General features: G+C 48.8%; 1 protein-coding gene and 2 long non-coding RNA genes across 3 annotated transcripts; 1 reads left to right on the forward strand and 2 right to left on the reverse strand.

The window, feature by feature from the left end:
- Nucleotides 1-6,784: 6,784 nt before the first annotated feature.
- Nucleotides 6,785-12,757, reverse strand: LOC110472029 (uncharacterized). Its single transcript, XR_002465682.3, has 2 exons — nucleotides 9,870-12,757; nucleotides 6,785-7,857 (listed from the first exon to the last, which is right to left on the reverse strand). It is a non-coding gene; the product is annotated as an uncharacterized LOC110472029 (long non-coding RNA).
- A 777-nt stretch (nucleotides 12,758-13,534) lies between these two features.
- GALNT17 (polypeptide N-acetylgalactosaminyltransferase 17) lies at nucleotides 13,535-227,731 on the reverse strand. Its single transcript, XM_077787478.1, has 11 exons — nucleotides 227,385-227,731; nucleotides 172,227-172,410; nucleotides 150,696-150,862; nucleotides 141,739-141,913; nucleotides 140,003-140,200; nucleotides 90,394-90,511; nucleotides 28,637-28,822; nucleotides 24,004-24,141; nucleotides 21,934-22,029; nucleotides 16,898-17,065; nucleotides 13,535-16,352 (listed from the first exon to the last, which is right to left on the reverse strand). The coding sequence occupies exons 1-11, from the start codon at nucleotides 227,620-227,622 to the stop codon at nucleotides 16,224-16,226; spliced, it is 1,797 nt and encodes a 598-aa protein (XP_077643604.1). The 5' UTR covers nucleotides 227,623-227,731; the 3' UTR covers nucleotides 13,535-16,223.
- A 799-nt stretch (nucleotides 227,732-228,530) lies between these two features.
- Nucleotides 228,531-233,325, forward strand: LOC110472028 (uncharacterized). Its single transcript, XR_013340968.1, has 3 exons — nucleotides 228,531-228,851; nucleotides 229,006-229,080; nucleotides 232,284-233,325. It is a non-coding gene; the product is annotated as an uncharacterized LOC110472028 (long non-coding RNA).
- The last annotated feature ends 55,033 nt before the right edge of the window (nucleotides 233,326-288,358 follow it).

Consider the following 288,358-nt stretch of genomic DNA (forward strand, 5'->3'; position numbering starts at 1 on the left):
AACCAAGCCATCACCCCAGGTAAACAATTCTTCAAACACATTCCACATAGAAAAAACAAGGAGCAGAAATAGAAATTGTTTTCTCTTTCATTTCTCTCTGTGCACCTCTATGAAAATCCTGAGAGGGAGAGAAATGTGCTTACACAGAGACCGATGCCCGTCTCTTGGGCCCTGTGCTGGGCACACCTGAGATCACAGCTCAGAGCTGAGCTGGCCCAGGCTGAAGGACTGCCTGGAAAGTTGTCTCCTGTGGCTCGGAGGTGTCCAGGTGGATTAATGAGGTTCAGAGTAGGACAATAGCAGTGTTTACATGGACTAAGCTCTGTCCCTCGAAGCCCTTTAAAGCAATTCTTTCAGCTGCTGAAGTATTGATTACAAAGGTCGGGAATGACTTCCACTGCTACAAACGCTCTCTAAAGAGTTTCAGACAAAGATCAGCACAAATCCAGAGTTTCTGCTTTGGACTCCCAGCCAGTATCTGTGGGAGCCAGGGGAGCGTGGAGATGCCAGGGGAAGGACAGGGTGACCCATCCACAGCCCTTGGCACAGAGGGACTTTCTCAAATGCCATTTCCACCAGGGCAGGTTGGGGCCGGATGTGAGGAAAAATTTCTTCAGTGGTCTTCAGTTTCTAGAGGAAAGAAAGCAACGACTGCCCACAGCACCAGAAAGATGTGGAATTAATTCTGTTGGAATGAATCCAGGAGAGGCCATGGAGATGCTCCAGGAGCTGGAGCCCCTCTGGAGCCAGGCTGGGAGAGCTGGGACTCTTCAGAAGAGACATGAAAAGGTTTTAGAGAGACCTCAGAGCCCCTTCCAGTGCTGAAAGGGGCTCCAGGAGAGCTGGAGAGGGACTGGGGACAGGGGATGGAGGGACAGGACACAGGGAATGGCTCCCACTGCCAGAGGGCAGGGATGGATGGGAGATTGGGCAGGAATTGTTCCCTGGGAAGGTGGGGAGGGGCTGGGATGGAATTCCCAGAGCAGCTGTGGCTGCCCCTGGATCCCTGGCAGTGCCCAAGGCCAGGCTGGACAGGGCTGGGAGCAGCCTGGGACAGTGGGAGGTGTCCCTGCCATGGCAGGGGTGGCACTGGGTGGGATTTAAGATCCCTCCAATCCAAACCACCCCATCCCAGGATCCTGTGTTAGCAGGAATGTGTTTATCCTCCTAAGGAGGTTGTGGGCACAGAATGAGCTCCTCTTGGCTGGGAAAGGGGAAAAAGCTGAAAATTGGACACTTGATCCCAGCCACTGGAGACACCCTGAGCACTGAGGAGGAACAACCTCACCACAGCTGCGTTGGTGCATCCCTGAAAAATTTGGTTTCCCCCTAGTTTGAAGAGTTCCCACAGCACCTCAGCTTTCCCACAGCTGCTGGGAAATTTGGGGATTTCACCCCAAAGAGCCCATCCCAGCAGCCAGGGGTGTGTTGATGATCTCACCTGGGAGAGGACGAGACCTTTCCTCCCCAGCTCCCTCCTGGATGCATTTTCCAACTGGATCTTGGGTTTTTTTTTCCTTCGGTTCCTGGGGACCTCTCGTGGTGGGAAGTAAAACCACGTTTATTTGGGAAGGGCAGGAGAGGTCCCGGCTGGATGAACGGCTCCAAGAAAGAAAGTTTGGGATCAGAAAGCAGGAGAGGAGATATTCCCAGAGAGCAGCGGCTGAGCCCCCCTGTGCCAGGTGAGCTCCCTGCAGGTGCCAGGGGGTGACTCCTGGTTTTGCAGCACAAATGCACAAGGCTGGAGCTGCAGGGGTGCCAGGCCAGCTGTGCCATCCTTGGAAGCCAGCAGGAACCCCCAGGAATTGGATTCTGATGTTGTTTCCTTGCAGGAGCCTCCCTGGGGAAGCAGAGCCTGTGGCTGTGCACAGCTGGAATTCTTTGTGCTGCTTGCTGGTGTTTTTGACCCTCCTGTCCCGTAAATCCCATAAACATCTCTGCTGGATGTTTAATTTGAAGCTTTTTTTCAGCAGGGAAAAGCTCCAGACCTTGTGGGAAATGGATTTGTAGAGAATTTTAAAAGTTTAATAGAAGGTTCACGTAGTGTGCATTTGTATGTAAACCTTGAGATTAGAAATCCTGACTCAGAAATATTATAAAATAGGAGAAATATTTTAAAAATAGGAGAAATATTATAAAAATAGGAGAAATATTATAAAATATTATCGAGAGAAATGGAATTAGAAATAAGTTTCAGAAGACAGTTTTATAAATACGACTAGATATTTTAGAGAAATAGAGCTATAAAAGATGTATTGTAGTAAGACTTATAAACAGTAATTTTAGATAATTAGTTTTAAAGTATTTACAACACAGTGTAACAAAAGTTGATAGGCTGAGAAACACTTATAATGTATTATAATTGAGAAATAGTTTTTGATTGTGATAGTGTAAATTATAACATTTGTTTTATTTTATTTCTATGAGACTAAAAATAGAAAAGAAGTTTTTAAAACACACTTTTTGTTGTTGTTGTTGTTATGAAGTGTTATTTTTAACACTTTAATTACCTTTATTTTTTGTTTTTTGGCTTAATCTGACAGAGCTGAGCTGTCAGTGAGTGGGGGCTGCTCCACCTCTCCTGCGGCTCCCAGTTCCTGAGCCTGGAGTTGGGCGAGGTCAGGCCTGAGACCCCAGATCAGGCAGCTGCTCCCCACAGGCACTAGGGGGGCAGGCTGGACATGGCAGGAATTGCTTCCTGGAAAGGCTCTGGAAGGGGCTGCCCAGGGAAAGGTTCTTCCCCAGAGGGTGCTGGCACTGCCCAGGGAATGGGCACAGCCCCGAGGCTGCCAGAGCTCCAGGGATGCCCAGGCTGGGATTGCTGGGGTGTCCTGAGGCCAGGAGCTGCACTGATGATCCCTGGGGATCCCACCCAGCTCAGGAAATTCTGTGATCTACAAGGACTTTCTGACTATGAAAAAGTTCTAAAGTGATTGAAAGGTGTTTTGGTTTTTTTTTTTTTTCCAAATGGATGCTCCTGCTCAGCACCTCCAGCACAGCTCAGGTTGGGGATGCCCCTTCCTTGCCCCTGGAATTGCCCACCTTGGCCCCAAGCGGGTCCCAGCACCGGGAGGTGCTGCTGAAGGCAAAGCCCCTTCAAGCAGCCCCAAGACCCCTCCCTGCCATGCAAAGCTTTCAAAGTGAAGCTCCAACCCCAGCCCAGCCCCACGCCCTCTGCTCCTCTCTCATTCCCAAGGGTTGGATAATTACCAGCTGCAGAGGAAATCCAGATTTTCCTGGGGTTTGTCCCTGAGCCACAGGACAGGATCATCCCTCTGCATGCTCCAGAGGTGTTTGTTTTGGGATTTCCAGGCCTTTTGCCCCAGGGGCTCTTCCCAAAGGGCAGATTCATAATTCCTCCCTTCTTGTTCCTCCTCCTGGGTTCCTTTTCCCCCTTTTTGAAGCCCTCCCTTGTCACTTGTGGTGTGCAGAGATGTCTCTAATAAAGAGTTACCAAGAGTTCAGGCAGAGTTCTGGAAATTCACAGCATTTCCATGCTGGAAAAGTCCAAGGCTCTCAAGACCCAGGAATTCCCAGTGCTGATGATTTTGCAGCTTGCACAGCACCGGGTCACCTCTGGCTGCCCAGATTCCTGTTTTCCTGTCCCTCGTGTCCCACCACTGAGTTCTCAGAGGTCAGGCTTTCCTCCTTTCCCATTATTGCAGATGAGACAGGCAGGACACGGAGATTTTGGAATCCTGAGGAAACCATGAGGATGCTCTGAGCCTGCTGGCAGGGCTGGGGCTGGAGTGGGGAAGGCTCCAGAGAGACCTCAGAGCCTGTTCCAGGGCCTAAAGGGGGTTCATAAAAAAGAGAGAAAAGGACTTTTGACATGGACAGATACTGACAGGACAAAGGGGAACAGATTTAAATGAAAAAAGGAGAGATTTAAATTAGATCTTGGGAAGAAATTGATCTGGTGAGACAGGGAAGGCCCTGGCACAGGATGCCTGGGCACAGCCTCCAGCTCTGTGCCCCCTCCAGCTGGGTTGGACAAAAACATTTTGAAACCTTTAGCAAAGGTTTAAAAGCTCAGCCTGCCCTGGTAAAGCTGCACCTAAAGCCACGCTCCCAGCAGGGGCTGCTCTGGGGGGAGCCTCATCCAAAAGTCATTTTTGGCCCCATTTGGGAATTGCCAGCCCCATAGGGATGTCCTGGGCTTTGCCATCCCCCTGTGACAGCCCTGCAGACCTGCCGGGCTGTTTGGTTTTCAGGCACAAGGTGGCAGTGAGGGAGCAGCTGTCCTTTCCCTTTCCCTTTTCCCTTTTCCCTTTTCCCTTTTCCCTTTTCCCTTTTCCCTTTCCCCTTTCCCCTTTCCCCTTTCCCCTTTCCCTTTTCCCTTTCCCTTTCCCTTTCCCTTTCCCTTTCCCTTTCCCTTTCCCTTTCCCCTTTCCCTTTCCCTTTCCCTTTCCCTTTCCCTTTCCCCTTCCCCTTTCCCCTTTCCCTTTCCCCTTTCCCTTTCCCTTTCCCTTTCCCTTTCCCTTTCCCTTTCCCTTTCCCTTTCCCTTTCCCTTTCCCTTTCCCTTTCCCTTTCCCCTTCCCCTTTCCCCTTTCCCCTTTCCCTTTCCCTTTCCCTTTCCCTTTCCCTTTCCCTTTCCCTTTCCCTTTCCCTTTCCCCTTTCCCCTTGCCCCTTTCCCCTTGCCTCATCCCTGGCCAGCACAGCCCAGCCTGGGCAGGCTCCCGGTGTCCCCCATCCTTAAACCCCAAATCCCACCGCACAGGTTCAACTCTTGCAGCTGGCGTTTCTGACTGGTTTGGGGGAGGTTTCACTGGTTTAAACTGAGTTATTTTCTGCCTGCCAGCACCTCAGTGTTTCCCTCTAGCAGGGTTGCAGTGCTCTGAGCACTGTCCTGGGGCACGGGCCACCAGCACCTGCCCGGGGCCACCTGGGAGAGGGAACAGCCCTGGGGCCCTGGCAGGGATGGGGACACTCAGGAGCCTCCTGCAGAGAGGACAGAGAGTGGATTTGGGAGGACAGCAGTACCTGTGCAACCTCCCAGGTGAGAGTTTGGCAGAGGTGAGGGCTGTAGAGGGAATATGAAGCACAGCAGGTGTTTAGAGATCCCCGTGGCTCAAGGGGATGCAGGGCAAGGGGACAACCCCAAATGCAGCAAGGAATAAAGCACCCACCTCCTCCCTGGCTCTCCAGGGGACTCCAGGGTGGGAAGTGAGGTGAACACGTTGCTCACAGGCTTCTCCTTGGGGCAGGACCAGCTCTGCCCTGCTCCAGGAGCATTCCCAAATGCCCTTCCCAGCTCCCATCCCTCCCTTCAGGTGCTGCCGCTCCATCACTCCCAGCCTGTCAGAATCTGAGGTATTGATGATCCCTGGATTGTAAAAAGTCTCTGTCTGTCAGCCCCGCTGCCAAAGCAGAAGTCATAACTCATCTGTGCTGGTTTCAGGGTTGTTTATTCTGTTTATCTCTCACATGTTCTGCTGCCCTGCCCAGCTCTGTCCTGCAGGGCAGCGTGTGGGGCTCTGCCCTCAGTGGGATGTTACAAACATTAAATACCAGAAACTCCCTGGGCTGCATTTACAAGAACGTGCCAATATCTGTCACCTACGTTGGGCAGTGTGTCCCCAGCCTGAACCAACAGAAAAATGCCAACACCACAGTGAGACATGGAGGGCATGAAGAAGGAGAAAAAGGACAGGGCACACCCAATTTCCTCCATCTTGTCCCCTTTGAATCCCTAATCTAGAATCCTAAAATTTTACTTTTGCACCGGTGCCACACTTAATTATTACTGATATCAAACACTCAGAGCTGGTAATTCATCCTGTAAGATTGAAAACTCTTTTCCATGGACAGAGATCACAGCCAGTGTCTCTGGGGGCTCTGTCCAGGGGGTTCCTGACTCCTGCCAGGATCCCAGAGCTTCCAGGGCAGCCAGAGGGAAGCCCTGGATTCCCACACCAGCCCAGGAGCACCCGCCCAGCCCAGGTCTGTCGTGATAAACACCCGGAGCTGAGGCAGGCAGGGGAGCTGGGAAATAACACTCCTGAACTGTTTTAAACACTGCTGAGAGGAGCAGGAGCCTCGCAGGCAGTTTTCCAGCCCAGTGGTTCCAACAAGCTCGTGGTGTGTTTACACACAAATAACAATAATTAAAGCAAACTCAGCAGAACCCTGGGTGCTCCCACCGCATCACAAGCAGGAAAATAAAACTCTCTGGAAAACAATCACACCTTTCCCGTGCTGCTCAGAGTCTCACACGGGTCCAGGCATTGAGCGAGGCGTTCTAGGATGCAGTTACACAGCTGAACTGACCCCACATCTCCAAGGAGCAGGCTGCCCATGGAATGGGCACAGCCCTGATGCTGCCACAGCTCCAGGGATGCCCAGGCTGGGATTGTTGGGGTGTCTGTTGAAGGCTGGGAGCTGCACTGCTGATCCCTGGGGGTCCCTTCCAGGGTACTCTGTGGTTCCAGGAAAACTTCATCCCTCTTGCCCAGGATGGGAGCAGGAGGAAATTTGGCTGGGTCTCCTCAAGGAGCAGGAGCAGCATTTTTGGCTGGATGTGTCCCAGTGCAGCCCAACAGCAAAATCACAGAGAAACAGGGGAGTGGATTACTTTCCATCATTTCCTACACAAACTCGTGGGGTGGGGGAAACCCCTCCATAAAACATGAAAAGCAGCTGGTTGATCCCCAGGTTTTAAGGTTTAAAGGCTCAGGTAATAAATATGTTTTACTTCCTGCCTCTTCCTGGGGAAATTTGGAACACTATGGGCCCCTCATTCCATGGGCCATCAAATACCAGAATAAATCTCACAGACTCCATTTTCTTCATGGTGGAAAAAGCCCCTCCTTTATTCACATAACTGGTTTTTATACAGTTTTACAGACCTCGAGTGGGACTCCAATTAGTCAGGAGCTTTCTCACTAATTACTTTATTGGTCAGTAACAAGTTGTTGCCCTGAATTGATTGGTCACTCCAAGCCCCAGTGTGTACGTGCAGGAAAAGTTGTTTGTGAGAGATAGTTTTCATTTTCCTATCTGACAGTGTAAAACCAGTTTCTACAGGTGCTGTTCCTGGTTTTTACCCAGGAACAGATTGTTGTGTCAATGAACTGCTCACACCAGGATTGCTTTAACACGGGAACTTGCAAAGCCTGACAAGGCCAGCCACTGAAATAACAGAGCAGACCTGATTTTTATGAGGTCTTTTTCTTATAATTTTTCTACCTTACTGCAACAATCAAATATTAAAGTAAATTTTAAACAGCATTTTTCCCTCCTCACCCTGCAACTCCAACTCTTCTGTAATTCCTGTCAGACTGAGAAGTGAATCCCCCTCTCTGCCTGCTGCTGTTGCTGTTCCCTGGAAAAGGAAATTGGTGCTAACAGGGATGGGTGAGAGTTGGGAGAAGATTTCAGGCTGCATTTCCTTCTCCCTGGCAGGACTGGTGAGCAGCCAGCTCCACATCCTGCCCCCAGCACGCTCCCCACGTTCTGGTTTTGGGATGTGCATCTCGGGAACGTCACGTTGTGAAAAACACGTTCACTCTCCGTTGAAAATGTAAAAAGTTATAATAAAGGACAATAGGAAACAAGGACCACAGAGCAAAGGTTATTATGACCAGGTGCATCTTGGCGTCCTGTTATCTTAAATACCTTTTAATTCCATCAGCCTGCTGCATATTCATAGACTCTTATGCATATCCATAAGCTAGTTTGCATTTTCCAGGAATATGTATTTACATGGCCCCTCCTCGGGTCTGCCTTGTTAGAGTATTTGTGTTTTTTGGTTGGGGTTTTGGCTCCTCTTTAGCACTTCCAGCTTGGTCCTGGCCCACGCTGCCTTCAGTCAGTGAGTGCTGATGGGTGGCACATCTGTCCAGGTGTTCTCATCCTGTGTCCATTGGATGTTATCCCATTCCAGCAGCATTTTAACACAAGTATATTTATATCAGCTATTGCACTAATCTTAATTAACAAGAGAAATAAAAGCGATATCTTTAGAACAAAGTTACTTTAGTATCACACATATAAAATCCATTTTAACGTTTGTGAAAAGCCAATATTATCGTGTGTATCTATAACAATGTTCTGCCGTTGTCGGCGCTCGCTCAGCCAGCAGCTGATTAATCTGCAATCACTGTTAGATATCCATCAAAGGCCCGAGGAGAGGGCCCGGCGCTATTGAAGCAGTTTAACCACTGATGGCATTGCAATTATCTCGCTATCAACTGCAACAAAGCAGCTCGGCAGGAGCTGCTCCGCTTAAACACGGGAGGTCAAGGGAATTACCCGAGCAGCGGGAGAGGAGTGCCGATAATTAATGGCATTTATAATTGATCCTGGGGCCACTGGGTCACACACTCAGCAGCTGGATGGGCTCTTCCCAGAGAGGGTTTGGGATGGGTGAAGGCTCTGCACCAAACGTGGAGGCTTCCTGGCTCCAGGGGCTGAGGAATGATACTCCCAAAAAATTTAGAAGGTTTATTAAAACCTTATCAAAACTACAACAGAAGAGGGAATAGAGAAAATATTAAAGCAGATTTTTCCCACCATGTGCTCACCCACACAATGGAGGTTTCACCTTTTAACCCTTTACCCCTCCCAAAGTTCTGTCCATGGACTCCTTCTCTGTCCAGTGCTGGGATCACTTCTGACATCCTGACTGGGGCTCAGCTGTTGCCATGATAACAAGCCAACCTTCCCAAATATCCCAAACCCAGAGCACCCCTGATAACAACACAAGGGGGGTAAAACATAACTCTAAATCTATAAAACTTCTCCTAACATATATACAGGATATTTGCCTTTTAACTGTGAGTCAACCGTTGGCGTTTCTCATCTATCACAAGAGGTTGTGGATTTATTTCACATATATTGGAATGAAATTCCTCCCTTTGAGGGTGGTGAGGTGCTGGAATGGATTTCCCAGAGCAGCTGTGGCTGCCCCTGGATGCCTGGCAGAGCCCAAGGCCAGGCTGTGGGACAGTGGGAGGTGTCCCTGCCCGTGGCAGAGGGTGGCACTGGATGGGCTTTGAGGTCTCTGCCAGCCCAAACCACTCTGGGATTCTGTGATTCCACGATGACCAGAGGGTTCTGCTGGTTTGGGGCTGGGAAACACAGAGTTGTGGCTTGATCTTTTCTGGATCAGAAGAAACACAACACGGGAAAGAAGAACAGAAGGAAAGAACCCATCCAGCCTCCCTGTCAGGGCTGGGGAAGGGAGAAGGACTCAGGACCCACAAACCCCATTTCTGCCAGGGAGGACGGGGTGCCTGAGAAAGCAGTTCAGGACCAGATGGGATGAAAATCCCCCAGGAAGGGGCTGTGTTTGGGCATCCTGGGGACCGAGCAGCTGCCCAGCACCTCCCAACCCAGCCATGGTGGCAGGGCTGACCCTTCCCAGTTCCCTGTGCCGGGTCCAGCACCTTCCTCTGGCCAAAGCCAGCCCCATCCCAGAGGCAGCAGCCCAGGGATGAGCCCAGTGCTCATCTCCACCAAATCTGGCCTGATCCCTTCATTTCCCTTTCTTGATTCCCCCTTTACTGCCCCACATTTCCTGGTTTTTCCCCTGGAAGTCCCACCACCCCAGGGCACACCTGGGCAGGCATTTCTTCTGCTCATTCAGCTCAACAAGAACAGCATAAAAACCAATGGAACTTTGAGTTTGGTTTTTTTTTTTTCCTCATTAGAAAAAGAGACTATCCCAGCTTGTAGCAAATCCAGGTTGTAGCAAATCCACTTTGTCCCATCCCACGACCCAAAGGGATCATCCCTTTGTCTCCTGGATCTCCATGGGTGATCCAGACCCTGCACAGGCTCACCCCACACCTCAGAGAGACCTGTCCCCAAGCACCAGGGATTTCTGCTGCTTGAAACCAGGATCCACCCACTGTCTGCACCTACCCATGGCAGGGAGGGCTTGGAATCTGGAAAATCCAGGGCTTTGGCCATGGCATCCCCACTTGCCAGCCTGTGCCAAGGCACTGCAGCAGGATGGGCACCAGTTGCTGTCACGAGCTGTGCTAATGTTTCCTTCTTAGCAATAAAAAGAGAAAGAAAAAAGATCTGGATTTGGATTTTAGGCAGTTTGGTTAAAATTTAATCAAAGGCTGGTTTTCCACCCAAAGTGAGAATTCGGGGAGGGAAGCAGGAGGGGAGGAATCAAAGCACATACAAAGAACAAAACCATCAGGAGAGAGAAGAAAAAGGGGGAAACAAAGCAAGAAGAAAAGAAGAAGAGAGATGAAAAACAGGAAAGAATGAGAGAGTGTGAAAAAAAATCTGGAGTGGAAATAAGCAATCAAAAGGAATAACAAGGGAAAAGGAGCAAACAAAGGAAAACACACAGAGAATAAAGGAGCAAGAGGGGACAGGGATGGAGCAGACTCCTGCAGAGAACAAAGAGGGGATGTGAGGCAGCCCAAGACACAAAACTGAGACAAGACAGCACTGAAGACAAGGGGAAAGTGGAACAAAAATAGCACCAAAGTGGAAACATGAAGGGAGTGAAGGTCCCTGGGAGCTGACACTGGGCAGGGGGCAAAGCTGAGCCCGGGGCACCCACGGCTCCAGGGCTGCCCCTGCACTCCCAGCCAGGGGTGGGAGGGCATGGCCGGGGGGCAGAGGGAGCAGAGGACAGCAGAGCCCCACTGGGGCTGTCCCCTCCCCTCCCAGGCTTTCGGATGTTTAAAGGATTGTTTAAGTTTGGCAGTGCCAGGGGAGAGACCTCAGTCCTTCATCAAGTCAAGGGAAACTCAGGTTGGATATTAGGAAGAAGTTTTTTACAGAAAGGTGATAAAGTTCTGGAATGACTGCCTGGGGAGGTGGTGGAGTCCCCATCCCTGGGTGTGTTAACAAAGCCTGGATGTGGCACTGGGTGCCAGGGGTGAGTTGAGGTGTTGGGGCTGGGTTGGACTCAATGATCTTGAAGGTTTCTCCCAACCCAGTGATTCTGTGATTCTGTGAAATCATCCCAGTGTCCTTGGAAATCCAGCTGAGACTCCTTGTGGCCACAGAGCTGCAGGCACAACTTTCCCAGGCATTGCCCTGGGGAAGGCTCTGAGGAGATCAGAGAAAAGAATGAGAAATAATTCTTATCTTCACTTGTTGCGCCTGTTGCTGTGCACATGTGGAATGTGTTATGGAGATTTGTTTACCAAAGGGTGATTTCATAACTGGCGATGCTGTTTGGATTGAAGGATCAGTCTGGTCTGACTGTACTGAACTGGCTGTAAGGGTGTCCTGGTTTGTAAGATCAGCATGGATTCTATTTGCCATCTGTTGGAGGTGGGGCAGTTTTCTTATCTCTCCCAAGAACAATGTCTCCCTCCGGGGAGATATCTTCTGTTAATGGGCCATGGAATGACTCCCTGCGTGACTGGTAAAGTTCCATCAGCCCATGGTGAGATGCTCCACCCAGAGGGAGGAGCCAAGCATTCCTACCTGCATAAAATCAGCATTTTTGGGACACCAGGGCAGCCCTTCACTGGATTCCCAGAGGAGCAGCTTCTTCCCTGCTGGATCCCCAGAGGAAGACCAGGCCCAGCTACTCCATCCCCAGACCTCCAGAGAAAACTCCACCCTTCTACAGATCCCTGCTCCAGCAGCATTTCATCTGCCCCTCCAGGAGGAGCAGCCACCATTGAACTGGACTATCACCAACCCCCTGACTCCTCAGGGTGTCAGGTTTCTGACTCTATCACTAGTTTTGTTTGTACTAATTACAGTTTTTTTAATTTAGTTTTTCTCCTAGTAAAGAATGGTTACTCCCATTCCCATATCTTTGCCTGAGAGCCTTTTAATTTTGAAATTGTGGTAATTCGAAGGGAGGGGGTTTTACCTTTTCCATTTCACAGGAGGCTCTTGCCTTCCTTCACAGACTCCTGTCTTTTCAAACTAAGACAAAGGGTGATGAGTTTCTCAATTAGTACAGTATAATACAGCACAGTGCAATAAAGTGATGGATCAGCCTGCTGGAATCATGCAGTCAATGCCAATTATTCCCACGTTGGGGATGTCACATTAGGGTAACTCCTGATGGCCACAGATGTTTTTCCAGTCCCAGCCCAAGCAAGGATGGCTTCCCACCTGCGAGGAGGAGCTGCAGAGTTCCCAGGGCCTCCTTCCACCCTGGAGTGCTCAGCTCCGTGGCCATGAGCAGTGGATTTGTGCCCAAGCAGAGGCTTTGCCGTTGGGAGTCCATCAGTTCAACTTTCCATGTTGAAATGAGAGTTTTGTGTGATTTGAGGGCTTAGAGAGAACCTTCTGGACGTTCTGCTCTCTGCCCTGGGCAGCACAAAGCTCCTGCAGAGGAGGAGTCCCTGCTGCCTCCAGAGGGCTGTGGTCAATGGCTCAGAGTCCTGCTGGACATCAGTGACCAGTGGTGTCCTCAGGGTCAGATCTGGGGCCAGTGGTATTTAAATATCTTCATCAATGACACACGAAGGATCAAGGGCACCCTCAGCAGGTGACACCAAGCTGAGGGTGCAGTGACACCCCTGGAGGATGGGGCCATCCAGAGGGACCTGGACAGCTCCAGGAGTGGCCCTTGGGAATCTCAGGAAGTTTAAGAAGGCCAAGTTCAAGCTGGGGCAGCTCCCAGGATCCATCCAGGCAGGGATGAGCAGCCCTGGGAGAAAACCCTGGGGTTGCTGTGGGTGACACTGGACATGGCCCAGCCCTGAACCCCCGGCCCTGGGCTGGTCCCAGTGTGGGCAGCAGGGCAGGGATTGGGATTCTGCCCCTGTGCCCAGGTGAGACCCCACCTGCAGAGCTGCCCTGGCCCAGCACAGGAGGAGCTGGAGCTGCTGGAGGAGCCCAGAGGAGGCCCCAGGATGAGCAAGGATGGAGCAGCTCTGCTGGGAGCAAAGGCTGGGAGAGCTGGGAATGTTCACCTGGACAGGAGGAGATTTGGGGTCACCTTAACTGTGGTCTTGCAGGACCTGAATGAGCTACAGGAAAGATGGAGAGAGACTTGGGACAGGGGATGGAGGGACAGGACACAGGGAATGGCTCCCACTGCCCGAGGGCAGGGATAGGTGGGATATTGGGAAGGAATTGTTCCCTGGGAGGGTGGGCAGCCCTGGCACAGGTGCCCAGAGCAGCTGTGGCTGCCCCTGGATCCCTGGCAGTGCCCAAGGCCAGGCTGGACAGGGCTGGGAGCAGCCTGGGACAGTGGAAAGGCACTGGATGGGCTCTGATGTCCTTTCCAACCCCAACCACTCTGGGATTCCACGATTCCATCTGTTCTAAAGCAGATTGAGCCATTTTCCAACATGAATCTTACCCCTGGGGAAGCCCTGAGGGTGGGAAATGCCCCCCACAAGGGTTCCACAAGGTTTCCATCCCGTTCCATCCTGCCAGAGCCCAGCAGGGTTGGATGTGCCCCTGCCCAGGTGATGCCCACCTGGGTGCCCTCACCTGCCGTGCCCCACAGAGACCCTTCCCTCCACCAGGAAAGCACCAACCCGGTGCTCGGAACAGGGGTGGAAGGAATGGGTTCAAGGGGTGCCCCAAGCTCCAGAGCTCCAGGTGTCATTCAGGAACATTTAGGGACAGCCAGCCTGGGCTTGGGAATGCAAGTATTGCTTTATTGACCACATTACATCTCCTTCCAGCTTGTGGGGTGTAACTCTTACCCTGGTGAGTGGCAGCAGCAGGGGTGGATGGAATTACAGTTAATCTGTGCCCACCATCTCTCTTGAACTCTCCTTCATTTCCATTTCTTTTAAAGATGGAAGTTTTATTAAAACAGCAGCGCTTTGCTATTAAATGAGTTACAGAGAGGAATGGCTGCCTCTGTATCTCAGCAGCAGAGAATCTTTTGAAAATCACTCAAGAGGCAAGGCTCAAACCAGATATTTAATAAGAATCACTTGGAGATCACTTCTTAAAGCAATTAACAGATGATTAGAGATAAGCGAGATGCAACAACGAGACCCAGATCTCAGACAAGATTTCTCCCGGGGTCACTAACAGCGTCAGGACAGAACAGCAGAGCCAATTCCCACTTTTCAGCCTGATTTTGCTCCTGTTCCCAGCGGTTTGGAAGCTGGAGCAGGGAGAAGGGGCCAACGCCTCCCCAGGGCTCTGCCCCAGCTGAGGGTCCTGGAGCCAAGAGTTCATCTGCACCTTCCCTTCCCTGTGCCGAGCCAGGGGCTGCTGCTCCTCCTGGAGCACGAAGGAAAGGCAGAGCCTGAACTTTCCAAAGGATCCCAGAGCTCAGCAGCAGCAGGATCCTCGTGCCACCTGGCACAGGGACCACAGTGGCACCAGGGACAGCAGGGACTGGGACAGAGCCAGGCCCTCCTGGCCAGGGGCTCAGCACAGCCAGGATGGAGCCAGGGAGCAGCCACTGGTCCCATCCAGCCCTGCTGTGGGACCTCACCCACCACTGTGACATGGGACAAAAGCCATCTGCTGCCACCCTGGGCACTGGCAGGGCCTGAGCTGGGCTGAATTACAGCACAGGTGACATCCAGGGGCTGTCTGGCTGCTTATCCTGACCCACACAGTCTCTCCCTCCAGTATTTGCTCAGTTTAAGGGCGTTTCACCAGCTGGACCAGAGCTGTGGGGTCTCAAAACCCTCAGGGTGTCCTGGAGTCACCAGGAAATTGCTTCTCTTAGAAGGCAGCAACAAAGGCAAGGGGAGCTGGCTCATGCATCCACAGAGCTGTGGTCATTTTGGGTTTGGAAGTGCTCAAATTTATTACACAAGGGATGATGCAACAGCGAAAAAGAGAGCAAAATTCTACATTGACTCTCTACTCTGCAGGTCAGGACAACTAAGAGGTTTTACTTCATTAAGGGAGGCAAGGGAAAAAAAAATCAGAGACAGCCCCAGTGGTTGAGGGAGCCTTGTAAAGCCTAAATGAACAATCAGTCCTAGGTGATGCTAGCTGCTGCAGAAGGAACAATGAAATATCTGCTTCTGTTCAATAAATTACTAAAACATCAGTTATAAACCTGCTGCATGGCATTGGAACTTCAGCTCGTTAAACATCCAGGGAGCTTCATCCTGATGCAAATGGAAGACAGGCATGAGTGCTCTGCAGCAAAGGACTCTGTGCACATCCCAGCTTGGGAAACATATTTACACATCCATCTCATATATTAATCTATTTTAGTGCACCCTAGCCAGAGGGCAGCCAAAGAGGATTATTCTGGGAGAAGGACAGGAGATGGGCTGGTTTCTCCTCCCTGCTGAGCAAAGCCTGCGTCCACCCACCTACAGAATTCTGCAGGATCCTGTTTCCTGTCTCCAGGCAGGGCCCCAGGCAGAGGACTCCCAGGTGGATTTGGCAGCCAGGATTACTGTGAGCCAAAAATAAATCAGGTGAGATCCCTCCACCAGAGCAACAAACCTGAAGTGGCTTCAGGGCCAAGAATTTCAGCCAAGCTGCCATTTGTTGGTGCCTTGGCTTCCCTCCCTGTCCCTTCCCCAGCCCAGGAAGGGCTGCAGTGACTCTGGGGGGACCTTGGCCACGCCTGAGCAGGCAGGACAGGGGTGCTCAAGCCTCAGAGAACATTCCTGCTGTCACCCAGAAGGGCAGGCAGACACCCCAGGCCATTCCCAAGGTGCCCTTTGGGCTCTCCAAGGAGGGAGGTGCTTGGCCAGCAGTGCGTGGGTGATGGAGAGGGGGGCAACGGGAGGTCAGGGGGTTTATTCCACTGCATTGTTTTGGGTAACTTCTGTGATTAAGGGTTGGAAAGATCCCTGGGAGCTGCTGGGGGGGTGTTTTGCTTCTCCAAAACTCAGGGAAGGGGCTGCTGGATGCAGGGGCAGGAAAGGGAAAAGGGAACAAGGACCCAGCAAAACACCACATCCTTCAAACTCGGCTCCTCTGGGGGCTTGGAACCTTTTCCTCTCCCAAGTTCCTCAGTTTCCACACTTGCCAGGCAGGTCTGTCCAGGGTCGTGGTGCAAGCCTCCCCAGCCCTTTGGGAGAGCTTGGAGTTGTGTGGGAAAGCAGAAATTCCCTGTCAGTAAATGCTCGCAGACTGCTCCAGCAGGGAATGCGGCACCTCTTGGAGTGCTGGCCAGAGGGAACAGCTCTGAGGCAGCTCCACACAGCTGGGATCAGCTGGGGGAGACTCAAATACAGTAAAAATAAAGCCACAATTGCCCATCTCCCCCAGGTCCTCTCCCAGGAACACAAATAAAGCTGTGGTTGATATTCCATCCTTTCCAAAGGAGTCCAGGCGGATCAGTCCCCGTCAGCCGTGGCTCAAGTCACACTTCCCTGACTCTTTCAGCCTCTACTTGATGAAGTTTTTAATTGTCCACCTCTGCCCCGTGCAGCTGCGAAGGATCAGGTCAATGCCAGCCATGCCCCTGTTCTCCACCTCCAGGCACCGGCCCGTGCCCTTGTTCAGGATGGCTCCATTCTGCAGTGAGGGCAGGTGGGGAAAGATGGAAAAATGAAGATATTCATTGCCTGTGAAGCAAACCAGGACCAGGAGGGCACTGCTGGAAGGGGCACCCAGCTGGGTGGGAATGCAATGCAAACAATAAAAGAATCCCCCAAATAAATGGGCTGAGCATCCACTGTCCCTGACAGCCCCCAAGGGACACCTGTAACCTTTAAATCCTGCTGAGAAGAGGGACCCTTCTGTAAAAGCTGTATTATTCACACTCTGCTTTGGGACACAAGTGTCTGAATGAATTTCACTCTGCCTCCACAAGACACAAAGGAATCTGGAAGTCATTAGACATAACCAGATCCACCTTTCTGCTACCAGAGAGGAAAACTTTGATTAGAAATTATCCTGGTAATGATGCCCTGATCCCTCTTAACCCCCTCCCTCTGCCCCAGGACCTGGAATTCGCTGTGCCGTGGCACCGTTTCCCCTTTGTCCCAGGCTGGGCTGGGACAAAGGGCTCCAGGCTTGGGGACCCAGCAGAGGAGCCCCGAGGGCAGCCCCAGACACACCTGGATGAAGCTCCAGCGCTTGTGGAGGCTGCTCTTGACCTTGTCACAGTCCAGCAGCTGCGGGAAGCGGCTCTTGCCCGTGTCCACCAGGCAGCGCGTGTCGGGCAGCAGTGTGGTGGTGCCCAGGGCCCCCAGGTGCAGGAAGCCCTCCTTGGTGTATCGAGCCAGCTGGGGACAGAAAGGGGACAGCAGGGACACCCTCAGCACCTCAGAGCATCAGCACAGAGAGACAGGACGACACAGAGCCCCTGGGAGCTTTCTGTGGGGATGCACGGGGAAAGCAGAGCTGGATGTGGGGTTTTTCCCATCCTTTTATCCCTGCTTGGGTTTGTTTTTTTCCCAGCCTTTTATTCCCTGCTTGGGTTTGTTTTTTTCCAGATGCATATGAGGAATTGAGACAAGGGGTAGGAATAATCCCAAGCCTTAAAGCCCTGCTGGAGCAGACTCCTGCAGCCTCCTGGAGCGAGGTGGGATGGGGCAATGGATGGTTTTCCCTGGCTGGTCCTGCTGGCCCAGCTCCTGGCGTGCTGGGTGAGCCAGCCTTGGCTGGGCTGGTGCCTCTGGGTGCCTGGCACAGCCTCCAGGGCTCCAAGCAGGCAGCAGCACCAGAACTGGGATGGGAGCCTGGATCTGCTCTTAGGAAAGGTCCAGGATTCCAGGGCCATTCCCACAGGATCCAACTGCCCAGGGCTGCCAGGGGCTGCCAGGGGAGGCAGGATGGCAGCAGCAGGCAGGGGTGATGCCCTTGGGGACAGCAGGCACACAAAGGACTCCTCCATTTCATGGAATGACACCAAAATATTTCCCTAAACACATTGAAATTCTGGAGTGAGGAGAAAGGCACGCCAGTGTCCTGCCTTCTATAGTTCAAGGGAGAGATCTCCACAGCTGCTTGTTTAAATTATGAATCAGGCCATTATCCAGCAGACAAATAAGGAGGATTCAGCACGTTAATTAACTGAGCATATCTGTGACCCAGATGCCAGGGAAGAGGCAGTAAATCCCACTGGGAGTTTGGGTTATCTGGGCTGTAATAATTAAACACTGGAAATCAAGTTAAAACAATGTAACAGGGTTGGACTGCAGCTCATGACCCCAGACCCAGTCAGGGCTCCCTTGGGCTGGGCCTGGCTCTGCTCCCAGGTGCTGCTGGAGTTACACCTGGAGTGAAAATGCTGTGTACCAGAGCAGAAAATGTTCTGTATCTCCCTGACGTTCATTCTCCAGTTGCTCCCCACAGGAGGGGTCAGGAGCAGCCCAGACCTTGATCATAGAATCCCAGACTGGTTTGGGTTGGAATGGACATTAAATCCCACCCAGTGCCACCCCTGCCATGGCAGGGACACCTCCCACTGTCCCAGGCTGCTCCCAGCCCTGTCCAGCCTGGCCTTGGGCACTGCCAGGGATCCAGGGGCAGCCACAGCTGCTCTGGGCACCTGTGCCAGGGCCTGCCCACCCTCCCAGGAACAATTCCTGCCCAATATCCGACCCATCCCTGCCCTCTGGCAGTGGGAGCCATTCCCTTGTCCTGTTCCTCCATCCCTTGTCCCCAGTCCCTCTCCAGCTCTCCTGGAGCCCCTTTAGGTTCTGGAAAGGGCTCTGAGCTCTCCCTGGAGCTTCTCCTCTCCAGGGGAGCACCCCCAGCTCTGCCAGCCTTTCCTCACTGGAGAGGTTAATTCCAAGCCCTAATTCCTCTTCTGTTATTCTGCTCCTCTCCTGGCCCTAACACACCCTGGGACAGGACAAGAAGCAAGGGAAAGACCATGATAAAGGACCAAAGGAAAATGGTTTAAAACTATTCCCAAGCCAAGCATTTCAAAGTGGCTCAAACTGACGAGTTCTTTAACCAAAGCCACATCCCCAGGCAGAGGCACTGACTGACAGCCCCTGGAACAGCCTTCCATAAAACCTTCCATAAAATCCAGGAAACTGCAGCTGGCCACATTCCCACCTTCAGCTGTCCCTGGGGGGAATCCCGGGATCCCTGGGGCTGGAAAATCCCTCCCAGCCCATCCAGTCCCAGCTGTGCCTGATGCCCACCTTGTCCCCAGCCCAGAGCACTCAGTGCCACCTCCATTCATTCACTGGGCACCTCCAGGGATGGAGACTCCACTTCCAATGCCTGGCCACCCTTTCCAGGGAGGAATTTCCCCAAATCCACCCTGATCCTCCCCTGGCCCAGCCTGAGGCTGTTCCCTCTCCTCCTGTCCCTGTTCCCTGGAGCAGAGCCCGACCCCCCGGCTGTCCCCTCCTGTCAGGAGCTGTGCAGAGCCACAAGGTCCCCCTGAGCCTCCTTTTCTCCAGGCTGAGCCCCTTCCCAGCTGCCTCAGCTGCCTCAGGGCTGGGGCTGATCCCCCCTGGCAAAGCTGCACCTCCAATCCATCTCCCGTGGCTGTGATTTCTGGCTGGCTGCATCTCAGGGATGGCAGAAAGTTAATTAGACATCCCAGCACCTGGGAAATAAAAGCCTTGATGACCTTCATTGACTCTATTGGAAAATAATTTCAGGTTGTTTAGCTTCCCTTCTGCTCTGAGCAGAGCATCAATTAGCAGCCATGAGTTAAATGTTCAGGATTTGCCTTTTGCCACAATTTGATCTGATTAAAGGGTGCTGTTTCGTCACCCCTGCTCCTGCTGTGTCCCCCATGAGCTCAGTATTGATGGCTTTGTCCTCAGCTTCTACTGCTTAAATGGGCAAAACATATTTTATCCTATAATTAAATGAAATGCTCTGCTGGGTGAACATTATCTTAAGTTTTATAGCATTATAGTGCTTTCTATCACCTTAATATATCACCATAGCTGTGTCACTGCAATGAGCTATGGCTGCATTATTAGTGTAATACATCATTACAGCAAGGTGCTTCCATGAGGGATTGCCTCAAAGATGAAGCCATCAAGCAGGGGAAAAAATCCATCAGCAGCCTCAAGATAATTACAGGATAAAAGGATGATGATGGAATCTCATCATGATTTGACCTGGAAGTGAATGGAAGCAGAGAGAATGGAAAGATGAAGGGAAAATAAGAGAATAATCCCTAAATTTTTATTCGGTGGGGGATGAGTGAGTAAAGGCAAGATCTCACCTGCCTTCAGAGCCACCACTGAACTGCATCCAGGCTGAGCTGAAATCCATGGGCAGTCACAGGAGAGCAGAAATTTGGGACAGGACACGAAGTGTCCTTGAATGGCACCGATCCCTCCTGGCACACCCAACACTCCTTCTGGGGATCCACAGCCAGAGGGATGGGCTGGGACTGGATTTAGGAGGAGGGAGGGCTTCCAAGAAGACCCCTGGTGTGGCAGGAGCAGGAGGCATGGCCCTGCTGTCCCCAGGATGTGCCAGTGCCAGCAGGGAGCCCACAGCTGCCCCTCTCTCATTCCTGCCAAGGCTGGCAGTGAAACCATTCCTGTATTCTGGAATAAGGAGTGTCTGGGATGTCACAATGTCTGGGGTGGGCCCAGGATCAAGGAGAGAAGGGGGGATTTTAGGACACCACGTGTGCTTTGGGGTGTGAGCAACTCCAAAGGAGCTCAACAGTTCATTGTGGGGTTGCATGCACGTAAAAATAAATAAAAATTAAACATATATATGTGTATATATATATATATATATATATATATATATATCCAAACCAGAGTTTCCATTGCTTCTAATTCCATTCCCAGCCCTAAATTACAACCTGCAGCCCATTAATTAAACAGTTGTAGGGAAAGTCCAATTTCCTTCATGGTGCCATTTCAAAGCTTCTGCACGCACTGATAGCTCCTTAAAACCAGCATTTCCCAGGAGTTTCAACAATTGGATGTATCAGGAAACAAAGGAGCTGCCAAGAATTGGCTCTCAGCTGAAGAGGGAAGGGCTGATATGGAGAGGGAAGACCAAGAAGGATGAAATGGGCAAGCTCCAGGCAGCCAGAAAAATTTGACTTCAGAACCTCACGTAGGGAAAGAAAACATTGTTAAACTTAATCCCAATAACACCGAGGGGAAAATAAATAACCTGTTCTCAGCCATTCACCCTAAAGCCCAGGGTGAGCAGCTGTGGCAGCCCAATCCAGTTTCTCACACAATAATGCACTTTAGAGGCTCAGATTTCCAGCCACAAGGTGCAAAAGGCAGTTGGTGCCATTTAAAAAGAAAAAGAGAAAAATGGGGTTTTTGGGCAAGAGCAGGTTCTGTGTAGCAGGGACTCCATCAGCCCCAGGGACTGATCTTTGTTTAAGGCCGGGGTAACCCAAGGTGGGATTTTCTCCACCCCACAGCTGCTTCCCAGCTCCTCAAGTTCCCAGCTCAGGCTCAGATGAACTCTGGGATCACTTAGTCCAGGGTGACTGTGGAGTGAGAACAGGATTTTTATGCTTTCCCATTCCTTGAACTGTACATTTTGTTTTTAGCTGAAAATGAACCTCCTCGAGCCTGCTGGGCCCCAGATGCTCCAAAACTTTTAGTGAGGCAAAAGAAGTGCTGGAAAACCAATTCCAGCCAAGCTGAAATGGCTCATTACCACAGCACTGTTTTCTTTACCCCATTAGTCTGGGTTTATTCTGCTGGGTGGAAGAGAAGTAATCCTACAATGGGTTGGGTTGGAAGGAACGTTAAAGATAATCTTATTCCAACCTTCCATCCAACCTGGCCTTGGGAAGGAAATTCTCAGATTTATCCCTGCTTGGTTTTGTTTTTTTCCAGCCTTTTGTTCCCTGTTTGGGTTTGTTTTTTTTTTTATTCCCTTTTTGATTTGGTGTCCATCCATGATTATTGTTATCTTCCTTTGTCTGGAAGATTTGATTTTAAACTACAAATTTCATTTTTTTTTGCTGCAAATTGCAAAAATTTCAGCTTTCCAACGTTTTCAATTCACAAAGGTGAATTGAAAGCTTCCCTCAAGGCTTTTCCCTGCAGCTCTGGCAGGATGATGGGAATCCAGCAAACACTGCAGGGAAAAGCCCCGAGGTGTGTTTAACACTGCAGAGCCAAGGGCACAGCCCCAGGCTGTCCCCTCTGGTGCCACCTGGCCCTGGCAGTGCCAGCCTCACCTGGGGGCCCCAGCCATGGCACGGGTACAGGATTGCTGTGTGGTTCTCCTGCGGGCCCTGGTCCAGGCACACGTCCTTGGCCTTGTTGTTCCGCAGCTGGGAGGGGAAAAAGGGGCAGAGTTAAGGCACAAAAAGTGGCAGAATTATGGCAGAAAAAGGGGCAGAATTAAGGGACAAAGGGGGAGACTTGTGGCACAGAGGGGGCAGAGTTAAGGCACAAAAATGGTAGGATTATGGCAGAAAAAGGGCAGAGTTATGTCAGGAAAAGGGAAGAGTTAAGGGACAAAAGGGGCAGAGATGGCATAGAAGGGGCAGAATTAAGGCACAAAAAGTGGCAGAATTATGGCAGAAAAGGGGGCAGAATTAAGGGACAAAGGGGGAGACTTGTGGCACAGAATGGGGCAGAGTTAAGGCACAAAAATGGCAGGATTATGGCAGAAAAAGGACAGAGTTATGGCAGGAAAAGGGAAGAGTTAAGGGACAAAAGGGGCAGAGTTAAGGCAAAAAAAATTGGCACAATTATGGCAGAAAAAAGGCAGAGTTAGGGCACAAAAATGGCAGAAAAAGGGTGGAAAAAAAGGCAGAGTTATGGCATAAAAGGGGCAGAGTTTTGGCATAAAAGGGGGAGAGCTGCGACAGAAAAAGGGCAGAGTTAAGGCAAAAAAAATGGCACAATTATGGCAGAAAAAGGGAAGAGTTAAGGGACAAAAGGGGCGGAGATGGCATAGAAGGGGCAGAATTAAGGCACAAAAAGTGGCAGAATTATGGCAGAAAAAGGGCAGAGTTAAGGCACAAAAAATTGCAGAAAAAAGGTGGGGAAAGGGCAGAATCATGGCATAAAAGGGGCAGAGTTATGGCACAGAAGGGGCAGAGTTAAGGCACAAAAAAAGGCACAATTACGGCAGAAAAAGGGCAGAGTTAGGGCACAAAAAATGGCAGAATTATGGCACAAAAGGGGCAGAGTTATGGCACAAAAGGGGCAGAGTTATGGCACAAAAGAGGCAGAGTTATGGCACAAAAGGGACAGAGTTATGGCCCTCTCTTATCAGAAAGAAGCAGGAAATGGATGCTCAGCCCTCTCTACCCTCTGTAGCTCTCACTGCTGTATCACCAGGAATAATCAGGAAAAGAAAACTTGCAGATCACTAAACCTTTCTGTAAATCCAAGGCTAATGATGACTGGTTTTGTATCATAATCCCCATTCCAAGGAGCAGCATCCCTGGCCACAGCTGGTTCTGTGTTTGGTCATGGTGGTGGGGACAAAGGCAGGTTTAGGCTGCCAGAAATCAATGTAGAACCCCTCAGATTTCAGTGAAATCTCAAAGTGCTCAACAAGGAAGGGAAAAAAGCCCAACTCGAACAAAGATCACCTTGGAATCATCAGATCCTTGTTCCAGCTGGGCTTTTTTTTACCCCAAACCATCCTGAAATTTCATTTTCTATGAAAACAGGATTTTTTTGGGAGGTTTTAGCTTGAAGGCCCTAAGTAACTTTGGTAACAAATCTTTCCTAAAATGAATAACCCATCTGGAGTGCCCAGGCTTTGAGAAGCTTACTCCAAGTGCCACTAGTCCATCAATTCCATTGCAGCAGAGTATTTGTTATTAAAAGTTCCCATAAATGACTCTTTTCTGTATTCCCAGAATGGTTTGAAAGCCAACAGAGATTGAATTAAGTCCCCTCATGTTATCTTGTCCTTAAGCTGTTGTGACAAGGCACTGAATCCTCCAGAGACCTTGTCAGGAATCAGGCTGAGTTCAAGTCACAGGGTTTTAGAAGATGCCTGTGTATTAAAAATACAAATAGAGCTGCTTAATCCAATGGAGTCGATAGGAAATATGGATAATTTCTGTCAATTCACTAAATGATGTATTAACATCTTTTACTTTATACAGTCAAGATCAGCAACAAATCCCCAAACTGGTTTTTAGAAGAAACTGGGAGCAAATTTATGCAAATTTAGGTAATTACACATAAAAAGTCAATTTTGATTCAGACTCCTCTCCTTTGAGGCTGTTTCTCATCAGGGACTGTAAATATTAGCAGGCTGAGCTAAGGGACTAAATTACCTCTCCATAAGCAATGGTGTTGTTGTATCTCCTCATTTCTGGATAAACATGGTCCAGGTACCACTGGAAATTTTTACACTTCAGGCTCTTCCTCAAGGCTTTCCTCTCAGAAACATCCCCAATGTCAATCCCTGGATTCTGAAAAACAACAACAGGACATCACTGAACGGTCACATTTCCAAAAAAAGGTACAATGAAAGTATTTCCCAGAGCTTTGAGATCCTTTTCAAACTGCCTGTGGCTGAGTAATTCCAGGAATTCTGGGATGTGTGTCCGGGGCCAAAATCATCAGAAGGAAGATGTGGGTTCCAGAGGGGGGACACCAACTTCTCTGCTGGTGCTGGACAGGCCCCTGGGGATAATTGACAAAAGAGGAGCCAAAGGGAGAAGAAAAGGTTTGGAGGAAGGTTGGGAAGTGCAGTGAAACTGGGAGTCTTCTCCCGATTCTCCTGGGTTTGGATCCATCTGATCTGTATTTTTAGACAAGGTATTTTTAAAAGATTGCTCCTCCTGTTTGGGTTCCTGAGGCACAGGTTTAGCAGCAAGTGGATATCAGGATTTAAAAGATGGAAATGCAGACCCTTCCTGGGCACTGAGCACCAAACCTTTTCCCTGAGCCCACTGAGACACAGCCCAGAGGAAGGGAGGGGTAAAAGGTGTAAAATAAATGGGAAAAGAATGAAGGAAAAAGAGAAAAGTTTAAGATTCAAATATAGCAGAGGCACACAGCTGAGAATAAAGGATAAAAATTGCATGAGAAGAAAAGCTGAGGCTGAACCTCAGCAAAAGCTCTTGGCAATTTGGGCAGTTCCAGGGTGGAATGGTCTCCCTGGAGACATGGCAGAGCCCCACTGCTCTGCAGACAAAGCTGTCCCTGAGGAACAGCCCAGCAGGAGCTGGGAGCAGGGCTGGAGAGCTGCCCCCCTTTGTTCCACCAGGGCATTTGGGGAGCTAAGGGAAGCCAAAGGGAGCAGCTCCTTCTTCCTACAGGCCTGGGCTTCCACTCTGGTCAGCTCCTGCTCTTGTCTTTCCCAGAGATCATTAAGCACAACTGGGAAAGCAATTTTCCATTACAATGCTTGTAATGATCTCCTAATGAATTATTCACTCTGCTTTAGAAGAGACAGCGTTTCAATGTGCCCCTGGTAGCTGAGAGGTAAAAATAAAGATGATTATTCAGTGGAGAGGGGCAGGACAGGCTGAGATCTGAGATGGGAGTGGGTGAGGTGGGGCCCAGAGCTGCCAGGCAGCACCTGGGATGGGCAGGGCAGGGCTTTGCCTTGACATCACAAAATAATCCAGTGCACAGCCATAAAACCTCCCCCTCCCAACAAGGCTTCCCTCAAATTAAATCTTGATTTGATTGGGCAAAGACCAGTATGAAAATCTCAAATGGATTTTGGGGGACCCAGACCTGCTGGAAAGACTACATAAAAATCTCAAGCTGATTTTGGGTCACCCAGGCCTGTTCCCACCCCGTGTGCTGATCCACGTGATGCTGCCTTTTGCAAGCACAGGATGGATTTTAATTCTTTCTGCAATGCTCCCAGTCTGTTCCTGAGCAGGAGAATGATGCCTCACCTCTAAAAAGGAATCAGCCCAAGGATCAGGACTTCTCATCCCTGCCCATGAGCACTTGGATCTTGAAGCCTCTTTTTAAGATCCCCAAATTCCCTCAGTCCTGGAGGCAGCTCCCGCTCTCCCAGCCCCTGGAGTGGTGCCTGTCAGAGCCAGAGCCCTCCTGCAGCTCCCTGGGAAAGCAGCTTTCCTTTCCATCTCTATTCCTGTATTTCCTGCTATTTTTGTACCACCTGGCTCTGGTCTCCCACCCCCAGGACCACAAACCTGCAGCTCCTGCCCCTTCCCAGGCTGTTCCCAATGCAGCACAAAGCTGTGACTGCTGTCCCCAGGTGTCACCTTCCCTCTGCAAGCTGCAGCAGCAGCTCAGGATTTTGTGCTTTCCAGTTTTTCCAGAGGCCTGCAGCAGACTCCAGCTGGGGGTGCTCCCTCAGCAGCTCCAGGACTCAGCAGCTCTTTGAGCCTTGGCCAAGCAGGAATATTTTGTGCTCATTTGTAGCACCCAGTGGGGCTGGACACTTGTGGCACCAGTCTGACCTCCCAGGGAAAGGAGCAGCCCCCAGTGCTCATTCAGCTGCTCATCCCACCCATGACCCAGGGGCATCCCTGCCTCCCCTGCCCACCTCCCTGGCAGTGCCAGTGCAGGAATGGGGCATGGATCCTGCCAGCGCTGCTCCAGGCAGGGCTTGGAGCCAGGAACCAGGAGATGCTCTTGGCTTCCAAGATCAGACACAACCTGCAGGGAGGGCAGAGCCCCAGCAGCAGCAGAAATCCCTCCTGGAGCCTGAGGAGCTTTCCCAAAAGTGCAGGCAGTGATTCCTGTGCAGGATGTGTCCCTGGACATGCTCACCTGGTGGAACCTTGTGGTTTTCCAGAGTTTCACCGAGCTGTGACGTGGCAGGATTTACACCAAAATTAATGTGTCAGATCTGAGAAAACCTGACCATTTCTGGGCAGAAATCAAAGGAACCACCAAAACTTTTTAAGGAGAAGGTTTAAGAGCAAGGGAATCCCTCCTGTGAGCCACCAACCTCCAATCCTTTACCTTTAAACTTTCCAGCACTGGGAAAACAAACAGCCCCAGCCCCTGGGGAGCCCTGGGAGGGATCTGTGTCCATGAGCTGGGAACCTGAGCTGGGCTGGAAGGGACACAGGAGCAAAGCTGAGGCACCAAGGATGCTGTAATCTGTCTGCAGACAGACTCCACCTGCAGAGCAGCGTCAGGACATCCCCCACGCTGGGTGAACACTCAGGAACAGGGGAGATGGACACCACAGTTGTCGTGGTTTGACGTGGAAGTGAATTTTCTCAAGAAGCTGGGGTCAAACCAAGCAGTGTCACGCTTGGATATTGGCACCTGGAGTGACCACTGAAGGCTGGACACATTTCTGAGAACACAGGGGTTAAAAGCAGAACTCCCTGAGATCTGTGTCTTTGGAGAGACCTCCCTGCCCAGCCACGGGCTGGGTGGGAGAGGGGAAGCCATGCAGCCTGGAGAAAGACTGAATTTTTAGGAGGATACAATAGTGAGCCAAGAGACCTGCTTCAGCAACTACCAGCACAGGAATGGGGTGAGCAGAGAAAGCTGAGGAGGGTGTGATGATGCCCTGCCAGAGCTCACCCCTAGGTTGGGGGTGGCTCTGTGTGGTGGGAAAGTTTCTTTTTTAACTTGTGCTTTTAAAAAAAGACTTAGTAGTTTTTAGTTGTCTGCTTTCAAGGTAGTTTATTGCATGTTATTTAAAGAGGTTTTTTTTGAGCTGCTGTGATCTGTTCAGCAGCTCAGGTGAAGGCACACATGCACCCTGACATCCTCTCTGACTCTTGTTTTTTCTTGTCCCCTCTTGTTTAGGGTTGGTGCTATCTTTTATATTATATGTTATGTGTTAGATGTTTATAGTTTTTCTTTAATGCTTATTATTTATATTAAATGATGCCTTTTTACTTTAAACTAATTTGTGAGTGCTAATATCATTAAGAATATGGAGGTAAGGAAGAAGAGAGAGGAAGGACAGGGCAGGCCTAATTTTTTTTTATTTTAAAACTTCTGATTCTTATGTATAAGATTTAAAACCCCTCTGTATAGCACTTAAATTTTTTTTCTCTTTATTTTGTGACTACTTTTACTGTAATATTTAAACTTTTGTGACTTTTTGTTTTTCTTGTAAGGTTGGTAAATTGTTCTATGGTTTAAATCTAAAATCACAGCTGTTTTCAGCTGCCTGCCAGGGTTTCAAATGTTTCTGACTTGGGCCTGGAACATCCAAAAATGTCTGAGGGATATTTTGAGTTCTGACAATGCCCTGTCTTCAGGAAGATGAAGATCTCTGTTTTCACCCTCGGCCCCAGGGTGGGAGGAAAATGGGGGCGACTGTGGTCCCAAAAGGAGACACTGGACACTGTTCCTGTTGGTCCTTGGCAAAGCATCCTTAAAGGGGTCTGTCCATGCACGGTGGTGAGAGCACTGTGACATGGAGAGTGTCACCATGGCAGATTCTCTCCGGGCAGTGCCACGTGTGACATGGAAACACAAGAGGTGGCAGCTGTGTTTTCTGGGGGTTTGTGGTGCAAGGGAGACTCCTCTCTCCCCTGATGGACTCAGTATTGCTTATCTGAAGGGTGATGACTTAATTAAAGGTCCAAATTGTGTCTCACTGTAGGAGTTTGGGTGAGGGGAGGAGGAATGTTTTACAGAGTTTTCATTCTAATGAATTTAGTGTGTGTCCTTCATCATAGTCGTAGTTTAATAAAGTTCTTCCTCCTTTATTTCTAAGCTGGGCTCTGCTCTGCTCTGACAGCACTTATTTAGGAAGGTGCACTTTCATGAGGACACTGGCATCAAACCATGACAACAGTCCAACTCTAATTCTTAGAACCACACTAGGAAGGCTGTGGGAGCAGCAGGAACCCCTCCACACCCTGCAGCTTTTGGAGCCTGTCCCTCAGAGCCTGGGGAGCTCTGCTGGGGCTGACACCGGGTGGGGGTTAAGGCTGAGCTTAGGGACGTGAGCTGCTCCTTGAATCAGGCTTCAGAAGTGCCCAGCAGGCCAGGCTGTACCTCCAGGGGCAGGTTCCAGGCGATGTAGACGTGCCACTTGTAGTCGTCCATCCAGACCTCGGCCACGCGCAGCGCGTTGCGCTTGGTGTAGAAGCCGATGTTGTTGTTGTAGGGCTTCTTCTTGCGCTCGATGTGGGCCACCCTGGAGCAGGGCAGCACCTCCATGCTGCCCCCGCACAGCCACACCTGCAGCACAGCGGGAAACACGCCAACCGCTTGGCTTTTAACATGTTCAATAGCAATAAAGTGGCTGTGAAAATAGCGACGCAATTAGAGTATTAAAATTTAGAGTTAGGACACTTACAAGGCAATAAAAAGCAAAGAATTACGGATGTCCGGATGCTCTGGGACACTAAGTCATGAAAAGCATGCCTTCTGAACAAAGGAATAACATTAAAAGCAATAACAAAGGAATAACCTTAGGAGTTCCTTCTATACTTTTTAACAAAAACTAAATATAAGTGTGTGGGTCTCAGATTCAGTCAAAGAGAGAAACGGAGAGTTTCTATCCAGGCAGACACCTCGGAAAGAGTTGGAAAAGAGTGTAAATAATTCTTTATATCTCTTGTTTTTCACATTGTTTATAGTTAAGTTCTGTCACTGTGCATCAAGCACTCTGCACCAATGCTGTGGGTTGTTTTCACTTCAGGACGAATGGAGTTGGTCCTCTGTATAAAGAGTGTTGTATTTTGAATAAATCGGAGTTTTACTCTCACAGCCTTCTGAGTCAGTCTGCTCATTCCCGTCCTGCCTCGACAGTGATGTAAGTGTAACTAGCTGTAAGTATAATGTAAAATCAGCACAATTAATATGCATTAACCTATTGTAAAATCCTATGTATCTAGAAATTAATACAAGTAATAAAAAAAAAGATCAAAGGTTATCAAAAGTACGCATGTCCATCAAAAGGCAGTAAGTCCCGACATGCTTCCACAAGGATATAAATAAACATACCCATAAATAAACATACCCAGCTTCTTCCCCTTAATCCTGGTGGTTCCATAAAGATGGAGAGAAGGTGGAAGAATGTTTGTCTTTCCTGATGAGGAGGCAGTAACTATGGGCCCCATCTCTGTGTGAAGAACTTTTTGATTATCTCATCTCTTGCTTGAGCTAGTAAAATAATGCTGCATCACAGATTTCTATTTCAACATTATGTTGTAACCTAAAACTACATTTAACACACTACTTTAGAGAATTAATACAGCATAACTTTCTAGCATTACACATATAATATTCATTGTAACATTTGCGAAAAGCCAATCATAAAATAAGCATTTTTCACACCAGCCACGGCTCCCTCAGCACGGGTAGGAGCCGTGGGAGTGAGAGAAAGGATTCTGAGCATTCTGTGAGACACACAGGGGGCATTTGTGGGGTTGGAACTGCAGGATCTTTATGGCCCTTCCAACCCAAACCACTCTTGGGTTAACCTGTGCCCAAAGCTTTAGAGGGATCAGGTCTCTTCCTCACCCCGTGAAGGATCCAGTGCTGTGTTCCCCCCCAAAATAAAAAGCATTAGTGGCTGCAAGAGTTCAAACAATTCCAAGATCCCTTCCTGCAGAAGGGATGAGTCAGTCAAACATATGGCAGGGACAGATTTCTCCCACTTGAAAATATTTGTTCATTATTGTTCCTTCATGTGCTGCTTCAAATTCCCTTAAATCACAGTTTACAACTTAAGAACATCTTGTCGGAGCCTCTTTTGATCTCACACACAGGGGATTTGCAGGAGGACATGCCATACCTGGCTTCTTCCCTGCCTGTTGGTCACCAGCAAGAAGTTTTTTCCCTTCCAGACAGGACTCCAGGCCCTGGGCGATCACTCCAAACCCACATTCCAAGCAGGCCTTTAAGCAGGCTGCTCTGCATGATCATTGTGCACAATTATTGTAGCACCCAGAGTTTCTGGGGTCCCTTCCAGGCTCACCACCCTTTCCTCCCACCTCTGGGCCCTAATTTTCGTGGAGCCTGCTCAATTTTCTCTTCCAGCAGCACCAGGAGTCCCCAGCCTGGAGCAGTGCCCGGTGTCACCTCCCAGGGGTGGCTTTGGCCCCTCCAGCCCAGGTGACAGCAGAGAGGTGACAAATCCCATTGTGCTGCTGCCCATTTGACCTTTCAGAACACTTTAAAGACAATTTCATGCCCCAGAGTGGATTCAGAGCTGGTCTCAAACAGGGACCTGCCTGTCCCTCCCCTCGTCCTCCCACCCCAGCCAACTCAAGGTCCACTCAAGGTTTGCCACAGGCCACAGGCAAAGCAAAACAGAGCTGAACCAGGCAACCCCACAGAAAAACAGATCTATATTTTTAAAGGAATATTCCTAAGGCAGAAACTGCCTGTGTTTCTTTGCCTGCTCAATTCTTTAAATTCTCAATATCTTGGTGAAATACAGGAATGAGCTCTGCCCCCAGGTGCTCCCAAGGTTACTGGGCTCAACCAGAATGCTGAACAAATGTTCCAGCCCAAAGTGACCCCCAGCATCTCCTGTTTTTGTACTTTTTGGGATTTGTTAGGTTTTGTCCTGATTTAAAATCAGAATAATTCTTTTGAAACCACTAAAATCATAATTAACATGATTTTCCAGCAGCCTGCCCCGAGTCACTGTTACCCTTCTGAGTTTCAGGTAAATAATTCATGTCAGCTTCCTTACATTTCAGGAATATCTGTACAAGCCACCTGGAAATCCCCACGTTGGAATAACCTGGGTGAGGCAGAGAGCTGGGCACTGAGCAAAGGGCACTGCCTGGGGGCACATCCACAGCCTGGTCCAGAGAGATCAATACAAACTTAATTCAGGAATTATCCAAGGAAAGATCATCCATAGATCTACTTCCTAAACAGAGTCCGAATTTTGAGGATTTTAAATGTATACTATATTTTTATTATATAATATTTATAACTGCTTAGGATTTTTAAAAGTCATAAATTTTTAGAACTTTTGTTTTTATAATGTATTTATAAATATTTCTGCTAGGAACAACAGCACCAAAGAGAGCCGTGACCCAGGAATGGCCAAGTCACACTGGAATCTCTTTCCAAGGAAGTTGTTTGCTCCTGCATGGCCCCACAAGGAATTTCTGCCCCTCCTGCACCCAAAATGCAGGAGAAGATTTGCACAGGGAGCTGCCACCCGAGTGACCCCCCATGGCTGTGGAGCTGTGCCTGCCCCACAAGCTCAGAGTGAGGTCTCAGCCCTTACCACGGCTCAAGGGCAGAATTCCTTCTCCTGCTGCCCACAGGACCTGCCTGGTGTGCCAGCCCTGACTTCACCCCGTGGCACCCAGCCTGGAGGGTCCTTGGAACCTTCTGTGTCCCAGCTGAGCAGCCACTGATCCCAGCAAATCCCTTTAACAGAGCCCCTTCTTGCTAAGGAATCCTACTGGATTTGTTATAGATACACACGATAATATTGGCTTTTCACAAATGTTAAAATGGATTTTGTATGCGTGACGTTCAAGTAACTTTGTTATAAAGATATAGTTTTTATTTCTCTTGTTAATTAAGCTTAGGCATAGTAGTGCAATAGCTGATATCAGTGTGCTTGTGTTAAAATGCTGCTGGAATGGGACAACACCCAATGGACACAGGATGAGGACACCTGGACAGATCTGCCACCCATCAGCACTCACTGACTGAAGGCAGCCAAAACTGAGGTGATGATAAAAAAGGACAAAAACCACAACCAAGGAATGTGCATGCTCTAAAAAAGTGAACCCAAGGAGGAGCCAGGCTAAAGAGTTCTTGGAAAATGTAAAATAGTTTGGGGAAAAGTTTACTGCGCATAAGGGTCTATGAATATGCAACAGGCTGATGGAATTAGGAGGTATTTAAGGAGTATCCCTGAAGATAACAGGGTGCCAAGATGCACCCAGCTGTAATAACCTTTCCTCTGTGGTCCTTGTCTCCTGTTGTCCTTTATTATAACTTTTTACATTTTCACAGGAGAGTGAACTTCTTTATCACAGATTTTTCATGGAATCACAGAATCCTGGAATGGTTTGGGTTGGAAAGGACCTTAAAGCCCACCCAGTGCCACCCCTGTCATGGCAGGGACACCTCCCACTGTCCCAGGCTGCTCCAGCCCTGTCCAGCCTGGCCTTGGGCACTGCCAGGGATCCAGGAGCAGCCACAGCTGCTCTGGGCACCTGTGCCAGGGCTGCCCACCCTCCCAGGGAACAACTCCCAATTCCCAATATCCCATCCATCCCTGCCTCTGGCAGTGGGAGCCATTCCCTGTGTCCTGTCCCTCCATCCCTTGGAAATTGTCCCACTCACACAAAGCCCTGCTCAGAGGCTCAGGGTGCAGTAACTCAGCAGGTTAAATATGATGAGCAAGGCTCCAGTTTTCCCTGTTGTCTGACATTCCCATTCCTACACAACAATTAAATTGCCACTCATTCACCCATGAAATGATACAGAACTAAAAATAAACCCGCTCCCCTCAGAAAATGAGTGTGAGTCAATAACATCTCCATCAATGCACACACAGGAGGAATCAAACCCATGGGAAATGCTGGGATTTATAAATAACAGTTAACACCAAATCCTAGTGAAGGAATCCCGGAGAAGCAAACAGCAAACAAATCCATCACCCAGAGATCTTTGATGTGTATTGTGAAAGCTGCTGGGGCATACACTTACAAGTCTTTTCCAAGGAAAACATGACAGTCCTGAGGATTCAGCACAGAAAACCAGTGACTTGTCTTGGGGAGTGAAGCACAGCTGACACTGCACTGCTGAATCTGCTTCCCTGGAGCTTTGGCACGTGGGAGGAGGCTCAGGGGGACCTTCTTGTTTTCTGCCTGAAAGGAGTTTTGTTTTGGGCTACAAGATGTGGCTGGGTGTGCGTTCTGTCACCATCTGTCAGAGCTGGGACAGTTCTCTGCTGTCCATGGGGCAGTTTTCTTTATCTCTCCCACAGCCAATCCTCCCTCCAGAAGATCTGTTAATAGGCTATTAATTATTAATTATCTTCTGTTCATGGCCACTGAGTGTCCCTGCATGGCCGAGAAAATTCCATCATCCATGGGGAGATGCTCCACCCAGGGGAGGAGCCAAGCATTCCTACCTGGATCCAATCTGACCTGGGAACAGCACAGCAGCCTTTGCCCCCTGCATTCCCAGAGGAGCAGCTTTCTTCCCCCTGCATTCCCAGAGGAGCAGCTTCCTTCCCCCTGCATTCCCAGAGGAGCAGCTTTCTTCCCCCTGCATTCCCAGAGGAGCAGCTTTCTTCCCCCTGCATTCCCAGAGGAGCAGCTTTCTTCCCCCTGCATTCCCAGAGGAGCAGCTTTCTTCCCCCTGCATTCCCAGAGGAGCAGCTTTTTTCCCCCTGCATTCCCAGAGGAGCCCAGGCCCATCTCCCCCAGCCCTGGAGCTCCAGAGGAAAACTCCCCCCTTGTGCAGATCCTGCTCCAGCAGAAGCACAGCTGGCACTGCAGGAGGGCTGAGCCCCCCTGGGATGGGGCTGTGTCACCTCCCTGACACACGGGGGGACAGGGCATGTTCTGACTCTGGCAGTGGTTTGTTTTTGTTTGTACTATTGCATTTGTATTTTAAATTTTCCTCATAAAGAACTGTTATTCCTATTCCCATATCTCTTCCTGAGAGCCCCTTAATTTCAGAATTGTAATAATTCAGAAGGAGGGGGGTTACATTTTCCATTTCAGGGGAGGCTCCTCCTTCCTTAGCACACACCTGTCTGTTCAAACCCAGACAAGTTTAGAGACAGCTGGAGGGGGGTTGGTCTCTTCTCCCAGCCGACAAGTGACAGGACAAGAAGGAAAGGTTTCAGCTTGTGCCAGGGGAGGCTTAGGGGGCACCCTGGGAAAATTCCTTCCCTGAAAAGAATTGGAATTGGCTGCCCAGGGCAGTGGTGCAATCTCAATCCCTGACATCGTTGTGCTTGAAAATGTTCAAAGCCCAGTGGACGTGGCACTTGGGGACAGGCTCAGTGGTGGCCTTGGCAGTGCTGGGGAATGGTTGGACTCAGAGGCCTTCTCCCAATTCCTGTTTCCCTGTGGGAGGCAAACTTTGGTTACCACGAGGTGTCCTTGTGCCAGGCTGTGCTCCAGGGCTGGGATGAGCCATCTTTGGCTCCCAGCAGCCTCTGGCAACAGCGACAGAGCTGCTGTGGGTGTTTGTGACACGGGGGACCTGCCGGGGCCAGCCCAGCTGGGACAGGGCTCAGCACTGATGCCGTGGGGCAGCAGAGCCCCAGGTGGCTCCCACCAGCACCAGCAGCTCCTGTGCCAGCTGCCAGGCCTCAGCTGCAAAGGGAAAATTGCTTTTTTCCAGTGCTCTGGCAGAGCTGGGGGTGCTCATCTGGAGAAGGGAAGGCTCTGCAGAAAGCTTAAAGCTTCTCCCAGAGACTGAAGAGGCTCCTGGAGAGCTGGAGAGGGACTTGGGATGAGGAATGGAGGGACAGGACACAGGGAATGGCTTAAAAATGACAGAGGGCATGGATGGATGGGATATTGGGAAGGAATTCCTGGCTGTGAAGGTGGGGAGGCCCAGACAACAGTGGGGACAGTGACCGTCCTGGGTCCTGGCCATGGTGTCCTGGCTGGAGCATGGTGTGACATCCCTGAGGAGCACTGGCAGCTCCCATGAAACCCTGCCTTTATTTGCTCAGAGCTTGGCCAAATTTTAACTGTTCCGACTGAAATCTATCCTGGAGTAGCTCGAGCTCTGCAGTTAATGCAAAGAGACAACATCTAATGGTGTCAGGACATGTCTGAAAGGGAAACTTTGAATCTCTCAATGCATTGTGACAGAAGGAATTGGGGGAAAACCCTTCCCTAACTTTCATTCCACCCACTGCAGGCTTTTCAGCTAATAACTTTATTTCTAAGGTGATTAGCAACCCTCTGCCTTAATTAGCCATAGATTTCCCATTTAGCAGCTTTGCCTTATCTTTGCTCCCCTCTCTCCTTTGAAAAGTAACTTCCAAAGTTAAGGGGACAACAGAATTACTGGGCAGCAGAAATCATTCAGAATGGACCAGCACAAAGAGCTAAATAATCGAAGCCAGAAACAGCAGAAAAGGCAAAGAAAGAATAATTTCTCCTGTAAAGTTCTGAGAGACTTTACTTCTCCAGACTATTGCTTTTGTGGGAACAAACAACATGCACAGCCACATTGCCAGCATTCCCATCCTTCCTGTTCCCACCTGGGCCGTGCCCATCCCACATCCCCACAGGACACCAGGGAGGAGGTCCCCAAGCCAAGCTCGTGCTGCCAGCAATGGGATGGAGAAGCTGCTCCCCAAAGCTCTGGGCTCCCCTTGTTCCCCTGGCACAAGGCGTGTGGAATGCAGCAGTGGGACGCCCCATCCCAGCCAGCCTGCTCAACCCCAGTTTTGGCAGGTAACACCTCCCACCATCAGCTGGTGGCCCTGATGGGTGACAATCCCATTCCATAACCCTCAAGCCCAGCAGGCTGGCTGGTATTTGGCATTTTTCACGGATATGTTTATACAGAGAGAGGTGTTGGACCCTAAATCAGCACTGGAGTGCCCCTCCAGGCTCTGGGAGTGCCACTGGCTCCTGTCCCACCCCAGCAGAGCTGCAGCAGTGCTGAAGGGGAGCTGAGGGGAACAAGGGGAAGGAAATCAGCTGCCTTTGGGAACTCTGGAACTCTTGATCTCTGCAGTGGATGAGAAAAATCTGGATTTTCACAGATCACATCAGGCCTGGGGGCGTGGGGTTGATCCAAAGCAGGGACTGTGCCACCTCTGAGGCTCAGCAAGGTCACACCCAGCAGGAGCACAAGGACCAAACCCTGTGGCAGGTCCTGGCAGAGGCAGCAGCCCTGGCTGGACCCCCCGAGCATCCTGCTGGAAATCCCTGCACAGCTCCACCCTGAACAACTGAGCAATTGTCCTGGAGACCTGCAGGGAGAACTCAGGGAGACCCCACGTCCTGCCGATGGAACAGGAAAAGGAATTTCACTGCTGCACCTGCAGACTTCTTTCCTCTGTCCTGAGGCCAAAGAAAACCTTTCAGGGAGTGAAACATGGAGAAAAATTAAAACTCTAAAATTCTAATAAAGATTTGAAGGGAACAGTGTGTTTATTTACAGTGCTGTGGACGCATGTGGGGACTCATTGCTTTTCAATGGACATGCACACTCCTGAGAACTTTTGATTTTTTTATTACCTTGACTAATTTCTATATGCATAGAATTTTACAATAGGTTAATGTATATTAATTTTGCTGACTTATTGTTATACTTACATCTAGTTACACTTGTACTTACTTTTTGTCAGAAAGTACAGAAAGAACTCTTGGGTTACTCTGCCCTGTCTGTTTTAAGGTTTGAGGAGTCTTATCTCTTATCTTTTTAGTGTGAAAATTTGCATTTTTCTCTTTAGCTGTGGTAGTTTTGCTAGTGCTGCAGTTACTAGACTAAACAGCATATTTAGCAAGCTCAAAGTAGCACATTTAACTTAAATCTAAATGGATTTTTACCCTGTTAAATTTTCACTCTGTCTCAGGAGGATCAGAAGAAGCCAGATCAGGCCCAGTATCCATGGGCCATCTCCCCAAAATGGGATTTTCAAATAGACCTGCCCATCCAGACTACATCCATTCCAGCAGGGAATGCTGGAGGACAGGGTTAGAACACATATTAAAAACTTAATTATTTTTCTTCTTTGTCTCTCCTTTTCTTGTGTTTTATCCTCATGGATGATACACTTTGGACAGGTTCCTGTCTATCTTGTGCCACACCAATAACAGAAATGCCCAAATTGTTCAGTGTCCCAATGGCCAACCTTTCCTAAATTAATTCCTTTTGTAATGGTAACTAAAAATGCCAAAGGAGAGTGGAATCAGAGGCACTCCACAATCCCTAACCTGCAGCAAAAATGGGCAATAACCAGTTTTCACCCTCAAGCAACACAAAGACTTTAACATCTGACGTATTGAGAGGGCAGAATAAAGCCATATTGCCATCCTTGCAGAACAGGGATTCTCCAGGAGAAGCATTCCCACACACTGCAGTGCAGTTTGCTCACACTGCAGGCTTTTCCAAGGAAAAATCTGTTCTGTGCTTCCCCAACAAATGCAACCCAAGCTGCTCTGACCAGCCATCACTGCTGGCTGCAAAAGGGACTGACCTGACCTCATCACCTGGTAAGATGCATCAGAAGCTTGGTGGGAAGCTGCATGTCAAAGATGGCAATCCCAAAGCCCAGCTTGGGGAGGATCCTCTGCAGTGACAAATGTCCACATCCCCTTGGCTGGGAAAACTGCTGGGAAACTGCAATTTCACTTCCCTGGGCACCTGGAGTGAAACCTCAATTTCTGCAGCTACAGCACCCACAGCTACTGCAGCTTTGTCACTGTAGTGCTGCCAGAAGTTAATTTTCTAAAGAAGAGGAGCAGGGTGTTTTTAAATCCCATCTTGGAGAGAAACTCTCCCAGCTGAACCGCCAGGCTCTGCTGGAGCCCAAATCTGCCTCCTGACCCCCAGCTGGCTGAGGAGGCACATCCCTGCAGAGCACAGAGCTCCAGAGAGGTTTGGAGCTATCCTGGAACAAATCTGGGTCTTCCTAATGAGTTTAGAGCTGAAATTCCTCAGTGCTCTGATGTTATCTGCTCAGCCTTGGCAGCGTGACAAGGACCTGATTATGTTGTAATAGCATAATGCAAAGATTATTACAGACTCATAAAAGACAAGTGCCTCAAAAACAGCATCCACAATACCTGGAGGCCCTGAGAAGGAGCTGAACATGCTGGGCTTTGTGCACTCCTAGCACAGAAATTACCTGCAGGATCTGACCCTGATCTGCTTGGAGGTTGCTCTTTTTTTATTATTTTATTGCCAGTAATGCACCAAAAGCATCTTGATCTCATTTTCCTATTACCATTTCTGTCAGAGCTGTAAAAATAAACCAGCATAAATAGCTCCCAGGATTTTGATCTATTTTTCATGCACAAAAAGCCTTTGGAGGAAACAATCTACAGCTGGTTCTTCAGCCTAACAGATTCCATGTGGGGAGTGGCAGGAGGAGGGGGAAGGTGCCAGGGAGCACAGGAACCATGAGAGGTGGTTCTGGAACAGAATTGTTGATGCACAAAGAGGCAGCTGAGGGATGGAGCAGCTCCTGAGCTGACAGCACCCAGCTCCAAGGAGCTGCTTCCAGCCTCTGTGACTCCAGCACATCCCCTGATCTGTAATCACAGATACTCCACCATTCCTGATGGGAGGTGCTGGGAGGGAGCAAAGCCCCACCATGGATGTTCCTGCATGGATTGGCTGCGACTCTGCCCATCCTGCTGGAAAACTGCTCCAGGAATTTCTCACAAGAGCAGCTCCTGAGTTTAGAGCAGGAAAATGCAGAGGGAGGGACAGAGGCAGGGTCTGGGTGATGTGACTGAGCAGGGACACGCAGGGACACACACAGGGACACACACGAGGTATTTTGCTTCTTGTTTGTGCTCAAAGCCACATTATGATGCTCCCTAAACTTGTCCCACTCCCCTGCCATGGCAGGGACCCCTCCCACTGTCCCAGGCTGCTCCCAGCCCTGTCCAGCCTGGCCTTGGGCACTGCCACTGCCAGCTGCTCTGGGCACCTGTGCCAGGGCCTGCCCACCCTCCCAGGGAACAATTCCCAACTCCCAATATCCCATCCAGCCCTGTCCTCTGGCAGTGGGAGCCATTCCCTGTGTCCTGTCCCTCCATCCCTTGTCTCCAGTCCCTCTCCAACTCTCCTGGATCCCCTTTAGGCCCTGGAAAGCTTCTCCTCTCCAGGTGAACATTCCCAGCTCTCCCAGCCTTTGCTCCCAGCAGAGCTGCTCCATCCTCTGCTCATCCTGGAGCCTCCTCTGGGCTCCTCCAGCAGCTCCAGCTCCTTGCTGTGACAGAGCCTTGGACATTGTGAATCCCATTCAGCCAGGAGGGAATGTCCAGAGCTGATGTCCAGCAGAGTTAGCTAAAACCAAACCTGCTTTTGTGTCTTGCCCAAGCCCCAGGGACACTGCACTGCCACCAGCTGTCCCTGCAGGGATGGCCAGGCAGGGCCAGCAGGATTTGGGAGCCCTCATTAGGGAGGGGCAGCAGGCTGTGCCCATTTCTGCAGGACAGAGCCACAGCCCTGGGCTGTTCCTGGCACTGCCCAGCTGCAGGATGGAAAGGTCCAGCCAAGCTCCAAAGCAGATGGTTGGAGACCAGGAACTCTGCCACGATTCTGCCACTCTCTCCACCATCTCCTTCTTTTCCCTGGCAGAGTTAAAATCCCCTCTCCAGTGGAGCCATCCTGTCCTTGGAAATAGCAAACACTTTGCAAGCAGGAACGTTTAGAGTATGGGAGTTTAAAGCCTGAGAAATCTCTGAAAGTGCCATCAGCAAACTCCCTGATAAGTGACTATCACAGAGCTCCCAAAAAGGATGTTAAAATTCCCCTAAATCCCTGGAAGAGCCTCTCTTGGGTTAATGACTTCCTAACTGCTGCTCCTCCCATCCTGGTGGCACCAGCAGCTCCTTCAGGTGTGGCCAGCTCTTGAAACATCTCCCAGCAGGACAGAGCAGCCTCTGAGTGGGGTTCTGATGGGAAATTTGGGAGCAGCGTTCAGCTGATCTGTCCATGGAACACTCCAAGACCTTGGTGGCCATCTGGTGTCTTTCCTCTCCTGATGTTCCTGGTGAGTGGCCAGGGCCTGTGCTCACCGTGACAAGTCAATTTAACAAAACCCACAGCATTTCCTTGGTGGAGACAAACTCTGGGTGAATGGCCACTGATTCCTGAGCCCCTGAACTTCTCACAGCAGCCAGAAATGCAACCTTTCCACCAGCACAGCCAGGGAACAGCCCAGAGACAGATTTGGAAAGGATGGAAGCAGAAATGTATCAGATTCAAAATTATTTTCTTCCTCTTGTTCTGCACAGAACCGATTAAAACCAGAGCTGAGTCCCATTTTTTTTTTTTTTTTAATAATGGTATTAACACTCAGTCTGATCTGCTTCTGAGCCTTGTTTGGATGTGAATTCCTGCCTGCCCTGAGCCCAGCAGCACAACTCCCAGGTCTCTCTCAGGGATGAAAGTTTGACAAAAAAGTTTCAGAGATACGTGCTTGGCAGAAAGCTCTCTGAATGTAGAACCTGAGAATGGAATGGAGATGGAAGCAAGTTTTGATATAGAAGAACAAGAGATGTGTAAATTGACAATTGCTGAGCCAGTCTTGCTGGACAGCTGAGAAAGCAAAGGTTTAGTCCAGTTGGGAGGAGGTTTTATGACTAGAGCAAAGGATATGCTGACCACAAACAAAAGGATGTTTTTCCCAAGCAGAAATAGGTCTTAGGAAAAGCAGAAAGGTACCATGGGCAAACTAACATGCCAATGTGGCAAGGAGAAAAAAGGTCTAAGAATTTTCCACTGCAAAAAACTGAAAAACAACTTTAAGCTTAAACTGTAACATACGAACTTTTAGTGATTGGATAGTAATGATCATAATATGGAAATGATAGCAGTTATGATAGGCTGTAGGCAATATTAAAGGTATTGATTGGTTGTTATGTATTAAGATGCCCAGCAAATAAAATTATATAATGCATTGTGACCAACATTAAAGGGTCTTCAGGCTTGTCTGCAGCTGGAGCTGACAGCTGTAGGTGCAGGCTGTGTCCCACACGACCCTGGCCTGCTGTGACATCTTGGAGACAATAAACTGCAATTCTGAAGAGCCACCTGGAGTCCCACAGCTCTGTCTCAGGCTCTTACTGGCTGTGGTGGATGCAGGTGTTACATCCCCCCCTTTAATGGACCTTGTGTGGGCAGATGGAAACACAAAGGGAACTTGGTCACTTCATCCCCTGCTCGACCTCTGGTGAAGTTATGTCTTTGCATTATTTATTGCAGCTAAAGAATCACAGAGCTCAACAAACAGCCCAGGTTTTCTGGCAGAGCAGCCTCAGGGGCCCTCCCTGAGCAAACCCCACCCCAGCCACGGCCGGAGCCCACCCTGGGTCGGGGGTGGCTCCGTGTGGTGGAAAAGTCTCTCCTCCAACCCGTGCTTCCAAAGAAAGGCTCAGCAGTCTCTGTTGTTGGGTCTCAAGGCAGTTTATTGCAAGTTATCTAAAAGATTTTCTCCTCGGGCTGCTGTGGTTTGCTCACAGCTCAGGCAGAGGCACACACACACCCTGACATCCTCTCTGACTCCCGACTGCTTCTTCTCTCCCTGCCCAGGGCTGCTGCTCTCTTTTATATGGTACATTACGTGTTACATGTTTGCAGCTTTTCCCCAATGCCTATTACCTATATTAAATGGGGATTTTCTATATTTTATACGGTACATTACGTGTTACATGGTTACAGCTTTTCCCCAATTCCTATTACCTATATTAAATGGTGTCTTTCTACTCTAAACCAATCTGTGAGTGCCAACATCACCAAGAACATGGAGGTGAGGAAGGAGAAAGAGGGAGGACAGGGTAGGCCCAAATCCCAAATCCATCTTAAAACCTCTGACCCCCATGTACAAAACCAAAACTCCCCTGTACAGCACTAAAAAATTCTTCCTTCTACTTTGTGACTACTTCTACTATAACGTCTAAAGGTTTGTGTCTTCTTGTTCTTCCTGCAAGGTTGGTAAATCATTCCATGGCTCAAACCCAAAATCACAGCTGTTTCCAGCTGCCTGCCAGGGTCTCAAATGCTTCTGACCTGGATCCGGAACATCAAAAAATGTCTGAGGGACATTTTGAGTTCCGACAGCAGAACACATTTGAAATTGCAGTTGGGGTGGCCCAACCCCGGGGACAAGAGCACCTCCAGCCCCAGCTCCATGAGGAGGTCTGAGGTGACAGCAGAGCCACCCCCTGCACTGCCACAGCCACCTCTGCCACCTCCAGCCCCATTCCCACCCATGTGTCCCCACACAGGGCAGGGAAGGGCTGGCACAGCTGATCCAGTGCTGGGCTTTGGGCTGGAAGGGACTCCAGAGCTCCCTTCCAGCCTGAATTATCCTAAATTCTGAAAAGAGATGCCTGACACGGATGTGTGGAGGTCCCAGCCAGGACACAGCTGGGTCAGGGAGGGAAGGTGTGAAATTCTGTCTTGGTTCTTCCCCTGAGCAGCCTGACAAGTTCTTTCTGTGCTGTTTGACTTTGTCTCCTCCTTTTCCAGCCCCTGGCTGGGGCACAGTCAGCAGCACAGAGCTCTCACAGCACAGGGGTGGTGTCAGCACTCCCACCCAGCTGGGGCCTGCTCAACATCCTGGAATAGCAGGAATTTTTCTTTTAGGGACATTTTACACTTCAATGTCTATTGCAATGTTTTCCAGATATTCTAATATCCATCCACATCCTGTGAATTATCCCAGGTGAGACAATCCCTTCAGAAACTTCTCCAGGTTGGATTACTGTGCATCACTGAAGAACTCTTTTCCCTCTTCCCAAACACTGTGAGGTAACTCGTGGACAGTCACTGCCCCCAGGTACCAGAGTGAACATCTGCTCTGGGATGTTTGCCATGCTCCTTAGGGCACAGAGGAGATGGGATCATCCACTGTGTGATGCTGAGATGGATCAGCAGACAAATTCCTTTTGGTCACAGCAGCAAGGACCTGAACTGTGCCTGAGGTCTCAAAGAACAAAGGTTGGTGACAAGCTGGAGGCTTTTAAAGCTCAACCTCTGCTTTTACTGATCAAAGACTTCCAATAAAGTTCCACCAGAGGAGCTGAATTGGGAGAGCTGAGCAGCACAGGCACACTGCCAAGAGTGGAGGGATAACCCTTAAGGAATCCTGACAGGCAATAAAAGCCCTGTTTTCCTGAGCAGTCAAATCCCTGGGGTGAATTAAACTGTGCTGGATATTGGTGCAAACAGTCATTTCTGCACGAGCTGCATCCCAAGGCTTTGGATCAAAGCAAGGCAAAGCAGCTCTGCAGGAGTCATGGCCTCGGCTCATTGATTTATTTACAAAGTTTAGGACCTGGTATTACTTATTTTGTGTGAAATGTACAGAACAGAGATTGTGGGGAAACCAGACAGGAAAACTTGCCCGCATGTATTGGACAAGATTCTGTTTACTCCTTGGATACTGCTGGGCTTTCCCTCTTTCTGTTCTATATGAAAGTCTCCCTAAATATCAAATAAATTTTAAGAATTTCAGTTCAAAGTCCACAACTTCATAGTCATTATTTAAGGTTACCCAACATCCATTTGTTTCTATATCCATAACACAACCCTTTTTAAAAATCACTCATTAATGTATCCCTCAACAAATAGCAATAAACAACTATAAATAGATTAATAAATAGATATAAATAATAAATAAGCATCCCTCTGCAGAATAACAATGCTCTGACTCCCTGGAAAGGCCCTGCCAGCCCAGTCAGCAGCACTAAATCTCAGCCAGCACTGGGCAATTCCAAAGATTACATTTTAATAACAGCAGCCCAGTCCTTATCTTTTCCCTGCCTCCACTTGTGCTTGATCTCCCAATTAGGGATAAGAGAAGTGGAAGTGATCCAGCCCCACCATGCAATCAGATTTTACCCAGATTTCTATTACAGGGCCATAAAAGAGCTCCTATGGAATTCTTTTTCTCAAGGGAGCCTGTTGATAAAAACAGTGACTGTTTCCATTTATTTCTCTGGGTACATTCACTGAGACTTGATTCTAACAGGAGGAATCCATTGCCATTCCCTGGAAAAGAGCCTCAACCCCTCCCACCAAGGAGAGGAAAGTGATTATTCTCTAATCAGACATTTCCAGGAAGATCATTCTTGCAGTTTATTACACACCCTGCTGTGGACTCAGGGTCCTGCTCCTCCAGCCCTTCCTCCTCCTACAGGGAGGAAAAGGGGAGGGCTGAGCAGCAGGCAGGGCAAGAACTCAGGCTGCTGAGGAGAACTGTTCTCCCTTCCTTCAATCAGAGCCAGGGAGCAGAGTCCAGGGAAAACCATGGATTTTTATCATGGATTCCTCATCCAGGCAGCCTGGACGGGGCTGGGAGCAGCCTGGGATAGTGGAAGGAGTCCCTAGCCATGGCAGGGGGTAGAACCAGGTGGTTTTCAGGTCCCTCTCAACCCAAACCAGTCTGGGATTCTGGGATTCTCCCACATCAGCAGCTCTCTGAGGCACTGGAGTCCCTGGGCTGATAGACAGGGACCTTCAGCTGTCACAATCCACCCTGGGCTGCAGACATCTCACTGGTCAGGAGCTGGGCTGGGGGAGGATCACACCACTGAGCTGCCTAGTCCTGGCAGTTGTGAACTGCCCATAAAAGAAAGCTCTGAACAACAAACCCCAGTTTGTCACCAGGGCCTTGGAGAGTGGTGTGGTTTGTGTGTCTCTGATGAACAACCAGCGCCATAGCAGCTCTCAGTGCCCCAGCAGCTCCTGGAGAGCAGCTGAGGGCTGGGCAGTGAGCTGCCTGGCAAGAGGAGGGAGCCCATGGGGTGTGGTGGGGCTGTACAGCACGCTGGCACAGCACCCTGGCACAGCATCCTGGTACAGCATCCTGGTACAGCACCCCTGCCACAACATCACTGGCACAGCATCACTGGCACAACATCACTGGTACAGCATCCTGGTACTGCATCCTGGTACAACATCCTGGTACTGCATCCCTGGTACAGCACCCCTGCCACAACATCACTGGCACAGCATCACTGGCACAACATCACTGGTACAGCACCCCTGGTACAGCATCATTGGTAACATCATCCCTGGCACAGCATCCCTGGTAGAACACCCCTGGCACCCCATTGTGATAAATGAGCAATGCCATGGTTGATTCTCACAGTTAAATGGCAAATACCACATGTATATGCTAAGAGATGTTTTATACATTTATAGTTGTGTTTTACCCCCCTTGTGCTGTAATCAGGGGTGCTCTGGGTTTGGGATATTTGGGAGGGTCGGCTCCTTACTATGGCAACAGCTGAGCCCCAGTCAGGATGTCAGAAGTGATCCCAGCACTGGACAGGGAAGGAGTCCATGGACAGAACTTTGGGAGGGGTAAAGGGTTAAAAAAACTCCATTGTGTGGGTGAACACATGGTGGGAAAGATCCTCTGCTCCCAGTGCTGTGATATTTTCTCTATTCAGTCTTCTGTTGTATTTTTGATAGGGTTTAATAAACCTTTTAAAATTTTGGAAGTGAGTATCATCTCTCACACCAGCCCTGGCAGCTCAGCCCTGGCACAGCCCCCAGAGCTCCTGGGCTGTCTGGGCAGGCTCTGCCCCCACTGAAGCCATTCACACGGAGTCCCCAGCCCATCTGCAGGACCCTGGTGACACCAACACCCAGAGGCAACAAGTGCTGGGTTCTGCACCTGGACTCAAAGCCAGCAGGGCACTGCTGCTCCTCCAGGGCTCCTGGCATCTCCAGCAAGGGGACGTGGGACATCCTTCCCAGGGACAACAGCCTGGACTGACTGTCCCATCCCGTGGGACAGAGTGGCTCTGCCAGCAGATGTGATGGGCTCAGAAAGCAGCGAGTCTGAAGCTCCTTGTGATGCCACCCACCCACCTGGCCACGTTCCTGGTGCAAACCTGTTTAGAGGTTTCTCCATGTGAAGCCCATGGAGGTGACATTCCTGTCTGGACTAATATTTTGGAAGTCACCTGGTAGCTCTTGGGGATGGGCAAGGCTGTGTGGGGCACTTTTTTTTGTGGGCACCAATGAAAGACAAGATCAAGGCCCAGAAGATCCTCCTGCCCCGGGGGATGCTCTGCACACCCCCAGCCTATTCCACCTCTGCACCAGGGGAAAGGCTGTGGGAAAAGGCACTGCCAAAAGGAGCAGGGCTGGAGGCTGAAGCACATCCCCACCAACAAGGCCAGACTGTTATTATAATATTAATATATTATTATATTATTATATTATTATATTATTATATTATTATATTATTATATTATTATATTATTATATGCCATGTTATTTTGGTCTGAGAGGCTGGAAAAGGTGGGAGCCCCTGATGCTCCTGTCCCCAGTTTAATTCATTCTGCCACGTTTGTCATCTTGGGTATGGAAATCCCTTCCAGTATAAACGGTGTGAGAGATGATACTCACTTCCAAAGATTTAAAATATTGATTAAACCTTATGAAAAATACAACAGAAGACTGAATAGAGAAAATATTTTGGCATTGGGAGCAGAGGATTTTTCCCACCATGTGCTCACCCACACAATGGAGGTTTTTAACCCTTTACCCCTCCCAAAGTTCTGTCCATGGACTCCTCCTTCCCTGCCCAGTGCTGGGATCACTTCTGACATCCTGACTGGGGCTCAGCTGTTGCCATAGTAATGAGCCGACCCTCCCAAATATCCCAAACCCAGAGCACCCCTGATAACAGCACAAGGGGGGTAAAACACAACTATAAATCTATAAAACTTCTCCTAACCATATATACAGGAAATTTACCTTTTAATTGAGAGAGTCAGCTACCACGTTACTCAGCTATCACAACAGCTTGGAATCCCCCAATGAATAATGAAATTAAAAATGAAGCATCAGGTCTTTTCAAACAGGAGGATGGTGGTTACCCTTCCAAATTCTGTCTCATCTCAGGGAGAATTTCATCTTGCTCTGAGCCCCCCTCAAGCTTTGCTCCTGTCTCTCCCAAGCCCTCCCAGTCACTCCCACATCTTGAGCCGAATTTCATTAAATTGAGATTAAAAGGACTTTCTCCACAGACAAAATCATAACATGGAAAATGTCTCATTTCAGCTTTTCCCTCCAAATCCAAGCCTTGCCATTCAAGGGCACCCAGCACTAATAACTTCCCTGCTGAAGCAGCTCCTTCTATTTGATCCTTTCAAACAACAGCAGAGGCTCCAAAACCCAGAGCAGCAGCACAGGACACGTCCTCAGGCACAGATTTACAGCCAGACCCCAGGGAAGGGCTGGGGATGGGTCAGGGCAGGTGTAGGTTGGATTTTAGGGAAAGGCTCTTCCCTCAGAGGGTGCTGGGCACTGACATGGATTTGCTGGGAATTCACTCTGCCCATGTCTGAGAAACATGAGAGATGAATCCAAAGCATCTAAAATCTTTACCTTTTAAAATCTGGAATGTGATTCCAGTGAAATTCTGCCAAAAAGGAAATGGAGCATTTCAGTAGATTGGATGGAGCCTCATTTAGAGCTCATCAGGATGGAGGGTGTCTGCATTTCTGGGTTTGCATGAAGTTCAAAACCCTCAAAAATTGATAATAAAAGTGAAATTGAGCAAAATTTCAGATTTAGTGCAACCAAACATCCTCATCACCTCTACATTGCTGAACTTCAGTTTTGGAAACTTTTCAGGCTTTTTTTTCTGAAATGCATCTGCAAACCCAAATAGAAATGATGAATTTTGGAAAGCAGAATGTAGGAAGTGGACAAGGCAGAAGGAACAATGAGCAGTGCTGTGTCCTCACACCAACACTATGACTCATTCCTTGCTCATTTGTTTAGATTTCAACACTAATTGTTATTAGTCCCTAATTCATCAGCATCCCTGGGCTTGGCATGAGTGTAAAACAACAAATATAGAAATTTCCTGTGAACATACAAAACCAAAAGAGATGGAAACAAAGCAGAAAATCAGAAGACCCCACTTTGATTCCTCACAGATTTATCCCTAAGTTTTTTTGTTTTTTTTTTTTTTTTTTTTTTTTTTTTTTGTTTTTTTGTTTTTTTTTTTCTGGAGAAAGTGCTCATTGCTGCAGCCTTGGGGATGATTGTGGTGCATCCCTTTGCTCCTGCAAAGTCACACAGGAAAAGAACTTCTCCAACACTGCTCACATTTTGCAAGTCATGCCTGCATGTTGAGGCTATTTTATTTATTTTATTTTATTTTATTTTCCCAATGAATCACCAGGCAGCTTTAAAGTCACTGCAGGACTTAAAGCAATGAAAAGCCTTCAACCAAATTCCCTTTAAAGTGAGACTTGGGCCACATTCAAATTACACTTGGAAAGTGTGAGCCAAGTCCCTAAAGGAAAATGGAAACATTTCCATGCACTCCAAAGGCCCTGGGCACGATCCCAGCCCCTGAACCCAGCAGTGCCAAGGCCATCAGCAGTGCCCACCAGCAATGGCACTCCTGGCTCAAAATGCTGGCAAAACTTTTTGTTTCATTAAAAAGCTGCAAAAGGAGCTGCTGGAAACCCCTCTCAGCTCCTCTCTGGTTTAACTGGAAGCTGCTCACTGACCTGCCCTGGAAAGGAGCTCTGCCAAGCACAGTTATCCACATCCTGCTGCAGCAGGGATAAATCCTGCCTGCAACTCACACCTTCCTCACTGCCCAGCCCAGACAGGCTCAGGCTGGGGCTCTCCTGCTCCTCCCTGCAGTTTTGGGCTGTTCCAAGCCTCCTGTTGGAGGGTACAGGCTCCTTGCACCAGCCAGAGGTTCCCCTGCATTTTTAATGAAGGACTTCTTGCTGAAAGCACCAGGGCAGAGTAGCTGAATTTCTGTTTCCAGCCCAGCTCAGAGCCCAGGCAGCTGCTGGAAAATTCCCAGAATCACTGGGTTGGAAGAGACCTTCAGGACCATCGAGTCCAACCCAGCCCCAGCACCTCAACTCACCCCTGGCACCCAGTGCCACATCCAGGCTTTGTTAAACACACCCAGGGATGGGGACTCCACCACATCCCCGGGCAGCCATTCCAGAACTTTATCACCTTCCTGTAAAAAACTTCTTCCTAATATCCAACCTGAGTTTCCTTTGGTGCAGCTTGAGGCTGTGTGCTCTGGTTCTGTCAGTTCCTGGAGAAAGAGCCCAACCCCACTGAGCACAGCCACCTTTCAGGAGCTGTAGAGTGACAAGGTCACCTCTGAGTCTCCTTTTCTCCAGGCTGAGCACCCCCAGCTCCCTCAGCCGTTCCTCACAGGGTTTGTGTTCCCAGCCCCTCTCCAGCCTCGTTTCCCCCTCTGGATGTGCTGAAAAGAAAGGCTCAGGTGTGGTGTCCCCAAAGCTGCCCCAGCCCTGGGAGCAGAGCACAGCTCCTGTATCAGTGTTCAGTGATAATGGGGTTTTGTGTGTGCTCAGCAGGCATTTAATAACTCACCTTGTTCTCATTTGCTCTGTGCTGTCTGTCATGGTTTGGGTGCTTTTAAACGTCTTCACAGCTATTTAGAATTACTCATCCTTCTGCAGCATGAAATGAGAATCTGAGCTCCAACTGCTGGGACAGAGCTTGTCACTGATGGGTTTCATCTCTAATTGCTGCTGAGACAGATGTCCCCAGCACAGAGCTGTGACTCAGCTTCCCAGGGATCCACATTCCACATGCTCTAGAAAAAGCTGGCAGGAAAAACTTCTCCTTGTGCTTTGAACTGCCAGAGGGCAGGGAATGGATGGGATATTGGGCAGGAATTGTTCCCTGGGAGGGTGGGCAGGCCCTGGCACAGGTGCCCAGAGCAGCTGTGGCTGCCCCTGGATCCCTGACAGTGCCCAGGGCTGGGCTGGACAGGGCTTGGAGCAGCCAGGGACAGTAAAAGGTGGGATAGGGTGATCTTTAAGGTCCCTTCAAACCCAAAGGACTCCAGGATTCCATGATGGTATTTGGGGGTGATCTGCCTAAACCCCAGCCTTGTCCTGGGCTTTATGTTGGCCAGGAATCCAAGCCCAGCCCTGAGAGAGAACGGGGCTGGCACAGAGGTCCCAGCAGCAATCCCATGGACAAGGCTCAGCCCAGACCACCCACCAGGCACCAGGAACTCCATTCCCATGAAAATACCATCTGGAAATTAATTTTCATCCTCACCAGTCCCAGATAAGGCATCAGAGCAGAGCAGAGGCACAGGCACTGCTCTCCTGGAGCTTATCCAGGCTGCCCACTGCCGTGATGAACTGGGAGCACTGGGAAGACACACAGCTTGACCTGTGGAGGCTGCTCAGCAGATCCAATGGACCCTCCATGGTGGCAGCCAGCCTCACACCAGCTGATTTAACTTCTCCCCAGCTCCACAGCAGAGCCAGGATTCCACTGCACCTGCCTTAAAGCCAGACTTTGCTGGGTCCCACCCGTGCTGCACAAAGCACAGCAATCCTTGGTGCTGCCAATGGCATCGTGTGATGGTGGCAGAGGGACTTGGGCCTAGTCCCAGACCTGTAAAATCCCTTAAAATGAACTAATAGCAGCTGTCAAACAAATGTGGGATTCGTAGGCAGGCAATAATTGCTGCATTGTCAGGGGTCACAGCCCACATCATCTGCAATCCACAATTAAGGGGTGTTCAACTCCCTCCAAAAGGCAGCAACAATTACTGAGGACAATGAAACTGTAGTTGCTGTTTTTCTCAGAAGTGCTTTGCTTTGTCCAAACCCCATTGTTGTATTTCATTTTCACACTGCTAGTGTTTCCCTTTCCTGTGTTTTCTAAATGAAAACCAAACCTCAGAGTTTTCACACCCCCCCCCAAAAAAAAGGAAAAGAAAGCTGAAAACTATTCTTTTTCTCATTTTCCCTTCCTGCTTTGGAGAGAAACTTTAACAGCCAGAGGGCAGGGATGGAGGGGATATTGGGAATTAGGAATTGTTCCCTGGCAGGGTGGGCAGGCCCTGGCACAAGGGCAGTGCCCAAGGCCAGGCTGGACAGGGCTGGGAGCACCTGGGGCAGTGGGAGGTGTCCCTGCCATGGCAGGGGTGGAATTTAAGGTCCTTCCAAGCCAAACCTGTCCTTCCACCTGTGTCCCTCCCACAGACAGCCCAGTGTGGGGGCAGACACAGAGAGATTTCCAGAGAGGTGAGATGGCTCTTACAGAGCTCAGCCACACATGGGATTGCTTAGGAAGAGCTTAGGCTGGGCATCCCCACACTCCTGGGTCGCTGGGGATGCTCCTGGCAGTGCCTGGTGGAAGAAGCATTTTTTAGGCTTAAGGCAATGCCTATCGAAATCAATACAAAATTCCTACAAACCTCACCAGACACTGAATAAGGACTAAAATATTCAGACACCAGCAAGAAGCTCAAGCTGTAGTTAAGTCCTTATTAAGCAGAATAAACAGATTAAAATAAAATAAAATAAAATAAAATAAAATAAAATAAAATAAAATGCTTTTGTCATTGCTGGCTGGCCCCATGCACAGAGGATGAGCAGCCTGTCCTGTGCAGGACCATCCTGGGAGGCAGGTGGGACAAGGAGAGTCAAACTCCTCCAAAAGCAGGGATGTCTTGGAACTGCTTTTAAGCCAGGCTCATCTGGTTTGCCTTGGCTGTGCACAGGAAAGGCCCCTGGTCCCTGCAGCCTCCCTGCTGGGAGGGAGAGGGATGCAGCATCCAGCTCCCTCCTGCACTAATGAGGTTCATTAAGTGTTGGAATTTGTGGTATTGATGATTTTGAGATTATAGAAAGTCTTTGTCTTTTTGCTTTGTTGCTCAAGAAGAAGCTATAATTTGTGCTGGCTTTTAAGGTTGTTTATTTTTGCTTATCTCTAACATGTTCTGCTGCCCTGCCATAGGTTTGTCTTGCAGGGCAGCATGTGGGGATCTCCCGTCAGTGGGATGCTATAAATATTATATACTAGAAACTATGTGTTTTATATTTATAATAATGCATTAATATTTTTATCTATGTTGAATACTGTGTCCTCAGGTTAAACCAATAGAAAAATGCTAACATTATATGAAATATGGAGAGCATGAAGAAGAAAAAGGACAAGACACACTGAATTTCTTCTATTTTGTCTCCTTTGGAACCCTAATTTAAAATCTTAAAATTTTACTTTTGCACCCGTGCCACACTTAATTATTACTTATATCAAACGCTCAGAGCTTGTAATTCATCCTGTAAGATTGAAAACTCTTTTCCATGGACAGAGATCACAGCCAGTGTCTCTGGGGGCTCTGTCCAGGGGGGTTCCTGACCCCTGCCAGGGTCCCAGGGCAGCCAGAGGGAAGCTCTGGATTCCCACAATTAAGAATAAAGAGCTGATTTTGTCACAACTCTGTTCCAACAGCTGCCACGGCAGAGACTCTGCCTGCCCTGAACCCGGGGAACTGAGCTGTGAATGCAGACCCAGGGCTGCCCTACCCTTTGGCACCTGCAGGAAACACCCCAAACTGCACAGACACAGCCACAGTGTCACAGCCACAGTGTCACAGCCACAGTGTCACAGTCACACTGACACAGTCACACTGACAGTCACACTGACAGTCACACTGTCACAGTCACACTGTCACAGCCACAGTGTCACAGCCACAGTGTCACAGCCACACTGTCACAGTCACACTGTCACAGCCACACTGACACAGTCACACTGACACAGTCACACTGACAGTCACACTGACAGTCACACTGTCACAGCCACACTGTCACAGCCACACTGTCACAGTCACACTGACACAGTCACACTGACAGTCACACTGACAGTCACACTGTCACAGTCACACTGTCACAGCCACAGTGTCACAGCCACAGTGTCACAGCCACACTGTCACAGTCACACTGACACAGTCACAGTGTCACAGCCACACTGACACAGCCACACTGTCACAGTCACACTGACACAGTCACAGTGTCACAGCCACACTGACACAGCCACACTGACACAGTCACAGTGTCACAGTCACAGTGTCACAGTCACACTGACAGTCACACTGACAGTCACACTGTCACAGCCACACTGTCACAGCCACAGTGTCACAGCCACACTGACACAGTCACACTGACACAGCCACAGTGTCACAGTCACAGTGTCACAGACACAGTGTCACAGCCACAGTGTCACAGTCACACTGTCACAGTCACACTGACACAGTCACAGTGTCACAGCCATACTGTCACAGCCACACTGTCACAGTCACACTGTCACAGTCACACTGACACAGTCACAGTGTCACAGTCACACTGTCACAGTCACACTGTCACAGCCACACTGTCAGTCACACTGTCACAGTCACACTGACACAGCCACACTGTCACAGTCACAGTGTCACAGTGTCAGTGTCACAGTCACACTGTCACAGCCACAGTGTCACAGCCACACTGTCACAGTCACACTGACACAGTCACATTGACACAGTCACAGTGTCACAGTCACACTGTCACAGTCACACAGTCACAGTCACACTGACACAGTCACACTGACACAGCCACACTGTCACAGTCACAGTGTCACAGTCACAGTGTCACAGTCACACTGTCACAGCCAGACTGTCACAGCCAGACTGTCACAGCCGCACTGTCACAGCAACTGCTGGCTGAACAATTACAGGTTTCTGAGCTCATCCACACCATAACATCAAATCAAATCTCTAAAACAGCAAGAAACCTGCAGGGAATCATGGGGAGAAAAAAATCTTTGAAAGCTCAAATGGTGACTCACTCGAGGGCTGGTGAGAACTGGGATGCTGAGAGGATTTAAAAAGCAGAATAATGAGCCCCAAATCTCTGAGGCTCAGCCATGAATCCATGATTCACATGACTGGGGGGTTCCCTCAGGCAGCACCCACTGACATCCCTGAGAAGGACAGGTCCAGGGACCCCTGGGCACTCCTGAGACTCTCCATGGGAAGAGCCACCAAAGGGAAGGAGGGGTGAAAATCCAGAGCTGGGCAGATCAATTCTGGCAGTCTCTGATCAGCCTCATGTGATTTCACTCTGACTCTTAAATCTGCTGGCTTCAACCCACGGTAAAAAGGCACATTCCAAGGAAAGGCTTATTCTTACAGGGCTCTACTCTGCCATCTGCAAATCATTATTCCTCCTTCATAAAAATAATTAAGTGCAAAGGGCTATAAGAGGAGGAAGAAATTCCTCAGCTTCTTCCAACAAGAATTTTTTACCAGCAGCCAAAAAGGGGGAGAAAAGACCTGGGTGCAATGTGTCCACTTCCAAAGCTGAGGGAAAAGGGGAGCAGAAAAGGAGCAGAAAATATCTGCAGGAGTACAACACATCCCAAACCTCCCCAGGGCTCCAGCTGAACTGACAGAGGAGGGGATCAGATACTGGGGAGAAATTCTTCCCTGGGAGGGTGGGCAGCCCTGGCACAGGTGCCCAGAGCAGCTGTGGCTGCCCCTGGATCCCTGGCAGTGCCCAAGGCCAGGCTGGACAGGGCTGGGAGCAGCCTGGCACAGTGGGAGGGGTCCCTGCCCAAACAAGGGGGTTTTTAAGGTCCCTTCCACCCCCCAAACCATTCTGGGCTGCTGCTGACACAGCTCCATTCACACCAGGAGGAAGAGCCAGCAAGGAGCCAGCTCGAGGGGTGTGTGCCCCCAGCCCGTGCCCAGGCTGGCTCATTAACTCAGGCTCATTTGTGGCTTTGGCTTCATCCTGTCCTGAGAATGAGGGGGAGAAGCCTAGCCCAAAGAAAGCAGCTGTTCAGCTGCTATCTCATGATCTTTTAGATTAATATTTTTTTCTTTTCCAGTGTGAGTCATGAGATTGGAACAAGTGAGATTGTAAAATAAAAGTTATCAGCTTTCCATCACTGGAAACATAAAACCCCTTTTTTCTCTAGTGACAATTAACAAGGAGCAACAGAGATAAAGTGGAGCTGGCTTCTTCCATCCCCTTCAAATAACTCCAACCCCCCCCAGACCTGCTGCTCCTTATCTGCAGCACAGTCCCTGCAGATGAGGCTGTCTCCACAAGAAGGATAAGGATGTACAGGTAAAAAAGCAGATAAAGAGATGGGGGAAATGCTCAGCAGGCTAAAAAAAGAGGCCAAAATCTACAGAGCTCTTAGTGAGAAGCAGCACTAGAGGAGAGATGAGAGGGAAGGGAGGAACTCCTGGAGCTGGGGTTACGCAGGTGCCATGCACAGCCTGAGCTCCTGCGGCCTCTTCTGGGCCTCCTGTGGGAATGGAGAACCAGCAGCTGCAGCAGAGGGGGTTTGGGGTTCAATCTCTGCTCCTTGTAAAAGCTCCTTTGGCCATGTCCAGCCCTGCCCAGATGAAGGTGGCACTGGGGACCACCAGCAGCAGCCCCAAGCTTTCCCTGCCCTTCCTCCATCTCAGCCTGACACACAGCAGGTTTTCTTCTTGCCCTCCAGGTCTTCCACCAGATTCAAGTCCAGGTGGGCTTTGGTTTCCCAATCCCACCCTCACACACTTGGATCGTGTCTGGATTCTCCCTGAGGGATCTGACTCTGCTTTCACATTTGGATTTTTTTTTTTTTTTAAATGTGTCAGGAGCTCCTTCTTCACCCACACAGACTCCTACAGCCCTCCTTGACTTGGTGCATGTCCTAGTGAGCCACGGGCAGATGATCCTGGAAAATCAACCCATCCACCTGGACCTCGCTTCAGTTTGTGTTCTTTATTTCAAAGAAAGGTCAATATGAAGTAACTCAGAGCGTGTCCCACTCCTTTTGGATCTCCTTCCTGAGCTGAGAAGTCCCAGCAAGCTCTACCAAAGCTGCACTTAGACATCACACTGCTAAACTACTACAGATGAGACATCACAGAGAGATGATTTGGGCTTTGTTTTTCTTGAGCAAAAAAAGTGCTGGAAGCAATTTTACCTCTCTTTTATCCAAACCTGAAACATATTATTGAGCTCTCTAGACTCCATTAAGGCATCAAAGCTGTGTTCCACAACGTGGTTCTTTAAAAAAAAAAAAAAAAATCCAAACTCCAAAGTCTGCTTTCAGCTTGAACTGTCAAAATATTTTCCAGATGCAGTGCAGGTACACAATGAGGACTGCCAATCATCCTCAATGCCTTCCCTGGAAAGGACAATTTTGCCTTCCTGCTTGCTAAGTTTGTAATTCTTTTTGTGGGCACACTTCATCCAAAGTTTCTGTGAAAGGTGAGTAAACAAGCTGTGATTTGCACAGGACGCCCACGGATGCGTGTGAGAGACGACACGGCAGACACGGCACCGCTGCTCCCACAGCCAGGCAGGAGAGCAGCAGACACTCCAGCAGGGCTCTCAGCAGGGGTCAGGACAGCTAAAATCTCTGCTGGTTCCCCTTGGAGCCCAAAGAAATCTGGTTTAATTCGATTTATTGGTCACCAATGCTGTCTCCCTGTCCCAGTGGCAGCCCCTGCTGTGATCCCACCCTTCTGCCTCCAGCTCTCCCCTCCTCCTGCTGCTCCCACCTGGGGTTCTCTTTCCCTGCCACTGCACCCCAAACAGCCCCAGATGAACAGACCGAAGCAATCAGAAGGTGTTTGATAAACCAGCCCAGCTCTTGGGAGCTGCTGGCAATTCCACACCCTCCGAGAGCTTCTTCTGCCTTTCAGATGAGGTGTCCAAGTCAGGCTGAGACAGCTCCTGGCCAATTCCATCCCTTTGGCAGTTTTTATATGAAAAAGAAACCAGGGAACTGTGACATCTTGGCCCCCTCAAGATCCACCTGAAGCCAGGCAACCTGAGCCCAACTTAGTGACAAAATGTCAGGATTATTAAAGCTGCTCAGGAGAGGAGCTGTTGCCACCAGGAACAGCCAGGCTCACCAGGCTGGCAGCAGGCTCATGGAATCAGAGAATCCCTGAGGGGTTTGGTATGGAAGGGACATTAATCCAGCCCTGGCACGGGCAGAGACAGCTTCCAGCAGGATGGAAAGGTGCATGGTGGCCATCAGGAACTGCAGCGAGTCACCCTGAGGAGAAGCAGCTCCTCCCCAGGGTGCTTCAGTTCCCAGGGGGATCTCCTCAGGAAGGTGGTGCCAGGTACCCCCTGCCCACCTGCTGCCTCCAGGAACACCCCTGGATCTGCTCCAGAACCGGGGGCACAGTAGGGTCACAACGGGATCACAGTGGGGTCACAATGGGATCATGATGGGATCATGATGGGATCACAATGGGATAATGAAGGCATCATGATGGGATTACAATGGGATCATGATGGGATCACAGCAGGATCACAATGGGGTCATGATGGGGCCATGACAGGGTCACAATGGGATCACAACAGGATCATGATGGGATCACAGTGGGATCATGATGGAATGACAATGGGATGACAATGGGGTCACAATGGGGTCATGATGGGGCCATGACAGGGTCACAATGGGATCACAATGGGATTGCAATGGGATCATGATGGGATCACAAGGGGATCACAATGAGGTCAAAATAGGATCATGATGGGATCACAATGGGATCACAGTGGGATCACAGTGGGATCATTATGGGGTCACTCTGGGATCACAATGGGATCATGATGGGATCACAATGGGGTCACAGTGGGATCATGACGGGATCATTATGGGATCACAAGGGGATCACAGTGGGGACACCATAGGGTCACAATGGGATCACAATGGGATAATTAAATGGGATCACAATGGGTTCATGATGGGATCATAATGGGATCATAATGGGATCATGAGGGGGATCACAGTGGGATCACAATGGGACCACAATGGGATCACAATGGGATCATGCTGGCATCACAACGGTTGGCTGCCCCAACCCAAACCCTGCACTGTGCCCTCCAGACAAAGGCCCTGTAGCCAATTCCCTGATGACTCTTTCACAAAGGGAGCTGCTTAATTAGCTCGGGGTGAGTTACTGCAGAATTAATGAGCAGCCCATGGAGCAGCACCGTGCTGTGCCTGGCTCGGCACGGGCTCCCCCACGCCAGCACCCTGCAAAGTCACACCAGTCAGGATCTCCAGGACTTGATCTCCAGTGTTTGACTTTTTACCTTGTTTCTTGCCCTGCCAAAGCTTCTCAGCTACTGGAACAGCAGCTCAAGCCTATTTTGTTCTATTTAAAACTTTTCTTGTTCAAAAGCATAGGATTTTGTGATATGGTTGTTCAGTGGTTCAGGTTAGATTTAAACACTGGAGGTCTTTTCCAACCTTAATGATTCTGTGATTTCCTTTAATATCAGTTTGATAACAACATGAATATTTAACAGTAAATGGCAAACAGGAGAGACCAGCCCCAGAAGCTGCCCCCACCACTGTACAGCCAGGGCTGTGGTGGTTTTTGGTGCAGCACTGGCTCCTGAGTCCTTCAAAAAACCCTCATTTTCAACAAAGCTCAAAGCTCAGACCAAAGAAAATACACCCAAGGTCCTCATGAATTGTAAGCTGTTCCTTTATCTATTAAACTCACAAAATCAGGATATTCTGAGATTCCATGACCATCCATTCAGGGTAACACGTGATTTTTATTCTTGGAATTAGTGGCAATTCACTGGGAGCTGGATTTGCAGAGCATTGTGGCCAAATATATTCTCTACTGCATAAAAAGGCACAAAAAAAGACTCCTTATTCCCATTTTAAAGATGGGGAATCAAAGTATAAAATAGTTGTTCAGAATTCCAGAAGGAACCTGGAACAGCCAGGCCACAACTCCAGTGCTGGCTTCTGCAAAGGACTGACCTTCCCAGTGCCCAGGAAATTGGTGAAATATTTGCTGCAGAGAATAAGTAAGGATGGGAGGAATTTAGGAGGAAAAAAATCTTCCTCTTTGCTTATTTATAGTCCCAGTCTGTGCTGCTGAAGACTCTGTGCTTGCTCACACCCAGGAGACTGCACAGAACCATGGCCAGATGGGCAAATTCCCTATAAAAAGCTCAGAAGGGACATGGAAATGGATCTTTTTCCCCAATCAGGAAGCTCAAACAGACAACATTCACTTTGCAGAAAAGTAATTTTGCAGCTTTGAGCCCTGCTTTGCAGCAAAGATGGTGAAATTCATGAAATCCCTGGAATGAATGCAAGCCTGGACCTGGCCAGGATGTTAAACCTGAATCTCATCAGGCAGGAGAAAAGGCTGGGGTTCAATTCATCCTCTGAATTTATCACAGCTGTGAGCACGAGGGAACCAGGGAAACAATACATTATGCTGCTTCAGCATTTCTGCCTTCAGGCTCCCAAATTTCAGCATTTTCAGCTGGTGTAAAGCTTGGTCCATGGAATCTTCGCCCTCAAAGAAACTCATGGCATTGAAATCAGTCATTAATGCTGCCACGCTTTATCTCTCCCAAAAACAAAGCAGCCCTGGCTTTTACAAGGAAGTTAATATAGACAATAATACCTGTAACAATACTTATCCCCAGTCTATAAGTACTGATGGATGATGCTGCTGGTGCAGGGCTGCTCAACCCCTCCTGTGTGATACCATCAGGCTCTGCAACCCCAGCATCCCAACGGTCCCTGCACGCAGGAATTCAATTAAGGCACTGAAAGGCAGCTTCTCCTAGCACTGTGCCCAGACAGGCACAGCAATTCCTGCCCACAATTAACCAGGCTGAGAAAACAAAATGAAATCTGAGAGCAGCCCTCATTCTCTATTGACTAAAATTCATACTCTGCTTTCAGATAAAGGCCACTGTCAATCTCCCCGTGTCAGAGCCACTGGGAGGGAACCAAGGGTAGGAAATGCTGGAGCTGCTTTTCAAACCAGGGGAAGCTTCAAAGTGACAGGAGAGAGGAACAGAAAGGCTGTGGGAAGCAGAGTGATGGGTGGTTACAGAGGCCCTGAGGAAAAACAGGATTATCTCAATAACCTTGAGGACAAACCCCTTCATTGTGATGGGGGAGGTCTGGAATTTGTTCCCTTTCTCTTTATACCCCCTTCAGCCATTTAAATCCTCTTTACTGTCCTGCTTGTCATGTTGTCCTTTTCTCCAGTCATTCTGACTTCACCACAGACTTGGGAAACACATTTCTGATTTCAGTGAGAGGACTGTGATCCCCCTCTGCCACTGCTGGGACAAACCCTGTCCTGTGCTCTCCTATTTGAGCTGCCTGCACTTAAAATTCATCAAATGTGATATTAGAATAAAAGGTAAAGCAGAGATAGGGTTTACTTACTGATCTTGATTCTTCACTTCTGAGACATCACCAGAGCCAAGGATGCTCATCAGAATGTCCTTTTATTGCAGTGACTTGTTTATAATGTAAGATGTTGATTATAAGCACATTTATAATGTGAAATTTTTATTATAATCACATCTATAGTGTGAGATGTTAAGATAAACATTTCACCCAGATCACAAAACTGATTTTATTTGCTGCTTCCAAGCAGTGTCAAAGTCTGGTGAGACTCTCCTACCTTTTCCCAGTCTTGCTGATACTGAGTGCCCTGGAGAGTCTGGACGTGAAGTCCTTCCCTGGGCTGGGCTCCAAGAATCCAGAGCTTCTGCTCCCATTGACAAATTCTCATTTTAAATTGTTGGAATTCACATAATCCCAGTGGGGTTTTGGGTGGAAGGAACCTTAATGCCCATCCAGTGCCACCCCTGCCATGGCAGGGACACCTCCCACTGTCCCAGGCTGCTCCAAGCCCTGTCCAGCCTGGCCTTGGGAACACCCACATCCTTCTCCAGGTGAACATTCCCAGCTCTCCCAGCCTTTGCTCCCAGCAGAGCTGCTCCATCCTTGCTCATCCTGGAGCCTCCTCTGGGCTCCTCCAGCAGCTCCAGCTCCTCCTGTGCTGGGCCAGGGCAGCTCTGCAGGTGGGGTCTCACCTGGGCACAGGGGCAGAATCCCAATCCCTGCCCTGCTGCAGACAACAAACTCAATTCAGTTTGGAACTAAACTTTGGAGCATCCACAGTGTTCCAAGCTCACACTTTAAACAGATAAAACCCACTGCCACATGGAATTTCATTCAAATTTATGGAACTGCCTGGAAATAGAGATCTTGAAATGGCTGTGTCCAGAAAATCCCAGCTCAGACAGCAGCTCCTCAGCACTGGGACAGGGTCACTCCAGGTCCTGGGCAGGCCCCACATCTCAGAAATACCATATTCATGTGTCCTCAGCTGTAAGATGTGAGTGGGGCTGTGTGTCCCACTGCCATCTGTCAGAGCTGGGGCAATTCTGTGCTGTCCATGGGCAGTTTTCTTTGTCTCTCCTAAAATCAGTCCTCCCTCCAGGAGATCTCTGCTGGTCATGGGCTATTAATTATTAATTATCTTCTGTTCATGGCCACTGAGTGTCCCTGCATGGCTGAGAAAATTCCATCATCCATGGGGAGATGCTCTGCCCAGGGGAGGAGCCAAGCATTCCTACCTGGATCCAATCTGACCTGGGAACAGCACAGCAGCCTTTGCCCCCTGCATTCCCAGAGGAGCAGCTTTCTTCCCCCTGCATTCCCAGAGGAGCAGCTTTCTTCCCCCTGCATTCCCAGAGGAGCAGCTTTCTTCCCCCTGCATTCCCAGAGGAGCAGCTTCCTTCCCCCTGCATTCCCAGAGGAGCAGCTTTCTTCCCCCTGCATTCCCAGAGGAGCAGCTTCCTTCCCCCTGCATTCCCAGAGGAGCCCAGGCCCATCTCCCCCAGCCCTGGAGCTCCAGAGGAAAACTCCCCCCTTGTGCAGGATCCTGCTCCAGCAGAAGCACAGCTGGCACTGCAGGAGGGCTGAGCCACCCTGGGATGGGGCTGTGGCACCTCCCTGACACACAGGGGGTCAGGGAATGTTCTCACTCTGGCACTGATGTTCTGTATTACTGTATTTTTAAATTTTAGTTTTATTTTCTTCCCTAATAAAGAACTGTTATTCCTATTCCCATATCTTTGCCTGAGAGCCCCTGAATTTCAGAATTACAACAATTCAGAGAGAGTGGGGTTACATTTTCCATTTCAGGAGAGGCTCCTGCCTTCCTGAGCAGACCCCTGTCTTTTCCAGCCGAGACATTATGACATGGGATGTGTGGATTTGCACAGGGATTCCTACAGGCTCCTTCCATGCCCTCAGCACACCAGGGACCAATTCAGCCTTGTCTCTTGGCCACTTTGCAGGGTGAGTTTTCCCTGAAAGAGCTGCACCAGGAGTAGATGTTCAGCCACAGCAGTGTGATGGAACAGCTCTGGTATCACCCCGCCTTTTTCAACAGCCATCCCAGGATTTTTCTTGGGCAAAGAAGAGACCACAAGGTGTTGAGGGCACCCTTAGAAGACAATGCTGAATGCTGAAGGTGACAAAATCTGCTCGTAGGCTCTACAAGCTCTTCAGAGCTTGCAGAAGAGCCGCGTTTAGCAAAAATGATAAAATAGAATATACTGCAACACATCCTCTCCCTGTCATGCTGAAAACAGAGCTGATAAAGGACGCTGGATTCCGATGTGATTTCATCCAGCAGGATAAACCCCCAGGACATGTTGGCTGGAGGGAGACAAGAGCAGTGTGAGGCCGAAGCCCTGAGCCATTCTTTCTTTACTCTTTTTAAGGAACAGAATGTGAGCCCTGTGGGCTCAGCCCTGCTCTGATCTGCTGTGCAGGAGGGAGGGAAAGAGAAGAGGGTGAATGAAACACTTTTTGTTCCTCTGGACAAAAGCCAGGCCAGGAAAGCAGAGGAGCAGCAGCCAGAGCTGGAGCAGCACTCCTGCACTAATGGGTCACGGGAAGAGCAAACGCAGGCACAGTCACCAATCCCTTGGAGTGTCCAAGGCCAGGCTGGAGCAGCCTGGGACAGTGCAAGGTGTCCCTGCCCATGGCAGGGGGTGGAATGAGATGGGTTTAAGGTCCCTTCTCACCCAAACGATTTGGGGAGTCTGTGATCACAACGACTGAAGCAGAAAACCCAACCCCAGCCCAGCAGCCCCACCTGCGGGGAGAGCTCACAGCCACGTGTGGCTTTGGGACATTGGACAACTGGGACTTGGATTGCCAAAACCTGAGCTGGGTCATCTAAAGCCCTTCCTTGGCCACACCTGCAGCACTCCAGCACCCTCCTGCCACTTCAGACGTGAGCCCAGAATCCCAGGATCCCCGAGGTTGGAAAATCCCTCCCAGCCCATCCAGTCCAAGCTGTGCCTGATGCTCACCTTGTCCCCAGCCCAGAGCACTCAGTGCCACCTCCAGGGATGGGGACTCCACTTCCAATGCCTGGCCACACTTTCCAGGAAATATTTTCCCCAAAATCATCCCTGATCCTCCCCTGGCCCAGCCTGAGGCCATTCCCTCTCCTCCTGTCCCTGTTCCTGGAGCAGAGCCCGACGCCCCGGCTGTCCCCTCCTGTCAGGAGCTGTGCAGAGCCACAAGGTCCCCCTGAGCCTCCTTTTCTCCAGGCTGAGCCCCTTCCCAGCTCCCTCAGCTGCTCCCCAGAGTCAGCAGTGAGCGAAGGGAGCTCAGTGGGGTACAGAAGGTCAGACTGAGGGGGTCCCACATCTCCAGGCCATCCTGCAGGGTCCCCACGAGCCCCAGTGACCACAGCCACCCATGGCCTTGCTGATGGTTTGTACCTCACCAGGGCTGTGGTGGGCTGGAAGATTTTTATTCCATGCCAAATCTAAAAGATTTACATCAGCCACAAAACCAGAGCTGGCTGCATCTTCTCCTCTGTAGCAGCTTCCAGCCATCCAAGAGCCCCCTCAAGAACCTTCCTTCTTCCTCACCTCTCCACAAGCTCAGTGGTCCAATGGGATGTGCCTGTTTCTCTGGCCAAAAGAAGCCTGGGAGTCAAGGGGAGTTCAGATCCATGACAGCAAAATGATGGAAAAAAATGGAATAGAAAGAGCCAGAAGATTTCTCCTTGGCTGCTGCTTGGGAAGGAATAAATTCTTGTAGACAGCTCAGAGTCACAAGTCAATAATTTTCTGTACTGGTTTAAACTCCATAAAGATCATGAGCAGCAATTGAACAGCACAAACATTTCAATTCTTCCCATGGAATTTTTTACATGAGGACAAATAGAAATTAATTGCTTTAATAAAAGTCTTTAAGGAAAACTAACTTGGAAAAACTGGGCAATAGCAGGCAGTTAATGACACCTTTTGTGTGGGCTGGGCAGCTGCCCAAAATTCCCTTTTTTTTCCCCTGATCAAGCAGGCAGCCATTCAAGCATCCCCAAAGCCCAGCCACAGGGGTGGGAAGTGATTAATCCTGCACCAGCTGCCCCCTGGCATCCTCCACGTGTTTTTCCAGACAAAATTAGAAAACACTTCATTCCCCCTTTAATTTGCAGGATATTCACCTGCACTCCCAACACTGATTACCACGTTCACGTCGGGATAACTCGGCTCCAGAGCCAGGGTGAAATTAAGTTTCATTTCCCAGGCCATGCATTATATTTTAATTAATTCTGCTCTTAGCTATTAACACAAGGCCAGGCTGAGCCTTGGATGTATGCAGGAAACTCCAGGAAAGCCATTTCTGCAGGGGTATTTTCACAGGGAAGCTTTTTCCTGGCTCCTGGGTTTCTGTAGAATTTGGGGGCAATGGGAGTTGTCCAGGTTGCCTGACTGAGAAGCCAAATCCACCAAAGCTGCAAGGGAAGTGTGGGAAAGGCTCTCCCAGCTTTGCATTTGTGACTTTTGCAGAGGAAATGAGAGCACGGCAGCTGGGTGGCACCTTCAGCCCATAATGGTAACTCCTCATCCAGCTGGATCAGAAATTCCACATCCATGAGGGTATTTGGGGCTGTTATATGGAAAAAGGAAATTTCATTGCACTTGGAGCTGCTGGAAACTCTTTGGGAGGGAAGGACAGGTGGATCCAGCCCCTTCTGCACTGGTGATGGGAAGCAGGGAGGGAGCACCAAGAATTCCCTGTATCCTGAGCTGTGGCATCATAGGAATCATCCCAAGGCACTCAAGGTGCCCTAAAAGCCTCTCCTATGTTTTCTGTTGAGGCAAATAATTTATCAGCAGCACAGTTGTCCATTAGCTGTGTGAAACCAGTGAAAACATTCCCACAGGGAGGAAATTCCAGGATTTTTTCCACAAGGAATTTTACAGCCAATTCAGGGCAACACACAGAACCTGCACCACAAAAGCTCTGCCTCCCTGTGCCTTCCTTCTTCTTAAACAGGAAATAATATTCCAAGTCCTCTCTCCTGGATAAAACTGTTTCACATCATTCCTGCAGCATCTGGTTTCATTTCAGGAATTTTCTGTCTGGCAAGTGTCACAAGTGAGGTGCAGGATGGGAACTAAAATGGGGATAAGAATTTGCAGTATGTTTGTTCTGACTTCTGGAAAGCTTCAATAAGGTCCAAATGATCCTTTTGGACAGGGAATGTGACTTCTGCTGCCAGTGGTTTCCCCCTGAATTCAACCCAAAGACACAAATACCTGGAAAAACGAACAGCTTTAGAGTCCCTATTTTTTATTGAGCCTTAAATAATACTGCATTTCTATGCATGGCACAATCTATATTTGAACAAGACAAGTGGAAAAGCACATGAAATCCAGTGATTTGTAACTGAGGACTGAGAAAAACCAGATATTTTATATGAGGTTTTAGTTTTTTACTGTGAAGGTGGCAGGGGGAGGAAATGCAAGTGAATTTATAACATGATGTTCCTTTAAATCCTTCCCAAAGAAGCGAGATATAATCAGGGCTGGGAAAAATTTGGATAAGCAGCTTTTCATCACAAAAATAATATTTTTTGTGGTAATGCTGGCCAGAAGAAAGTGGCTTTCCTGGAATTCCTTCTTTGAGGATCTGGTCAGAAACCTTCATCCAAAGCTGCAGCAGCCTGAAGTTCTCCAGCACTTCCACCCCAAATTGCTGGGTAACACATCCAGGGCACAGAGGGTTTGGTCACCAGTGATGAGGTTTTCCAGACTCTGCAGCACCAGATTTATGGAGCTTTGTCTGAGGAAGAGGATGCTGAATTTCAGCTTCTTTAAGGTTGGAAAAACCCTCTGAGATCACTGAGTCCAACGTTCTCCATCACTGCCAAGGCCACCACTGCCCCATGTCCCCAGGTGCCACAGGGCTGTTAAACCCCTCCAGGGGTGGGGACTCCACCACTGCCCTGGGCAGCTGTGCCAGGGCTGGACAATGAATTCCAGGAAGGAATTTCCCCAAAATTCACCCTGAGCCTCCCCTGGCCCAGCCTGAGCTGTTCCCTCTCCTCCTGTCCCTGTTCCCTGGAGCACAGCCCGACCCCCCGGCTGTCCCCTCCTGTCAGGAGCTGTGCAGAGCCACAAGGTCCCCCTGAGCCTCCTTTTCTCCAGGCTGAGCCCCTTCCCAGCTCCCTCAGCCTCTCCTGGGGCTCAGCCCCTTCCCTGGACACACTCCAGCCCACCAGGGCTGCCCCCAGGACTGACCCCAGGGGACCACACCAGTGCCCTGCACAGGGGACAATCCCTGCCCTGGTCCTGCTGCCACCCTACAAAAGACAACCCTGTGTCAGGAGGCTTCTCTAGCTTCCTGATTTCCCCATCTGTTAATTTTAATTCCCAGGATTAACAATCCCTGGTGCCTGAGCAGCATTTGCCACTTCAGTCCAGGTGTGGGGGTCGCCCTGATCAGAATCGCACAGGGAGCCCTCGTGGAGCAGAGCCAGGCTGCAGCAGCTCGGGGGGCTTCTGCTGCCTTAGTGTAAATACAGAGCTTTAAACACAGCCACTTTTGATCTCCAATCAGAGGCAGAATAATAAAATAATCTACTAAAGATGGAGCTCGGGAAGATGCAGGCACTAAAAGCATCCTTTGTTGGGAGGCCCAGCTGGCTCTGGATCAGAGAGCTCTGCCTGGAGATGGAGAAAGCAGTTAATTTGTTCTGCTGCTAAAACACAGATTAAAGTACAAGGCTAAAGCACAGTAAATAACATCGTGTTCCTTATCAAAGCCAATTGAATGCCTGTATAAAACAAACAGAAACATTTTATAATTCAAGTGGAAAAGGGTTGGATTTGCACAGACAGACCCAGGCACGGTTTTTCAAAGGAATTTTCTCTCCAGGAGAGGAGCAGTCCCGACGTGCCTTCATTCAGGACACACTCAGCTGTGGACATAATCCATCACCTGGAGCTCTTTTTTTCCTTCAAGTAATTATTTGGAGTTCCCAGTGTATTAATGGAATGGCAGATCTCCTCTCCACAGCCTGCTGGGAGCTCCCATTCCAGCAGCACCAGCTCTCCCTGGGCTCTGCCTGCCCCTGGCACTGCTGGGGTTGGTGCTGGTGGGCACCAGCAATCATCCCCTGTGGGCAGGGACCCAGAGCCCAGAAACTCAATCCTCAGGGACATGGCCACTCCCGGGTGGAGCAGGTTATCCAGCTCAAACAGTGGATCTGATAAAGAAAGAGCTAAAAGAGCATGGATTAAAATTGGTTATCAGGAAAAAATCCTTCCTGGGAGGGTGGGGAGGCCCCTGGAAGCTGTGGCTGCCCCTGTATCCCTGGAAGTGTCTGAGGCCAGGCTGGATGGAACTTGGAGTAAGCTGGGACAGTGGAAGGTGTCCCTGAGATGAGCCTGAAGGTCACTCCAAACCCAACTATTCCAGAATTCTCTGGTGATGATGTCACAGAAGCCAGGAATGATCTGGGGATAAACCCAAGTGTGAATGACAGGGTCTCTCAGCATTTGTGAGTCCTCCACATCCCTTTCCAGGACACTGCTCCCTAAGGAATGCCCCCCTTTCCTCCCAGACTGATGCAGACCCAAAGCCACCACTTCACTTTTCATTCCAATCTCCAGAGACACTCCAGGAGGTAACAAACTGAAAGGATTCTCGCCTTGTGTATTTCCACAACAATAATTTGCTTTGCTTTATGCAAAACCTGTCATGAATATGTATTCCAGCAGCAGCAGACATAAACCAGAGCTGGGGGTGAACACACAGCATGCAGCTCCTCAATTAGAAACCATCCCTCCCTGGAGATAAGGCAAGCTTCACAGGAAAACACCAGGAGCCACCTTGCCCAGAGCAGCCAGGGTTTCAGGAAAAGCCCATTTCCCAGTGCTAGGATTGCTGCACTTCCCTCCTGGAATTATTTTATAATAAATAAAATATGCAGTGCTGGCCAGACCACGCAGCCCTAGCCATCCCCAGGTCCCAGAGGTCACCTGAGGCTCCCCCTCAGCAAAAAGCCCTCGTTTGAGGAGTTTGGTGGTGCTCTCCTGGCACGTGGGATAACAGAAGGATGTACAAAGGCACCAAGGCTCTGCTCACCTCCAGACTTTTCCAGATTGGAGCAGTCCAAGGGAGGAAGATGATTTTTTCATGTCACTTTTAAATGAAGAGGCAATATTCATTATTGCAGCTATTTTATCTGGTGCCAGGAATGGCGAGCTGGTGCAAGCCACGTTCAGCCAGGGAGGATTGGCACTGTGGCATTGACTAACCCAAGCCTGTAGCACACACCTGCTGCAGGCTGGGCAAACCCTGCCTGAAGGTCCAGCCTGGCTGGCCCAGGCTCACACAGCTCTGGGAGTGAAATCTCCTGTCACTGACACACCTGAGGTGACTGTCCCCTCACCTGCAGCTCTGGCTGTCCCCCCTCGTTTCAGAACTCCTGCCCAAGCCCATCCCCGCAGCCTGAAGAGCCTCACTGGCTCCTGGCCAGCCCCAAAGCACCAGGAGCAGGTGCTCCAGAGACACAGGGAGAACGGGAAGCAGGCTCAGATCCTGGGAAATGCAAACCCGGGAGCACAGACCCCCAGGCAAACCTCAGAGACCACCAGGAGCCCTCAGCAGGTGCCAAGCCTGAGCTCAAGCCCTGCTGTGTTCAGAGCACAGCTTTGGGAGGGGCTCAGCTGGCAGTGACAGCAGTGCCAAGTGTGACTGCTGTCCCCAGCATCAACCCCACAGCACGAGCAAGGTCCAGCCCCACCGGCACCGCTGCCGTCCTCCCACACCGGCCACCAGCAGCCCTCCAAAGCACATTACCCAGACACAAACTGATGGCACACTCAGGGAAAACACGTCTCCAAACCCTCCACTAAACCCCCAGCTGTGAGGGGACAGAGTCCCACATCCCCCAGAGTCCTTGAGAGCAGAGCAAGGATCATTCTCACAGTTCCACTGCCTGGAACACTGATTCCATCACGGGCAGGATGCCAGAACTGCCACAAGGATGAGCCCAGTGCATCACACAGGGCAGCCACATGCCTGCCCCTCATTCTGCCACCTGGTGAACCACCCTGAGAGGGCAACAGCAGAGCAAAACCAAGATGTTACTGCTGGAAGCCCTGAGAGTGATGCCTGTTAACATGCTGGGATGCTCCCAGGATTTCTGGCACAACCCAAGGCTCTGCATTCCCGTACTTAGGGGTACACTGTGCTCATCATCACTTCATCACCATTAATTTCATCATCAAACAGCAATAAACTTGGGTTCCTTAAATTTAGGAATATTCTACTCTGAGGATGTGCCAATAACAAAAAGAACAGTGATAATATATTTTAAAATCCCAACAAAGATCCCAGGGCTCCATTTACCACAGGCACTGCCACATCCCATTTTCAAAGGGAAAATTTCAACCTCCTCTGATGGTAACCAAGAGAAGCAGGAAAACGCCAGACTAAAGACTGCCTTTTTGTGCCTGCAAGACTCATAAATCCAGGTGAGTTGACTCTATTTCATGTTTTAAGATTTTCCCTTAGCAAACACCAAGGAGCTGCCACTCTCTGCCTCCAAGGGGATTCGTTATGGATCAATTCAAAAAGCAGGAGAGCAGAAAAATGGGCATTTTCTGGTAACTTTAGTAGTTACCTGCTGCCCTGCACATGTTCATGGGGAAATAATAACATCTGCTGTAAGATATGATCATGTAGCTGCCGGGACAGCTCCAGGACTGAGCCAGCAGCTCCCACGCAAGGAGCAGGAAGCACAAGGTGGAAGGTGGGGAGATGTGTTTGTGTTTGTACCTGCTCAGGAGAACATTTGCTGCCTTCCAAAGGAACTGAGACAGAGCAGGGGAGGCAGAGAGTGAATGGCAGCCTGGGGATGAGACCTCTGCAGGGAACAGGAGAGCCCAGAGCTCCGTGCCTGGCTGGAGCCTGATCCCTGAACAGGGGAGGCACCACAGAACATCCCGAGGTGGAAGGAGCTCCAAGGATGCTGGATCAGGAATGGTGTGGCCAGCAGGAGCAGGGAGGTCATTCTGCCCCTGACCTGGGCACTGCTGAGGTCCCACCTCGAGTGCTGGGTCCAGCTCTGGCCCCTCAATTTGGGAAGGACGTTGAGAGGCTCAAGCGCATCCAGAGGAGTCAACGGGACTGGAGAGGGGCTGGGAACACAAACCCTGTGAGGAACGGCTGAGGGAGCTGGGGGTGCTCAGCCTGGAGAAAAGGAGACCCAGGGGTGACCTTGTCACTCTACAGCTCCTGAAAGGTGGCTGTGCTCAGGTGGGGTTGGGCTCTTTCTCCAGGAACTGACAGAACCAGAGCACACAGCCTCAAACTGCACCAAAGGAAACTCAGGTTGGATATTAGGAAGAAGTTTTTTACAGGAAGGTGATAAAGTTCTGGAATGGCTGCCCAGAGAGGTAGTGGAGTCACCATCCCTGGGTGTGTTTAACAAAGCCTGGATGTGGCACTGGGTGCCAGGGGTGAGTTGAGGTGCTGGGGCTGGGTTGGACTCAATGATCTTGAAGGTCTCTTCCAACCCAGTGATTCTGTGATTCTGTGATCAAGTCCAGCTCCTGGTTCTGCACAGCCAGCTCAGCAATCAGCCACAACACAGGCTGGTGGGGCTTTGGGGAGCCAGACTGTGCAGTGATGAACAAGGGGCTTGCAGGCTCTGAGCTGTGGCTTGCTCAGGGTTCAGGAGTGCTGCAGAGCAGGGCACCCACCCAGGCCTGGCTGCAGGGCAGGAGCTGTCCCCCAGCAATGGCTCCAGCTCTGGTGACATCTCTGCTGCTCCAGACATGTGTGGCCCTGCTGAGGCCGTGCAGGTGTGTCTGTGCTGACCCAGCCCTGGGACAGGGACACACCAGCTGCTCCACTGTGCCTCAAGCATCCTCAATGCTTTTTCTTGCTCCTTTTTAAAAGCAGCTTTTCAATCACTCTTAGAAGAGGAACATATTTTCTGAGGTGGGACTCAAAGCTGCTTTTCTTGGCAGTATAAATGTGTCCTGCAGTCACTTTTTTTTATCTGAGCTTTGCTGTTGCATCGATTCTGTTCTAACCTGCTGTTCATGTGAAAGAACAAATCCTGGCAATAACAGCAGTGTCAGAAAAGCATTTTATAGAATCACAGAATACCCTGAGCTGGAAGAGCCCACAAGGACCATCCAGTCTGACTGCTGGCCTTGCCCAGGACAGAGATTTGAGCTCTGCATCTCCCCAGCTCACCCAGCCAGAGAGCACACCCCTGCCAGCTCGGGGTCCCTGCAGCCTCCCTGCCTCAGCTCTGAGCCCAGCCCAGGCTGCTGAGCCCAGCTGAACCTCCCTGAAGTGACCCAGTGGCAGTGCTGATGCCTCAGCCTCGCTGCAGGGCCCCGGTGCCAAACCCAGAGCCCAGGAAAGGAAACAGATTCCATCTGCCAGCATCTCCCTGAGACAGCCACAAAGGAAGGGTCAAATGAGGAGCAACAGCAGGAAAAAATCAAGCAGAAAAATCTCCAGCATCTGTCAATCCTGCCTTTTAACTGGCTCAGCTGGGCTGGCAGGGACTGCAGCGAGGAGAAGTCAGGCCCGCTAATCTGATTAATGGGTGATTAAAGGGCAGCCACTGTGAAAGGAAGGGGCTAAAGGGTTAACAAATACCACACTCCTCACTGGAGAAGAGAGAACACTGTCTGCCTTGATGATGAAATGAGTGCAGTTTTGACAGATCTGGGGCTGCTGTGCTTAACCTCTCCTGCAAGGAGATTTTGAGCTGATTTGCTCTGTCAGAAGAAATCCTTCCCACTGCCAAGCACTTCCCTCCATCCAAGGATTTAGCTGGCGGCAGGGAGCACAAACAACTTGGAAATCACTTGCTGTAAACTTGTGCACATGTTCTTTGCTCTCTGGCCTTGCAAGAGCTGTCCTGTAACACACCAGAGCTGTGAAGTGAGGTCGCCCAGGCAGAGTGGAACAAGGCCTGAGATCCATCCCTCCATCCTGAGATCCATCCCTCCATCATGAGATCCATCCTGAGATCCATCCTTCCATCCTGAGATCCATCCCTCCATCCTGAGATCCATCCCTCCATCCTGAGATCCATCCTGAGAGCCATCCTTCAATCCTGAGATCCATCCCTCCATCCTGAGGTCCATCCTGAGATCCATCCTTCCATCATGAGATCCATCCTTCAATCCTGAGATCCATCTCTCCATCCTGAGGTCCATCCTGAGAGCCATCCTTCCATCCTGAGATCCATCCTTCAATCCTGAGATCCATCTCTCCATCCTGAGGTCCATCCTGAGATCCATCCTTCCATCCTGCGATCCATCCCTCCATCCTGAGATCCATCCCTCCATCCATCCCTCCATCCTGAGAGCCATCCTTCCATCCTGAGATCCATCCCTCCATCCTGAGATCCATCCTGAGATCCTGAGATCCATCTTGAGATCCATCCTTCCATCCTGACGTCCATACCTCCATCCATCCCTCCTCAGCCATCCCCAGAGCTGGATCACCCCCAGGCCTTTATCCAAACTCTCAGAGAAGGACAGAGACATCAACAGGATGAACCACTCGATGTTCAACTTTCTTCTCCTTTTATAAAGCACAGGAATTGTCCAGAATTTTCCATGAGATTTGGGGAGACCCTTCAATAAGAAGCCAGAGCATGGCATGGCCACAGCCAGCACAATAAAACTGCTGTGCTCAGCAAAATGAGGGGAAACGGGGGTGGAAGAGACAGAGCAGAGGCAAAATCCAGGAGTTCTCTTTGCCCTCAGGCAGATCCAAGCCTGGGTCTCTGAGAGGGAGGTGGAGCTGGATGCAGCCAACAGCTGGTGCCTGGTGAAGAGGAGGGACATCCAGTTCTGCCATCCCTGAGCTCACCCCAGCCTTGGGCAGAGATGGGGGTGACCTTCAACCTTCTGCAAATCTGACAGCCTTCAGTGGGCTTTTCATCCTGTAATTAACCCAGAAACTTGCTGAACAAATGAACTTTTAGCAGCAGCCAAGTGTCCACACACAGAGCAAAGCAGCATCTTTGGTGTTTCCAAAGCCCTCTGTGCTTCCAGTGCAGGGCCCAGGGAAAAGCCTCTTTGCTTGCCCTGTCACTTCTGATTTAGAGCCTTGCCACATCCTGCTCCTCCCTCCAGGCTCCAGACTCTCTGCTGAGCACTCCCCCTTGATGAAGGAGCCCTTTGGTGCCCCCCATCCCCTCCTCTGAACCATTTCCAACTCGGAATCACTTGTGAGCTGCAGTCCCAGAGCAACCAGAGCAATTTATTCTCAGCTCCCTCCCTGATAAATCCCCGTGGCTCTGCTGTCAGTGGCTCAGAGGGGCTGTTTGCAGGAGGACAGAGTTTCATAAGGCACAGGAGGTGTTGGAATCTGAGGTACTGATGATCCCAAGATTGTAGAAAGTCTCTGTCTTTCAACCCCACTGCCAAAGCAGAAGCCATAATTGGTCTGTGCTGGTTTCCAGGTTGTTTATTCTGTTTATCTCTAACATGTTCTGCTGCCCTGCCCAGCTCTGTCCTGCAGGGCAGCGTGTGGGGCTCTGCCCTCAGTGGGATGTGACAAACATTAAATACCAGAAACTCCCTGGGCTGGATTTACAAGAACGTGCCAATATCTGTCACCTACGTTGGGCAGTGTGTCCCCAGCCTGAACCAACAGAAAAATGCCAACAGCACAGTGAAACATGGAGGGCATGAAGAAGGAGGAAAAGGACAAGGCACACCCAATTTCCTCCATCTTGTCCCCTTTGGATCCCTAATCTAGAATCCTAAAATTTTACTTTTGCACCCGTGCCACACTTAATTATTACTGATATCAAACACTCAGAGCAGGTAATTCATCCTGTAAGATTGAAAACTCTTTTCCATGGACAGAGATCACAGCCAGTGTCTCTGGGGGCTCTGTCCAGGGGGTTCCTGACCCCTGCCAGGGTCCCAGGGCAGCCAGGGCAGCCAGAGGGAATCTCTGGATTCCCACAAGGAGGGATGTGGGCAGGGAAATCTGTGGGGTTGCAGGACCCAGCATCAAACGTGGCTCAACCATGAGAAAACTTCCACCTCTGAGGGACTGACCACGTCTGGAGCAATCCTAACAGAGGAAGCTGCTCAGCTCTGAGAGCCATTCCAGGTGATCACCAGGAGCATTTGTGCAATGGCTGTTCATGCCTTTCAGCTGCCAGGATCAGGCACTCTGCTCTATTTACATGACTTGCAGGATCTAACTGCTTTCCCTGACAGCACTCAGATGCTTCTTTAGAACACACCTTTAACACAGCTTTCCTTTCTCCCTTCCTCTGATGCTTTCCAGCAATGAAAGCAGCCAGCCCCAACGGCCCAGGATCTGTTCTTAACTGGAATGGAAATATGGGAACCCAGGAAATGAAATCTGATTTGCACTTCCTGAAGATGTGCTGAGAAAAGCTCAGCAGGAGCATCCCCTGAGATCTCCAGCCCTGGGTCACGTTTCCTTGTAGCCATAAAGAATATTGCTTTTCTCCTTCCATAAACCCCTGGATTTACACCAGCAGGGTGGGAACTACCTGAGCATAACCTCCAGCAGATATAACTCCTCATTTATCTACAGCTCAGATAATGGACCCGGGGGTGTAGATCAGCTAGGGGAGCATGCACTGTGCACTGCCTTAAATGTTGCTATAAAATAAGGGGGTTTATGAATTCCTGTTGTTTAGTTAATCATCGATTTATTTCAGAACCCTGCACACCGTAAGGCAGCTCAACTTGAGGGGAAAAAGGAAAAGAGATACAATTTTATGGGAAGATAAAAAAAGAGGTTTATTATATATAACCATTAGAGTTCCCCCTTCAGATGTTTCAATGTCTAATGAAATTTAAAGCTCTGTCTGTGTTTTCCTCCCTCCTCTACAGTGATGATTGCCTTTAGATATACACCCCATTTACAGTAACATAACCAGAAATGATGGCATGCCATACGTATTTTATTATGCGTTCAGTTTTTTAGGGCTCAGATTCTATCTGCACCACAGAAACCTGGTCAGTAAAACTGCCAGAACTTCTGCAAAGACAGCAAAACTGACAATCCCCCATTTCATATCACATTTTCAAACATATCTCCCTCTTAAATGTTACAGGTCTTCTAAATTTGATGCCAATAAACACATTTTCTCCTTTAAATGTGTCCCAGAAAGCCAAGCAAATCCATTAAACACAGTGAGTGCTACTCCTGGAGCAAATGAAACCAGGCAGCCCAGGCTCACACTCCCCTGGCTGCTCATTTTTGGGAAGATACTTCTCAATTTTATTGGACGTAAAGGTGTGGGAATGGGGGAAGAGGATTCAGTGTCCTTGTGTCCCTTCCAAAAAATGAAAATACAGTTGCTGTAAATGTTTTCTGAATTTAAATGTAGCAGACATTTCAGAAGGATGAGGCACTTTGAAGCAGGACATTGGGCCAAGCTCCTTGGCCTGGGGTGCAAATTTCCACCAGAGGGTTTTGGAGGCAGGGATGACACAAATCCCACACCTCCTACCCCTTCTGTCAGAAGCTTTTCCCTCCCAAGGGAGTTGGCTCTTGCCCAGGTGCACCAGCTCCCAGCAGAGCAGCAGGACCTGCTCCAGACACTCCAAAAGAACTGAATCCAAACCTTTCCCAGCCCCTCACCTCACCTGGGGACACCAGACACCCCCTCCATGGGCTGTCCATCCACTGGGCACCCATCCACCCTGTGTGCAGCTTCAACTGTGCATCTGAGCTTGTACAGCAGGAAAAAAATTCTATTTGTTGGCTGTTCCACCTGAGGCAACCACCCTGCTCCTTGGATCATCCCAGTGCTAATCCCTGAACAACTGCTTGCTCCTGTAATTTAATCTAAACAGACAACAGAACTCTTGTAAAAATGAGACAAAAGACACAGCAAGACACACTCCTGTGTGCCTGACAAAAGCAGCAAGTGATGGAAGTGAACAGTTCTGAAGGGCTTTTAAAATGGCTCACTCGGCTGATTTTGGGCTGCCAGCAAAAATTACCAGTGAGGTGCCCTGCTGGGAAGGGTCTGTGCTGCTCCTGCTGCTCCTGCCTGCTTGCTGAGCCTCTTGTTACTGAATTTGGAAGCTTCTGCCCCACGGAGCAGGTGGAGATGCAGCTCCGGGCAGCCCAGGACACAAAGCCTTGGCCAGGAGGTGCAGCAGAGGGGTCAGGGAGGATGGGAGAGCCTTTGGCAAAGCCATGGAGAAGTGATCTCCCTGCCCTGATGGGATTTGGCTGTGGCTGAAGGAGCCTGGCTGGCACAGGGGCTTTGTCAGGGCAGCTGGAGGCAGGAGCTGCTGGGAACATCAGGAAACTGCATTTTTTAACAGCTCTGCTTTTTTTTTCAAGTGTGGAATGAAGACATCTGTGCTGGTCATTAAAGCAGGAACATCTCCTGTGACCCCCCACCTCTGAGCAGCCTCTGGAACAAGCACAGATAAGGAGAAAACCATTCCTGCCAAAATCTGAGCTCACCAGGCTGGTGAGATGTTCCAGGATCTGGAACTGGCTGAGCACAAACCAAAGCCACAGGAATTCTGGGTTTTAGTGTTCACAGCCAAAGGCCAGGTTCCTCATCCTGGAATAATCCAACAAGGAACATGAGCTTGTTGCAGACCCACAAAATGGCCAAAGCCAAAATGCTAAATAGAAACCAGATGTAATTCTGTACATTTAGATGGATTTAAACACAAAATCCCAGGAAGCAGAGGAGGAGCACTGAACTTCCAGTGCAATCTTTGTGTTTGTTTGCAGCTCTACAGCTGCAGAGTTGACCCAATCCAGCCTGATGGGGGGTGACAGCTGAGCCCCAGGTGTGGGTTTGGGTTCACTCTGCTGGAGCTCACACTGGCTGGAGGGAACTGGAAAGAGGAAAATGTGTCCTGACAGCACAGATTTCACAGAGGACCGGTTCAGCCCCAGGATTTGCATCAATTCCCTCTGTCCAGGGCTCCAGGAACAAAATGGGCAACACAGGAGGGACCCAGAGCAGCTGGGGTTCACACTCCTGTGCCACCTGAAAGGTGAAAATCAAACAGTTGCCTCCCTTTGGTGGGGGATCAACATCTGAGGATAGAAAAGACCAGAGAGCAAGAAGTTTCTCCAGCATTCACAGTCTTTGCCAGTTTTTCTTAAACATTGAAGGCTCCAGCACCTTCCCCCAGTCCTGGCTCACCAGTTAATACCCAGTATTTCCCTTGGGAAGGAAACAAGAAGCATCCTGCTAAGCAATCCTACAGGCACTGCTCTGCCCTCAGCACAACCAGGGCTTGAGCCATGCCACAGGTACCATCAGACAAGGGAGATGCTGGATGAGGTCAGCCCTGAGCCTGCTCCTCCTGCAGACAGGAGCCCCTCCCTGGCCTGGGAGATGTGCAGGACAGGGCTGTGCAAAGTGCTGGGCACAGACCTGAGGAATTTCCAAGCTGAGGAATTGCCAGGAGCACCCCCAGTGCCCCTGGCAGAGGCACCCAGGGGGCAGGGAAGGGACACTCCTCAAGGATCCCCTTCTGAGCACCTGCTCCTCCAGGGCAGATCCTGGCAGTCACCCCGTGCCTTGGAAAAGCAGAGCTGCAGACTCACAACTCCCATTTTCCATCTTAAATCTGATATATTTAGTCCAAATGAGGATTTATGCCTGATTGTCTCTCTCAGTTTAACTCTGCTGCTTTGACAGAATGAATCACCTCCTAGAAAAATAAACTGGGGTTCTCCGTGCCTGAGGCAGATCCAGACAGTTCTGTCCTCCCTGGGATTACAGAGGAATTCTTCATTATCAGCTGCATCATTTCCAGTGGGTTCTGCAGTGCTGGGAGATTCTGAGGCTCTTTGCAGGCTGAGCTTCAAGGCACAGATCTGATCTTAAAGGAACTGCAGTCAGCACAAAACTTACTATTTCTTAATAAAGGAAACTTAGTCTTTCTTAATAAAGGAAAAACTCAAAAAAGAAATAAAAAAGGGTGATCCTGGCCTGATTGATGCCACTTCATTTGCATATGCCCACTAGCAGCACTTTGGTTAATTAACACATATTTTGTGTCTGTAGATGAATATGAAACAGTGGGTTTGGTACTGAGGCTTCGGGTATAAATTCAAGCACTGAATAGGTTCACTTCCCTCCTTCTGTATTTTCTGTGTAAATAAGACATAATAACTCTTGAGACGGTGGTGACACATGACAAAAGCTAAGAAGAATGTACTTGTATTTTAGAGGCAGATGAGTTAATTAGCTCATCAAATGGAAGCAAGGAGGGGCAGGGATGAGGAACAGCACCTTCTTCCAGGGGAAAATTTAATTCTGGAAATATTAACCTTTATGGCTCAAGTTCAGCTCCAGAGGCCTCCATCCAGAACTGCACTTAAGCAGGTGGAACAGTACCACCAAAATGAAAAGGGCTGCCCAGGTGGCTGGAAGTGAAGTGCTCTGCTGGATCCCAGCCTGGGCAGTCAGAGCTGGAATTTCATCTCATTTTCTGATCTGCTTCCTGCACCAGCAGCTTCCAACAGAGGCAGGAAATGCTGCTCCAATCCTCGAGCACAAAAAACCCCATCAGATCCTTCAGCTCCACGGCATCCAGTGCCTCAGTGGCAGAACTTTTAGCCAAAGCCAAGGGAGGCTGAGATTCCCCTCTGGAGATTCCCCCTTGGACTCTGAGGCAGGATAGGGCTGGAGGTGAGCCCCAGCAGGAGGAGGTCGAGCAGCTGAGGGACTCCTGAGGAAACCCTGGATAAAAGAGGTTGAACACCTCTCAGGCCTGAGGCAGAGGTGCATCAGAGCCATCGGATGATCTCTGAGCCAAGAGCCTGGCTGTGAATAATAACTCACCTCAGAGGAGGCAGACAGCTCACTGCTGGGAGGGAATTCCCTCCCCAGGGGCTCCCAAGGGGCATGCTGCTCAGAAGGAGCCCCACAGAGCTCCTGGGATCACAAGGACACTGCAGGCAGGGATCAATGCACAGGAAAATGGAAATCCTGCCCAGCTGCTCCCAGTTATCTCAGGGATGCTCAGGGCAAGGCTCAGTGGTGTCACAGCGAGGGACACACGTGCAGTGCCAGGCTCCTCCTGCTCATGGAAGGAAAGGGGAGATTTTCCAGGATGGCTGGAGAGAGAAATGAGTTTGCCTGGCAATTTTCTCCGGAAGCAGTCCCACAGGTCTGCCAGTACTGGGAAAGCTGTGGCAGAAGGGACCCAGTGACTCTGAGAGGACCAAAGAGCTGCTGGGATCCTGGCAGAGCCCAAGGATGCCAACACCTTTCCTACACCCAGGAGGGGCTGAAATTCCCACCCCAACTTTCAGGCTCGCCAAATCCACCTGAACAGGGCACAGCAAGCACAGAGAACCCCAGGGTTTGTCTGGAGCAGAGGGAGCCACGGGCTGGACACGGCACGAGCCCACAGGGACCTTCCAGAGCCCTTCCCAAAGCCCTGGGGCCAGGCAGAATCCTGCAGCCAGAGCTGACATCCCTGCCCTGCACTGCACACGTGGGGAGGGTGGGAAAAGCAGAAACTTCTCCAGACACTGAAGGGTTTGATCTGCAGCCTCGGGGGAAGCTTGGATCGATGTAAAAATACAATACGCAGACATTTAAGCAGAAAAACTATAAATTTATGTTTCTATAGTTGTAAGTAAGAATATGCCAATGATGCCTCAGGTTTTAGCTTTTATGTTTTTCACATTCTGTGCTGCTTTAGTGTGTGGCTCTGGGCTTCATGTTAGGGGATGCTGAGCTCTCTGCACAGAGCAGGGAGACAAAACAATTCCTTCTCCAGCTGGGGACCAAGGACAAATAATCCAGATCTCAGCCCCAAGAGCACAAACAACGTGGAATGAAGAGAGAAAAACAAGCAGGATGGGATTTCATGGACTGGAGCTGGAATTGGACAATTAAATCCAATATGCAAATGGAGCAGAACTGATCAAAGTGGGAGACCCCATGACCTGTTGTCCATTTTGTGGCCATTTTAGGTTGTGCTGCCCAAGGTGGATCCATTGAGGCCTTTTAAAAAAATCCCTACCTTATTCTTTAGCTCCATCTAGCCTCTGTTCTAGGGCAGCCTTCACAAGGCATCACCTTAAGTAAGTGAGAAACTGCACTGATGAGAGGGTGAAGGGTGAATGTATTTATTTCTAATGTAAATAAATCCATTATAATGTGGGGGTGTGGTTGTACAGAGTAGCTGAGAGTTTAGAGGTTATAACAGAAGCACCTGTGTACATGAGAGACAGAAGCCCATTGGACAAAAGCATCCACAGTGCAGCAGAAGGGAGTAAAGGTCAGAAAAGCAAAATAAACCCTACTGGGTTAGAAAGTTCTATATTGCCTTGTAACAAAGCACTTGTGACTACTCTTGAGCTCTGGCTGGCTGCTTGCTCCTCTAAAATCTCACAGCCTCTGAGACTCATGTTTATCTGAACAATAAATCATTCTTGGCCCCAAAATAGTCCCATCCTTTCATTACAAGTGACAATGAAAGGGGAGCCAGCCCAGCCACAGGGGCAGGAGCAGGGACTGCCACAAAATTTGGGATTTGAGGGGGGTGGGAATGGCACCACCCATCCAGTCTGGCCCTGACACCAAACACAGGGCTCTCCAGTGACCCCAAAAGCAAGGATTGGGGTATCCAAGGGATTTGGGTGTCCAAGGGGCATCCAGGGGGGGATGCTGGGTGCTGCAGCCACGTGGGATGGAGGAGGAGGAGGCAGGAAGGTCTGAGGTTGTGGGATGAAAATCACAGGACTGCAACTGCATTGATTACATCTTGTCAGGATAATCCTCGAGCTTTGGGAAATCTGTAGTCAATGAAGGGAGAGTTTTATCCCTGGAAAAAGCCAACACTCAGTGAGACAGGGCTGCTCCTGCCCTGCCTGAGTCACCAGACACCAGAAGAGGGATAAAACCAACTCTGTGGCTCTGGCTGAGGTGGGAAGGGACCTGTTTCCCACAGCCCCAGCAGGTGCATTAGGAGTCTGCTCCTAAGAAAGGACAGATAAAAAGAAAAAAAAATCCCCTTGCTTTGCAGTCATGACAGGCAGGGAACTTTCCAAAGGCTTTAGGAAAATAACGGGATGAAAAATCTCCTCATTCCTCCCCTCAGTTCATGAGGAGCCTCTCCCTTGGTGTCACATTTTCCTTGGCATTTCCCAAGAGTGTTTTTGTTGTTGTTTTTTTTTTTTTTTTTTTTGTCAGAAGACAAAGTTCTATTTTGCTGGGAGCTGGATTTTAGGGAGAGACAAGCCTGGTTTTTCTGGTTTATGGGGTAATTTATATCCCAGCCTCTGCAGCACAGGCACAGAGCAAATGTGCTGATGCTCACCTTGCCCAGGGAAGAGGGAGGGCAGATCTCAGTGCTTGTTCCAGGCACCCAGGAGTACTTTGGAGGACAGTGATCCTCCAGGGAGAGCTGCTATCAAACAGCTTCCAGAGGGCTTAACTGTGCTGCAGCTCAGCAGTTCCTGGCCAAATTGCAGCCTCCAGGCTGCTGCAGCTCATGCATCATCCCCACAGCAATGAGATCTCAGGGCTGGCAACGTGGCCATGGCCCAGGCAATGGGGACAGGAAGGGCTGGCCCAGGGGCCAATAAAGCAGGGGAGCCTTGCAGGATGCTGGCAAGATGGAATTTAAATGATTTCTTTCCCTGCTGGCAGCTCCTGCTGCAGGGAAGTCCCTGGATCCTCCCCACAGCAGCAAGGAGGGGCTGGGGACAAATCCTGGCTGGGGCAGCACTGAGGGGTCCCAGGATGCAGAGGAAGGGGCTCCTGAGCATCCCAGGGAACAAGGGACACAGCCCCAAGCTGCACCAGGGGAGGCCCAGCCTGGACACCAGGAGGAATTTCTCCCTGGAACTGCCCAGCAGGTTTGGAGTCCCCAGCCCTGGAGATGTCCCAGAGCACGTGGCACTCAGAGAAAGGGGCAAAATGCAGACTCAGGCACCTCCTTTGCCACCTCCTTCCCCGAGCTGGAAGCCCAGGAGAAGTTCAAGTGATGGAAGTCATGGCCAGGAAAAGCAGTGTGGGATGGAAAACCAAAAACCAGCTCTCCTGGGGACACTGAGGTGTCTCTGGTGTCCCCAGCTGGGCTGGGAGCACCTGTCTGAGGAGTCCCTGGAGCAGCCCCAGAGCACAGAGTCAGCGAGAGCCAGATCCTACAGCAGGGGAAGTTCAAACCTCACCAAAATGCAGTGGGAAGAGCACCACGGGTGTGTCCTGCTGAGGAGGAGCAGAGTCAGAGCACAGCTGAGCACAGCAGGAGCTCCCTCAGGGTTTCTGAAGCCCACTGGTGAAGGGCACAAAGAAAGCAAACTTGGCCAGATCCACGAACCTGCCCAGGCCCTTGTGCTGGCTCCACAGCCCAACAGCCCCAGGGATGCTGTTCCTGCTCCCACATCTGCATTTCACCATCCAGGCCCCTGGACAGGCTCTGTCAAACCAACCCCTGACAAATCCCAACCACTGCCTGCCAGAGGCCCCACGACAGTCAGTAAAGAGCTGACACCTGCCAGAGTTTCAAGTGACAACAAGGCATGGCTGAGTCCTGAAATGGATTTCTTCACCCACCAGTGACTCTCACAGGGTTCCTGCACGGGCAGAGCCATCACATTTCCCAGCCAAGATGAGCAGAGTCTTCCCAGCATAAAAATCAACTTGTCAAGGACAACAGGAGAATCAGCTGGGGTGGAAATATCAGTCCTGTCTCCCTGCTCTAGCTGTCCCACCTGCCAGCAGACAACCAGGTGACAAATCCTTGGCTCCCAGAGGGAAGCGAGCCAGAACCTCCTGCCACCCCTTCCCCAGGAGGGACAGCCACAACGGCAGCACCTCCTGCTCAGGAACAATCCAAACACTGCCCCAGCTCCATGAGGGAGGTTGGGATGGAGGCATTTTATCCTTTTAGAACACGAGAGCAGAGCTTCAGCTAAAGCACCCCTGTAAATCCTGAGCTGACAGCTCAAAAGCCAAAGCTCGGAGCTGAGCTCACACTTGTGCTGATTCCTGCTCTTCAAATAAATGCAGGCAGTGATTGGATATTGTTCAGGGGTGGAAATATTTCTTCAAGCCACGCCACAATCACTCTCAAGAGCAAAATCTCCTCTAACAGGGGTGCAGGTACAAATAAACAGATGGAGGGTGTGTATTCCTGGTGTATCAGTGTTTCTAAGAGCTTTTCCAAGGTCAGTCCTACTCTAATCGTATTTCCTTCCCAATTAAATTGATTTTTATTTTGAAACATCCTTAATCCCCAGTTTCCACTGGTTTTTGATGTCTAACAGATCAAATACTTATAAAACACTGGTCTTGAGTTTATATCGCTGGCAAGTTTGGGTTGTGGGGTTTTTTGTTTGATTGTTTCAACCTCTTTTAATGTTTTGGGGTTTTTTTTAATCTTTGCTGAACTGCAAAAGTCTCCAAGGTCCTCCCAGGCATCAGCAGGTCTGGAGTAGCTGCTCCATGCTCCTTGTGCCTGGAGATGGAGGAGGGAGAGCTGAGCCATCCCCACACAGCCCCATCCCACAGAGCAGAGTCAGATGCAACTCCCATGGCTGATAAACAAAATTTCTCCAGGTTTTAGTAGATTCCCTGTTGTTTTTTCCACATCTTGCTCTAACTCAAACATTTCTTTCCCTGGTAGGTGAGCAAAGAGTTTCATTCCCTGCTGGAGGGAGTGCAGCTCTGGGGTCCCAGCACAGGAAGGACATGGAGCAAGTCCTGAGGAGCTGCTCCAGGGCTGGAACCCCTCTGGAGCCAGACTGGGAGAGCTGGGGGTGCTCCCTGGAGAGCATGAGGCTCCAGGGAGAGCTCAGAGCCCTTCCAGGAGCTGAAGCGGCTCCAGGAGAGCTGGAGAGGGACTGGGGACAAGGGATGGAGGAACAGGACACAGGGAATGGCTCCCACTGCCAGAGGGCAGGGATGGATGGGATATTGGGAATTGGGAATTGTTCCCTGGGAGGGTGGGCAGCTCTGGCACAGGTGCCCAGAGCAGCTGGGGCTGCCCCTGGATCCCTGGCAGTGCCCAAGGCCAGGCTGGACAGGGCTGGGAGCAGCCTGGGACAGTGGGAGGTGTCCCTGCCATGGCAGGGGTGGCACTGGAGGAGCTTTAAGGTCCCTTCCAATCCAAACCATTCTGGGATTCTGTGATTCCCCACGTGAGCATCCCCTCCACTGGCTGTGCTTCATCTCAATCTGAGGGATTTTGGGAAGATCCCAGCTCCTCAGGGATGACAAAGAGTGGCTGTTCAACAGTACCCAATCCCCAGAGAATGACATCCTTGGGAATTCTACCCCAAAGCCTTCAGCTCGCCCAGGGCACATTTCCTCCCTCCCTGCAGGTGTGCACAGCCAGACCCTGGGAGGCACCTGCAGCAAGCCCTGCTGGTGCTCCCCCGAGGCCATTGCTCAGACATTGGGGCTGATCTGCTCCCACACCTCCCAGAAAGGGCCCTCCCTGCAGCAGAGTCACTCCATGGCTCATTCAGGCTCCTCAAAGCACTGTGAGCACAAAGCCCACAAGGATCTGGGTTCATCCCTGACTCCTGCGAATCCTAAAAGCCTAATACATTTATCAGGAATAAATTACAGGCTTTTCAGCCTCCTGGTTTCCAAACAATGCATCATCCCTGACTCCTGGATTCCACATCCTGCATCCCTGGGCGTGCAGGAGGGGTGGAATCCCTGGGGTCCTGGGTTGTAAGATCTGTGTGTGTTCTGTTCCCATCTGTCAGAGCTGGGGCAGTTCTCTGCTGTCCATGGGCAGTTTTCTTTATCTCTCCCACAGCCAATCCTCCCTCCAGGAGATCTCTGCTGTTCATGGCCACTGAGTGTCCCTGCATGGCTGAGAAAATTCCATCATCCATGGGGAGATGCTCCACCCAGGGGAGGAGCCAAGCATTCCTACCTGGATCCAATCTGACCTGGGAACAGCACAGCAGCTTTTGCCCCCTGCATTCCCAGAGGAGCAGCTTTCTTCCCCCTGCATTCCCAGAGGGGCAGCTTCCTTCCCCCTGCATTCCCAGAGGAGCAGCTTTCTTCCCCCTGCATTCCCAGAGGAGCAGCTTTCTGCCCCCTGCATTCCCAGAGGAGCAGCTTTCTTCCCCCTGCATTCCCAGAGGAGCAGCTTCCTTCCCCCTGCATTCCCAGAGGAGCCCAGCCCCATCTCCCCCAGCCCTGGAGCTCCAGAGGAAAACTCCCCCCTTGTGCAGGATCCTGCTCCAGCAGAAGCACAGCTGGCACTGCAGGAGGGCTGAGCCACCCTGGGATGGGGCTGTGGCACCTCCCTGACACACAGGGGGTCAGCTCCGTCCTCACTCTGGCAGTGGTTTGGAGTTTTTGTTTTGTACTATTGCATTTGTATTTTCAATTTTCCTGGTAAAGAACTGTTATTCCTATTCCCATATCTTTTCCTGAGAGACCCTTAATTTCAAAATCATAAAAATTCAGAAGGAGGGGGGTTACATTTTCAGTTTCAGGGGAGGTTCCTGCCTTCCCTAGCAGGCACCTGTGTGTTCAAACCCAGACACCTGGGGATGCTGGCACTCACAGCAGGGTGATGCACAGGGTGCTTAAGGAGGGATTTGGGGTGCTGCCTGCTCCCAGACTATAATTCATTAATCAGGAGCCTTGAGAGGGAGACAGAGACATTGGAGAATGATCAAAATCCCTGCAGACCTCATTTTCATGGACACATGGCAGAGGCAAAATGTGACATCATAAAACAAATTCCACCCTAACCAGGGATGCTTTTCCATTTTAATGACAAGCAGGAACTGTTTTTCAGATCTAACTTCCACTCAAGCACCAACCCAGCCAAACCTCCATCCAACAATGCGATCTGTGTGCCCCCAATTATACTCCCACTCACCACTCTCCCTGACAATTCCATGGAAAGCCACATGGAGCCTGTTCCCAGTGAGGCTGGCAAGGCCAGTCTGTGCTTGCAGTGTATTTATTTTTATATAACCAAAAAAAATCAAGCATCCTTCTCCCAGCTGGCAGCTCTGCCATCCCCCTTGTGCTCCCACCCACAAGGAGTGCTCTGCTCCTGTGGGATCCAGGCTGCCCAGCCCTCACCTCAGGCCCCACAGATGCTGAAAGACCTGCTTGCTGTCAACACCCTCACTGTTTGTTTCTTAACAGAAAGACACAACATAATTTTATGGAAAATGGATGCATGAAGAGAAGGATTTGATTCTCTGGATGTGGAGAATCAGGCTCCTGTGTGGAATTTAAACACATATTTTTGACAGTTTTCCTTTTATTCTTTGCCTGATCCTCTCAGTGTATCAGCATGTGAATAATCACACTCATAGCAACAAAACAGGTTCCTTCATGGCTGGAGATGTGTCCCATTGAAATGTCACTAAATCTCTTGGAGGGTTTTTGAAATAAAGGGGACACAGGGGGGTACCCCAGGAGGATTGATGTCCCTGCCAGGGCAGGGGGGTCAGTTTGTGCTGAACAGCCTCAGGAGGGGGCTCTGATTGCTAAAATCCCCTCTAACAACAACATGGCCTTGTTGTAGCCTTTTATTTTCAAAGCTCCACATGGAGCACTCAGGAAAGGCTGGGAAAATTGGGATTGTTCAGCCTGGAGAAGAGAAGCTTCGGGATGACTTCACTGTGGCTTTACAGGACCTGAAGAAGCCACAGGAGAGCTGGAGAGGGGCTGAAGACAAGGAATGGATGGACAGGACACAGGGAATGGTTTTCCACTGCCAGAGGGCAGGGATGGATGGGAGATTGGGCAGGAATTGTTCTTGGGAGGGTGGGGAGGGGCTGGGATGGAATTCCCAGAGCAGCTGGGGCTGCCCCTGGATCCCTGGCAGTGCCCCAGGCCAGGCTGGACAGGACTGGGAGCAGCCTGGGACAGTGGGAGGGGTCCCTGCCATGGCAGGGGTGGGATCAGATGGTTTTTAATATCCCTCCCAGCCCAACCATTCCACGATTCCATGATTCCCATACCATGGGAATGCCACTCCATATGCTCCATGCACATAAATCCTCTGGCTTGGCAGCACCAGTGATCTGCTTTGTTGGACTTAGAGGACAAATCTGGGGGGGGGGGGAAATCTGGGATATGAAGAGGAGATGCCATGCTTTTCTTCTGGAAATACTCTGAAGGCTCCAAGCCGACCCTCAGCCAATTTAACAGCAGCAGTAAAAGCAGCTCAAGGCATGGTTAAACCTCAAAGGGATCCCTGAATTGTGCTTGACTTAATGAATCCAATAATCGATTCCTACAGCACAAATAAGGTGTGGGATGGATCAGCTAATAAGCATTCTCAGTTAATTGCTTTCTTCAAGTGACAATTTGTACAAATGATACCATCAAAGTAGTAATAATATCTCTATTGATTAAATTAATCTCAAAAAGACAACTCAAATAACTTTAATTAGCAATGCATGACACAAGCACAAAATACTCTGAAAACAACTTTACAGCCGATCCCAGACTTTTAAACTGTGGCAGCAGCCATGGCACAGACTTTGGCATCTTTATTCCAATAGATCCACACAATTTTATGGAGCATCTTTAGGGAATGTCTGTGACCAACCATGAAAAGCCATTAAGCCTGTCTGCAGAGCACAAGAGCACAGGCAGCCTCCCCACTCAGTCACACTCACTGAAACCCACAAACAGCCCCAAAAGAAATGAAAACTTTCCAGCAGGAGGAGCAGGGATGGGGAACGAAGTCTCTGTGCCAAAATTCCCACTTGGAGCCGCCAGGGACCTGCAGCAGCACTTTCAAACCACGAGAATTGGGCACCAGGTTGATGAAATCAGAGCAGAAACTCCTCCAGAAGAGGAAAGGGTTAAAGAGTTGGCCCAAAGCTTGTGCAGAGAGAGCTGAGCTGGGCCAGGAGGAGGGGACACAGCAGCCAGAGCTCCCCAGGATGAGGGAATTGCAGATGTGGAATGCCAGAGTGACACCCAGGAGCCCAGGGCCACCCTGAGAATGGTGACAGAGCTGGGTTTGGGGCTTTTAGGGGGTTTTAAGAGGCTCCTGCAGGACTTAATTCATTTTTTCTCTCTGAACTCAGCAGCTGAAAGAAACGTAAGGCGCAGATATTTCCCCACAACAGGCACAGTACAGCTCATTTTACAGCACCTGCAGAACCATGAAATTCTTTAGGTTGGGAAGTTTCTCTGAGATCTTTGAGTTCAACCATGCCCCCAGATCTGCCAAGGCCACCAGTGCCACCAGCACCATGTCCCCAAGTGCCACATCCCCACTGCTAAACCCCTCAGGGATGGGACTCCCCCAGCCTGCAGCACATTAATAAAACCAAACCCTTGTACATGGCTTTGGCCCTTCCAGGTTAGTCCAGCCCAATCTTCTTCACTCTTTATTTCCATTTGTTATTCAGATTCCTCAATTTAACTCCCCATGACAGGTTAGCCTGTGCTTTTGCCTGAAACACTGCACATTTTCCTTGTCCTTCTTGTAGCCTCAATGGATTTATTATTAATTTTTGTCCTTTGGGCAGTTCTAGCTTTGGATTTTTCAGATATTTTGGTGCCAAAACTGCTGCCAGGATTTGAGGTGAGGCTGTTCCAGTGCAGAGCAGAGAGGGACAATCACATCCATAAAGCATTTAAAAGTGCTCCAGGATTCTCAGAACAATGATGGAATTTGCACCATCATAAAAAACAAACACTTTCTGGATTTATTTTCATCCAGAAATCACTGAAACAATCAAGGAACCCCCAAGTTACTTTTGGGACTCCAGCCACTTATGAGGCAAAACAGCAAAACACCCACAAACAAATTTTTGGAGCTCAAGAATCTTTAACATTCTACTTTCTGTGCAGCCTCACGAGGCAAATTTCTAAGTATTTTGGCTCTCAAAATCACCAGTAATTTAAAAACCTTGACCAGAAAACACAGCACGAGTGTGAAAATGTATGGCTTGGAAACCCAAGCTTGGGAAAGTCACTTGGGGAAGAGAAGGTTGTTTTGTTTTGTTGGTTTTTTTCTTCCCCACAAGGATGTTTATTGGCCTTTCTAAAAAAAATCCAGCACGTGAACAAGAAGAAGACAAATGCTCACCACCTTCTCTGAGCCATCCATCTGATTTACCAGTTAAGAAGCCAATCTTCAATGAAATCACCGCAAACCAGACAAATTAGCTGAAATTATTGTGCTAAGAGCAGCTCCACAATGAGACCAAAAATCCCAAATCCAAACAACCCAGGAGAGGCACGAGAGAAGCTGGATTTGGAGAGGGATTTCTGCACCCCACTGCAGGATGAGCAGTAATTACTTCACAAGGAGAGGAGCTCTGTGGCCCATTGAAGGCCTTTAATTCTTTAATTTCCCCTCCCTTGTTTAAGTGAGATTATTGCTCCCCATAGCCAACAACAACAGATTTCCTAAGTTTCCTGTGCCTTGCCAGCAAAGCAAATATGCCCTTTGGTAAATCTCTGAGCTGAACAATGATTTTTCATTTTTACAACAGCACAATCAATGCAATTTTCCAGTTAGAAGTCTCCAGCCTCCCCCTATCAGCTTATTAATGCACAAGTGTACTCCAAACCATGCCTGGAAGAATTTCCACAGACTCTGCCATCCCAGGTTACTCTGAAAATGGAATTCATCACTTATGAATCACTTCAGTGTGTGTAAACACTTGAATCACTAAGCCAGATCTAATATTGTACACAGCAATCAAGGGATGTTGTCAGGGGGAGGCACTGAGGCAGCTCTGAAATCCTGCCTTGTAGAGTTTTACTGTTCAGAGCAGGTTTTGTGCTTGTGAACACATTTTGTTTGCAGATGCTCAATGCCTGGGAAATATTTGCAGGCTTTGTGTCTTCGTGAGACACTCACAGGAGCCCCAAACCCTGTTCACCCAACTGTGTTTTCCCTGCTATTAAAGATCCCTGTAACTTCCAGCGACACTGTGACAATGCAGACAGCTTCAAGCTGGAAATGCCATTTCATTCCAGCAGCTTTTTGCATCAGGTCACACAGATTGGAATCCGAGGGAAAAAAATTAAACTCATCCCCAAAACTGCATCATTTTTCTTCCGTACGGTGGAATTAAAATGCTGTGAATGCCAGCACCTCCCAGCTCCCCTGAAGGACCTCAGGAACTGTTCAACTCAGTGACAGCTCTGGGCTCCTGAGAACACCAGAGGTGACATTTTGCTGCCCAGTGGCACCCACCTTGATGCCCAGCTCGATGTTCTCCCCTCCGTACACGTCCATGCCCGGGTCCAGCAGCCCGATCTCCCCAAAGAACTTCCTGTTGACCACGAAGGAGCAGCCGATCATGGCCGGGGTCCTGCAGGGGACAGAAGCACAGGGATGACATTTAGGGACACTGCCCCATCCCTGCTGGCCCACGGGCTCATTGCTGCTCAGCTGCTGGGTTCAGCTGCCTCCCAGCACTGCTCATCCCAAAGATTTCATGGCAATGTGCCTCGGAAGACATTGTTTTAACACTGCAATAAATGGTCCAAAATGCAGGCTCATTTCAGGCTGTGCAGACTGGAGAAAGGTTTTCCTGGAGATAAATTGTGGAGGAGCTCTCAGGCTGTGCTTTACTGGAAATACCTCAGGGTGTCTGTGGGCAAGTGCACAATTCTGCCATAAATGAAGGAAATACAAAAATGGCCTTTCCCTTTGTCTTAGGTTAGAAATGGGGTTGTTATTCTATAGCCACCTGTCAGAGCTGGGGCAGTTCTCTGTTATTCATGGGGCAGTTTTCTTTATCTCTCCCACAGCCAATCCTCCCTCCAGGAGATCTCTGCTGTTCATGGGCTATTAATTATTAATTATTTTCTGTTCATGGCCACTGAGTGTCCCTGCATAGCTGAGAAAATTCCATCATCCATGGGGAGATGCTCCACCCAGGGGAGGAGCCAAGCATTCCTACCTGGATCCAATCTGACCTGGGAACAGCACAGCAGCCTCTGCCCCCTGCATTCCCAGAGGAGCAGCTTCCTTCCCCCTGCATTCCCAGAGGAGCAGCTTTCTTCCCCCTGCATTCCCAGAGGAGCCCAGGCCCATCTCCCCCAGCCCTGGAGCTCCAGAGGAAAACTCCCCCCTTGTGCACGATCCTGCTCCAGCAGAAGCACAGCTGGCACTGCAGGAGGGCTGAGCCACCCTGGGATGGGACTGTGGCACCTCCCTGACACACGGGGGGACAGGGCCTATTCTGACTCTGGCAGTGGTTTGGAGTATTTTTTTTGTACTATTGCATTTGTATTTTTAATTTTCCTAATAAAGAACTGTTATTCCTATTCCCATATCTTTGCCTGAGAGCCCCTTAATTTCAAAATTGTAATAATTCAGAGGGAGGGGGTTTGCATTTTCCATTTCAAGGGAGGCTCCTGCCTTCCTTAGCACACACCTGTCTGTTAAAATCAAGACAATTATGGAGGAGCTCTCAGGCTCTGCTTTGTTATTATTATGTTCTTTATTATTAATATTTGGAAATACCTTGGGGTGTCCGTGGACAAGGACACAACTCTGCCATAATTGAAGGAAATACAATAATGGAAACACAAGAATTGCCTTTCCCTTCTCTTACTTCCAGCACGTCTGGAATGGAGTAGACTTTAGGATGGGTATTTTTAGGGTATTCCAGGAAAGAGCGTTTCCAGTTGGAATCACAAAGGAGCCATGGCCACCAGCAACAAGCTCACTGCAAATATGTAGAAGCAAATCCTTTAAAAACTGTTTGGAGAAGCATCTGTGGGGTCATTTCCCAGTTCTCCCAGTATCTAGCAGGGCTCTGGGTGAGGGATCAAGCTGTCACATCCATCCTGCACCTTGTGCCCTCCAACCCAGAGCTCTCAAACAACCCAGAAAACTGAGAACATCAATGGAATAGCACAAGCAGAGAGGAAAAACACAGTGCCAGGAGTTAATTTGTCATAACTGTGCAATTCTAAGGGCATTATAGATGGTTGTGTTTACTAATGACCCTCATTACTCACAAACCCCTGGACCAGCTGCTCCAGCTGCCCTGAGATGAGGATGCAGCTCTGATTCACACGCTCTGAGATCACATTTCAGGGGATTTTTGAGTGCTTAGCCCTTCTGACCCTCTCCATACAACTGCACTTTGCCCAGAGCCCAGCACTGAGCAATCCCACGTGGTTCTGCTCGGGGACACTCTCAGCTGCTGCTGCCATGGTGTGTGCACAGTGTGCCCCTGGGATATTCCCTGTGCTGGAACAGAAACAGAAAAAGCATTCTCCCATTTGCCTGCTGCTGTTTGAATCCATGCTGTAAAGAAAAAACCCGGGACCCACCCAGTCCAGCAGGGTGAATTTTACAGCGAGGTCCTGCCAGAGTCTGATTTTTTGGGAGCTCCAGGTGATGCCTTGTGAAGGCTGACCTAGAACAGACACTAGACAGAGCTAAAGAATAAAGTAGGGATTTATTTTAAAGGCTTCCACAGATCCACCTTGGGCAGCACAACCCAAAATGGTCACAAAATCCCTGCCCGGTCACTCAATTTATAAGTTCTGCTCCATTTGCATATTGGAGTTAATTGTCCAATTCCAGCTCCAGTCCATGAAATCCCATCCTGCTTGTTTTTCTCTCTTCATTCCACGTTGTTTGTGCTCTTGGGGCTGAGATTTGGATCATTTGTCCTTGGTCCCCAGCTGGAGAAGGAATTGTTTTGTCTCCCTGCTCTGTGCAGAGAGCTCAGCATCCCCTAATGTGAAGCCCAGACCCACACAATAAAACAGCACAGAATTTGGAATTATAAAAGCTCAAACCTGAGGCATCACAGAACTCCCCTGCCCACCCTGAGCTCCAAGCTCTGAACAGGGGGTGGGATGCCCATCATTGTGGTAGTCCAGGGCTTCCCTCTGGCTGCCCTGGGACCCTGGCAGGGGTCAGGAACCCCCCTGGACAGAGCCCCCAGAGACACTGTCTGTGATTTCTGTCCATGGAAAAGATTTTTCAATCTTACAGGGTGAATTACAAGCTCTGAGTGTTTGATATAAGTAATAATTAAGTGTGGCACGGGTGCAAAAGTAAAATTTTAGGATTCTAGATTAGGGGTTCAAAGGGGAGAAGATGAAGGAAATTGGGTGTGCCTTGTCCTTTTTCTCCTTCTTCATGCCCTCCATGTCTCACTGTGGTGTTGGCATTTTTCTGTTGGTTAAGGCTGGGGACACACTGTCCAACGTAGGTGACAGATATTGGCACGTTCTTGTCAATCCAGCCCAGGGAGTTTCTGGTATTGAATGTTTGTAACATCCCACTGAGGGCAGAGCCCCACACGCTGCCCTGCAGGACAGAGCTGGGCAGGGCAGCAGAACATGTGAGAGATCAACAGAATAAACAACCTGGAAACCAGAACAGACGAGTTATGGCTTCTGCTTTGGCAGCGGGGCTGAAAGACAGAGACTTTCTACAATCCAGGGATCATCAATAGCACAATTCCAACACATCATCACCTCTGTGAGCCCATGGGCATCCCACAGGCCCCAGGAATGGAATTCCTGTTCTCCAGAGGGAAGCTGCTCTCCAGGCAGGAATGGAGTGACAGGGTCCTGTGTGAGAACAGCAGCCCCCAAATCCTGGCTCAGAGCCTGTTCCAGCCCTGTCCATGCCAGGGAGCACATGCAAGGCTGGACTGAGCAGGTTTGGCCTGCAGAGCCAAATTCCTGAATTCCCCCAGACCTGGTTCACAGACAGCAAAGCCAGGCCCCATCCACACCTCACAGGGTGCCCAAATCTGCCACAGGAGCTCCTGGCATCCCCAGGGCAGCTCAGGAATTTCAAGGATTTCACAGCTCAGCTCCACCAACAGCCACCAAACTCATCCTGATAAAAACCATGAGTTCCTTGGATGAAAGCTTCTGCCCGCTTTAATATTATTATTTATAGACATTTTAATATTTCTAATAGAAAGTAGAAGAGCTGGATGCTGCTGCCACATTAAATTAGTTCCATTTGGAATCCATCAGAGGGTTTTTCCAATAGATTTCTTCCCTGACAGCTGGCTCAGCCTTCCTTCCACAGAGCAGGATAATGTTTCATGGTTTGCTGCCACTCTGGTACTTAAGATTTCAATTCTCTTGCTTTATTTGTAGTAAGTTAACTGCCATTAACAGAAACAATTCCTTCTGAAATGATAACCACCTTACAGATGCCAAATCTAATAGTTCCATTATCTTAGATTACCTCCTGGAATTTAAGAGAAGTGAAAATTGCTCTGGTTTTATCCAGAGTATGAACAACCCAGTTCATCTCCTCCACTGGGAATAGGTGTGGAAACCTCTGACTTCTCCTGTCAAAAACTGTTAGAGGCACTCAGAGGAGAGGTAAAAGCCAAAAAAAAGAATCCAGGAGAAAGTTTCAGACAAAGGAAACTGCATTTTGGACCCAGTAATGTGGATCAGTGGGAACTCTCAATCAGGTAAATGAGGTTTTCTGGGCTGGAAGCAGCTCAGGAGCCACAAACAGGAGCTGTACCCTGAGAGCTTCTTTCATTGTTATTTATAAATAATGGAATGGGTTGGGTTGGAAGGACCTTAAATCCCATCCAGTGCCACCCCTGCCATGGCAGGGACACCTCCCACTGTCCCAGGCTGCTCCCAGCCCTGTCCAGCCTGGCCTTGGGCACTGCCAGGGATCCAGGGGCAGCCACAGCTGCTCTGGGCACCTGTGCCAGGGCTGCCCATCCTCCCAGGGAGGAATTTTTTCCTGAGACTTCACAACATGACTTCACTTTATAAATAAAGCACAGAACCATTAATCCTTCACAAAGTTCTCTTGGAAACAGCTTAACTGGGATTTAGCAACTTCACCTTCAAGTTTTCCCCTTCCCCACTGTGCTGCACCAGTTCCAGCCCAGGACCCCGGGCAGCTCCCAAGGCACCAGTCCTGCTCCCTCCAGCAATCCAAACAAAGTGTTCCATTCTCCTCTGTAACAATGCCTCCACATTTAATAAATGAGAAATCAAGCAGCACTCAACAATTTAAATAAAAACACCATTTGATTTGGGAGTAAATCCCTCAAAAAGGTGGCCGCTGACAATAATGGATTGCTCATCCCCAACGAAATAATGGCCTGCAGACAAAGAGCTGATAAAGCCTCTTGTTCCTCTGCCCCTTAATTAAATGCATTTACACAGTTTGTTTTTAAAAATCACCCAGCTCAGCTGAATGCATTTTTATTTGTCCGATAGCTATTCTCCCTTTAATGAGAAAGGAAAAGCAGAATTTGGCAGAAGGGAAGAGCAGAGATGCTGAGCAGAATTATTGGGTTTGTATCCAAAACTCCACAGTGTTACTTCCTTGCCATTCTTTTGGTTGGTTCTTCTGTAGAACAAGTGAAGAAAGGTCAAGAAGAGCAGCTTTTATGAAATATCCTCCTCATGGATCTCTAAATAAAGATGAAGGAGATACAGGGAAAAACATTTATCCTGCTCTATTAAGTTACTTTAATGGTCTGCCTTTCTTTAGCTCACAGTTATCATCTAATGATTAAAAAGTCTCAAGGAGATTGCCCCTTCAATTCAAGGAAATTAATTTCCCCCCACAATTGGATTTAACTTCCAATTTTACACTAAAGAGCAGGTTATGAAATATGTAGAAAAAAGATATTAAAAAAATAATTAGCGCATTTACCATCAACTGCAAGAGGCTCAGAACAGACTGGAAGCACTTCCAGGGTGTCCAATTCCTGCCAAGCTGCTGCTGGTTCTAAGAAACTTGGATCATGGAGTTGCTCACCTTCCACACCACAAGGACCCTGCCTTGCACTTGGAAAATTTGGGGCAGCCCTGTACCTGCCCAGAAGGAAATTCTTTGTCCCTCTCCCAACCTTGCCATTCCTATTTCAATACATTGAATCCACACTTCTTACATTCATGGATGGAATCATGGAATGGGTTAAAACTCATCCACTTCTACCCACCAGGGACACCTTCCACCATCCCAGGTTGCTCCAAACCCTGTCCAGCCTGGTCTCGGGCACTGCCAGGGATGGGGAATCCATGGAAGAACCTGTGCCAGGCCTCTCCCCCCTCACAGGGAAGGATTCCTTCCCAGTATCCCATCTGCTCTGCCAGTTTGACCCCACTCCCCTTGTCCTGTCCCTCCAGCTCCTGGTGCAGGATCCCTCTCTGCCTTACCTGTGTCCCCTCCAACCACCTCCTCTTCCCCAGGCTGAACAATCCCAAATATCCTCCCCTGGCCTTGCCTCCACAGCTCCACGTCCTCCCCGTGCTGGGGACACCACAAGTGTGCAGGGCTCCAGCTGGAGCTGATGGGAACAATCCCATTTTCCACTCTGGGATTTCCCAGCCCTGCTGCCTCTGTACCTCCACCACCCAGCTGGGGCTCACTGGTGGGATCCAGCATCTCAGCAGGAAACTCTGTGAGCCTCTGAGCTCCAGGGCTGAAATTTAACCACCTCCCAGTATGCAGAAAATGTCAGGTAAATTATCAAATGAAGGCCTGTGGCTTTAATTAGTGGCCTATCAATGATTTCCCTGATGACAGCAGGGAAGGGAAGAACACCACCTTTATTTTCATGTGACACCCTGTGATAAAACACTGCATTTTCTTTTGGCCAGAGGCAAGATTAAGGACCTGTCTGCAAAAGAAACAATTCAGTGCTGTCCCCTCGGTGCTCAGAGAATAAATAAAAAAAAAATATTCAAGCCTGGGATGAGTAACACAGGTTTAGACAAGGGAATGTTTGTGTGGAAATTTAATACAAGGATTGACCCTTCTGAACATCAAACAGGGACTGCCAGAGCCTGTCCTAGGACAGACCCCTGTGGGACAGAACCCATCCAAACCCTCTGCTCCAGTGGCAGTCAGGGATGCCAGGACAGAGCCTCCAGCCCAGTGCAGCACTACCCTGGGCCAGTGTGAGCTCACAGGATGGCTCAAGGGGCAGCATCCTTGCTGAGCGTCCCCAGGCCACCCTGGAGCTGCCAGCACCCCCAGGTGACATCCTGTTCTCAGGGCTCCTGCAGCCACCCCTCCACAAAGCCACGGAGGAAACCCCTGCACCATCCGAGAGATGGAGGAGCAGAGGAACTGGAGGAATGAAAAAGTCACAGGAAAGCAGCAGGTCTGGTTCCAGTGACATTCGGCTTCTGGGCCACCCACTCCCTTGGGAAGTGCCCTGTGGAGGCTGGCCTGTCCCCTGGTGTCCCTGGAGGGGCAGGCAGAGCCTGGAGCCCCTTCCCTGAAATGGGACTGCAGCGAGACAAGAGGAATCCCTGCACAGGGAAATGGGCTCAGGCAGAGCAAAGCAGAGACCCAGACAGAGCTGGCCCTGCCCTGTGTCCCTCAGCTCCATCCCACTCCCTGTCCTCAGACACCCAGGAGAGGGCTGAGCATGGGGCAGAACCTCCTGCCTGGCCCTGGCCCTCTCAGCCTTCTCCCCACGGGCTCCTCAGTGCTATGGATGGGCAATGAGATGGTGGCTCTCACAATTAAGGGGTAAACATTATATTTATGTTAAGGGAAGTTCTGTGGATGTGTGGTTATGATGCTGCAATGTGTCCTCCCCCTTGCATGGTTATCATGGATGGCCCTGGTACTCGGGGCCTTTGGGAGGGTTGGCTCGTTACTGTGGCAACACCTGACCCCAAATCAAGGTGTGAGACAGGGATCTGCACCCCTGGGCAGCACGGAAGGAGTCACTGACAGGACTTTGGGAGGGACTAGAGGTATAAAAGGTGGAGCATCCATTTTGAAGACCAGCACGTGGCTGGTAGTCACAGGGGCTCCCAGAGCTGTAATTTTTCCTTATTCAGTCTTTTTGTTGTATTTTTTGCTAAGCTTTAATAAACCCTTAAAATTTTAAAAGTGAGCAGTCGTTTCTCACATCAGCCACAACCCCAAGCACATGGTGCCTGTTTCTCACCCCTTCCTTACCCCATCCCAGCTCCTCCCCACCCCAAACACCCCAGGCAGGATGCAGCTGCATCCTTGGAGCGGGTTTGCTTTGTCAGGGACCTCAGCCCTGGATTTCTGCAGGAAGGGCTGAGGAGTGCCCGAGGCCAGGGCAGCCAGAGGAAGCACTGCCCAGGCAGGAGCCCGATGGCAAAAGCCCAAAATCTGGTGTCACCCACAAAGGGGAATCCCACATGCCTGTGGGACACCTGGGTGCAGAGCTCCCAGCTCCCCTTCACTGCCAGGGGGATGGAGAAAGCTGGATGTCTTTCCCAGGGATGTAACCAAATGTCCATGAAGGAATGGCATTTCAGTCCCCAGCAGCATCCCTTCCTTAATCTCATCCCCAGGGCAGCATCTCCAAGAGCTGTTCCTTGAACAATTCCGATTTCCCTGCCCCAGTGCCCTTGGTTAATTGTCTGTTTCCAATGGGTTTATTTCCCTGCTGTTGCTAAGTACCACAGAACCTGTGAAACAAATTAAAAATAAGAGATACCACATAAAAAGAGATGCTGGATTGAATGGATTTGCTGAATTTACTGGAGATTAATACCACTTAAACTTTAATGGCAAGGAGGCTGTGAAAACTGGATTTTTAAAAATACCTCTTACACAGGCATCTACCCCTCCCTGTGACCTTGCTGAACACACATTTGACTTTGTCACTGTTCTCTGCCTGCTCTAGAAGTTCAGTCAAAGCATTTAACTCCTTTGTAGCTCTGTTTCCTCCTCTGTCAGGTGAGTTTAACACCTGGATGCTCTTGAGAAAAACCATTTACAAATCAGTTTAGTGCTTTCCCCATTGGAGCTGCTGAATTGACTGCTGATATTGCCATGGGTGCCAGACCCCTCAGTCTCTGGTGAGAAAAGCACTGTGCTTAACAACATTTTGAGCAAGGCTTTGCTGTTTCCCAGCCTTGCTGCTAGAGCAGCATCAAAAGCTGGTGCCCACCCTGTGCCCAGACGCAGCCTGGGAACCACTGCTGATTTTGATTTCCTTGCCCAAGCTCCATGCCAAAACTTCCCCTCCAGGATGAAACTGCTGCCTTGGCCACTGCCTAAAAGCCTTTTCCTTCCTGGTGTCTTCTCAAAGCCCAAGGATGTCCCAGCACTGAAGATCCCTGGATGCTTGGACACCTCCTTCATGGCCCAGGCACTTTGTACATGAGCCCCCGGATGGATGTGCTGCTCCAGGCTGCCAAAATGCTCGTGTTCAGGGAGCAAGTGTCCCCAGCTGTGTTTTGTCACCTGATGTAAAACCTCAGCCCAAGGATCAGGGCTGATCCCATTCCCACAGCAGGAGCCCATCCAGCTCCCACACCCACCCTGCTGAGACCTCACAAAAGGCACCAACCTGGAAAACCCTTCCAGGCCAGGAGCCCTGAGCTGGGATGAGCCTTGCTCAGGGCCATGAGAACGTGCAGAAGGTGTCTGGGGCTGTTCCCCATCGCTGGAAATAACTGCAGGTGACCTCTCCAATGGCCCTGGTGCTCCTGTGCTCTGTCACAGCAGGGGCAGCATTTGGGGGCTACACTCTGCATCCCAGAGTACAAATCCCAAAGAAGGCACCTTGGCCACAGCTCATTTGATAATCACCTTCAAAAGGGACTGGGTGCTTTTGAGAGCACATCTGCATGCCCTCAACAGGCCTCATTTATCCAGGCAGAACTGAGGAATAATTGTGATCATTCTCTGTGATTGATTAGGACACTCAGTCTCAGGCTTGGGGCTGAGACAAAGCAGAGCAAGACTTTTCATTTGTGCACTTGGCTCATACTGGAAGCCACTGGAAAATGCATAAAAGATGCAAGAAAAACACTTTCCAGGCCTGGAAAGCCACTGCAAATCAAGGCATGGCCCAGAGGGACATGGGACACAAAGGGAACCCAGACCAGCAGAGATGAGGAGTCAGGAAGGTTCAGGGTCTGGTGAACCTGGTTTTATTTTCCCTCTGTGCTGCTCCCCTAAAGGTGTGACCCTCAAACAGCTCTGGAAATCTCTGTTCCACGTTCCCAGCACACCCTGGAAGCAGCCAGGAGCTGAGCCCAGCCTGGGCTCCAGCAGGGATGGGAAGTTTGCTGCTGTCCCATCAGTTACAGCATGGCCACCACCAGGAGATAAAGGACTGACAAAAGCAAGACGTTTGAAATTTCAACCTGAGCCTGGAGGTGAGGAAACCCAGGAGTCCTCACCTGTGGATCCCTGCTCCAGAATGGGGCAGGGAAGGAGAGCACAGCCCAAATTAACCCCAACCAGGGACCATCAGTCACCTCAGCCCAGCCTCCAGCAGCTCCCCAGGGCTCCCTGGGGTCCCACGGGAGTCTCCACTAACCTGGCACTGTTTGCCTGTGCAAGTCAGGGATTTATTTATTCCAGGGATGCACAATCCCCCAGGGCAAAGCCAGCCAGTGGCTTCAGACTTTAAAGTAGTTTAAAAGCTCATTTGTGCTAATTGGCAGGCACTGAAACCCATCTCATTGGCAGCTGGAGCAGAGCAGGAGGGGCCTCACTGTTGGAACCCCAGCTAGGCTTAGGGGCTCTGTGTGGTGGTAAAGTTTTTTTTCTAATTTGTGCCTTTAAAGAAAATTTAGTCATTTTTTTGTTGTTTAGTTTTAAGGTAGTTTATTGTAAGCTATTTAAAAGATTGTGTATTTTGGTTATTGTGGTTTGGTTAGTAGTTTAGGTAGAGGCACATATATTTTTGACACTTTTTTTGTTTGGTTTTTTTTTTTCTTTTGCTTTTGTTGTTGTTATTTTTTATATGGTATATTACATGATATATGTTTATAATGCTTTAAATATTTATTACTTATATTAAATGGTGCTTTTTTATTTTAAATTAATTTATAAGTGCTAACATTATTAAGAATATGGAGGTAAAAAAGAAGAAAGAGGAGGAATAGGATTGGCTTATAATCTTCTATTTTAAAATTTTTGACCCTCATGTATAAAGTAAGAACTCCCCTGTATAGGTGTTAAAACTCTCTTGTATAATACTAAAATTGTTTTTTTTTTTTTACTTTGTAATTATTTCTACTATAATATTTAAATTTTTGTGACTTTTTGTTTTACCTGTAAAATTGGTAAATCATTTTATGGCTTAAACTCAAAATTACAGCTGTTTTCAGCTGCTTGCTAGGGTTTCAAATGCTTCTGACTAGGGCTTGGAACCTCTAAAAATATCTGAGGGGCATTTTGAGTTCCAACACTTCACCAGATCCTGGGATTTAACACTTACATCACCTTCAAACCAGTCCTCAACTCCTCAAGAGGACAATAAAGTCTGATTATAAATCCCAGATTTAAGGATTTGCGTTTGCACCAGTTCAAAGCCCCCAGTGACAGCACATGGATGCAGAGATTTCACCCCTGTGAAGGGGGAAGATTTTGTGGCCTTTTATTTCAGAGGATGGAACCTTGCAGACCATTTCAACCCCTCCACCCCAAACCCTAAAGATCTGGTGGAATAAAAAGGAAATAACATATTGGTATTGAATAGAAAGATATTCAAAGAGGAATAACATGGATTTCTTTAACACCTGGTACTTTACAGCCTGACTGATAACACAATAAAGTGCAGGAAAAGGCAAAGAAAAAAGGAGCCAAACATTTCTCCTTAGAAACCCCTCGGATGGTGACCAGAGTTTGGGTGGCCAGGACTGCACTAATCCCAAATCTAATCCTAAATCCAGTCCCACTGCCTTGCAGGGAGGAACTCCTCATTCCTTGTGGCCACAGCAAAGGGAACCCTGCAGGGTTTGGGTCTCTGCTGCCCTGGGGGGTTTGGCTCCTGCTGCTGCTCACACTCCCTGAAGGGCCCTTGCAGGAATGCAGGAATTCCTCATCAGGAACAGGACTCTTCAGCAAGAACTGCACGGTAACTCCATCTCCTTCCACTGCTGCCAGAGTGCTAATTAAAGGATAATTACTCTGGGATGTAATATGTATAACTATCAGGCACTTAACAGGGATGTGTTATTTACTTTGCTGTTTTTAACATGAATATATTTTTTTTTTTCTCAAGGGCAGCCAAGCAGCTGACTTTGAGTCGTGTTCTTCCTTTCCACTGAGCATAAAAAATCACGATGAGCAAAATTCACAGGTAATCAAAGTTCTCTTTGTCTCAGGCACAACAACAACCATGCCCTGGTTAAAGCACTGGGCTGGGGCTGAAGGATCAGGATTAACACCCTGAGCTTGATCTTGCTACCCAAATTGGGACTTGGGCAGTGATTTCTGACCTATCTTCTACCAAAACACTGCTACATTTGCCCCAAGTGACACCAAATGAAAGAAACTACAATAAACTGACTTTACAAGGTGAAGATGGGCTCAGGTGAGCATCTCTGCAGAACAAACCTGCTCTGTTTACAGCTGAAACACCATTTTTCATCTCTGTACACTCAAGCCAAACAGCAAAAATCAGGAGAGAAATCTCCCTGAGCAAATCACTGCCTGGAACAAAGATGCTGCAAGCCCGAGCTGTGCATCTGGGGACGAACACACAAAGGGACCTGCCACAAAGCTGAGCTGAGAAGTAATTCCCTTGTCAAGCAGAGCAGAGCACAAGTCCCTGTCAGCTCCTAGGAAACAGCAGGAACAGCAGAGCAGGGGAAGGCTGAGGCCATGGCGAGGTCAGGCTGAGCTGGGGCAGCAGCCCCAGAGCCCCTCTGCCACCACAGGGTGACTTTGGGGTGATTTTGGGGTGATTCAGGCTGATTTTGCACAGTGACATTCAAACCTCCAGTACAAGCACAATTCACCCACTGGTCCCAATTCCCTGCAGTCCCTCAGCAGCAGCTCCCAAACACCAAAACCTCCTCAGCTCCACATTCCAGGCACTGCTGGAAGCCTGTGGTGGGTGATGCCATCAGCAGTGGGGTTTGCACAGCCCCTGGTGCCCTGTGCCAGATCCCTGCGATGGCTGGGAAAGATTCAGGAGCCTCCAGTCCTTGGGAATTGCAGGGATATTCCTGCAGCCAGAGTTTGGGTGAGTGGTTTCCATCCCCATCACGGGCTGTGAGGAATGGTTATTGACAGCTGGAGAAGTGAAACAGCCCCGTAAGCACCTGGAGGAGCTGAGGAATGCATTCATTGTAACCCCTCCTTGATAGCAGCTCTTGTGGGGAGGGAGCTCCCAGATTTATCCCCCCCTCACACATCCCTGGCACAGCTGCACAATTCCTGGGCAGGCAGCAGATCCATCCTGTGCCTTTAACAGCAAATGTCACTCATTACTCACTGCTGAGGTTTGCTTTGTTTCAAACACCAGGCAAAGCTGAGGGAAAAGAAAAATGAAAATGGGGAAAACTGCAGTGAAGTGTAAATGCAAGCTTGGTAAAGATGATTGCCAGGTAAGGGAATTCAAGGGTGGAAAGGATGGTTTGGGTTCACTTCCAACTGGATTAGTGCAGATCCACCAACCACCAAGCACAGAGGCTGATGCTGGCAGAGAGATTTATCCCAACTGCTTGTTGGCACCCTGAGCCAACAGCTCCCAAAGCTGCAACCCCATCCCAGGGACTGGGATCCCAAAGCTGCAACCCCATCCCAGGGACTGGGATCCCAAAGCTGCAACCCCATCCCAGGGACACTGATCACACCAAGGGACCCTGGAAATCTGTGTTTTCTCCCACAGCTGCACAAGCTGAGAAGCACAAAGAGATTCAAGAGCTCTTGAAAAGGCAGAGTGGAGCAATGCTGAGCACAGGGCAACCAGGGATGTGCTGCAGATCAGCTCCTGACTTCAAACCCTGAGCACCAGCACAGCCTTGACTGACTTCTGCTGGGATGGGGCACACTCACTGTGAGCCCCCTCTGGGACAGCTGCTTGTGGTTTATACATTCTTTTCTTTTTTTTTTTTTTTTGAGTGGAGAAGGTGCTGGTGTCGGTTTTTTAGTTTGCTTTGGCTTGTTGTTAATGGGGGTTTTAAATCACCAAATGCAAAATGCATTGATTTTTCTTAAATCACAGAATCCCAGAATGGCTTGGATTTCAAGGGACTTTAGAGATCACCAGTTTCAAGCCCCTGCCATGGCAGGGACACCTCCCACTGTCCCAGGCTGCTCCCAGCCCTGTCCAGCCTGGCCTTGGGCACTGCCAGGGATCCAGGGGCAGCCACAGCTGCTCTGGGCACCTGTGCCACCCCCCAGGGAACAATTCCCAATATCCCATCCATCCCTGCCCTCTGGCAGTGGGAAGCCATTCCCTGTGTCCTGTTCCTCTATCCCTTGTCCCCAGTCCTCTCCAGCTCTCCTGGAGCCCCTTTAGGCTTTGGAAGGGGCTCTGAGGTTTCTCCAAATCCTTCTCATCTCTACCCTGAACACCCCCAGCTCTCCCAGCCTGGCTCCTGAGCAGAGGGGTTCCAGCCCTCTGGAGCCTCCTCTTGCAGGGGAGACTCAAGACCCACTCAAAGTCAGTGGCAAAACCCTCAGCAAGCTCCTGGCTGGCAGGAGTTCATCTTCCTGTATGAAATGTGTAAGGAAAAACTAAAAAAAACCAAGTTTGGTTCACAGGCTGAGCACCGGGGGCCGTCCCAGGCAGCTCCTGTGCTCTGTCACCTGGTAATGGGGTGACAAGCTGGGATGAAGGGCTCAGCCCTGTGTCCAGGTGGCATCAGCCCAGGGAGAGCTGGACCTGGAGAGCCAGGATTTCATTCTACACAGAAAGGTAAGGTAAAGTAAGTGTAAACCTTAAAAATGAAAATTTATTTACATTAACTAAAAGAAAAAGTAATAAGAATTAGAATAAAATTTTCAGAGCACTTCTCTTTCCTTCACAACTTCCTTTTTCTTACTGACAATGTAAAGAAACAAAACTTAAAATTTTAGTTCATTTACTATTTCTAGAATGGTTTTTTTCAGTTTACTTAGGGAGAGAAATCTTTCTTGTTAATGTTATGGAGACTTTTTTACAAGGAAAACAAAAGCTCTTTCGTGGCTCTCAATTTTGCCAGGGAAATCTGTAATTGTGAAGTCTCTCTTATTTTCTGCTTTTGTCTTTAACATGTGTTTTCCACAGAGGCGTGTCACAGTGGCTAGAAGCTTTCCATCACTTCCCTACATTTCTTTCATGTAAAACCATGACACTCCAGGTTCCCATTTGGCTCAGGAGGGATCTGTCTCCCACTCCAGAGTTCTGTGGCCTGGGGCTGAGCCTTCCTTGTGCTTTGCCTGGAAGCTGAGCAGTGTCACATTCCAGGGAGAGGATCTGCAGTTTGCCCTGGCACAGCTCCAGCAGCCTGCAGCCTTTAACAAATCCAGACTGATGGAATCTGCAGGCTGGGAAAGACTGGAGGGAGGGGATATCAGTGTCTGAAGCCCTAAAAAGAAGTTGGCTTAGCAAAAAACCTTTGCCAGGGGATCAGAGCCCTGCACATCCCAAGGCTGGGAAACCACACCAGGAGCTGCCATGAGTTCATTCCCTCAAGAAATGCTCCAAGAATTTCCAATCCAACTGCCCTCTGATTTTTGGACAAACCTACAGTGCATTTATGCTGTGTGTTTCCAGAGGCTTCCTGCTTGTGGAAAATCAGCAGTGGGAAGGAAAGAGAAAAATTCCAGTCCTGTGCCAGGAGCTGCTGCTGGCTTTACCCCAGGGAGGAACAACTCTGCCCTCTGTGCCCTTTTCTTACAGAGCCCCACGTGCCAGAAGAGCCAGGAGCACTTTCACTCCAGCTTTAATCAGGGATTTCAGTCAGAGAAAAGGTGCTGATTTAACAGCCCGAGCAGGGCAGGGAAGAGTGAGGAGCAGCTGCAACATCTGGGTGCCAGATGCAGGGGCAGGAGGTGCAAATGTTAAGGTGGGGATTGAAGACAGCTCCAAACCTTCCTTGAGCTCTGGGATAAGAGTGTACAAAACCTCCACGGGACAAGGGCTGCCATGGAAAGGTTCCCAATCCCCACCTGAAACACATCTGAGCACTTCAGTGCTGCAGCAGAGCTGCAGAACCTCCTGATCCCAGTCCCACTGCTCTGAGAGGTGACACTGACATTTTCACAGGTGGCACAAATTGTGGCTGGCAGGCTCTCACTGAGGAATTCACTGGGAATTCAGAGAACCATTCAACCCCAAATTGAGGGCTTGTGATGCATTTTAGAGATTCTTGCCTTGCAGTTTTAAAAAACCCAAGATTTCTGTCCTACAAAACATTGCCCAGATTCACATTCCCAGAAATTTTTGCTCCCTGCCTGCAGTTGGGCAGCACTAAAGGGCAGCAAAGGCACTGAAATAACCTATCCTGGGGCAAAATCTCCCAGACTGGGGGAAAACCAACCCAAAACTTTGCTCTCATCATTAACCCTGCACCCTCACAGAGTCCCAGAGTGGTTTGGGGTGGAAGGACCTCAAAACTCATCCAGTGCTGGGATCCTGGAGCTCTCTGTCCCTCAGCATTTAGAAACAGTTTGGCCAAATTTGGTCCTAATCCTGCAAACAGCACCTAATGCAATATTTGCAATTAGAAGATGTGAAAGAACCCCAAAATAGTTATTTTTCATAGGATCAGTGCTTACTCCTGATCTTCTCTTTTAACTCCAACTCAGCAAAACCCTAAACACATCCTTGGCATTGAACTCCCACAGCTTCACATCCCTGGTTTTACACATTCCACACTTCTCCTGCTCCAGAGATGGTTCCCCTGAGGCCAAACCAGCTCATTCTAATTAACACTGATTAACAAAACTGCTGCCTTCTACCTGGAGGTTTGGGAACTCCTCCCACCCTCCAACACCTTTGAGGAGACAAAGGAAATCCATGGTCAGGGCACCACTGATGCAGCACTCCTGAGGTCACCAGGAGATTCCAGCCCTTCATCTGGAACATTCATGGAAATGGAAATGAAAAGGGGAAAGGAGGAGCCATTGGAGTGGTGGCAGGACAAGATCTGAGCCAAACAAAAAGCCAAATTAAAGCCATTTACAGAAGGAAGGAAAGGCATTTACAGAAGAACCCGTTTACATGGGTTCTTTGACGTGGTTAAAGCCACAAATTCATTTTCTCTCCCCTCAGCTCGTGGTCCTTGGCAGGGCAAGGAGCAGGTAAAAGCAGCTGGCTGGTGCCCTGCTGGTCTGGAGCTGCTCTCCAGGTCCTGTGCTGGCTGCAAAGTGATGTTAGAAACATCCAACTGCCCCAAAAGAGTCTAATCTCCAAAGCACATGCACAGGGCTCTGGGCCACCTGCTGGGTTTCCATCCCTGCCCCTCCCAGGTGCTTTGCTGGGAGCTGCAGGTGCGGGAGGCACCTCCTTCACACACCCAGAAGATTCCCAGCTCTTCTTTTATACAACTATTTTAGCAGAAAAGCCCATCTGGCCAATGCAGGCATTGGAAAACCCCTGGAAAAGCAGAGGAAACCAGCCCATCACATGTGCACACACCCCCAGATCCCAGATTCCACAGCTCACCTTTCAGAGCTGGCTGAAAAAATTCAGCTCTCCCTTTAAACATGAAAATTGCTGGTTTTTTGCCTTTTCTGAGTGCCCCAAGTGCCTCCAGAGTTGCCTTTGAAGCACACTGAGAGTCAGATGCAAGAGCCAAAACTCTGCAGTTCCAGTCTGGGATTTGGAGCATCTGTGCGGTTGTTTTTTTCTCCCCATTAATTTAATTTGACAGAAACGAGCAGGAAAGCTTCTGGCTCCCGTGTGGGCAAAGTGGATAAACAGCAGGAATTTTAAGGGAAGCTGAAACTAAACTGAAGAGAAAGAGGCTGGTGCCCTGGCTAACAGCCTTGTGTGCTTCCTCTTCCCATCCCAGGCTCCGTGCCCTGCATGTTATAATGAGACTGTTTTCCTGCTTCCAACCTATCCTTTGCATTTCATTTGGACCATTTTGACTGGAAAAACAAAACATCCTCTCCCAGGATGCATCCCAGGATGCAGGAGCAGAGGCAGTGACCCGTTCTGGCTGCCCCCAAATCCACCAGATTTGGACTCCAGAGCAGTGAATTTTCATCCCACTGCTCTGGAAAAACCTGCAGGAGTGAGTAATTCCTTAATGGGAAAACGTTTGTGTAGCTCTGTAGTGAGAACTGCATGAATTTAATATCCCAATTATTCTCGCAGAGTTGATCTTCAAACCTCGTTTGGTTTTATGATTTCCCTGTTTGGTGTTTTATGATTTCCCTGTTTGCAGGTGTGGGCAGCACTTGGCCCTTTCCTCCTGGATCCAGCAGGACACCTTAGGGATGGCTGCTGGCTCCAGCTGCTTCCCAGCCTGTGCAGCAGCCACGGGGAACCTCTCTGACCTCTCTGAGCAGAAGCTTCTCCAGAAAAGAAAGAATTTCACAGACTGAAATGCATTCAAGGCTGAAGGAGGCTCAGGGTTCATCCCACTGCTGGACTGGGAGCTCTGCTCCCAAGGGGGAAGGGAAAGGGGGATTTTTGTGCAGGAACAGGCTGCCCTGCCCTCAGAGAGCTCTCACCACCATCAGTCACCCACCCTAAATCTGACCCACCCCTCTCAATCAATGGAAGATCTGGGCTCAAGAGGGTTTTGCAATCAGGTTCAGCTGGGAAAGGGGTTTTGGTCCAACCACGAGTCCCGGGGCAACCACAGCTTGTCTGTGCCAGAACAATTCCTTCCCTGTATCTGACCTAAATTCCCATTCCCCTTGTCCTGTCCCTCCAGTTCCTGGGGCAGGCTCCCTCTCTGCCTTCCCTGCTGGGAGCCCTGGGGGTTGGAAGGTGCTTCCAAGCACCTCCTGTTCCCCAGTACTCAGCACCAGCTGCTTTGGGATTTTCCACAGGGTTACCAGCCCCTCATGTGGACAATGTCAACAGGTAAAGACTGCTCTGAGAGATGGGCAGTGCTTTAGAGCTGGAAGAGGGCGATGCTGTGGGAGAAAAAGCCACAGCAACCCCCTCTGGCATGAGGGACAAACCCCACTGAGAGTCCAAGCACAGAGAGGGGACAGGGACACACAGGGCTGTGATCTCTGGTGGCTCTGTGGGAGTCAAGATCCAGAGACATCACAAACCCCTCATCAGCTCTTTAGCAACCAGTTTGGGTTTATTTTTTTTTTGTTTATTTTTTTTATTTATTTATCCACTGCACAACCACCACAACCCCTTGCCTGTTTTTCCTGCAGCCTTCTTAACTACCTTCTCTTAACAATTTTCTCTTTCTCTTAACTTCTGTTTTGAAAACTTTGATTAGATCAATCCCCCAAAAATCCCCAAACTAACATTTTCGTTTCAGGTGACACCAATGCCTGATTTCCATCCAGCTTCACAAAGACCAAATAGGGACCAAATCCTTCCCACCAAACAGGGATGGAAACCAAAATCCCGGACAAAAATCACTGAGAACTGAACAGCTGCCTCAGAAAGTGATGCAGGCTTCAAAATTGCCATTTCAGGAGCTGCCAGCAGCAATCTCCTGCCCACAGCAATCCAGGGAAAATAAAGAGCACTTGCCCAAGGCAGGGGAGTCCTGTCCCCAAGGTCACCCCAGCACAGCACCTGCTTGGGGCTCTCTCACTCAGCACAAAACAAGAAGAAACAGGGGTTGGAGGGCACTGCCTGTGGGGCTGGGTTATTTTCAACCCCAGTGCAGAGAATAATTCATTATGGGCATGATCAACACAGAGGGATCAGCTTCACAAAACAACCAGACAGCTTCAATTTAATTTTTAAAAGAAGGTTGTTTTCATTTGTACAAACATGGAAAGCACTTTAGTGCGTGCTTCAGAAAAGTGAAACTGGTGGTGTAAGAGTTGTTTCCATCAAGCAAAGAGGGTAAGAAAGGCAATACAGTTTCTAATACCTCTATTAATAAAATTTATACAGGTTTGAGACAGTGAGAATGGCTCTTATGAACAATAACCCTCTGCAGGAGCAGTGTGTTTTCCCTTAGTTTGCTGTTCCACATCTGCACTGCATCTCCCAGCTCAGGAAAGGGATTTAAAATCCTTTAAATTCTTTATGGAATGTGAGAACTGCTAGGAAATTCCACTCAGTTCTGTATTCCCAAGCAACAAAGAAAAGATAGAAAAATAGCAGGAAATATAAGCAGTGCTGGGGAAGCACTGCCACAGGACACAGGTTATTCTTATAAAATTTTATAATTTAGGTAACTAATTTCCTGATTTATTTTCATCTTAAATGGTTCATTCAGTGCCCTGGATGCCCTGACAATCAAAACATTCAGCATCACAGCTGAGAGACAGATCCAGGGTATTTTCCAGTACTGTTTTCTTGGGAAGGAACCTGCCTGAAATACATTTCAGGCAAAACCCAGCAGCCAAAATGTGCCTTCTGACATTCCCAGCCCCATGAGAGCCCTGTGCTGCTCCACTGGGACTGAACTGCACAGAACCCAGGAATGAGCATCAGAACAAGGAAATTTGGATATTGGGAAGGAATTGTTCCCTGGGAGGGTGGGCAGGCCCTGGCACAGGTGCCCAGAGCAGCTGTGGCTGCCCCTGGATCCCTGGCAGTGCCCAAGGCCAGGCTGGAGCAGCCTGGCACAGTGGGAGATGTCACTGCCCATGGAACAAGATGGGCTTTAAGGCCCTTTTCCCCCAAACCATTCCACCCTTCTGTGGAATTCAGCTCCAGAGATGACATTAATGTCAGAGTGCTGCCATCCCCATCACACCTCAGCTCTGCTTTCCCCTGACACCATTCCCTGTGCAGCAGCACAACAGCACCAGCTCCTCTCTGCTGCTTTAAATTCAAATTCAAGACCTCAAGACTGAAGAGGCAAAATTTTAACAGTAATTCATCTGCACCACAAGCCCTATCCCAGGCAGTCTGGATCCAATAAATTCCCTACACCTTCAGTGGGGAGCCTCAGAAGGAGGGATGACAATGAGAGGAGTGAGAAGATCTCAGAGCTGGTGTCCTGTGGAGCTCTCTGGTTCAGGGTAGTGTTCACTGGGACTGAGAGGAACCCTGCAGAGCTTCCCTTTTTTGGGAGCCCAGGGCATCCCTTTGGCTGCCCTGGAAGGCCTGGGACCCTGGCAGGGGTCAGGAACCCCCCTGGACAGAGCCCCCAGAGACACTGGCTGTGATCTCTGTCCATGGAAAAGAGTTTTCAATCTTACAGGATGAATTACCAGCTCTGAGTGTTTGATATCAGTAATAATTAAGTGTGGCACGGGTGCAAAAGTAAAATTTTAGGATTCTAGATGAGGGGTCCAAAGGGGACAAGATGAAGGAAATTGGGTGTGCCTTGTCCTTTTTCTCCTTCTTCATGCCCTCCATGTCTCACTGTGGTGTTGGCATTTTTCTGTTGGTTCAGGCTGGGGACACACTGTCCAACGTAGGTGACAGATATTGGCACGTTATTGTAAATCCAGCCCAGGGAGTTTCTGGTATTTAATGTTTGTCACATCCCACTGAGGGCAGAGCCCCACACGCTGCCCTGCAGGACAGAGCTGGGCAGGGCAGCAGAACATGTGAGAGATAAACAGAATAAACAACCTGGAACCAGCACAGACCAATTATGGCTTCTGCTTTGGCAGCGGGGCTGACAGACAGAGACTTTTACAGTGTCAGGATCATCAATAGCTCAGATTCTGACACCCTTTGCCCTGCCTGACACAGCTCTGCAGGGAGCATGGGCTGACAGAGCAGGGCAGGGCCCAGGGACCTGTGGGGTCAGAGCTGGGCTCATCCCCAGTCAGAGCTGGGTCATCCCCAGTTCAGAGCTGGGCTCATTCCCAGTTCAGAGCTGGGCTCATCCCAGTCAGAGCTGGGCTCATCCCCAGTTCAGAGCTGGGCTCATCCCCAGTTCAGAGCTGAGCTCATCCCCAGTTCAGAGCTGGGCTCATCCCCAGTTCAGAGCTGGGCTCATCCCCAGTTCAGAGCTGGGCTCATCCCCAGTCAGAGCTGGGCTCATCCCCAGTTCAGAGCTGGGCTCATCCCCAGTTCAGAGCTGGGCTCATCCCCAGTCAGAGCTGGGCTCATCCCCAGTCAGAGCTGGGCTCATCCCCATCCTGGCACACTCAGCAGCTCCCTGTGTGTGTTTGGCCTCACCCCTGCCCTGCTCAGTCCCTGAACACCCCTCAGCCCCCCCAGCACGCTCTGGCTGCCCATCCCAGCCTGGGTAACAGCCAGGAAAGGGTTTCTCCAGGAGCACCATCTCCTTCCTGGGGGACTGGGATGGGAGAGGGCCCAGCCCGGGGCAGTGGGGCCAGAGGTCCCTGAGCTGCAGGAGGAGGGGAGGCTTGGGGACAGGGGGGCCTGGGAGGGCAAGGCCTCAGGGACACACAGCTGCCAACACCCCCACACCCCCATGAGCACAGCCTCCTTCTCCCAAAGCCAATGTTCAAAGCTACCCTGATTAAATAAATCCTCAGCTCCTCAAAGAGCTCCATCCAGCCCCTGCTCACAAGCACAGCAGAACACAGTACAGACACATCCCTTTGTTATTTCCTGGCTGGAATCTCCTTCCTTTCCACTGCCCCCCCACCCCCGCCATATTTTCATGTTTCTAATTCCTCTGCTGTGTTTTTTGGAGCATCAAGTATTCCTTGACCTTCCCTGAGCATCAAATAACCCTGAGTTAGGGTTTTAATATAGGGAAAACTCTGAGTGCCATATGTGAGGGGGAGCAGAACATGCTGAGTGCACAAGTGGGTGGAAAAGTCCAGGGGGAGTTGCAGCAGAAGGAAGGGAAGACAGTGCATTAAATATTGGGGTTTGAAAGCTGCTGAGCCAAGGAGGAAGGCTGTGGCAGCCAGGTCTGAAATCCTCCCCTGCTCCATCACTCCAGTCCCCAGCAGCAAGGCACAGAGTGCAGAGCCTGATGCCCAAAGGGGAACATATGGTGAGTAATTCCAAAATCATCCATTTTCCTGCTGAAAACTCAGCAGATAAATATGCCAGTATCTGCCTGATCCTTTTTTTTCCTGCACAAAGGGACAAATCCTGCAAGGTGATGAGCACCAGCAAGTTTTTGGAGACAGATCCCAGAGCTGAATCTTGGAGGTGATGGGCACCTCATGTCCAGCAGTGCTGCAGCTCAGCTGTGGGACACTTGAGCTCTCCTTATCCTTGTCACCTGCACTTGCAACCCCAGTGCCTCACTTCTGCCCCCTTCTCTCCTCTCAGAGGCTGAATATTGAGCAGGTTGGATGAGAACAACCAATCCTGCTAAGAGCCCAAGGGATTCTGCTGTCTGTTTGGGAGCAGGAGCAGCTGTCCATCGAGAAGTTCATTCTTGTAAATGTTTCCTTGGCAGTGAGGGACAGTTACAGTAGTTTCTGAAGTTTTGGCTCATGAGGAAGAGTAATTGCATCCCAAAACCTCAACTCTTCACTGCAGCAAATCACTTAGAGTGCTTAGAGGTGCTCAGAACCAAAATCCAACCTCCACAGGTGACCTGGACACCCCCAATGCTGAACCTCATGGATTTGGGGCAGATCCCTGCTTTCTCTGACTGTTCTGAGGAAAATGGCTCTGAAATCCATCCCATTTGCTTCCCAAACACTGCAAGGGAAGCTCAAAATGAACAAGGTGCTATCACTAGTAATTCCCTCAGCTGGCCACCTGGCCAGCAATGCAGCAGGAAGCTGTCCCACCAAAAACACCTGGGGAGAGCTGGGCAGCAGCCTGGATTTTCAGGTGTCCTCCATGCTCTCAGTGCCCCTGACACAGCTCACTCCAAGCCCTGCTCCTCACCTTCCAGAGCTCCCAGTGGTGGCAGCGAGGCCACCCAGGCCACCCTGTCCTTAGGGCCATGGAGAAATCCAGCTCTGTCCCCTGCCACGTTCACTGAATCCTCCCAGCCCCTTCCAAAGCTGCTCTGAAATCCCTGAGCTGTGTTCACCCTGGCACTCGTGGCTGTGCCAGGAGTTTGGAGCTGCTTTGGGCACCCAGCAGCACAGCCCTGCCGTTGGGAAGTACAGTTATTCCAGAGCCTTCCCAAAGACAGACTTTTTTGGGAAGACAGTGTTGCTGCTCTCCCTCTTTCCAAAGCCAGCCTGTCCTTGTGACTCCCCTGATCTGGATGAAATCACCACAAACTCTTTATACTTTTCCACAACTCGAAATTTCTCCACACCTGACCTCCCTTGGTGCTTCAGGGGCAAAAGGTGGGAACACCAAAGTCCAACATCCCTGGAGGATCCCTGCTCACAGGTCCCTGCAGAGAATGTCCCACCTGGGCCATCTGCAGCTTCTCTTTAGCAGCAGCCAGAGCTGGGCTCTGCCAAGCCCCCGAGGCTCCCTGCAGTGCTGAGGGCTCCTGGGCATCACTCCCTGGGGCTGTTCAGGTTTTGGGACTCTGCAGGTGCTGCTCTGTCTGTGACAGGAAGGTTTTTGGGTGACACCTCCACCCCTGGCAGGTTTTCCAGGGGATGTCATGTAACACAGCAGGCTTTTCCCAGCAGGATCATTTGTTTCCTGTTCCTCACTGTGCCAGACTGAGAGCTCAGCCCAGGCCTGACATGAGCTGGGCCTAAAGGAGGCAGGAACAGAAAGAAAGGTGCTGAGAGAGGCTGGGAATTGGTGTTTGGCTGCAGCCCTGCCCTCCCAGCGTGGGGGGTGGCCTTGGGTGACTCCTGACACCTCCTGGGGTCACCTTCCTCCCGCTACTCCCACTCCATGGATTGCTCCTCTGTGGATTCCACCCACAGCTCCTCAATCTTTTGGGACCTTGGCGAGGAGCCCTGTGAAACAGAGAGAGACAAAACATCCACCATGCTATCAACAGGTCCAGAGGGAATGTGCTCATCTCAACCCTCCTTCCTCCCAGGGCAAAAAAGCAAACAAAGGAGGATGAGGAGATGGATCTTGTGGGCCAAAAGGAGCCTCCCCTGGCCAAGCTGATAACAAAGGGCTGCCACTGCCACCAGTAAATCAAACTGGTAACCTCTAGAGCTGCCAGGATGCTTTATTAACCATCTGCTCCCTTTGCTGCTGGCTGTAACTGATGCTTGCAGCTGGCAAACTTTGTCATTTTCAGACAGCTCCTCACTGCTATGAATTTATCTGAGCCTGGTGGCTCCCAGTGCTGGTAGAGGAGATCCTGGTAGCAGGACACTTCTCCAAGACAGAGGAGGCATCAGCCACCCCCTGGCATCCTTCTGCCTCCTCCCAGTCCCACCTTGCTCCTTGCCACATCTACAGACAGCTAAAGGCTCTTCTCACCCTGGTGAAAGCCCAGATCCTGTGGTGGGAAACCCCAAACCTTCCACAAACCTTCCAGGAGCTCACCCTTCCCATGACTTTTGAAAGAGCATTTGCAAGCAATTAATACTCCTTTGCCTTTTTTCTCTCCCACACAGAACTGGGGAAAAAAAAAATAAAATCTCTCCTTCAGAAAGCACAGGACACAAACCAAGCAGGGCATTTAATGACCCTCTGTAGTGATAGACTGGGAAGATTCCTCTTTTCAGGGAGCATCCTTGATGGGATGCTAATGAGAGACGATCTTTCAGAGCAGGAAAGCTCCTCAGAGATTTTAAATATCCATTTCTCAGGATTTTAGAACTTGAGTCAATATTTCACATCTACAAGGGATGAAAGGAAAGCTCGTGGGGCCTCTGCAAGCTGACTTCAGCTTCCTGCTCCTGTGCCCTGCCTTCTTAGAAACATTTCTGTGAGGCAAACCCCAGTGGCAACCTGCAGGGGGTTCACCACTCAGGATATAAATTCTCTACCATCCATTACCATTGTCCAGAGCCTCAGAGCACTCCCGAAGATTGTCCTTTTCTGTGTAGTGTCCTTCACCACCTGGGTGAGGAAGAACCCAGTGCCCACTCCATTTTTAGGCTCTCACATATGAAAGACAACAGAAAAGAGCTGAAAACTTCATTCAGCAGAAGCCCTGAAGAAGCCAGTCAGTAAAGTTTAGATCTCTCAGTGAGCTCCTCATCCAGCAGACCTTTGGAATGAGTTCCTTAAGGTGACTCAGAAGTTTGAAGGGAGCAGAGGCAGTTACAGATCCCAATGTGCAGGTGTGGGCAAGGGGAGCTGCAAGAGTTTAACAGGGACATCCTGCACTGCTGAAACTCAGGATTGCTGGCTCTAGGTAGTGCTGGTAGGCAAGGTCAGGATAAAATCATGGAGTTCTTTGGGTTGTAAAAGGCCATGGAGTCCAACTGTTCTCCATCACTGCCCCATGTCCCCAAGTGCCACATCCACAGGGCTGTTAAACCCCTCCAGGGGTGGGGACTCCACCACTGCCCTGGGCAGCTGTGCCAGGGCTGGACAAGGAATTCCAGGAAGGAATTTCCCCAAAATCCACCCTGAGCCTTCCCTGAGGTTCCCTCTCCTCCTGTCCCTGTCCCTGGAGCAGAGCCCGACCCCCCGGCTGTCCCCTCCTGTCAGGAGCTGTGCAGAGCCACAAGGTCCCCCTGAGCCTCCTTTTCTCCAGGCTGAGCCCCTTCCCAGCTGCCTCAGCTGCTCCTGGGGCTCAGCCCCTTCCCAGCTCTGTTGCCCTATTTACACCCAGCAGTTCTCCCATTCCAGTTTGACTCCTGGTGAACTCCCAGGTCAGCTCTGCCCTGCTCCAGGCCCTGCCCAGACCTCTGGATCTGACACTCAGCCACCCCCTCTGGGCTCTCTGTCCCTGCAGAGCAGCCCAGGCTGAGGATGTGCTGCAGCTCCAGGTGAGCACACAGGAGCTGCACACTCCATCATGTGCTTGGTCTTCTCTGACCTCTGTTTTTAACTCATCCCCAGAGGAGCAGAAGGCTGGAGAAAGAGCTCCTACCACACAAGGCAGAAAAGTTCTGCTCTGTCCCTGCTCACCCCAGCCCTGAGCTAAACTCCCTGCAGGGCTTCAGGCTGGCTCTGAGCAGGACAGCAGCAGGAAAGAGCTCTGCCCTCCATCCAACCAAACTGTGGGACAGCTCTTCCCTAAAAATCCACCTTGCAGCCTCAGCCAAGGGGGCCTGGCAAACCAAAGGGCTCCAGTAAACTGATGGAGAAATCCCCTTCTCTTCTGAGCCTGCTCACAGACTCAGAGTATCCCGGGCTGGAAAAACTCTGGATCATCCAGTCCAACTCCTGGCCCTGCACAGACACCCCAGCAATCCCCCCCTGGCCCTGAGAGTGTTGTCCAAACACTCCTTGAATCATGGCAGAGCTGCTCCTCACCAAGCCCTGAACTCTGCTTTATTCCAAGCCCCAACTCGCAGAGTTTGCTCTGGGGAAAATAAAGAAACAAATAAATAAAATTCCCTTTGCTTGTACACAGCAAGAAAGATAATGCCGGTTTGCTGTGGAATAAAAATGCCACCAGTTATTTATCCAGGTGAAGAATTAGGTACTGCATGAGCTAGGAAAGCTCAATGAGAAAGTAAATCCTCAGGATGGAGCACACAGGGAAAAAAAAGATTAATTGATTTGTGGGCACAAGGAGGTTTATTCAGAACCATATTTATCACTACAGTGTGCTTGAATTCAGCAGGAACTCCACTCAATTTTCTTCTGGAGCCTTTCTTTGCTGTTCAAGGAAATATATCATCAAGAAGAGAGAAATGACACTTAATTTTAAGGAGCATCACCTTGCTTCAGGGAATAAACTCTCCTGGGAGCTGCAGCTCTGGGACACCTGCCCAGCTGACCCCAAGGTGGGATCTGGCAGGGTTCCTCAGGGGACTCACCCAGAGCTTTGCTGCCACGCTGAAGGGACCTGAGATTTACATTCCAATTGGAGCCACCTTCCCCCTCAGTGTGCTGAAGGTGGAGTGGAAGAAGGGAGGGAAAGGGGAGATGCAGGAAGAGGGAGGATGTGCATTTTCCCCCCTGTGCCACCTCTGCCTCCCTGCCCTCCCTCCTGCAGCAGGAGCACCCCAGGGCTGTGCCAGGGAGCCTCTGGCTCTGCAGAACTCAGCCCCAGCAGAGTTTGTGTTTAAAATGCTCCTTGGAGACCTGGTGCAGCTGAGACTGAGGAGCCCCATCCCAACCCACCAGCCCCGTTTCTCCCTCAGCACCCCTCTGTGCACAGCAGCAGTGCTGCAGCAGCAGGGAAGAGCTGTCCAGCCCCTTCACCCCTCTCCACACAGAAATGGCTCTGTTTTTACAGAACCCCCAGTTCACACCTCAAAATTCACCTCCAGCACACCTGAACCTGGGCTGTGACAGCCACAGGGAAACTGGTACCAGAGATAACTGAACCTGGCAGGAGCTGAGCTGGGAATTCTCCTGGATTCTGGTTCCCTGATCCTCCTGACATTCCTCTATTGACTGTTCAAACACTCATTTGCTCCTATTTACCCACTACAGCCTTAAAATACATAGAGATTTCAATACTCTAAAGACAGGTTAATCATTTATTTATTGTTTGCTTCTTATTTCAGAGGCCTGAATTACACCATCATTACTTGGAGAGAGGCTCTAACAACCCAAGCTGTTTGTCTAGCAGCCTCATTTATTTTTGCATGGCAAAACTATTATTCCCCCCCTCCAAAATCAGGACAAAAGAAGAAAAATACCCTTGAGCATTCCATCCAATTTTAAAGAGCTGTGTTAGTCCCCAGAAGAGCCAGCAGCTGAGTTCTCAATTACAGGACAGATCAAGCAATAACTCTGGGCTCCCCACACTAAGCACTCCCAACATTTGTCCCCGCACAGGCCCGGCCCTGCCTTGCTGCAAACATTTAAAGATGCTTTCCCTTAATTCTCAGTTTTCCCCACTTCTTCTGGAAAATGAGCCATGACACATGAGCCATTTGCAACGCTGCCAGTGTGACATTGGCTGCATTTCCATGGCAACTCTCCCCTCTCCATGCCCAGCCTCTGGATGTGCATTCCCAGCAGACTCGGGCTGCAGACACACATCATTATATTTAATCTGAACAAGTGTGTACCTGAGTTGACTTTATTTCATGAAACTGCATAAGAAATTAAATTTCTCTCACTATTTCCTGCTCTCCCATCCCAGTGTCATTACTTGCAGGGCTCTGCCATTACTTGTTGGCATTTTGCATCAGTACATAATGATACAATATCAGATAATGTTAAGATGCACAAACCACTCCAAACAGCAGACAGCAATTTTCTGCTCACTTTCCCAATTTAACCTGAATTGATACTGCACTGTAAGTCTGCATGAGGTTCAGGGACTGCTCTAATTAGGGCAGCATCTTGGGCAGCAGCACTCACTTGCATCCTGCCTGTTTGGTCCTGGCCTTGATAGGGCAATTAAGAGGCAGAAGAGAGAATTCCTCTCCCAGATTTGTCCTCATCAACAGCACCAGCTCATCTTCCAATCCTCCAGCCTAGAGCAGCTCTCAGCCCTCATGAAATTATTGTGTTTTATAAATCCCACTCAAATGGACAAGTTTAACTTCCCCTGCCCAGGAAAATGCTGTGGGATGCTGAGCACACCCCGTGGGGCACAAGTCCCTCCAGCGAGGCTGGGGCAGCTCAGGAGTTCAAAAGTGCCCAGCAGTGGCACCAGAGCCACGGGCAGGGCTGAGCCCAGGAGCTGCCCCTGCACAGGAGGCACAACTTCTGCCCTGGGCAGTGCCAGCCCTGCCCAGGCTGCCCAGGGAGGGGCTGGAGTCTCCCTCAGCGGGGATCCTGCCCAGCCTCTGCACACAATGCTGTGCCCTGGGCTCTGGGATGGCCCTGCCTCGGCAGGGAGGTGGCACAGGCACCTCTGGGCTCCCTCCCTGCCTGAGCCAGTGCCTGGTTCCCCACCTCTCCTAACCACTGGCACAGCAAATCTTCTCCTGTTGACTCAGCTCTGGTCTTTTCCACCCTTGGATGGAAATGGTTTTTCCCTGCTGTCAGTCCAAAGAATCTGTGGGAGCTGTGCTGAACCCCCAGGAACCCCCGTGAGCAGGCAGAGGGACCCTGCCCACACTGTGGGATGGCAGCAGGTACTGAATCCCTGACTGAGGGAGGAGCTGCTCCAGGGTAAATCCTTCTTCCACAGGATCCCTAAGAGCTCCACCTCATGAGGAGCAGAGGCAGTGAAATACCCTCTTGAGTCCTCATTAACCCCTTTTCCCCACAAAACAGTGCAGGAACTCAGAAAACAGCACAGCTTGGACAACACTCTCAGGCATGGGGTGGCAACCTTGGGGCTGTCCAGTGCAGCTGGACTTGGATGATCCTCGTGAGTCCCTTCCAGCTCTGGATATTCTGTCCAGTGACTTTGATGGTGTTATGGAGAGGCCCCAGGTCCCTGTGGGGGAACACAAACACAGCCCCACTGCATCCATGGGGCTGGACCCCAACCCAGGGCAATCACTGAATGGGGTGTGATAAAAACCAAAAACAGCAGGGTAGGAAATGCCTGAAGGACACTTGGCAGCATTCCTCCCTCTTGGAAAGCCACTGGCAGGAGCTGCCTTCTGTGCAGCTCCAAGGCCAAATGCAGGAGGAAAGCATTCCTGAGCCTTTTGTGCTGCCTCCATCTGAACTCAGCTGGGGGGACTCCTGCAGCCCCAGAAACTCCTTTTAGCTGATGCCTGTGGCTAGAACTTCCTGCTTTTTTAGAGAAGCCTAGAAGGATAGAGCAAATGAACCCATCACTCTCAGTTCTGACTGCTCCATCTTGCAGAAAGGGAACTTAAATGAGGCAAAGCCAGGATGAGACAAAAACTAAATAAAGCCAGGATTTGCTAGTTTAAGCTATCAGAAATGCATCTTGCATCTCTCCTCAGGAACACTTCCCCACGTTCACAAAGATGCTCGTGGCAGATGGAAAACATGGAAGTTTAAATGGATATATTCAAACCAAAGCCACAGCAGCATTTTGTCACATATTTTGTGTGCTCACCTCTCACACCATAGTTTGAGTGTCACCTGCACAGACATGAGCTTGTGTTATGTCATTTATCAGATAAGGGGCAATCTGAGACTGAATCAGAAATTGCCCCATCACAGGTGTAAAAAAGTGTCAAATCCCAATAGGAACCAACAGCCAAACACAGAATTTAAGCCACCACACAGAAATGTCATCACACCCTCCATGACACCAATGGATGGTGAAGAAACAAAACTTTTCCAAAGAGGAGAAAAAAGAAGGATTTCAGCATTTGTTTCACTCTGACTGGATGTAAAATTTATTGTTTTTTCTTGCTAGGAAAGGGGGAAGATGAGAAAATCACAGAGTCATGAAGGTTGGAAAAGCTGTCCAAGTCCAAGCTGTGCCCCAGCCCCACCTTGTCCCCAGCCCAGAGCACTGAGTGCCACCTCCAGCCCTTCCCTGGGCACCTCCAGGGATGGGGACTCCAAACCTCCCTGGGCACTTCCAGTGCCTGAGCACCTTTCCATGGGGAAATTCCTGCTGGTGTCCACCCTGAGCTCCCCTGGCCCAGCCTGGGCTGTTCCCCCAACAGCCCTTTCCAAAGAACAGCACTACTCCAGAGCAAACACGTGGAGTGTTCAGGATGTTTATCCACACATCAGGAATGGGAAGCAGCAGCTGAATCCAGAGGAGCCCTGTGCACCCTCACCACAGGGACTGGGAGTGGATCTTGCTTCCAACACCCTCCCACCTCTGATGAATCCCACAGATCAGAAGAGCTCCATCCAAAGGCCTGGAAGCAAACCCTAAAATGCAGAACACTGGGACTACCCAAGCTTTGGTTTCCCTTTCTTCAGGCCTCTGCTCTGACCTGAACCAACCTGCAGGTTGGTTCAGGTTTCACACCTCTCCCAAAACCCCAACCCAAAGGCCCTGAGGCACCACTGAAACCCAATTTTGGAAAGAAATGGCAAAAAGAAAGAATTTAACCCAGGACTTTCCCACCTGTACTCTCAGGTCCCACCACTCTGGCTGAGGGTGAGCTCCTTTCTGGGGCCCCAGACCTCAGCTTCCAACTTTAACCCTCTGTAGTTCTCCCTCTCAAGAAGAAATCATTCTTCTCTAAAAGGAGCTGCTCCAGTGCAATGTTCACTCATGCACAGGAAATCAAGACTGTTACAAAACTGATTTATACACCCTGCTGGCCACAGAGCCCCTCTGGACACAAACTGGGGAAGCATTTCCACATTTGATCTGAGTTTTTCTAAACAGTGTTAGAAACAGCTGGAAAGTTCCAAACTTAATTTTTCCAAATGAAAAACATCATCAAAATGGGCATTTACACACTGCTGGGGCGGGGCATGGGAGGTACCACCAAATTTTCTATCCCTGCAAAATCTCCCATTTTTTTTTCATTTTTTAATACTGAGGGTGCAAATCAGCCCAATTTCCTTTCATTAGGACTTGTTATGTTATTCTTGCTTTCTCTGAAAAATTTCACAGGAGAAAAAGAATTCCCAACAAGCTTTAATTTTAATTGATTCCTATTCAACCCAATGAGGTCATGCATGTTTAATTATCATCATCCCTATTACAGATGGAAAATCAACTTCCTCTGATGTTGCTATGCTAATTATCATCTCATTTGTTTAGCAATGGCCTCACACAACCAATGGAGATTACAGAAAACAAAGAGCAAAAAGACCTGTACAGAACATTACAAACAATGGCCAGGACTCAGCAAAGTCCTGGATGGAGCATGTGGATCACACCCAGCACCATTCAGAGATTCCTTTTAGCTCTCCAAGGCAGGAACATGCTCAAGGATTTTGCCATGCTGAACTTCCAGTAAAATCAAGAGGAAAACCAGGACAAAAACATCATCCCATTCCTTGAAGTGCTGGGAATGGAGGGGAAGAGGAACTAAAAACGAGGCTTTGAAAACTTTTATGAAATTCAAGGCTGCTCCAAACACCAGCTCAGGTCTCTCAGACTGGGAATGAAACACAGAATCCCAGAATGGTTTGGGCTGGAAGGGACATTAAAGCCCATCCAATGCCACCCCTGCCATGGCAGGGACACCTCCCACTGTCCCAGGCGGCTCCCAGCCCTGTCCAGCCTGGCCTTGGGCACTGCCAGGGATCCAGGGACAGCCCCAGCTGCTCTCTGCCCACCCCTCCTCACCCTCCCCTGCTCTGGGCACATTTTTGTGGCAGCAGCAGCCTCTCCATCCTCTCCAGTCCATCCCTGGGACGTTCCCAGCTGCCTGTCAGTGATGGTCACTTCTCCTCCACTCTTCAGAAGTGAGCTGGGGTCAGGTCTGAGAGTAAACAAAGGCAACCCAAGACCTGCAGTAGACTGAAATGCTCCTTTTTCCTCATAGGGAGGGTAGGTAAACTTGATGTTAATCTCTGCTCCAAGCAAGCGTAATCCCTCTGCATCCAAATAAATTGTGGCATCTACAAGGACAGCTCCAGCACATCAGTGCAGTGATGTGTGTGACCCAAAATAAGAACATGAGGACCAGGAGACTGCTCTCCAAAGCAGCTGGGTGTGCAGAGCTCTGCAATGCTTATTGGGTTCGTTTAAGTACCAAATTAAGCAAAGAGTGGGAGGAAAGACTGATGAAACCATAATGTGATCTCCTGCTCTAAGTTTAACCTTAGCTTGGCAGCTCTGTCTGCTTCTGTGCTTATTTTTAATTTAGTAATGCTCTGATGATTTATTTCTGTATTAAAGCCTATTTCACAAAAGCTGAAACAGAAATGACTGCAGGAAAAGCAAATTCTCCCTCACAACTGAAACGAAGCCACTTCTGCAGGCACACAGGGAATTTGAACCAGCTTGGCCAAGGGAACCACTGCTCCCTGGAAAAAGCACTCAAGCTACACTGTCTTCCCTGCTAAAATGGAAAATGTGGCACTGCTAGGGCTGCACAGCCCCTTGGCTTGTGTCAAGGCCTCCCTGGAAATCTTGGACTGCACTGAGAGCCCCTTTGGATGGAAGACGTGAGGGACACCAGCCTGGTGCCACAGCCCACAAAAACTGCTAATCCTGTTCCCCTGGATTAACAGTATCCCTGTTCCCATGGATTTGCAAGTGATTTTTCCTGGAAATTACTGGAAGTCTCCCATCCCCAAATGAGATGGAACAATCCAGCAAGGCGGCCATCTGCTTCCCCCATCTCCTCATTCCTGTTCCAAAAGGAACTGGAATCTCTCCCCTCCTTCCTTCCCACTTTATTTTTAGAGCATCTTCAGCCAGAGCTCTTCAAGCTGCTCCAAACACCAGCTCAGGGCTCTCAGACTGGGAATGAAACATGGAATCCCAGAAGAGGATTTAATCCTTAACACTGCACCTTGTGTGCTTCTCTCTCCTTCCAAACATGTTTTCTTCCAGTAGGAACATTCTAGAGGACACCAGACATTTGTTGACCAGTGGACAGAGAGCTTTGTAACACAGAGAAAACAAAATATCTTGTGAACTAGACAGACGTAGATCCTGAAATTCACTCTGAGGAAAGGGAAAGAGCTTCAGCAGACTTTGTCATCTTAAAAAACGCCAGATTTTTCATTTTGTTCCCTCTCAGAAAAGTGACAAAGCCATGACTGCCCACATACAAGAGCAGCTGCCTACAGACAGAGAGAAAATACAGAACTCAGAGCTCCTGGAGTTGTTTATTTTCTGCTTTGGAGATGATACCCACACAGCTGTCAATTGAAGCAGAGAGATAAGCCTAAACACGGGGCTGATCCAGCTCTCAGGAAGTGTTCCCATCCCTTTCCTTTCCCAAGAAGGAGCAGGAAATGCACTGAGACATCCCAATTCTCTGGGAAGGAGAGGGAGCCTCAGGGGAGGTGCTGTATGGGGTTAAGGGGGGGACTGGAGCACCTCCCCATGCACACAGGCTGGGAAAGCTGGGATTGTTCAGCCTGGGGAACAGGAGGTGGTTGGAGACCTCCCAGCAGCTCCCAGGGTCTGGAGAGGACACGGGGAAGCCAGAGAGGGACCCTGCATCAGGAACTGGAGGGACAGGACAAGGGAAATGGGGTCAAACTGCCAGAGGAGAAATTGAGGTTATAGACAGGGAATAAATCCTTCCCTGGGAGGGTGGGCAGGCCCTGGCACAGACTGCCCAGAGAAGCTCTGGCTGTCTCTGGATCCCTGGACATGTCCAAGGCCAGGCTGGAAGGGGCTTGGAGCACCCTGGCACAGTGGAAGAACCAGTAACTTGATCTTGGAAGTGCCAACACATACAGGGAAGAGCAGTTTTTAACAGTCCCTTTTTCCTGCATCAACTACTCCATCCCAATCTGCCTTTATTGTCCTTTCCATGCACTTCCAATTCTTCCAAACTTAGAGCAGAAGGCATCAAGCTGCATCCCCAAAACCCTTCTCAATGCCAGCCTTTGCTTCTGCCTCTGTTTTGGCAGCAAATGTTCTTGACACATTTCATGGTTCAACTGCAGTCAGGACTGCCACAGTTTCAAAATCTGATGTGGCACCTTCCCTGGAGCCTGCAGTTCTCCAAGTTTTTAGTTCTGCCTGCATGGAGTTTGTACCATGAGGAATTCACAATTCCTTGGCGCCCTGCCTTTGCTGACTTCCCACACCTAAAGAAAAGTTCTGTCATTGCAATAGGAAAAAACCAGAACTTTCCTTTAAAAAAGAAGCCAGAACCACGGGATCACGTGGCCACTAAATCCCGTTTGTGGAGCATCTGGGAAACCTGTTTGCTCCCGGGGCCTGGCAGGAGCAGCAGTGTTAACCAGGGAGCCCAGGAAGGCATCGGGGCTGCACACCCGGCTGTGATTCAGGGCTTCTCTAATGGCCAGGAGAACAGAGCTGTGCTGGCACTGGCAGGGCTGGGGACAGCAGGGACCAGTGCCCTGCCCAGTGCCTCTGCAGGCATCAATCCCTGCTCGTTCCAGACAGTCCCAGCAGTGACTTTGGGAAGGACTGACAGAGCAAACCTGAGCCTCCCTCTCTGCAGGCAGTGGGGAACCTCTGTGGGGGCTGCTCTGGATGTGGGGCCCACCCTGTGCCACCTCCTCCCAGCACCAAACCCTCCTCCTAAGCCCAGCTCTCCCATTCAGACCAGTTTGCTGCAGCTACAGAACTCGGAGGTCTGATAGCAGCACACAAAAACGCTGACAGATGTTCACCTAAATATTTCATGGCTTTTTCTTTTCCCCTCCCAAAGTACATTTTCCTGAAGAGAAAGCACAGAGGGTGCAGAAAGGAAGGGGAAGGACATGGCAGGCTGGTGTCCAGCAGGGATGTCACCCTGCCAGCCAGAGCTGTGGGCTGTGCTGGGTTAATGCCATGCCAGACCAGGACTAAAACCCAAACAGCTGCAAATCTAAACCAGGCCTAAAGAAGGGAGGGGATGGGCTGCAGGGCTGCTCTCCCAGGGGCAGAGGAGCAGCCCCAGCCCCCTCACACAGCCCAAATTTCTGTGCTCCCTGTGCCAGGCTCAGAGCAGCCCTGTGAGTGTGCCCAGGCATTAATCCCAGCAAATCCAGCAGGAGTCAGATCCAGCTGAGGACAGCCCCGACCTGAGTGCTCATTAGCAAGGACCTGCTCGTTTTCTGAGCAGCAGAGCAGCTACAAGGCAGCAGGGATGTGAGCACGGTGTTCATTAAGCAGCACAGCACCCACCCAGGCTCTGGAGCTGCCTCAGTGTCACGGCACAGCTTGGCCAGAGCTGCTGCCAGCCTGCTCCCCTGGACAGACATTGCCTCTGCCCAGCTCCTCTCAGCACTGCAAGCACAGAGGGTGTCTGGTTTGGAGAGCCCAGAAATCCTAAGGAGCTAAAAGGACTCCCCCCAACCTCCTGGCGTATCCAGGTAGGGTTCACACCCCTTAGGGGTTCATGGTGGGGAAGGTGGGAGTAGGGATGAGCCAGCACCTCACCAAGCCCTTCAGGATGAGCAGGGATGATAGTGCTCCTACAAATGGGCTAGACAGCCCAGAGCCAGCCCCAGGTATGGCATTTCCAGGCACTGACAGGATCCAGAGCTTCAGAAAACAGCAAGTAAAACATGTTCCTGGGTGACCTCACTTCCATAGGAATGCCAGAACTCCCCTGGCAGCAGTGCAGCCCTCCAGTGCTCAAGCTGTGCTTTGCAGGAGCCCAGCAGTAACTCCACCAAGGGCCAGTCTAGCTGCAGAAAGCAGCAAATCCCAACTTTGGAGTTCTCTGTCCCCAAAGTGAGGAGGGGAAAGGGTGGGTTCCCCACAGGCGTCACAGAGTTACAGAATGGTTTGGGCTGGGAGGAACCTGAAAGATCATCTCGTTCCACATCCTCCCACTGTCCCAGGCTGCTCCCAGCCCTGTCCAGCCTGGCCTTGGGCACTGCCAGGGATCCAGGGGCAGCCACAGCTGCTCTGGGCACCTGTGCCAGGGCCTCACCTCCTTCACACACAGAATTCCATCCCAATATCCCATCTAAAGCCACTCTCAGTTTAATGCCACCTGCCTTGTCCTCTCACTCCATGTCCTTGTCCCCAGTCCCTCTCCAGCTCTCCCGGAGCTCCTTCAGGCACTGGAAGGTCACCCTGAGGTCATCCCAAATTTTCTCCTCTCCCAGCAGAGCTGCTCCATCCTCTGCTCATCCTGGAGCCTCCTCTGGGCTCCTCCAGCAGTTCCAGCTCCTCCTGTGCTGGGCCCAGGGTAGCTCTGCAGGTGGGGTCCCAGGGACCACCAGGACCTTGCCAACTGCTGTTCCCCAGATTTCCCACGTGCAGATTCCCAAACCTGTGCTGTGATGAAGGAAGGTGGCTCTGGCTGGCTGGGTTTGCTCACAGCCCTGGGCAGACACTCCAGGAGAGCATCCCAAGGTGGAACCTCAGCAGGATTTAGTTCAGACTCTCCAGGAGAAAGCAGCAGGTCTGCACTCAGGGCAGGGAGGGAGTGGGAGTTTATAAAAGCCACTGTGCTCCAAGGCAGAGCCAGCTGGGAGCTCCCAGGACATCCAGCACTGAGGATGAGAGATCCATTTTTCCTTTAATTCAATCTAGGCCTATTTATGCACCACTGACTGCAAAGGACAGTGAATGAAAGCGCAGATGAAAGGAAATCATCGCCCTCAGCGCTGGCTCTCAAACACTCTCTGAAGTCTGTTTGATGAAGGGCTGCTCTGCTGTGTCACCCAGCTCGATTATCACTTCGTTGTTTTCAGTCCCCACCCCCAAAGTCATTAAATACTTGCTTTCTAATGAAAAGTGATTGGTTTCGGCCGATAAATAACTTAAAAACCATCTGCCAATGAAAAAAAAATTCAAAGAGCTAAATTCCCCCAACTCCTCCTCGCATATTTTTCACCTCTGCTTTGGATTTTGAGGGAAAATATATTTGGATAATCCATCAATGGCAGCTTTCTCCTGGGGAGTGTGAACAGACCACAGAAAAGGCTCAGCTTGGCTTTGACTTCCAAAATCACTTCATGGACCACTCAGAAACAATTCAGCAGCAGGGCATGAGCTCCGAATATTGGTGCTGCCCCAGATTGTTTTGTTTTCATTAATAAGATTATTGCAGTGAAAACAGGCTCTCTGAAGCTTAATTTTCCTAGCAATTGTTAAATAATTCAATACCCATCTTTTCTGTCTCTTTAATGCCTCTGAAAAATCAAAACGCTTCACAAATTAAAGGCCAAATCCTGTTTACTTTTTCCATTTCTAAAGCAACTCTGACATCAATAAAGGCTGTTTTTGTGACTTGGGCTCAGATTAAAGTTCTGTGAGTGCGAGCATTTTTTATTTTTTCAACCAGAAGCATAATTTTTTTTGTCCTTTTTTAATCAAAATAATTTTCTTATGCAAAGCTCTAAAAATACAAAAGCAGATGCTTCCACTATGGCCAGCATGGTTTTCTTCATAAAAATGGATTACATTAGCATTTTCTACCAATAAACTACGGCTCCCTTCAGGAAGGAGAATTGGATCCCTTGCCTGTAACTCCTGGGCTGTGAGCTCCTTGTCTCCTGAAGGGACAAGCCAGAGGCTCAAAGTCCCTGCCCAGTTTTCAAGGCCCTTCAGGGAAAAGCTGGGCTTGACTGGTGCTTGAAGGCCTTTAAGGTTTAATTTTAGGAATAACACTTGATCTGGCCAAGAATAATGGTCTTGTAGGATCATAGAATATGCTGGGCTGGAAGGGACTCACGAGATCATGGATCCAGCTCCTGGCCCTGCACAGACACCCCAACAACCCCCTCCAGGCCCTTCCCCATCTCCCTGTCCCTCCTTTGGATGGGCTGCAGCCACTCTGGATCTGTCTTACACTGCCCCAAAGTGCCCCCAGGGCAGAGCAGAGCAGGACAACCACACTCATAAAACCTTCAAAAAGTGCCCCCTGATTCCCAGAACGATGATGGCATTTGCACCATCATCAAAAAGCAGAGGAAGACTGCCTGCATTTATTTTCATCCAGGAATCACTGGAACAGCCAAGGAACCCCCAAATGACTCTCCTGACTCCAGGCAGCCCCTTCTCAGGCAAAGCAGGGAAATGTTTTGGTGACCACAAGTCCCACCCAAGGCTGGGCAGGGCTCTAGGGGTTCCATCTGCACCAAGCTGGACTGAAGGCTCAGCATCCAAGTGTCCTGGCTTGTAAGATCAGCATGGATTCTATTTGCCATCTGTTGGAGGCTGGGCAGTTTTCTTATCTCTCCCAAGAACAATGTCTCCCTCTGGGGAGATATCTTCTGTTAATGGGCCATGGAATGACTCCCTGCGTGACTGGTAGAGTTCCATCATCCCACGGTGAGATGCTCCACCCAGAGAGAGGAGCCAAGCACTCCTACCTGCATAAAATCAGCATTTTTGGGACACCAGGGCAGCCCTTCACTGGATTCCCAGAGGAGCAGCTTCTTCCCTGCTGGATCCCCAGAGGAAGACCAGGCCCAGCTACTCCATCCCCAGAGCTTCAGAGAAAACTCCACCCTTCTCCAGATCCCTGCTCCAGCAGCATTTCATCTGCCACTCCAGGAGGAGCAGCCACCATTTAACTGGACTGTGACCAACACCCTGACTCCTCAGGGTGTCAGGTTTCTGCCTCTATCACTAGTTTTGTTTGTACTAATTACATTTTTTTAAAGTTTTTTTTCTAGTAAAGACCTGTTATTCCCATTCCCATATCTTTGCCTGAGAGCCTTTTAATTTTGAAATTGTGGTAATTGGGAGGGAGGGGGTTTACCTTTTCCATTTCACAGGAGGCTCTTGCCTTCCTTCACAGACTCCTGTCTTTTCAAACCAAGACACCAAGTTCTCTCCCGTTCCAGGAAAGGCACAGCCTTCTCTGGGGCAGGTATTTAATACCAAACCCCAATTCCACTCCATGCCCCAAATGTCCCACCCAAAGAGGCTCAAACACTGCTTTTTCAAGGTCTCTTGGCCAAAGAGGCCAGGCACGATCCCATGAGGGTCCCTCTGCTGTGTCCCTGTGACACCACCCTGGTGGCTCTGGTGACAACCCTGCCCATGGCACTGGGAAGCTGCACAAACACAGATCCTCCACTCCACAAGCTTTTCCCTAATTCACAGAAGAATCACACAGCTTTGGGCCCTCTCCCAAACCCTGGGGCTGGGTGAGGACCTTGCCAGGTTTCAGCAAGTTTTGGATCTTCTGGCTCTGGATGCAGCCAATCCCCAGGGGAATCCTCCAAGGATACAGAGACCTGAAATGAGATCCAGCACTGACATCCACGGGGAGCTTCCTCATCCCTGGGCTGCTGCCAGCCAGCTCCAGGGGCACCAGCCTCAGGTGCACCCTCAGCACCAGCTCCCCAGGCAGTGACATCCATCTGCCCATCTTGTAAAACTTGACACCATCACAAATTATTACAGAGCCTTCTTTTACACTTGGCACTAAATTAGATGACATTAAAAACCAGCAGATGAAGAATTCCTCATAAAGAGGCCCAACAGCAGCAACCTGAGCTCCAACATGTCCATGGCAGCTTTCTCACACCACAGGGAATCTCTGGGAAGTTTAAGAGCTTCAAATTAGCACACCAGGAGTGAAAGTCACTTTGTGCAGCCAGTTGAGGATCACTCCTCCCAGTACCGTTAACATAAAAATCGAGAAAGTCAATTAAAATTCTTACTATATGGCCTCAAATCATCCCCAAAAACCCCTCAGCACTAAAAGGAAAACCCAAACTGAGAACACTGAAGAGGTTCTTACTGGAGTACTTTAGAAGCTGATAAAGCTCTTGATGGTTTTAATTTAATCTGAAGCTGGATAACAAAGTTATTGAGGTCGTGATTCTGACCTAAATCTTCCCTCTCCTACATTCTGAGCTCAAACAAGACTGACACTAATTAAACAAAAAGAAAAAATCCCTCCATTTCTTCTCTACAAGGCCAGGTTGGACAGGACTTGGAGAAGCCTGGGATAGTGGAAGGTGTCCTTGCCCATGGCAGGGGGTGGAATGAGATGAGCTTTAAGGTCCCATCCAACCCAAAATATTCTGTGATTCTGCAATTCTTCTGTTATTTGTTTTCAAGTTTTCAGAAACGTTCATTGCCCATGCCAGCCAGGAGTGATCAAACCTTAGGTTTCAGCTTCACATCCCTGGAAGCACAAGACTCCAGGAGCAAGGGATGGATGGGTCTGATTTCTTGAGGTGTCTGCATAACAAGATGTTTGCAGCAGCTTCTTCCAGAAGCACCAACCAAACCTCGCCTGGGGAAGAGCCACAGAATCCCAGAAGGCTTTGGGTTGGAAGGCACTTAAAATCCACCCAGTGCCACCCCTGCCATGGGCAGGGACACTTCCACTGTCCCAGGCTGCTCCAGGCCCTGTCCAGCCTGGCCTTGGACAAATCCATGTTGTTCCCATGCTGGACCAAGGTCTGGACTGAAGTCCTCTGGGGCTCCATGGATTTTGGTGGAAATTATGCTGAGCCCTGACATGGAACTGCAGCCAGTGCAGGGATGGAGGAGAACCTGACTTAAAGGGAGATCAAGCATCTGAGTGGCCAACACAGAGCTTTGGTCTCCTTGACCTGCTCAAGGGGAGAGCAGCTTCAGAGCCTGGGGAGGATCACCACTGCCAACAATTTATCTTCCTGTTAAATTTAAATTTTATCTGTTTAAGTTTTATATGTAGCCATTGAAGAGCTCCATGAGCCTTCTGCAGCTGTTGGGACATTCCCATCCCATCCCATCCCATCCCATCCCATCCCATCCCATCCCATCCCATCCCATCCCATCCCATCCCATCCCATCCCATCCCATCCCTCTAAGCAAACACCCGACACCAGCATCTTCTCACACATTCCAGGTGAGGTTTCCAAAAACAAATTCTCATTTCACCCCCCCCCCCCCCACATTTGGCTCCTATGGAAATTTTCCCCTCATCTTCCAAATGCCAGAAGAGTGAGAACATTTTAAACCATCTTCACACAGAATCAGGAATCTTCCTGCAGTCTGGAGATGTTAAAGCCAGAAAGAACAAATTCAAAAAATAGTCAGCATTTTGTACAAATGCCTCAAGATTTTTTTCAAAACAAACCCACAGAGACCCAGGAATTATCCTTAAAATTCTGCCTTTTCCTCACACTTGTGTCCAACAGTTTGCACCATCCCTGATTGCCTCCTTCCACCTTGAGCACTCCTGTGGTGGTGAAATTATTTAGAAGAGTTTAAGCAAACCTGTCTAAATCTGTTATTGAGGGTCTCATGTGCACCTTGCTAACCCTGCAAGGGTGGGGATGTGCTACAGGAACGTCCCAGCCATGGAAATCCTCTTCCATCATTTTATGGCAGTAGAGTTTATTCCCAAGAGCCCTACTCCTCTGGCTTTTCCAGAGTTTGTGCAAATCCTGTGTGCACAGAAGTTTCAGGCTGTTAACAGTGGCCTGAAAGAAGTCTCAGAGGTTGGACTAAAAGAGGAAAGAAACAGCATTTATTTAATGAAAATAAAGGAAGCACTGAGTGTCTGGGCGTTTGAACACCATCATGGGATGAGGGCTGCAGGAAGCCCCATGGAAAAATCAGTAGCTAATATTTATTTATTCATTTCTGGAATGAATAAATAAATATAATAATGATCCCACCCCAAATCCCTAAGATCCCACCCAAATAAAAGCCCAGCCACCGGAGAGGGACAGCTCAGCACCTCCTGAGCTCTGTGCCTGAGGAACACTTTAATTGAACACAAATATCTCGTTAGCAGCAGAGCCTTCACTCCTGGGCCATATTCAGTAACCTAAAACCCCTCTGGTTTTCCCATCTCCACCCCTGCAGCATTCCCACAGCTGGGATGAAGTTTGCTCTTTCCTACGTACACTGCAAGAGCAAATTCATTAACATTTGTGAGGCTGAGGCAGCAGGTAATTGGGTGGGTTAATTAACATTATTCTCATCTTTACAAAAAAAGCCCAAACCTATCAGCCCTTCTATTCTTTCACAATCCATAACTCTCAAACCCCATTTCCTCCTCACAATGATCTTGATTCTAATTAAATGAGCTTTTGTCTTCCAGCAGCAGTAAAAATTAAGAGCCACATAAAACATCTGCAGCCTAGCCCTGTCCAAAGTCCACTTTAACCTAAAAGCTGATGTTGGCTTTTTAACATTAGTTTTTTTTTTGGAGTTGGGATTGATGGTGTTTGACACGGTATTTTGTGTTTAGATTTAGATGTTCATTGTTTTTATTTATATTATAGTTTCGGAAGTTGTGAGTTTTATAGTATTTTATTAATAAGTTATAAAATAGCTTTGTATTTTTATAAGGTTTTTTAAGGAAAAACTAATTAAGAAATTACATTTAAATTATTTTTCTTTTTATATTAATAATTAATTATTTATGTTTTGTAACATAGACTTTGTTTAATTATATACTATAATTTAAACTTATGAAGAGGAAGGTGAAGAAGAAGGATTAGGTTTTGTTTTTATTTTGCTTTACATATATACTATTATATTTTCAAACTATAAATTTTAAAGTTTTAAGTTTAAAGTTTTTTATTATGTGATGTTACACATTTTTAGCTATATTACATAGTTATAATTTTGGTTTTATTATTTAATTTCAGCAGGTTTCTTTATGGTTTTAGGTTAAATATAGTGGGTTTTTTGGGGGTTAGAATTTGTTAGTGCAGAAAGTTTAAAATTTTTAGTATTTAGACTGGCTCCCAGCTGCATCCATGCCTGGCAGGCTTGGGAAGAGGCTTCCTGTCACCTCTGGAGCCACCTGAGGGCTCCTCCAGCCCCTGCACCTTCTGGGGGTTGCTCACTAAAGGGAGCCATTCAAGTTTTTATTTTAAATTTTATATTTCGCTTTACATATATATCATTATATTTGAAAACTTTAAATTTTAAGGGTTTTATTATGTGATATATTTTTAATTACATTACATTGTTATAATTTTAGGTTTATTATTTAATTTCAGAAGGTTTTAGATTAAATATAGTGGGGTTTGTGGGGGGTTAGAATTTCTTAGTACAGAAAGTTTAAAATTTTTAGTATTTAGGGTTCTAACAAGCTCCCAGCTGCACCTATGCCTGGCAGGCTTGGGAAGAGGCTTCCTGTCACCTCTGGAGCCACCTGATGTAGGTCTCACATTCAGTCAGAGAGAAAATGGAACATTTCTAACCAGGCAGAAGCCTGAGAAAGTGTTGTGAGAATGTAAATAAGTTCTTTATATCTCTTGTTGTTTAGTTGGGTTTTGTTACTGTACATCATTCACTGCACACCAATGGTTTGAGGTGTTTTCACTTCAGGACCAATGGAATTGGTCTACACGAAGCTCTGTATAAAAAAGTGATGTATTTTGAAATAAATCAGAGTTTTATTCTCAGCCTTTGGAACAAAATCTATTCATTCCCATCCTGCCTCAACAGCATCAACCTGAGAGCTCCTCCAGCCCCGGCACCTTCTGGGGGCTGCTCACTGGGGGAGCCACTCAGCCTCTGCCCCACTGCTCTGCACAGCCACATGTCAAAAACAACAAGAAAGTCAGGAAATTCAATCTATTGTAAATAGCCCAGTGATCCAGGGCGGTGGTGGAGTCACCACCCCGGAGGTGTTCAGAGAAGGAGTGGAAGTGGCTCCATATTCACTCCCTGGAAGTGTTGAAATCAGACTGGCTGTGCCATGATTTGGCTGAATTGTTTGGGATGGGTTGGATTTGATGATCCTGAAGGTCTCTTCCAACCCCTCCAACCAGTGGTTCTGTGATTCTGGGAATTCTGTGGTTCCTGGGTGAGACCCAGGGCAGGAGGGCATTCATGGTTTTCCTGGACCACACCCCTGGAGCCACCAAGACCTCACAGCTGTAATTACAAATCCTGGTGCTGCCACTGAAGCACCATCAGCACATGGAGCGAGAAATCTCCCAGATTCCAGCAGCTTTTTGACCAAAGCTGATGTGACACAACCAAACCAGGTCAGGCAGGAGGAACTGCTGGCTCTGGGGTTCATGCCAGGGAAACAACAGGCTCCAGACCTCAATGAACCTCAAAGAAGTGGATGTTCTGTCAGTAGGAAATAAATGATTGCTGAAGATGCTAAAAAGCAGGATCCCACCATGGGAAATCCCAGGACCAGGTCATCAATCTGCTCTTTCACAGCATCTCCAAAGATCTCACTTGGATTTCCCACAGGACCCTGAAAGCATCAGCTTTCTTCCATTTTTTTGTGGCCTCAAAGGTTTTCTGGACTGTCAGCAAACTCTGACCAATTCCTATCATTAATATCTGGATAAATCCTGGCTACATCTCCACAGCAAAGCCCATCCAGGCATGGAATGCAGGCCCAGATCCCCTCCTAACACAGCTCAGCACCAGGAAATCCCACCAGCTCTGCAGGAGCTCGCTCTGCTGGACATGAGGATCTCTGTGATGACCATTCGAAATGTCATTTTCTGTCTGCCTCTTCTGGCAGAGCTAATTCAGACATGATCCATTACCCTGTAATCACAATTTTATCTCCTGCACAGAGGTAGGCAGAGCCTGGCAAGGAAAGCCTGGCTGTGAAACCAGGCCCAGCTAGGGCTGAGACTGAGGGTATCTTTGGTATATCAGCATTTTAAATGTTAAGGTGACAAAAATACAACAGCTGATGTATTGCAGACCCCAGGTATTACAGCAGCATTTCTCCCAGAGATTAAGGGAGGCTATTTCTTGCAGGATATTAGTGGATAAAGCAGGAGCCTGGAGCCAGATTGAGACTGGGCCATATTTTAGACAAATTTCATTTCAAAGAGGCCATCAGCTCTCTGCCTGGATAATCATATCTGGGAATTAGCCAGGAGACAAAATTGCCCCAAAACATTCCCATATTCTGTCTCCAGTCCCCACTGAATGAGCCCCCTGGGCTCACAGGGCTGGATAGTTCTGGTGGGCAGGGCATTCCTCGTGGCACTGCCACCGTCCTCATGCACCAAGAGTAAACCCAAAACCAGGAAATAAACTGCTTTACTTCACTCCCACCCTTTTATCCTAAAGTATCTCTTAAAAACTAATGTACCTCTGTAGGCTATAATTTCCACATTTCCTCTAATCCCGTGCATAATTACATGGAGCACTGCACTGTATCCCTGCCATGCAAACATTGCTACAAAGTGCAGGGTTTTCAGAGCACGATGTGACAAAGAAATAACTGCAGTCATTATTTCTGATCTGGATGTGGGTACACAAAGGGACAGCACGTGTCATTAGCTTCCTGTTGGGGACACTGCCCATTTATCTTCCTCCTCATCCTCCCCCAGTGCCTGCTAGCAATGTTATTTCAGTGGTTTAACATGAAAATGTTATTTCAGTGCTATTACATGTTTTTTATTTAACGTGGCTAGGAGGTTCCTGGGTGTCTCAGGGCTGTGTCCTTCCCCCAGGCTCCCTCAAACTCCTGGGGCCTCAGCAGCAGAATCCACATTTTGGATGCTTTAACAAAGGTTAAGAACCCTGAACCCTGCTCTGATCTCTTTTTCAAGTTCCCTCCACTCAGCAGTGCTCAGAGCTGAGGGGCAGATCCCTGGGATTGCCTGGCTGGGGAAAATGGGGCATCCCCTGCTCCAGGGCTGTCTCCAAAAGGGATGTGAGGGGTGCACCAAGGCTGTAGCAACCCCAGATAAACACCTCTCCCAGCTCCTCCTGCCAGTGTTTGCAATCAGCTGAAATGCAGAGATGTGATGCTCAATGCCCTGCACAGATTATAGCCCAATCCCTGTATTTTTTAACATAAAACAAGCACCAGAACAGCCTAACAGGACCTGCTGGCCAGCAGGAGCCAACTCCCAGAGCAGACCCTTCATTTCTACTGCAGATCAGCAGCAGATCCACCCCCAGGCAGCACCTCTGGCTCTCACCACCAGAGCAAGGAAAAATGTGAGAAGTGTCCAACATCCCTGTGACCCCATTTGCTCCTGGCTCATTGGTAACCCCTGAACTGGTTCATACTGGGGAGCCTATGGAAAGACATCCTAAAGAACCAAAATCCTCCTGGTGTAGGTCCTGACCTCCCCACTCCATCTCTTCATGAGCACCCAACCCTCCAGCTCCCCACAGGAGTTTTCTCAGCTCAGAAACTCCTCAGCTCTCCATTCTCTGCCTTCTCACCTGCCCTCACATCAAACACTTCCAAAAACCAACCAACCAAACCTCACATCCCCTGCCATCAAACACCTCCCACAAACCAACCAACCAAACCTCCCTTGCCATCAAACACCTTCCAAAAAACTCCCTTGCCATCGAACACCTCCCAAAAACCAACCAACCAAACTTCACCTCCCCTGCCATCAAACACCTCCCAAAAACCACTAAACACCTTCCAAAAATCAACATCAAATCCCAGGGTGGTGTCACAATCACAGGGGACACTCCCTGTGCCAAAGCTTTCCTGTATCTCCCAATTGCACCACTTCAGTTTAATAAAAGAGTTTGTTCTTTCTTGCCCTTTATATTTACTGGCTGAGAACGTATTCCAGTAGTGTTGATCCACTTTTATTACCCTCCAGAGGCTCCAGCAGGAGCTGCTAGCACCACACTGCTCACACCTTACTTGCAAAGGCTCTTGGATTCCTCAGCTTTGCTTCTGCATGTCCCAGCCCTCCTCTAAGAAGTCCAGCAGCCTGAATTTGGTTAAAATAATTGTTTATTTGTCAAAGTCCTGACTCCTGTCCAGAATAAACTGACTCCAAACTAAACTAACTCCTTCAGTGAGGGCTGAATGTGCTGCCTGGGACAAGGGAGCCAAAGGAGTAACAAGAGGTCTCTGTGTGAATGGGAACAGACCTAATTCCAGCTTCCAGGGATTATGTCAGTGACCAAAACAGAGTTGTTTGGGTTCAGGATTCCCACCAGGCAGGGATCTGCACTCATGCAGCTGCTCTGGGCCTGAGGACAAAGCTTCTCCAGACAGAGCTTGTCAGGATCCAGGTGGATCCCACCCACCTGGCCAGACACCACTCCTGATCAGAGCTTCACTGTGATATTTGGGGGCTGTGAAAGGAAAACCTCTGAGCTGTGCACACAGAGCAGCCCCAGCTCCCACCCAGCTCTTCCCTCCCCTCCTGCTCTTGTTTTGGGCTCATCCCACCCCTGAAGCCTGGCAGGGCTGGAGCACAGTGCAGAGCTGCCAACCCTTCGGCTGGAGTGTTACAAAAGCCTGAGACACATCTTCCCAAAGCTTGCCCTGGGAGGAGAGGGACTCTCCACTGAGCAAACACAGGGCTGTGTTCCACACATCCCCACTCAGCCCATCACACAGGAACCAGCTCCTTGCTCCTCATGGTTTGCACAAGCTGAACACTGGAACTGAGGCAAAGCAACTTTGCCACTGCACTTCACACAAACCTGGACAAACCTGCACAGCTCCTGCACCTCCCCAGTGCTTTGTTACCAACACCCTTTTCCAAATCCCTGCACCCTTCCAAACCCTCCCTAGCTCATGTCACAGAGCTGGTGGGGGTTATGACATTGTCCTGACCTCTCCAAGTGGATTCCTCACTTCATCTTCCTGCATTTTCATGGAACCATGGAATGGTTTGGGTGGGAGGGACTTCAAAGCCCACCCAGTGCCACCCCTGCCATGGCAGGGACACCTCCCACTGTCCCAGGCTGCTCCAAGCTCCATCTAACCCAGCCTTGGACACTGCCAGGGATCCAGGGGCAGCCACAGCTGCTGTGGGCACCTGTACCAGGGCCTGCCCACCCTCCCAGGGAACAATTCCTTCCAGTATCCCACCTAACCCTGCTCTGTCTGAAGCCATTCCTCTTTCCCCTGCCACTCCAGGGGGCTGTGTGTCCCTGTCCAGCTCTCACACAGGCTTCCTCAGCAGCTGGATGCCTGCCTGCCCTCCTTGGTGCTGTTCAGTGAATGTCCCCAGCTGTGGCAGTGAATGTCCCCAGTATGGGCAGTGAGTGCCCAGCCCTGGCAGTAAATGTCCCCAGCCCTGGCAGTGAATGTCCCCAGCTCTGGGCAGTGACTGTCATGGGGACAGTCACTCCCTGGCAGTGAATGTCCCCAGCCCTGCAGTGAATGTCCCCAGCCCTGGCAGTGAATGTCCCGTGCTCTGGCAGTGAATGTCCCCAGCCTGGCAGTGAATGTCCCCAGCCCTGGGCAGTGAATGTCCCCAGCTCTGGGCAGTGAATATCCTCAGCCTGGCAGTGAATGAACCCAGCCTGGCAGTGAATGTCCCCAGCCTGGCAGTGAATGTCCCCAGCCCTGGGCAGTGAATGTCCCCAGCCTGGCAGTGAATGTCCCCAGCCCTGGGCAGTGAATGTCCCCAGCTCTGACAGTTAATGTCCTCAGCCTGGCAGTGAATGTCCCCATCCCTGGTCAGTGAATGTCCCCATCCCTGGTCAGTGAATGTCCCCAGCCCTGGGCAGTGAATGTCCCCAGCCTGGGCAGTGAATGTCCCCATCCCTGGTCAGTGAATGTCCCCAGCCCTGGCAGTGAATGTCCCCAGCTCTGGCAGTCACTCTCTCCAGCCCTGGCAGTGACTATCCCCAGCCTGGCAGTGAATGTCCCCAGCCCTGCAGTGAATGTCCCCATCCCTGGCAGTGACTGTCCCCAGCCCTGCAGTGAATGTCCCCAGCCCTGGTCAGTGAATGTCCCCAGCCTGGCAGTGACTGTCCCCAGCCCTGCAGTGACTGTCCCCAGCCCTGGTCAGTGAATGTCCCCAGCCTGGCAGTGACTGTCCCCAGCCCTGCAGTGACTGTCCCCAGCCTGGCAGTGACTGTCCCCAGCCCTGCAGTGAATGTCCCCAGCCCAGCCATACCTGATGGGCAGGGAAGGGTCCCCCGCGTCCCACCAGTCCTTGGGGGGGCTGATGTACATGCACCACAGCTCCCAGCTGTAGCCGTGTGCCGAGTTCTCGTAGCGCTGCACCTCGAAGTTGTCCTGCTTGATGTTGTCAATGGAGGGCAGGATCACCCTCTTCCTGTTCTCCTGGATCCGGGACAGCACCGGCTCCGCCCTGGGGGAAGGGGCAAGCACAGAGAGAGCCTCAGTTCACTGCAGCTCCATTCCATTCCATCCCCTATCCCATCTCTCCCTGCCCTCTGGCAGTGGGAGCCATTCCCTGTGTCCTGTCCCTCCATGCCTTGTCCCCAGTCCCTCTCCAGCTCTCCTGGGGGCTCCCTTTGGTACTGGAATCCACTCAGAGCCTTCTCCTCTCCAGCTGAACAACTCCAGCTCTCAGCCTGTCCTCACAGCACTGAAGTGCTCCAGCCCTTCGTGTCCTCCTTGTGATGGATACAAGCCTGGTCCACAGGCTGGGAAGCCTAGCTGGAAACCTTCTCTTCTGCAAAGCAAGGCCAGGAAGGCTGTGCTTGGTTCAACCACACCTGAACTACTCCAGGCTTCCCCCAGATCCCAAAACCCTGGGCAGAACAGGGTACATTCTTGAAAGCAGGACTGTTTGAAGGGTCTTTTTTCCCTTGGGATGCAGTTTGATGACTCTATGGCTAAAAAATTAATCTCTGGGACACACTCAGAGCAGGGGGTGTGCTCAGCCTCATCTCTGCAGATCCAGAGACACCGAGTGCCCTGGGGTCAGTGCCCACACCAGGGGGAGTTTGGGGGAACTGGCATTTCCAGTGGCCCCAGTAACAGCAGCAGGTGGGAAACACAGGGAGAATCAAGCCCACACTACAGAAATGTCTCCTCTCTACCACTATAAAAAAGCTTCAAGAGTTCAGTCGATGGGAGCTCCTCAGAGAATCAGGTGTGAGGCCTTAGTGACCAGAGAGAGGAATGTTCAACTGGGAATACAGATCCCAACATCACAAACAGCTCCTAAAGTAACCCCTTCAGCTGCACTGTCATTGAAAAGGATTCAATAGCTGTGCACAACTCTGCCTTTAACAGCTGCAAATAGGGCTTTTTGTGGCTGTTACTGTGTTCAAATTCAACACAAGTTTAGCTTCTTCCACCTCCACTTTTCTAAACATGGACCATTTACTTTTTACACTTGGTTAAAGGAAAAAAATTCCATTTCAGGCTCCTGTCATGACACGGATTCAAACTTAAGCCATTTGAGCTCAAATGTTCTAAACCTCTCTGAAAAAAATCCTTGTGAAACACCTTTTGCTGCTTCTGCACCTCTGCTCTTATTCCCAGCAGCAAAGGAAAGAAATCAATCCAGAGCATTTGAGCCTTCCCCTCTGGGATCCAGCGAGGGGCACAGAAGTGGGAAACACTTTCTCCTTCATTCCCTTGCTGCCTAGGTTTTTTTAAACTTGCAGGAATTACTTAAGGCTAAGGCAATGGGAAATCATCCTGGAAAACTAAGCAGGGAGCAGGGAAAATGCACGCACAAAGGGAAGGAATAGAGGATTACAAGGAACAAGGGCAATGAAAAGTTTTCCTTGTATGCTCCCACCGCGCCATCCAATCCAGAAGGAATCCAGAAGGACTCCTGGAGAAGGACTGACAAACCAGAGGACTTGCGTGTCGTTCTGTAGGGACACAAAAGGAGGGATGTTCCCCTGGTTAATGCCCCTGAGCACCTACCAGCCAGCAGTGAACTCCACGTGGGCATCAAAGAAGCCGGTGACCTGGCCTGTGGCAGCTTTCCAGCCCTCGATGCGGGCCCGGATCAGCCCTTCCCTCTTCTGGTTCCTCACCACCTTGACCAGCCCCGGGTAGCGTTTGTTGACGTACTCCTCCAGCGGCGCCTTCAGCTCCTCTGGGGACAAGGACACACAGCCCGTGGGACAGGGACACAGCTCCGAGGGACAGGGACACAGTTCCCACCTGGGACAAACCCCCCCTGCAGCAGGATCACTGGGGTGACACCCCTGCACCCACCGAGGGACGCGATCGCCTGGGCTTGAGCAGTGCTGCTCTGCACAAGATGGACCGAGCACAACCCACACACAGGAGGTTCAAGGTGGCCCAGAACTGCTGTTGGGCCACTGAGGAGCCCATGGGCCACCTCAGAGGTCAAGGGCAGGGAGGGGACACTTACAGTCTGCACTAGAAGAAATGGAAGTGAAACACAAAGATAGAATGATATCACCCATGGACAGCAAACAGCAGCGCTCTGAACTCCTGATGGAGGTTGGAGCTGAAAGCACTGCTAGAAATGCTGCAAAACCCACCCAAAGTGACTCAAACTACACCAAAACCACGTCTGAGCTTCACTGCCCTCTTCACTCAGACTAACCACTACAGCCTCGGCACCTGCTGTTTGTTTTGCCAGCAGAAAAGTTGACATTCCCCTTGCTTTTGTGAGGGGATGAAAGGAGATTCTGGCTTTGTTCAGGAGACCCTCCCACCACATATCTCGTGTTCACTGCAGCTCATTTCCTGTGTGTGCAGTGCCTGAGACCCTCAGGGACCTGCAGCCCTCAGCCACCACCAGCACACAAATCCTCCACAGTAGAAGACCTGAGCATAAAAGAGCCAGAGGGCTTTGAAGGTGGAAGCAGATGGAAGGTTACAATAAAGGATAAACACCAGTGTGTTCTTCCAACCCTTTGGAAAAGTTCTCTGCCAGTTCTCAGTCCTTTCAGTGCCTGTTGCACCAGCTCAATGCACAAAGGTCTGCTGGAGAGGAGCTCTGAAAGCTCAGCAAAGCCACTGGGCACCAACACAAATTCTCGACACCATGAAAGCAGCTCCTGAGAGTATCTTTCATCCCTACAAGGCTTCAGGAGAGCAGAAAATGAAGATATGATCCATGACCTCAAATTACAGTCTACTACCCTTCACTGCACACTCTCTCTCTCCTGGAATAAAGATGGAAAAAACATCACCATTAATCACCCACATGGTAAAATCCTCGAGACACACGAGCACACGTGGGGTCCCACATGAAGGAAGCACACAATGGAGAGCAAAGGACTAAACAGCAAATCTCATCTGCTTTGAAATCTTCAAAGGAAAAGGATTATCTGTTCCTTTCCCTGCCACGCCTCCTTCCAGGCACAGCAAATGTGCTTTCTCCAGACTGCCTTTCTGGGATGCTTCCCCTCACATCTCCATTTCCCCAGAGTCTCCTTTCTCTTTTATGCTGAAGTGGGAATAAAAAGAATAAAGCAAATGAGCCCCTTCCTCAATTCAAAGCATCTGCATCACACACATCCATAACTCAGCAACTTCCATTTCATGCTGAGCCACTCAGAGCAAAACCAGGATTTTATGGAAACAACTCTCCCGAATGGTTTGAAGGAGACAAAGACACATTTTTTTTGACAGATGAAACCCCCACAAGCACAGCACTTGGCATCTCATGTGGCTTTGGCAGCAGGTAAGTCATTAATGCAGCAAGGGGCTGCTGCCCACAGTGTGGGACACAGCTGTCCCCAAGGGCCCTGTCCTGCCCACAGGGGGACACAGGTGTCCCCTCACCCTCCCTGACTAGAGGAGCATCCCTTCAGGCCTGCACTCCTGAGGATTCCAGTGGAGGATCCACAGAGGCTGTACAACCAGGAGTTCACTGCAGTCCAACACTGCCCTGGAGCCTGGAGACCCTTCTCTCCTGCACCCCATGGCTCTCCTCCCTCACACACTCAGCATCCTCTGGGGAACTGGAGCCTCCCTCAGAGCACAGCATCCCTGTTTATTCAGGATGCAGCCTGGAAGGTTTGATCTCTGCCCAAGCTGCTCCCCAGCAAGATTTGCAGAGAGAAACGCTCCTGAAAATGCCAAAAGGTTCTATTTCAATCCCGCCTTTTGTTCTCCATCTGTCTCTATTGATCTTCACTGAAGGGCAAGTCCAAGGAACTCAAATCCAATGGACCTGTTGCTCCATTAAAAAGCTCAGCTGCCAGCTGCAATGACTTATGTTATCTGTTACAAACTGTTTTGTCACCTACACAAGCTGGGAAATGTGGCTGCAGAGAAACAGAACCACCTGATGCCAAGGAAAGTAATCCCACCATGGACATCAGCCCACCTGCAAGCACAGAAACACCCACTGCCCTGTCCTGTCTTAGGTTGGAAAATATAGCTGGGGGTGTGTGTTCCATTGCCATCTGTCAGAGCTGGGGCAGTTTTCTTTATCTCTCCCACAGCCAATCCTCCCTCCAGGAGATCTCTGCTGTTCATGGGCTATTAATTATTAATTATCTTCTGTTCATGGCCACTGAGTGTCCCTGCATGGCTGAGAAAATTCCATCATCCATGGGGAGATGCTCTGCCCAGGGGAGGAGCCAAGCATTCCTACCTGGATCCAATCTGACCTGGGAACAGCACAGCAGCCTTTGCCCCCTGCATTCCCAGAGGAGCAGCTTCCTTCCCCCTGCATTCCCAGAGGAACAGCTTCCTTCCCCCTGCATTCCCAGAGGAGCAGCTTTCTTCCCCCTGCATTCCCAGAGGAGCAGCTTCCTTCCCCCTGCATTCCCAGAGGAGCAGCTTTCTTCCCCCTGCATTCCCAGAGGAGCAGCTTCCTTCCCCCTGCATTCCCAGAGGAGCAGCTTCCTTCCCCCTGCATTCCCAGAGGAGCAGCTTTCTTCCCCCTGCATTCCCAGAGGAGCAGCTTCCTTCCCCCTGCATTCCCAGAGGAGCCCAGGCCCATCTCCCCCAGCCCTGGAGCTCCAGAGGAAAACTCCCCCCTTGTGCAGGATCCTGCTCCAGCAGAAGCACAGCTGGCACTGCAGGAGGGCTGAGCCCCCCTGGGATGGGGCTGTGTCACCTCCTTGACACACAGGGGGACAGGGCATGTTCTGAGTCTGGCACTGGTTTGGTTTTTTGTACTATTGCATTTATATTTTTAATTTTCCTAATAAAGAACTGTTATTCCTGCTCCTATATCTTTGCCTGAGAGCCCCTTAATTTCAAATTTGTAACAATTCAGAGGGAGGGGGTTTACATTCTCCATTTCAGGGGAGACCTCTGCCTTCCTTAAGCAGACACCTGTCTTTCCAAACCAAGACACATCCCCACCCCAAATCCTGCCCAAACCTCTCCATATCCTGTCTGTAGCCACAGAGAGAAGGGAGCAAAGACCAGCAGCACCAGGGAAGCTCAAGGAATTACCAAGAGCAGGGAATTCCTTGTGCAGCACTGGCCAGGTGTCCTTGGGAGAGGACCACACCTCCACACCCCTAAGGAAAACATCCTTGTGTTTGCCAGGCTCAGCTGGGTGGGAAAAGCCTCCAGAGGCCAAGGTGTTATCAGAAACACTGGAGGGGTCAGGGCTGGGAGTGCTCCAGTGCCATGGGAGAGCCCAGGCACCCCTGTCCCACATTCTCACCTGCCTGAAACTCCAAAGCCATCAGGGCTGGGATTTCTGCAGGAAATCATTAAAGCAGCTCCTTCAGCAGGCAGTAAATAAATATGAACACTTTTCAGGGAGACTCAGAGCCAGGGGAGTCTGAAGTTTTTACCTGCAGCTGGACAAGAGGAAAATGTGACATGGGGAGCAGGGGGATGAATCAGTTCTCACAGAGAAAGCTGGTGCCAGTCAGGGCATGCAGCTCAAGCCTCTGCTCATTTGGTTCAGCAAAACCCAAAGAGAATCAAGAATACCCTGAGCTGGAAGGGACCCACAAGGATGATGGATCCCAGACACCCCAACAAAGCCACCCCGTGCTGCTCTGCTGCTCTTCCCCAGAGCCTCGGAGTTGAGCAGCAGTGGGACAGCCCAGGCAGCTCCAGTGGAACTCCCCATGCTCAGGCTGCACTCTGCAGCCCTGGGACAGGCTGGGATTGTTATGAACAAAACAGCCTGGCCGGGACACTTGGCTCGAACTAAGTACTGACATTGAAATGTTAATTAGCTAATTGTTCCTGGGAATCACCTACACCCCCACCCAAACTAGGACCAAGATGCAAAATAATCCAGTGGAATCATGGGAGGGGGTTTGGGGATGAAAACACCCATAAATGGAAGGCTGGGCACAGTGGAGGGGGCTCAATGGGTGCACTGGTTGGGGAAAAGGGAACCACATCCCTAGTCTGTGTTTGACCTGTCACCATAACCCTCAGAGGACCAGACTGGACTGAGCTGTGGGAAGCAGGAACAAAGGAATAACTATTTCTGGTGTTATGAGGAGGAAAGGAGAGAGGACAGCTGCTGCTGGACTTCAGCAACAGGCTCTGCACATCCCCTCACCCTGCGGCTACCGGTGTGCCACGAGGAAAGGAGAGAGGATGGTCTGCTGGGACTTCAGATACAGACTGCACACCTCTTCATCTCTGGCTACCAGTGTGCCACAGAGACTCCAAGGACAGATTCTGCACGCTTTCTCACCCTTCGGCTACCAGGAAAAAGCTACAACAGCGGGGGCGAGCTCCGTGTCGAGCCCCCTGCCCAGCTGATCTTTTTAATAAAGAGCTGAACATTAATGAAGGCATAAACCCTGCTCATTTCAGGATGAGACTGAGCTCCCTGCAGCTGCCCTCTGAGCACAAACACCCCGCAGCTCCCGGGGGAACCAGGCACAGCTGGATCCAGCTGCTGCTGCCGCTGGAATCAGCAAAACAAGGAGGGGATCCCTCGGTGCCACCAGCGAGGCAAATTACAGCCCTGAGCTGTCTCTCCCCTGGTGTAGCCAAGCTCCTTTAAGCAGCCTTTTATCTGAAAGGTTTGCTTTTCAGAGAGATGTTATCCCAGATTAAAAACGCTAAAAGACACAACAACAACAACTAAAAAAAAAAAAAAAAAAAAAAAAAAAAAAAAAAAAAAAAAAGCAGGTGATGATGAAGCAACAGAGTCAGACAACGTGTGCAGCTGTGAGATAACATAGCATCTCGGGGCACATGGCTGCACCCCCACAGCCCGGGAACCTCCTTATCACTCCCAAACACAACCTGCACACTGCCTTTGGAATTACAGCCCTGCAACAAGCACAAACAAAAGCAACCTCCAAAAGAGTCTTTATGAAGTGTAATGTGCAGCTCAAGGGGAAGGGGGCTCAAACTACAACTCCCCAAGCTTGCTCCTTCCAGGAGGGATTTCCCCCCCCCCCCCCCCCCCGTTACAATACATTTGCATCTTTTATCTATTTACAGCTCAGACATAAAGCTTCAGAATGCCAGCGTTCATTAACTTTAATCTCTCACTGCACACTTTTGTGTTGTGCCGTGCTGTTGTACAACAAAGCTGAGAGCAGGGAGTGTCTAATGAGGCTTCAGCTCTTTGTTCCAACCTAAAAACCTCACACCAGCATCAGGCTTTGCCCCTGGCTGTGTCACAGCTCTACCTGGAGGGCACAGAGCCAGGTGGGGAGGGCAGGTAGCTCTTGACTCTACCCCTGGGGCTAATCTTAAAATTTGATTTGGAAATCTCTGTTAGTATTTGGTGCTTTATTCTTCAGTTTCCCAGATCTGCTGTGGTTCCTCTTCCCCCCTGACAAGCCCCACACAAACCCCAGTCAGGGACTGTCCTGAGCCTTCAGCCACATCCACAGAAATTGTCCCTCACTCCCACACAGCTGCTCCCACAGAGACTGAAAAAAATCCTTCTTGTTCAATCACAGCCTCCAAAGTCACACCCACACAGCCCCATCCTCTGCTTGATCCTCCAGGATTCATCTCTAAATCTGAGAGCTCATGAGGAACTATTTTCCTGTAATTATTTTCCTGTAGAAGCCAAATCTATTTATTATGATGACTTTGTTTGTAATATCCAAAGCATCAACTCTGCACTGCTGCTGTTGCTGCTCAAAATGATTGCCGACCATTAGTGGGAACTCTGTGACAATGTTATTGCCATTAATAATTCCTGCCTGTCACTGCAGCTCCTCGAGGATGCTGAGAGGGAGCACATGGTCCCAGAGATACGTTCTGGTTTGTATCATTGCTTTTACATGAGAAAAGTAGATTATTACACGCTTGGGAGGAGCTCTTCATAAACATCTGCCAAGTTACCTCATTATCTTCCTTCAAATCCCTCCTTAAAAATCTCGTTTGTCAGGAGGCCTGCAAACCTCAGCAGCAGAACATTGGTATTATTAACTCACCCTCCCAGCTGATGGCACCACCTCAGTCCCCAACCCACTCTCCTTGTGCACCCAATGTTTCTGAGGACAGAACTCAGGGATGTCCAACCCTCAGCACAGCCCTGGGTCACCATGAGGAACCCTGCACACTCCTGATTCCAACCAAAACACCCTTGGGGTGGGACGCAGCCTAGCTGTGCCAGGAGACAGGAATTTTCCCACCTTGTGCCCAGGATGTTTGAACTTGTCCATCAGCTAGGGTCATCTCCCTGCCTCTCCCTCCCTGGTGCTGTACAACACCCCAACACAACCCTGGCAGGGGCCAGGGCCAGGCTGGGCAGAGCTGGGACAGTGGGAGGTGTCCCTGTCCATGGCAGGGGTGGCACTGGTTGGGTTTTAAGGTGCTTTCAACCCAAACTTTCTGGGATTCTGTGAAACCCCAGAGCTGGAAGTGCTTGAACACAGTCCAAGCTTTGGGCACCCCTCTGCCTGCCCTGCCATCCCCCAGCCCCAACCCTGCCCACCCCAGTGGTGCCCCATGATCCCACAGTGGGTGCAGGGATCCCACCCTGATCCTCACTGCCAGCTGCAGCCCTGGCCTTGCAGACACTTTAGCAAGGATTTGTTTTGCTGTCCTGTGCCCTTCCAGTGTCTGCAGAGCACCTGGCTCACCATCAGCCTCACAGTGAGGAAGAGGCTGTTCAGAAACACATCCCTTGTGCACAGCAACGAGGGGAGAAGCTCAGTGATTATCACCAATGGCTTCTCTTTGAAAGAGTTCTTCTCTTTGCCCCATTAATAGGATAAAATTTGGAGAAGGAGCCTCTCATTGTGGTATTTCAAGCCCTCCTGGGAATACTGTGGGATACCCCAGCAGCACCTCACCTGCAGTTCCCCTTCACCTGCTCTGAAATCCCACAGCTTCACTGTAGACACCATCCAAGCTCCTGCCCTGGAGCTGCTGTGATTCCCACCAGCTGAGGAGCTGCCCTCCTGATTCTCTTACTGGTAATTAGAACTCATCAACTTTCTGTGGTGCTCATTACTGTGGTGTTTGAGTGCCTATTTTTACAGCCTGAACAGCTCACTGTGCACCAGCTCCTCTCCTCACAGACAGAGCAGCCCCTCAGCTCCCTCTGGAAATGAGCTCTCCACACCCTGCACCCTGCCCTGCTCTTCCCTCTAATCACAGCATCCATGGCACTCCTGGATTATTTTTTTTTTTTTTAAATAGCATTAAAAGGATGAAAACACAGCACAACTGAAGAAGGCAGTAAACAAAGTCACTTAACTGTCCTTTTTTTTTTTTTTTTTTTTTTTTTTTTGCTGTCCTTCACAAGGATTTTAACTGCCCTGATTACATTGTCCAAGTGGATATTGGGAGAAAAAAGACCTTGGAAGAATTTGAGAGGTCTGTAGAGTCTGAAAATGCTTCCTGCAGTTCTGTGTTATCAAAAGCCAGAAGGGAAGGAATGACAGCAGTGACTGAGAGCAGGTTGAACCAAAGGACACTCGTGTGTAATGTGGGAAACCAAACATCCCCTCCAGGCTGCAGCAGGGCCTGACCTGGACAGGTGAGCTGGAATTATTTCCTCCTCTTCCTCTTTCCTGTTCCAAAACCAGAACTCAGGGAACAAGGGTCTCTGCCGAGCACCAGCCACCTATAAAGCCTGGGATGGTATTTTACAACAGGGAAACCGAGGCACACACAGAGGAAACATCTCAGTTAACACCATGGGAGGTGCCCAAGCAGAAATCCCTCTGGGCTCCAGGCTCTTGTCCTGGCAGATATTTAGAGGTGCATATCTGCAACAACCAAAGGTATTATCAGAAACAAGGATACCCTGAAACCAGAGCTCCTGGATGGTACTGAAAGGAAAGGTCAGGTGGCTCTTTGGTTTCCTTCACCTTCCAGCTCTCAGCTACATTTTCAAACAACAACTCTCTCGGATTTAACTGCAGTTTGACCCTGTTCCTCACCAGAGAAGTGGCAGAGAACTTTGTGCCAGCAGCACACCCACCCCCTTGCCTTCTGTGCCCTTCCCCAAGTGTTGGAGAATGGTTGCAGAAGAGGGGTCATGGATCAATGGAACAGTTGTTCACTGATACCTCTAAGACCCCAGAATCAGAATCAGGCTGTGTCTGGCCTGGGAACAGAGCTTGGGAAACCGGCTCTGTGTCTAGGCCTGGGAAACTGTACAAGGTCTGTCTAGGCCTGGGAAATAGAACAAGGTCGGAATGAGATAAGAAGGACAGGCACAGCCTCGAAGATATGCTCTGTCCTTGGAAGGCATGACTTAGCAATGAGAACTTGGCTTGGAGAACTTAGCTACACCTGTAACCCCACGTAGGAGAAGTAAAACAAAGACCTTTGTAAACTTGACCAACGAGAGCTGCTGCTGACTTTGCTGGTAGCAAACCCTATATAAACTGACAGGATTTTTGAATAAACTAAGCTTGCTTATCAATCAATGATTGTGCTTGTCTTCCCTCCGCCTGCAGCATCACCCAAGCGCCCTCCAGGAGATCCCCAGAAACCCAGCTCCTCCAGGTGGGGCTGGAGCTGCCAGTGCTGCTCACCCTCGTCGCTGTTGTCGTCCACCAGGATGATCTCCTTGAGCAGGGGGGCGGGGGTGTGGTTGACGGCGCTGTGCACCGAGCGCAGGATCACCGACAGCGCCTCGTTCACAAAGATGAAGATGATGGAGATCTGGGGCAGGTCCTTTCCGTATTTCAGCTCTTTGCACCTGCAACACCAAGGGCAGAAGGGTCAGCAGAGCTCACGGGGCAGCACTTCCAGACAGGCACGTGGCAAAGCCCAGGGCTGCCACCTCCCAGCTGTGTGCAGCTGGGGATCCCCACTGCCTGCAAACCCAGCCTTGAATCACTGCTGCTGGGAAGAGAACACAGCAAAGCAGAGCATCCCCGGGCTCAGAGAGCACATCCAGAGCTCACCCCACCCGTGTGTGGGGGCAGATAAGCAAGAGTGGCCTCCAGAACACAGCAAGCACCTCCAGCAGTTCAAGGGAAACTCCTCAGCTCCACTCTGCCCCAGCCTTGTTCTTAAACAGCACTTGGGAATTTTCTTCCCATTTGCTTTGTAAAGAAATGAACATAAAATGAGCCTTGGTTAAATAGTCTGAATAAATGTTTTTGCTCTCTCAGCAGATACTCCTGAGCACACTCCTGTCTCTGAAGCAGTGTTGCACTCCATAGACATGATGGTCAAACCCAAACCCTTGTGATCACCTCCCTGGTTTCAAGAATCATTCCTTAACTCAGGCAGGGTTTGGGGCTGGGTCTCTGCTCACACAGACTTCAGAGCAGGACAAAAGCAGGAGCTCCCAGGTTTCAACAAGCACAAACCCTGGCAAGCAGCAGGTCCATGTTCCATGGACACACCAGAGCTGGAGAGAGGGACACCCATGGAGCAGGGCTGGGGCAGCTCTGAGGGAAGAGGTGTTCCAGGTGACCCCCAGCTCTTCAGGAAGCAAAGGGACACAGATGTTGTTTCCCTGCCATGTTTCATCTCAGCTAGACACCTCCTCTTAACAGAGCAACTGTGGAAAGCAATCAGGAGATCTTAAACCACTTCCAACAATTTAATTCACAGAACCACAGAATCACTGGGTTGGAAGAGACCTTCAAGATCATTGAGTCCAACTCATGCCCTAGCACCTCAACTCACCCCTGGCACCCAGTGCCACATCCAGGCTTTGTTAAACACACCCAGGGATGGGGACTCCACCACCTCCCCGGGCAGCCATTCCAGAACTTTATCACCTTCCTGTAAAAAACTTCTTCCTAATATCCAACCTGAGTTTCCTTTGGTGCAGTTTGAGGCTGTGTGCTCTGGTTCTGTCAGTTCCTGGAGAAAGAGCCCAACCCCACCTGAGCACAGCCACCTTTCAGGAGTTGTAGAGAGTGATAAGGTCACCCCTGGGTCTCCTTTTCTCCAGGCTGAGCACCCCCAGCTCCCTCAGCCGTTCCTCACAGGGTTTGTGATCCCAGCCCCTCTCCAGTCCCGTTGACTCCTCTGGATGCACTTGAGCCTCTCAACGTCCTTCCCACATTGAGGGGTCAGAGCTGGACCCAGCACTCGAGGTGGGACCTCAGCAGTGCCAAGGTCAGGGGCAGAATGAGCTCCCTGCTCCTGCTGGCCACACCATTCCTGATCCAGGCCAAGATGCCATTGGCCTTTTGGCCACCAGGGCACACTGCTGGCTCATGTTCAGCTGGCTGTTGGCCAGTGCCCCCAGGTCCCTTTCTGCCTGGCACTGTCCAGCCACACTGTCCCCAGCCTAGTGTTGCAGGGGGTGATTGTGGCCAAAATGCAGGATTGGACACTTGGACTTATTAAACTTCATCTTGTTAGACTCTGCCCATCCCTCCAACCATTCCAGGTCTCCCTGCAGAGCCCTCCTACCTTCCAACAGATGGACACATGCTCCCAGCTTGGTGTCATCTGCAGATTTACTAATGAAAGGCTCAATCCCCTCATCCATGTGGTCAATAAAAACATTGAACAGAGCTGGCCCAGCACAGAGCCCATGGGGACACCACTGGTGCCTGTCCCCAGCTGGATGCAGCACCGCTCACCACCACTCTCTGGGCTGGCCATGCAGCCAGCTCTGAGCCCAGCAACTCTCCAGCTTCCCCTACAAAAAATCCAGGTGGGGCAAGGACAGAAGGAGCCTCTCTGCCCCCTCCCCACATCCATCACAGATTAGGCACAGAACATGAGCAGAGTTCCCAGAATTACAATGAGTGTGCATGGAGCAAACTCTGCCCAGATAAGCAGAGAAAGACCAAAGGCAGAGTGACATCCCAGCAGCTCCTCAACTCCCCAGCAATGCCTCTGCATTTAATTGTCCTGGGTGTTTCTTAGGCAACAGCAGGCATTCTTCAGACTCCACAATGAGACTTAGAAGACAAAGATTTCTACAGAAACAGTTTTCTTTATGAATCTTCTGTAGTTAAACGAGTTTGCTTGGTGAAAACACAGTTGTGTTTCTTGATTTAATTATTGCCTGCCCTACAGCAAGCCAAGAGCTCAACAGAAGGGAACCAAACACTGAAAAGGATATTCCAAAGGGAAAATCTTTCTTTAAAATGAATGAAAGAACGGTCATGATGGGGCAAAGTGACAAGTGACCCTGAAATCCTGCCAAGAAAGTCAAACTAACTTGACTCAGACATTAAAAACAGCTTTTGGTAGATGTTGATACTTGCTCTGGTGAAGTCAAGGTTGTCACAGGAGCAGGAGCGTTTCCTTTTAATCATTGCTCACCTCTGGGCAGCCTTCCCCCAAGGAATGCTGCAGGGGATAAAGAGCTCAGCCTGTGATCAAAGAGCTTTGGAGGCAAATCCAAACCCAGCTCTTTGAGGTTCATCTCCTGTTCATTGGCATTCTCCCTGCACCACTCCTACCAGGGTTCCCCCTCCCCAGTGCCAGAGAGAGATCCAGGGAGAGGAGATGGGCCGGGAGGGGGGAGTGGGAAAGGCCAGCCCACACTGCTGGGGCACAAAGCTCCAGTTCTCCAGAAGCAGGAGAGGCTTTGCACCAACACCCTGCTCCGGTGGCTTTGGCTTCCACCACAGAGCTGGGAAGGTAGCAACTTAAAACCAAATTAACATCAAGTTTGTTGTGTGCCTCCCACGGGATCCCTTCAGTGCTGGTGCCAAAAGCTGTGGGGTGAGTGATGCTCTGCCACAGCCTGCAGCTTCACAAGGCTTCTTCCAGTGGACAAACCAGTAAATATCCCTGCAAGTGTGCAGGAAAACACCTGGAGCTGCTGGGCTGTCCTGGGACAGAGAGGGGAAAGGGCAGAGCAACACTTGAGCTCAAACATCACTGGAAAGGCCAGGGAGAAGCTGCAGGAAACAGCGGGAATGGTGAGGGCATGGGGTGGGAAGTGCTGGGCTTTGGGTGGTTCGGTGGTTTGGGCTTTTTCTTTTAAATGTTTGCGATAGAAAAAGGGCTGATTTGGATTATTTATCCTTCAGCCCTTGTGCAGGCAGAGGCGCAGGTGTGACTGCTTCACTGGGAGCACGCAGGCCCTGCAGGGAGGACTCACTGCAGGTCAGCAGTCCTGGGACAGCTGAGGCTGCCCATCACTGCAGCCCCCACACGTCCTCACCTGCATCCTCAGGAACAACACCTTGCCCACCCAAGAGGCTGTATTTCCTGCAGGGGTGGGGAGGCACAAGATGGGAAATCCCTGCTGCCTTCAGAACTTCAATGACAGCCCTGAGGAAGAGCACAGAGAATCCAGCACTGACCCCAGGTCCCAGCAGGAGCTCCAGGGGCTCAGGGAGAGTCCCAGGCAATGCACCAAGCCTCAGCTGAGACTCCTGACACCCTCTGCCCACAGGTATCCCCCTCAGCCTTTGGCTGTGTGCCAGCCAAGGCACTTGGAATTCAGAACCCAGGCCAAAATACTTCACAATCCAGCGAGACCTTAGAGCCCCTTCCAGTGCCTAAAGAGGGCCTACAAGAAGGCTGGAGAGGGAATTTTTGCAAGGACAAGCAGTGATAGGATATGGGGAAATGGTTTTAAGTTCAAAGACAGTAATATTGGGAAAGAATTGTTCCTGGGAGGGCCCAAAGCAGCTGTGGCTGCCCCTGGATCCCTGGCAGTGCCCAAGGCCAGGCTGGACAGGGCTGGGAGCAGCCTGGGACAGTGGGAGGTGTCCCTACCTGGGACAAAATGGGCTTTAAGGTCCCGCAACCCAAAGCACTTGGGATTGTATGAATCTCAGGTTTTATTTCTAACACCCAGCTTGTGCTCTATCTGGCCAGCCCAAGGCAAGTCTTGTTCCAGGGAGCTGAATATTCAGGAGAACACACCCTACGCTTGAAAACTTCTACATTTAAATAAATTACAAGGGCCAGACCACCACAACACATTCCAGTGTCAGTGATTACTACCCAGCCAAAGCCCAGCCCATCATTTGTTGTTTAATTTAGCCAACATTCTTCATTCTATCCAAATGTCTCAGAAAGCTCTCCCTGCCCATGGTGCAGGTCTCCAGCCATGTGCACATCTGCAGGTGACCCCAGGGCAGAGACCCTGACACATCTGCAGAACAGATGTGTGGAGGCCAGTGCAGAGAAAGAGTCCAGGGAACACCCCCCAAGGGATAACGCCCACCTTAGGGTGAGGAAAAGGCTTCTCCCAGCATGCCTTGCTGTGCCATGCAGATTCCATGCATCCCATTGGCCCTTCCCCCTCGCTCCACCCCTGTGCCCTCATCCCATTGGCCCTGGTGTTCTGCCCCGCCCCTCGAGATCCCCATATAAGTAAATCCCTGCTTGCCCTGCTGAGTGGCTCTCTCCTGCACCCCTCCGGGGAAGGAGCTCAGTGAAGGCTCTCCTTGGAACCCTACAAAAATCCTCCATCTCTCCTCCTGCCCCATCCAGATCCCGGAGGAGCTGAAATCACCCGGTGTGAGCACAGATGTGCCAGTGCCCCCCAGGTGTCTTCTTCAGGACACTTCTTCACAAAGGCCACAGCACCCTGAACAACGCCCACCCTGACACAGAGGCACTGGGCCAGCTTGCAAGTCCTGAGAGGAGGAAACTGAGGGAGGCTGCAGGTGATCCCTCCCCAGCCCTGCTCTGCTAGGTGGGAAACACTCCCCTGCAGCACAGAGCACCTGCAACAGCTGGAAATGAATCGCTGCAGGTCGCACAATTACATTTTGTCCCCCTAAATCCTGCTCTCTCCAATTAAACCTAGGCTGGCACCTGCTTGTAGGATTTATATCAAAATATCATGAATCAGTAGCAGAAAGAAAGAGCCACCTCACAGTTTTGTCTCTCCTTTAGATCAATGAGGTATCAAAGAGGCATTTTATGTCCTATTAAATCATGCTTGAATATGTTTCATTAAATCATGTTCACAAAACTCTCCAAGTCTGACGAGGTTCCCCGTGTTCAGCACTGGATTTAATTTAAGGACCTTGCTGAGGTCTCATTGAGAAATGCTCTTGGCCTTCAGCAGGGGGGAAAAGGGGTTTTCTCTGCACTGGTCCAAGGCTCAGCCATGAAGGTAGAGGTTCTTCCCCAGGGAGCCTCCCAAGGCTGCCAGAGCTCCAGGAGCTCCCAGGCTGGCATTGTTGGGGTGTCTGTGCAGGGCCAGGGGCTGGGCTGGATGATCCCTGGGGGTCCCTTCCAGCTCAGGACATTCCAGGACATCTTTTCTCACTTCAGAACAGACTGAGGAGCTGATGACTGACAGCAGTCCCAGCATAAAACAACTCCCAGCATCCTCCCCAGCCCCTCCTGCAGGGACATGGGATCTGGATGGGTGCAGAGGTGACACAGCTCCTGCACTGTGACCACCACCACCTTTATTGGGTCCCAGATCTTTATTCCACATAAAGCCCAAGTCTGCAAACATGAGAACCTGCAAGGAAACCCACAAAACAAATGTATTTACAGAGAACATCTTTTTCACCTGAACCTTTGCAGTTCCTGGTTTATGTAAGAAACCATCCTGAAACAAAGAAAGGCTGAGAAGGGGAAAGAGGAAGCAGGGCTGAGTTTCTGCTGCACAGCTTGGCACACATCAGGCTGGATTAATCAAGTCAGCCAAATTCGAAAGACAAAAAGCATAAACCCCAGCTCTGCTCCAACGCGTGTTTGCCTGCTGCAGAGCCTGCTTTGAATCCTCTCATCGTTTGTTTTCTGCTCAGCACACAGCTGTAAATCCACTCTTCAGAGCAGCCAGTGAGATTAGGATGTTTATTGTCTGTCTCAGTAACAGAAAAGGGATATCCCAGCATTTACTGCCTCATGATCCCTAAGCAGAAAAATCACCTGGAAACACAGCAAACACTCCCAGAGCGCAGAGAGGCCACAAAGTGGCAGCTAACATTTACAAACCACCTCCTCCTGCCCAGTGATTTAACAGGATCCACTCTATCACTCAATTAACATCTCTCACCTGGGGCACAAAGCCATTTCCATCAACCACCTGGATGATGCCCTGTCTGGCATCAGCCAAACCCCAATGGTTTCTACACCTTCTCTTCCCAAGATAACCCATTGATCAACACCAATAAATGCAGATAATGGGCAGCCTGGAGTGTGGACTGTTCCAAGACAACAGAGGCACTCTTTGGCTTCAAGGACTCTTCACCCCTTAGCCTTCAGATCAGTCCCCACACAGGGGATGGGGACTCCCGCACTGCCCTGGGCAGCCCCTTCCAGTGCCTGACCCTCCTTTCAGTGAGAATTTTCCTCCTATATCCAATAGAAACCTCCCTGGCCCAGCCTGAGGCCCTTCCCTCTCCTCCTGTCCCTGTTCCCTGGGAGCAGAGCCAGGACAATTGTCCATCCATCAGACACAGGACACAAAGGACACCCTGTGCAGTGCCCACATTCCACACAGGCTGGAACAGGAGCCACTCAGGATGCTTTGGAAAACACACCCAGGAGAAAAGGTCAACAAAACAACAGCAGGAAGGCAGCAGCCTGCTCTGTGCAGCCCCTGGGACACAGGCTGCCCTGGCCTGACTGGTGCCTGGCACAGGTGGGGATGGCAGCACCCTGGAGATCACTTTGGAGCACACAGGACTGAGCTGTGCTCTTGGGAGCACACTTGAGGCTGCTGCAGGAGTGGGACCTGCTCTGTGCTGCTCACAGGGAGGCTCTGAGGAGCTGAGTCCGTGCTCAGACTGGCTGATGACCTGAGTTCTATCTCATAACCTCAGCACCATCAGCTCTGATGCTGCACCATCCCTCATCTTCCCAGGGCTGTTCAGGACACCAATGTCCTGAGTGGGGTTTGGTTGTAAGGGACCTTAAAGATCATCTCAGCCCATGCAGATCCTGTGTGCCTGTGGGAGAATATAGGGCAGACAAAGAATGTGGTGGTTCTGATTATGGACAGCACGCCTATTTATAAAAGTAGATCCTGATGATGGGTTCTCCAAGATTTCTTCCTCTCCTCCATATCTGAGTGCCAGATCTCCCTCCCTCCTGCCCCCTCACCTTTATTTTTAATTCTGAGCACCCAGGAGCTCCCCAGTCTGGATCCTGACTTATTAATGATTTCTCTTTTGGCCATCACACTAAATAAATCCAGCTAACGTGCTTATCAGGAGCTTATCCCTTCCTGACATTTCAGTCTTGTAGCAGGCTCAAGGGTGTGAATATTTAAACAGGCAAATATTCTTTTGATCAGCAGAATAAATGAATTACTTCCCATCCTTAAAACCATTGTGAACATTATAGAAGTGCTCAGCTATGTTGGCACATCTTCCACAGGGCTGTGGAGCTGCTCCTATTTCATTTTTTTCATGTTTTCATGGCTCAGGAGCAGAGAGTTCCACTCACACATATTTAAATGCCTTTTCTACAATGACCTATGGAACTGCCACTCTAGACCAAGGGTGTGTGAGACACAGCTGGGTCAGAATTAGTGCACAAGAAGTGGAATTCTCCCCCAGATTCCTATCCCAGAGATTGATGCTTCAGGAAAACATCAGCTTGCAACTGAAAGAGCCACCACTGCATCTCTCAGTGCTGAGGTTCCCAAAACTGAGAGCACTCCTCAGATGGGAAGTACCAGCAATTGTACCCCATTACAGGGACAGAGGTCAGGACTCCTGACCTCCTGTGTGGTGCAGGAGCCCACAGTGTGTCCCTGTCACCTGGCACTTTTCAGGACAGCACAAGGAATGACATCCACTGTACCCAGCTCTTGCACAGAGCCCCTGGCTCCTCGTCCCAGCAGGACAAGGCAGGGCTGGCCACAGCCTCTGCCCTGCATGAATGACCAAGCTCATGGCCACATCTGGCCACATCTGGCCATCCACAAGCTGGGGGCTCCCCATCTGACAGGTCCTCAGGAGAAGGAGGCTGCTGCCCCCTTAACCAAGGCAGGAGGGATTTAAACACAAGATGTTGAAGTTATGATGCTCAGGGATGAAGTGGTCAGCCCAAGGGGACAGAGGGTCAGCAGGGCTCAGGAGGGAAGCCTGCAGGTCCTGCTGCCTTTCTCTCCTCTCAGGCAAGGTAGCTTGGGCAGGGAGGAAGTTTAGGAGCATTATTTTCTCTGTTTGTTTAAAAACAGTGCCCTGCAAACAGAGCTGAACTCTGAATGATGTCCAAACAGGCAGGAACAGAAGGAGCAGGCTTTCAAAAGGCTGTCTGCAGCATTTGACATGATCACAGCAGAGGCAGCAGCACCCTGAGCTCCCTGCCATGAGGAGCCCAAGCTGGGAGACAAGGTCAGCTGTGGGTCCATCACCCCGTGCTGAGCAGCCCCTGTGTTTCCAGCATGGCAGGGCAGGCAGGGAACTCTCTGCTCCACAGGGACAACACCTGATCCTGGCCTCTGGCAAGGGCTGAGTGCTCACAGATGAAAGGCAGTACTGTAAAACAGTAAAGTGTAAATTAATAGTAAGTTGTAAATTAACAGGGCATGTTCTGAGAGCCTGTGTTCCAGGCAGCTGCTGCTCTGTAGCTGCTCATGTAGGCACAGTCCTGGACCAGGTAACTCACAGAATCTCACCTTAGGCAGAAGCCAAAGCTCCCTTCAAGGTCAATGAAGTGACACTGCTGCTGCCAAAGGACAGTTTATTCCAGCCCTCCATCCCAGGTATATTTCTGTCAGGTAAAACACACTGAAGCTGTTTTTTGGGAAGGTGAAAATACCTTCTTCCTCCCCTGATCAGAGGCAACCCCAGGCTGAAGGTTCAGACAAACATCAAGTGAGGGAAGGGAGCCCTTCATGTCCCAGCCAGGGACTCCAGGGTGACAGTCCCACCAGCAAACGTCACAGCTGTGCTCAGGCACACTGGGATGAAACTGGCACTGCTGGGGACCTTCCCTCTCAAACTGAAAATGAAATCCTTGGTGCAGAGCCTGAGGTAGGAGTGTTTTACTTGAACAGATCTCACAGGAACCCGGGAGTTTGACATCCCCAGGACAGATCTGGGGCAATGAAGAAGAAAAGTGGCCACCACTTTTGCTGCCTGGAACAAGGTGGAATGATGCCACTGCTGGAAGAGCTGGCATAAAAATGATGAACTTAAAAGGCACAATGGACTTTTAGAGACAGCTCTTCTTCTTTGTGATCACAGAGCCACGCTGCTGACGGCTTTATGAACTGGAAGATGAAGAGTTTTTAAACCTTTCCCATTACGTGCAGACATCACTGGATAAGCTTGTTTAACCTCTGCCAGAATTGGATCAGCCTCAGCAGAGGGGTGTCACTGAGCCCTGTCTGCCAAATTCCTGCATGGGGAATGTCACACAGGGAGAGCTCTGCCATCCCAATATCCTGGAGCTGGCAGCAGGAAGAGCTCTGCCATCCCAAAATCCAAGAACTGGCACCAGGGAGGGCTCTACCATCCCAAAATCCTGGAGCTGGTACTAGAGAGAGCTCTGCCATCCCAAAATCCTGGAGCTGGCATCACCACAGCCCAGCCCAGCTCAGGCTGCTCACCAGGGCACACTGACACACTGGTGAAACACTTGTACTGAAGTGGGTGGAAAAGAATAAAAGAGTCCCAAGCACTATCAAAAGGGTCAAAACCAGCAGATAGGGCTGATTTAGATCTGCTTTCCCCCTCATATTCCAGTGTCAGGTACCAGTTAACTGAATGCAATAAACTGCCCATAAATACTGGTGCCCCTTTCATGTATGGGACATTTAGGATGGAGAATTAACAAACCAAAGACCACACACAGGCCTTTATTCCAAAGTGCCAGAAGTTTCCCTTTATTCCACATAGAAAGCTCCACATCCACCCTGCTATTCTGTGGAGAGATTTTCTCCTATGTGGCTTTTCTGCTGTCACAGGTGACATCATCCACCTCTGCCAAACAAAATACACAACAGACAGAACTGGGGGACAAAGGTGACCAGCTCAGAGCCCGAGCACACAAAGCCACCCAGTTTAACCCAGTGCAAAACTGCAACACCATGAAATACAGCAGGGGGGATCCAACCCAGTACAGACAAAAGCTGAATTACCACAAGGTTAAGAAAAAAAAAAAATACCACAAATAAAAATACTCCAACTTTCCCCTGTCCCCGCATAAAACCCCAAACCAAAACACAATCAATTTTTAGGGACAGGCTGGAGATGCCCCACAAATGGGGTTTCACATCCTTTTTGTTGTTCCTGCCTTCTCCTGCTGAGATCCAAGGACAGCAGCCACAGCTCCCTCCCACAGACACTTCAGGAACCTTTCGGTGCTACTCCAGCCCAGAGATCAGAATTTGGGGCCAGAGATTTGTTTGGTGCCACACCAGAGATGCTGACAGGAGCAGCTGAAGCCTGACCCAGTGACACAGCTCCTCTGTCACCCTGCCCTCAGAGGAGCCAGGCGTGGCAGTGAGCACACCCTGCCTGCCTGGCTGTGTCTGGAGGACCACTGGCCATGGATGTGGCACCTGGGGACATGCTGGTGGCCTTGGCTGATAGTCCTGGATGGCTTCTCCAACCTAAATAATTCCATAACACACCTGACAAAACACAGCAAACTCGTATCAAAATATGTGCAGAGATACACAATGAGCTTTAAAGGCTCAAACGTGATTTCTGATGAGCTTAACTCCACACTTCCCAAGACATCCTCGTCACCTACACACACCAGAGGTTTGGATGCACACCTGAAAAGTGGGGAATTCTGGACTCTTCTTGTCTCTCATCCTCACCTTACCAAGGCCATTGGACTTTTACCTGCTTTTCACCAGCCCTAGCACCAAAGCTCCCCCCACCTGCACAACCAAACACATCCAGGCACACCCAAGGCTTGGCTTTGCTGCCTGCAGCTTCTCAGGTTCCCTCTGGCCCACAGAAAACTCCAGGAACTCAGCAGCTGAAGGTCTGGGAGGTAAATCCTGATGCATCCATGGGGCCCTGATGGGATTGAATGATTTCCCCATGCTGGGCTGCAAAGCACAGTGGCTGAAGGACAGAATGTTGTAAATCCCACTGCAAGGTTCTGCTGTGCCAGCACAGGCAAGTTCAAGCTCCCTGGATGCCTTAATCCATAGCCTCTGCTTCCCAGTTCTTCCTTACATATCTGTGCTGCTTCCTGCCTGAAAGCCTCAATGGCAGAGGAAAAACCTGCTGGGTTTGTCCTTCTGGTGACAAACAGCTCCACAAATGAAACCCCCTGGTACCAAACAAGCTTCATTTGTGCTGTCCTCTGAAATAAAGCTTCACCAGGAAATGAATTGATCTCCATTTGGCCTTTGGAAAGATTATGAGCAAGCTTAAAAGAAAGCAAATGCTCAGCCTGCTATTCATCCTGCCACTTCCTCATCATGCTCCATTCATTAATTGCTTATTCTACTCTGGATTTTGCTGATTCAATGCACATGTCTGCTTGCAAAAGGGACTGCCAGCATTAAATCTATTGTGTCTATCCTATGATGTACAGTTTTTGTGACCCAAGCATCTTAATGCACCTAATGCTGTCTGGTACAGTTCACTTTTTACATATCCAGGTTCTCAAACTATTTCTGACCACAAAGCCCTGAAACTTCCTCACATTTCCCTAGGAAACTCCATTTTAAAGCACCTACTTTATTCCCAGTAATTCTTCTTCAGAAATGTTCAGCTCTATTTTAGAATTAGGGTCTCAAAAATAGGCATTACAATTTAGGGACATACAGACATTTCTAAAGGCACACTACTTGGCAAGTCCTAAGAAGAAATCATCTGCAAAGTTGTAAAAACAGAATGTAGAAAATGGGATTTACTCTGGTGAGAGGCTCTTGTAATAAAGTTATTAGGCTCAGACAGATCTAAGGGAGATAAAAGCCAGAGCAATTCTGAGTGTCACATCCACTTACCCAGCTCTGTCCATGCCCAGCTCTTTCACACACACACACAATAAGTCATTGAGACCTCCTTGCTCTTGGATTTTCCTGCTGGAAAACTGCACAAAAGGACCAAGGCTGTCAAAGCAGTAGAGCTTGACTCTCCCTCTGCCTGATCTGGCTGGGCATGTGCTGGTTTGGAACAGAAAAGCTCTGGGCAGTCCAGGGGAGCAGGTTGGTGGCACAAACAAACACACAAGCCCTGATTTCCTTGGAAGCCAACTGTAGAGAAGTGTATCCAAAGCTTAAATTGCTTCATTTATTCTAATAAGCACAGTTTAGGCAGAAGTATTTATGATAACACAGGTATTTTTCAGCAAAGGAGTTCAGAGGAGCACAAAAGCAAGTTGTTAAATTACACTAATCCCATCCTCTGCCAAAGTGATCATTTAATACTTCTGTTTACATTAGGAACTGTTTTATAGCACACTTCTGCCACAGAAGTCTTCCCTGAAGCACCATGTTCCCAACTTACAAGAACAGGTAATAACTTTGCAGTCGGGAAGGGAAAATTGACAATTAGTGGAATGTACGGCATAAAGAACCCTGAGGTGCTGTGCTATAAATCCATGGTCACAGTGTTTGCAGGTGACACTGAGTAGCACAGTGGAAATAAGAAACTCTCTAACAGACACTAAACAACTCCATTTGCTTTCCCCAAAGCTCTTTCTTCCCAACTGGGTTTAAAGAAGATATTGGGATTTCAAGCACTAAAGGCTGCTGACACACTCCTGACCCCACACAAGCTGCCAAAGTGTGCTCCAGTGACCTCTGCTTCAAAAGGACAAGAAAGAAAATCTTGTCCTGTGTCCCCATCTAAACCCATGCAGGACAAATCCCTAAACTGTTCCACGGGGAGTCTGACAGCTCCAGTTCTAAGGGGAGCCAGCCCCAGCTGCCTGTGTGTCCAAGGAACCAGGCTGCTCCTGCAGGTCACAGGAACGGCCTTAAATAATAACCAACAAATGTAAAGCACAGCTGGAGAAGCGTGCTTTTAGAGCCTTTACTTGCCCAGTTTTCAAGAAAAAGCATTGCTGGAAGTCAGGAGCAGCATGTCCAAACACACAGAGGAATAAAGATCAATACTGGTATTTATTCAACAACCTGTTGGTTTGTATTAGTGCTGGGAAAGCAATGGAGCAGCAAAGAGGCTTTTTCCTCTCTGCAAATCATCCCAAAGGCAGCAGAAGTTGCAGCCCCATCCCTGGAGGGTACGAGGGGCACAAGGTACCAGCAGCCCCTGAACACACAGAGCAGCAGCAGCAGCTCCTCAGAGCTCAGGGCCCTGAGGATGCAGGAGAAATAAAACCTGCCTTTGTGTGGAGATGGGTTTGGAAGGATCTTCTACCCCCCTGACCTTCAGAGCAGGGAGGGGACAGCCTGGCCTTGAGTGCCAGCAGCAGAACCTGGCTGGGCTGCAGCTCCTCCTGAGGAGCAGCTCTGAGCTCTGCCCTGTGGGACAGGGACAGCAAGGGCTGGAGCTGGGCCAGGGCAGGTCAGGCTGGATTTCAGGAAAGGTTCTTCCCCCAGAGGGTGCTGGCACTGCCCAGGCTGCCCAGGGAATGGGCACGGCCCCGAGGCTGCCACAGCTCCAGGGATGCCCAGGCTGGCATTGTTGGAGTGTCTGTGCAGGGCCAGGGGCTGGGCTGGATGATCCCTGGGGGTCCCTTCCAGCTCAGGACATTCCAGGACATCTTTTCTCACTTCAGAACAGACTGAGGAGCTGATGACTGACAGCAGTCCCAGCATAAAACAACTCCCAGCATCCTCCCCAGCCCCTCCTGCAGGGACATGGGATCTGGATGGGTGCAGAGGTGACACAGCTCCTGCCCAGGCTCTCGTGGCCCCGAGCTGCAGGAGTGTTTGGACACTTCTCTCAGGGATGGGATTGTTGGGGTGCCTGTGCAGGGCAGGGGCTGGACTGGGTGATTTTGCTCTTCACTCCAAGACAGACCCTGAGGGGCTGGGGTGTGTCCAGGGCAGGGAACGGAGCTGGGAAGGGGCTGAGCCCCAGGAGCAGCTGAGGGAGCTGGGAAGGGGCTCAGCCTGGAGAAAAGGAGGCTCAGGGGGACCTTGTGGCTCTGCACAGCTCCTGACAGGAGGGGACAGCCGGGGGGTCGGGCTCTGCTCCAGGGAACAGGGACAGGAGGAGAGGGTACAGCTCAGGCTGGGCCAGGGCAGGGTCAGGGTGGACGCCAGCAGGAATTTCCCCATGGAAAGGTGCTCAGGCACTGGAAGTTCCCATCCCAGGAGGGGTTTGGAGTCCCCATCCCTGGAGGTGCCCAGGGAATGAATGGAGGTGGCACTGAGTGCTCTGGGCTGGGGACAATGTGGGGCTGGGGCACAGCTGGGACTGGATGGCCTTGGGGGGATTTTCCAACCCCACTGATTCTCATTCTCATTCTGGGTCCCTTCAAGCTCAGGAGGTTTCCATGACTTTTTGCAGCCTGGCAGATTAAAAGTGGCTGGAGCCACACAGAGATGGGACAGATTGGGCAGGAAAGAACAACACATGGACAGAAAATATCCAACAATCCATCCCTGAGCTGCAAATCTGCTCTGGCTTTGGTGAGCACTGTTCTGAGGCACAGCTCCTGCATGCCAGAGCTGTGACACTGATACTCACTGCTTGATTTCTCTACTTGCTCTCCCAGAAAATTTTCAGGTGGCACCTTTCCAAGTACTGAAAAATATTACTTTTCCTTTTTTTATGGCTGAAGCTATAAAAAGCCAAGGGCAGGAGTGTTTTTCATACAATGCTGGATCAAACCCACAACCATCTATTAAGAAAGAAGGTGCACATCCAGTCCTGGCTTTTTCCTAGGGCTGTAAGGATCTTTTAATACACTCCCACATGCAATTCAAAGTGAATTTCACATCTGAAAAAGTTTTTTTGTTCTTCCACTGTCTTAATTCCTCTCTAGTTTTCCCTTCAGTTATTTGACAAAGAAAAAGCCCTATATCTTGCCTCTGTTTTCCTGGCTGTTGTTTGGATGTAGGACTGAAACCCATCAAAGCACTCTTTGCAGACTGTAGTAGCACATTGTGCATGCAAGAGGGAAGGAGCTCTTCTGACCTCCTTTGTTTGCAATAAGCAGCAATCACAACAAATAAACAGGCATGAAACTCTATTTCCCAGCAAATATCACTCTCATAATTCCAAGTAGTTTGTTTTGTCTTCTTAAATGTTGTCCTTTTCTGCAGCCTCACTTCATCAAGTCTGGCTGAACAGCCCAGGGCAGGACACGAGTGACTGGCCCATCACCACATGTGTGTGCTCAGGAATGTTCCAGATCCCTGAGAAAGCATCCCTGAGCTCTCCCACTGGCTGCAGTAATATTTGCACATCTCAGACACTTCTGCCACAGCCAGTATGGTCCTGTGGGCAGAGGAAAAGGCAAAAAGCATTTTGTTTTATCAAAGGAGGCTGTGCAACCTCAGTTTCGGGGAGGAAATGAGGTAAGATATGGAGCTGTGACAGCGACATCTCCTGCCCAAGCTGTGGCAGGTGTTGAGAAAATACTTTCAGTTCCTTGGTCCCACAGAAATCTGAGACAAGGCACCTGCAAAGCCAGAGAGTTCAGTTACTCCCAAAGTGGACGAGATTTCTCTACTTTCACAGGAAAATAAATATGATGGCACATGGAACTTTCCCATTAGAGCCAAGCAGAGGGCACAGGCTGAGCCCCCTGGCACAAACCATGGCTACTGTGGGCTCTGCAGGAACATTTGGGATCCAGTACAAGAGATGGGAAGGCAGGAGTGGTTTCATGGGCAGGAGACTCAATTACAACCTCCAGATGCATCCTCCTGGGCATCCTAATGTGTCTCAGTTACATGCACATCCATCACTTCCCAAATATGCATTCTGTTGTGATTAAAAAGCCAGAATGGAATTCTTGGGCCCTGCAACATCCTGTAAGTCTGAGAGAGGCTGAGGCAGCCCCATGGCAGAGAGCAGGAGGCTCTCCAGGGATCGGGAGAGACCCCAAGGGAAACAGGGTCTCCCTCCACCCTACAAAGTGCTCAGCACCTAGCAGGGTACACACTGACAGCCCACAGAGGCCACACAAAACCACTTGAAATAAAAATGATTCATAACTTGATTTAGTTTCTTTACGTTAAGTTGTCCAACAACAACCCAAAGTCTACCCAGAAGCCAAAACTCTCCATCTTCTGCACCATATCCCAAAGAAAGGCTCTCAGCTTGCTGCTGCACGAGGTCCCTGGTAATAAAGCAGCTAAAGCCAGCTGGTGCTGAAATCCCAGGGCAGCAGCTCCAGAAATAAACGGGTGATTCAGGCACTGAGACCTGCAGAGGGATGGCTCTGCCTCAGCCCAAACACCACGGGAACAGTTCCAGCAGGCAGGGCTGTGGAACTCTTCAGCAGAGGTGAGGGGGGGCTCTGCCCAGGGCACCTCTCCACAGGGTCCCAGGGCAAACACAGACCAGGTGCTGTGAGAACACAGCAGTAAATCAGGCTCCCAGCACCTCCAAACCTTTTCCATCAGAGGATCCCAGAAGAGTTTGGGTTGGAAAGTCCATCCAGTGCCACCCCTGCCAGGGCAGGGACACCTCCCACTGTCCCAGGCTGCTCCCAGCCCTGTCCAGCCTGGCCTTGGGCACTGCCAGGGATCCAGGGGCAGCCCCAGCCTCCCTGGGTAACCTGTTCTTGAATTGAATTCCTTCCCAATATCCCATCTAACACTGCTCTCTGGCATTTTTAAGCCATTCCCCCTCATCTTACCTCTACATCCCCTTGTCCAGGGACCTTTCCATGCACTTTCTGACCCATTGCAGGAGCCCAAGGCAGACAGGAGAAGGGGTTGTGTCTCCTGGCTGGGAAGCCCTCAAAACATGTGAAAAATCAAGCTGTGGGAGCTGCTTATCTCTTACACCATCCTTGCTCTTCACTTTAATAGCTCGAGGCTCCCCTCCTGAGAACAGTTGTCCAGAGATTTGCAGCAGCAGGAATGTGTCATCTGCACCCAATGATCCAATAGTCCTAACAATTGTGGGTATTATTTCTCTTAAATCTACCCCTTAATCCTATAATGCCATAAAATACCACTGAATCAGAGCTTAGCAGGATTCTAGAAAAGAACAGACTTTTAAAGAGATAATGAGAACTCCACATTTAGGTTGGATAGGATTGAAAGGAGAGAATGGGGGAGGCAGAATGTACCAGATGGGCAGATTATTTCATAGTTTCCCTTAATATGATTTCTTCAACCTGAAGCATCTGGTAATTCCACTATCAGAGATTAGATACTGGATAAGATGGACAGGCAGGCTGATCTAACAAAGCAATTTTATTTTCTGGCTACACATAGGAGAGGTTCCCATTAAATCTTGTATCACAGGATAAAACAGAGGTGCATAAAATGTTGTATCCAAGCAGGGAATGTTTGCAGGCACTGGGATCCCATGTAAATATGCTTCACTTTCAATATAGAAAACAACACATCTCCCAAACCCCCCCATCCTCCCCAGGCAGGCAGCGAGTGCTGGGAATGGATAAACAATAAAATTCACACAGCAGCCTTGTCCTTCAGAGGCTTTTGCAGAAAATTGAGAAAAATTTCTTCATCTCATTTTTGTGAAGATTTGTGTAGAAGTCCTGCAGGCTGCAGGCAGCACCTTGGGTACTTCCAATCTGGAAGCAGAGACTGTTTTCCAGAATATGCAGGAATCTCATCTTAAAGCCAAAAAACCCAATCGAGCATGATAGGCATGTGGTCCCAGTGCCCTTCTCATTATGGCACTGCTTGGCACAAATTCTGGGATAACTCACCCCAAAACACCAGAAGAGCTTTCCCAGCCATCCCAGCTGGAATTTGTTACTTGCTTCACTGGAAAATGTTTTGCACACCCAGCACAACCTTTCCTGCCCTGCAGAGGGTTGGGACCAGGAACATCAGTAAGGTCCAGGTGTGGCAGGCACAGCTGCTGTTTGGAATCAGCTCCACACAGGTCATCCCAGACCTCTGGCACCACTGCTCTGGGAATCAGCCCAGGGCAACCCCAAATCCCTCAGTGGGGAATGGCAGGGAAGAACCTCCCAGCCCAGGTGAGCAGCCCCAGCAGCAAAGGAGAAAGGGGAGAGCAGAAAAGGGGAACGAGGAGAGGAAGAGAGGAGAGGGGAAAAGGGAACAGGAAAGGGAAAGGGAAAAGAGGAGAGGGGAAAGGGAACAGGAAAGGGGAAGGGGAAAGAGGAGAAGGGAAATGGGAAAAGGAAAGGGGAAGGGGAAAGAGGATGAGGGAAGGGGAAGTAAAAAAAGGAAAGGGGAAAGGAGGAAGGGGGGATGGGGAAGGGAAGGGGAAGAAGGAGAAAAGGGAAGGGATAAGGGAAGTGGAATAAGAAAGGGGAGAGGAGAAAAAGGAAAAGAGAAGGGGGAAAGGGGAGAGGAGGAGGAAGGGGGAAAGGGAAGGGGGAAAGGAAAGGGGAAGGAAATGGCTCAACTAAAACAAATATGGTAATCCAAATTACCAGAAAGTGACAGCACAATTCCCCAAATCAGGGCAAACAAGGTGTTCTGCCACAGCTCCTAGGGCTGGGAAAGACCTCACCTTCTCCTGAACATCATCCTCACACCTCTGGGGCCACTTTCCCAGGAGAACTTCCTCCTTTCTCTGCCTCTGGGCAGGACTGAGAGGCCCTGAGCTGTGAGCTGGACTCACCAACAGCTCCTGAAATCCCTCAGAGCAGGGATGTCTGAGTCCCTGAACCCTCAGTGGTGCTGACCACGAGGTGCAGGGAGGCTGGAGATACAAAAATATACACAAAATGTGGCAAACTTCCCCATAACTCTCCTTGCTTCACTTCCCTTTGGGCACAGGCACAAAAAAAGGAGCAGGAAAAGGCCTCAGAACTCTGATGCAGCTTTGCTCAGCACTCAGGGCAGTTGCATTTGACCACATGAATCTTTCCTTAAAAACAGGGAAAACTGAGAGGAAAGGCTGGGGTGTGCCAGCCTGTGCCAGGACCAGTGCCAGTCCATTGGCATTCCAGACACTCTGCAGCCTTTAGTGAACCACACAGCTTCACTATTATATTTAAAACTACTACATGCTTTGTAATGCTTATCAGCTGGAGGGTTTTCAACAGTTTTTCCCCACTAATGCTGCAATTTCAAAGCCATTTAGGCTAATTTCCCCTGACTTGAATCTATTTTAATCAGAGACCAGGATACTTGACTTAAATGGTTTGTGTTCAACCCTTCATAAAATCAGCCATAAAACTTTATGCACTAAATAGCAAGGGAACCTTGAAGCCAGAGGTAGGAAGAGGTGAAACTTTCCAAATTCTCCAGCAAACTCCAGCCTATTACACACCAGACCAATTGCTCTCTTACAATATCAAGACAACTGATCCCCAAAACAAAAAGAAAACCAATAAACAAAAGGCACTCCTGAAGTTCTTACACAGATAAAAGGCATTAAGCTGTGCAGCTGCACTCAGTACCCACAAATTCCCTCCCAAGCCTCAGCCCAACTCCAAACTGAAGCATTGTAAATGCAGTGCTGTGCCCTGTCCTCTCCCCCACTCTCCCATGGAATGATGGATAGTGGAACTGAGGAAAAATACAACGCAAACCTGAAAATGTCAGAATTAATCCTTTTCTTCCCCCCAAATCTGAAAAGAAACATTACTTCTCAAATTAATTCTCGCCAAGTAATGCTGGCTCTGCTGGAAGTCAGAGCTGTGGATGAGAAATGGAAATCAGCAGCTCAGCCTCAGGTAAGTGCTGGAGAAGGTCTCGCTCCAAGGATCCAGCATTGTGCTGAGATTTGCATATCACAGAGGCAAAGGTGCAGTTTGTACCTGCAAATCAGCATGCCTGGAGGGGCTGCAGCAGCACAATGCAGCCTGGGCCTCCATTCCTTTGAAAACTCATCCAGGGATTTCTGTTGTTAGTGGTTGACAGCCCTGGATGCTCCAAGGGGCTGCTCAGAATTCAGGGAGCACCCAGAGAGGTGAAGGAACAAGAGCTGCCCCTGCTGCCACAGCCTGGACACTCTGGAGCACCCAGAGAGGTGAAGGAACAAGAGCTGCCCCTGCTGCCACAGCCTGGACACTCTGCCACCACCTGACACACAGAGCTGCATCCCTGGCTGCATGGTTTTCAATGGTCTGAAGGTGCCAGGCAACAGCTTTGTCACTGCTCCAATGACACAGGCATTGGACATGGATCTTTCACAATCTAAACCTCTCTCAGCTCATTTTTTTAGCAGGGATTTCACTCCAGACCTGGACAAACTGACACTTTCCTATTTTGAGGAACACTCTGGCAGCCATATCTTAAATTAACCTTCACAAAGATAAACTTGCAGCATGTCTTTCCTCATCCTCTTAACAAAATGATGTGTCACCTCTTCTAAAGCCTGTTCTGTGCTGCTTGGCAGGTAAACATCACCAGTGTTTAAAAAGCTCAATCAGAAAATGAGAGGAAGGATACTGCCACTGTAGAAACTCCCTTTAAAGGCTCAGATTTCCAATGGGAGATCCCAGAATGTCCCTGGAGGATCCCTGTGCTGGGAGGAGCCTGAGGGCAGCCCAAGGGCCCTGGAGGCCCTGCAGGGACAGGAAGGAGCTGACAAGGAGGGAGAATCTCTGCACACTTTTACAGGGCATTAAACACCAAAAGCTTAGTGAAAGCAGAGCTGAGCTTCTGATGGCATCACTTCCACCCAAAATCATGGACTGCTTTAGGAAAACAGAGACAGACTGGGAAGAAATTAACTTTTTTCCCCCTGATAAATCATCTTGATGAACTCTCACTCTCTCCAACTACCTGGAACAAAGGTGGGGCCAGGTGGGGATCAGTTTCTTCTCCCAGGTATCAACTGACAGGACAAGCAGAAACAGCCTCAAGTTGTGCCAGGGGAAGTTTAGGTTGGATGTTAGGAATGATTTCCTGACAAAAAGGGTGGCCAGGCCCTGGCACAGCTGCCCAGGGCAGTGCATCCCCACCCCTGCAGAGGTTTAACAGCTCTGTTGATGTGGCACTTGAGGACACAGGTCACTGGTGGCCTTGGCAGTGCTGGGGAACAGTTGGACTCAATAACCTTTGAGGCTTTTCCAACATCAGTGGTTCTGCAATTCCGTGAGCTCATCCCAGCCCAGCCACTCCAGTTTCTCATCACTGAGCAGGGCCCTGTGAACGATGAGGGAAGAGCCAGCAGCACCAAAGCTGACTGGGAAAGCACCAGCACTCCTGAACACAAACATTCCCTCCTGGAGCCCCCGGCACTTACTTGGTGGGACGATAATCCGGGATGGAACGATCCAGGGAAATCTTCTCACTGAGGTAGGAGTTGTAGCCATATTTCTCATGGGGTCCCTTGGCTTTCTCCTCCTCCTCGGGGGACAGGGTGGCTGGGAGGCCACCCTTGCCACGGCCACCATAGCCCTCAATGAGACCAAGGGACTTGGAGAGACCTGGGGGGAAAACAAAAACAACATCTCTGGTAAAACCTATCCCTGGTAGATCCCATTTTTGGTAAAACTCATTCCTGGTAAAACCTATCCCTGGTAAAACTTATCATTGGTAAAACTCATCCCTGGTAAAACTCACCATTGGTAAAACTCATTATTTGTAAAACTCATCCCTGGTAAAATTCATTATTGGTAAAACTCATCCCTGGTAAATCTCATCATGGGTAAAACTCATCACTGGTAAAACCCATCTCTAGTAAAATATATCCTTGCTAAAATCCATCCTTGGTAAAACCCATTTTTGGTGAAACCCATCCTTGGTAACACCCATCCTTGGTAAAACCCATCACTGTTATTTCCAATTCCCATAGGAAAAAAAATACTCTAAAAATGCTGGTAGTTTTGGGCTCCTGGCTGGTTTGGGTTGGTTTTCTGCAGACATTCCATGTCCTCCCTCCTTCTTTGGCCCAATGCTGGAATAAAAATGACTCAAGTCTTGCAATTCCTCACGGCTCGGGCACGCTGCTCCTGCCAGCCCTGCCCCTGGCGTGCAGCTGATAACCTGTCCCAGGATCTGTGCATTTATTTAGTTGGTGGGGAGGTTATCCAGGCCTCCTTCCCACTCTCAGAGAGGTAATTACATGCAAGGTTAGATGTTCCCAGGAGAAGGATAGGTTGAACACAGAGCAAGAATAAAACAGGGTTGGTTAAGTGCCAGCTGAATGAATTTTTGCTCAGTGTGAACAGTGAACAGCATACAAATGGCAGGGATTTAAAAACAGTTTCCCCTCAAACCTTTCTTATCTTTTAAAGTACAGTGTTCCTAGACCCTTATCAAGGGGAATTATTTATTTATATCTGCATAGCTAAAGGAAATAGGCAAAGTTCAAAATGAGCTGCACATAAAGAGCTCCATGGATGATTTGGTGGTGGCTGTGGGAAGACAAGTCCATGCTCATGTTATTATTTATTAGATGGGACACCTGGAATTTTAATATTTTTAATTAGCAGAGATACACTCTCTTTCTGTCAGAAACACAAAAATAATAATGATGAATTTTGGTTTGCTTTTTTGTCTGTTTGGTTTTTTAATAATGAAAGACACCAGGGTATATTCCCATTGTTTCAATGGCAGAGCCCTGACTAAAAACAGGACAGATTTTGTCACCTCTGAAGCTTTTGAAGGGACAATAACCTTGAGGATGGTCCAGCTCCCAAACCTACCACTGACTTCCACTGTCCTGGACAAAACATTCCTGCCTGCTCAGAGATTTAAATAGTTTTTTCCTCAAAAAGTACCATTGAGAGACAGGAAAAAAATGAGCTGGGAATGTAAATGACAGTTGGATGCACAGTTTGAAGGATTCTGATTATTATTACTATTACTATTATCATCATCATTGTTGTTGGTATTATTATTATTATTACTATTATTATTATTCCTTCTGACAAGGAAGCTCTCAACATCCTTCCCTGCTGTATCAGAGCCCCTCTGACCACACTGGGCTTGATTAGATTTTATCTGAGGACGATAACAACAAATCAGCTGCCAGGAGCCCCAGGCTGTGATCACACATCCAGGCTGCCTTTCCCAGCTCCAGGCTGAGCAGGAGCCAGGGGATCGCTCAGGAAGGCTGGGATGGGGGGCACTTTGTGGCCTGCAGAAGCTCAGCAGATCACTCTGTGAACTTCCCAACCCCAAGTGGTTCCACTCTGGCAACCCTCAGTATCTCCCAGTTTGCTTTTAAAGCTAAATTTTGCTTTTCTTGATTCCTTTGAACACATTTCTCCCTGCTCCAGTACTTCTACTTTCTGTAAAAAAGCCACAGACCTGTGAGGAGGGAAGTGGGGACTTTCTGAGGGGGGCAGAGGCTCCAGGGATGGAGGACACTCAGTGGGACATGGGAGCCAGGGACATCCCAGCACCTGGCTCTGTTAGAAGCAGGCTTTAAAATGACAAACTTAGGTTATTACCAACAGCTAATAACAGATCAACAGCTCAGACACCAAGGCAGTGCTTGTCCCAGAGCTCCACACTCTAACCAGCAGGGAAGGATGATCCCTCCAAGGCTAATCCATCCCCAGCAAGATCCCAGCCAGTCTCCAGAGGTTCTTATCTCTGGCTCAGGTGAGGGAATTGTGCTCCCCAGCACAGTGAAGGACCTGGAATTCGAGGTGAGGAATTTCCCACAGTGCTCAGAACACCACCAACCACCGAGGCCATGCCAGCCTGGAGGACAGCACCCATTTCTCTCTGCTCATTCCATTCATTTCTGCACATTCTGTCTTTCTACTCCTTGAAGCTGGTAAATGCTGATAAACCAGAGGAATCAATCACATGGATCCATTTGTGGTGGGCAGGGCACCACCATGAGCCCACCATCCTGTCTTGCAGGAGAGCACCTGCAAGGAGAGCCATGGAGATGAAATTTGCCAGGTGGGGTGTGCCAGGCAGGATTCCCTGTCTGTCTCTGAGCTGGTTCAATGCTTCCTCTCCAGCCCAGGCTGTTGGGAGAATTCAGGAATGTCACTCTGGTGTGTGGCACTCCAAGCAAGGGTCAAGAATGTTTGGCAAGGAAGACAATTCATGTCCAAACAGAATTTGTTCCCAGCTGGCCGAAAAGGTGCCTCAGGAGGGGCAGAACTGAACACAAATGGTGACAGCACATCCTCAGCCAGTCAACCCATTCATTGGCTTTTATTCACCACTTTTTTGGGCACCTTTCTATGAACTTGGGGTGCCTTTGCTTTAATTTCAGGAATTATCCTGAGCCCAGCCCATGTGATTGCTCAGGATATTCTGTGATTCCATGAAACCTGCTTGGAATTGGCCTGCAAGGGCCAGAAGTGACACACAGAGACAGCCTGAGCAAAAAAGGAAAAGAGCATGGTGCTATCAGCTCGTTTCCCCTAAGAAAAGGATGAAAGCAAAGAGTCAGGACTGGTCTCAAGTCACAGAGCAAATCCTTCATCATTCTGAGCAGGCACAAAGCAGAAGTGCTGAACCTCTGCCAGAAAGTCTCTCCTGATGCCTGTTCCAGACTACCTGTAGTGATAAACAGCACTAATCCCCACCAAAAATCATCATCTTTGGAGTGAATTCATCCCCTAGGGAATTCTGCAAGCTCAGGAGATGGGAACAGGCTGCATGGAGATGAGGTGTTGGTGCAGATCAGAGTTCTGAGTAGCCACAAGCTTCACTCATCCCAGAGGCATACTCACCCAAAGCTAAAATGGGATTATTTTTTTTTTTTTCAGAGTCTCTTAAAAATTCTGAACTTTGGAACAAATGGAATCTATTGCTATTATACTGCAGAAATAGAAGAGAAAAGAAAAAGCAAGACACCACTTGGAGCTGCCAAGATCTGAGCCCCTCCTGTTGGAACAGTCAGACAGGGGATCCCTGGGGACTGGAAGGAGTTGGTTTTCTTCACGATGATATAAAAATTTAATCTCTACAGCAAAATTATTCCTAGACTGAGCACAGTTAGAGTAAATATATTAGTCTCTTCTTAAGCTGAGTGTATTTCAGGAGGAGGCAGGAGTTTTCTAGGACAGAGAAACCTTTAGTGAAATACAATCTAATGTGATTTGCAGCCTTCATTTCCAAAGGCTCCCCGGGAAAGGGGGGAAGGGGAGGAAAAGCTTTTTGCTCCACGTCAGCCTGGATGAAGGAAAACATTAACCCTCCCATACAACCCTCAGCTGAGGAGACTTGTGATGGGGGGCCTGGGGAAGGAGGAAGAGCTCTGAAGTGAAAAGACATTTCTGAGAAATGGGTGCTGAAGGAAAACATCAACCTTGCAGGGCCTAAAGGGGTCCCAGGGGGCTGGAGAGGGACTGGGGACAAGGGATGGAGGGACAGGGCACAGGGAATGGCTCCCACTGCCAGAGGGCAGGGATGGATGGGATATTGGGAATTAGGAATTGTTCCCTGGGAGGGTGCTGAGGCCCTGGCACAGGTGCCCAGAGCAGCTGTGGCTGCCCCTGGATCCCTGGCAGTGCCCAAGGCCAGGCTGGACAGGGCTTGGAGCAGCCTGGGACAGTGGGAGGTGTCCCTGCCATGGCAGGGGTGGGATGAGATGACATTCAAAGTCCCTTCCAACCTAAATCATTCTGGGATTCTAATACAGGAGAGGTTTCTGGAAAAGCAATTTTTTTAGCTGCATCTTTCCATATCTGTATCTCCTGCAGCATGAAGTACAGAACACACACAGCTCAGGGTGGAAGCCACATTCCAGCAGGGAAGAGGAACTTGAAGCCCCTCTTCTTCAGAAGGAATAATTAATACTGAACTGGTACTGGAAAACACGGGAACCATAAAGCAAAATTAAAGTAGATATCTCTGCAAAGCACAGCTCTTACTCAGTGAAGCACAGTGGATTTTTCAGCCCCAAGAGCTCTCACTGGGATGGTTGTCCCTGCCCTACATCAGCCAGAGAGCTGAAGGCCAGCAGGGAATTTCTGACCTGGGGAAAAGCCAAACCGAGAAGGTGAATGGCCAAGGTGGGGTGTGTGACCTGCAGGGGAGCCAGAGAGAGGGGACACCCAGAGAGGCTCTCAGGGCAGAGTGTGAGAAACCAGAGCTGCTACAAGGGGCAGAATGTCCCAGGGAATGCTGGAAATTATGGGGACTGCTGAAGCCTCTAGTGCTGTCCTGCTGATCACTGCAAACACAGGCTGCTAAAGGGAGGGCTCATTAACAATAATGGGGATTGGCAGAAGAACAGGCACCAATTCTCCTTTGCAGCCCTGGTGGAACCTGGGGCATGGGATTTTCTCTCCTTACACAATTTTAGCCAGATTTGCTGAGACCTGTTGTTATTAGGGTAAATAACTCCCATTCCTCTGGCTGTGGGTTACACCTGTGCTGCCACAGGGCTGTGGGAACTGTGCAGGGAATACAAACACAACTGTGCAAGGAACACCAAGTCAGCTTCCTTTGCTGTCACTGCCTCCCCAAAGCATCCTCTTTGATCTGGGAGCACAAAGGGATGAAGGGGATTTGCAGAAAAGGTAAAGAATGCAGTTTGTTGCAGCAATTTCACCTTCATGTTATGACACAAATACAGATTTATACCTCTGATTAACTCCTGCAGGGGAAATTAAAAGTAAAGGGATCAGAAAATGGGAGTTTTCTTTCTTCTGGGGAAAAATAGATATATAAAGTTTTAAAACAAGCTTAAACACTAGAGCCCAGTGAAAAACCAGTATTCCCCTGAACCCTATACAATTCTATTCACTGTACAGCCTACATTTATTTTCCTGGAGCTGACTACTTATCAAAAATTTATCCCCCAAATCAGATGCTGCAGCTAAAGGGTCAGTGCTTCCCCTTCCACTGGACAGTCCTTTTCCAGGAGCTGGATTTTAGCATATTAGGACATCTCCCCTAGTGCAGGAATGAACAGAGCTGCCTGGTGTCCTTTACCATGCAAATGAAGTGTTGGTTTACTGCAGAGATTACCATGAGCATGGTGACTTTCAGAAATGGGGGGTCACAAAAACTCCCACCCTCTGCCTTCACTCTGAATGACAAATGGGAACTCAGAAAAAGCAGCAGATGAATGGGCCCAGGCTTGGCAAGCAGGGATTGTAGCGGATACAAACTGAAAATAGAGCATATTTCACCTGTACTCCAACATATTGCATCTCTGAAAAAGCTCCTGCCTATGAAAAATTATGTGAATAATTCTGGCTGAAATGAATTTGTCCAACAGAGCATTAAGATTTCACTTAAACAATTGTGACAGGTAGGGGTGAGGGAATTGAACACATTTTCTTGTAGCCCAGCTAGGCAAGGACCAAAACCAGGATGGGCACAGCTCATTTTCAAATATATTTAATAATATAACCTTTTTAATGCCAGGCTGGATGGGGCTTGGAGCACTCTGGTCTGGTGGAAGGTGTCCCTGTCCATGGCAAGGGGGGATGAAATGAGCTTTAAGGTTCCTTCCAACAAAACCACTCTGTTTTAGGCTTAGATTAGGGATTCTCTGATTTAGGTTTAGATTAGATGATGACCTGTAGAAGAATGTTTTAAGCCCAGCTGTCCTTACATCATGTCCAGGTTCCTGCCCACCCTGCACTCCTTGGAAAGGATGGAGAAGGGAGCACAGTCACTGCACAGGTCTGCAGTCTTGTTTGAAATGTTTAAACACAAATCTACATTTACAGGTCCGTACACACAGGGATTCAAAAATTAAGTTTTCTTATCAATGTAAAAATGGAAACAGGGGGAAATTACTTTCAGAGCCAGAGGGAGGATCAGCACCCAGAGCAAGGACAACGCAGTCATCAGGACAATGTCAAAGCCTGTTTAGCCTATTACACTACCAGGTTATGCTTCCAAATGATGATTCCCCAATCAAGATTTTCCCCTGGCACAAAACAACAGAAATCGTTCCCCAGGCCAAGGCTGTTTAGTTCTGAGGAATGATTTATTTGGTTCCAACACCTGGGACTGGTGAAAGAGCTTGGACATCGCTCTGTCCTCCCTGAAAGTCCAAAAATAGTGGCATTTACCACTGTGCTCACATTGACAAAATAACTTGTTGAGAAACGCAGAACTTGGCAGCAGAGCTGGTGCAGAGCAGAAATCTGTGGGCTAAAGAAAGCTCTTTGCAGCTCTTTCCTCTTTGCAGGGAAAAAAAAAAAGCTCTTTGCAGGGAGAGCAGGCACTGCTGCCACGGGAGTCTCAGGAACAGAGACCTTGTTCAGACACAAGAGACAAGCCTGAAGGTGATTCATATCCCAGGGAAAACCTGGACACATGTGAAGCATTCCTGGCAATTTAACAATGAGAGGAATGCCCTTCCCTGTGGGTACAGCCCCCCTTCCCCAGGAGCTGTTCTGCTCTTCTCAAAGGTGAAACTCCACTCAAGAAGCCAATCCCTAACAGCTGTTACAGGTTTGTCCCAAAATTACCAGTTCCAGCCCACTGCCCATCATGTTTGTCCACATCCACAGCACCAGCAGCTGCCTGGGAATTCTGGCTAACAGCATGGGATCCAGGAGCACTAAGGGATGAAGGGGATTTGCAGAAAAAGGTAAAGAATGAAGTTTGTTGCAGCAATCTCACCTGCATGTTATGACACAAATACAGATTTGTACCTCTGACTAACACAGGGGACTGTCATATTCTGGAAGTACTGGAAACAAGGGAGAAAAAAGAGGCAAAAAGGATCACAGTGTGTATCAAATGGGAAAATCAGGATCAAAACCATCACCAAGATCATTTAGTGAGAGAGCTGAATCCAGTTACACCACACCTGAGATATCAGAGAACTCCAGAGAACTGGCTTTAGCAAGCCCAGCCTAAGAGCTGCTTTCAAGGATTCATATTCCTGGGATTCAGGCACAAACATTTCCCCAGCAACACACAGCAAGGTATTCATGAGCTGGTCAGAACTGTCCAGAGCAACCTTCCCAGCAGCTGCTCCCTGGTTCTATTTGCTATCAGAGCTGGGGCAGTTCTCTGCTGTCCATGGGGCAGTTTTCTTTATCTCTCCCACAAACAATCCTCCCTCCAGGAGATCTCTGCTGGTCATGGCCACTGAGTGTCCCTGCATGGCTGAGAAAATTCCATCATCCATGGGGAGATGCTCTGCCCAGGGGAGGAGCCCAGCATTCCTACCTGGATCCAATCTGACCTGGGAACAGCACAGCAGCCTTTGCCCCCTGCATTCCCAGAGGAGCAGCTTCCTTCCCCCTGCATTCCCAGAGGAGCAGCTTCCTTCCCCCTGCATTCCCAGAGGAGCAGCTTCCTTCCCCCTGCATTCCCAGAGGAGCAGCTTTCTTCCCCCTGCATTCCCAGAGGAGCAGCTTTCTTCCCCCTGCATTCCCAGAGGAGCAGCTTCCTTCCCCCTGCATTCCCAGAGGAGCAGCTTCCTTCCCCCTGCATTCCCAGAGGAGCCCAGGCCCATCTCCCCCAGCCCTGGAGCTCCAGAGGAAAACTCCCCCCTTGTGCAGGATCCTGCTCCAGCAGAAGCACAGCTGGCACTGCAGGAGGGCTGAGCCCCCCTGGGATGGGACTGTGTCACCTCCCTGACACATAGGAGTCAGGGCATGTTCTGAATCTGGCAGTGGTGGGGTTTTGGAGGGTTTTTTGGTTTTTTTTAAATTTTATTCTGTTTGTACTATTACATTTGTATTTTTAATTTCCCTAATAAAGAACTGTTATTCCTATTCCCATATCTTTTACTGAGAGCCCCTTAATTCCAAAATTATAATAATTCAGAGGGAGGGGGTTTACATTTTCCATTTCAGGGAAGGCTCCTGCCTTCCTTAGCAGACCCCTGTCTTTTCCACCCAAGACACCTCCTCAGGCACCAAGCCCCTGCCACGGAAGCTGCTCAGAATCCCCTGCTGAGGCTGCAGGACCAGAGGGGCTCTGGGCACGTGGCTGCTGCTGCTCTGAGAGGAGGATGGACGAGCTCTCCTCACCCTGACAGCAGCCTGGGGAAGGAGCCACACTGAGAGCTTTGCCCAGCCATCCATCTGCTGGGAGGGAACACACAGCGAGCTGAAGCCTGATGGAGTGTCCTAAGGGGAGTCTGTATCAGCAGCTCCCAAGGCCACATAGCCTAAACCACAGCAGGACCTGTTACAGCTCTGACACGGTTCAGTAACTTCAAAGATCAATGCAGGGCCTGTCACTGTTCCAAAGGCAGACAAGGTCCCTGCTCCACGCAGCTGATGGGGTATTGATTCTCCACACAAGTGCAAGCTCTGCACTTGGTGGACTTTGCTGAAACCCCAGAATGTTCCCAAACAGGCTCAGTGCCTGTGGGAGAGTTTGGGACACAAGAGCTCCAGGGAGCAAGGCCAAGGGCAAAAGCAGCCTTGCATATTTACACTGCTCAGCCAAGGGTCCATTTGGGTGATGAATTAAGCAATTACCTGCAGCTTTCTTTTTAGGAGGCAGGCTGCAATTCAAGCAAGGGAGAACTTATCTTGCTCTCCTCTCTGAGCTGCCAGGACATCGCTCTGGCAGGACACACTCCTACGTGCCAGGCTGCTCAGGGACCATGGCAGCAGCAGCTCTTTGCCCAGGAAAATCACAGATATGCCATTACTGGGAGTCTTCAAGGGTAGGCTGGATGGGGCTTTGAGTGACCATTGGAACAAGATGATCTTCACATGTCCTTTTCAACCCAAACCATTTTGCTGCTGAGGATGGAAGAGTCTGGAAACATCTTTAGTATGTCATTTTAAGGAATTCCCAAACTCTTTTATCCTCAGCAGCAAAACATCAGCCTTCATATTTGTGCTCAGGCAGTGATTTCTGAGGCCAAACTGCAAACTGGTCATCCCCAAGTAGTCACTCCTTCCACCAGTCCAGGCTCAGGCAAACTTTTTGTTGAGCTTTCATTGCTGCTTTTATCCTCCAGTGCAAAATTTCAGTTCTTTGGGTAACACAGTCCATTCCCACCTCCATCATGACACGTTTGCTTCCAGGCAGAGCTGTTGCTTGAGCACAGAGATGTCAAACTTCAGTGCCAACCCAAAACCACACAGCCAAAGGTGGGAAAACAAGGATTTCTTAAATCCATCTTGTCCCAGAGAAGCTGTGACTGGAGCAGCACCTGCAGTGTGATGAGAGTACTCCTGGGAGAGGAGCAGAACCACAGGAGCAAGTATGGAAGCAGAAAAAGAACAGAGCCCACAAAAACACAAGCAAACAGTTTTTGAACCCCATTCAAAGGTTATAATAATATTTAGCATTTTTATTTCCACAAGGAATCTGTTATTTCCAGACCGTGTCTCTATAGCAAGCTGTTAGTGTTTGTGGTTGCCTCTAGTGAACGCTCCTGTTTTCCTTCTGAAAACATTTCCTCTCTGTATAGATTGGCCTGTTGGAAAGGGAAAAAATGCTGCCATTTGGCAAGATAAGAAATGAAGAAATACCACAGTGTAAGTGCAGACACCATCAATACAAAAGTGGCTGCTCAGGTTTTGGGCTGACATTTGTGGGCATGTGGGAGGTTACACAGTTGTGTGAGCCCCGTGCACAGGGCACCTCCTCACAGAGTCCTGGGGGAGGCACAAACTGCACATGGTCACCAAAACACATCTCGGGCTGTAAAACCCTACAGAGGCCTCCCTGTTTCCCTCTCCTGAAGTCTGGGGAAGGGAGGAACTCGCTAGTGGTGTTTGTAATCCATGGCCGAAGCAGAGTTCCAGGTCACTGAGACAGGCTGGGCACCTCTGGACAAAAAGGGTCTGTGGGACTGAACCCTGAGCAGCACCACGCTGCAACAGGGACCCTCAGAACACTTCCAGGTTTCTCCAAAGGGGCCCTTTGATTCAAATAATCCCTCCCTGGGCTACCTTGAATGTGCTCAATCTGTAAAGACTAACAGATTAGAGAAGAGATGACACTGCCCAAAATTGGCATTCCCAGAAAAAGGATGTCATTATGATGTGAACATAGCTGCAGAGAGAGAAATTCTGAGTTTACAAGTGCATCTTTAGCAAGTATGTACAAGCCACATCCCAGCTAACTGCATTTTACTGAGCTGTGAACTCACTAATTACTTTTTAAAGTCAAGAAAGTCCATTTGGCAGGAGTTTGCTTGGTGCATTTAACTTCTGTGCTCAGACACTGTCCTCCCTCAGTGCCCAAGCCCATTTACTGCTGGTTTTGGGGTGTGCTCTCCATGCTCTCAGACACACAGGGCACCCCAGAGAGTGCTTGTGCTCTTCAAACTCCTTCCATCTGTTTGTGCTCTGCCAATGGGCCGTAGGGGTGACACAGCCAAAGCCAGAAATAAAGGAGCTAATTTGGTCATCAGAGAGAAATATTCTCCACTGCAATGCCTTTATTCCTGCACACAGCTGCACTCTCCTGACAAACACAGCAGCCATGGAGCCAGGGTGCTTTATGTAATGGATGCATTGTTGGAACAAGCACAGGAGCACAACAGACACCTCCTGGACAAAAACCTGGGATTGTCCCAGTGTGATTCAGTCTCTGTGTGGGGGAGGAAGAGCTCTGTGTGCATTCAAGGACTCTGCTACCAACCCCAGCTCACTGAAACCCCTCAAGTGCTCAAGGAAAGTGTGAGCTGAATGCTTTGCCTCAAGGAGTGAGCCTGGAGCTCACCCTGCACCATCCATGCACATCTGTGACTGGTTACACTGCTCTGCATTGGGAACAGTTCTGAAGAGGCCCCAGATCTGTGTCTGTTTAGCTCTGTGTTTCTATAGAGAGCTTCTGATGATAGGCACTAACTGCTTGAAAAACATAATTAAAGCTCAAAGCACTCCTGAGAGGCAGCTAAATATAGGATTGGGAGTTTCAGCTACCTGGAGTAGGACTGTCCTTGATCCTTTTGTAGAACATTTGGTACAACAGGGTACACAGTACAATAGGGTCTCAGTCCCATTGTGCTTGGGGCTCCCAGAGAGCTCAGGAGAAAACACACCTCACTCCTTATCTAGATGTCAAACACAGAAAATAACTTATCCAAGGTGACTTAGCTGAGGATTAGTGTTTACAGATAGAACCTGATTTCTTAGAAAATTAGTGAAAGGAAATTAGAGAACCTGCCATGGCAGGGGGTTTCCTCCAGAGGCCCTTCCCTGGGGAGTGACCACACCAAGTGACAGGTGATAGCTGAGCACTGACCACTGTGCTTTGGCCACCTCATTCTGAGAGCCAAGCCCTGCCTCCGTGGCTGATCTGGAAGGACCGGGTAAACCCAGAGAGCCTCAGCCACTGAAGCATTTCACAGGATCCCATTTTTAGCCAAAGAGGAGTGTCTGGAGACATTTCTTGAGAGCAAGGTGTTCAGTGATAAGAAGCTCCAGAGGTGGATCGCTCACACCCACATGTATGGTTGTCCCCATGGGCCTCCCTGAGCCTCCTGCCCTGTGGAAGAGATCCCCAGACATCCTGGGGAGTGCCACCAGTGTCAGGACAGTCACACTTGCCTCTGCATTTTTTCCTTTGCGGACCAGAAAGCAAAGAGGACTCACTTTGACAAATCTCTGGTCTAGAGGAGCTGCCCTGTATTTGCCACGCAGCAACCACCCACGGATTCCCAGGCCAGCACACTCGTCATCTCCATTCTCCTTCCCACCCTCCCAGCCCTCCAACACACACTTCCTTCTTTGTCCTTCCATTCTGCCTCCATCTGACTTCCATCCCTTTGAGTTCCAGTCTTTTCCACACCACATCCCCTGAACACTTCAGTCCTTGCTGCCCTCAGTCCCCTCCTGTCCCCAGCATTGCCCATCCTCTGACCTGCCCAGGGGCAGCCAAGATCAGGCCCAAGCCTGCCCTCAGATTCTCATGAATACTAATTAATTCTCCCCTAAAAACTGTGCTAATGAGTAAACCAGCAGCTCCCCAGCTCAAAGGCATTGATTGCTATTTAGTGTTGATACTTACAGTTAAAAAAACCTCTGAATGGTTTCCCATTGCTTGCCCTAGACAGGAAGGGAGAAACCCAAATTGTTAAGGCCACATTTTAATTAATTCCCAAACTGATAATCTTTAAGAATTTGGGAAGCATCTTGCAACAGCTCTAAGTGAGTTATATCCTCCCTTCCCTCTTGCACCTCCCTGAGGAACATAACTAACACCCACCTGCCAAAGCTGGCCCTCCTCACCCTTCAGCAAATTGAAGGAGTTAAGAGTGGAACAAAAAGTGTTGTTATACAATACCCAGGGTCAGCAACCTCATTTAGCAGCTCCCTGCTTTTGCAGGTCAGGTTTAGCAGGAATCTGCTGCTCTCTGGAAAATGCAGCCTCGGCAGACATCAAGCTGCCAAACCCTGAGCTCCATCCCCTCCCTGCTCACCAGTCCCTGCAGCTGCTGTGGAAAAGATGCCCTAAGAAGAGGAGGGTGGTGCTTAAAATCCCCAGGATGAGAACAAGTCCAAGCAGAGAATGGAAATCTGACCTCACTGGGAGCTTGGGGCAGACACCAGGAGCTGAGGATTCCTCCATGGGGACAGGGTCACGCTCTCCCCTGACTCACTCGAGGCCTGATGGGGATCATTTCTTTTCCCCCACTCTTTCCCTAGGACATCTTTCCAGGGCCTGCCACATTTTTTCTTCCCTCTTGCCATGGACAAGCCTTCCACACCCCCCAGTCTGCAGAAACTGCATTGTCTTTGGGGAAATTGTTCATTTCTGAGCAGAGCAGCTCCTGCTTCAGATCAAGAAGAGAAACCACAAGCATTACATCCACTTCTCCATGTTTAGGGATAAGGATATCCCATCTTTGGACAACACCTGAGAGCAACTGGGATCTGTAATTCAAAGAGAATTACAAATGTTGAGCAGGAAGTGAGGAAAGGCAATTTTGTGCTTAAATCTTGAGTTTCCAGTACACACTTCCACAGTGGAATACGACTGCAGGATTGCACTTGCACTTCAGTGCTGCTTTTCCAGTGTAAAGCTTCCCACCACACTAGAAATTCACATCCCACTTCTCCTTTCCCACAGTCACTGCTATGATAACCCTGTGCTCACAGCCCTCCTGCATCTCCACAGGCAATTGGCTTCCAGCTCATCCCCATCCCCATCCCCAAATCCTGCCCTGTGCACCAGCCAGCCCTTCCTTTTCCTTTCTTTTCCTTATTTTTCCTTCCTTTTCCTTCCTTTTCCTTCCCTCCCCTTCTCCTACACTTTCTGTACCATTGTTAGAGATGGGTAATGGGAAGGTTGACTGTCTCAATTAAAAGGCAAATATCCTGTTCATATGTTAGGAGAAGTTTTATAGATTTATAGTTATGTTTTACCCCTTGTGCTGTTATCATGGGATGGCCTGGGTAATCAGGCTCATTACTGTGGTAACAGCTGACCTCCAATAAAAGTGATCTCCAGCACTTGACAGCCAAGGAGGAGTCCATGGACAGAACTTTGGGAGGGGCTAAAGGGTTAAAAGGCAATCCTCCATTGTGTGGATGAGCCCATGGTGATAGAACCCATTGCTCCCAGTGCTGTATTATTTTCTCTATTCAGTCTTCTGTTGTATTTGTGATAAGGTTTTAATAAACCTACATTTTTTTTGGAAGTGAGCATCATTTTCTCACACAACAATCCACCCATCCTGTCTCAGCCATCTCACCCCTACACGTGCTCCCCACCTGCTGGAGTGCCTTATTCCTCTCAGAGAGGGAATATTGGTGTTTCTGGCTATTACAGCATCTAGTGGCAGCATTCACCCCCCTTTTCTTCAAAACTGACCCTTCTCACTTCAGCCTACCTTGGTACCAAACCCCTTTAACTCTACATATCCATGGTTAAGTGGAATACCAGGATGCTCTGGATTTATTTCTCTGGATACACCTGTCCTCAGTTTTCAAATGATTGATGGAAACATCACATCAGAAACCCAAACTACAAAGCTGAACATGCTCAGGGGCTGGTGCTGATTTGGCATCAACCACAATTCAGGCTTGAAACAAAAACTGCAGGACTTTGAAATCTGAAATTTGGAGTTTCTAAGTCTGTGTGAGGCTTCCCTGATGGAAAGGCAGGAAGAACCGTGACCCTGATGCACTGCTGTGCTCTGCAAGAACTTCAAAGTGAGCCATTAAGTTAGTTCAATTTAGTTAATTTGCATGAGTAAAAAAGTGAGTTCTGAGCTTCAGAAGCCACACTGGGGGCCCTGGGTGCATGCAGACAGCACCTGAAGGCACTGCAGCCTTGGCAATTACTGCCCACACCTTCTCTGGGGATTAAAACAAGAACTGAACTCCTGAACCCGAGGTGCTAAAATGGCTTTGGAGCAGTCTGACCCCCTGGGAGTCCTTCCCTCACTTCAGTGAGCCCTAAGACAGATCCCTTTTATCTAAAAGGGACCAGTGTGCTGCAGGTCAGGGCTTTTGGAAGGGAGCATTTACTGAATCTCATTTCTGACCCAGGGAAAGTTTTCTCTGTGGCACATCTCCCCTATTACCCACTTGTGTCCATCAACACTTTTCTAATTTCTTACCAGGCAGATAAGGATCAGTTGGAAATGGGTTTTTCCTCAGTTTTGCAGGGCAAAGGACAGAGCAAATAGAACACACAAAAGTAATAAATGTATTTGTGCTACTCAAGGTTTCAGCTCCAAACTGGGGTTGTCAGGAGTTTGTGGTACTAGAAATTATCTTGCTAAAAAAAAACAACAACAAAACATTCTTTCTAAAGGTCAGGTTCTCAGGAGGATACATTTAGTAGGACAGTATCACATCCTCTAGGCCAAATAATTTGTCATATTTTCAATACATGCTTGGAAGGGATGTGCTGCTCATTTCAACTAGACCAGCCTCAAATATCAATTGTTTTCAGACCAAGGCTTGTGAAATAGCCCATGTGCTACACCCCAAACCCCCCATTTGCCAGCACAGACAGACATCCTGCCAGCCCAAGGAGAGGCCTGGGAGGGGAGTGGACACTGGAAAATACTCTGCATAAATTAAGGCTAAATGGACATTTTTGGCTGTGCTTTGATGTCCCAGCACAGCTGTTCTTCTGTAACCCAGAGCAGAGATTAAAACCTCAGGATGAGAATATCTGACAAAAAAAAAGAACAATATATGTTTACTAATTTTTCCAAAGGTCCCAGGGCAAATTCCCCAATTTTGCACAGATTAATTAGAGTAATTAGTTAAGTCATTAACTGTGAGGTCTGTGAAGCACTGTGCTATTTTATTGTTCATTTGTACTCAATGAGATCTTGATATATGACTGGGTTTCCTAAACACCACAGGTAAAAATAACTAATGACAACAGCAATAAATGAATATATTTAAGGTGACTGCAAGACTCTGGGACAAGACTCAGTTAATCAGCACAAGTTTATCACCCTCAGGAGGGAGGTGAACCTGGCCTGAGGGCTCTGTGTGCTTGTGCCAAAGTAAAGAAGCCCCACAAAAATCTCCCCTGTGTTTGAGACTGGGATTATTGCATGGCTGAGACTGCAGGGACTGAACAGAATTTTTCCAAATCTGCTTTTATCTTTTGCAATGTCAAAACTCTGATCTGCAGCCAATGCTGGCTGCTGCTCCGCTGACTTATTTTTAAACACTTGCCAGCGTGTTATAAAATGAACATCCCTCCCCACCCTCCCCAGGCTGGGGAGATGAGCTGCTCCTCCTCCAGGAGCAAATCCCATCTGCTGCCTGCTCCTGGGACACGTGGGGAGAAGGCAGGAGCCTGGTGGATCCAACTGCACGAGGCACTCAGGGCTGCTGGGGATCAGCCAAAGGCTGGACTTGATCTTGGAGCCTTTTCCAACTTGGATAATTCTGTGAATCACCAGCAGGACACTTGCAGGAGCACAGGCCCATTTCTGGTTATCACTGTCTGAGAGCTCATGGAACCTCCTCATTTGAGGACATTTTGCTCTAATAAAACTTTGTGCTGTAATAAAACTTCCTCTTATTCTCCACCTTATGTCCTTTGTTGAAAGATATGGTTTGGGGGTGTATATTCTATTGTCATCTGTTTAGAGGTGGGACAGTTCTCTGCTGTCCATGGGGCAGTTTTCTTTATCTCTCCCACAGCCAATCCTCTCTCCAGGAGATCTCTGCTGTACATGGACTATTAATTATTAATTATCTTCTGTTCATGGCCACTGAGTGTCCCTGCATGGCTGAGAAAATTCCAGTATCACATTGGGAGATGCAGCCACCATTGAATGGGACTGCTGCCACCACCGTGACCCACAGGCTGTCAGCTCCTATTCTGACTTGTCAGTGTTGTTTGGATTACTGATTTGGGTTTGGGGTTTCTTTTGGTTTGGTTTGGGGTTTTTTGGTTTGTTTTTTTTTTGTTTGGTGTTTTTTTGGGGGTTTTGTTGTTGTTGTTGTTGCTGTTTTTGGTTTTTTAAAATTTCTTTCCTAACAAAGAACTGCTATTCCTACTCCCATATCTTTGCCTGAAAGCGCCTTAATTTCAAAATTATAATAATTCATAGTAACGGCATCTACATTTTCCATTTCAGGGGAGGCTCCTGCCTTCCCTTAGCAGGCACCTGTGTTTTCCAACTAAGACACCTTAATGCCTACAACCCCCAGCACTTCCATCAGCCTCTTACCTTAGAGAGGCAATGAAACCCCAAGCACTGGGGCTGTGTGTGGGCTGTGCCAGCCCTTCAGCACCACGGTGTTCCTGCTGCCCAGGAATGTCTGTCCACAGAGCAGCAGGAGAAATGCTTCCCATATGGACCCTGAAATAAATACAGGGCCATTGTGGCCCTCATCCCATAATTCCCCATATGTTACTTTCTGCAGATAATTATAGGCATGTAACTTCCTCTTTATGTTAAAAAAAAAAAAAACTCACCAAAACCGTGCTGCACATATTTCTGGCATTTATTCAGTTTGGCTTTGAATTCTGGGTTAGGCCGTGCATTAGTCACATGAAATAATAAACAGCTGAAAATCATTACACGAGGCCTAATCCTATCTTAAGGATAACTCTATATCCTAGACTTAGTAATCAGATACTAAGTCCTATTTCCTGCTATTAGTAACAGAAAAAAAAAATGCAATTCTGGAAAAAGTTTTCAAGGAATCACAATTTATGGCCAGGAAAAAAAAAAAAATCAGTAACTTTTCTTCTCAGGTTTGATCCCCTACTCAGAGTACCGTGGCCACTGCTGCCCTGCCTAAAATAAGCACATTATGTTTTCATTCACATGATTCTCTATTCTGTGAAATTTAAACAAAACCCATGTGTTGGCAGTAGCTACTAAATACCTCATGGCCCAAACCATCAACAGCAGCTCCATCAAGCCAGCTTTTCCCCCCTTCCAGCATGCCACTCTTCCAGGCCATCTGCTCTGCAAAGCCCCACTGGAGTAACAAAATTGGCTGCAATGTCCTGTCACTGGAGGAAGGAGGGAAATCAATCCCTAAGGAGGCTGTGCCCAGGGTTAGGTGCAAAAGTTGACATTTGGGTGCAGCCAGCTGAGATGAAAGAGCCCAAAGTTCTTTGGAATCACATGGATTAAAACTCTGGAAGTTCTGAGCTCAGTGTTACCCAGCCACAGGGCTGGCTGAGGAGGAGTCTGGTGGGCCCTTCCTTTTCATCAGGGCTGGATGGTACCTCTGGATGGATAACTCCAAATCCTGCCCAACAGCCTGGGATCTTTCATTTCCTTGGGCTGAGGTTATTTTTAATCCCCAACTGTCTAAGATGAAGGTAGAGAAGGAATTCCCCCCCTGCAGCACCACCAAAAATTAGAGGCAAGTGATCCATGACCATTTACGAGTCCTTTGTGAGTGTCACACATGCTACAGAAATATGGAGAAATTACCTAAATCACTTTTAGATTGGAGACTTGCTAAGACTGCTTAGGCCTGAAAAAACAGGGAGAATTTCCCCCTCAAAAGCTTTGGGAAGCTGTGCATGTGGGAATGCAGCCCCTTATGGAAACACTCTGGCCACACAAGTGTCACTCCCTAGTGTCCCCAAGCAGAGCAGTAGAACAGAAAACCAACTTATGAATCCCAAACATGAGATCAGTCACACCCCAAAAGTCCCCGCTAAGAAATCCATATTCAGTGCTCTCACTGCTGGGAAGGAGCACTTCCAGGAACCAGGAGCACACCCAGGAACAGGACAGGCTCAGAGGAATGGTCAGGCTGGACTGGAGGGTCCTTGTGGGTCCCTTCCAGCTCAGGACATTCCAGCATTCTGTGAGCACAGCCAGGTGGAGCAGCCACAAAGACAAATGGAGGAACCACAAATTTCTTGTTTCTTTCTGAGCTCCTGACTTGGGCTTGGGGACAAAACATTTACAGGTGTGAAGACACTGCACAGCAAAGGCAAGAGCAGTGCTGTTAATTGTCGCTATTGGACACAAAATGAGTGCACAGAAGCTTGGTAAGTTCAAAAGAGAAAAGACACAGTTTTATTCAAGCATCTGGTATTTATAGAATTCCAAAGGTGACCGTGGATTGGATGATGGAATTACCACCTCTCCAACCATACTGGTCCAAAGATCGATCAGTCATTTCTCTCCACCCACAGAGAAATATGTAAACTATTCTATTTATATATACATGGAATTGTGTGGGAACTCTGACTCTCAAATATGTAAACATTATCAGAAGGCTAAAGAAGTTTCATGAGAACTTTAAAACTTTCAAAAGAACTATAAAAGAAAACTTAACACTTTTAAAAATCAGGGCAACAGTCAATTCCTCTCTGTATTAAGTTTGGATTCTGCACCTTGTGCTGGAAAAGCAGCAGGCAGGCACACAGAACAGCCAGGGTGGAGGCTGAAGAGACTCTCCAAGCAGAGGGAGAACATATGCCTTCCACAGCTCACTGGCAATTTTCCCACTTTAATGTTATCCAGCAATAAAAGTGTGGTACCTCTCTCTGGGTTTTGTCTTTTGAGGCACAAATTCTTCAGGCCTTACAATGCAAGTATAAATAAAATGTAAGTAAATGGCAAAGGAGGAACAGTCCACCTATAAAACACACACAGCTAAATAATATTTTGAGGGAATCTGAAGGAAAATTAGTGATTTCATAGGATGAGTTTTCCCCTGGAAGTCCTGCTTGTTTTCTAACATCTCAATACATCTGTGCAACCCTTTTAAAAACCCAGCCATCCAACAGATCCAGCCAGGGCAATGCTATCACAATCACTAAATAAAAGCCCACTAATATTAGAGCAGTGCCTTTCACAGACAGCAAGACATGATTAAGATAAGAAAGGTGAAGAATGCCCAGAGACTGGGGGAAGGAGCAGCCACAGGGATGTTTGTTGGAAGGGATTCAGCAGCATCACACAGCCCTGCTATCTCCCATGTCATCGCCCCATCAGATTGCTGGAGCACATCACAGCCTGTCACACACCCCAGCACAGCCCCCACGTCTCTCCAGCTGCACATTTGTCACCCTGGGAGCTCTTCACTCATCTCTGCTCCATCTTATGCCTGTGCATGATGCTCACACGTGCCACAGCAACCTGCAGATGCTTAAGTCCTCCAAGCAACAGATTTTCCTTCCCACTGAGGCAGCACAAATGAGTTTGTTACGTTGACTGGAGCTCAGTGCAAAGAGCCTGGCTGCATATAAAACGAAGAGCCAGCTGGGGCTGAGGGGCTCTCTCTTACTGACCATCTCTGCCCAATTCTATCTCTGATAAAGAAAGACATTAAAAAGGTTTCCTTTCCTTGGGCCAAATGAGAGCTCTGCTCTAGGCATATCACACACTATTTACATACCGAGAAAGAATTTCCAGGCAAGCACCTGCAGCCAGGTGTTTAAGGGTATTTAGACTCCAATTTCCACCAATTTCACTGTAAGTTAAATCATATTTGACTTAAATCACAAGTACTCCCAAGTTCAGTAAGTGTTTGAACAACACTTTCAGGCACTGCATGGGATTCTTGGGGTGCCTGTGCAGGGCCAGGAGTCAGGCTTGGATGATCCTTGTGGGTCCCTTCCAGCTCAGGAGATTTCTGATTCTATAGCTGAAAAGAGAAGTGATCTATGAGGATCTCTTGCCTGAGCTCATAAGGAGACAAGTGGAAAGAGGCAGAACACTAATTTGTCCCACAGCAAACTTAACTGGTGACAGTCTTTCCTCCTGGTACATCTGGGACCTTGGGGGCCCTAAAGGAGCTATTTCACACACTATCAGTGTCCCATTGCCCGGGGATTCTAGCTGCACCTGATCCCCAAAGCTCTGGATGCATTTCCCATCCTGGTTTGGGTTGGGAAGGACTTCAAAACCCCTCCCATTCCACGCCCTGCCATGGCAGGGACACCTTCCACTCTCCCAGGGTGCTCCAAGCCTCATCCAACCCGGCATTAAACACTGAAATACATTTAATATGAACTGTGCCCATCCTGCCCAGCCTGTTTTGGTCCTTGCCTGGCTGGGCCATTTTCTGTACCAAGTCACAAAATCTCAGGCTGGGCCAGGCTGGAAGGGAGCCCAGAGGGTCACTGGTGCCACCTCCCTGCTCAGGCAGGGCCATCCCAGAGCACAGGGCACAGCAGAGGGCTCTGGAGTAAGAAAGGAAACCAAATGCTTGGCTAAAACACAGATCCTTGGATTGGTACCTCCTGCCAGTTGTACCTGGAAAGGACACCCCTTTTCAGTAAGGGATGACAGTATTTTTGTGAGAAAACATTATCCATTCCAGCCCTGCTTCCTGCTCACACCAAATGTACCTGCACACAGAACATTGCCTGGCACTGGGGGAAACTTCCTGTGCTCAGCATCCTCATAAATCAAGGCCAGGATCTGAGTGCTGGCAGGGAAATACCTGCAGCTCTGTGATCCACGGTGTCAGGCTGGAAATAGCTCATCCACTCCATTCATGTACTGAAGAGATGGATGCTGGAGGGGTTTAACTGTGTCCTTGATATTCTAGCCTGTAATGGGCTTTTGAAGTGACTGTAAGTCTGAGGGAAGGCACAGCAATGACACTCTTGGAAACCTGAATCCTGACAAGCACAGTCCCTGGAGCCCCTGCCAGGGTTGCAACCTGCACTTTGAAGAAGGCAGCTGGATAATTCAGGAATGGGGGAGCAAAGCAATGGACAGGAGAGCTGGGATGTGCTTACCCCAAATGACAAAATGTTGTCTTGTGTGGAAGGGCTGCACTGTATCTGCACTTTCTCCTGCTCTGCTCAAAGGGAAAGGGAAAAGTGGGGGAAAATAGAAAACAAGAGGAAAAAGGGAAAAGTTGGGGGGAAAAGAGATGGTGAAAAGGGGAGAGGTGAGGATATAAAACCCAGGAGCAGTGGTAAATTCTTTGAGGTTTGAAGTCTAAAAGGAGGCCAAGATTTCATGTGAGCTTCAGCGCTAAGGCCACACTGGGCTCTATCATGATCCAAGGTGTCACCACTGATTCTCTCTCCTTGCTTTTCCTCTCTGACTTAACTAAAACTACCTTTGCCCACACCCTGGACTCCAGCCCTGCCAGTCATGGTGGCACAGTCCCCCAGACTTTGTGTTGTCACCAAAGTCAGCATCCAAAGATCCTCTGCAGGACCAGAACTAGAAGCATTGGTCCAGCAGCTGCTTTTGGCTACTTATTTTTGTTTCATTTCAAAAACATAAGTGTTCCCATGGCATTCAACACAGCATCTGCCTCTGGACTTCAACTGCAAACAAAGAATCAAAATCCCTAAAAAGCCACCTGCCTGCTCCAGGGGATACAGATACCTTGTACAAAAGGCATGAATCACTTGTTTAACCTCAAACCCATCCTCAGGAGCGGTATTAAACCCAAACAATGAAACAAGAAAAAACATCAAACTGTAACAGGGTCAAAATGGAACAGCAAGTGCTGCTTTAATGGGAAGGGCAGTAAATGAAAAAAATGTGGCCTTTAACAAGATAGCATGGGTAAGACAGAAGGAAAAAATAAAGGCACCAGCATCACTGACTGCTGCTGGAAAATTGCCTTTTTGCTTCAGTGCTCTGTACAAACCACAGTATCTGTCCCAGGGCGGCAGATGTAATTTGGTACGAAAGCAGACATGAATATGCTTAAATAATTCAGGGCGAAAATCTAAAGAATATGGGCTGCCTTGGGTACTTCCTGACATTCATCTTCAAGACACAAAAGAGGCCAAACAACTCGTGACTGGTGTAGTTGGCCTTATCAAATCTCTCTCTCCCCTCACACAGATTAACGTCACAGCAGATCCAGCCTGCTGTGCGTTATCCTGCTCCTGGAGCTGGGGAAGGCTGTCACATCCCTGGTAAAATCTGTATCTGCCAGCTGAATATATGAACCTGCTCTGGGGGGAAGCCTGACACAGCAGCTTCTGCCTTGGAGCAACTCTATTAAAGATCCTTCTGAGGTAGGAAAGAGGAATAGGAAAGAAATCGCTGATACTATTTTTATTACTAATGATAATTACTATAACCTTTAGATGGGATGGAGAGAAGGGCAGAGAAGAACTGTCTGAAATTCAACAAAGACAGACATAGGTTGTGCATCTGGGGAGGAACAGCCCCAGGCACAGGCGCGGGCTGGGAGGGGCTGCTGGAGCAGCTCTGAGGAGAAGGAGCTGGGAGTTCATGGTGGATTTAGAGCTGCCCCTGAGGCAGCAGTGTCCTGGGGATGAGAGGCCAGTGGGTTCATGGGGAGCTTTGGGTTCATGAAGAGCATTCCCAGCAGGTCAGGGAGGGATCCCAGCCCTGGGGCAGCTCTGGGGTGCTGTGTCCAGCCCTGCATCCTCAGGGACAGCAGCTCCTGGAGCGGGGCCAGCTCAGGTGTGAGGATGAGGAGGGCCTGGAGCATCTCTGTGCCAGGAAAGGCTGAGGGAGCCGGGGCTGCTCGGGCTGGAGAGGAGCCCCAGCTGAGAGGGGCCCTCAGGCCTGGCTGTCCCTGTGTGCAGGGAGGGCAGAGCAGGGCCCAGGCTCTGCTCCGGGGCCCAGCAGTGGCACCAGAGCCACGGGCAGGGCTGAGCCCAGGAGCTGCCCCTGCACAGGAGGCACAACTTCTGCCCTGGGCAGTGCCAGCCCTGCCCAGGCTGCCCAGGGAGGGGCTGGAGTCTCCCTCAGCGGGGATCCTGCCCAGCCTCTGCACACAATGCTGTGCCCTGGGCTCTGGGATGGCCCTGCCTCGGCAGGGAGGTGGCACAGGCACCTCTGGGCTCCCTCCCTGCCTGGCCCAGCCCGGCATTCCGGGACTTGGTACAGTGAAGTCGCCCTGCTTTCTGCAGGAAGAGGAAGCCTCAGGCACAGAGGCCAGGAATTTTAGTACTGGATCCCTAAAACTGCGCTCCTTGAGCTTTGGTGTGAGAGCAGAGATTTCCAAAGACACCTGTCAATGTTAAGTGCTTAGATTTTTCCAAAGGTTGCTAGAATTGTAATCCTGCAGGAAAATTTGGGGATCTTTTTATCTCAATATGCTGCCAAACATCTCTACTGATGAATTTCGTTTAAGCAAATGCAACTGAGCCTAACTTCTGTAAAACAGTAAGTGTCACTGATTTCTGATAAAATCTGGCCTTCAGTCCACACAGATTCTTTGGAAAATACAGGCTTTGATTCCTCTTGATATCATCTAATGTTCTGCCCTTGAAAATCTCTTCCTTACATTGTCCAAACCAAGCACTTCCAAATCCTGCTTTCTGTGTATCTGAAAGACTGACACCGTTCTTCCTCCAGCATGAGTTATGTTATTCCTTATCAGCTGTACTTGCAAGATCGTTCTGTTTTTTTTAAACAGGAGTATTAGTGAAGATTAAAAGGTGTGTTATGAAAAAAATCCAATGTGTATGTGTGAGACAGGATAAGGAAAGCGATTTTTCCCTTGCAGTGACTTTAATATAAATATTTTGTTTATGTTAATGTAATTACATTAATGTAAACAGCAGAACATCAGCATCAACAAGAGGAAAAGAAATCAGGAGGGGTGCCACAGCCCCCGTGGGGCAGCAGGAGCTTTATGTGGCCCAAGTTCCTGAGCACAAATCAACTCCCCAGACACAGAGGGTCCCAAATGACCCCTGGGTGTGCAGCACAGTCCATGTGTGGCCATAAACAATCCCTTATCTAGTGTTCCTGAACATCAGGCAGCCCAGGCAGAATTTAAATTATGAGCCCAACAATTCAGTCCAGCTCCAGCCCCATCTGGAAGAGCACAAGCCTCACTCTGTGCACAACTTTAAAGTTCCCCAAGCTTTAAAAATTGTTAATGCAGTACCCTGGGAGTGTCCAAGGCCAGGCTGGACAGGGCTTGGAGCCACCTGGGATAGTGGAAGGTGTCCCTGCCATGGCAGGGGCTGGAAACCAGCTGAGCTTTAAGGTCCCTTCTAACACCAAGCAGTCTGAGGTTGATGATTCTGTGAAATTCAGCTCCAGAGAGGAGCTCACACCCCCACCATGGCACTGTCCTTACACAAGGTTGCCTCTCCAGCACTTCCCCTGGCTGAAGGTCTCTGCAGGCAGAGAGGGTCACCAGAGGAAAGCTCAGAGGGTTCACAGGGTACCAAGGGGCCAGAGCAGAGATGCCCACGGAGCATTGAGAAGAGCACTGGTGTGGCCAGCAGGAACCAAAGTGATGGGCTCTAACACAAAAACTGTTGATTGTTCCACTCATCAGCTTCCGTGGTGGAAAATCTTCCCCTCCTTCTTGGGATAAAGATGTGAGGCCATCACCCAGGGAAGGACACAGGGAGTTGGCTGAGCTCTGGGGGAGGTCAGCATGCAGCTTACTGTGCAGGTGGAGCCTTTGGGCAGCCACTGGCCCTGCCTGCCTCCTCCTCTCCTTCCCAGCCAGAGAGGAAGGCAGCTCAAATGCTGTGCTCCAGGAACAGGGGTGATTGGCACATTTCCCTCCTGAAAACAGAGACAAAACCAATTCCTAACAGCCCCAAACATCCTGGACATATCACAGAGAGCCAGCCAAGGTTCAGCTAGTGGCAGAGGGTGATATAAATCAGGATTGAGCCTCTCCTGTGACATTGCTGGCTCATCTCACCACCATACCTGCCTGGAACACCCTGCTGAACCACCCTCATTAACCATCCCCTTTGTGCAGTACTGGACTCATCCATGAGCTGTTAAATGGAAAGGAAATGCATTGATCTCCAGGATTTACAATTACAGCCCAACACACAGCTGGGTTGATTAGGTGAATCAAGCCTGCACACACACAGTAAAACGACCCTCTGTGAGCTACACTTATGAAAGACATCCATTTCCTTGGGAGGCCTGGGCAGTTACAGAGCACACAACACTCCTGTGCTTTAAGGAGCCTGCAAGCCTCCAGCACCATCAGTTTGCCCTGATGGAGATGTTCCTACCCAGTGTCACAAAATGAGGCTTATTGAATCATTCTACAGAACTCAGCACAGCCACGTCCCCTCCTCGGTTCAAACCCACACAGAGAGGCTCCCAGTCCCAGGCAGCTCTGCAGACTCCCAGACATGGTGGTTTCAACCACAACATTATTGTATTTCTCTATGAACACTGCTGGGTTACCACTGTTAAGTTCTGTGGTTGGATTTTAAAAGCAGATCATTAATTTTTCTATAAAACACGCATCTAAAACCCTTAGACTGTGATGAAAAGTCTCAGCCAAAGGCCCAGATTGACCTTTTTTATAAACATAAGCATGAAAGTGCTGAGTCCTGCACTGGGGTCACAACAACCACATGGAACACTCCAGGCTGGAAAATGCACAATGGGAAAGAACCTGGGGGTGCTGCTGACAGAGGCTGAATATGAGCCCAGGTGTGCCCAAGTAGCCAAAAAGGCCAATGCACCTGGGCTGTGCCAGCCCAAATGTGGCCACAGGACCAGGGCACTGACCATCCCCCTGTACCAGCACTACTGAAGCACTCTGAGGCAAAAAAACTCAAATTGAGGGGCTGGAGCATGTCCAGGGAAGGGAATGTAGCTGGGAAGGGGCTGAGCCCCAGGAGCAGCTGAGGGAGCTGGGAAGGGGCTCAGCCTGGAGAAAAGGAGGCTCAGGGGGACCTTGTGGCTCTGCACAGCTCCTGACAGGAGGGGACAGCCGGGGGGTCGGGCTCTGCTCCAGGGAACAGGGACAGGAGGAGAGGGAACAGCCTCAGGCTGGGCCAGGGGAGGCTCAGGGTGGACACCAGCAGGAATTTCCCCATGGAAAGGTGCTCAGGCACTGGAAGGGGCTGCCCAGGGAAGGGCTGGATGTGGCACTCAGTGCTCTGGGCTGGGGATAAGGTGGGGCTGGAGCACAGGTTTGATTTGATCTTGGGCTTTTCCAACCTTAATGATTCCATGAACAGCTCTGCTGCTGAGTGCCCTGGGGACAACCACAGCACTCCTGAAGATGCACCTGCTAGAGGCAGTGCTGCTGTGCTGGTGAAGGCTCCGCAGAGGCAACTGATCAAGGTTTAAAGTGGGTTTCATTCAAGAGGAGCAAAACAGGCATTGAAGCACAGAAAAAGCAGCTGGATGAGAAGCAAGTTTTAACATGCAAAGGCAGAGAAATCATCACAGAACCACAGAATGGGTTAGAAAGGACCTTAAACACCATCTCGTTCCACACCCTGCCATGGGTAAGGACACATTCCACTAAAATGTCAAGGCTGAAATGGTAACACAAAAATCTGAAGAGCAGCACTTGGCCCACAGAGAGCAACGCGCCTCCAGATGAACTTGCATGGAGACACTCCCGATGTTTTTAAAACATAAGAGCCACTCTTGAAGCTCTGAAGCAGTTCCTGGTTCAAGGTAAGATGCCAGGAAGATCCAAGTTAAAGAGTTTTCAGAGCCTGCAGAATGTCCCCAAACGAATGCTTGGTACAGCAATTTCCTCATCAGAATGATCCCACAGAACTGTGATTCAAAATGTAAAAGAACTCCCCACAAAGACTCCAGGTACCCCTGCTGCCCTTGTCTCACATGACCAGCCACGTTCTGCCAGTCACTGACAGAGCTCTTCCAGCTGACCAAACGTGCTGAAACCCCAGCAAAGCCAAAGGGCCACATCAGTGCTGCAAAAACACCACCTTTTCTCCATCTGTCCCCACTTCCTACCTTGGATTTATTTGACCCTGGCAGAGACATAGTGAGGGTGACACTTGAGGAGCTGATGGCACAGAACAACATCTCATTTCCCCACACCTGACAAATGCACCAAGAAACCAGGGCCAAAACCAGGGGTCAGGGTGTCTGCAGGACTGCAGGAAGTCAGCCATGGCTCACCTTATCCATATCTAAAGTTCTGATGCAGAAAAGTGCTGTTTAGAGGGCTTCTGATGCAGACTGAGGCACTCCAAGGGTTAATGTCACCGGTCTGTCACACGGGAAGTCTGAACCCGGGAAAGGCTCCTCTCAAATACCCTGGGGGGAAGAAGGGCCCACTGAGAGCAGCAGGGAGAGGCACAGTTAGTGCTGAACTGATAACTCATCCAGCCTGGACTAAATAGATGATGTGTTTTGTGAGTTCCAGGCAATCTCCCAGGAACACTGATGCAGCTCCTTGGTATGAATCCAAGGCAGTTATCTCTCAGTCATTCTGCCTCCTTGTTAAAGGTAGGAAGAAAAATGTCTTATATTATCAATTCCCAATTGTTCTCCAACTCAATTACCTGCAAGGAGGTGAGGTTATTTTAGAAAATAAAAAGAGTGGAGTCCTGTATTTTTAGCTCCATGAACTTGCCTTGTTAGAATCTATAATGTTGCTGATGCTTTCCAGTGTAAGGAGTTTGTGCCTTTTGGCTGATCCATCCACCTGAAGCGTAGAAAAGACTCTTTAACTAATTAAAGTTACAAAGTGGGATGTCTATTGACAGCCCCAGACACATGGGGAGTAGCCTCCCAAAGATGTGTGCAAAATTCACAGAGCCCCTGCTCTCTATTTATTCTTAAAAATCTTCTCTATTCATATAATTACCCAATACATCTATACATATACCTTACCTGACCCTGCATACCCCACTTCATATTAAAATTTAATTTTTTGTTCATACCTGTGCAGTCCTTTGCTCAAAATGGATTTTGAAATGCATCCATTGTCGCCTAAGATGAAGTCAGGGATGTTTACCATGAGTCTTCCTCATGATAAACTTTTTACCTTTATCTTGTTGGTAGGCTCTCTGGTCCCTTGGTCACAGTCCAAGGTCCCCAGCCTGGTCTGGCTGGTCTCGGGGCTCAGGTCCAGTTATGGTTTCTTTATCTTCACAATAGCCTAATCCTCCCAACCTACTTCTACAAATATGACAAAGTCAAGTAAATTATACATTGTCTTAGCTTTGTTTAGCTCCACCTGCTAATAATTAACCCTTTTACATTGCTTCTACTCTTCTTACTAAACTCTTAATCATTATATATTTTTTGTTTGTATCCTTCTAGCTAAACTCATAACTCTTTTAATTCTTTTATATGGAGACCCCGGGGAACATTGCCTAGTTTAGGGAGACAAAAGAAGCTTCCCTCAAAAAGCTGTTAGACCCCATCTGGACCTGATTGGCCCTCGTCTTTGTACTGCCCCAAGACCAGGTTCATCCCCCCACCCCTAGGGATGGAGAGACAGAGCTGGGAGATGTGTGTGTGTGCTGGGGGAACTCTGAACATCTCCTGTGTGCTGAATTAAACTTCTGTGGATACCATGCAAAGGCCCTTTCTGCTTCTTTACCCTGGGCTTCACCAGCAGCACTTCAGGCTGCTGCACTTTTAGACCCTCGATTCACACCCAAAGGTAAAGGAGGAGGGCAGGGGGCCCAAGGAAGGACAGAATGACAGTGGGCAGATTGAACCTCAGCCTTGGGCTTTATCCACATGTGGCAATAAAAACCAGAAAGCTGCACAACTTCCCAAGGCTCACCTGACTGCAAGTAACACCTGCCAGCTTCAGTGCGTCAAGCTTGGCTGCTTGGGGAAGGAGCTTCAAGGTGGGATGTCTACAGAAGGAAGTTTTATATAAGGGCTTTAATAAAGGACTCTGAAGGAACAAAAATTTCCTCCCAAGCTGAGGAGCATCCCTTCTTGACTACAAACTTCCAGGGAAACAGCCTCCTCACGTGCACACAGAGTGCTGTCCACACTGGGCAGGGACATCTCTCCCTGCAATGATCACTCAAGACTTGTGAGTGCACCAGGAAAAACATTAAACCAAACCTGCTGGAAGGTGTTTTACCAGAAGAGTCATGTTGGACACTTCAGGGATTTTTTTGGCTGCCTCCGAGCTGAAGGTTTTAGAGCCCCAGCTGTGCCTGCACACACGGAGCAGAGATTTCTCATTTCATACATCATTTACTCCTGCAGTGATTCCACAAAGTCACAACACGTCCCTAATGCACAGAAGGGGAGAAATCCATTCTTCTCATGATAACGGCTCAGGCTGGAGATCTTGAGCTGAGATTTCTCAGCACAGCAAAACCTCTCACTACAGGATAATCACATGTTCTTAATAGAGAAATACAAGGCAAGCCCAGGAAAACACCAACTCCTCACAGTCAGAGGATCCTGGCTACCACAGGATCTTTCCCTCAACTCTGAACAAGTTATTTAGTGCACAGCTCCAGCCCTAAGTGGAGCCTAATTCTCACTGGAATCTATCAGTGTTTCCAGAGAAGGAAAGATGCCTGGGCAGGGTCAGTAGATGGTAACATGAAGCATCCAGACCCCTTTCCATAACATGAGGCACCAGCAGCAGTTAAACCAATCAAAAGACTTATGACACATTTGCAAGTTCAGGTTTGCTTTAAGTGCCCTCCAGTCAGGATTGAGCTGGTTTTGACTTGAGCTCTGCCATCCCATTGCTCCCCTGCCAGCCCAGCAGAGTGAAACGCTGCAGGACAGGAATCCCCGGCCCTTTGCTGAAGTTTCAGCCATACTGAGCTACAGCATAACTTCAACAGATATACAATAATAACTTCAACAAATATAAAATAATGTATATATATAAGTTTTCAAAAATAGAAAGTGAGAGCAAGAGAACCAGGAAGGAAAAGAAAGATGACATGAAGAGTGAAGAGTAAAGATGTGAAAGGGGAACATTGCAGCTCAAGGCTGCAGGGTGTGACCAGGAGAGCTGCCAGGCTGGGTGAGCCCTGTGCTGGGAATCCACTGGAGCTGGAGCACCTAGGGAACAGCAGAGACAAGGGGCAAGCTCAGCTGGATGCCTCACCCACCCCAGCAATGACTGCACTGAGCCCCAGGGCCTCAGCAAGGTGTAAAACCTCAGCAGGTAAAGCCCCCAGGGGAAATTCAACACAAAAATGGGTCCAGGACAGCCATCATGAATAAAACCAGAGGTTACAGGGAATTTTACACCCCAGAAGGCAGCAGAGCCACAGGAATGAGTTGGTTCCTCTGCTGCAAGTCTCCCTAGAGGTGCCCTGGTGAGAGCTGGCAGGAAGGCAGCAAAGCAAAATACTTCAATGCTGTGGTAAATGAAGTTCACTGATTTGTAATAGAATTTTGTGTCCATCTTCTGAAAAAAGCCAGAATTTTCTTCTGAAGATACAGGGGGAAGAAAACAAACTTTAATCAGATGCCTAATGTTCCTTCCCAAATCCATTTGGAGAAGTCTGGCAAAGGAAGTATACCTTAAAATGTTACCAGAGGAAAGGGACTGGCAGTAGAACAGAGTATGTTAAAGTGAAAAATTAAATTAAAGGCTCAAGGGAGAACTTATTAAAAACCTAATACTGTGAGATTTTTCATGCCTCTGTTTGGTCTCCAAAACACTGATTTATTAGAGACCAGCAAAGACAGGAGAGGACATATGAAAGAATACATTGACTAATACATGTATTTTCTATAATTCATACAAAATCCCTCTGCCTGGTGTCCTGAGAGCCTGGGATCCTTCTGTGCTGCTTCAGCAAACAAACAAGACCCCAATTAACTCCAGCAGACACAGAGCACAACACAACTCCTGCACCTTGGCTTGCACTCACCCTGGATAAACACAGACACGGAGCAGCAATCTGCCTCTGCAGGCTTCCCTGACCCTCAAAAATGAGAAAATGTTTGCAACAGGTGAATTTTCCCAAGCTATGAGGGGCCCTCAGGAATCTCTGACTTCCTGCCCTGAACCTGCTTCCATGAGCCAAGTAATTGGTCTGGAACCTTCCTGGTGGCTGTGTGTGACAGCACCAGCCCTGTCTGGGTGTTCCATCTGTGTGACCTGAACATTCCCCATCCAATGCTCCAGGCTGGGGAAGAGTGGCTAGAAATGGATCTGGTGGGAGGTGGTGGTCAACAACAGCTGAACATAAGCCCAAGTGTACCCAGGTGGCCAAAAAAAGGCCAACGGCACCACGGCTGTGCCAGGAATAGAGTGGCAGCAGGACCAGGGCAGGGCCTGGCCCCTGTGCTGGGCACTGGTGGCACTCAGGACAATGCAGCCCCTGAGGGGCTGGAGCATGTCCAGGGAAGGGGCTGAGCCCCAGGAGAGGCTGAGGGAGCTGGGAAGGGGCTCAGCCTGGAGAAAAGGAGGCTCAGGGGGACCTTGTGGCTCTGCACAGCTCCTGACAGGAGGGGACAGCCGGGGGATCGGGCTCTGCTCCAGGGAACAGGGACAGGAGGAGAGGGAACGGCCTCAGGCTGGGCCAGGGCAGGCTCAGGGTGGATACTGGAAAAAAATTCTTTACTGAAGGAGTTGTAAAGCACTGAAAGGAGCTGCCTAAGGAAATGGCAGAGTCTCCTTCTCTGGCAGTGTTCAAACAATCCTATAGCTGTGGCACCTGAGGATGCTGTTCAGACATGGTGGTGCTCTGGGCTGAAGGCTGGGCTTGATGATGTTCAGGGTTTTTTCCAATCTGAACAATTCTATGATTCTGAAGCATTTGAGGGCAAAATCTCCCATGTGTGCTACGAAAGAGCATCCCTTAGTTAAGCTACTAGAAACAGTTCTCTGTACTTTGTACAAGAACACACAACACCTTTCCACATTTTACTGTCTCCAGCTGGGCCTGTCTGCACCTGGATCAAAACTGAGCCTCTGATCAGCTTTTACTTGGGTCCTGGAGCATTCCTGGGATTCCAGGGAAGGGCAAACACGGGGGCTCAGGCAGCACCAGCTGATCCAAACATAAGCAGCTCACACTGCGTGAACCCCTCTGCTACATCACCCTGCAGAGGCTTGAAACCAGCACCTCCAGACCCAGCCCTTCCAAAAGGCTCCCAAGGAACTCATTACAAATTCACAGCTGCAGCTGACCCCCATTAGGAAGTAGTTTATTAAATTAAAACATCAATCCCAGAAAGAGATGTTTGCTTAACAGACGTAAATAAACGATTTGGAGACCTCGTGCTGCAAGGCATGAAATAAAATCAAAGTGTGGCAAAGCCCAGGGAATTAAGCCATAAAGGGAAAGCAGTGGGAGGGATTCAGGGACCTCTTGCCAAAGGGAAGCTGCTTATCACAGGCTTGGTACAGAAAGATCCCAGAAATGCCACATGAAGACAACAAAAACCTCAGCAATTACCAAGGCAAACTTGGACAACAGGTACTAATGACATTTGAAAAGCTAAAAAGCTGATTTTACAGCCCCTAAGTGGCGATTTGCTGTCTGACAGCTTTCCTCGTTTGCTTCTGTGCAGAACTGGGTACACTGTTTACCATTATAAATTACTGGGTTATTTAAACACAGAGAGTGCATTTTTTTTTAAACAAGGAGGTTCCAAGATGTTCAAGCGGCAATAAAATCCTACCCCTGCTGACCACCACTCTGCCATCCTTTACCACTGCTACATGGCAACAAAACCAGCCAAAAACCCGAAACCTAACAAAAAATCAAACTCCACCCTAAATAATCAACATGCTCCTTATCACCTCACCTTCAAACCCAGAGAGGATTTTGGACACTGATGCATCCCTGATTTTTCACTTCAATTCCTCTTGGAGGTCTGCATGTTCCAGCTCTGTTTTTAGCCTTCAGGAAGACTCAGATACCTGTGCCCCTTTCCCTGCACAGGAGGCACTGAGTTGGTGTCAGTCCCCCCTGCTGGCTCTGGGATCTTTTGGGAACACCTGTCCCACTGTTTCTTTGGAAGGTCACATCAGCAAGGTCCCATCCAGCTGCACCAGGTGTAGTTCAGAAACACAATACAAGGATTTCTTCTCAAAATTGAAACCTACTCCTTCTCTTGCCCCTAAGAGAGATATTCTCTCTGACTCCAGTTTCTTCCAGAATGAAGCCTTCAAAACTGCCCTCCCTTCTTCCAGAGGTCCATGTGAAACACCCTGCCCAGCAGCCTTGCTCAGCTCAGGGAGATCCCAGTGGCTCTCAGCTTTTGGAAGTGGCTGCATCCAACCTTTCTCCTCACCAAGATAAGGTGTCTGGGTCATTCTGTGTCTCTTAATCCATCCCACAGCTTCAGAAGGTTGTGAAGTCTCACTCATATGTGCCCAAGGAAAGGCTGAGTGCTCTGGCAGGCAGCAGGGGCTGCAGGCAGCACTGCTCCCAGCCCAGGGGAACTGCAGGAGCTTTGCAGGAGCTTCACTGGAGCAAGAGGAAGGGAATCAAAAGGTTCAGTGATGCAGAAGCTCCATATGCAACAGCACAAATTGTCAGTCCACACGTATTAGGAAAAACATCTAGTTAATTAATTTCCCCAAGAAAAGATGATTTCCAGGGCTTTTCAGGGCCTGGCACTCTCGGAGCTCCACTCCCACAACAGACGGGCACGGAACACGCTCGGTTTGCACACAAGGGCCCATCTGTTCCACCTCCCACAGCTGCATCCAAGAGCTGCACTGGCTGGATTTGCACTGCTTCCCCATGGGAATGGCTTTATCCTATGGCTCAGACGAGCATGGACACTGTCATCATCACTGCTGAACTGTTTGTGCATTCTCCCTCCCTGAGGCTGAGCCCTGCCAGCTCCCCAGCCCTGAGCACAGGAGCTCTGGGCATTCAGCAACAGCTTCATTTGTCCAGTGCCATCCACATGGAGCAGCTGATAACAGAAATGATTTAGGTTTCAAAGCCCAGGCTTAATCCTTGTATGTTATAATCTCACCACAGAGCAGAACAACTGAAATGAGTGATGCTGAGAGGCAAACGACCTGCTGACCCACAGCGAGGGTTCAGATGTGGGAGTTCTTCATCCAGATGTGTGTCACACCCTAGGAGAGACCTCACCAGTACCACAGCTGCCTTCCAGCTGTGACATGGAAGCAGCTCCAGTGTCCCACAGTGTCCTGGTCACCTTTGATCCCAGATTGCAGTGCTGGCACTGCTGGCTGAGGGCCACAAACACTTGGAAAAGAGCTCCCACCCACCCAAAGTCATCATCCACAGCAAACTGCCTTCAGCTCCAGGCAAGAGGCTACAATGCTAAAATCTAAGCTCTCATTCACCACCTATTTGAAGACAGCTCTATAATAACAAAGGATAAACCAGCTTTCAGTTTTGCTTCTCTCTGTAGGTATTCCCCAGTCTGTACCAATCCCCAAATTCTGTTTTCAGGACAACCTTTTCCAGTTAATCCTGCCAAGGACCAGAGTCACTTCTTCACTCTCTCTTCTCAAGGGGTTTTCTGTTGAGTGGAAAACATCCTGTGTTGGGAACTGGCAAACTTTGGGTATTTGGGAATATCCTGCCTTTCCAAACCTCTCCTTGCCCCCACTGCCAGTGAACCTGAGCAGCTTTTTGGGCCCTTCTCTGGGCAGAGCAGACACTGGCAATGTAACAATATTTTGCCTGCAGATGTTTTCACCTGGTGCAAACTCATTGCATCCCAGCAGGACACTCCTGAATACACAGAGCTACAGAGAGTCCCTGCAGGAATTACTGCTTCCCACTCCATCTTCCTGCGGGCTCTGACAGCCCTGGCAGGTTAACACCAGACTGATGAGCAGACAAAAGCTCCACCCTGGGAGCAGCAGGGGTTATCTCTGCATCCTGGAGCATCAATCCTCTGCAGCTTAGGCTGGAGCTGGCTCATGCAGAGGCTCTGCTGCCCTGAGAGGGGCTCGGGGTGACAACCTGACCCTGACCATCACCTGACAGCACAAGGGCTGGGGCCAGCACTGAGGGCAGAGAGTCCCCAGTGCTGAATCCCACCCTGAAACTCCAGTCATGGACAGCAAACACCCCCCTGCACTTTACACCCTGCTAACAGACCACCCAGGGCTATGCCTGAATGACTTCATTGGTGTTTCTTATATAAGTCTCTAAGTGCTCTGCAAAAATTAGATTTTTAATAGAACTTACTTGTTTTACTGTTCAATCAAATGACAAAATGTCTAGGGAAGGCATTGTCTTGTTTGCTATCCAACAGTTGAACAGATTAAAGTGAGCTTTTTAAAATGTTAGATCAAAATAAATCTTTGTGAAAGGAATCATTAAATTTCTCCCATAGACAGCAGTTGTTTTAATGCCACAGAAGGAGGCTGTAAAAGGTTTTCCATTTCTGTTTGGGTTGTTTACACTCTCCAGCATCAGGACACGCAGATTTGAAGTGCATCCTATCGACACACACATTAAATACAACTGCTTCCAAAAATAAATCACAGCTTTGCTGTGTCTGGCATCAGCAGCAGAGTCCAGCACGTGGGACTGGAAAAGCTGCAAGGACCACTGAGCAAGAGGAAGAGCTGAGGATGGAGACTGGCATCAGGGCAGACCTGCAGAATTCTGCCCAGAGAGAGCTTCCAAACTTCCACACTCAGAGAAAAGGGGGGAAATCCCTCTGCAACCCCACTGACCACAGGTCAGACACATCCTTGGGGGTGCAGGGTCACATCAGCTCCTAAGAACTCCAGAAATCCTGATGGTGACAACATTAATAGCCTAGAGTTCCACAAGTGGCTCAAGTCTGTGTCATTCTGGGCTCAGGTTTCAGGGTTTACTTTGATTTTCTGACACACTGAGGCTCTACAGACCCTGTTAAGCAGCAGAAGGACTAGGAACAGCTTCCAGCCTTTCCTTCTGGACAGGGAAGGGACAAGGAGGCACTGGAGCCATTCAGGTTCATTTCCATGAGACACTGTCCTGTCCATCTGAGCCCTGGAGCACTTTAAGAGCAGGAATTAACAGCAATTCCTGCAGCACTAGCAGGAGTTACAGATGCAGGAATGTCTTTGCATGTCCAGCAATTACTGGTGCCACTTTGCTGATGTCTGGCCCAAACATCCCCCTCTTATTTCAGGCATCATTCCCACCAGACTGCTGGGTGCAGCTCTGGGCAGTTCCAGTTAAAACTAGAGAGAAACAGACAAAAAAATGTAGCAACACAAATCAAGAGGACAGCAAAGATTTTAAAGATGTGTTTTTATATATGAGAAAGTAAACTGGGACTCTCCACCCTGGGAAAAAGGCACGTGAGCTTGAGGACAGGTGAACTCTGCAATGCTGAATAGAAAAAAAACCCACCACCATGCAGTTCCTCATTGCACCTCCCCAGAAGTTCACACATTCTCACAGAATCCCAGAATAGCTGGGGTTGGAAGGGATTCTGGAGACCACCCAGAGCAGATGACACATCCAGGTGGGTTTGGAACATCTCCAAAGACTCCATAACCTTGCTGGGCAGCTGTTCCATGGTTCTGCCACCCTCCATGAAAAGAAGTTTTTCATCCTATTGAGGTTTCCTCTCTGCATTGAGTCAATAAACTTATTTTTTTATAAATGTCACTTAAAGCAGGCCACAGATTTCCTCCAGACTTCACAGATTTGCTGTTCCAAGTGAAGGATGAAAGTTCAGAGGAGCTGAGTTTTGACTCAGAGAAACAGAAATGTTATTAAAAAGCAACAGGGGACAGTAATTGCACAGAACAAAGTTGTTACAGGAGCACTAACACCCCGAGGTGGCTGTGAACAGGCTCTTTTCACCTACTCATCAGTGCTTAATTTTTAACTTAGTTCCCAGATCCTGCCGAATTCCTGAGGGGCTTTGTTAACTCAATATGACTCCAGTGAAGCCCAGCTACCCACAGGGCAGGTGTTTTCAGGCTAAGACAACCAGACACACATCGTTCTTACTAAATATTTGTCCCTCTGCAGGATAGGCAAAGAAAACGTTTTAGTGCCTTCTCTGCCTAAATGAACAAATCTTCATTTCTACATAAACACCTTCAGCTCAGCCCAGACTGTCCCAGCCAGCAGCTCCAGCCAGCAGCCTGGACACTCAGGACATTACCCTAGAAATGCAGGAGTGTCCATCAGTTCTGGGCCTGGGACAGCTCAGATCATCACAGGTTCTTGCAATGCCTGAGCTGCACCAACTCTGGATTTAGAAAGGATTTTGCAGGTGATGCAAGTGGAGCTAAGACACAAGCCCAGGAAGCAGCACTGGCAAGGCAGAGCAGCCCTCAGCACCTGAGTGAGGGGCAGTCACAAACCCACAGGGACAGGAACATCAGCTCTTAGGGTACAAAGGATGCATTTCCATGGCTGGTGTGACCATGGTCACTCTGATCCAGATGCACATCAGCCAACCAGTGGAAGGTGTCCCTGCCCACAGCAGGGTGACCCCAGGGCTGAGGGGTTTCGAGTCCCTTTGGCCCCAAACCCTGCTGTGATGATTCTGTGACACAATGACTTCAGCCCAAGGGCAATGGCCAGGGACAGCCCTGGCCTTGCAGACACTGTTCTGAGACATTAGGTCCCCTCCTAGGGGGGCACCTGACCCTAGTCAGACACTGGTTACCACTAGGAGAGTCCATTTTACAGAGAACAGACCACAAAGCCCACACCCAGGCCGTGTCCATTCCATGGCACACACGTGACTCTGTGTGTCACCTTGCTGCCAAACCAGGAGTGCGCAAAACCAGGAGCAAATACACCTCACCACCCACCTGCTGCTCCAACCCATCCCCTGGGGCATCCCTGCATTTCTAGATCCCTTTGGCAATTCCCCACAGGGATGATGTCTGGATTTCCAGATCCCTTTGGCAATTCCCCACAGGGATGGTGTGCTCTGAACATGGCACTCAAGACCCAGAAGCGAGGCACCTGCTCCCCCTTATTTAAGTGAGGCAACCTGGCAGATTTCCCACAATGTGAAGCCAAAAAGAACATTCCCAAAAGCCCCAAAAGTGTGAATGGTGTCACCTCCCCAGAGCCTCCAACGCCAGGCTGGTCAGACACAGGAGATCCTTGGAGGACAAACGGTGCTCACTCAGCTCCACGTGCTCCATCACTGCCAGGTGAGTGTCAGGAGAGGGCTCAGCCAGGGGAGCTGACACAGACACTTGGAGATTACATAAATAAATAAAGAGCCCACTTCCAGCCCCACTCACTCCCCGTCTCCCCTTAAGTAGGTCACTCTGCCTGCTATGGAAATCAGCTCATCTTCAAAGCAGGTTTGTTCCTCTCCTTATCGCCTTAATGTAAGAAAAGTGCAGAGCATTGTCAGAGCAAAGGGTGATTTCAGACTAATTTAATTTATTTCTGTCACGGGTATAAATATGAAAGTGTCTGTACTTGTGAGAAAAACCAACCTGAGGCACAGAAACGAAGGACAGCTGCAAGGTGTCTGCCCCCCAGGTAGATCTGAATGTGGCCCACAGCTACAAGCCCATGTCCCTGACAGGTAACACAATGCAAATGGAATACAAAGGCTCTTCATGACCTAGCAAGGGGAAGAAAGAAGAAGAAGAAAAAAAATCTCTCGAATTAGAATGAAAAAGCTCAAGGGACTCACATGAGAGAAGCCCAGCTTACATCAATTTCAGCCTGAAAATTAGGCCCAACCTTTTTATTCCATTAGCCTAGCACAGAGCATTCCAATTGGTACTGGCAATGAACAAAGCTCAGGAGCAAAGCCTGATCCTGGCCCTGCTGAAATCCCTGCAATGGTGGAACCAGAGTTACTTGGGTTTTCCCAGCCTCCCCACACAAAGAGATGCAGGCAGGGCCCACTCCTCAGAAAAATGTGCAGGTTGGACTGCAGGCTTTTAAACCCTACCAGTGGTTTCACAGAATCCCAGAATGGTTTGGGCTGGAAGGGACCTTAAAGCTCATCTCATTCCACCCCCTGCCATGGCAGGGACACCTCCCACTGTCCCAGGCTGCTCCCAGCCCTGTCCAGCCTGGCCTTGGGCACTGCCAGGGATCCAGGGGCAGCCACAGCTGCTCTGGGCACCTGTGCCAAGGCCTCTCCACCCTCACAGGGAACAATTCCTAATTCCCAATATCCCATCCATCCCTGCCCTCTGGCAGTGGGAGCCATTCCCTGTGTCCTGTCCCTCCATCCCTTGTCCCCAGTCCCTCTCCAGCTCTCCTGGAGCCCCTTCAAGCTCTGCAAGAACCTCTGAGTCTTCCTGGAGTCTTCTCCTCTCCAGGTGAGCACCCCCAGCTCTCCCAGGCTGGTTCCTCAGAACAGGAATATTCAAGGAACAAAGAAATTCTTCAGCTGTGCCCATGCACTCATGGAACATGTTCCTGCTGCTCCCAGTTCCAGCCCTGGTCACTGAACAGGTGACAAGTGACACCTGGGGAGGCAAGCTCTGCTCCAAGGCTGGGCACCCCAGGCTGCTCCTGCCCAGCTCCTTTTGGAAGCTCTGGGGGCCTGGCAGGATTGAGTGTGCAAAGGGCAGGAAATGCAACCAAAGGCAAGAAAAGGCATCCCAGTGCTCACAGGAGGCAAATACTGGAAAGGTTTTGTGTAGTGACATCTAAAAAAGAAGTCAAAGAAAATGAACCACAAAAAATTTCATTATTACTTGAATGCCCCTATCAGCAATTTGGTTATAAAAAATAAACTAAAAATCAGCATTTTAAAACTCATGTAAAAAGGAAGTTCCTTAGACTGGAAAAGCTTTTTGCCTTATGCACCTCTGAAGATAATCGCCTGTACAAGCTCCTGACACAGCACATGAGCAAACTTCTCCTGACTCCCAATTGTGCAACTTCAGCCTGTTCTTTTGCTTCATTGATCCAGGCAGAAGATTCATGGATCAGCTTTTTTTCCCCTCCCCAGTTTCTTAAGTTTCAACTCTTAAGGCTTTAAGCCAAGGCTCAGCATGGAGATGTGGAAAATGCCAAGGAAGGATCAGGCAAGAAAGGGAAAATTTCTCATTTTAATACTTTCAGAGAAGGGAGGGCTGCAGGTCAGATTCTGCCTCTAAGAGCAGCAGCAATGAACAAAGCTCATTGCTTTTGCTCATTGCCCTCCAGACTGCAGAAAGGGAGCCTGGAGCTAAAAGCAGCAGGAAATGAGCTCAGTTCAAGGTACCCACGGCAGGTGTGTGCAGGATCACACCCAACACTCAGCACGAGGCCCTGCAGCACATCCCACCCCTGGCACCACAGCCCCTTCTGCCAAGTCAAGGAATTATTTCACAGGATGTCAAGTAAAGAGAGTGCACTCCAAGTTTTCACTCACACTTCAGCTTCCTTAAGAGCTGAAAGTTTTAGTTCAAGACTTGAGTCCATCCAACCCCAAAGCTCCAGCCTAGGCCAAGCTCATAAGCCCAGTTACTGCCTGGGCACACCTGCCATTGCAATATTATGGAGGCTTCTGAATTTGGAAAAAACATGATTAATATTAATATGTATGATTTCATAGTAGGCAAAAATACAGAAATTAGGTAGCACTGTGCCTTAAGCCCCAGAATCAACTGGGATTTTGGCAGCACATGCTGGAGAAGACAGTAGCAGCTGTCAAGTCACAGCTGGAGTTGCCTCTGCTGAAGGTGATTGAGAAATAGGATTAAGAAAAAAACCAACACATGCAAAATACAAGGTAAAACAACATGCAAAGGGAACAGGCAGCTGAGCTAACAGGTTTGCCTTGCCTGCAGAACATCCCAATAATTCTGAGTTACTCATTTCTTTTTTCCTTCAATTGTAGCCCCAGCCTAATTCACACTTTATGAGCGGGGTTTTTTTTTACCACTTCTCTGGCTGAGAACGCTGTGCAGGGAGGTCACTCACACAACAAGGATGTGGTGGGGTGACCCTGGCTGGGCAAACTGGGCAAACAGACTCAGCTGGGGGAAATCACTTTATCACCCTTCAAATCAGAGTAGAAAACTGAGAAATAAACCCAACTCTTAAAACACCTTCTCCAAACCTCTCCTTTCTTCCCAGGCTCATCTTCACTCCTGATTTATTCTCCCTCCTCCTCAGCACCTCACAGGGATGGGAAAGGGGCTGTGGTCAGTCCATCACACATTTCCCTGCTGCTCCTTCCTCCAGAAGGCTTGGACTCCTCACCCTCTGCCCCTGCCCCAGCCTGGGATCCCTCCCAGGGGAGAATTCTGCAGAAACTGCCCCAGTGTGGGTCCCATTTCCCATGGGCTCAGTCCTTCAGGACCTGCCCCAGTGTGGGTCCCATTTCCCATGGGCTCAGTCCTTCAGGAGCTGCCCCAGTGTGGGTCCCATTTCCCATGGGCTCAGTCCTTCAGGACCTGCCCCAGTGGGGTCCCTCCCGTGGGGTCACGAGTCCTTCCAGCAAACCTGTTCTAGGTGGGCTCCTCTCTCCATGGATCCCCAGGGCCTGCCAGGACCCTGCTCCAGCAGGGGCTTCCCATGGGATCACAGCTCTCCCAGGCATCTCCTGCTCTGCCCTGGGCTCCTCCTGGGGCTGCAGGGGGGTCTCTGCTCCCCCTGGATCTCCCCAGGAGCTGCTGGCTGGTGTTGGCTCCCTTGGACATGGAGGAAGCTTCCAGCAATGCCCCACAGAATCCACTCCTGCAGCCCCCCTGCTTCCCCAGCCTTGCCCTGCAAACCAAAGGTCAGTGTCCTCACAACATCTGCAGGGCCCTAAATTAGGTCACCCGACCCATCCCACTGTCCCTTGGAGCAGCAAAATGGGCCATGGACAAACCACTCCAATCTTCTCATTTCCACTATCTCCTTGAGAAGCTGCTGCCCAGCCTGTGACCTCTCAAACAGACACATTTCCCCTCTAATAAAACTGCCAGAAAATCCCAAGTATTTAAAAGCACAAACAAACAGAGAAGTACATCACAAAGGGCCCCACAGCAGGCACCCCTGGGCACACCTTCGCTGACTCACAGGAGTTTACCCCACAAAACAATGCTCACGGAAAACTTCTGTTCTCTCCAGCACTGTTCCTCTGGCTCTTCTAGTTCAGCTTCCACTGGACATCAAAACCTCTTAATAAAGAACAGTCTGAGGTGAGCTCTTCCTGCCTACCTTCAAAAACCACCAATAATACACAATACTTCTTTAAAACAAAAAGTCACCAGCAGTTATCTTGAAAGTAAAACAGCTGCAGCATTTAAAACATCTACTGCAAATGCAAACTACTTTGTAACATCATAATTAGTAAATGGCAAATATTAGGAGTTATGGGAAAAGGGATCGTTAAACCAGACATTAATAGCCCAGCATCTCTTCCATTCCACGTGAAAACCCAGTCAGCACACACTTGCAGCACTTAAACCCACATTAAGAAACAAACTGCTTTATTTCTGGAGTTGTAAAAACAAAGGTTAAATATCTGCTTCAGCACAAACCCTGTAATTTTTCCACAGCAACTGTATTGTTTTGCTTTGCACAGCTAATCATACCTGCCCTGCTTTGCACCCACTCATCTCCTGAGCGAGGCTCACACTGGAATCACCAAAGCAGAACAAACTTCCAAAGACTACATTTGCCATTCAGGCTTCTGGAAGTACCTCTCCTTTTAGTTATCTTTCATGTACATAAAGTAGTGAGTTGAAAAGATACTTTTTTTTCAAGCTCCTTTCCCACTACTTGTAACAAAAAGAGCAGCTGCACACATTCAAATACTCCTGAAGCAAACCAGAGATGCCCCAGGACTGCTGCTCCTTGCCTGGACACCCTGTCCCATCCCATGCCCCATCCCTCAATTCCAAATGTCCCCACCCATCTCAGCCTCCTCATCTGCCCCCTTCTCTGCTACTGTGATTTATCAGCCCCATTTTTTTTTTTTTTTGAGCTGCCAGTTGAATCACTCCACTCATTTTCCCTTTATAGGCACTTTTGCCCCTCCATGAGGACAATGGTGCCAGTTCTTGGTACATGGAACAGGGAATGGGCACTACCCCAAGGCTGCCAAAGCTCCAGGAACTCCCAGGGATGCCCAGGCTGGGATTGTTGGGGTGTCTGTGCAGGGCCAGGGGCTGGGCTGGGATCCTTGAGGATCCCTTCCAGCTCAGGACATTCTGTGATTCTTCTCACATATCTTTCCCAGAAACATGTGGACCAGTTTGATGGCATTCCAGACAAACATGATCTTGACAATATCCGACCATCTCAGTCTAACTGGAAAAATTATAAACAAATTAAAGCAGCTTCTCATGCTGGAAAAGTCTGGGCAGCCTCAGAATAAAATGATACCAGAGATGTCTCCACCCAGGTCTGTAGCTTTGGAGTAAATCTGGATATCCAAATCAAATTTCTTTGGAATTTCTGGAAGTGCACCTGGGTGTTTCTGGATATGCAGAGCTGGACATTCAAGGGAATTCAGGGATTTTCCAACAGCTGCACAAAGACCATAAATTATGCTGACAACCTCCAATGGGGATGTGATGTCTAAGTTTTATTCCTTCCTGTTCTCTGTCCCCACTGCAGCCTGGCTGGCAGCCCTAATTTGCAAGCTCTGACGCTGCTCTCAGATCAGACAGCATCAGTAGGAAGAAAAATTTGTGGAAAGGACACAGCATTAATTAGTACTTGGAAGTTGAGCAACTTACTAAGAAAAAAGTGATAAAAGTGTAAAATCCCATTTTATGGCCTAGCCCCTTTCATGTCTGTCAGAACAGCGATTAAACTCCCCCAGAAAGTCAGTATTGACTCAGGGCTTGACCCAAAGGCAACTCAAGTCAATATGACCTGATCCCACAACTCCTCCCATGTCAGACACTGCAAGAGGCAGGAACTCCCTCCAGACACTCCTGACAGGAGGTTTGAGGGGCCTCAGCACCTCCATAAATCATCTGCATGATGCACTTCACTCACTGTCCCCTCCTAACAGCCCCGAGCAAACAGCCCCACATGTCAACCATTCCCCTTCATGGCAGATACAGCAGCTCCCTCACCCCATGGGTAAATCAGTCATTTATTTCTCCTGAGGCTGAAGGTTTGTTCCTGACTTCCAACCTGAGGGGCCTGAAAACCAGACTGGCAGGGTCCACCCTGTCCCTTGATCCAAAGAGCCCCCACCACATCAGCAGCACCTGCTCCTCCAAACTGAAACTTCTGGTTCCCCCAGCTTCCCACAGCCACGGTCCCTCTGTGTGTCCCTTTAATAATTGCTTTATTAATTGTTGGGGTGTCCAGTGCATGGCCATGGGCTGGGCTGGATGATCCTTGTGGGCCTCTTCCAGCTCAGGATATTCTATGATTCTATTATTTCATTTTCTAACATATCTTCCCTTCACCAAAATCATAATGCAATTAATAAAAAGATTTAAACCAAGAGGAGTCTGAAATCCAAAAGTGACAGGGAATTAATACAACTTTAGGTCTAATTTTCCCTCTACCTAATCTTTTGCTCTATTCTGCATGATTTTTATTAAGTGGTTTGGGAACAGCCACTGGTTTACAGAACCAAATATTGGGGACAGGAAGAGGGAGAGGGAATTGCTTCATCCAGGTTCCAGCCCAGCCCTTGGAACGGATGCCCAGGAGCTGCCCCTGCACAGGAGGCACAACTTCTGCCCTGGGCAGTGCCAGCCCTGCCCAGGCTGCCCAGGGAGGGGCTGGAGTCTCCCTCAGCGGGGATCCTGCCCAGCCTCTGCACACAATGCTGTGCCCTGGGCTCTGGGATGCCACCCAGGGAGGTGGCACAGGCACCTCTGGGCTCCCTCCCAGCCCGAGCCAGTCCATGGGATTCCCTAAGGAGGAAGAAACACACCCAGCATCTCTCCTGCCTGACTTTTGCTGTTCCCACCTCTTTGATGCCAGTTCCAAATATCTTCAAATAACCAAAACTCATCTGCAAGGTTTTCTTTGTTCTCGCATCATCCCCCACATAAAAACCTCATGTCTTCCTGTCCTTGAACATCCCTTCAGTACTATATAAGGAAACATAAATCCCTAATTTATGTATTTTTTCTAATATTATTCTGTGCGACTGGTGGAACATCGCACAAAACATCAGAGTTAAAACCGAGCCCCAAACCTTTCCTGCTGGATCCTGCTGCACTCAGTGCTGACACCAGTCCCTCCTGATGACAAGAGCAACAACTTCCAGGAAACTGAAATCCCACATTATGGTGCTTGGGCTACACTTAGCAAAGGGTAAGATACAACATGGTTTACACCAGGATAATGGTTATTACTGTTATTGTCTTGTCAATGCAAAGAGGAAATACTGCAATGAAATCCAGCAGAACAGGGGGTTTATGTTCCCAGCTATTTAAAGCATTTGATGTTCCAGCCCACCTCTCTGAAGTCAGCAAATACTAAAAACACACAAAGGTCAACAAAAATTTGAAATCCAATAATGAAATACAAGCGAGCTTTAAAATTCATTAAATGGCTTTTCACTTTTTTATTCTCCTCCTCTGCTTTGTGTTTGTAAAGTGTGATCAAGCAACTGCTTTGGAAGAATTAGCAGTAATTTGGTGCAAACGTGAGTGCCCTCATGATTTAATTTAAAGTGTAATATAGGCAAAGACCCAGGAAGAGATTTTAATTGTCATTTAAAAATTAACCTTCTCACTTTACGCTCTGAGAACAGGCACAACCACAACAAGCCATTACCCTGCCCAAAACACTGAATAAGCTAATAAAGATTAAAACTAAGGTTCAGTAAATTCTGACAACCAGCAGGTAAGAAACCTTGCACGGCTCTCTGAGGCTCTGCAGCTCAAGGAAACACTCAGAATAACTTGGCTGGGGCTCTGCTGGTGTCTGTTAATCCACTGCTGATTTCTCTCTTGTGATGGCTTTCTGCTTTCTGTGTCAGCACTTAGACACCAAGGAACAGCAATCTGGATTTCCAGGGCCCACCAACACAGAAAGGCTCTGCTGTTCCATGGAAGAGATGGGAGCAAAGGAAGCCCTGTATTCCCTCTGGGTGCTGGGGAATGCAGTCAGAGGGATCAAGGATGCTCAGACGCAGCACATGGCACAGCCCAGCTCTTCCCAGCCTGAGCCTTCCCCATCCAGAGCCACAGAGGTTCTGGGGACACTCACACCTCAAACCATGGCAAGTGACACAAACCAAAGGGCTTCAAACTGACAAAGGGCAGGGCTACATGGGATATTGGGAAGGAATTCTTCACTCTCACCCAGAGTCAAGGTTACCCAGAGAGGCTGTGGCTGCCCCTGGATCTCTGGGAGTGCCCAAGGCCAGGTTGCATGGGGCCTGGAGCAGCGTGGGACAGTGGAAGGTGTCCTGCCTATGGTAGAGGTGGAATAGGATGGGCTTTAAGGTCCTTTCCAACCCAACCCAGTCTGTGATTCTAGGTCATTTCCACTTGCACATAATAAGGGTATTAAAGGGGAGAGGGACCAAGGATTCCAGTTCTCTCCTTCCTTCCTAATCATCCCATGGTGGTTTTACTGCTCTGGAATTAAATCCCCCTGTGCACCACGGCCCACCAGCTGCGAGGGAAGATGTGCTGACTGACTGTGTGTGAGACGTCCCCAGAGCTCCAGAGATCTCTCATTTTCCCTGTCAGCAGGAAGAACGGCGCTCCTCACAGCAGCCTGGGTCGCAGAGCCCATGGAGATCCCTTCTTTTAACAAACCCATTAAAGCAGAGCTCTCAGATTACTCCCACAGCAGAGACCCGGTGATGCTGTCGGTGTTTCCTGTTCCAAAGCAGAACAAGTGCTGGGACATGGCAGACAGCCCTTGGCATTGCTCTCTGGGGTATCAGGGATCAGAGTGACTCCCAGGATCACAGAACTGGGATTCATTACACAGCAAGCGCTGTGCCGGTGCCAAGTATCAGATTTTAAAAAGGAAAACGCAAACTGTGATTTTTATCCAACTCACCAGGAATCTTCTTCCTTTTTCAGGCAACAACTTTGCATCCCCCCAAGGACCTGAGCAGCAGAGCCCTGAGCTGCAGCCAGAACAGGCTGTGATGGCTCAGCACAGCCCTCTCCTCACAGTTTTACGTCTCATTGCATCATTCCTGCACTATTTTTAGATAACCGTCAGGGGATGTCAGCATGTGGGTCGATAGCTATTAGATTTATAGGCAGAAATAGCAAGGCTTGTAGCTCTAAGGTGTAAAGCATTCAACAATTTCTAGAACAAATCTGACCGTGGGGACTGGGAGCTGGAAAATACAGTTGCTTTTACTCCCAGAACTGTTTAGGAAATATAATCTCCATGCTGCTCCAATACATTTCTGGAGTTGAATCACTGCTGTTGACTCACGGGAGGGTCAATACTTCGGAGTATTCAGCTTGAACAGCCCTTTGCAGACTTTGATAAGGACATCTTACCAAAAATAAGCCTCTCTTTTAAATGTAATCTATCAGCATGCAGAATGGCCTCAGCTACACCCCACAGCTCAGGCATGTCTGAGGAGCTGGGAAGTGGCAGCCTGCCAGCAACATCTGGAGCAGATGTTCCATTTTAGGCAAAGATTAGTGGCGTGAGTCACAAAATTAGTAAATCCTCCTTGGTCACCTGAGCAGGCTCATTTCCCTTTGCTGTTGTTAACAGGTGGGTTTCTCACAGGCTGCATTTTCTGATCAGCAACACTCGTGTTCTCTGCCAGGAGAGGATAAGGAGGGACGATGGCCTGGAATGGACCAGAAGAGTCCCCAAAATCCAAGCACATGGACAGCACATGCCTAAAGCCAACTTCATCCATCGGTCCTGCCTGGTCAGGAGGGGAGATCTCCAAGACAGCAAGCACAGGACTGCTCCTCAGCAATTCCTGCTGCCACCCCAAAGGGCTTGGGGTATCCAGGATGCTTTGGGAGCCCAGCAGGGGAGAACACCATGGGCAGAGTCCTGCCCTCTGGAGTGGCAGCTGGAAGCCTCCAGGCACTGAAACATCTCTAGGTGCCCATGCTTCTCCAAATAAATCCAACTCCGAGTGTCTCTCCCTGGAGACACAATAGGACACTCCTGATCCAGACTGAGGCTTGCAAGCAGCACTATTATTCACATAATTACAGCACCTTCCTGGGTGTTTTGTATCCCTGGGGAGATATTTCTCATAGTTGCTCAGCTAAATAGGCAGTGCAAATCTAATGTACCTTTGTGAATTCTACCAGCCCGGAAAGGTTGCTTCCCCATTCAGGGAGGCCTCAATTAATATGCAAAACTAAAACACCACTGTTGTCACTGTATTCTGGTCACTGCTGTTGCATCCCATGAATCCTGTGTTGTCTCTGCACGACAAATGTGTTACTGGCTTATTACTCATTCATTGTCAATGTCAGGGAATATTTGGATCGTGATGCCAAACAACCATCAAACCCCAAAATTATCTACCTGTTCCTTGTCAGATGGGTTGCAAACTAAATGTCACATTAATGTCTGAGCTTCCAGATGCTTCCAAATGTCTGTATCAAGCTTCACCTTTTAACTCTATTATTTGTCTAAGAAGTACTTCCTTTTTTCATTCCTTTATCAGTATCAAACCCAATTCTCAGGAACCTGCTAAGAATAATTTACAGGCAGCAGCTCTCAGGTGCCTTGAGCCTGTGCAGACCTCTCTCCTGCTGTGAGAAAGTTTAGGCTGAGAACTTCTAAAAGCAGGTACTGAATGCATAATTTTCATGATTCTTAATAAAGAATATGAAAACTAAATCTGTTTGGTATATCCTAAGTGTTAAAGTGGCAATTTTATCAAGTTCCTATATAATATGTAAAGGCCATCCTACATAATACAGTTATTTTCTACTTCAGAAACATCCAGGCAGTGGGACAGGCAGGGAAACAGCATCCCAGCTGCTGTGTGACAATGATCAGTTAACACAGCAGCTACATCCCCATCGTGTTATCCCTTATCTCCACATCATCATTTCTTGTAGCAAAGGATTTCACCCATCAAGGCTCTGATCATATAAAGAACTATTTTAGCTCAATAACATCATTAAAGTTTGGGCCCTTCTGCCTACAAACAGCTTTTCCCTCCTCTCAGTTATTTACACTTCGTTATTTTTCTTAATCGGGGAATTTCTTAGCATTTAAGTTAATATATTATCTACCTGTTAAAACCTTAATATTACCAGTCTGTGGGTGTAGTGCTATTACATTTGCCTAGATACTGATAAAACCACTTTTAGTCTGCCTTATTTACATATATAATTTCTATACTGAGTGGTTAGCTAAGTTTGTAATGTGTTTGGAGGATGATAAGTGTTAGAGCAGATAAGCATTATCTTATCCTTATGGGAAACAAATCCATGTATCTCCAAAATGTTTTAAGTTAATTAAGTGCCACTTTACAAGGATAGCAACACCGTGCTGAGGCTGTGGTTCAGTGTCAGCCTCCATGTCCATATGCAACCCTCCCAAAGTTAATTTCCTAATTGGATAAGCAGATGAGAGCACAGCCAGAACACAGGAGGCTGCTGGCATGCATTTGGCCATACCTCAACATGTTCACATTATTCCACGTGCAAAAGCACAGATGCAGGCTGCTTTAAAAAATGAACACAGGCTTATTTCACCTCCAAGGAATGTAAAGTTCCTTTTCAACATTAACATTTGGTAAAAGCAGCTGTTTAATCTGTGCATTTCTTTAGCACAGGGGAAGAAACCCTCTCTGTTCGCCCCTCTTCTGGCCAGCTTCCCTTCAGCATTCCTTCATCACTGCTCTCTCTTTTACAACAATTTGCAAATAGCTTTAATTCTCCCTGATCTTATATATCAAGTTGAATGGGGCTTGAAGCACCCTGGGATAGTGGAAGTTGTCCTTGCCCATGGCAGAGGGCTGGAACTGGGTGGTCTTTGGGTCCCTTCCAACCCAAACCATTCTGTGATTCTATGACCTGTTGAGCGACCACAAAATAAAATTTAACAGAAGAGCTCTGGATGAGCCAGTCATGCCCTTCTGTTCTCTGTCTTTCCAGTATTTATCCTGAAGTTCAGACTTTCTGTACTATTTTTCCACACTGCTCAGGTAGTGCCACACCATTCCTGTCACGTTGGCTTCCAGGCAGCCGAGCGTTTACTGGAGTCAGCTGCTGCTGTGAATCCACCCCTACCCACCACTATCCAAAGCACCAGAGAGGGAGTTTCCAGCCTTCACACTGCTTGGAGGCTTTAGTCCAAGAGCCAGACCTCTGCTGGACACAGAGGCTGGAAGGTGGCTGCCTGGGAGGCTCCTCAGGTCCCCAGTGAGCAGCACAGGTGACCTGCTGACATCTTTTCCAGATGCTCAGACAGGGCAGGTACAGGGGATGGCTGTACCCAGGGTTTGTTGAGAGTTTTCTCCCTCCTGCAATCCCTGTTTTCCAATGGCAGCACCATTTACTGGCCCATCCCCCTGAGAGGGTCCCACAGTACCTTTGGACACTGGGCACAAACACGAGCTTTCCTCAAGACAGGTCACTCACCCTCCAGCCACTGGGATGTTCAAAGCTTGGACCACCTTTGCTGTCTCTGGGTCCTATAAATGCCCAATATCTCATATTCCTCATAGACATCAATGGGTTCCTACATTAGCCCCAGAGGAATGGGATGAGCTAATGGGAAGACTTTGCCCAGCACTTCCCAGGAAGCAGCACATGGTTCCTGAAAATGCTGAGTGCTCCCTTCTGAGTCTCTGCTCCCTTCAGCTCCTCACCTGGTCACACAGCACAGAAACCCACTCTTTGTAAACACAAACTGGAAAGTTCATTTGTGCAAATCTCCATAAAGTTGGAAATAAGCTGGATCACAATTTGTACTCGTGTAAATGTCAGCACATAAAAAAACAGGCTTGGATCAAAAAGACAAGTTTTAGTTAATACCAAGAGTAAAATACACACATTCCTTTCTGACCTTCATTAGCTTTCTCTGGATATTTGCTGGACAAGAGAATTCTATCCATAAAAGGGACTGCAGAAATTAAAAATCCTCTGAACAACCAGATCAGTGCCTACACGTACAAAGCCCTCCATTCCAAAGGGCACCCTCAGACCTCTGTGTGGGAGACTCAATTAGAGATCAGCAAAGAGCAAACCGCACACTACCTGTCCAACAAGTTAAAGAGCAATAACCAACTTTTAGAAAGAACAAAGCAAATGTACAGATTGGGCCACCTTTGGGACAGTTTGGGACAGTTTTTCTTGCTCAGTGAGGAGTAAGAGGGAGCCTGCTGTTATTTCCAGAACAGCATGGCAAACAAGCGCCATTCAGAAAGAAGGATTGTGTCAAATCTCTCCTTTCCCAGAGCCAAAGCAGTGATGTTTACCTTGTTTTTATGGCCAACCTTTACAGAGATAAATAAATACACACACACAAAACATGAGGGCTGCTGTACCACTGAGAGCTGTTATTTCAAATACGCTTTACACTATGTGACTCACAAACCAAACCCACAGCAATGATATGATCAGATTGCTCATTTTATCTGTACAGAATTGAGCTTTTGAAGACATTCAGGTTTTTAAAGATGGTTTCAAGTCCCCCTGAAATCCAGCCAAGTCCTATAATGCAGGAGAAATCCATAGCTGGCTGCACCTAGACTGGGCTGTAGCTTCTCTCTTTGGACAAACACTTCTCAATGCTCTGTGAGATGCAGGCTTTCCCCTTGCAGCCCTATATATAATACTTTTGTCTTAGGTTGGAAGATATAGCTGGGGGTGTGTGTTCTGTCACCATCTGTCAGAGCTGGGGCAGTTCTCTGCTGTCCATGGGCGGTTTTCTTTATCTCTCCCACAGCCAATCCTCCCTCCAGGAGATCTCTGCTGTTCATGGCCACTGAGTGTCCCTGCATGGCTGAGAAAATTCCATCATCCATGGGGAGATGCTCTGCCCAGGGGAGGAGCCAAGCATTCCTACCTGGATCCAATCTGACCTGGGAACAGCACAGCAGCCTTTGCTCCCTGCATTCCCAGAGGAGCAGCTTCCTTCCCCCTGCATTCCCAGAGGAGCAGCTTTCTTCCCCCTGCATTCCCAGAGGAGCCCAGGCCCATCTCCCCCAGCCCTGGAGCTCCAGAGGAAAACTCCCCCCTTGTGCAGGATCCTGCTCCAGCAGAAGCACAGCTGCCACTGCAGGAGGGCTGAGCCCCCCTGGGATGGGACTGTGGCACCTCCCTGACACACAGGGGGTCAGGGCCTATTCTGACTCTGGCAGTGGTTTGGGTTTTTTTGTACTATTGTGTTTGAATTTTATTTTTCCTGGTAAAGAACTGTTATTCCTATTCCCGTATCTTTGCCTGAGAGCCCCTTAATTTCAAAATTGTAATAATTCAGAAGGAGGGGATTTATATTTTCCATTTCAAGGGAGGCTCCTGCCTTCCTTAGCACACACCTGTCTTTTCAAACTGAGACAACTTTATTCCATTATTTTGTAGCTGCTTAACCATATGTCAGATTTTAAGTGAAACATGACCTTTGAGAACTAAGAGAGAATTCTCATCTCTCAGTGTGTCGTTGTGCAGTGTGTCTGAGCTTGGCCCAGAGCTGAAGTGGGGTTTCTGAGGCACCAGCACAAAACTACCCACACAAAAATCAAAGAGAAGTAGTGAGCTCCTATTTGCACACTTCCAGCAGGCAGGAGATTTTAGGTGTTCCTCAAGTGCCCAGGGTGAATGCTTATCTAGGCACAGAAGATTCCTGGCAGGAAATCCAATCCAGCTGCTCCTCATTCTTAGTCCCGGGGGCTGTCCCAGTGCCCCTGACTGTTTCCTTTCAGTGCTGGAGGGTGGGGATGGCCCCCCTACATCTTACTGCAAAGCCCAGCCTTGCTGAAGCACAGCCCACAGCCACCCCTCAGAGCACTGAGCTTCTCTCAAAACCACATGTACCAAATATACACTTGACCCAAAGTTACATAAGTGCTGTGCCAGAGCTATTTTTTAGCCAGACTGATCAGCGCTGCTATAAATCACCCCAGGATGCAGAGGCCAGACAAGATGTCACACTTATGTGCTCAGCTTTCTGCCTGCCCTGAGAAAACGTTTGTGATATGCCAACATATCTATTCCCTCTCTGCCTCCCCTGGTGTGTAGGTGCACGACTGCTGCTCAGCACTGAGCAGGCTCCAGACAGCGCTGCCCATGCCCACAGCAGCCTGGGGACAGCACTGACCTGCTCCTGCCCCTGCAGCTCCTCTCACCAGCAGGGCAGGGCAGAGTGGGGAGCCCCAGGTTAACCTGCACAGAAGGGCAGTAAGTGATAACCCCAGCTCACCCTGTGTCTGCAGGGATGGCAGACTGCTGCATGATCTTGTCCTATCCTGATCCAGAGTCCTGGAATAAGGGCTCTTATCTTGAGCTGCAGTTATTGCCCAAGTAACTGTCTAAATCCTCCTGGAAACTTCTGCCCTGGCAGGATCCAGGAGCAGGCAATTTCACAGTTTGATTGCAAATAACATTCAACTTCCTACCTTATTCCTCACGCTTCTCCTCTGTTTATCGCTCACCAGTGCTGTTTCAGCATCTCATGGTGCCAGGCACAGGCAGGACAGGTGTCTCATGCAAGCGTGTAAGGTAGGAATATCAGTAACACTTTCCTCCTCCTCTGAGTACTCCAGTGCTGTCCCCAAAGCCACTGCCCGAGCCAAGTGCTCCAGGAAAGCCACGCTGCCTCCCTGCACCTGCTTCTCCTCCTGGGTGCACAGTGACACCAGCTACAGCTCAGGCTCAGCACCGAGACACAGCACACACCAGTTCCTGGCTCAGCACAGCACCATATTCCAAACTCGGAGAGGGAATCACACTGACACTGCCAGGAACACCAACTCTGCTCGTTCCAACACACAGAAACTTGCAGGGATTAAAGCTTCGGAGATTGGAAGCAATAAGCAAGACCCTTGATTGAAATTACACCCCCAGTTGTGAATCTGTGGGAAACAGCTTTAAAAAAATCAGCTTCCACTGTGAGTGTTTTAATTAGATACCTCACCTAGATTTCTTACATCTTTACAATGTGTTTCTCTATCCTGCACAGCATCTTTAAAATTCCCTTTCTACGTCTCTGAGCTACTGAACCTGGTGAGATTTTAATAGAAATCCCTTTTCTGTGCTATAAAGAGAAGCATTACTTGAGATTTTAATTAGCAGCTGTCAGTGCTGAGCCATAGGAAATACTAAATAGTTTGCTTAACTTCTTAGAGAAAGTGCTTTTTGCTTTCTGACCTTCTGCACTGAAATGATGCAACACACTTGAGCCATTTGAAAACTCCTTTTCCAAACCCAGCTCTGTGGGAGTAAAAGCCATTCCCCCGATCAATACACCCTGCGCTGCTCCAACCCGTGTTCACCCGCCGCACACCCGGCTCGTTTGATGCAGAAATCGTGCCGCTGTCATTTTCTGACCACTGCTATAAATCTGAAAGGCAGCATTCTGTTATTACCATTTCCTTCCATCCTGTGCAAGGTACCCCGAGCTTTAGACACACACAGAACTTGGAAATCAGATGCTAAATCGATTCAGTCTGTTGAGACTCCGTTTGCACACCAGCAGAGGGGAGAGCAGGGGTCCGTCATGCAAACTTCAGGCAAGGCGGGCACCTGCTCCGAGCCTCGATGCACCATCACCCTACCCCGAAGGCATTAAAGAGCAAGAGAACTGCTCCTACCATTCAGCTGCCTGTAGACTATGTCTTCTAGGAGCGAGAGCCTCTTCAGCACTGCATCCTGGATGGAGCTGACGCCGCGGGCTGTCAAGTTGGCCACTTCTGCCCTGGGATGGATGTCATGGTAGGAGTCGCCGCTCTTGGTAGTGATGGGTCTGCACTTGGCCAGGAAGAGGACGAAGCCAGCCACGGCGATCAGGTTTAACACCAGCAGGACTTTGACTCTCCTCAAAGAAGCCATCAAACTTCCCGAGGGGCCCCGCCAGCCGCCGCGCTGCCGGCAGGGCTATGGGAGCGGGCCGGCGGCCGCCCGCCGCTGCGCGCACATCGCGGGGAGCGCGCCCCGGCCGGCCGAGCTGCAGCGGAGCGGCGAGCGGAGCGGGAGGGCTGGCGAGCAGCGGCACCGCGAGCCCGGGCGCGGCGAGCCCGCTCGGGACTACGACCCCGCAGAGGAGGCGCGGCCGGGGCCGCCCGCCCCGCTCCGCCCGCCGCGCTGCCGCCGCCGCCGCAACTTCATGCCCCGCGCAGGGCGGCCGCGCCGGGGCTGCGGAGCGGCCGCGGGGCCGAGGAGCCCTGCGGCAGCAGCGGCGGCGGCGCCGGCATCAGCGCCCGGCCCCCGCCCGCCTCCCGCCTCCGCCGGCCCGCGGGGGGAGCGCGGCCGCTGCTGCGCGGCGCGGGCCGAGCCGGCGCCCCCTGCGCGGGCGGAGGGGGCCGGGGCGGGCGGGGGCGCGGGGCGCCCGCCCCTCACGGCGCCCGGGGAGGGGGCGGCACGGCGGCCGCGGCGGAGCCCCCGCCCCGCGCAGCGGCCGCGCAGGGCCGGCGGCTGCGGCAGAGCCCCCGCGCCTGCGGAGAGCGGCCCCGCCGCCGCCACAGCCCGGCATGGCGGCCCGAGCGCGCCGCGGGTCCCGGGGCTGCGGCGGCGCCGAGCGGGCAGCGCGGCCGGGCACCGAACCCCGGCCCTGAGGGACGGGGAGCGCGGGCGCGGAGTGCCGGGGCGCCCGGGCCGTGCGGGGATGGGGAGCGCTGGGTGCCGGGGCCGTGAGGGGATGGGGAGCGCTGGGTGCCGGGGCTGTGAGGGGATGGAGAGTATTGGGTGCCGGGGCCGTGAGGGGATGGGGAGCGCTGGGTGCCGGGGCCGTGCGGGGATCGGAGCGCTGGGCGCTGTAGCCGTGAGGGGATGGGGAGCGCGGAGCTGTAGCGGGCAGAGATGGGGCCGGTTGCGGTAACGCGCTCCGTGTCACAGAAAGTTTGAGCCCCCGGGGCGGTGCGTGGGCCTCTCCTGCACTCTTCTCCCGGTTTTCCCGGATGGCACCTCTGTCGTCTCCCTCGGAACGCTGGCTTTCCCTGCCCTAGCACGGAATGACAAAGGAAGCTTCCCCAGGCTCCTCCGTGCTGGAGCAAGGGAATGACTTCAGAGCTGTCACGGCTGTCATTAGCAAGGATCGCCTGTACCTCAAACCCTGACATGAGGTAAAGTGATAAACATCATAAACTGCAGTTCACATCCAACGTTTTAATGCCAGAATGCTGAATCTTCTCATGAGGGTACAGCCACTACTGAACAACCCATAACCCTGTTTTCCTAGCTTTATCCACGTGCTTTTATGTTCACTCTGCTTTTCAGAAAGATGGCACCAACAGGCATGAGAAATTCAAACAACCTTGAGCCATTGTATCCTACAAGGCAACTTTTCAAAAGGTAAGAATAACCCCTCTCATCCTAAAGCCATAATTAAAAAGGAAAAAAAAAAAAAAAAACCAACAAAAAATCAATGCCATGGAAACAAACCTAAAATTGCCTCGGAGGATTTGGAGTTTTAATGTCCTAACTGCACATGAAGTCTTTCATGGCTTGTATGTTCAGACCCAGGATCCTGCTACAGATCTGGAGAAGAGACAGGCACATTACTCATAGTCAGACCCTAAAATACTCTGGTCAGTCCATCATCCACTAAGGTTCAATTTAAGAGGGTGAAAATGGGAATGATTTGCATGACATAGAGCTAGAAATACCAACTGCTGAAAATCAGCTTTTGGCAGGCACGGAGGGGAGGCTGGTTTGGGGGTTCTATAGGGGTGTTTTGGCACACAATAAACAGAAGGTTTGTTTCCAAAGCTGACAACTGAGATTTTTTCTTCTCTATAAATAAAAGCACTTTTTATTAAACAAATAAACAAACACCACCCAACTTGGCAGAGTAGTTTACCAAAAAGGGAAACCACATGGCTTTAATTGTCAGGAGCAGAAATATTTGTGCAAACAGAAAAGTACCTGCTGCTTATTCTGAAGCAGTCTGGGATAAAGACCCATTCCCGTTGTTCTCATTACCACTGCTCCCACTGAAGTCAGGCTGGTGTATTACACAGAAGCAGCAAGATCTATTTTAATTATAAACCAGTTTGGAAAAAGCTGGATTTACAGGCTTTTGGCACATGGCTGTTACAGATGATCCCAATGGAAAAAAAAAATAATCTCAGGATCTTAAAAAAGAGAATGCAAGGATTTGAAGCAGCTCCTTGCTGAAGGTGAAGGCGAGCATTTTTGCCACCATTTCCCCCAAAAAAGGAGTAGAATTAAATCTCAAAAAAAACAGGAGGGAGGGAGAAAGGCTCAAGTCCCCTTAGGGCGACACATGGCTACAGGGCACCTGGCACCCATGAGTGCGTGGTCCTGGGGGAGACAGCACAATAGGAGAAAATAAAGATGTCCAAAAAATGCAAGGAAAAAAATCTCTGTGTGGGAAATAACATGAGAGCTAAAAAGTCAGAATACACATGAGCCAAGAGCTCCCCTGCCCTGTCCACAAAGATTCACTTGTAAAAGCTCCCCAGGTTTCTGTTGCGGCTGCTGCTGTTGTATTAATCTGAGGAGAGGCAAGCAGCAGACTTTGAAGCTGTGCTGGCTGACAAGGATCCCATCACCTGGGACTGTCCCCAGCCCAGCTACACCTCCTCCAGGACAGCTGGCCCTGCTGCTGACCTCAGGGGCAGCTGGGCACTGCTTCCCTTTGCAGAACTGCTAAGGGAAGCAGGCTGAGGAGAAGCTGGTCCCCTTCCTGAACTGGTTTGCAGCATTCCATGTTCCACAGGCCCCTTCTGCTGTGCTGCTCTCAGCAGCAGCAACAACTTTCCCTTCATTTCTTTCACTTGGGAGAAGTTATTTCAGTTTTGTTCAGTTGTATTACAGTCACTTCTGGCCTGAGGAGACCAAGCAAACCCCAGAGTATTCACACCAAGCATCACACTCCCTTCAGTATGTCCTGACAACCACTCTCAGCACTTTCTGAACGAGGCTCAGCTCTCTGGGACTGCCAAGGAGCCAAGTGCCACCTGTGTCACCAGACCTGCAGAATTATCCACAAACACATCCCTCTGTACCTCCCCTGCAGTGACAAGGGAGAGCAGAATGCTTCAGATAACAACAAACATCGAAGGGTCCACTGAATCGGAGAATCACAGAATCACCAAGGTTGGGAAAGACCTCCAAGGTCATCCAAGTGCAGACATCAACCCAGCCCCACCACCCTGTTCAGCACTAACTCCTGTCCCCAGATCCTCACCCACATGTTTTTGGAACACTTCAGGGGTGGTGACTCCACCTTGCTGTGGGCAGCCTGTGCCAGGCCCTGACCACCCTCTCAGTGATGAAATTTTCCTAAAATCTCATTTCACTTCCTCTAGCATGACCTGGGTCTCTTTCCTGTCACCCTGCCCTGCAGAGGGACACCAACAGGACATGGCTGTAGGCGACCAGGAAAAGTTATGCTTTGTGGAATTCCAAGGCCTGAGAGCAGCTTCCCCACCCATATTTCCTTTGAGCTTTGCACCCCCAGAACACTGAACTAAATTTCAACAGCAAATACGAAATGATCCCTTGAAAAGGTCTGTCAAGACTCAACTCTCTAAATCAGAGTTCAACTGAGGCATAGCTCAGCTTCCACTGGAGATATTGAAGGTTTTTTCCTTCTATTTTTTCCCTTTTTTCCCAGTTTCATTACATTCCTATCGAGAAAAAAAAAAAAAAGATTGAAACATTGTTACTAAATGGAGAACAAGAACTAAAGGATATGTATCAGTATCAGGCAGAGGAGATCAGTTTGCATGTCTAATAGAAAAATTCTATTTTTGCCCATTCCAGTAGAGTTCTGTGAACAGCACACACACACACTTTTCAAGTGCTAGCCAAAATAATTACTTCTCTCCTTCTTGGGGGGGGGCAGGGGGGGGAATCCACTAAATCATGAATATTCAATGGATTGGTTAATGACACAGTAATGCTTTAGCTGAAATCTTTGCTCCTTAAAATACAACCAACACAAGCTGCCAGTCAGAAGAAGAATTAAAAATACAAAAATAACTGGATCTTCAGAAGCTATCACCCCCCAATTGCTTCAGGAGTGTGTGATGGTAGCATGATACCATGACAGATCTGGGGCAGACTGTCTTCACAATCTGGGAGATGTAAAACAGGCAGGAAAAAATAGTTTCTGCTACTCTCTGGAGCTTCTGCCAGTGCTGGGGGTTCTCCAGGGCAAAGGTGCCTTCCCTCAGCACCAGCTGGGTCCTCACCCAGATGATCCCTGGGTGCACCCAGTTACATTTCCAGCCTTGTACCACCAGCTCAAAGGAAAAAAAAAAAAGTTTGGGTCTATTAGCTAAATTTCTTTGAATTGCATAAATTATCGTTTCCATAACCAAACTCCTGTATGAAAACAGCGATCTGCAAAAGAAAAACAAAACAAAACCAAAAAAAAAAAAAAAAACCAAACCAAAAAAACCCACCAAACAGCCAAACAAAAACCTACAGAAAAGGTTCCATTTAAAGCCATTTTTGTTTCCTCAAAGTCTGAGAGTTCTGGATGGAGTGCTGTGAGTGCAACTGTGTTATTTCTTTGCTTTCAGGTGGTACCTGGGAGTTGTATCTTCCCTTTTTTCTCTCAGGCTCTCAAGAATTCCTGATTATTCAGCCTCAGTTTTCTTGCTTTGCTACCAAAACCACCTTTGAGAAAGCCATATGTTCATCAGGTAGATGAATTTAAGACTCCATGTTGCCTATGAATTCTTTGGTTTTCCCACTGGAGTTTTCTCCGTGTGGAATCTGCTCCCTGCAAGGGTCACCAACATCACTGTGAGACCTGGGCTGGTGAAAGGAGTAAAACTTATATAGAAAGATGTTTTATTATTTTCAGAAGCTGATATTCTGAAATTAATGGTTCACTCTGCTCTCTCAGAGTCATTTCTGACATACTTCAGGCACGTATTTAACATCAAGGAGTGAACTCTTTATCCCCAGCCTTAACATTTTTCTCCACTATGGGAACAGCTAATGCCCAAAAGTAACTTTCCTCAGTGTTATCTTCAAAGTTGGGAACATATTTAGTTGCATATTACAATAACTCCATTCATATTTCATGAATTTTTTAAGTTCAGCCTGTGAACATGGACAGCTCATCACTGATACATCAGGGAAATGCTGTGAAAAAACAAGCAACTTATTGTGCTTTTAGCATATGAGATTGCTGCATGGTTCCCTCAAGGATATTAAAAAGATCTGTGCTATGGTTATCAATAAATATCTTTCAGGATCAGCATTTATAAAGGTTCTAGAATGGCTTCAGCTTTTGACTGACTTCAGAAATTAAAGAACTTACTTGCAAAAAGCAAAACCATAGCTTAAAGTCAACTACTCTTCAGTTTTGCTGCTTTGAACTTTAATATTCATCTCGATGACCAGAACCTACTTCTTAAATAATTTTATTATTAGAGCTGGTTTGAAAAGCTTCAGCCTATTTCTTGAAAAACAGGAGGGAAGGAAGAAGAGCAAGAGGAGCAAATTCATTGGAATTTTAATAAATCATTGAAAAAAACAGAAAATCCATTTTAAATATTGACTCCTTGTATCATTAGAAAATAAATTCTCACTTATTTCTTTTTTATTACAGAAGATACTTGCATGGTCTAAGTTATTTCAGCACCTGATCATCACCCAATAGTCCTTGAGCCAGGGCTTGCTGATTTGTTACACCAGCAAACAAAAAGATACTTGTAGACCTTTGGAAAAACAAAAACAAAAACAAAAACAAAAACAAAACAAAAACAAACAAACAAACAAACAAACAAACAAACAACAACAAAAAAAAAAACAAACAAAAAAAAAAACAGAATCCCAAAATGGTCTGGGTTGGAAAGGACCTTAAATCCCATCCAGTGCACCCCTGCCATGGCAGGGACACCTCCCACTGTCCCAGGCTGCTCCCAGCCCTGTCCAGCCTGGCCTTGGGCACTGCCAGGGATCCAGGGGCAGCCACAGCTGCTCTGGGCACCTGTGCCACCCTCCCAGGAACAATTCCTGCCCCATATCCCATCCATCCCTGCCCTCTGGCAGTGGGAGCCATTCCCTGGGGTTTAAATTCCTGAGGAAACCAAGAGGTGACACAAAGGACCCAGCCAGGACCGAAGCCTTGAGGAGCCTTCAGGACAAGAGGTGTTGGTCACCAGACCCTCGAGCCCCAGGCTGACACACTCAGCTGCTGGGCCCTGAGCAGCACCACAGTATGGCCACACCTGTGGGGAGCAGGGAAATGCTGAAAATCCCAAAGTCAAATTGCACCATCCGTGTTCCTGTTAAACTCCTGACTGCCTTTTCCATGACTGTCACAAGGGAAGGTCTGCCACTGCAGCCAAGACACAGCCCAGAAGTCAATATCCAGACAAAGCCCAGAAGTCAGTTTGTTTGGATGGAGGAATCTTTCGGGGCTCAGCTGTCTCCCCAAAAGCCTGCTCTTGCTTTCTGGAGCAATCTGGCCTCTCCCACCTCAGAGGAGAGCCCAGAAATGGCGTGTCCCTTCTTGGCTGCTGCTTGAACCTGGCTCTGAGGACCTGCTGGATGCTACAGCTCATGCTCAAGAGGGACAACTTATCCCCTGACTTACACCAAGTACTCAGCTTAAAGTCAAGGCTCAAAGCCTTTTCTGAACCCTCCATGGCTCTGCCCATGCTCCTGCTCCCCCCAGCAGGACCATGCTGGGCAGGACGAGAGTCCAAAGTCACAGAGACTGCACTGAAGGTACAAAGCCAAGGCTTGGCTATGGTAAAGCCATAGATGCCAATGGAAAACTGACCCCCTTCTTTTATTCCTTATCCATGAGAACCCTCTGTGTCAATGTCAAAATACAGAGTGTTATATTAAAGAAAGCAAATTAAATAAAACAAAACTAAACTAAACTAAACTAACTTTTACAAGCCACTGTGCACAAATCCTTGCCTGCTTATGTCTTTTCAAGTATTTCTACTTTTGCAGTACTCGGATGTCTCTTGCACTGTGCTTAAACTGTATCCCAGCCATGCCAGAGTAGTGTTTTTCCTGCTGTGGTTCTGAATGGTGGGCTGGCCATCTGCAAATAATACACTGCTTTAACCCAAAAAATTTAAACTTCCCAATAAAGAGGAACCACAGATGGCACAACTGCTTGAGAATTGCCAGTGTGAACTGCATCATACTGTTTAAACATCACTGATTGACACCAATTAATTCTTGCTACAGAATTTAGAAGATGCTTCTCATAAAAATTTCAAGAGGTCTGCATCGCAGCAAAAACAATAATTCAAATCAGTTCTTAAAATTTAGAAAAGCAAGTAGGTCAAGAAACAGACATATATGTGTTTACACTCTGAGTTAAACAACTGAACTTCCCTCTCAGGCAGACTTTTGTTTTATTTTGGGAATCTGTATATGAACTGCCTTAGTTCCCAAAACACACCAAGTGCCTGTCTCAGTAAAACTCCCAGGTGCTGTGTATCCATGTGGAGTTCAGTGAAAGGTACAGTGGGAAAACAAAACCAACTTGGATTTTAACTCAGATTTGCTGTTGATTCATTGGGTGTCTCCAAGCAAAATGCCCAGAGTTGAGTTTTCAGGGTAGTTATAGTGTCATAGCATGGCTTGGGTTGGAGAGGACCTTAAAGCTCTTCTCGTTTCGCCCCTGCCAGGGCAGGGACACCTTTCACTGTGCCAGGCTGCTCCCAGCCCCATGCAACCTGGCCTTGGGCACTGCCAGGGATCCAGGGGCAGCCACAGCTGCTCTGGGCACCTGTGCCAGGGCCTTGGAAATCCTCTCTGCCCACCTTCCCTGTCAGCTCTCTCAGCTTTTCCTAACAACCCTCCATCCCTCTGATCATCTTCTCCATCTTCTCATTGATAAATATGCAGACACTCAACTGAAGGCTGCAACTCCACCGTGGATGCACAGCCTCAACTCCTCAACTCAGCCCTGGTGCAGAAATAGTACCAGCCACAGGAGAGTGCTTGGTTTGGGAGGTGGGGTCCACAGAACTGCCAATCCCACTGGGGAAGCCCCCAGAAGAAGCTCTTTTGAGGTAGGAGTCTCCTTTTTACTGCAAATATTCTCATCAGGAGAGTTATTCACAGACAACCCTGTCTCCCTCGCTTGTTTAATATTTAGGAGGAACTGCAGTAGGAGATTAGGGATAAAACAAAGCAGAGTTTTGGCTGGGATGACAAACCAGGGGAGGCTGAGCTTGCTCCACTCCCACCAGGCACTGGATGGTGGAACTGCAAAGGAAAGCAGTTCCCAAGGCTCAGTCAAACCTGTGACTTCCTCCATCAAATGGAAACTGGTGCAGTTTCATTCAAAAAATATTCAAAAAATAGGCTGTGATTTCTCCCCCACTACAGAAACAGGCTTCAAGAACTATTCAGTGCCCAGACCCAGCCCACCATGTCCCAGTGACAGACGACTCCAGACTCCAGCCATTGCCAGGTACAAACATCTCCAGCCCCACTGAACAGCTGAGCCTTGATACCTCACAAGTACAAATTGGCTGTTTTGGTATAGCCTGAGCAGTTACTCAGCTACCCTGAAGGGATTGTTCTTAGCTTTGAAGATTGCTGCTTTCAGCCAGAAAGATTTTCCATTTTCTTTCCAACAATAGCATTTGTTGTGGGGGAAGGATATAACATCTTTAAGGAAGCAGGGAGAGAAAATGATGTGCTGGACCCTGCCTCTGAAATACTTCTCCTGGAAGGATATACATTTCCATCTAGGGCTGAAGGTCTCATAGAGTAGCTTTTAAAGGGAAAAAGCTGTGCTGAGCCCATCCAATACTCCATTCTCTGGTCTATCTCATCACAGCACTTGGGTGTTTCCCTTTTTCCCCATGCAAAAGAGGAATAAAGTATTATGGAGAGATTTGTCCCAGTTGTACCCACAGTTTGCAATGCTGCACAAAGCAGGGGTGTCCTTCCTGAGCCTGCCCTCCCCCAGCAGTTCTCTGCCTTTGCCTTGCCCTGCAGAAACCACCTGGGAGCAATGGATGCACTCCCAAAGTCCTGCTTTTGCACTGCCTCAAATCCCAGAATCATAGAAGAGAATCCCAAAATGGTTTGGATTGGAAGGAACCTCAAAGCCCATCCAGTGCCACCCCTCCCATGTCCCAGGCTGCTCCCAGCCCTGTCCAGCCTGGCCTTGGGCACTGCCAGGGATCCAGGGGCAGCCACAGCTGCTCTGGGCACCCTGTGCCAGGGGCTGCCCACCCTCCCAGGGAACAATTCCTTCCCAGTATCCCACCTATCCCTGCCCTCTGGCAGTGATGGAATGGCAGTGGGAGCCATTCCCTGTGTCCTGTCCCTCCATCCCCTGTCCCAAGTCTCTCTCCATCTTTCCTGTAGCTCATTCAGGTCCTGCAAGACCACAGTTAGGTGACACCAAATCTCCTCCTGTCCAGGTGAACATTCCCAGCTCTCCCAGCCTTTCCTCCCAGCAGAGCTGCTCCATCCTCTGCTCATCCTGGAGCCTCCTCTGGGCTCCTCCAGCAGCTCCAGCTCCTCCTGTGCTGGGCCAGGGCTGCTCTGCAGGTGGGGTCTCACCTGGGCACAGGGGCACAGGGGCAGAATCCCCCTCCTCCATCTGCTGCCCATGCTGGTTTTATTTCATCACATGAAAAAATCAGGATTGACTGACATCACTCCAATGGAACTCATTCTTCAGTGCTGCTGCTCCCAAGGACATGCTCAAGGTCTGGCAGTGGCTTGGGCTCCCCCACTCTGGCTGTTCATTGTCTTAAGGCAAATACTCTTCCAGTAAAGCAGTTCTGCAGCACTTAAAAACTTTGGCTGGCTGGCTCCTCAGTCTGCCCGGGCAAAGTGATTCCTCCTGCAGTCATTCCTGCAGTCATCCCTCCTCACTCCCCAGCACTTCAAAGGCCAATGGAACATCAGAGGGACACACTGCAGTGCTTTGTTTTCCTCTCTCCTTAACTGCATTTTTAGCATTTTAAAACACAATGCGCTCATGAAAGGTTGTAAAATTCCTCATAAAGTTGACTGTGCCACAGGATTATGGAATACCTCTTGGAACAATGGATAAAAGCTAATCTTGGATCTGTCACCAGAAAACACTAATATATTTCAAAAAGCTATTAGCCCTTAAACCAAAAGTAACACAGAATTTGATTTTGGGCAACAGGCTATAAACCACTGAAATTGTTTGGCAGTTCTGCATTGAAAGCAGGTGGAAAAAGCTGTAAGAGCCCTGGCATTTATTTTATTCAGCTATTTAAGGCACATTTTACATAGAATCCAAAACATGTGCATGAAAACTAACACTAAGTAAGGATACTTGAAAACAACAGCGGATCAGTTGATTTACCACACATTTTCAGGAAGCAGAACAACATTTGCTATGTTATGCAAGAAGGAACTGAAGGGCTGTAAATATTACAGATAAAAAATAATAAACTATCAATAGCCTTTACAATTTTTTACAGCATCATATCTTTAAGGAGCTTTAGACCCATCAGCTCTGACCATAACGTTCAGATGAGCAATATCCATTTTGTGGATGGAAACACTAAAGCTCAGCCATTAATCCTAAATGTCCTGGTCAGTTCTGAAGGGCTATGAGACAGGGATGGCCAAGATGTCCAAGCATGGTGGGACAGGGAGGAAACATTTGGGGAATGCAGTGGGGAAATAAGAGTTTGAGATTGCCACATGGAAAGCCAAAGCCTAAATGTGTTTCACACCTTGGTTCTTCCTCTGGTATTTATAATACTTGGTCTTATCTTTTCGTCTTGACAGGGATTCACAGAATGCCAGGCAGGGAGGGAGCCCAGAGGTGCCTGTGCCACCTCCCTGCCGAGGCAGGGCCATCCCAGAGCCCAGGGCACAGCATTGTGTGCAGAGGCTGGGCAGGATCCCCGCTGAGGGAGACTCCAGCCCCTCCCTGGGCAGCCTGGGCAGGGCTGGCACTGCCCAGGGCAGAAGTTGTGCCTCCTGTGCAGGGGCAGCTCCTGGGCTCAGCCCTGCCCGTGGCTCTGGTGCCACTGCTGGGCCCCGGAGCAGAGCCTGGGCCCTGCTCTGCCCTCCCTGCACACAGGGACAGCCAGGCCTGAGGGCCCCTCTCAGCTGGGGCTCCTCTCCAGCCCGAGCAGCCCCGGCTCCCTCAGCCTTTCCTGGCACAGAGATGCTCCAGGCCCTCCTCATCCTCACACCTGAGCTGGCCCCGCTCCAGGAGCTGCTGTCCCTGAGGATGCAGGGCTGGACACAGCACCCAGAGCTGCCCCAGGGCTGAGTAGGTCACAAATGAGTGAAATGCAGGTCATGAAACAAAAAAGAGGACAAAGGTGATTTTTTTCTGGGAAAAATAAAAAGCCATGAGAAGATCAGGTAGATAGTAAAATGCTTCAGATGAAGAGTGCAGGAGTTACCTTCTGCAGGTAAGAGATATTTTTGTCAAGTACTTTGAGAGAGGTGATCTTTAAGCTCTTCAAAGCCTCAAAGGAAAGGAAAACATGAGCAGCACTAAGGTGAGGAATTTCAGGCTTGTGGCTGACTGCTGGAGCTGGAAATGGTTGAAGAATCCCAGCAGCACAGCCAGGACTGTGCACCAGCAGTGATACAATTCCAGTGTGTGTTTATCCGGGGCCTGGACAGTGGATTTGCATTTTATGCGAGAAAGGCTAATTCTCAGCAGAAAGGTATTTTATATATTTCTCTGGAAAATAACCTACAGGATGCAAGACAATTTTTTTCCTCTAAAAGATGCACTCATCTCAGAGCCTCTTAAGGAAGGGAGGTATCAGAATAATTAACCAGAGTGTTGCTGCTCTTGTGCTCCTGCTTTGACAAAAGCTGGGACACACAATAATTTATCAGTCCAGTGATGCCTCTGACTGGCACACATTCAGGCCTGAGAGAAGGGAACGGAGCTGGGAAGGGGCTGAGCCCCAGGAGAGGCTGAGGGAGCTGGGAAGGGGCTCAGCCTGGAGAAAAGGAGGCTCAGGGGGACCTTGTGGCTCTGCACAGCTCCTGACAGGAGGGGACAGCCGGGGGGTCGGGCTCTGCTCCAGGAACAGGGACAGGAGGAGAGGGAACGGCCTCAGGCTGGGCCAGGGCAGGCTCAGGGTAGACATCAGCAGGAATTTCCCCATGGAAAGGTGCTCAGGCACTGGAAGGGGCTGCCCAGGGAGGTTTGGAGTCCCCATCCCTGGAGGTGCCCAAGGAATGAATGGATGTGGCACTCAGTGCTCTGGGCTGTGTCAGTCACAGGTTTGACTTGATGATCCTGGAGTTTTTTCTCCATCCTTAATGATTCTGGAATTCTGGTTCACACGAGGCTTTGGTGTTTTCTTTCTGTCAATTAGACACACATATCTATGAGAAAGCAGTCAGTTCTACAATTTTGTCAAACCCAGGCTTCAGTAATAAGGAAATTATGCCTCCAGAATCCTCTCATTCACCAGACTGAAAGCAGCACAGAGCTGACTCATTCCATGGGGCTGGCACCAGCAGTCTAAAAATTTCCTACAGGAAGTTCTTGAGGTACAGAGGAGACAATTCTAGGAAAAAAAAAAAAATATAAAAAATAAAGGTTATTATGAACCACAGAGGTGACAGGAAACAAAGAGGCACAACACCCCCAGGTCTGAGGCTGAACATATCCCAGCAGCAGCTTTCCAAATTGCTTTGATCTCCCTGGGAAACATTGCCTTATTTCCAGAAATCAGCCTGGAAAGTCTCAGGGTTTGGAGATGCTGTTCACAACTCCTCCAGGGCAAATCCCAGCAGCTCCACCAGCACAGCTCATAGAGGGTGTCTGTTCTACCTGCTCAGTATTCAGTGCTCTGGTGTTCAGACACAGAACAGCATTTTGGCCATCTCCACCTCTGACACTGTGCATCCTCTGCTGCAGCAGCTGGAGAGGGAAAAGGTGGATGAAGGCAGGAAAAGGCCCCTGGAGAGCGAGGTGAGCATGGCACAGCTCTGAGCACTCACACTCACCTGACTGGGGGAAGAAGCTTCCTTTCCAACTGAGCATTTGGCATCTTGCACAGGGAAATTCCACGGATGGATTATTTTCTTCCTGTACCTAAACTGCATGAAGTAAAAACTGAGTAGGTCACTTTGAAATGAGATATATGCATACACATTAAAAAATAAAACCAAAGAGAAAAGCCCTGAGCTCAGTTTAGCTGCCTGTGGTGGCTGAGTGTGGATGGAGGAGGAATCAGGGCTGGGATCACAAGGAGCCCCTCAATGGGCTCAGGACTGCACCCAGCACACTGCTCAGCATTAGCAGCCACTCAGGGGCCACACAGAAACTATTTTGCAGTCTGACTGGAGCACCTCTTGAGATAATTGAAATTAAGGACTTCAGGCCTGAAGCTTCCCAGTTACAGCTACCAGTTGAAATCACAATATTCTGAGAGAAAAGGGACCCTCAAGGATCATCCAGTCCAGCCCTGGCCCTGCACAGACACCCCAATAATCCCAGCCTGGCCATCCCTGGAGCTCCTGGAGCTGTGGCAGCCTCGGGGCCGTGCCCATTCCCTGGGCAGCCTGGGCAGTGCCCTGGACAGCCCTGGGGAAGTCAATGATGCTGCTCATTTAGACAAAATGTGCCCCACCAGGAAAGGCTGGGAGAACTGAGATCTCAAGACTTGGATTCTGGAATAAAGCTTTGGACCAGGGTTGGGGCAAATTATTCAGATGGAGCATAAAACATCATTTACTGGATTTAATTCTCACATTCATGTCTTAGATTTTATTTCCTTAGTGTGGAGAATCTCAGTAGTGCACTGGGAACCTGAAGGCACATTAGAGCCTGTTACCCATTCTTGTGCAAATGGCCAGGGCAACACCTGCCTCTGACTCAAACCCTTTTAAGCCCCATATTTTTAATTTCACTGCAGTAGCTCCCTGAGTTGGATCACATCAGTGACCAGTACAAACCTTGGAGCTGCCTTGCTCTTTATTCAGTTCCATCTTGGCTTAGGAGATCATTTGTGATCAACAACTACAAGGTCTCAACATCAATTTGGACTACAAGTCTTACAAGGAACAAAATAAATTTTGACAGAAACATGCAATTACCCAAAAAGGGTTAATTTTAATTATGTTAATGTTTAATAAATGGCTATTCAAATCCTACAATAATAACTTGATAGTCCTCCTTATAAAAATGACAATTCTCTACCTCATAATAACTAATTATATTTAAGCTATTCATGGCCATAATTTATCAATTATCTAGATACTAGATTTCATATCAAAACATACTCCTAATGCAAAACAGCTTTCTGGAAAAATTCTGAGTGAGCAATCAAATGGCCACTCATGGGAAGTACAGAGTCTCTGTACATGGCATAGAGGTCTCAGGGGCATCTGCAAATCACTGCAGAAAGGGTAAAATATTTCTGTATATTTGATTCTGCTGCCACTGCCTGAATCTCTCCTTTTTGATGCAGGGATGCTGGAAAGGATCTGTTTTTCAGCTCTGCCTTGGGTGGGATAATGAAGGGTCTTTCAGCAGCATTAGCAGGAGGAAGGTTTACTGGCAGAGCTTCCAGCTTTTCTTGTAGGTGTAGCTTTAATCACTGGGGACTGTGCTAGAGCTGTTGATGTGATATTTCTGAAGAAAAAGAGTTTTTGCTGATCCTTTAAAGAGCTGCCAGTGCTTGCAAGATGATTATATCATATATATATTTATGTGTGTATATGTAAGTATTCTGCTTAAAAGAGCATCTAGGTCATGTTTTCCATACTGATCCGCCTTCAATCTGCATCATCAAGGGCACTTTCAGAGAAGCAAGAGCCTTCTAAGGGATCTCTGCTGCTGCTGCTTATTCCCCAGGCTGAAGTTTAACCCTCAGTTGTGTTTTGGGTTTGATCTGGGGCATGCAGGGCCCACAGGGATGGGTTCTGGGAGAGGCTGCAAGGGTCTGATGGAGCCAATGGCAGCTGGCTCCAGGACAGACCCAGTGCTGGCCAAGGCTGAGCCCAGCAGGGACTGTGGTAGCACCCCTGGGTAACTGAGGTAAGAATGGGGGGAAAAAAACCCTCAAAACTGCTCCACTGCAGCTGGAGAAGGGAGGAGTGAGAATGTCTGAGAGAATGAACTCTGCAGAGACCAAGGGCAGGGCTGAAGAAGGGGCTGGAGCTGCTCCAGGTGATGGAACTGAGGTTCCTCAAAGATGCCAGGGTACAGCCCCTGGAGAGGCATCGGAGGGCACAGGGAGCAGAGACCCCCCTGCAGCCCCAGGAGGAGCCCAGGGCAGAGCAGGAGATGCCTGGCAGAGCTGTGATCCCATGGGAAGCCCCTGCTGGAGCAGGGTCCTGGCAGGGCCTGGGGATCCATGGAGAGAGGAGCCCACCTGGAACAGGTTTGCTGGAAGGACTCGTGACCCCACGGGAGGGACCCCACTGGGGCAGGTCCTGAAGGACTGAGCCCATGGGAAATGGGATCCACACTGGGGCAGGTCCTGAAGGACTGAGCCCATGGGAAATGGGATCCCTGGGGCAGCTCCTGAAGGACTGAGCCCATGGGAAATGGGATCCCTGGGGCAGCTCCTGAAGGACTGAGCCCATGGGAAATGGGACCCACACTGGGGCAGGTCCTGAAGGACTGAGCCCATGGGAAATGGGATCCACACTGGGGCAGTTTCTGCAGAACTCTCCCCTGGGAGGGATCCCAGGCTGGGGCAGGGGCAGAGGGTGAGGAGTCCAAGCCCTCTGGAGGAAGGAGCAGCAGGGAAATGTGTGATGGACTGACCACAGCCCCATTCCCATCCCTGTGAGGTGCTGAGGAGGAGGGAGAATAAATCAGGAGTGAAGATGAGCCTGGGAAGAAAGGAGAGGTTTGGAGAAGGTGTTTTAAGAGTTGGGTTTATTTCTCAGTTTTCTACTCTGATTTGAAGGGTGATAAAGTGATTTCCCCCAGCTGAGTCTGTTTGCCTGTGGCAGCACCTGGTGAGGGATCCCTCCCTGCCCTTATCCCACCCAGAGCCTTTCCCTGGGTCCTGTGTCCCCTGCCCAGCTGAGCAGGGCACTGACAGAGAGGCTTGGTGGGCCCAGGGTGCCCAGCCAGGGTCGCCCCACCACAGCAGGGGGATCTTTTTTCACTTCCCCAGAACTAAACAACAGCATCAGCTTGCCCAGGGGAGGGGAGTTGAATTTCAAGGGAAGGCAAGAACAGCCCTTGAAAGAAAAACAAACAAAATATTTCATAAGGTGCCATTAATAAATGACAGATCAAAGAGATATTTTTCCATATGTTTCCCATATGGACCTTCAATGAAAACCTTCCTGGGCTCTGCAGTTGCTGGGAACAGGGAATGTTCAGAGTGCTGGAGGCTGGGGGTGTAACATCTCTCACTTCAGTACAACCATGGCTATAAAATCCAGCACTTTTATGGTGCATTAGATATAAGATACCCATGAACACAGCGAAAGCCATCACCCTCCACCCAGTATCTGCAGTTTGCTTATGGACTATCATTTGACATCTTTATTTACAACTCCAAGGTAGTGCTTTACCTGCTAAAGCCTATTTATATCCCTGGAACAGATCTCCAAGTAGCTGTTAACATGTATCTGAGCAGAATTGCAAAGCCTGGTCCTCTCTGTGTGCTAAAGCAGCATTCCCTGGTGAATCAGTTATGACTATGGAGCTTTACAGCAGCAGGCCCAGCCCCTCGCAGCCCTGGCTCGGGGCTCGGTGGCTCAGGGATCTCCATTGCAGCCCCTGCTGTGCCCCCCAGCCAGGCACAGCTCGTTATGGGGCTGCAGCTTTGTGTTCCAGGGCCCCGAGGATGCAGCAGGCTCACCTGCCCCCCGGGCTACCTGGCACGTCTGGAAACCAGAGCCAGCAACCACGGGAGAAAAATGGCCTGTGCCCAAAGAAAATGGTGTTGGCAACAGTGTGAAGGGAGGTGATGGAGAACCGTGGAATGGGTTGGGTTGGGAGTGACCTTAAATCCCACCCAGTGCCACCCCTGCCATGGCAGGGACACCTCCCACTGTCCCAGTCTGCTCCCAGCCCTGTCCAGCCTGGCCTTGGGCACTGCCAGGGATCCAGGGGCAGCCACAGCTGCTCTGGGCACCTGTGCCAGGGCTGCCCACCCTCCCAGGAACAATTCCCAATTCCCAATATCCCATCTAAGCCTACTATCCCCCAGTCTGAAGCCATTCCTCCTTGTCCTGCCACTCCAGAGCCTTGTAAATTGTGTCTCTCTCTTGTCAGCTCCTTCAGGTATTGGAAGGAATCAAACTGGAGGGATTTTATTTGTCTCAGCTGAAGATACTCCACAGGGACAAGGTAGTTATTTAAATAACCAAATTCCAAAGCATTTTCTAGGTGATTTTCTTCTGTTTGTTTAATTGACAAGGCCCTTATTATATCACAGTTTTAAAAGTGATATTGACAGGCTTCAGGAATCACTGGGCAAAGAAAAACAATAAATCTGTAAGGAAAAAGTATATTTACAGAGATGACAAATTAGGGTGAAAAAATGCTCAGATTGCACAAAGTGCTTTCTGGGGAAGTTTAAGTTTATTGTTCTATTTGCAGCTTCTGAAAATGTGCTTTCTCCTCTCCTCAGGCTGCATTTACTGATGAGCATCCTGAGAGAGAATATGAAATTGTGGCTGTGAGGGCAGTCTGGGCTTGTGCCCCTGGGTGGGGAGGAGCAGAGGGAGCAGCAGGGCACAGACCTGCTGGGTTTGGGCTTTCTGTGCCACTGAGGGGCAGCTGAGCAGCAGGGCTGGCCCTGGGGACAAACAGCAGCACTGGGGACAGGGCAGTGGCTCTGGCAGAGTTGGTGTCCGTGGGGGCAGCCACCAGGACAGGGATCCCTGCAGTGCTGGCTCTGCACAGGGAGAAGAGAGAGGCAATGAAGCTCAAAACAGGCGCTGGTGACCCTGGCTGGGGCAGGGACAGCCCCAAAGGCAGGGCAGAGGCTGTGAAATCCATCACTGCTCTGCAGGTTCACACCACTGCTGCTCACAGCTTCGTTTTTTCACGTCTCAGCACTGGGGTTTTGCAACAATTCTTGCTAATTAATGCAAATTGTCTTTTTCCCAGTAAGTTCAGAGAAAAAATGAGGTGAGGCAGAGAACCTGATACAGCAGTGCCACAAACAACATAGCACTGACCCAGTTCTGTGTGAGAGGCAAGCAGGGGGACAGGGGAAAAGGTCCCCCAGACCATGGGGCCACAGGTGACATCTCCTGCACCAACCTCCCACTGAGTCCTGGGGAGAGCTGCAGAGTGCAAGGTGGAAAAAAGGTGGAAAAAAAAAGGCATGAAAAAAACTGGAGCCTATTCGTGGCACTCCCAGCGCTGCACCATTTTCCTTCCTCAAATTCAAACAAAAATGTGGAATTTCTCTGAGCCACACGTCTCATGTGACAAATATAAAGCTACAATCAAGTATCTGGCAGCTTCACTCTCCTCTGACTGAACATAAGAACTGAAATCCCCTGGGAGATTTGAGCTGAGAGCTAAAGCACAAGGAGATGATGTGCACTTAGGGCAGGTTGAGGCTACAGAGGGTTGGTTATTTTCTATTTTCCCTCTTGTAAAGATTGTTATACTGTGACTGCCTACTCCTGAAAATAAAGAATAAAGTTTACTTTAGGAAGATGTTTGGTTTTTCCCTGCAAATACCCTAAAAAAGCAGCACCATTAGAATTTTATCACTCTCTTTAGCTGTAACCTTGTAAAAAATAAATCATACCCATACTCTTTTGTGATATTTGACTCTTCAATATTAAAGCAGGAGTCTTTTAGAATATAAAACAATGTTTCAGACATCAGGACTTGAGACAATATTTGAATTTTTTTGTTGGGTTTGGTTTTTTTTTTTTTGATGGCATCTGTGTGTTTACAAAGTGGCAATGCACCACACTTCCCAAGGGAGCAAAACTTATTTCCTCAACGAATCTCTTTACTGAGAGAGCACTGGAGATCTCAGCAAACTTGCTGAGCTATAAAAGCCTTTGGCCCTGGGACAAAGCACATCAAACCCCAACACACAAAATTCATTAGACAGAGGTGAGGGAAGCACGATCAGCCCTGCTGGCTCCCACAGTAGGAATCCCAGAATCCCAGACTGGTTTGGGTTGGGAGTGACCTAAAATCCCACCCAGTGCCACCCCTGCCATGGCAGGGACACCTCCCACTGTCCCAGGCTGCTCCCAGCCCTGTCCAGCCTGGCCTTGGGCATTGCCAGGGATCCAGGGGCAGCCACAGCTGCTCTGGGCACCTGTGCCAGGGCTGCCCACCCTCCCAGGAACAATTCCCAATTCCCAATATCCCATCCATCCCTGCCCTCTGGCAGTGGGAGCCATTCCCCCTGTCCTGGCACCACGCACCCTTGTAAAAAATCCCTCTCCATCTTTCTTGGAAGCCTCTTTCAGCTACTGAAAGGCCGCCACAAAATTCACTCCAGAATGTTCCAGGTTCAGGCCTTCACTCAAAATTCCACCCATTAAACCCATCCCAGACTCTGTGGGATACAAAGGCATCTGCACAGAGCCTTCTGCTCCTCACCAGAAGCTCAGAGAGCCACAGCTGGAAGTTACAGATGCTTTTAGCAGAGCCCAGACATCAAACAAGCTCTGCTCAACTTCAGTTTCAGACTCATTGCTGGAATAAACTGACAACGTGAAATTCCTTCATCCCAGCAGAGGAGCTCTGAGCAAAGCATCTAAATATAAAATGAAGAAAAACTGGTGCTCTGTACAGGCTAATTAACTCATGCAAGCCAATGTATATCGGGCAACAGCAAATGTGAATTCCAGAAACCTGAGGCTGAACCTCTGCGTCCTGCTCAGCTCCATCTCTTACTAATGCCAAGGGAAATTCTGATAAATAAGAGATTCAGAACCCAGCTTTTCATCTGAAGTTCAAAAATCCACAGTTACTTCTCCAAAGGAGCTTCTCCAGATCTGACTGTGAGGCTGTTCCAAGCAGAAATCCTGGATTCACAGGGTGCAAACCCCAAGAGGGAATTTATGGGAACATCAAGGCATGGCTGAGTGCAGAGCACTGCATTGCTGGCAGCAGCAGAGCAGTGCAAACACCATTCCCATTCCACATCTGCTGCTGCTCTGTCCTAAGAGATGAGCCCTGGGGAGTTCACAAGCTGAGCAGATGTCTTGGTTTGAAAGACAGGGGTCTGCTTAAGGAAGGCAGGAGCCTCCCCTGAAATGGAGAATGTAAACTCCTCCCTCTGAATTATTACAATTCTGAAATTAAGGGGCTCTCAGTAAAAGATATGGGAATAGGAATAACAGTTCTTTATTAGGGAAATTAAAAATATAAATGCAATAGTACAAAAAAACCCAAACCACTGCCAGAGTGAGAACATGCCCTGACCCCCTGTGTGTCAGGGAGGTGCCACAGCCCCATCCCAGGGGGGCTCAGCCCTCCTGCAGTGCCAGCTGTGCTTCTGCTGGAGCAGGATCTGCACAAGGGGGGAGTTTTCCTCTGGAGCTCCAGGGCTGGGGGAGATGGGCCTGGGCTCCTCTGGGAATGCAATGGGAAGGAAGCTGCTCCTCTGGGAATGCAATGGGAAGAAAGCTGCTCCTCTGGGAATGCAATGGGAAGGAAGCTGCTCCTCTGGGAATGCAGGGGGAAGGAAGCTGCTCCTCTGGGAATGCAGGGGGAAGGAAGCTGCTCCTCTGGGAATGCAGGTGGAAGGAAGCTGCTCCTCTGGGAATGCAGGGGGAAGGAAGCTGCTCCCCTGGGAATGCAGGGGGAAGAAAGCTGCTCCTCTGGGAATGCAGGGGGAAGGAAGCTGCTCCTCTGGGAATGCAGGGGGCAAAGGCTGCTGTGCTGTGCCCAGGTCAGATTGGATCCAGGTAGGAATGCTTGGCTCCTCCCCTGGGCAGAGCATCTCCCCATGGATGATGGAATTTTCTCAGCCATGCAGGGACACTCAGTGGCCATGAACAGAAGATAATTAATAATTAATAGCCCATTAACAGCAGAGATCTCCTGGAGAGAGGATTGGCTGTGGGAGAGATAAAGAAAACTGCCCATGGACAGCAGAGAACTGCCCCAGCTCTGACAGATGGAAATAGAACACACACCCAGCAACATCCTGTAACCTGGGACAGCAGAGCACAGCCCTGAGTTCAGATGTGTGCTTGGAATGAGAGTCCCTGGAGAAAAAAAAAAAAAAAAACAAAACACCAAAGGCTGGAAACTGCTGCTGGCCCCATTCCTCCACTGGATCTGAGCCAAGGCCACTCCAAAAGTTCAACACTGTGCTGGGAGCTCTGTTTTAGGGGAGACATCCAGGGAAAGCATCACCTGGGAGCTGCAAGGAGCTTCCAGGAGGACTCCAAATGTTATCAGTAGCCAGGTGCTTTCTACTGAGTAAAGAATTTAAAAAGTAAAGAACTAAATACAAAATCAAATAAATAGAGGAAAAAAAAAAAAAAAAACTTAAGGAAAAATGAGAACCGAATAGAAAAATAAAAATATGAGGTTGAGACTTACACTTCTGGACTCTTCCCAGTCCTTTTTACCTGCCCTGTGTGTGGCATTTTCTCCAGGAACATCCTGTTAACACTCACAGACTCTGAGTATTCGCAATTCCCCCAGGTCTGAGGTGCAGCTGTGTTTCATTGAGATTTTTCCAAGAGGAGCCTCTGCCTGAGAGTTCTAGGGAAGCAGCCAGCACCTCAGGACAGGGTAATTGTGACTTGAGGATGCCCTCGTGCAGAGGTGTCACTGTCACTGTCTGTCCCTGAGGTGTGTTGGGTGCAGACCTGTGGAAGAGGTTTCACAGGAACTATTGTGAGCCAGAGAGAAGTTTGAGAAGAGGATCCATGTTTAGGATGGATTTTCCACCAAGGTCATTGACATAAAAACCAAGGAAGAAAGAAGGATAAATAAGAGAAACCTGCAACTGCCTATTGAAATGAGCACTTTGTTTGTCTCTCGTGACCAATGAGTGAAGTATAAATTTAAGACCTTTGTAAGAATGTATAAAAAGCATCTATGCTAGAATAAAAACAGGGTTTGAAGCCTTCTGAAAATGGAGTGTTGCTTTGTATTGTCTCTACGACTACGACACAGACACAGCTGTGCCCCTGGCTCCTCCAGGAGCCTTTCCCTCAGTCCCCAGGGCAGCCTGGCCCTCCAGAGCTCTGGGGTCTCTCTCACATCAGGTCTAGTTCAAACTCTCACACCTTTCCAGTTCAAACACCTTTCCCAGTTCAGTAATCCCAGTCAGCCCCAACACAGAGACAGGTATGGACATTCCTATTCCTGACATCCTCAGAGTAGCTCTGTCCTCTCTGATTAACCACAGCAGGCAAGATATGACCCTATAAAATCACAGAGATATTTTATCATCTGAAATAAAAAAGGCAGATTTCTTACACCACATTTGCCAAATCTCTCACTTGTCCCACAATTGTTAAATATTAGCTGCTGTTTCCAGCCAGTCTGTATTTTTATCCCCCATCTTCTCCCAGGTTCCCTTTGTACTCTGCATTTCTGCACCACATCATTACACACAGTCACCACTTGCTGTTCAACAGATGCTGCATTTTACACCTGCAACAGAACTGACCTCTAGATGTGGGTGTGCTTTGTTTGTAAAGCATTTCTTTCTCCTGAATGAAAAACACCAAATTAAAGCAAGGCATTTCTTTACCCCTTCTCACAGTGTAACAGAATGCAAAAACATAAATCAAAGTATGTTTAAACACCTTTTCCAAATCACATAAAACCCCATCTATCTTGCTAGCAACCGAGAGCTCTTCCTACACACTGAACACAGCAGATGTTAAAAAGCTGTTTAATCTTCTTTAGAGCACTTTAGGTAAAAAGCTGTGGCTTTCAAATACGTACAAAGAAGGTCAGAAAAGCAAAATGCCTTGAAATGGTTTTGCTCAGGGGCCACGGGATCTGAAGTGACCTCTGTAATTCCTTGAGTTCCCAAACTTCATTATTATCAAGGCCTCTTTCCTTTTTGATGTTTTAACTATGATGAAGGTGGGTGTTGCTGGGTGGGGGTTGTAGCGAAACCTTTTAAGCATTTTTGATTTATTCTCCTTGCAAGGTTAGTGTACCTGAGGCTGCAGTTAATGACTGGAGAACCACTGAAGTGTAGATTTACCATAATCACTTTCCCATCCCCCTCACAAGGATGGTTTTACCATTTCTCCTGGATGTTTAAGTAAATAAATAAAACAAATACATAAATAAAGCTGCAGCCCCTCAACATCTCAAACCAGACAAGTGTTTCATAAAGTTACTGCTGTTAGAAGGGTTTATCTTGCTTGACAAAAGGCTATTGCATCTCTGCCCTGGTTTATTGCCATGGACACTGCCAACATCTGCACCAAATCCTTGAGAACCTGATCCCCTCAGATCACTGCTCTGCCTCTCCTCTCCTCAGTGCTCCCACCAAACACCAAAGCAGGTTTACAGCAGGGCCTACAAATTACCCCTCTCATTTTACACCTTCTCATCTCTCCTGGTAGGATGGATGGCTTGCAGTGTTTATTACTCTCATCCTGATTAACACAGACCATTTTCCATAAGCACACACACAAACCCCTTCCTTCCAAGTTATGGCATTCCTTGATGCCATTTAGTGCATCTTGGCTGCACAAAAAAAAATAAAATAAATAAATAAAAAAAAAGATTCATCCAATTTCAATTCAGTCATTGATCCAAAGAAATGCTAACTTCCTGTGTTTATTCCTGCACTTACACTTTAAAACCACCAAGACTTTTTTTTTTTTTTTTAAAGGGAAAGTTTCCCCCTGTTTAATTCTCTCTAATATTGTATCATAGCTTCACTTGAAAGAAATAGATCAGAAAAATGTTCTGCATAAGAGGTGAAGCAAAGTGTAGAATAAAACACTGTGAACAGCTGGAAACTGGGAAAAAGCCAGAACTAAGGGAGTGCTGCTGCACACCTGCACTGCATGGACAGAGCAAAGACCCAGTGCAGTGAGGACACAAAAAAAAAGTGTATTTCCCACAGACCCTGCATGAGACCTCCCTGCACAGCCCTGCAGGAGGCTGTGTTAGTTCTCAGTGGATTCTACAGCACATGGTGGCCCTGGATTCCCTGGCTGTCCCTGGGCTCCCTGGCTGTCCCTGGGCTCCCTGGGTGTCCCTGAGCTCCCTGGCTGTCCCTGTACTCCATGGGTGTCCCTGGGCTCCTTGGGTGTCCCTGAGCTCCCTGGCTGTCCCTGGCTGTCCCTGGGTGTCCCTGGCTGTCCCTGAGCTCCCTGGGTGTCCCTGGCTGGCCCTGCCCAGCACTGAGGATGGGGGGACAGAAGGGTGCAGCCTCCTGTGCCCACAGCGTGGCTTGGGGCCAGGCTGGGGCACGGGTGTGCTTTGTGCTGTCACCAAGAACAGGCACTGACCCCTCCTTGTGCTTCCCTCCCCTCCACAGCAGGATGGCCCTGACCAGCTCAGAGCTCAGCTCCCTGCAGGATAACCTCACTGACCAGCTCTCCTGCAGGATAACCTCACTGACCAGCTCAGGACTCAGCTCCCTGCAGGATAACCTCACTGACCAGCTCAGAGCTCAGCTCCCTGCAGGATAACCTCCCTGACCAGCTCAGGGCTCAGCTCCCTGCAGGATAACCTCACTGACCAGCTCAGGACTCAGCTCCCTGCAGGATAACCTCCCTGACCAGCTCAGGGCTCAGCTCCCTGCAGGATAACCTCACTGACCAGCTCAGGGCTCAGCTCCCTGCAGGATAACCTCACTGACCAGCTCAGGGCTCAGCTCCCTGCAGGATAACCTCACTGACCAGCTCAGGACTCAGCTCCCTGCAGGATAAACCCTCACTGACCAGCTCAGGACTCAGCTCCCTGCAGGATAACCTCACTGACCAGTTCAGGACTCAGCTCCCTGCAGGATAACCTCACTGACCAGTTCAGGGCTCAGTTCCCTGCAGGATAACCTCACTGACCAGCTCTCCTGCAGGATAACCTCACTGTCTGTCCCACATCCTGACTGCCCCAGGACAGGGCCTGAGCCCATGGGGTGGACCTGCCGTAGCAGCTGCTCAAAGTCTTCTCTGGCTCCAGATGTGCTCATCAAAGAGTTCCTGGCAGCTGGAGATGCCTCGGGAGCCATCCAGGAGAGGCAGGGCACAGCACCCTCAGTCAGAGATTTGTCACCCACTGCTGCAGCCAGCAGCCTTTGGCAGCATCAGCTCCCAGCCCTTCAGGCAGCCCTTCACTGGCTGCCTCACTCCAGCCAACAAAGCATCACTGCCATGCTCCACAAAAATGACAATTAAGTATTTTTAGCACTGAAAGGGGCAATCATGTGAATATGGTGCACTTGACAGCTTACTCATTTACGTCAATTGAAATAATTTATTAGAACCAGGCCCAAAATCTGAGTTTTCTAAAAAAATGTATTTGTTTCCCTACATCTGTTCAATAAAGCAATAACAGAGGCATTGTTGTTGCTGGCAGCTCCTCGAAGGAATAATTAAGGAAACATGGAAGAAGCTGCCTTTTGAGACTCATCCTCTCTTCACCTGGCTCCTCCTTGTGATCTGTCAGCACCCAGCTGAAATTAATTCTAAAGGGCTACACAGAGATCTATTGCACTAATTGCCAATTAAACAGGGAAATAAGGGCAAGTCTGACAGACTCAAATCCAGACCGACTCCAAAGCCAAGGCAGGTTCATAATGCCTCTTATTTTCAGCTTTTCCTTATGCCCTCCAGCTTGCAACTTGAAGAACATTTCTCCCCACATCATTGCAAAGAAAGAAATAATCGAATCCACCTTTTATTCCAGCACTTGCCCCAACTTCCAAAAATCTGCCAAGCAGCTCTGGGTCAGCAGGTCTGTGCTCACTGACTGGTGTCATGCATCCAAAATAGCTCACCTCGATTAAGGGAGCACGGAAGGCTCTGGGCTGCAAAAGGCAGCCCCACATCCGCAGCTGTGAGGGCTCTCTAGTGAAACCATGACAAATTGTACTTTTATTTACATTAAAGGCTACCCCAGTAGTGCTCAGGTGATGACTTTATTGGCACTGTTGGAGCTTTTTGAGCAGCAGAGCCCTCTCCAAGCCCGAGGAGGTAAAGAGGTTATTCCTGCAGCTCTGCACCATCTGCTTTGATGTAGGCTTGCAATGGTACTGAGAGCAGATTGGAAAGTGTTGGAGATTTCATAAATGTAACAAATGATGGGCTTTGGTGTCCTGGAGCTGGAGTATCCATGACAACTCTGCTGTGCCAAGGGACTTCCAGTCACAAACTGAGGAAGTCACTTAAAGCCTGGTTTTGTAAGATGCAGCAAGGGCCTGGTGGAATTTTTCTCTTAATCCCAAAAGACTTCCCTGCCTCCAGCTGTAATGGGAGACATCCCCAGCTGCAGGGCTCCTCACTTTCAGCTGGCCCCAAGAGTAGTTACAGCTTAAAGAAGATCTACCTAGAAAATTGTTCCCAGAAGGAAGCCCCAGTAATCCACTTCATTTCAAAACCCAAAAATACAAAAAACCCCAAACCACACATAGAATCTCCCACGTAAATCTGTTAGCATTGCAGCAGCTGAAGAGTTCACCCAGAAGAGAGCCCCAGGGGACCCAAAAACTGATTATCCCAGGCATGGCACAAGCCACCTAAGCCCACCAACACACATCCCCTAGTGATTTTTAGAAACTCTTCTTTTTCTGGCCAACTGGGAGTTGAGGGCTGGGGCATAGCTGCTGTTTTCCAATCAGTCAATTCTTTCCCTAAAGAATTACTCTTTATTCTGTCTCATTAGATGATGAGCATTTAGAGACACATTTGAAAGCATTTCCCTTCCAAATGCTTGGTGACACAAGCATAGGTCAGCTGACAACTTCACAACTTTTATCCATCACTAATTCTGTTTTCCAGAGTGATCTCAGAGCACAAACCTCTGCCCCAGCCAACTCCAGCTGCTGCTGCTGCTTGTTCCTCTCAAAGAATGAACAGAAGTGGCCTCTTCCCCTCCTGTTTCCCAACAGTGAACATTAAAGGGTACCACACAGCCCATTCCCTTTCTGTGATTAACTGATTTGACCACATACATTATTCATGAGCACTTGAGGTTTTTAATTGTAAAACTCGACCCTTATGTGGTGTAGAACTCTCAGCTGTCTTGGAGGTTCAATGCTGGACTGTTCAGGATTCCCAATTTCCAGTCCCCTGACTCATCACTGAAGCATTTACTAAATCCAACACTTCCAGTGAAGCCTGTGGAAGCCAGTGCTCACATCCCAAATTTAGACATTGCACAGATACTCTGAGATTCAGGCAGAGTATCCAATGCATCTGAGATCCAGGTTTTCCAGGATTTTACTAAAAAGCTCCTGACAGCTCCAAGTCCTGCTTGCCTGACCCTCACTCCATGCCTTGCACACACAAAAGGCCACAGAGCCCTGAGGAGTGACAGCTGGGAGAGCATCCAGCCCTGCTCAGCCACCAGCAATGCTCCTTCCACAGGGACCAAGAGACTTCATCTGGGGAGACACAAAATTATTTGGGGCAGGAATCTGAAAGAAATGGAATGTCAGGCTGGGCCAGGCTGGGAGGGAGCCCAGAGGTGCCTGTGCCACCTCCCTGCCGAGGCAGGGCCATCCCAGAGCCCAGGGCACAGCATTGTGTGCAGAGGCTGGGCAGGATCCCCGCTGAGGGAGACTCCAGCCCCTCCCTGGGCAGCCTGGGCAGGGCTGGCACTGCCCAGGGCAGAAGTTGTGCCTCCTGTGCAGGGGCAGCTCCTGGGCTCAGCCCTGCCCGTGGCTCTGGTGCCACTGCTGGGCCCCGGAGCAGAGCCTGGCTCCCAAGGTGGCCAAGGTCCCACCAGGAGTGGCACAGCAGGGCTCCCACTCAGTGAGCACCATCCCATGGGAAAACAGGGGGGCCCTTGGCCTGCAGCTACCTGGGGGCTGGTGCTGTTGAAGCAGGATGGGAGTGAATAGACTTTGTTCAGAAGGCTGAGAGTAAAACACTGATTTATTTTAAAATACATTGCTCTTTTATACAGAGCTTTGTGTAGACCAACTCCATTGGTTCTGAAGTGAAAACACCTCAACCATTGGTGTGCAGTGAATGATGTACAGTAGCAAACCTAAACTATAAAAAATGTGAACAACAAGAGATATAAAAAACTTATTTACATTCTTCTCAGCACTTTCTCAGGATTCTGCCTGGTTAGAAATGTTCCATTTTCTCTCTGACTGAATCTGAGACCTACAGGGGGCAGCAAGGATAAAACCCCAGGAGACCAGACTGACCAAGCTCTGCTCATTAGCTCCTGGTAATGGGTAAGAGGTTAATTAACCACCCAGCAGCACAGCCCAGCCTGCTGGAGTTACATCCAAATCCAAACAGGAGCACCATCTCACAACTCACAGGGCTGGTCTCCAGATCATTTATTGGTTTATTTACACTTCTTTCGTCACTAAAGTTACCAAATTTTTGTAGTGCCCATGGCCAGCACAAACTCCAACCTGACCAACCAAGGGCCACCCAAGGAGTTTCCCAAAAGCTTGGTGGTTGCTGATATTTGCAATCCTGAAGTTCTGCAGTTCAGCAGCAGCTTTTGACATCACACATTATGGAAATCCTGATTCACAAGTAGACAGCACTGAAAAAACTGTATCCCTACCAAATCTAATTTGATTAGCATTTATATAGAGAAGTCTCAGTATTTTGGACAAAATACTGCAAAAAATAAAAAACAAACTATAGGTTTGGGCATGTTTAGGAAGTTCTCCCTACTTGGAAAGAGGCTTTCCTTACTTCTCCAGCTACAAACTAATAAAAAAACCAAGAAAACTTTATAAAAGCAGATGCAAAAATATTTTTAAAATATTTAAACCCTTATGTGAAGTTGAAGATTACCTTGGAACACAGTTTTTAACTAATAAGCTCTTAAAGCCCAAATGATATTTTTAAATAAACCTTCTAATTTCAAATTGTTATGACTTCAGGGAATTTTCTAACTGGGATCCAGGTAGTTTTAAATGGAAGCAAAGAGGCAAGGAAAACGATAACATAAATTAATTAAAGGAATTAAATAGAGTCAATTGATTCCTTTCATGTTCAAAGTAATGCAAGGTCTATATTCAACAAATGGGAAGGTAAATCAGAAAATTTCCTTTATGTCCACTCCTTAAATCTGTACCTAATTGATTTAATGCACTTTACATCTTTATGAGCTTACAGTTAACAACATGTTAATATAAATAAAAGACATAGCTCCAGTAATGGCTTCTCTAAAACTAAAATACAATGGGAGTGCTGTAAGTGATCTTTCTTGCTGACAATATTGAATTTATACTAAATATAGAAGACAGTTATATAGATCTACTGGGATGTGCTCCTGCAGAGGATTCCAGACAACTGAGCCATGTTGTAACACAGAGACCTGAGTCCCCAGTTCATTGTAGGCTGCCTGATAACATGGGATTAACTGAAAGGCAATTGAAGAGGGACGAGCAGAGCTGTGGCTCCCCAGGGCAGGAGCAGAGAACCCTCGAGAGCAGGGACACAGTGCCAGATAACTCTGCTTCAATCCCTGCCAATCCTGCTGGTTTGCATGCTGAAGTTGTTTGAGTTGCTTTAAAAAGATGATTTTTCCAAGGTGTGCTGACAGACACAAGTGTTGTTATCCTGCTGCAGACCTGGGAACAGAGTTCCTCCTCCAGCATGGTTTGGGACATCTCACCCACCTCCCACAGCTCCAGGAACAGGGACAGCCTAACACACAATCACATCTATCTAATTCACAATTAAAAATCCATTCTGCATCACAAGAGTACCTTTTTTAAATTCAAGGTGAAGTCAGAAGCAGTATTTATTTTTCCAGAAATCTTAGGATTTTTACTTTCCAGCTGTTATCTTCCACAAGGTCTATCCACTAAAGTGCTCAGCTTTCATGTGCCCATTTATGATGCCTCAACTTTGAAACATCAGAGCACCAGCCACGTTATCAGCACTGAGTGCTGACAGGAATATCTGAGCCACTCCATCTCCTCCTGCCTCACCACAAAGGATTGCCTGCTCCATGTGTCATTCCTGGTCTCTTTGGTTCAGGTTTCAGGCAAGTCATTGGTCAGGAGTCCCTCTGAGCTATTGACTCCCAGCCTGAAACATCTCACTGTCAGATACCTGCCTCCCCGTTGCATTTATTTCATACCTCTCTAGTTTCACCCCCCTTCTGATTTGAGTTTTGTTCTTCAAATATTTATAGTGGATTACGTTCTGTTCCTCTCTCCACACCTTGTGGTGATTTTCTTTATTAATCAAATTCCCCAAGCTCCTGTTCCTTTCCTAGCTACTCTTGGGCCATCTCCTCTATCCCAGTAATTTCACAGTGAGCAGAATGTCATTATTTTGGGTGCACCACATCAATCCTTCCTAGGGAGGCAGAGCCCAGTGGGTCCAGGTCTCAGGCACACCCCTGCCCCCAGGCCCTGGAGGTGGCACAGGCTTTGCCAGGCAGCCCCAGCAGCCGTGTGGGGACAGAGGGACAGGCTGGGTGTCTGACACTCAGCACACACCCAGCTGCCCCTCTCCTCTGCTCCCAGTGCTCCCCTCTGGGAAAGGAACATTTACACCATGCAGGAGTTTCCTTTGGCAGTCAGGAAACATCAGCTTTGCACACAGCAGCTCCTGGAGACATCAAGAAAAGAGCAAAGACTTCAACAAGAAAAAAGGATAAAGAGGAAATCACCCTGCTTGTCCTGGCCCCTGCAGCTCTGCTGTGCATGCAAGGATTTGCAATTACAACCTCTGCAATCCTGCTCCTTTCTCTTTGGGGGTGGATTTATGTCCCTGGGTGCAGACTCCTCACACATTCTATCTACAATTCAGCTTTCAGCACCTGGTTTACATTTCCAGTGGCTCCATCCAGGATGTGTTTCAAATGCAATAACCAGGAATTCTGCATGCACAATAAAATCCAAATGTGCTCACAGATCATGAGGGTCCAACAAGAGGGAATGAATGAAACACTGACTGTCAGTAAGGAAAACAAAAATCCAGGCAATAATGGAAGAGGAAAAAACAACAAACTCAAACTAAGCTAACTTTAATGTACAAATGTTCTTATGTTCAAAAATTAAAGCCTACATTGAACAAGTTCATAGGCAAAGGAAGTTTCACATATTTCACATCCATTTCTGTATTGTACTGTTACCTACATATTTAAGTATATTGCTTCAAGAAATAAATTGTTTTTTAAAATAGATATTTCTCTGTGTTACTGTAAAAAGCCTTTTTGTCAATCTGAGAATTTCTGGGGCGAGGTGAGGTGAGCCCTGTGCCCAAGCTCTCCACCAGGGGCTGAAGTGCCCTCCTGGCCCAGCCCAGGCTGTGCTGCTGTCCCCTCACCGTCCCCTCCCCATGTCCCTGCCCAGGTGAGCTGTCTCACCTCACTCTGTTCCTCAGAGCCCCTGCACGTGCTGGGCTCTCTTGCACTCTCTGAAAAGCACTGTGTAGCACTAGGGAAGCATCTCTTCTGGGCAGAAGTTCACCAAGTTTTCCTCTTGACCCAGATCCTGGAGCTATTTCAGTTTCCAGTTCTCATGAGCTGAAATTCTACATTCTTGTTCATGTACTTTCTTCTGGCTGTTTTAAAAAACAACAAGCTCAACATATCACATGCAGCAAACTACTCTCCCTTTCACATACCCATCCCATGACCTCTGGAATGCAGCTTTCTCCAGAACAGTCAGGAAGAACTTCCCAGATTTATTTTACTTTTTAATTTTATTTTACTTTTTAATTTTTTTTTTCATTCTCTCAAAATGTTCTTGCTAAGCAATGAAGAAAACAGTTTTACACTTGGAAAGTAAAGGTAAGTCTGAGATGGTGGCAAAAAGCAGGAGTGTGAAAAAAATCACTGCTCCCAACAATATTCAGCAGTGTCCTTAGGGGTTTTGGAAAGCAAACTTGGCAACAAGAGCAACACTGAAAGGACGATCACTCAATAACTGACTGAAATAAATGTTGGTTTCTGCTACTATGAGCCAGCTGGGTTTATCCTTGTCAAGAATATCACACATGGCTGGCTCACAGTCTATTACAGAGGGGCAATGATTCAAACCAGGGCTCTCAGGGGCCAGCCTGTGCCATCTGTAACACCAAGTGCCATATACAAGAGCTGCTCTGCAGATGTGTAATTAACATGAAAAATTAGTTTTCAAGCAAAATACCACTGTTAAACATCTCACTTCCTTGTCCTTATGTAAATATGGAGTTTTGCTTCATTATGAACCAGTACAACAGAAAGTTGTCCCCAGAAATCCATCCTCTCCATTCAGAAACAAATAGCCCAGGCCTCAGTAGAAGGGAGTGCCTCAATTCATCATGATTTCAATGCCTTCATCCAGGTTTAAGTCTTGCAGAAAAGGGGAGAGGTTCAGAGAGGTACAAATACAACTCTCCCTTTTCCTGCTGCTCATTCCCAAGCCCAGGAGAAGAAGCAAGCACTGGTGGAAGGGGTGATGGGAGGTGGTACTGCTGAGGGGTCTGTGGCACTGCAGCTTGGGCCAGGCTGCCTTGGGCAAGCCTGGAGCTCTCCTCAACCTCCCTCACTGCTCTGGGAGCTTTGGCTCAGCCTGCCCAAGGCAAGCAGCTCCACTGGGGTGCTACACACCCTCTGTGGGGCTGCTCTTTTAGGGCATCTCTGGCCGTGTCTCGTGTCTGTATGCACTGTCAGCCCATTTCCAGAGACATCAGGAAGTGGCAATTCCTCCCAGGGAGCAGTACCAGGATCTGCTGTGCCAGGATCTGCTTTCCACAGTGTCCTGCTGCTGCCTTGACCTCCCTGTAGCTGCCTGCCCACAGACCCAGACTGGCAGACCCATTTCCACTGGGAGCAGCCCCAGCCTCCCACCCCACCTCCCCAGGCCCATGGCTTGGCTCTCAGCTTCAGTTTGACCTTCCAGGAAACAACCCAGAGCAAATGTCTGCCCAGCCACATCTCAGATATCACCATGGAGACAGACCAGTGAGGCTGAAACTCTGGTCAGGCCAGCAAACAACATCTCCCTACTGCAATTCCCATTTCCCAGCCCTGGGAAAGGTCCCTGCACCCTTTCACAAAGCTGCTGCAAAGTCACAGCTGAGGCAGCTGTGTGGTTGACACCTGTTTGAGGGGTGGATTCAATCACATGTGAGATTTACCCAAAACAGCACAAAGAGAATAAATTTCAGGAGCAGAGAGGGTGTTATCCTTGCCTTCTACCACCCAGCAAAATGGAAACTGAGGCTCTTGCATTAAATGTAGACGGAAAATTTCAATGCAACATTTAAGATGACAAGATTTTCCTCTCAAAAATATTGAAGTATTGTGATTTCAAGTGTTATTTCTGATGAAAAAATATTAGCACCATTACTGTCATTATGCAATATTTTCATTGTGGAAAAATGGTTTCTCTTCCAATCTCTATTTAAAGCATTAAAGTGCCACCTTTCTGTTTACTGCATGAAAATTCTTTGTGTGCTTTTTAAGTGTGGAAGAAGCAAAAGCAAGCTAGCAGTATCCAAGGCACTTCTAAAATAAACACAGACCTTCACAAAGTGCCCTACAGTCACAGACAGGATGTTCTCTGCAATATTATTTCCACCTTCATGCCACCTACTAGACTTCATTTATTATTCTACCTCCTGGAAGAACCAAGTTTATACAATTATACATCCAAAGTCAGAGAACACAAATAGGAAAAAAGCCACACAGAGAAGTATGTCCAGGAGAAATCAGATCAGCAACTCTGAATATTAAAAGGGTAGGAAATACGAAAGCAGAGAAACACTGATCCTGCTGGCACTCTTTTCCAGATTAAGCATATCTGGCACATCTGATTCTTGTTGTCAACTGGAATAAGAAGATATAAAAGGAAAGCAGATATGACACACATTTGTGTTATTGCACAAACCAAGGGAAGGTTTTATCTGCTGCTTGGGTGAAGACAGAACACCTTCTTCATGATCACTGTGAGGGCTTCACATTGCCCAAATCCTCTGAGAACATCAGAACCTGTTTGGGGGGGCTCAGAAATTATTTACTTGCAGGCAAGTAATTTGATCCAGGAGAGCAGGCAGCTAGTCAGCCTGGAGTCACTGGAACATTAGCTCCTGTACTGAAATCACTTGTTTTTAACTGGCTTCTGACTGTGATATTCCATTGCTTCAAAACCAGCCAGCCCATTCCTCAGACACACACAAGTAGCTACGAAGGTTCCCTTACAGACTTCTTGAATACATTTAGGACCTCTAACAGGAACTTATCTTATAACAATAGATTCAGGAGACTAAAAATAACAACAACAACAATAATAATAATGATAATACACCCCCAGAAACCTAGATTTTTCCACTCAACAGCACTGGAAAACAATAACAGTGCTGAGACAATCACCTCCCAGGCTGCCTTGCTTTCCCAAGGCACAAATCTTACTTCTTCACTCTTTTGCCCTTAAACCAACAAGCAAACTGGCTGGAAAGCTCCAGACCTGCTGTTCTCCTTGTGTTCTCTGGCAGCATGGTGAACCACGAGACCATCAGGATCAGTGCTGTAAACACCAGTCTGGAATGGCCTGAGATGCCAGGGACAGGCAGAGGTGACAGCAATGCCACCCCCACAGCTCTGTCACTCAGAGCCTGGCAGGGACTCTGAGCCCACTGCTCCACCAGACTGACAAGCCAGCACTGCAGTTCAATTTCTGGTTCAGCTGTTAGGTGACGACAGGCTAATGGGGAAAATTTATACCAATTCCTGTGTAAGTGCTTTTAGATTCACAAGAGATAAAAGCTAAGAAATTATTAGCACTAGAAGAGATGGATGATCTTTGAATTGAGGCTTTTTGCCTCAATCTGTGTCCTTCTAAAACTTCCCATATGCTAAAAGCAAGTCTTGGCACTCCTGAGAGCAGCATCAGCTCAGACAAGGCTCAGTTTGCCTGCTCAGATTTCTGTGTCTCACCCTCCTCTTTAGTTCTCCTTCCAAACTCATCACTAAAACACTCCAGCCTTATCTCAGCAAATTTACTTAAGCAATTTTGTCCTACGTATTAAAGTTTTAGAAAATTTATATTTTCCCTCTATAAAACAGAACAGTAGCCTATAAAGATGCCAGACAGGCTTTGATAGCCCCAGTTGCTTCAGTAAAGTAACCAAAACTCATGTTTTTTACCTGCAGTCACCTTTGAGAAAGTGACTGAAAGTTAAACAGGTCATGCTGAGCAATAGAAGAATGGTAATTAGATTTTCTTATCCTCATGTCTTCTGAGCTTATCTCCTCCTCGGCAGAAAACCCTTCCTTACTTGTATCACACCCAAAAAAACCAGCAAACAGGACATAAGTGCAATTCTCTGGGAGACTTGCTTGAAAATCAGAAAGGAAATGACATCAGAAAGCTCCTTGTGGCCACCCAAGCAGGGACAGGGTGACACAGCCAGGACCAATGTCCTGGTTTGTAAGATCAGCATGGATTCTATTTGCCATCTCTTGGAGGCTGGGCAGTTTTCTTATCTCTCCCAAGAACAATGTCTCCCTTGGGGAGATATCTTCTGTTAATGGGCCATGGAATGACTCCCTGCATGACTGGTAAAGTTCCATCATCCCATGGTGAGATGCTCCACCCAGAGGGAGGAGCCAAGCATTCCTACCTGCATAAAATCAGCATTTTTGGGGCACCAGGGCAGCCCTTTGCTGGATTCCCAGAGGAGCAGCTTCTTCCCTGCTGGATCCCCAGAGGAAGACCAGGCCCAGCTACTCCATCCCCAGACCTTCAGAGAAAACTCCACCCTTCTCCAGATCCCCGCTCCAGCAGCATTTCATCTGCCACTCCAGGAGGAGCAGCCACCATTTAACTTGACTATTCCCAACACCCTGACTCCTCAGGGTGTCAGGTTTCTGCCTCTATCACTAGTTTTGTTTGTACTAATTACATTTTTTTTAATTTAGTTTTTTTTCTAGTAAAGAAGTGTTATTCCCATTCCCCTGTCTTTGCCTGAGAGCATTTTAATTTTGAAATTGTGGTAATTTGGAGGGAGGGGGTTTACCTTTTCCATTTCACAGGAGGCTCTTGCCTTCCTTCACAGACTCCTGTCTTTTCAAACTAAGACAAACAGGAGCCAGGTTTGAGCACTGAGCACCTTCTGCACAGAGTGGGGAACATCTGGAGAGTCAGTGAAGCCAAATGGGTCAGCTGCCATCTCCATCACATGCGTGGCACAGTGAGATCCAGGAGCGAGGAATTCTGAGTTCTGATCAGGATTTCAAAGCTGGTGCATATAGAATGTGCTCCACAGTGCTTCATCCCCCCTCTTAGCTGCAAAGATCTCCCTCCTTGAGACATTTGAACTCCCTTTTAACACACATGGACCTGGAAGCAGGATGAGTTTCAGGTGCAGTGACTTAGAAATCTCTTGTGCACAGATACTGCCCCAAGAGCTGGGCAGCCCCTGGCCCCAGCTGTGTTCTCAGCACAAACTCACTCTTGCACATAGGGCAGCAGTAGCATCTTCAAGGCCTCAAAAAGAGAAATACAAACCAGATTTATGTTACCAACTGCCTCAGAGAAACCACAGAAACACAGGAGCAAAACCTGCAGCTGTAAAGAGTGAATCCAGTGTCCCCGTGTGCATCAAGTGAATGCCATATTTAACAGCACAATCCCAAGACTGATTTTTCCATATCACTAATGATTATTCCACTAAGAAGGAATATTTATTAGGAATATTCCTAATTAGTGAACCACAGGAAAAACAACTCTTGACATAGCCCTGGCCAGCATTGAGGTCTCAGTTCTTCCTGCAGATCCCTTGGTGCTTAAGGTCCCCCTGCAATCAAGAACAACTTGAAGTCAGCTCAGAAAAAACCCTCAGAAGTGGAAAGAGGAAGCTCCTTGCAGATGGCAGAAAGGTTATGTAAAGACACCACACTGAGGCTTCAAGAGGTGAAGCTGTACCTCAAATAAAGTGCACCTGTACTAGTCCAGCAGGCTGACTGTACAGCCACTACAAACCAGGTGGTTTTGTTTTGTTTTGTTTTCACGAAAAAGCCATTTTGGAGGAGCAGCTTGCAAAAGCTGTAACATCTAATACTAAACCCTTTATGACAAATGGCTGAGGTAGGAGCCTGCTAGAGGATCTGCAGGGCCGGGGGTGATCAAGGAAGAAAATGATCTTTCACACAAGAGAAGCCCACAACAAAAATAATTGCACTTTTTTTCTTTTCAGGTGAAAGTTGTCAATGCTAGAAGTATTTTTTCCTCCTCAAGACAGTGGGAGCTGGTGGCCTTGGAAAACCCACATGAATTTGAAGTGCCAGTGGAAGTGTTTTAGCAAATGTAGAAAGCACTGAGTGCCAAATCATGAGCAGAGAATAGAATTCAATCGAGAGTTTTCAATTCGTTCAAAGAAAAGAGCTGAACTTGTAAATTTTGTATTTGTTCAATATCCAATTTTGACTCCATGTTTAATCCTGTGTGAGAGTTTTTAACCTAACCTTTCTGGAAGGGCATAAATATAACCAAATAAATGTTCACAAGGAAATACCTTTTTACAGTGCTTTGCTCTGTGCAGTAAGAAAAGCAATGCACAAAATGACAAAGGCACAAAACTTTGTCCAGGTAACTTGCACAGGTCTTTGCTGTAGAACAGTTACAGCTCCCAGCACTGTAGGCTAAAGAGGCCAGGTATGCAAAACCCTCCAAAAAGGCTGAGTGGGTATCTGGTAACTCCTTCACATGGGCACCTCTGAAAATCTAATATTCCTTAAAAGTGGACCAGTTTCCTGTTCAAAATCTGCCATTTTCTGTAACAAAACTCTGGGAGTTCACAGAGGTGCCCAGCTGGACATGGACAGATTGGATTTCTCTCTGACTCTCACTCACCCCAGTCTGGGCACTTTCTCAAATGGTTTGGGTGAACCATCTCATGTAATATTTCTCCCCCCAATAGGTACAGACTGGATTAAGTGACTTGGCTTAGGACGGAGATTTAATTTGAGCTCTGAAAGAATCTGGTTGGGAGTTCTCTCATCCATTCCCTGCTCAACACCTTTGATTCCAACAGAATAATGTGGTCTTAGAAGATTGTGTGTCAGCTCCTTTGCTCCAACTTTGTTCCTGTCCTCTGCAATTGCAGCCAAATCCTGTGCCTGATTCTCTTTGTCGAGTGGTTGTAAAAGCACAAGTAACCATTAAACCAGCAAAAAAGTTATTGCTACCCCTGCCAGTGGAACATAAATTAACTCCATTATCCCAGTCTGTATTATAAACAGGTACTGCAGCACTCAGGCTATTTAATAAGATGATATTTAATTATCTCACTGAGAGTTGTGAAGATAAATCCACGTCTGTAATTAACACTGACTGAAGACAGAGCCTGTCCCTGCGAGCACAACCCCACAGGGACAGAAAGGGGAACAATTCACCACAAGGACCAGGTCCATGGAATCCTGGAATGGTATGGCTGGGAAGGGACCTCAGAGATCCTCCCATCCCACCCCTGCCATGGCAGGGACACCTCCCACTGTCCCAGTCTGCTCCCAGCCCTGTCCAGCCTGGCCTTGGGCACTGCCAGGGATCCAGGGGCAGCCACAGCTGCTCTGGGCACCTGTGCCAGGGCTGCCCACCTTCCCAGGGAACAATTCCTAATTCCCAATATCCCATCTAACCCTGCTGCCCTTCAGTTTAATGCTCCTCTCCTTGCCCTTTCCCTCCAAGCCCTTTTTAAAGCCTCTCTCCAGCTCTCTTGGAGCCCCTTCATGTCCTGAACTGCCACACAGAGGTGACCCCAGAGCCTTCTCCTCTGCAGGATCCCTATTCCCTCAGCCTTCTACACAGCAGAGGGGCTCCAGCCTCTGGTCACCTTCATGGCCTCCTCTGGACTCACTCTAATTGTACACATCCTTGATTTGAACTAAGCCAGGTGCTTCTCAGTTCACATGTGCTGGATAAAAGCACATTTACCTTCTCTTGTATTTTGATACCAGTGTGCCTTGCAACCCTGGGCATTTGAAGTAGCAAATCTGAATTTCGGGAACTAGGCTTGCATTATATAAAACTTCCTGAGGTACTGTAACTTGTACCTAAGTTTTCAAATTATTTTCAAATGATACAGCTGAGAGCAAAACACATTCATCTTCACCTTGTCAGCTTGGAGGCTGTCAAACAGAGCAGAATGGACACACTTCTCTTACCTGCACAAGGACCTGGCTCACAATTACAATTCATTTCCCAGTAAAATACATAAAAGCAAAGTTCCTTCAATAAAATACTTTCAGATCTCTGAAAGGTTGGAAGGCACTTTAAATTCTCATGATGCAAGTGCACTTGAACTCAGTCCTTTCCATTCGACTCTGATCTATTTGCTTTTTTGCATTTCCCACAGGACTTAGCACTCCAATTTTCCCTTGATGTCTGCCATTTCTGAAAGCCCAAAGGAAATTATAAGAATAGCCTAATACAGATGAAAAATGAAGCAATCCATAGGCACTAAAATGGAAAATTGCATACATGTATATTATATTAACTACACAGAAATACATCTTCCAGGAGACTGTACAGTAATTGTTGCAAAAATAAATCACACCCAAAAAGGGCTTATTAATGTTATGGGAAATAATGCTGCTTTTAATGTAATTTCTACTGATGGCTTGGTAATTTACTTTTGAGTATGCTGTAATTAGTAGCCTTTGCAGCAATTTAGGTAAAAAAAATAAAAATCAGGGGCTATGTAGGTCAACACCGACATTGTTTATGATTTTAAAATGGAAAAGAAATCCTGAGGGTTTCCAAAGGCTGCTTTCCCAACAATTGTGGATTCCCAGCTATGCAAACCCTTAATTATGAGAGGAAGGCAGAACTGGAGATGCTAATTATTATTTCAGTTTAGTATTGGGAAAGAGGGCAGAATACCCAAGACAGCCTCAACATTTACCAAACACATTTTGAGCAATTCTTAATTTGGGGGCTTTTGTCAGTGTTGTTTGACAGTACCACCAAGAATAACAAAACAATGGAGCACAAGACAAAGGCTATGGCTGTCCCTGTTATTTTTTCACAGATAGAGGCATAAATCTGGCCATTTATCTGAAGGTTCACATCCTCAGTTTACTTTAGAGAAAGCCTCTGTTGATTCATGGAGGCAAGGAGCTCCTCTGGGCAAACAGAGACACATCCTGCTTTTTCTATCTACAGCTCAGATGTGTGCCTGAGGCCTCAAAACAGGAGCTGCACCCCTGGGTGATTCTCAGAGAGATAAATTAATACACCAGATTTTATGAGCAATATATTCAGCTCCCTTCAGTCAAACCCAGAACTGCCTAATTTGTCCTTTTAAACAGAGCCCAAAGTGAGTTTGAAGCATTACAGCAAACATGCACATGCCCTTCACTAATGAAGCAATAGGTTTTTAAGTCTCTGTACAGGTATAATATGCTAATGTCAGATAGAAATGTATCATTATGAATAACATTATGCTCTACTCACTTGATATATCCTCAAACAGCATGTAATAATCTCTCAAGCTTCCCCTTGTCTATATACCCTCTTAAGAAGGAGATTAATTTTCATGCTCGTTCACAAGCAGTCATACATTCTATGCAATGAACATTATCCAAATACATCCAAAGAATGTTTCTTTTGCTATCAAGGAAGCATCCTCTCCAGAGGCCAAAGAAACCCTTGGGGAGAAGAAAAAACTGTGTGCAACTTCCTCAGTCTCCTAAAATATTTCTCCATACAGACTCCAGAAGATGAATCTCATGCGTTATAGTAAATTATTATATACACTGTGGATACAAGGCATTGTTGTGTCTCCCTGGGGATTAAAAAGGAAGCAAAAGAAAATCATGTAAAGTTCTTGCTCTTCAAGAGCACATAAACAGCAGTAGAACCATGGAATGTCCTGAGTGGGAAGGGACCCAAAGGATCATCCAGCCCTATTCCAGCACAGACACCCCGACAATCCCAGCCTGGGAGCTCCTGGAGCTGTGGCAGCCTCGGGGCCGTGCCCATTCCCTGGGCAGCCTGGGCAGTGCCAGCACCCTCTGGGGGAAGAACCTTTCCTGAAATCCAGCCTGACCTGCCCTGGCCCAGCTCCAGCTGTTGCTGTCCCTGTCCCTGTGCAGGGATGGGAGCTGTCCCTCGAGAGGAGCTGCAGGCTGTAAATGGGCTCTGCTGTGGCTCTGCACACCACTGACATTTCAGGAGGTTACTGGAGACATTGGGGGTCATCACCCTTGCTCTCCTCCTAACAGCCTGACATACCTGCAGCTCTCTCATCACAGAATGTGATGCTTTTTAGCCCACACTTGTGCTCTTCTCTCTGTTGCCGAACACAAAGATCTGTGTCTTTAAGCAGCTCTAACAGGAACCTCTGACATTACTGAGAGGAGGATCCTTTTCGGAGGAGCTGCTCAGGTGAGAGTCAGAGGCTGGTGCAGACCCACATGCCAGCAGCCCAGCCCTGTGTGCTCTGTGCTCTGTGTTTGTCCTGCCCCTCTCCTGCAGGGCAGGGAACAAGGCTATCAGAGGCAAACACAGCCCTGGCCGTGCGGCCGCGAGGCCGTACCCAGCACATGGGAGCTCCCTGCAATCTGAGAGCAGATAAAAGAATACAGATGTTAGCTCCACTTCTGAATTTGCTGCTGGGACTGTTCAAATGTTCCTGTGCTGACTGTGGTACTAGAAAGCCCTATTCAGCAATTCAAGAATCCTATCTCCCTCTTTGTTCACGGCAATTACGCTTTTTTATTCTGTCCATTCTTCAACAGATGTTGGAGCTGGAGGCTCACAGCCAGCTCCTTAGTTTTAACCAGTATATTTTATATGCTTCAGCAAGGTCTTCTAAACCCAGAAGCCTCTTTAATCCAGTGTGGAAAACCCTCTTTGATTTTTAACAGAAAAATGAAGACTTGGTCTTCCAAAGAACAAGACTTCTAATTTAAAAAGAAAAGTGGAGTTACAATATGCTCTCTAGCATTTTTCCAATAATTTTTAATGAACATATAAATAACATCTTTTGGCTTCAAGATATTTTTTTGTTTCCCACTTTTAGAAAGTTTTAGACAGGAAATAATTACATCATCTAGTATTAAAACACAGTATCAGGCATCCATTAAAGACCTTTTGTGGAACCTAAAACAATTTAATTGCCTGGTAACGCCTTTCTTTTGCTATCATGGTGAATTCAGTTTGTCAGGAGAGATTAAACTCATGAATCCTATTAAACTTATCACCCTTCTAAACTTATCACCAGATTGTTTTAATTTCAGAACACACCTCCTTGCTGGAATGGAGACTGCACCAGGTCTGAGGCTAAATGAAAAGGCAAAGGTTGTGCTGTCATGCAGGGACTTAGCAGTTCCACTGGGGGTTGTGGGTTTGGGTGTTTAAAACCTGAGCAAAAATGAGCCACAGAGCCCCTTGGGGCAGCCCCATACATTGTTCCCAGGCAGCAGATCCAGCACCAGTAACGCAGCAGGGGCTCTGTGGGTGGCTCCACACTGGCCTGCCCCAGAACAGCTTCCTCTCCCTGGTGCCTCTGAAAGGCTCTAGGAGAGATCATCCACTTAGGCACTGAAGTGGGAAATGGAAAATATAATAATTCCTGGAAAATGGAATCATAAGGTCAGAAAAGATGTCCGAGGTCATTGAGTCCACCATGTGCCTGATGCCCACCTTTTCCCCAGCCCAGAGCACTGAGAGCCACCTCCAGCCCTTCCTCGGGTACCTCCAGGGATGGGCAAACCCCCCTGGGCAGCCCCTTCCAGTGCCTGATCACCCATTCCATGGGGAACATTTTCCTGGTGTCCAACCTGACCCTCCCCTAGCACAGCTTTTGCTCTTGTCCTCACAATTGGGTTGGAAGAGCAAAATGAAACTAAGAAATCCCAAAAGCAAGGATTTCTGATGTGAAGGTATCTTAGATTACAATGCAGGATATAACCAAATGTATGTATTCTATTAGCACCTTCATAAACTATCAAAACAGGTGGGGCAGTGTTCCTAATCTCCTCCATGACTCATCCCTGATAACTCTGGGGTCTGTCTCTGCTAATGGGCCATCAAATCTCACTGCATGGCTGAGAAAATTCCATCATCCCACTGGGAGATGCTCCACCCAGGGGGAGGAGCCAAGCATTCCTACCTGGATCCAATCTGACCTGGGAACAGCACAGCAGCCTTTGCCCCCTGCATTCCCAGAGGAGCAGCTTTCTTCCCCCTGCATTCCCAGGGGAGCAGCTTTGTTCCCACTGCATTCCCAGAGGGCAAGAGCTCCATAAGCACCACTTCAGAGGAAGACCAGACCCTTCTACAGGATCACTGCTCCACCAAAAGCACAGCTGGCATTGCAGGAGGGCTGCAGCCATCACTGAAACAGAGTAAAAATTTAACAGGTAGAAATCCATTTGGATTTAGGTGAAATGTGCTGCTTTAAGCTTGCTAGCATAAATAAAATATGCTGTTTAGTCGGGTAACTCTGCAGCACTAGTAAAACTGCCCCAGCTGAGAAGAAAGAATGTGAATTTCCAAGCTGAAGAGAAGCTCCTCAAACCCTGAAGCATACAGGGCAGGGGGACGCAGGAGTTCTTTCTGTACTTTCTGATAAAAAAACTAGCTGTGAGTGTAATGCAAAATCAGCATAATTAATATGCATGAACCTATTGTGAAATCTATGCGTATGTAAATCAGTGAAGAAGAATAAAAAGGGATCAGGAGTTCTCAGAAGCACACACGTCCTTTGAAGGGGAACGATCCCCACATGCGTCCAGCGCTGTAATAAACATACCGTCCCTACAAATCTTTATAGGAATTGTGGGGTTTTGATTTTTCATCCACGTTTCACCACCCTGACCCACAGGGTGTCAGGTTGTATCCTGACTCTGTCAGTTTAAGACAGTGCTTTTATGCATTTATTTTAAATTTTCTATTCAGTTGATTGGAATTGATTGATTCAACTGATTTGGAATCTCCCACTGGCTTGTTTTCAAACTAATACAGAAGAAAAAATGACAAAATCTGACATCCCTGACAAGATAATATTTGATTAAATTTTTCAGTCAGAACAATGCCCCAAACACCACCTTTTTGCTGTATCACTCACCACGATCAGGACCTTTTTTTTTTCCTGAAAAACTACAAGCAGAGGCTCTTTGTATCCAGGCATGACCATGACTCTAGACCAGAACTTCAACTCATTTGAGGCTTCCTTCAAGCAAAGTTAGAAGAGTGAACACACGTTTTACACTGATAACAGTAATTAGAATAATCTGGGCTTTGACATTATGACAAAGAACTTATTCCTCAGAACCAAGCCCAAGTCAATATAAAGGCTGGTATGGCTAATTCTGGAAATCCAAGAGCAGAACCATTCAGTACAATCACTATTTATTAGCATTTCTACATATGCCAGGGTTTCATGGTCCTTTAATTTCCCACACTGTGTCTGGGTTTCAGAAAACAGCAACACTTTTGTAAAATTGTGGTTAGAAAAACCTCAAAAATTTTGTCAGGTTCCTACTCAGGGATTCAAATCCAGTGTACAAACAGAAATTTCTTTCCATGAATTTCCTGCAGGTCTGCATCTGAACAGATGTGTGAGGTACTCTTTTACAAAGGGTGGGAAACTGAAGGCCCAGGGAAGTGAAACCATGTGCTCAAAACAACAGCAGAGCAGGGGATGAGCCCAGGTCTGCAGATTTCTTGGTTTGGGGATTTGATCAGGAACATGTGACACTTTCTGAACCACAAGTTTTCATATAAATCCATGCAAAAGTAGGCTAAGGAGCTAGGGAAGATGAGAAATAAGGAATTACATTCCCTCACCATTTATCTTCTCATAGTTTCCTTGTAGAAAAACGGTAACAATATTTATCAACTTCCAATTTCCTCCTCCACATCACACTAAGTGTCAATTTGCTGGTTTATTCAAAATATATGTTAGTTGTTGTGCATTTTCACTTGTTTGGTTCATTCTCTCTGTCCTCCCCTTAAGAAACAGGAAGGAATGATGGAAGGAGGCAGAGTATTGGATGTTTTGGGTGAGGGAAAGGGGCAGAGGAATTGTTAGCTTGTAAATAACATTTCAACATCACGTGCTCCCCCTTCCAAGAACGCTCTTGACTTTGCTCACAGGGCTGTTTGTCTCTGTACTGCTGGAGAGAGCCTCACTCATCTAGGTGTTAAATTATTCATGCTACAAGCTCTCAGTCTGGGCCTTGGCATCACATATCGTGTTTAATGTGGCAAAATCAATATATTCTGAAAGCTGTGGTAGTCTGTGGCAAGCTGTGGAATTTTGAATACTTTCTTCAGCTACATAACTTCGCCGGTTTTGTTCTATTTCAATTAAAATTAATTTCTGAACAACACACAGTAAATGTTCAGTGACTTTGTATACCACCACAATAATACCTCCTATTTTAGAGGACAGTAGTCTACAGGAAGGATTGAGGTCTATTGTAGTTACTCTACTTAACACTGTAAAGCCAAATATAAATTCATGTTTTATTGGCTGCTAACGTCCAAGTTTATAGGGGTCTCCAAACCAAAATATCAGCTATGTGTCCATAATTTGAAAACAATTGGAAATGCTTGCTGAAATGTTAAGCAACTGTGTCTTGGCTGGAAAAGACAGGTGTCTGCTAAGGAAGGCAGAAGCCTCTCTTGAAATGGAAAACGTAAACCTCCTCCCTCAAAATTATTATAATTCTGAAATTCAGGGGTTCTTAGGCAAAGATATGGGAATAGAAATAACAGTTCTTTATTAGGGAAAAAATAAAAGTAAAATAAAAAGCAGTAATACAAAACAACACTGCCAGAGTGAGAACATGCCCTGACCCCCTGTGTGTCAGGGAGGTGACACAGCCCCATCCCAGGGGGGCTCAGCCCTCCTGCAGTGCCAGCTGTGCTTCTGCTGGAGCAGGATCCTGCACAAGGGGGGAGTTTTCCTCTGGAGCTCCAGGGCTGGGGGAGATGGGCCTGGGCTCCTCTGGGAATGCAGGGGGAAGGAAGCTGCTCCTCTGGGAATGCAGGGGGAAGAAAGCTGCTCCTCTGGGAATGCAGGGGGAAGAAAGCTGCTCCTCTGGGAATGCAGGGGGCAAAGGCTGCTGTGCTGTTCCCAGGTCAGATTGGATCCAGGTAGGAATGCTTGGCTCCTCCCCTGGGCAGAGCATCTCCCCATGGATGATGGAATTTTCTCAGCCATGCAGGGACACTCAGTGGCCATGAACAGCAGAGATCTCCTGGAGGGAGGATTGGCCGTGGGTGAGATAAAGAAAACCGCCCATGGACAGCAGAGAACTGCCCCAGCTCTGACAGATGGCAACAGCATGCACACCCCCAGCTATATCTTGCATTTCTAACCCAAGACACCACTAACTGGCATTAAACAATTAAAACACAAAGAAAGCTTCTCTCCTCCAGAAATTAATTGATGATCTTAAAGTCCCTTCCACACTACATGATTTCATTCTGTGATTTCCCCCCAATTCCATTGTGACTACACAAGTACCAAAGTATTTGCAGAATCTGGACTTTCCACAAACAACTTACTCACTTTAATGCCTCTGTGATGTGCTGTGTGCACCCTTGATACTTCCTCTGAACAAGGAGTAAAGACACCCATTTGTACATTCTGATGCAAGACTGCATTTATCAGTTATCTTAGTGGATTTTTAAATCTGGCAATACAGTACATTCATATCCCTACAATGCCATGTCCTAGTCCTCTAATGCTTCCATTCCAGCCTACTTTAAAACAACTGGTGTTCCTGGACCTAAGAGCAAGGACAAGACCAAATGCTAATGAGTCAGTCTCCACTTCATCACCAGGAGAGCCTGGGCTGCTGCAGTGAATCAGAATCCTGTTCCCTTGCAAAAGTCACTCAGAGCCTTGACTCTTCCATGACCAGCCAGGAGTGGCTGCTTCCCTTTGAGCTGGGATTGCAGCTCTGTTATTTAAGGGATGGGAAGGAATAAAATTACAGTCTCGTCACTTCTGTGCTCTACTCTTGCCTGAGCTTCATTAACACAATTCAATTTCATGCTAATCATCCCAAGTCCTTGCTACATGTAGTAGGAATAGGTCCTACAGTGCACAGAGAGCTGCCAAAGCCACCTTCTTTCAGAAATTCTTGCAGCATTATTCACTGTAAGGCTCTGTGCTCCTCCCTGGCAGGCTCATTCTCGCCTCCACTGCTGTCTCAGATACAGCTACTCCAACCTGGCTGCAGCCAGAGCAGAAGGAAAATTCCTCCTCACAGGAGATATTGTACAGAGGGTGGATAACTCACCAACAGGAACAGTATGGCTGAATGCCTAAATTCTGGAAAAGTAAAATCCAGGGCTTATTTTAATTTGGTCTGGGTTTATTCCAGAACAAACACTGCATCATCTGGGTGCCTGTAACACTGCCAGAAACCCAGGGGTCCCCTCTGCAGACAGCAGAGATGGGGGCAATGGATGGGGAAGAAGAGATCTGTACTTCCACAGGGCTGCAGCAGGTTGGCAAAAATAGTTCAAAAAGTAAAGCACAGCATCCTCGAGACTGGGTACACTTGGGCACAGGGACAGTAGGGAAGTTACTGGGAGGTTTAGAGATGTTCTTATTCCCAGGTCTGGTTGGGGGAGGACAGCAGGGGACAGAAGGACCCAGGACGTGGCAGACTGTGGCTGCTGAGCACTGGCCAAGCCAATCCCACCTCCCTGCAGCCCCTGGCTGCTCTGTTCTCCCTCCTTCTCAGAGCCTGCAGGTTCATGCTTTCCCTCACCTTGACTTCTCTTCTTTCAGCCCAGGGTTTTGTAAGAGGAACAGCACTATAATGCTTGGTCTGCCCAGGAGCCTCCTCCTGCTCCCGGCTTTGAGATGGAGAGGGATTCCTAAGGGATGTCAACCTCTGCCTGGGTATTCTGGGGAGCAAAAGCTCCATATCAGTTCTCTGGTAGGACCAAAGTTCAGAACTCCTACATGGCTGGCACTCAACACTCCCTCAACAAGCCTTGGCATTTTGATATGTCAGCCCCAGCCAAGGAAAAACACAGAATATCTCTGTACCTTTCTTCAAGCTATCTTTAACTACAAGTACTTTTAAATTAGAGCCTTACATATTATTATAGTTGTTCCCCTCGAAAGAAAAAAATTAAACAGTTGACACATTTTTCATGAGGCAAAAGCATTCAAAAAAATTATGAACACAATTAATTTCAACAAAATAATCAACCAAGATATTTGCTTCAAAGACAGCTGGCAAAAGCAAACCACTCCCAAGAGGTCCCAGTGGCTGCTTTGCACTGTGCCACCAGGATTCTTAGGAGAAGGCCTGAGCAACATGGGAGCATTTAAATCCTCTTTGTCACACTGCACCAACAGCCATTTCATGCTCTGCTTCTGCCCTGCCTGCTCCTGCTCACCTGAGGGAACACTGAGAAGGGTTTCTTCAATGATTTATTCATTAAAGATCACTACATTAATCAGATAAATAATTAAAGATATTATTTATCAACTTTTGCTGCTCATATTGCAAGGAAAAAATTGAGCTCCTAAGTATGTTACAGATAAAAAGGTTGTGCCTACAAAAAAAAGCTTTGCCAAATCTTAAGCAGACTATTATTCAGCAACCCCCATGCCCAAAGAGCTCCTTCTGCCCAAAGAAAGGCCAGCACAGAGACAAAATAGAGGTTTGCTTTCCAGCATCAAAATGGGGAGAAAATACATATATTTATCTTAAAGGTCGGTTCAGTCATTGAGGGGTTGCCTAGCAACACTTCCTAGCAACACCACTGCAGGAAAACCAGGGAGAGCACTCTCCTACAAGTCAATTAGAAATGGTAATTTGTATGGGAAGATCCCACAGTCCCTTCCAATTACAAACAACAATGCTTTCCTCATTGATATTTTTTTAATTAGAAGCTTTGTAAATTCATCCCTTGCTCCATTTTGCTCTGCTTTTCTTTACTTCTCCTTTCCAAAACTTTACAGTAGCAAGGCAATGCTGACAGCATTAGGAGCAACACCTAAAAGGATAAAACAACCCATTCATCTCCATCTCCAAATCAATGATGGGCTTCTTCTCTTTGCAAAAGCAACTCAAGAGACACAGCTGGCTCTTCAGTCCCTTCACATGTGGGGCACTACAGAGCCCTACAGCAAGCTGGAATTTGGGTGCTGTGCTTCCCAAACTTCACACAACCATGGCTGGGAACTCCTCCTCATCCCCTGGAGCACAATACAGTTCAGGGACGTGGTATTGCATCAGCAAATCACTTTTCTGTGCTGCAGCCTGTAAGCAATAGCAGCAGATAAGAATGGCCTGGGCTTTTAAAAGAAAGTAATTAAAGTGCTTGGTAATTTCATGTCATTTAATGCAATGTGCTCCAAAATGAGATTTGAAAAATAAAAAGCCAGGCAAAGCCTTGAGATGAGAATGATCACCTATTTAAAGCCTTTCATACTTGAATCTGTCAATCTCAGAAATGAAAATAAATTAAAAGAAAGAGGAAAGAAAAAAGTGATCCTGTGTGGATTGGTGGCTGATCAGGGTTTAAACAGTCTCACTCACTGATGTCTCCAATATACAGTAATGACAAAAAACTAGATTTCCTGCTCTCAAATGACCATAATTTTCTACTTGTTTACTCTTTCCAGAGCCGAAAAAAAGCTATCTACCACTTAATTGCTTGCAAAAACTATTGTATGCTTTCATTAGGGTTTTCCTACACACCCCTTCCTTTATATAACTTGCCACTATTTGAGGAAGGGAGACTACAGAATCCCAGAATGGTTTGGGTTGGAAGGGACCTTAAAACTCAGCTCATTCCAACACCCCTGACATGGGCAGGAACACCTTCTACTAAAAGAGATTGCTTAGGGATGTTTTCTTCAAACTTTGAGGGAGATAAGGTTCACACAGACTTCACCCATAAACTACAAAGTCACAAAACCTCAAAGAATTAGAGGAGTCCTTTCAGAGTCTTAGATCCTGCCCTGTTTTCCCAGCTCCAAAAGTGACCAGCACCACTGACCTTCAGGTGGGCTGGGATGCCCTCACAACACAGCACCAGTCACAACAAACATGGACCGACATTGCTCAAAATCCAGTTTGAGAAGGGGAAACAGCTGATGCTGAGGGCCAGGAGATACCACAATAAAGTTCACAGTTTGAACTCCTGGAACACTGAGCAAGGGGGCAGGAAGAACACAAGTCCTTCTCATCTGTCCCCCTGCCCCAGACAGGGTCAGCTGGAATCTCCACCATTCCCAAAAGGTGTTTACCCAACGTGACCTTAGCAGCCACCAGTGATGAAGCTGCTGCTGCCTCCAAAGACAAATCACTTCAGGGCTTCGTTAACTTGGCCATTAACAGAAAATCCTTGTCATATTTTAAGTCCTTTGACGTTGCTCAAGACTCTGTTAAAAAAAAACAAAAACATAAAATCTAATTCTTTCAAGAGATTTTGCATGGCACACAGGATACCTGCCAAAACAGTTTATTTTCACAAAGGGATGCCTGTTTTTCCCAGTTTCCAAGCCATGATGCATGTGTGCAACTGGGAGCTGTCTCTTCTCTGTGGAACATTGGATGGGCTGGTGTCCAGGGCTATTTTCTGGTCATCCTCCTACAAAGGACACCCTCAATTACCAACAGTTCCCACAAGGTCCAGGTGCTTGGCAGGGGCTAACTCAGCTGGGAAACATGACAGGCAGTCTGGAAGTATCTGACTTCAAGCTGAGAGGTGACACTACACCTCCAGCAGCATCAGCTTTATGACAGCATTAAGAGAAAGCTCATTAGCCTGTGAAGGCCTTATGGTGAATCTTCAGCCCTCTGGCTGACTACAGATACCTACTCATTTCATAAAGCCCACAGCAAAATTATCCAACAGTAGCAGAAGGGGGAATAACCACATCTGTGTGGTTTAATGTGTAGTTTGTCAAAGTTACTTGAACAGTGTGTACAGCCTTTAGCAAGGAAAAGGTTCCCCACACTTGCCTAAGAGCAATAGATTTGGTAATAAGGTGGAGAATCAAAAAACAGCCCTGCCTCCACAGCAAACACATTGTGATTCTTGGATTTATGTGACAGATCCTGCGTCAGTGAGAGCTGGGAGATGGAGCTGCCTACACCTTCCCTTTCAAGTGAACACAGCAAAAATACCAGGAGCACACTGAACCTCCAGAGCTGGCTGGGGAGAAAAGAAACTAAAGCAGATTAAATGCTGCAACAGCAAAAACATAAATGCAGCAGGTGTGCCAGATCCAAAGCAAAGGGTCTGCTTTGGATCAGAGACAAGTACTGCCATTCCCAGGTGAGCATGCAGGGAGGGAAGCAGGGATAAACCTCATCTCTACCCACCTCCCTCTCAGCCTCTCTAGGGATCAGTGCTCCCCACTCCGGGGCTGCTCCCCATTCCCCTCACTGCTGCTGCTCAGGGGTGCTGCCCTGTACCTCAGTCTCTCCCAGCTGAGCACTGCAGCTCTCCAGGCAGGATTCAGCCCTGTGGCACAGATCATTCCAGGGATGAACAGACACAGAGGGATAACCTTCCTCTCTTTTGCCCAAGCACAGCTTTGAGAAATAAAACAAACCGTGAAGAGTGAACAAGCAAACCACATCCCCCAGGCTGAGACACAGAAACTCCCTGGACATGGAACCAACTCTACAGCTCCGTGTAGTTAAGATGTCAAGAGTTACCTGCAATGCCACAATCTTATTATTAAATTATATAAATTCTTAAGGCATGATTAATGATATTATATAATATGATATAATGATACAAATTCTGTGGCATGAGGACAGGGAGTGATTTCTGGTCTTTTACCAGCCCTGCACTACTGAAACTGTGTTTGCTCATCCTTTAAAAGGCCAGAGAAGACCTTCACAAAAGAAATGAAAATGTAAGATTTGAAAGGTAATTTTAGAATTTAAGTGGGAAAGTAGTGATTATGGCTTCAGCCCTTCAGGACAGAGAGAAAAGCTTTGGTCTAAAGTTAGGTTGGAACCAGCTCAAATCAACTATCAGAATAAATAGAAAGGAAAGGGGAAAAACCAAGCCACTTTTCTGCATAAAAAGCACTGTCATTCTAAGAGTGCAGAGATCCAAAATTTCCTCTTACTGGAATGGGAGGGTAAGTGAGGGGAGAGGAGAGCTACCTTTACTCCAGAACTTTTTCAAAGCACCCAGAGAGGACACTGTAGGGTCATCCCCTGACAAGACGAAAGTGACCACAGGCTGTGCATCCCAAATCATTTCTGCTCTTCAGACAAGTGCTCCTCTCGGCAGAGTTCACTGCTCCATCCCGAGCCTGCTGCAGTCCCAGGGACTCAGCACCACAGCTTTATCTGTGCTGATCCGACATGGCCCAGCTGGAGCCAAAGACAGGACAGAGGGACATGGGACAACAAAGCCCAAGGCAGCACGAGGCACCCCGAGGGCAGTGGGATCGGTCCCAGTATCCCCCTTCAGCCCCGGACCTGCTGATCCCCAGAGCACCTACAGGCACTGCCCCAGCTCTCCATTCTGTTCTGCTTTTTGGGAGTGCAGCAGAGGAATCCTCCCTGTGCCCAGCAGAGAAAAGAGGCATAGAATAAAACACCAGTTCAAAGCCTGCCTTTGGTACAAAGGGAAAGAATGCGTGGGAAGAATTTTGGGGGGGGTAATTCTGAAGGAAGCTCAGGTCAGTGACAAAATCTGAGGCCCTGGGCAAAGCCTCCAGCTCTCCTGGAGACATATATCCCTAGCCTCACTTCCATTCTTGTTTCTTCTTGTTTTAAGTTCCCCTTCTGCTGAGAAACCCAAGTGCCTAACTGGGTATTTGTGGAATACTAATATCCCCCGTTTGCAATGGAAATGAAGCCAGGCTACAGCAGCAACCAGGCAGACAATCCTTGCTGGAAGTCAGGGGGCAGGGATGGGACACAAGCTGCTAAATGTCAGACAGCAGAGCTGTGGCAAACCCCCAACATCTTATTTGAGCACACTGTCACTATGAAAAGGAGCTTTGTCTGTAGATAACCTACAAACCCCCACCTGAGCTGCCAAAGCTCCTGCATTCAACACCAGCTCACTGGTGGTTACACGCTGGTAAAGCCCTTGGTCACATCTTTACTAGCTATAAAAATTTACTACCATCACCTCGACAGGGAGTCAAAGGGAAAAGGGGAGGGAGAGAAGAAAAGAAACATGTTCTCAGTCCCTTTTAATATAGACTGCTTGAAGTCCATGATTCATTCCTTAACCTAAGAATGCAATGGGGGATGCAGGGGGGGTGGGTGGAATCTGTCCCTTCTATGTGTGGAAAGACTTCAGCTTCTAAAATGTTGTTTTGTTGAACCCAACTGCACATTTGTTGGGCCCTTTCTTGCCAAAAGAACTGCAAGTTATTTGCAGAAAACAGTCTGACACAACAGTACATGATGATAGAAAATAGAATTGTAGAAGAACTTGTTTTCTTTAGCAGATGGCTCAGTTCATCAGCAGGTATTTTGAGAAGATACTGTCTCCAGGTCTTCATGGAGAGAGAAGAAACCATTTAGCACTGGAGAGAGGGAAATCTGAATACACTTCCAGCTGACTCTCAGACTCTTCAATAGCTCAGCAGTAAATGGATCCATCTGTAGCTGTCTGGGTTTCCAAACTACAGCAGGATTTGATTTATGAGTGGAGTGTGTCCCTCTCTTTTCACTTTCCCTGTCCATTCCTTGAAAGCATGAAAGAAATAAAAGCAGTGAGTGGGGACCTACTGGGTCCTGCTGGAGCAACATTTCCATTTGCTCCAAGTCCCTTCTGCAGGCAGTTTGTCTCCACACACCACACGAACACTTGGTGTCAGATGGGCAGGATTTGGGTGGATTCCTCTGCCTGTGACACCAGGCTGCTGCACACCATTCCCCAGCAAGCCAGGGGAGTTTGGTCTGACACTCCTGTTCTCTCAAGGAGAGGAGACGAATCAAAACTTTCTGCTGCTGTTCAGATTTATCAACTTACACATTCTTCCTCAGAGGAACAAGCACAAAGGGAAGGAGTTTAGTAGAAAAATTTTGCCTCCTCTGATTGTAGCCTCATTACCTGTCAGAGTTCAGCATCATTCAGTCAGCATCTTCCCAGAAATTACTCGTGAACACAAGGTAAGGCCAAGGCAAGTCAAAGTCCCCTCCAAAATCTCACAACATTAAACTGCAGTGTCATCATCATCCATAGGAATACAGATCAGCTGTAAGAGCGGCAAAGATGTTGAGGAAGCCTGAAGCAGAGGGCACAGCTACCCAGAGGTGAAAAGCAGCATATAGATGACTGCAGGAAAGCACTGCTGCCCTAACAGGCAGAGAGAAACCATATTTGCAAATGGCAAACCTTGAGGTGTTCAAACACACCTACACCACAAACACCCACACCTCACATGCAAGGGCTGGGGGGAAACCAAGACTGTTCACACAGCCTTACAGTGCAAAGGACCAGCTCTATGTGACTCAGGTGATGAGGCATGTGCTAATTACACTGCTCTGCACCAGTCTGCACTGGGAGGTAGGAGAGAAGACCCCATGTTCCATCAGAGCACCCTGCACCACCAGCTCCCTTTCCCAAGGGGGAAGTTTAAGAACTGCTTTTGTTGATAATGTCTTTCCCTATCCCACCCCAAACCATTCCACAAAAGCCAAGATTCAGCCACTGCCTGCAGCACCTTTTCCTACTAAAGACAGTAGGATTACTCAGCCAGAGGCTTCAGCAGGAGTGTAGGTGGTTATGGGGAGGGATTTTGCCAGCAGTTATGCAAAACCTTTGCAAGCACCCAAATATTTGTCTAAAAGGCAGCGGGGGGGAAAAAAAAGCATGTTGGTTTGTGATGTTCTGGCAAATGGACTTTACCAATAATACACATTAGAAGTAAGTGCACAGCTCTGTGCCAGAGGAATACTCCTCACAAAAAGCCATTTCCATCTGCCCTACTTTGGATGTGGTAAATATGCTGAAGGTAACCACAGCCCCTGAGGCACCATTGCAACTTGTGTGCCCCAGCACTGGGACATCAGAGCCTTCACTGACAATGACAGGGCACTTTATCAGCAGCTCCTGCTGTTGTGCAATTGCTGTGGTATGCACATGCAGAGAAGAAGGGAGCTAGTGACTGCAATGAACATATTTCTTCCCTAAAGTATCTCCTTGGAGCACCTCAAGATGGGTTGGGCACAGGTCAGGAAGTCCAAGTGGTTATTATGCTGAAGGGATGAGACCTGAAAGGCTCCAGAGTTGAGAAATGCCAACTATTGTGATTACCACAAACTGAACTCAAAACAGACACCATGATAGAGAGAAAAGGATGGGCACAGTCTTCAAAGGACAGTCATTTTTCACTGTCTATCACCAACAATTCAATTACAGCACCCTGTCTCCATGTGCTATAATTACACTTTCAGCTGGGCTCACAGGCAAGAATTTCTCAAAGAAGTTTCTATTGCAGTGGAAGTGATTGATTCCTACACTGCAAGTCTGAAGGAAGGCACTGGAAGGGGACAACTGGGTCACTCTCTGGGGACATGTAACTTGATGATCCTGAAGGTTCCTTCCAACCCAAACCACTTTATAATCTTCTAAAGCAAATGAATTTAAACCATAAAATTACACACCTGTGTGCACACCTTGAATAGTTGTTCTGGTGCCAGCCTTGATGCTAGGCCTGCATCCCGGGGTGATGACTTGACAAATTAGATCATTCCGGTCACCCAGACACAAAATAATCCTTCACCTTCAGGAACTAATAATGTATTTCTGAAAAGCAGCAGGGAAAGGCCAGGGACACAACTCCAGCAAGCACACATGGAGGTCACAGGTCAGTGTTAACAAACATGAATGAAGCACCTCTGTGCCATCACAGAGAAAACAGGTGAAGGACCACAACATTCATTCCAGTACACTTTGTTCTGCTTAATATAAACAACCACCAACAGCTGCTATTTCTTACCAAAACAGCCAGCAGATCTGCAGAACCTCAAACAACAAAAGGGAACCCATGCTGCTAAACATCCCTTTATCACCCTTCTGGATGCAGGAGCCCCACAATTGCTGACCTGATTCCCAAACAACCCTGTGCTCCAGAAAAGAATGAAAAGACAGACAATTCATACAGAAAAACAGAGCACCAGCAAATGACAGCACATATCCTTAACTCCAAGTTTGCATCAAAGTTCAGTGATTTTGTGCAAGTCATCTCTGAACTGTGTTTGTCTCAAAACAAAGGCTTGTTTTACGCTGTACTGCTCTCTGCCCACAGACCCTTCCCTACACTGCTCCCTTGCTGCTATCCCATACAATACTTGGCATTCCCTGACTGCTTGGCACTCTTTGAAGCTGAGGATTTCACTAATTCATTTCCACGCTTTATTTCTTCTCAGAATCCCTTTGTGAAGCCTGCTCAGGCTTGGGAAGCAGCACTGTGCCAGTGTGTGCCTTTTCTAACCAGGATCTCAGGCATGAAATGGGAGAGAGCCCAACAATCCAGATGCTCACAGGTGAACAGGAATGAGGTGTGGAGCAGAGCTCACAGGAGAGATAGGGAACAGCTTCCTGGCCTAGAAGCAGCTTTCCATTCAGGAAGATGAAAACCAATTTCTCCACTCTGACTCAATTAATTACTGCCACCATCTCCATGTGATTGAGATAGGGAGATGCTTTAGACTAAGAGATTTTCTGTCAGAAGTTCACCAGTAAGTGGGGTGAAGACTGTCTCTTGTACCCATGAGGTGCCACAGCCAGGCTGGCTGTCACTGGGCTCCATCATCCCTAGAGCCCACATTACAGAACCCCAGGCTGGGCCAGGCAGGGAGGGAGCCCAGAGGTGCCTGTGCCACCTCCCTGCCGAGGCAGGGCCATCCCAGAGCCCAGGGCACAGCATTGTGTGCAGAGGCTGGGCAGGATCCCCGCTGAGGGAGACTCCAGCCCCTCCCTGGGCAGCCTGGGCAGGGCTGGCACTGCCCAGGGCAGAAGTTGTGCCTCCTGTGCAGGGGCAGCTCCTGGGCTCAGCCCTGCCCGTGGCTCTGGTGCCACTGCTGGGCCCCGGAGCAGAGCCTGGGCCCTCCCTGCTGAGGTCCCCTCTCACTCATCTGTTCTCTGACCTCTTCCTTCATCTTCAAGGAACTCACCAACAACCTCCCCACCCACCTCTGCAGCAAGCCACATTTCAGGGCGATCAGCAGAATCCAGGATGTCACCATCCCTAAATGCCTGCTGCCTCCTGGGGCTCTTTTCCTCTGTCCTGTTGAAACCCAACCACGCCTTTGCAACTGGGATATCTCTTACTGCACACCATGACCACCATGCAGCTCTCCAGGCCATCCTCCTCCAGGCCACGGGAGTCTTCTCTTCTGGGGCAGAGAATGGTGTCTGCAGATGGGAGGCATGGCCTCAGGAACAAGTCAAGCCAGATTGTGGCTGTGTTCAACCAAGCAAAATAATATCTTACACCTGTCCTCTGAGGATTTTGTAACAAAGCTTCCAACCCTTGAATCACAGACCACATTCCCTGCCTTCACATTATTAAGCCAGGATAGACACAAATTTCAGCTACAAGGAACAGACTCCAAGATTCTCAGAGCAGAGTATTCTATTAATTTGAATTGGGACTAGTTGAGGTAAATTGATTTTTTTAATGTGTTTATCCTCTATGGGGGCTTTTTTTTTTTCCTTCTTAAATGCTTATTTGCTGAAACTGTGCCTATCCAATACTCATTACTGAAATGCATGGAAAGCTGCCAAAAGAAGCAATGCCTTCTGGACTAAACAAGGGATTTATTACTGAGAAACCACAGCACCGGGTAAAAATCCATCACCAACTTATTGATTTAAACTGATTGTAAGTAATCACACACAATTTATATTAAGTGAAACATACTGCCATCTAATTTAGAGTAAGTGAACGAAATGCTACTACTTTGAATTCTGTTTAAGTGAAAACTCTAATTGATACCCACATATAAATAATTGAGACTTTCAGAAAACATGAATAAAATATTTCATTATCTCTGTTTATAATGTATTGATAGATCATTTTTACCTATTTAAGACATGGTTAGACAGCAATTATTATATTTCAGCAGAGACTTACATGTAAGCCTCAGGGCAATTTCAATAGAATGGGACAAGAGCAGTGTGGAGAAAAGCACTTGATGTGTGGGATGCAGTTTAAATAACCTCAACTTGCTTTTAATAAAGAAACCTCAAATTTTGCCTCCCTTCTACCCCAAATGTGATGAAATTGAGTCATGCATTTTACTCAAACATGGTTCTCTCGCCTCCAGAGGAAGCATCTTGGGATGAAAACTGTAAGGCACAAGTTATCACTGCAGCACCACATCCTCCCTCCAAGATCCCATTCAGGGAATTGTGCTTGTCAGCCTCCCTGATATGTCCCAAAATTGGAATCCAATCCTCAGCAGTATTAGTCAGCCCCATAGCCAATTTTATTTCTAAATAAAAAGTTTGAAGGTATTTGCTGTTCTTTTCAATAGTCAGTGTGCAAACACTGTCAGGAATTAAAAAAAAAAAAATAATCTTGATCAGAATGCTCTCTCCTGTACTCAGGTGGCTATTAACATTAAAGGATGTAAGACCATATTACTTTTTATTAACAAAACCAATTGTTTATCACAGGAACACACAAGTGTGCCACACTTTCAACAGTCTATTGGCTCCATGGCTTTTGAAGACCAGAAGCCCACCACAAACCTTTTCCTATGGCAGTTCCTTCTCAGGTAATTTTTAGTTACAGACTGATGCATAATTTCTCAGTGGGATCACTTTGTGCCAGATTCATAAAATGAACAACTTAGAAGATTCATCCCAAACATTCCTGGTGCATGTTGGGTTCGGCCAGCTCCTCTCAGCTGCTCCTTTGCAGGGAGGTGCATTACAAGGCAATGTGAATTAAAGCAGAAATAAGGTGTTCTGGTGCTTTCTCTCAACTTGAAATTGTTTAAATACTGCTCTAACATATGTTGCACTTGTGGATTTGAACCTAGTCCTGCAATGAGCTGCATGCAGGTGGAACAGTTGCCCATAACTGGCCTCATTACAACTCAATTAAGTCCATTTGCACAGTGCATTGCAAGACTGGGCCCTTAGGAATTTCTTATGCTCCTGGAGCATATTAAATTGCTGGATATCCTCCACAAGCTCTGCACCTAAACCATAATTTAGCCTTATTTACCTGGTTACCACAAGCCACCTGGTAGCTGTTATTTTTACTCACCAGACACTTCCATGTCTATAAAACTTTCCCCATTTTTATAATAATCTGGCTTTTAACACCAGTCCCCTGATCAAACACTGCCGAACATTCTCTGCTTGTTAGCTGCTCTGAGATGAAGTAACAGACCCCTCTCATGCTGCGCTGGACAGTGCTAAATTGTACACAGGATAACCATGCCTCTCAGGTAGTTGCCAAGCAGAACTTAATTCTAGAGAAGCTACTACCAGAAATAAACCCTAATTCACAAGGGGGTTTTTTTGTTTGTTGTTTGTTTTTTGTTTGTTTGTTTTTGTTTTTGTTTTTGATTTTTTAAAGTTACCCACTGCAAAACAGCCTTTCAGCAGATGCTTTTTGTCTCATGATGTGAACATGTCCAGGCCATAATGAGCCTGTTTCTACCCAACTCAGGAATGCCTGACTGACACTTCCACCCCAGTGTACCTCCACTGGGTGCAGGCAGCTGAGTGGGGCCGAGGTGCTTGCTTGTCTGGCAAAGGAGAATGCAGGACAATGGGATGTTCCTAAATCACAGGACCCCCCATGTTGGAAGGGAGCCGTGGGGATGACTCAACTCCCTGCAGCACTGCCAAAAACTAAACCTCCTAGACATGTCCTCCATGGCTTCTTGAACTCTGGCAGGCTTGGTGCCATGGGCACTTCCCTGGGGAGCCTGTTCCAAGGACCAAGCACCCCTCAGCAGTGAGCCTTCCCACTTCCTCATGTCTTCACCAGAGCAGGACCAGCACCACCCCTCCACTGACCTCCCAAGGAGGGTGCAGCCTGCCCAGAGAGCCCCCTCAGCCTTCTCCTATCCAGGCTGACCAAGACAAGTGACCTCAGCTGCTCCTTCTAAGTCTTGCCCTAAATAACTTCTATTTCCATCTCAAGGACCTTGCACTAATGTTTGGAGACAGTCCCAGATTGACCACACATTTGTTTGCAGTCCCTGAGCCATCCACAGCCCAGGGCTGGGCCTCCCAAAACCTGCTGTCAGCTCCTGCACTGTTCCTTCAAAGAAGTGAGGGGAATTAGCAAGTTACAGCACTACGTATTAATCCTTTCTTTGAGATGTAAGGTTACTTCTTTATTAATTAATAGAATAAAAACCTCAGTCAGAGATAAACTGCCACAAGGGAAGGAAGTAAAAAAAGTTTATTTTCTCAAGGAATGGCTAAGGTTGAGCAGGTACTACTAGCAGTTTTTCTGCTGTATTTCCCTCACCCCTCTCAGCAGTCTAGTTGTTTCTACCCAAGCTCTTAAGGGAAAAACCAAATTTTCAGTCAATGTAATGTCAAATAGCAAAAAAAAAAAAACTCACTCAATCCTTCACAATCACGTCTTCTATTGGCATCCCTGTGACAGCATCCACACACCCCTCATGTCTACAGCCTGTTACTTTCTGATGCTTGTCCTCTCCTCACTTCAGCTGCAGCTCCAA

Source organism: Lonchura striata, chromosome 20 (genome assembly GCF_046129695.1).
Source record: "Lonchura striata isolate bLonStr1 chromosome 20, bLonStr1.mat, whole genome shotgun sequence".
Taxonomy (NCBI): domain Eukaryota; kingdom Metazoa; phylum Chordata; class Aves; order Passeriformes; family Estrildidae; genus Lonchura; species Lonchura striata.

Bases quoted from the DNA above. Each gene is read 5' to 3' on its own strand.
- GALNT17 (XM_077787478.1), bottom strand. From the start codon at position 227,622: ATGGCTTCTTTGAGGAGAGTCAAAGTCCTGCTGGTGTTAAACCTGATC. The intron at 90,512-140,002 runs GTATGGCTGGGC...TGTCCCCTGCAG, and splicing joins GACCCTTCCCTGCCCATCAG to GACCCCGGCCATGATCGGCT. The intron at 24,142-28,636 runs GTACAGCCTGGC...GTTGTTTTTCAG, and splicing joins CCTGGAACCTGCCCCTGGAG to AATCCAGGGATTGACATTGG.